The 285,750-nt window shown below is 39.0% G+C and overlaps 7 protein-coding genes across 21 annotated transcripts; 1 reads left to right on the forward strand and 6 right to left on the reverse strand.

Moving 5' to 3' along the window:
- Window positions 1–477: 477 nt before the first annotated feature.
- LOC136751276 (dedicator of cytokinesis protein 9) lies at window positions 478–128,430 on the reverse strand. Of its 13 annotated transcripts, none has more exons than XM_066706754.1 (54): window positions 127,974–128,430; window positions 72,567–72,683; window positions 59,837–59,926; window positions 56,629–56,711; window positions 55,035–55,104; window positions 52,622–52,717; window positions 52,143–52,277; window positions 47,699–47,873; window positions 45,993–46,045; window positions 45,029–45,103; window positions 44,581–44,721; window positions 42,540–42,752; window positions 41,822–41,944; window positions 41,312–41,394; window positions 40,559–40,681; window positions 39,971–40,050; window positions 39,699–39,886; window positions 37,557–37,622; window positions 37,234–37,326; window positions 36,652–36,775; window positions 34,884–35,005; window positions 34,087–34,173; window positions 33,741–33,830; window positions 32,102–32,217; window positions 31,113–31,182; window positions 30,882–31,007; window positions 30,175–30,246; window positions 27,709–27,855; window positions 27,274–27,357; window positions 26,980–27,091; window positions 22,669–22,847; window positions 22,065–22,181; window positions 21,825–21,936; window positions 21,274–21,410; window positions 18,610–18,724; window positions 18,230–18,296; window positions 17,536–17,583; window positions 15,992–16,059; window positions 14,591–14,706; window positions 14,219–14,356; window positions 13,573–13,755; window positions 13,115–13,228; window positions 12,765–12,980; window positions 12,478–12,535; window positions 11,246–11,352; window positions 9,582–9,704; window positions 9,111–9,224; window positions 8,034–8,069; window positions 6,537–6,683; window positions 5,464–5,674; window positions 3,512–3,702; window positions 3,192–3,292; window positions 2,944–3,082; window positions 478–1,944 (listed from the first exon to the last, which is right to left on the reverse strand). In XM_066706754.1, the coding sequence occupies exons 1-54, from the start codon at window positions 128,088–128,090 to the stop codon at window positions 1,819–1,821; spliced, it is 6,234 nt and encodes a 2,077-aa protein (XP_066562851.1). In that variant the 5' UTR covers window positions 128,091–128,430; the 3' UTR covers window positions 478–1,818. The 13 variants fall into 13 exon arrangements, with proteins under 13 accessions (XP_066562851.1, XP_066562841.1, XP_066562843.1 ...); XM_066706744.1 differs by having other exon boundaries at window positions 15,992–16,128; XM_066706746.1 differs by lacking the exon at window positions 127,974–128,430 and adding an exon at window positions 89,943–90,411.
- Window positions 128,431–135,417: 6,987 nt separating this feature from the next.
- Window positions 135,418–145,087, reverse strand: LOC136751854 (maestro heat-like repeat-containing protein family member 1). Its single transcript, XM_066707610.1, has 26 exons — window positions 145,015–145,087; window positions 144,446–144,579; window positions 143,933–144,097; window positions 143,688–143,813; window positions 143,468–143,578; window positions 142,889–142,968; window positions 142,439–142,544; window positions 142,233–142,328; window positions 141,678–141,785; window positions 141,407–141,539; window positions 141,141–141,232; window positions 140,787–140,939; window positions 140,134–140,282; window positions 139,675–139,804; window positions 139,447–139,583; window positions 139,185–139,322; window positions 138,790–138,904; window positions 138,469–138,612; window positions 137,748–137,936; window positions 137,343–137,492; window positions 136,904–137,029; window positions 136,642–136,744; window positions 136,465–136,530; window positions 135,986–136,112; window positions 135,729–135,883; window positions 135,418–135,487 (listed from the first exon to the last, which is right to left on the reverse strand). Exons 1-24 carry the CDS (start codon window positions 145,034–145,036, stop codon window positions 136,030–136,032), a joined length of 2,856 nt encoding a protein of 951 aa, XP_066563707.1. The 5' UTR covers window positions 145,037–145,087; the 3' UTR covers window positions 135,418–135,487; window positions 135,729–135,883; window positions 135,986–136,029.
- Window positions 145,088–169,273: 24,186 nt separating this feature from the next.
- LOC136751792 (maestro heat-like repeat-containing protein family member 1) lies at window positions 169,274–178,962 on the reverse strand. The gene is made up of 26 exons (XM_066707569.1): window positions 178,890–178,962; window positions 178,321–178,454; window positions 177,808–177,972; window positions 177,563–177,688; window positions 177,343–177,453; window positions 176,764–176,843; window positions 176,314–176,419; window positions 176,108–176,203; window positions 175,553–175,660; window positions 175,282–175,414; window positions 175,016–175,107; window positions 174,662–174,814; window positions 174,009–174,157; window positions 173,550–173,679; window positions 173,322–173,458; window positions 173,060–173,197; window positions 172,665–172,779; window positions 172,344–172,487; window positions 171,617–171,805; window positions 171,212–171,361; window positions 170,773–170,898; window positions 170,511–170,613; window positions 170,334–170,399; window positions 169,855–169,981; window positions 169,598–169,615; window positions 169,274–169,356 (listed from the first exon to the last, which is right to left on the reverse strand). Exons 1-24 carry the CDS (start codon window positions 178,909–178,911, stop codon window positions 169,899–169,901), a joined length of 2,856 nt encoding a protein of 951 aa, XP_066563666.1. The 5' UTR covers window positions 178,912–178,962; the 3' UTR covers window positions 169,274–169,356; window positions 169,598–169,615; window positions 169,855–169,898.
- Window positions 178,963–182,111: 3,149 nt separating this feature from the next.
- ubac2 (UBA domain containing 2) lies at window positions 182,112–254,282 on the forward strand. Its single transcript, XM_066706757.1, has 9 exons — window positions 182,112–182,304; window positions 186,685–186,812; window positions 187,202–187,321; window positions 188,393–188,499; window positions 214,836–214,959; window positions 224,860–224,907; window positions 237,810–238,055; window positions 251,093–251,215; window positions 252,548–254,282. Exons 1-9 carry the CDS (start codon window positions 182,274–182,276, stop codon window positions 252,653–252,655), a joined length of 1,035 nt encoding a protein of 344 aa, XP_066562854.1. The 5' UTR covers window positions 182,112–182,273; the 3' UTR covers window positions 252,656–254,282.
- Window positions 187,316–192,272, reverse strand: gpr18 (G protein-coupled receptor 18). Its single transcript, XM_066706758.1, has 2 exons — window positions 191,668–192,272; window positions 187,316–189,667 (listed from the first exon to the last, which is right to left on the reverse strand). Exon 2 carries the CDS (start codon window positions 189,637–189,639, stop codon window positions 188,641–188,643), a length of 999 nt encoding a protein of 332 aa, XP_066562855.1. The 5' UTR covers window positions 189,640–189,667; window positions 191,668–192,272; the 3' UTR covers window positions 187,316–188,640.
- gpr183a (G protein-coupled receptor 183a) lies at window positions 201,365–212,089 on the reverse strand. Of its 3 annotated transcripts, XR_010816987.1 has the most exons (4): window positions 211,755–212,089; window positions 204,942–207,874; window positions 204,150–204,221; window positions 201,365–202,089 (listed from the first exon to the last, which is right to left on the reverse strand). XR_010816987.1 is itself a non-coding variant. In XM_066706756.1 (2 exons), the coding sequence occupies exon 2, from the start codon at window positions 207,872–207,874 to the stop codon at window positions 206,783–206,785; it is 1,092 nt and encodes a 363-aa protein (XP_066562853.1). In that variant the 5' UTR covers window positions 211,755–212,089; the 3' UTR covers window positions 204,624–206,782. The 3 variants fall into 3 exon arrangements, 1 of the variants encoding a protein (XP_066562853.1); XR_010816988.1 differs by lacking the exons at window positions 201,365–202,089; window positions 204,150–204,221 and having other exon boundaries at window positions 204,624–205,040; window positions 206,255–207,874; XM_066706756.1 differs by lacking the exons at window positions 201,365–202,089; window positions 204,150–204,221 and having other exon boundaries at window positions 204,624–207,874.
- A 16,881-nt stretch (window positions 254,283–271,163) lies between the features above and the next one.
- On the reverse strand, window positions 271,164–274,415 carry LOC136751793 (G-protein coupled receptor 183). Its single transcript, XM_066707570.1, has 2 exons — window positions 274,045–274,415; window positions 271,164–272,798 (listed from the first exon to the last, which is right to left on the reverse strand). Exon 2 carries the CDS (start codon window positions 272,796–272,798, stop codon window positions 271,776–271,778), a length of 1,023 nt encoding a protein of 340 aa, XP_066563667.1. The 5' UTR covers window positions 274,045–274,415; the 3' UTR covers window positions 271,164–271,775.
- Between the last annotated feature and the right edge of the window lie 11,335 nt (window positions 274,416–285,750).

The raw sequence follows: 285,750 nt of genomic DNA on the forward strand, positions 1-285,750 counted from the left end.
AAAAGGGGTTGGCTTTACACAGCAAGCTTCTATAGGATACAAAATAGTGAGTCTGGGCCACCAGGGAAATTGAATCCACCAACTTTCATCAGTCTTTCAAACTGAATTAGACTACTTCTATTAAAGATGTAATAATTCCAGACTGAAAGACAAAAAACATACTAAAGAACTTTATATGCCAACTGCATCAGAAAATGTTTTACTAGCTCCCCTGCAGTCCATTTCTCCCTAGACATAAGGAAAGGTCAAAAGGTTGGTGTTGGCTTGTGAGACTCATTCTTGGAGTCTCCAAAGTGACCAGTTCCAAAATTGAATGTTTACACTTTTCTGGTATAAAATTAAATGAAATTGCAGTTTGCTGGGCATCACCTATGATAAACCAATATATGCCTAAAACTCATGTTGTTTCATTGTTGTAAAAAGCCAGTTCAATAGGCCAGATTTCCTGCATTTCAAAACAGCCACAAGACACAGATCTCAAAAGTATCTGCAGAGAAATTAGTGATTTTAATCAAAAGAGAAGCATTAGGGAACATTTTAATTTAAATACAGCAGAACAGTGACTTTCAGTTAAATAAAAACCCCTTTACTTCCCAAATATAAAATTATTTAACATTTTAAATGAACAATAAAATGGTAAAAGCTTTAAATTACAACCACCATTTCTGCAGTATACATTATGACTGGTTACATACTCCATCACTTTGGCAAAAGGATGAACATTATCTTTACAGTGTATGAACCAAACACAGCAAAATACGCCTTGCAAAAAGACAAATATTGCACTCCTTTATATACAAGAATAAACACAGCTTAAAAGATCGTTCTGCCGGGGCCTCATCCTTTCGGGCTGGTTTCACAGACCTCGATTAGCACTAGTCTAGCACTATACCTAAAACAACGTTGGGTAGTCCATGAACTAGTGCTAATTTGGGTCTGTGAAACCAGCTCTTAACATTTAAAAATTGTTCCAAGACATTTAAGGGTTTGAAGCAGAAGGCTCAAGCTCCTATGGGAAGATTAATTAAAATAAGACTACTTTGTGTAGAAATATAATATGTCTTCATGTACAGGAAGTCTGGACTGTACTAATGAGCATCAATATGAACTGTGCCACCAAAACTGTCCATTAATGCACCTTCCAAAGCCGACTACTCTGTTTCCGAGTAGACATTTATAATACATCTGAATACATACAAAAGTATTGACAAGAGTTTTAGGCCCGTTAATTATAATGATTAAAAAAAAATATATATAGAAAAGAAAAATTGACCATATATTAGACCAACTTTATTACATGCATAAAGTGTTCTTGTTGCTTAAAATCCACATTCTGAAGTCTCCACAGGAAACACTACACAAGAACACAATACAGATACAGTTGAACAAGGAAAATGTACAAATTAAAATTTCAGATGCGAAGACTTTTGTGACCCAAGGCGTCTTTGTTCTGGTTGCGCATCCTGCCTCCGGTTAGCAGAACACGCTCGGCTCAAACCTGCTGTCAATAACACTTATGGACAGAGCGCTGGAGATTCTTGTAAACTGGTGTGGAAGTAGACGAACACAGTCCCCTTCACAAGACACACACGCACTTTGCTCCGTAAGACATGAGGTCAGACCTTTTGGTGTTTCTTTGTTTTGTTTTGATTTCCCCCACAATGCACCTCTTGTACATGGCCAACATCCAGCTTTGGAGAAAACCTGAGTGTGCAAACAAAAACGTAACAAAACCGAAAAAAAATTAAATTAATTAAAAGTTAAAAGGTTCCCAAGTGATGATGGCTCTGTGGATGTTTGCGGCCTGCGTTGTGTCCTTCACACCACGGAGGAGCCGCTGGGAATGCCCTGGATGGTGGCTGTGGTTGGAGTCCCACTGATGGCGTTGAAGATGTGAAGGGAGTCTGGCAGCGCGCTTTTTATTCCATCTTCACCTGCACTGATCTTTGGCACAAAGGAGAGAGGAGAGCAAGAGTGTCAGGACCAGGAATTTTCCCAATGCTGAACTGCTACAGGTAACACGCACACACGCACACGCACATAATATTGCATAGTATGTAATTACAAGCATATACTATATACAGTCATATTTGCACAGCAGTAAAAGTCATTCTACCACGTTCATTTTCAGTCGGACTATAGTTTCCATGCACTTCTCCACTCAGAATCCATGACAGTGTAATTGTACCATAGCACCAATATTTGAATTACAATTTCAGCTGTGATTTTGTTTTGGACGGGTTCTCTTCACACTTTTGATCCTTGAGCCGCCTCAGGTTAATACAATGAGGCAAAAGGCTAGCAGACCCAAGACCCGGAGAAGTACTTTATGTGCCGGCAGCGCACTTTATCACTATAATATACCAGGTGAAGACACAGTGGGATAGAAGTAGCAACAATTGCTTCGCTGTGATTTATTTTCAAAAGGAAGGTAAGGTGCAAAGTGTGGGGAGGAGACATGCCATATAACACATAAAAAGAACGGTAGAGGACAGAACCTGTTCAAGGACAGTGTGAAAGCTGCTACTAAATGCTACTCAAGTCAAGTCAAAATATGGAGATATTTATTTCCTTAAAAGACAACAGATTGCTTTCCAAAACAATAAAGCAAAGACTACCATATTACCATCCAATCTCTTCATGTCAGCACAAAGAAAAACAGAGACAAATTAGTTTCCTAGTCTGTGTAATTATTTCAGCATAAATCTTGAATCCTCCGAATATGAAGTCGACCAAAGACACATTTTAATGGGAAAAAATTCACACGGTCAATGAGTTAAGAATGTGATTATAATATATATTACAACAAGAACTATATAATAAATATACAATTCATTAAATAGTTATTAACAAAAACACTAATTAAGTGCACTAGAGAGTCCCTAAGGGAGAGGGCGTCAATATCAGTCTGATGAATGCAGCAGCAATAACAATGAGACCTACCGGCTCATGCATGATTGTCGAGAGCTCTCGAGCCATTTCTCTGTAGTTGGCTTTCATTTCCTCCTGATATTCCAGCTGGTCCTCTTTAATTAGCCGCTCGTTAATGCCTAAACCTTGACCACAGGCCTCCACAAATTGTCTGAAGACAAAAAAAAAAAAAAAAAAAAAAAATCATGAGTTTTAAACGATTCAATTATTGTTTTATTTAACAAAAAAACTAGGCCCGCTGTCCTACGACATTGGCTTACCTGAACACCTCCTTCAGCTGCTTGATCTTGTTGTCAGGGTACCGCTTGGAGCTGGAATCGTCCAGGAAGGCCCTGGCGTATGCCAACGGGCCAGCATTCACCTGAGGGAGACAGCCATTAGCAACGCTATTGACTTGACTGGAGAGCACGGGGGTTTGCCATTCGAAAATTCCAATACAAACAGCCAGCAGATGTGTGCAGTAGTTATTTGTGTATTGTCTGCCATGAATGAGCTGGGACAAGAAGACACAAACAAGCTAAGTGCCAGAACAGAGAATAAGAGGTTCTCCTTAACCAGTTGGGAATAAACTGCACAGTACCTGCACACTGACGCTCCCCTGTAGCTTAAGCTGCAGTTTGATCATGTCCACCTCCGAGGCTGAGCACAGCTGCCGCAGCTCCACCACCTTCTTGCTCATCTCGTCGATGGCCACCTCGATGGGGTTCAGGTCTGTGTGGTGCTGGTACATCACCGCAATCCTCTTTTTCACATATGGGAAGCAGTGTGTAGCTAAAGAGGCAAATACAAGCAAGAATTCCTTCCAGTGAGAAAAAGTCCAGTAGTTTCCTCCAAAATATGTAGCTGTATACTTCCTCATATGGGTGTTTAAGACAGAAGAGCAACATTACATTACAGTGCATTCAATAAGAAATTAAATTGTAATAAGATAATTTTATGTTTATGATATGCCTAACTCCTGCAACCTTAATGCTTAGTGTTTCACTATAGTCTTGTTTCCTGTGTGTCTTTTAAGTGCTGGGACAGTAGAGTGCAGGTCTTGAAGGCCACTGATACTTAATATGAAATAGTCCTAAAGACAATAATTACTTGGAGTTATACATGTTTTTATTGTACCTATGGTCCAGGGGTTAAGAAATGCCTAAGAGTCAACAACATGGTCAGGAAGAACACATTATGAGAATGTAACATAAGAAATATATTTAAGATGGAGGACTTCATATTTATTGCCTTTGTGCAGTCAAACGTCACGAATACCCAGGGTATGTGATTACCCTGTATACGTTTATTTTAGATTAAACTGGTAGAAGCAACACAGTGGGAAGTCGTTTCTTTGAATCTGCTGAAGCAGACTGAAAGACCAGCTGAAATTTCCATACTCAAGTTTTCCAAAAGTGTCCATATTCACACATGCAAATCAAATTTTCAGGTTACAACTCAGGATTGTGTGTTTTCAGCAGTTCAATAAATCTGCCTGAACCTGGCATGGTTTGCAAGTATTATCTGATATTGTAGATAAAGTGTACTTTTGGATCTTATAGCTCATATACTAATAAAACAATCCCCCTAGGAAGATTATGCAGGAAACAAATAAGGGCTGAATGGGTCAATAATTAATCTACTAGCAACAATATCACATTGGTTAATAACTTGCAAAAGGGGAAAATAATGATTAACCTTTCCAACCTACAAAATATTATGTGATAGGGAGAAATGTACTCCCTCAATAGATAGGTGGACAAGGAATACTCAGGGCCAAATTTCACTAAAATAATACCAAAATAGTTTATTCAGCTACAATGAAGCGCTCTGGAGATGGCCAGTCAGGAAGACGCATCTCAAGTTTTTCTAAAGAACATGATCATATACAAGATGACTCCCTCTGGTTGCCGGCCAATTACATGAAGTCAGTGAGGTACCCTAAACTTGATCACACGTCTCTGTTGTCTTCCGTTCTCTCTATGGCCTTGGATGAAAAAGCTTTTCTAAAAATCAGCTACACAGAACTACTGCAGCTGGCCTATCCAGATCAATACACAAAGCTGAAATTCATACATGGGTTACACAATCTTGCTGCAACAATGTGGCAAATATATTTGGCATCTAGACAGGACACTGTCCCGCATCACTATGCTTCTTCACTATTCAATGTGATAGTTAATTACTATACAATGCATGGTTTTACAGCTCCCAGATAGGAATACATACGAAAAACACAAAATTGATGTACCAGCTGCTACTGAGAGTGAATAGACTGAGTACAGCCATGCTTTTGTTCACAGGTCCCCAAGCAAACAGGAAGCTTCTAAAATGATCTTCAACTTGGTGCACTAATGTATAAATTCACTGTGGATTAGGGTTTTTTCCTGCACTATTTCCATAGGTTCCCACATTGTTCTCCAGCATCATAAAATGCAGATTTGTTTGATTTGTCTGTGAAGTCTTGACATGAGGGGGCGCTATAAGTGTATTACACTGCAATGTATTGACCAGTTCCCAGGGCCCTTGACAGGCTTTCCTCAGGACACCTACTGGTTAGGATGGTCCGTCGCTTGCACTGCTCCTCCACCCCGCCTTGCTTCTTGCCAGAGACGGTGAAAGGCATCTCGAAGACGAAGCGCCGGATGTTGTGGCTCTTCTCAAAGTCCGTCTTCCTGTCGACCAGTTCTTTCTCCTCCAGGAATGGAGTTACATGGGTGACTTGAATGTAAGCATATTTGGAGTCCAGATCTTTCGGATTAATCTAAAATCCCCCAAGAAAAAGTTATTGTTTTAAATGACAAGTTATTTTTTAGGAAATGCACTTTGCTAGATTTTCACTGTGAACATTATTGAATCTAGAGGTTAACTTTCTCCTTCAAAGTGGGGAAAAAATATTCCACTAAACACTTGTAATATGCAGATATAACTTCAAAAAAGTAGAAAAAAATAACAATAACAATCAGCTGTGCAAATGAAATGCAACAGGCAAAAGAGTATCAATTTTAAATTATGCTAACTTTAAATTAATATCCTTGTGTATGACATACATGACAAAATCCAAATACTGTTTGTCCCTAAACAGCATTTACCGATAACCAAAAACAATCACAGTGATTCACTGAAAGACAATTAATTGCTCATGAACTCTGGAGCTTCCAGCAGTTGAACAAATTTTACAGCCCTTCAGCAAAAATTTTTTAAATCATCTTGGTTTGAAAAATTCACGGTGGTTCCTGTGAGATCTGAATTGCGTGTGTAATGTAATCGACCAATGAGCTTTTTTCCATGTGCCTTTTCCAACATCCTTATCCTTTTTTCTTGGATAACAAGCACAGAGATAATGTTTTGAATAATACATACTAAACACATAAGTTCCTCAGATATAGAGGACTTCACTAGTTCACAGTATCCACATGGGAGTTGTTATATTTTCCCAGACTACCCTAGGGAACTCAATTCCTCTACTAGCTAGAAAAGAGGTTGAGATTGAACCACAATCTTCAGTCATCAAACCTCCTCCTATAATAAATGTGCAAGGGATTGAAAAGTACACGTTCTTTACATGTGAATGAGGTGAATATAAACAAAATTGTTGGATAAATAAGAAAAAAAGTTTTTTTTACCCTTCCAGAATCTTGGATCATTTTGACATTCTCTGGGCCAAACTTGTCAGAGTACAGTTTCAGAAGCCTCTGGGAAATCTCAGAGAGAGGAGTGAATTTGGGCTCCTTATAAATGTACTCCTTCCCATCTTCGTCCTCAAAGAACCCCTGGAGAAAACAGACACCCATTAAAATGTAAGCGTAGTGTTCAATTGTTACTGTACCACCATTCACATTTAGATGTAATTGGCTAGAAGGATGGAGTCAACACAAGACATTAGAAAAGTAGTTTATTATTTGTATTATTAATATTTATCTGAATGATCCTCTTTTATGGAGGTAATAAAAACGAAGCCTTCTACAGGGTTTTGAAACAGCTGGCACATCATAATTACCCTTGCAACGGCTCTCAATATCACATGGAAGGTGAAGGTCTGATGTCAACCCGAGCCATTTAAAGCCATTAATAATATCAAGCTGTGAGAACTCTTGTATGTCTCCATTGGTTAGATTTACAAATTTGCTTTCCACTGCACCACTGTCAAGGAACATTTATTGTTGTCGTTTTTTTTTTACCACTACAGAAACTACATTCGACAAGTCTCGGCCCCACTTGTTGTACACAGTTGGAAGCTCTCAGCATGCTATCAGAATTAAGGTCTGTGACTGGCTGCTTCACAAACTCAGCACGCACTGAGTCACTTGCACAGAGAGAGAGAGAGAGAGAAAGTCATGCAAGCCAAAACTAGGGAAGAACAAGTAGATAAGAGTATGAATATTAGTTAAAACAATTATGGGGCCAAACACAAAATCCTGAACAAGCTGTGTCGGTGCAAAGGTGGAATCTGTGAAATGTTCACAAAGACCCACAACTGCTTTTGATTTAGAAAGAAAAAAGGATTAGCCTGATTGGAAGATTGGAAATAATGTTGGCTGTTTTTTTGTATAATTTGGTGTCATTTGCATTATTAAAAACAATAATTATAATAAATTAGTCATTCCACTTAAAAAACAAGAGACTACAAGAGTAACTCTCTAGGTTGACATAGGTGGGTTAGGCATTGGGGTACTAGGGTAAGCTTCCCATCATAGAAAGTTCAATGTACTATGCATTTCAAACTTAATATAATAATAATAATAATAATAATAATAATAATAATAATAATAATAATAATAGTTAAATACAGAAATGTATACTTTTGTTTGTATTCTTATTTTACCACAATATTAAACTTGTTTCAACAAAACAAAATTAAAACAAAATGTACCTCAATGAATGAGTACAATTGTACATTCACCACAGTGAACAGATTAACAAAATAAAGACATATTTAAGATTACATATATTCAGTTACAGGGACAACATTAGAACAACATGGAAATGCTGAAATGGATGAGCTATGGGAGCTAATGGTATACAGGCATTGTACACTGACTACACTGACAAAAATCACAAAGAATTGTAAGCTTTAATGCAGTACATTTACTGCATTATTTGCTTTTCTAGCATTCATTTACCTCTGCATCTGTCTCACTGTCAGTAAACTGGTACTGCTACAGGGTTGTAAAACAATAAAGACAAAAATGAGTTATTTCTAGTACGCCGCTTGTACAAATCTACTAGGAAAAAGAAAAAAGGAATTCCAAAAACGAAAACATCAGAGAATTAACAAAACAATCACAAGTTGTCTAAATTGAGATTAGCGCTTCAGATATTTAAAGTAAAGGTGACCGACAGCAAATGAAGACAAAAACAAATAAAAAAAAGTATACCACTATTGAGCAACAGATATAAAACGCAAACAGATGAGGGCACAGCAGAGACGGCCATCTCAGTGCAGCGTTTCAGCTACATGCATTGCTGTTGAAAAGCTGCAAGCTGCAGTGGTGAGTCAATGCAACTGGCAGGAACGTTTAGCATTACACTATGGCTGAAAGAAATAGCTCAGAAGCAAAACAGCACATCACACTAAAAGCTTTCAGAAGGCTGCTGGAGAAGGTTAGCAGAGCCTACTGCAAAACTTACCGCTGCCTTAAAGGAAGAAAAAAAAAAAGAAAAGAAAAAAAAGCAGAAAGATTTTATTAAATAGTTCATTCAGGGGGAAGAAAAGGATTGCTGGGGCTGACACTCAGGAAATATGAATGGGGCCATCGGGGATACATGCTTAATAACAGCCAGAAGTATTTGAAGGGTCCTGCACGAGTTTTTCATTTGTTGAATTGCTCTCACAGCACATCTAATATAAATTACAATCTATAGGGCATATTTTGGGAGTGTATGTGTAGGTGTGTCAAAACCAAAAAACAAAGTCGGTATTGGTGCAAACATGAACTAACCGATTCAACCAAGGACGAGGCCTGCCGCAGAAATACTCAGATGGAAAACACCAAAGTTAGGTGTCCAGAAGGTTGGTTAATGATTTACCAAGGAACAACACATCAGTACTGTTTAGTATTGGAAAATTAAAACTATCAGAAGCCCTGAATACATAACAGCTAGATCCACCAGCTGTGGATATAAGCTTTAAATCGATTTAACTGACAGTTCTCACATTTCCCCTCCCCTTCCTTCTGCAACTGCGTTGGTTCGCTCACCTGTCCGAAGAAAGCCACTCTGAAGTACGTGCCCAGCAGTCTCTTGCCTGTATGCATCACCTCCGTTACCTTACTGTATGCACGGTGCAGGGTGTCATACAAGTGAGCCAGTTTCTACAGAGAAAGTACATCAAGCATCTTCTATTAATTCATGCCACTGACAAATATATCCCACAGCTCTGTACTTTAGAAAGACAAAAACATAGTTGATGTAAGTGACCCATTTGACATATAGTGAGTTATCCAGCACTAGCAAGTCACTCAAAGTATATGCTCTGGGTGCACACAACAGCAGACAGTTAAGTGTGCTTTTAAAATATTTTCTAAAACCAAATTGGCAAAGTTATGAGAGAGAATCATGGGGGATATCCTTCACAGGGAACAGCAGAGACACTGGGAGAGGTTATGCAGAGTTGATGACTTGTGAGAGTTGGGGAAAGTACAGGATTTCTGCTGGTGGAAATGGCCTACCTCAAAATCACGGCGTTTCTCGTAGATGGGGATAATGAGCTTGTAGATGTCGGCGATCAGCTCGTAGCGCTCGGCCTTCCACAGCCCGTCGGCACACTGCTCCAGGAGCTCCATCAGCACGTCCTGTCGAGACGCACAGCACCCATCACCACCCATCCATACTGAGACGCCAGCTCAAACTACATTCTTTATTATTTCAGTCTGTACACCACAAAGTACTTCTGACAGCAAAGTAGCACAAAGTAGCTTTAACATGCAAGACATGAGGTAACTTCACTGGGAGAGTCAGCTAATACCCATAATCCCATAATAATTAAGATGAAGACAATCTTAAAGAAGTATATATAAATATAATTCATGAACACGTCATGAAACTTCTATACTGGGCATTACAAATCAGCATGAAATGCTCACTAAAAGACATTCTATAAAGGCAGTTTATACAAACAGGTTATTGCCTGTGAGAATGAACGATCTGAGCAACATAATCCTTAGCAACATAAAGGATTGAAAGCAGTAGCACTTTAGAGTCCAAAACTTTATTATTTGATGCATCAAAGTGGTTTAATGGACGGATGCTATAAAAGATAATTTGGTAACCATAAAGTGTCTGACAGATGTCTACTGAAGCTGACAGGGCACCCTGTGCCTTTTCCACCAGGAAGATGGAAAAAAGTATCCTCTTTTTGCATCATAAAGAAAAGAAGGAAGAATCCTGGTCACTACGGTCTATTCTCAGTCTGTGCAGCCCTACCAGTCTCCCACAAGTTTAACGGACTTAATGGTAACTTGTTCATATTCTGTTTAAGCCACAATATGTAAAACTAATTCACTTAACTGGACTCTAAAATACACTATGATACCATAAATATCTACTGTTTTTAGAACAAGCAGATCCTCTAAAGGGTGAGGCCCATGTGAATTCCATATATATATTTATTTTTAAAAGCATATTATCTATCTGGGAGGGTCTTGGCCTTAGATATGAAGTAAATACTGTTGTATAATATAAAACTGCAGATACTGTAACAAACTGCTGATAAGAATGAAATGGAGATTTGTAACAGCCAGAAAGAATAATAAAATCATAACTCAGTTAAAGTCAGAGCTTGAAGCATCCATATTACCACACACGCCACGCCATTCCATTGAGAAGTTGACAAATTGTCATTTGAGAAAACGGATGACTCAACTAAATGTTACTGCATGCTAATCGTCTCTATGCAAATCTGAACTTTTCACAGAGGAGAAAGGGCACATGTCTTTCCCACACAGCACAGTCCTGGGACTTTAAATAGCTTAATAATATAAAGAACTGAGATTACAAGGAAGGAGGGACTGTATGGAGACCCAATCTTGCTTTTGCAAATAGGCCACGATGATGATGCTGTCTAGTTTAATTGTGCAGCGTGATCCTGTTACACTGATAACTAAGCACCTGCCCAAGGACATTGTTATCAGGAGAAAAGTGCAGACTGCAACATTCTGTGCTGGAGACCTGTTGTGACATGTGATGTGAACTGCGACCCGCAATTGATACTCTGGAGAGTTAGATAAGGAAATGCTGTATATAGCATTTTAAGACACAAATTATACATTAGCAAGAATGAAAGGGGTTTTTAGACTTATTGCCCCCGTGCCAGATGGGTTTTACAGACCCTCACCTCGTTGAAATGCACATCCTGCATTCCCACATCCTCCATCATGGATGCCTCTTCGTCTATGTTGGGTGTGATCACTCGAAAGGTGGTACAGCCCTGATTGAACATTCCTGCGGAAGAACAAAAGAGCAATGTTGGCCGAAGGGACACAAAACTATAACCTGTGCATATAATATAACCTCAAAGGCAAAAACACAGGATAAATATGGTAGCAGTGCCATGTAATCCATCGTATCTTATCCTTTTGTGATCTTTCATACTGAATTTGAGCAGAGCAAAAGTAAAGCTGTTTATTTCTTTATGAGGAGTTTATTTGAGCAAGTACACCAGGTAACAAAACAAGTACTATTTTCAGATGAATGTGTCATTTGGCCTTTCATTTTGAAGAGATCTGAAAACAATAAAATCAGCACACAATGACAAGATGTATGAGCAAAGGTCTGGAGAAACCGTCATATGGCTGCTCCAGACACCGAGTGGGAGCAAAATGCTTTGAAAATGGTCCTGTAAATACAAGTAAACTCCTATTGTTTTTCCTGCCCCTACCCAAGATTTGGATTCAGCACAAAAGACCACAAAACAAATTAGGAATGTGGGACAGCATGAATGATTGTTCTAGACACCGTGACTCTGCAATGAGCAGCTGGTTTTGAAGCTCCTGCCACTGTGGTGCCCTTGGGAGAACACAGGAGGGGTCAACGATCAGTGATACCGTCATCCTGTGAAAGCAAATGATACCCTGCCCTCTGTGGCAGCTACTGGATGCTTCCCCAAAGCCAAAATATCATTTTAGTCATAAACCAAAAAAAAAAAAAAAAAAAAAGACAAGACACTGAATAACATGCATTTGTGAATTTGCATGTACTTAATGCTGAAGATGATGTGATAATCCTTCGGTAACTATTCTTTCAAATGTCAGGGGAAACGCATTAACTCAGGGGCCAGTGACATGATATTTCAATACTGGAAGTCTGCCAACAACGCTAAGGGGCTCAATAAAGCTGATGGGGGGGTTAATAAATACCTCCGCAATTGATAATTCTGCATAGCGACAGTATGTAAGGGCTTCCCCTCCCCATCGTGCAATGGACTCAAAAGTGGATTGATTTCACAATGTTTCACTTTCAATTATGTGTATTCCAAGCATACAAAAGCGTTGGATCTGAGTATAAGTGTGTAAATACTACCAGTCCATTTCAATAGAAAATAATAGAAAATGGGGAGAAGCAACAAACCTTTTCTCCTGAGATATTCTGCCACCAGCGCTGCCACATGGACATAGCACATCGCTGCCTAAAAACAAACAGAAGGGCAATATTAAGCTTATAGATTTCTCAGGAAACATAAAAGAGGTAGAGATAGAATAAACGAGGCTTGGGCTTGGAGTTAAACGTTTGTCACTAGAATCTCACTGCCAGCAGGTAAAATGGTGCCAATATCTTCTTTACAATAACTCCTCACTACCTAAAGCCCTGGAAAGAATATGGCGCATCTTTAGCCCAGATTTTCAATGAACCCTGACCTCCGAGAGGTCTCCATTCTTGACATGAATCCTGGCCATGCTGTCCAGCCAAGTCTTCCTGAGCTCTGGGGTGCTGGCATAAGACTTGGCCAGGCTGTACTGGAGGTCCACCAGCATCTCGGGGTCATTCTCGTGCTCCTTCATCTGGGCAGTGGCCATCAGGACCGTGCGGATCCGCTTCGTGAGGTCTTTCACATCTGAGGGGAAGGCGGTGTTCTGTATTGAAGAAGGAAAAAAATGATTGAGCCTGAGGAAGCAGTGCTTGATTTCAACGGATTACCTCACGACAGAATGCTTAAGCACTACATCCAGTTGCCGCTACTCAGAGATGCCCCCACGCTGTCACTGACCTTAACAGTTTTGTCGCTGTTGGCACAATTGTTGATGATGGAAAGGGACTGCTGGAATCGAGTGCCTCCGATTCCGATCACATCTGCTATCAGCTGGCTCACTGCGATCACCACCTGGACAAGGGGAAAGAAAAGCTTCACTGACAGGCCTTCCACTGCTTTTAACAACCTGAGAACAGGCATTAACTAAGACAAGCACTTCGAATTACTGGTTCCTCCATGACCCCTCCACAGCTGAACAGCTTCCTGTCCCCCCGATCTTATTCAGCTAACGGATTTAAAAAAAAATATTCTACAAATCCTTTGCTAAATGAGTGGTGTTCAACCTTGGCTGTAATAAAGCTTATTTGCTTAAACAGAACTTTTAGCTCTACAGGACAAGAGTGAAAAATGTTAATCTCATAATCTTCTCTTTAACCCCAAAATACATCAAATATATTCGGACCCTGCTAACTAACCTGGAGGTGTGTTCTTACGAAAGACTTCCGTCCCGTGTAGTCGAAGTTGCTCTTCATGAGGAAGTAGAGGAGGTGGGCTGCGTCGCTGCGGATGCAGCTGAGCTTGGAGTTGCAGCATTTGAGGATCTCATAACAGAAGGAGGCACACATGTCCGCCCGGCCCTCGAAGAAAGTGCACGGAAACTGAGAGCAGCAAGAGAATGATGGGGGGGAGGGGGGGTTGAGTTATATTTGGGGTCTCCAGATTTCAGCGTTCTCCCCTAACTCTGAAACTCTCCATTATCAATTGAATTGGTTTCTATTTCAGACATTTGAATCTTGAAAATCTTTAAACTGATTTAATTGTTTATATCGGAATAAAAACTAAATTAAATTTTAAATTCAACCAAATCCTACCATTTTTATTTATTTTTACTCATAAGCTGAACATGGCAACTGCACGCAAGCATGAGCACAACTATTTAATTATAGACTAAACCTCAATAATGTGAATACTGATAGACACATGGTTTCTACAGGTGTGCCGTTTTATCATTGCAGAAATTGTAGTCGTTATATACATTTGTTAAGAGAAAATAAAGGTGAAAAATATATATATTTTTTTTTTTACGTACATGGTATTTTTCTAAACATTACAATTGTGCACCTTGTAAATGAAAGTCCGCAGTGAGGTAAAGACTTGTTTGAGAGCGGCTTCAGACTGATTGATTTGAAGGAAGCAAAGCTGGACCTCGAAAACCTTCTTCATCAGTGGATTATGGCCGTGGTCAGCACACAGCTGAGTCTGTGAAGAAAGTGATACACATTAAAATCTTTACACGCTGTCTTTCTCCTTCCTGCTCTCAAACTGATAATTTTATAGAATAACTGAACAGGCAAAACATTTTAAATTGCTGAATTGCTTTACAAATAAAGACAATACAAGTGCTACAGATTGCCTTCATAACCTGAACTCAGACGAAGAAAAGGGTTTATATATACACAGGAACAGCAAATCCAACGGGAGAAGAAGCTCTACCTTGAATCCCATTACGAAGACGCTCAGTGTGTCCAGTACAGTCAGGCACACTTCTGTGGCGATGTTCGCTTCCAGCAGGGACTGGTTGAGCACGTCAGCATCTGAATGGGTGTAACCTGTACAGAGAACATAGCAGCATTGTAGTGACATTCACTGTCCTGCACATCACTCGGTGTAGCACACATTTAGTTAAGCGCAGTGATACTTTTAGAAAAGAAAAGCAGATTGAAAAAATATATATTCAGGGATGTAAAAACACGAGAGCAGCAGTAGCTATAATATCAAGTTTTCAGCAACAACATTCAAATAGAAAACAGTCCATAATAGAGGATGATAAAAATCACTGGCCTTTCAAATGGAAGTCACTTCAATGCTTTTAAAGAGGGAGAGAAATGCAGGAGGTAGAAATGAATGGCGGCATGAAAGGGAATGCAGGGCTTGTCAAAGGAACATTCCCAAATGAAATGGCATGCTCGTTATGATGAAATAATTAGCCGGAGGCTTACTATAATTTTGCAAGCTGGCTATCAACCTGATTCTTTCTTACCATGGTCTACAGAAATTCCAAGTACACTTGATATCTTTCTTACACTGAAAACACAGAAAAAGTCACTTTATTAAAGGAGAAAAAAAAAAGGAGAAAAAAAAAAAAAAAAAAAAAAAAAAAAAAAAACTTACCGAACATGGGCAATACACCTTTTTTGTGTGTGTAATTGGATGTACTGCATAATTAGATTCCCAAAAGAGCAATTGTCTTGCAGATTCACTGTGGACTTGGTTATATGAAAAATCTCTCTGTTGAAACTTTTGGATATTGTAAATGTTAATGTTCATGTGCAGAGACAAGTGAGGAATGCTTTTTGGTCACCTTTCAAAGAAAAGTGGATGGAATAGGTGCTTTAAACTGTATGGCTTTGACACATAAGCAGCATGGAAATTCATACTTAGATATTTATGTTTTACACAAACACTACACTTTCTGTAGTCTCCAATTTTCAGAGCTAAAATACAAAGAAAATCTCATTACCCATACATTATAATACATAAAACAAGAAGTAAATGAAAATAAAACATTTCTAGCAGGGAGAAAAATGCATACCAAAAGAGAAAACTGCCCCTCATAAAAAAGCTGTTAAGAGGTTTAATAAAGTCACAATGCTGCAGCTTTAGTAACCTTTTCAGATAACCAAGATCACAGTGGATGTGTGTGCTCAGTGAATGGGCTTGTCTTTTGCAACGTCTATCCTCAGCCAGCTCTGGGTATGGTGGGGGGGGAACTCATGGGTAGGTGACGCCGGAGTTTATTGGTTGAAGATGAAGAGGAGGAGATGACGAAGAGGAGAAGGAAGGAGGCAGAGAGGATTTTGTGGGGGCTGGGTACTGGAGGTTGGCCGCACTTACTGTGGTTAAAAGTGTAAGAGTTATCCAGGCTGCTGAGCTGCTGTAACCTGGCATGCATCATTCCTGCTCTGTTACGGGTGACAGGCAAAGTCTGAGATTTCCGCTCATGTGCTATGGGTCCCACCCCCTCCTGGTGCCTAATGAGGAAATGGGACATAAAGCACTGTTAGATATGGCCACCTAGCAGCCAAGCAGAGAGTTAGTAAGCAGGCATATTTGGTACCATATTCATCATGGTGGGAACAATATAAAGACATTTCAGCTGTCCATTTTAATGCCTCTCTACCATTACTGCATTAAACATTAAAAAGAAAATCTATATATTTGAGTGTAGATAAAAAAAAAAGGCATATACAAGTATATTTTTATTTTTTTCCTTTTTAAATTATGCCCATAATACATCAGGATACAATTGCCCCAGTACTTTGGCAATCCTAGTTTGAGTCTAAATCCATTAACTGTTCTAGCTCATGCACAGCCTCCCACAGAGGAAACAAACAAAAAAGCCTTAAAAAAAAGTGGCATGTATTTGAAACTGAATAAAATACATTTATATTATGATACAGCATTTTAGGCAACACAAAAGAGAAATGCATTGGCACAAAGTAGAAGCAGCAACAGCCAAAAACATGCAATGATGGTGATGGAAGAAAAAGAGGACGACTCTGTGAAATGTAGCATGAAACATGGCACAACCGAGCCCAAATGGAAGACCAGACAGAAGCATGCCCCTTTGGAATATAAAAACGGCACCTCAGTCTTACCCAAGCAGGAGGGGACAGGAGCCATTTTACAATATTAAACTTGTCAGCATAAAAGTGCAAAAAACAGAGAAAGTGAAGGGGGGGGAGTTAGAAAGGGCTGTGACCTTATCCCATAGTGGCCCACCACCAGAGTGACGGAGCCAGAGCATGTGAGTGAGGAGTCAAAGATGACCAGTATTATCAATGCAACAGACCACACCATCTTGAGCAATTTGTTAATTGTAAAATAAGTAAACTAGAAAGTTAAACTCTGGGGAGTCATTTTCTGAAATGTACATTACTGCAAATAGTGATATAAGGCTGTTAATCAGATAAACAGCAAGAACATCTGATTTTCCAGTTCTTTTGTGCAAATCCAGAAAAAGTGCATTTCACAATATTTTGTTTTTCTATCCACTTTTTAAACTGTTTTGCAAAAGCCCATTTTGTATTATATTTAAGACCTGATAAATAATGTTAAGAAAATGCTAATACCCTGAAACTATAATAGGCCACAAAAATGTACACAAATTAACAATAGTAACAAATGACCCATACTAACAAATTAATTAAAAACATTAAAAATAACACTTTTGACTAAAGTAAAGCAATTATTACTCTCAGCAAGAAATGTACAATTTGTCATCTGAATATGGTATATGGAAAACTATTTGTGAGATCCTCCAGTGTACTTTAATATTAATATGTAGCTCTCAATACATTACTGTCTTCAGGAACTGAGTTTTATTTTAAGGTTTTATTTTGTAGTGCAGACACTATTGAATAGATATGAAACAGTACCTTGCAATGTATCTCTTCCCCATGTATCTGAACTGATGAAGACACACTCTGTATAAATCACAAAAAGGAAAATTAGAATGAGGACAATCACATAGCCAACACAGGTCACATGTATGAATCGTCTGGACTAAAATATGTAGGCATCCTGACTATCTATAACAAAAAAAAGGTTGCTTTCTCTCAAAGCTACACATTCTACACATACCATGATTAAGATTATACTTATGCAAATATATTACAATTGCATCATATGTATCAAATTACATTTTTGTATTCCCATTGGACTAAATGTAAAATTATACCTTTACAAATCTCATGAGATTTTACTTTCTGGCTTGTATGTCTTGAGCCCCTCCCTGGCCAGGGGACAATGTGAGTTTCCTTGCTCAGTAACCAAGAGTCAACTCGGTCAGTTCCATTGTGTAAAGAAGTAACTGATATTGTCTATTTTTTTTTCTATTATTGCATTTCGGGTTACACACCCTCTATTACCAGCGCCAATTCTAATTATTGATATTTGTCATGCCAAACTACACATGTATCACTGTTACACCACTAAGTGGTGCTGTTGCACAGCTAACAACTATATAAATAGATGGCTTTCAGGTAGTTTTATGCATTGCTGCTTCAAATCTTAACATTATTTGCTGATTAACAATGAGTAAAAACCTATAACTGGGAGACAAAGACTTACTCCACGAGTGTGAAAAAATCCATGAGCTCTGCGGGAGAGGCCTTGTTCCAATAAGTAAACAGGGCATCTAGTGGAGAGATATTGCTAATTAAAGCCACAGAGCTATTAGTAACTCATTACTATACACAACCAAACCAGCATGTCTATAAAACAGAAGAGATATATCAAGGAAACATTTTAATGTGTAAGAAGCTGACAGGACCCATATGAAAATCAACACTGTACAGGTTAGGAGTTTACAGTTTTCCTGAATAACTGCTCAGAGGATTATTTAAATCCCCAATCCATAAGCTCATTAAACAGTATAGATGCTGAGAAAGCAGAATTTTAAATTCCTCCTACTCTCCAGACACAAACCGAGTAGAAACGGGCCGTCTTACCCTCCGACATGCTCTTGAGCACGTGCAGGAAGCACATGAGCAGACTCTTGATCTCGGCCTGGTCCAGCTTGTCGCAGCGCATGATGGCGCTGCCCAGGGCCGAGCCGGGCTGGTTCTGACGGGGAGACAGAGAAAGGTTGAGGGACAAGGAGGGGAAGGAGAGCAACAGTCCTCTCTATAGCAAAAGAAGAATAACATTTGGGGAAAAAAGCTGAGAAATAATTCATATTTGGTCAGAATGATAACAATAATCCACTAGCTCAATAAGGACAAATCAAAGAGCTGCATTCAATATATTGCTCTCTATTGTAAAAGATCTGCAATGAATGAGCTGCCACGTTTTTTTTTTTTGTCAGTTCAGCACAACATCTTATCTTGGGCCCGAGTCAACGGAATACCGCAGTTTGCCACCATCTGACTCATTGCTGCCATAAGCATCGGTTAACAGTGAATGCACTTAAAAAGTTATTTTGAGAGGTTTTTTTTTTTTCTCACTGCTATCACAATGTAAAAACCATCCACTAATTGACTAGCCCCAGTTTTTAACTCGACCCGTACATAATTAATAAGAGAGGCTTTAGCCTGTGAAGTAGCATAGTATTAGATTACAGGAAGGTGGGATTCGTCACTAACAAACATTCAAGCGCTACTTGCTGCAACCCAAGGGGCACTTAAAGCACATTGGGATCACTATGATTCAGGTTAATGGGATCTCTCAGCTCTTTAGCTCTGCACTAAAGTAGAGCAGTCAGTTCATCTCTATGCATAAGCTATTATTCAAATACTTTACAAGCACTAGACAGAGAGAAGGCAGAAGAAAAAGAAGCACACTCCTAATGATACATCTATTTTCAAGGCTTTGCCATAGTAAGACAGCAGCTTCCTCCAAGACACAAAGCGAAATAAAAACAATACGCACAGGACTACATCACTAAAAGCTTAAAATCGACTTTAATGGATCTCCCTGTAATGAGCAAATCTCACTTTTCCTCACATGTAATTTTAAAACAAAAAATACAGAATCAATACTGTAACTGGTCACAGTGGTTGTCTTTTCAATTGGAAGTTGTGATTGCACTGTGAGGTTGTTCTACACATTTAATTAAAACACAAACCAAATGGTGTTATTTATACTGATATGGTGAAATACAAGAAACTGTAAGACACTATTGCACATATTTTATTTCCTCTGACTCCGGAAAAGGAAACTAAATTCTGAATGGTGCAAAATTATGTCAGACATTGACATTTTACAATAGCCACACAATCTTAAAAGCTTTACTGAAATTTGAGTGAACTGATTTTTGATTGAATTGCATTTCACATCAATGAAGAATTTCAGACCCCCCCCTATCTTATCCCAGTGTAGGCATTGACAACTGATAATGATGCTGATTTCAATAACTGTGTTGTTCCATTAAACAACTTTTGAACCAAATGCTCTCTTAAATGAAAACTCAGTGAAGGGGTTTCCTGGAAAAAATCTATAATTTGTTCTTACATTCATTTCACACTTATTCATTAACCAATACCATGATCTGGAAAATGCAGTGACTCTGGATTTGAAACAATATTCTGATCCAGCTTTCATTTTCCAGATTTGGTGAATGTAATGTGAGAAATGGTCTGCACACAGAGACGCTACAGTTTTTTCAGGACGTCCCCAGATTGAGTAAGAAGAAAGAAAAAAAAAAAAATCAACTGCAAACTTAAAAAGCAGAAAATTTATAAATCATGAGTTTCCTTTTAAACTGTACTCCTGAAAGTCAGTGCAGCTGATTGATGCTAGAAAAGCTGCCGGCTACGATGTAGGCATCACACGGTAAACGGAAACTGCTGGACACCAGTGGCAAAGGAAAGCCTCAGCAAAATCAGACACACACGCTCACTCCCAAGGGGACACTCGAGGAGGTGCAAAGGGAGACAGAAAGGGCGTGTACTTGGAGAGAAAAGGCGCCATGCAAGATATTCTCTGGCAGGACGGGGACAGTGATCAGGGAAAAGTCCATGGTGGCGCGATTTCTCCGGGCCAAGTGGGAGGTGTCCTCGGTTTCCCCACTGGGGCGCAGCACGTTGGCAGAGTGCCTCCGGATTAGTTTCTCTCTCTGTCAGTGGGGGGCATGGGGAGGGTTCAACGGTACAAGTCAAGGTTAGTGGACGGCATCGCGCTGTTGCCAAAACAGTACGTTCACAAAGCATGAGCTGAGCTGTGTCAGTGGGCTGGGAGTGGGGCTACACTGTGACTGAATGGGAGGCTGGGATTCCTTTTCTTAACTGAATCGACAGGGAATTTTACGTGAATTCATAACACTCTGCAGATAAGTCCCTTATAGGTAACATTTCTAGGCTAGGGGCTGAACCTCTTTCAGCAAACATATCTTAGGTTTGTGTGGTATTATCCCCAAGCACAAATTTAGCTAAAAAAACTCGTAGTTTTCTCCATTCCAACAACCTGTATGTAAAAAATTACAGCAGCACTTAAGTGTGCCTTTTACAACACACCATTTGTTTGATTATGGCATCAGGTGCCTATATAGCACGGTTAATGTCATAACCAAAACCAAATGTCACCACTTTGATTGTATAAATTGTGCTGTGCTGTAAGCCGGTGGTAGGCAGTCCTATCATTTGATTCTCGGTGTCAGTGCGTCTGTGCCGCTCTACCTTGTCCAGAGAGTTGGCCTTATCACTGTTCTTCTGTTCTGGGAGGCTGTTTCCGGAATCGGTGCTGATGAGGGAGCCACGGGAGTCGGCATGCCGGACCGAGTTAATGTTGGGAGTGGAAGAGGCATGTGGGGAAGCTGTGGAACACAAACATGGTATCTATGAGGCCCGGTGCCCTACTTCATTGAGGCCCAGACTGCATCCATTGATTATTTGAAATTCAAATAACAATAATACCTTCCAAGTACAAAGCAGCGACTTTCTAAAGTGTCTTAAAGCAAATTTAACGTTGGAATGAACATGATAAACTACTCAAGTGTAGCACGCTCTGGGATTGTTTGCAGGGAGTGCTATGCGATGCCATTGGAGAGTGCAATAGTGCCACTGGACGTTTAAAAAGCAGAGGAGCAGAACACCATTTTAAAGAAGGGCCTCTAACAAAGCAGCGTGCCGTGCTACAGCCCAGTGGGTTGGAAAGACAGAACACACTAACTATTTCAAAAGAACTCCCTTAAAACAGTTCTCAGAACCAGAGCTGACAGCTGACTGACCTGTGCCAGAGATCACCCCGAACACGTCCTTGTGCAAGCTGTTGTCCAGGCTGCTCCCCGGCTTCTGTGGCGTCATCGTAGCGCTACCCAGGAGAGAGTCATCTCTCCCATTCTGAAAAATGCCAACACCTTCATAAGCAACGCGAGTGAAATGTCTGACAGGAACTTAAAAGAAGAACAAAACAAAATCAACCGTGGTCAAAGTGAGAAGGGAGATAGCAGGGGGCACCGCCGCCTTACATTGTTGGAATGATTCACGGTGAAAGGGGAGATCTCCTTTACGTTGAGCCGGTGCACGTTCTCCTGCAACAGGCCAAACAGAGGCAGGTACAGGGTGGCCAGTCTCGCCTGTTGGCTCTGGAACAGCAATAGGAGAACACCAGTACAATTACAACATGCGTCTTGAAACGTGAGCTACGGCTACAAATGATCAGTAACCACTCTAGCAGCCAGCCACAGTTTCCTGCCCTGGATGCGGGAGAAGCTGCCTGGAACCAAGACCAAAAAACTGACAGAATCTTGGAACCACTATGATAACCAAATTACAAATTATTATAGTGTATACTAATTACAATACTTTTTGTGTTTGCCGATTTCATTTTGAGATATGTCCTAATAATAAATAACAATTGTTGAATTTGGAAACGCACTTTTGTTGATCTGTTTTTATCTACTGACCAAACTTGTATTGGTAGTGAGCTCAATTACTTGTTATAGTTGCTTGTCCAGGTAGGAGGTCAGACAGCTATATATAAAGTGTGGAGGTTCAATTTTTGGGCCTCCTTGGTCTTCCACTTCTTCTGAGAGATTGTGGAAAGACCGGCCCCAACGCTGCAGCCCCTACCTTTGAGGAATATCTGTCATCAAAGGTGTGCTTGACCATGAGGCTCTTGAGGACGCTGATGGCAATTTGGCGGATTTCTCTGAACTCCTGAAGGGCGCTGCCCACCTCCCTCAGAAGGAGACCGACCAAGAAATGGTTTCTGCAGAAGTCATCTGTCAGGGAGTAGTCCAGTTGGAGGTCTGAAGGAAGCAATGTAATAAAGAAAGAAGGAAATTAGATAATGAGGTAGAGCAAGCTTTCTTATCTAAACAAATCTCTCCTACAATGATCCCAAGAATCCAAGACAAGACGTGCTGATGTTTTTAATGCTTTACCTACCACAGTAGTCAAAACACAAGGCAAGCTAATCCGTCAGCTCTGGAGTACACACCTGCTTCAACTGTCTAGGAACATGCTAACGTGGGCTGTCATTTCTTCATTAACACAAAGCTTATTTTCAGTGAAGCTGGGTTCAGGGTAATTCTTTTTATAGTAAGGAAAAGTGAAAACATTATGTAACACTGATGTGAAAGGCAGCTGGCACATTAAATTAAATAAGTTGCTTTTAAAATGGGCTATATGTATTGGAGACTATATTTCTTTTGCCTTTAAACAGTTTGTTTCTTAAAATGTATTTATTTTGCATAATAGGTCTCAGAGGAATTCAAAATAGCAGGTAATCTCTTAATTATCAAAGAAGATTAGCTGCACCACTGAGCCAGTAAACATCGCTGACGAAACCATGCAAGCATGATTTGAAAATTTCTGAAAATTTTGCCTTGGTCATATTTTTACGGATTAAACAGAAATTTGACAAGCTGTAGAGTATGTAGACTTCAAAGTACTTCATACAAAACCTGCCAGAAGTCTTTGCCAACAATCTTATTTTTAATGTTGTTGTTGTTGTTGGATAGTATTCCAGACAGTGATTTGAAGGAAAAATAAACGTGGCCACATCTGAGTGGCGGGCGCTGTTATCTTGTAGGGGAATTTAGCTACATCTGAGGGCTATCAATCACTTTCTGCCATTGCTAGGCCTCATTGAGCACCCTGAGCAGAGTGGCATGTTCAGACAGTTTCCTTTTCACACAAAGAAATCGCTCCATGGCACATTTTAATCTTGGCTGGGCAAATGTTTGAATTGGTAACCAAATTAAGACCTATCCTGACACAGGGGGTCTTATTTAATAATCATCAAGAAGTCATTCTGGCAGCAGAGTGTACAAGACTCTGCAGGAAAACAGAGTGCATTTTAGATCGTCGCACACTAGGCCATGTTCCAAGTGTACAAATAAACGGCCAAACGGTATCTTACAAATATGCCGTCTCTTCCTTTCTTACATTCTGTTCCAAGTTAAACCCAAATGAATAGAGATCTACACTGGCCATTGTAGTTTAGGTTATATATAATGGTGAAAGAGCTGCTGTTGTAAACGTACCTCCTTGCAACCACAGGAATACCAAAAAACAGCAAAATAAGAGCAACTCAAACACAATTCTCTCTAAAATGTGGTGATATATGTGGTAAACAGCAGACCTAATTCTTAAGCATTTTTAACATTCTCTCAAATTTAATTTGTAAAACAAGTGTAAAACATCCAGACTAATTCTTCTATTCTCTGATATTGAAGAGTGAAGAGTTTGAATTTATACTCCCTGCTCAGGAGTTAAATTAGGACTGCTTGTATTTTGACACGTGCATAACCCTTAACTGGTGAATGACTGGAATGGATGTCTTGTGAACGACCACAGGGCATTACCTCAAGATCACAATTAAACCAAATTATTATTATTATTATTATTATTATTGTCTAAATAAGAAAAAAAAAACTAAAATCAAATCATACACAAACATGAGACAGAAGCCAAGCAGCCAATGGAGATGTTTTACTTTGCAAGCTGGACAATGTTAAAGAACTGGAAATAAAACAGCACATTGCATGAGGTGCTAGTATAAGAAAAGAAGATCACCACAAATCACACTTCACGAGCTGTGTTCTTAAATGTGTGTAATATAGAAGTGCTGATTTATTTCTGCCAGTCTACAAATATGGTCTGTAATTGGTTTAAAAACAAATGTATGAAACTGTCATACATATAGGCTGAAATATTTATACATCAAAATAAATCTTAAGAACCAGTTTCAATATATAAAAGAAATGGAAAACAAATGTAATGCATGAGCTACAAGTTTACAGAAAACGTACTGAACCACCTGTATGGAGACTATATTTAAAAGCATACAAATCTATGGTTTCTGATTCAAGCCTGGGTAATAATTGTTCTGAAATACAGTTCATGGAATCCCTGCAAGCCAGGCTCTCTTTATGTGAAGGTACCTAGAATAGGGGGCTAAAGATGATAATATAGCATATGCATTTGCTATCATTTCCTAGAGAATGAGGTTCTGTTCGCCTGGCTTTGTTCAGAGCTTTGTTCATAAAGTCTCTAACTCCTGTAGCATAGGAAATGCAAAGTATGTTGAAGGAAAGGGGCCAATTACAGTCCATATTCATTATTTGTATAGATTTCCTGTTATTATGCTACCCGGCCCTTGAGCACTGAGCCCTCTAGTTCTGCTCTTCCACTCTAACCACTGGGTAAAGTAAAGATTTCACAATGGTGTGATTGCACCCTGAGAGCAAATTAATTGGTGTGTCATCTCTGGTTATAATCTGTATGTTCTCTCTCCATTTAGTTCACAAAAAGAAAAGGCAAGCATCACACCTCACACCTACCTACTGGAGTATCATGTGACTCCACGTTTGGAGACAGAAAAGCTAATTTATAAAGGAAAAAAAGGAAACAAAGCGGAAACAAACATAAAATAAGCTGAGGTTAAAAAAAAAACCTCTGGAATAAAGAAATTATTAATTCAAGACAATCAAGTCATCTACAGCCTTGGCCTAGGACTGGCATAGCAGAGAACTGTCTAGGTCACACATCTAAAGGGCAGAGTGACAAGAGCTGGGGTCTCGGACTCAATTTCTGGAGGGCTCTGTGTATGCTGGCTTTCTTTCCAAAAGAGTCCTCAATTACTTAATTGGTTTAATTGTTTAATTAGTTAGATACATTTAAACACCTATCCGGGTCCCAGGATATATTTTATAAGCCACTCAATCAAATGCACTTTTAGACCATCGACTGTAAAATACCTCTCAATATATTTTTTAAATATGTCAAATTAAAAGATTAGACAAGTAACTTGAGGACTCTGTTGGAACGAAATCCTGCATGCACACGGCCCTCCAGGAATTGAGTTTGAGACCCCTGGATAAAAGAGAGCTGCAGTTTCTAAACATGCCATCTAGCCCTAACAGCAGGAGGTGGGGGATAAAACAGCACAAAGCAGGTCAATAAGACCACTGGGAGACTAATACCAACATGGTTGCAAACATGACTGAAAACACGACTGCAAACATGACACTTTTTTTTTTTTTTTTTAATAAACCAAAGGTTGGATAATTAACCCCTATTTATCATGTATATACTAGGACTGCTAACATTTAAAGAGGGAACAATGTTCAGAAGACATTTGCTTTGATGACACAGAGCCCTACTATATTAAAGCAAACTGTCTTGACAGAGATATATGTATGCAGCATCGCACACACAAAAACAGCAGTATACAGACAATTTGTCTTGGATATCACATACAGGGCAATACTGAGCAATATGCAGTAGGCCGATATTAACACCATAGGTCCCAGTACAATGTGGGAAAACTGCACCACTGCATTATTTGGGGCGTGGTAATGTGGCTGGGTGTCATATAAAGAATAAAATAGACTGTTGCTCTAGAACTGTGACATGACTCTGAACACAGGAGAGCCCTGAGCACAATGCATGTCAGTACCACACATTTTTCATGTTATAGTTTGCATTTATTTAACACTGAAATTATTCATTTTTTTCTGGGTTAGAAAAGACAGAATGACAGAATGGCTGCACATTACCATACAGCATGAAGGATAGTGGGTCTGGCTATAGAAATATACTGAGACTTGCAAACTCGTAACACCATGAAAGCTCCTTCAGCTCTGCCAGCTCAACCCAATCCTGACCACAACATGCCACCATTCTGAACTTGACCTCTGTCAAGCAAACTTTGGTTGGGAACAGCTTCACAAGAAAGGTAGCCAAATATGTCAACTGCATTTGCACCAAATCTTTATGTAACCCCTTGAACCATCTTAGAATATGACTCCAAAGATTTTTACAAGACTAGGCTATTGAGCTTCATTAAAGAGCACACTTGTATTTTGTAAATAATTAGCCTTTTTATATATTATTACCAGTATATAGTAAAGTGGCAAGAGTAGATATCCTTACCTTGAAATCGCTGAATTCTCCCCTTTCCGAATGGCATGGGCAAGTTCAAAGGAATGTAGTGTTCATGGTTACATACCACACGCAGAAACTCAAACTTGAATTCGTAGAGAGTCTGAAAAGAATTGTGTTTCAGAGAAGACAGAAATGACAATGGTATTCAACACAGAGTGACAACTAAGCAAAAACTAAAACGCAACAATCCATCAAGCCCCCTTACAGCCAAAGGCTGCATTATCACGACTGCTTGGCTGTACATAAATGTGGATAAACACAACGAAACATTATGAGACGTACTTTTGGATCTCCTGGAACAAAGCAGTTGACGTAGTTGTTGATCTGCTTGAAGACGAAGCCTCTGTCCATAAAGGTGAAGCAGCGCTGTGAATAAATCAATAGGAGAGCAGCTGTCAGTCGTGTGAGCAGAGTAAGGCATGCACAGCAAACAAAATATAATGATCTGCAAATGAGGGAAAAGAGATGGTTAATTATATATTTGGCAGGGGGCAGGGCAGAAAAAATACCTCAGAAAGATTAAGTAGCAGTTTTCTACAACCAAAGACTTTCTTCAACGTGTTCTACTAATTAAATAACTTGAACATCTGTAGCAACACATTGGGAACTATAATTAAAAGATATGTAGTTCTATAACTAATAGTTTTAGAAAATCATGGCTACGGTGGAGATACAAGAAAGAGAGTGAGGGTCATAGGGCACCATCAAGCCTCCTACCTTGATGAAGACGGCAAGGCTGTGATTGGCATTCCTGGCTGCGTCCAGGTTGTCTTTGTATTTCTGCGTGATGTGAGGCATCAGCATGTTGACCAGGGTCTCTACAGAGTGGTGGAAGGAGGCGGAGAATCGCTGGTTCCTGGACAACTAAGAACAGAGCCTGGGTTATGGGGCAGTCCATTCATACTGTAGGTGCTGTATCTTGCATTGTATGGTTGCTTCACTGTTTAATGTATTGCATTAGCTGTAAGTTTAAAATGGAATCGTAGTATTCGATATTGAGAGGCAATTGTAAATGTGTTAATGCATATATATATATGTATATATATATATATATATATATATATGTATATTTTTTTAATATATATATACACTCACCTAAAGGATTATTAGGAACACCATACTAATACTGTGTTTGACCTCCTTTCGCCTTCAGAACTGCCTTAATTCTACGTGGCATTGATTCAACAAGGTCCTGAAAGCATTCTTTAGAAATGTTGGCCCATATTGATAGGATAGCATCTTGCAGTTGATGGAGATTTGTGGGATGCACATCCAGGGCATGAAGCTCCCGTTCCACCACATCCCAAAGATGCTCTATTGGGTTGAGATCTGGTGACTGTGGGGGCCAGTTTAGTACAGTGAACTCATTGTCATGGTCAAGAAACCAATTTGAAATGATTCGACCTTTGTGACATGGTGCATTATCCTGCTGGAAGTAGCCATCATAGGATGGGTACATGGTGGTCATAAAGGGATGGACATGGTCAGAAACAATGCTCAGGTAGGCCGTGGCATTTAAACGATGCCCAGTTGGCACTAAGGGGCCTAAAGTGTGCCAAGAAAACATCCCCCACACCATTACACCACCACCACCAGCCTGCACAGTGGTAACAAGGCATGATGGATCCATGTTCTCATTCTGTTTACGCCAAATTCTGACTCTACCATCTGAATGTCTCAACAGAAATCGAGACTCATCAGACCAGACAACATTTTTCCAGTCTTCAACTGTCCAATTTTGGTGAGCTTGTGCAAATTGTAGCCTCTTTTTCCTATTTGTAGTGGAGATGAGTGGTACCCGGTGGGGTCTTCTGCTGTTGTAGCCCATCCGCCTCAAGGTTGTACGTGTTGTGGCTTCACAAATGCTTTGCTGCATACCTCAGTTGTAACGAGTGGTTATTTCAGTCAAAGTTGCTCTTCTATCAGCTTGAATCAGTCGGCCCATTCTCCTCTGACCTCTAGCATCAACAAGGCATTTTTGCCCACAGGACTGCCACATACTGGATGTTTTTCCCTTTCCACACCATTCTTTGTAAACCCTAGAAATGGTTGTGCGTGAAAATCCCAGTAACTGAGCAGATTGTGAAATACTCGGACCGGCCCGTCTGGCACCAACAACCATGCCATGCTCAAAATTGCTTAAATCACCTTATTTTCCCATTCAGACATTCAGTTTGGAGTTCAGGAGATTGTCTTGACCAGGACCACACCCCTAAATGCATTGAAGCAACTGCCATGTGATTGGTTGGTTAGATAATTGCATTAATGAGAAATTGAACAGGTGTTCCTAATAATCCTTTAGGTGAGTGTATATATATATATATATATATATATATATATATATATATATATATATATATATATATATATATATATATATATATATATATATATATATACATACACACACATTTTTTTCCAGAGCTATATATATATACATATATATATATATGTATATATATATATATATATATATGTATATATATATATATATATATATGTATATATATGTATATATATATGTATATATATATATATATATATATGTATATATATATATATATATATATATATATATATATGTATATATATATAGCTCTGGAAAAAAATAAGAGACCACTTAACATTGATTTCTGAAGTTGGAGTGGTCTAATTTTTTCCCAGAGCTGTATTATATATATATATATAAAATATTTAAACATTTTTCAATAGGAACATGGGACAAATAAACCAAACTTATAGACTGAAATGTATGTCCTTAAGCCCAACGAAGTGAAAGCTTATAAATTGTGAAAGAGGATACATGTTTTTTCAATGCTTTCATTTTTATTCGGGGGGGAAGTTGTTGAAGGTAACAGCTGGTTTTCACAGTGCATTTGGATTATATAGGTTAGTGCCAGAACATCAATCTGAAACGGCAATGGCTTTCAATGAACTAGCTCCGTGGTCACGCATGAAGAAACACTGCATAATCTGGGGGCATATTGTGGGAAGAGTGCATGCTTACTGGTTTGATTATGACACTGTACACACAGACTGATGTTTTTTCAACTGCCCAAAGCCAGTGTTCTCTTCATTCACCTTAGCAATTTAAAGGGTGAAGTATTGCCTAAATGAGTGCTTTACAGAGTAAATGGTAGATCTTTGTGAATTTTGATGGAGGTACTTTTATGTTTGACTTACTTTCACTTTGGTGCTTTCAATTAGGTACTGGGCCATAGACTTCATCAGGGCTTCGAAGAAATACCATGAGTACTGGAAATAAACCGACAAAATAAAATTCAAATCGAAAGGAGTTTACCTCAGGGCACCATTGTATTGTCACCTGCTTGCTATAAATCAGACATCATGTGATCTAGACCAGACACAGAATACAGTACATTCATAGATCTTATGGTACTTTATAACGCCTTAACTAATATTATAGTGCAGCAAACACAGCAGCTGTGTAATATAAAATGAAACTAAGATGCCTGTCTTAGGGGAAAAGGTTTAGCACTTTGTTCTGTGGTTATGAATAGTAATCTTGCCCTCAATGTTACCTTGACAATGCGGGAACTTGTGAATTCTTAAAACTTGAAACAGACAATATTAATTGCCTATTTTTACAAAATGCTCAAAGGGCAGTTATTCATATAATTTTTGAATAAACAAACAGCTAGGTTCATTAATCTTTGCGAAGAACACTGCTCAGCAATGCAATTTCTCTCACAAATCATTCTGCACTGCTTAAACAAACCAAGTGAATCTCTTACCCATGGGGGTACTCACAACCCTCCCCAGGCATAAAGAAACCCCTTATCCAGCTGGTAGATATCTCGCAATACAAGGAGGAATGCGGAAAAAAGCTGAAACCTGGAACTCAATGACCATAGTTTGAGGCGATGTACCTTGAGTAGTTTGTTGCTGGTGAGGAAGTCAGTTGACGGCTTCAGAATCGCAGTCATTGCTTTGGTCAGTTCCTCGTGCACGGTCTTGACATTGGAAACTATGTAGGGCTCAGGCTTAAAAACATACTTTGAAAAGGAAAGAGGCAATCAGTATATTAAAAAAAACTGGCAAAACCTTAACTGCAACATTACACTACTGAAACTTTTTTTTAAACTAGCAACAAAACTTACCTTTACATATGATCGCAAATAGTGCTCCAGGCCTTCCTCGTGGCACTGGGCTACAATATGAATCATCACCCTGAAAACAAAGGAAACAGAAAGAAGTTACCTTCAGGTACATCTAATTCTTTTTTGGCTGAAAATACCACAGTACACCTAATACAAATGTGAACACCTAAGGGAATTCAAAGTATCAGTGTACCATAGTTTTATAGCAAACACTTTTTCTCTTGTTGACTGCACAAGCATTTTCCTCACACACTGAAAATATTTAACTGTGTTTAGTTTTTAATGCAAGTAAATGGATATTGGCATGATAAATATCTCCATTAGAAAACCGAAAAATAAACAAGCTAAAAATACATTTCAGTTTATGCCTGTAGTACCATAGAAACACATGACAGGTGATCACCCCAAGTGCTAAATGTCATCTTAACCCTAGGTGAGGGAAATTCTCCAGCTCTCACCAGGAACTATAACTGTGCTGCGGCAGATTGACTTCCCTAATGACCCCTGCTGAGAAGATCCCTAATTAGGCCAATTGCACATTACGTGTGTAGATCTCTAGTTCGTAGTATCTCAGCTGCTTCCCCTGATAGCACCCAGCCGATAAAGATAGAGACCTAAGCAGGGAGACTGTAGTACACTCATTTGCTGTCAGACCACCAGTACTCCTTTGAGGTTTGGCAGCAGGGAGATGATTTTCAGTTTTCTACATTTCAAAGGCAAAAAACAGACAACTAACTGGTTTAATCCACAGAGCCTTGCTGTGTGAAAATGAACAACCTGGCCACAGAGATAATATGAACGGCGGCAAAACGCTGAGCATAAAATAGCAGACAAAAACGCAACTTCTGTGAGACAACCTAGCCCCATGCAGTGCCAGGCAGTATTGGTCATAGAGAAGATATTTACACCAGGGGTACTGTGGGAAGGATGGACCACTCCTCTGGTTTGGGGTGTCCAGGACTGTCTGAAACAAGATAACGCGCACTCACCTGGTGACGTTCACTGCGACGTCCTCCTGCGTGGCTCTCGTCAGCACTCGGAACAGCTGGTTCAGGATGGTGGGCAGGAATTTGATCATTACATGGCTCTCCATGGCATGTAAACTCTGGGGCAAAAAAGGGGCAATTTAAGACCTTCTCTCAACCCAGTAACACAAATCGTTGCTTTAGAGATTTAGAACTAACAAACAAAAACAAAGGGTAACACGAACTGTCCAAGACTATTTTGGCCATTGACATAATCCGGATATTTGTTTTAATTTTCTATACGTGATTTTCCTTGGGATTTTTTATTTGCCATGCTCGCAAACCAGTTCTGGTATAAATGTAAAATAATGTATAATTTATAATTAGGAGAGGATGTTTTTGTCAGTGCTACATGGCCTACAGAGTATCATCTGGAATAAAGAGGTCATGTACGTTGTATGCAGCCAATAAACTTCCCCAACATACTTCCTCCAAGTCAGCTTTGAGATCTCTTTTTACAACACAGAACAGAAAAGAAACAGCTGACAATGCAATCAGCGTGAAACCGAAGCATGAAAAGATGGACAACGAAACCATTAAGAGGAATAACAGGACACACAGGGTTTGATTCCTCAAAATTGGAAGGGGATTTACTAATGAGTAATCACAGCCTATACGTGTATTAGTGTTACTGCAACATACAAATTATACACATAAATGTGCTTATTGTATTGAATTGTATTAATACTGCTGGTCTTGTGAGTAAATATATTGTCCATAGTGTCAAATTGGATAATTTTATATTTGTTTGGCATCCACCAGCCACTATCAGCAATTAAAAGAAATATGCTGATAAGAAACAGATGAGCTTTAGTTGAAGTTTTGCTTCATGTCTCTACTTGCAAATCACTCCACTGTGTTGCTTATCTTGAATGTATGCAAATTAGAACTTAAAAGTTTTGTGTGTTGAGTTTTTGCAGTGACAGACAGCAATAATATTGTAATCCGATACATTTCAAAAGCTTTACACTGTATATTGCACTGTGCAACCCTAGAGAAGAAAAAAGACATCTGTACGCCCTAGTGAACAGAAAAGACAGCTGTCTGGGGAAAGACACAGTCGCAGAAGGTCAGTGACAGCCCCCTGCAGTGTGGTGTGAACACAGAAAGTCGCAATGAGTGGCAGGCTGACATACAAAAGACAGGTGGACAAAAAAAAAAATTGCGATATTTTCCATATCGCTAGTACAGAGAGCTTTCTTATCGTAACATGCCAAAGGTGATAGCGCCAACTTCGTACCCCTGCAAAGGAGGGGTGTCAGTATTACTTGTATACATAACATTTGAGCTGTCAGGCATATTATATCCAACAATGTATTCTTTTCTTTACTTTACTTTTCTTGCATTTGCTACAATGTTTTGGGGGAATTTAGGGACCAATTATTCCTCAATGTGTGCTTGTGGCCCAACATGGTTGAGTTGCTGCATTTACAGGCTGTCCTGCCCATGGCACCAGCATTGTTCAATCTGTCTGGTGAAAGGAGTTTCTTGTCTCCATGAATACCATGCTTAAGTCCTAATTCCCTGAAGAGTTGTCGTGTGGATATATTGCTGCTCCCCATGTCAAACTGGGCTACAGTGAGTCCCCCCAATCATGTCTCACCTTCAGGTATTTGACAAGCTCTCCTCCAGATGCCTGTGCAGCAGACTCCGCATTCTGACAGTGCTGGAAAAAATTGTGCAGGTGCTGATCCTAAGAAAAAAAAAAAAAAAAAAAATAGTTGAGATGTTAAGGTAGAATCTTATGTCATTGATGAAGACAGACCTGAAAATGGCAAGAAATTAATAAATGAAAAATGTACTTAAAGAGTCTTGTATACAAAGAATCCTTCATTATGATTTACCAAACTGTGGCATCAAATTTATAACCACAGCATCATAAATGTAGGTATTTAAAAGGGCGGTACACAGTGCGATTGGTTGAGTAGGTTTCTAAGGATGTCACCAACCTGAGTGTAGACTGTGGAGACCAGGTGTGTGCCAATTTTAAATAAGGACTTTCCTCCATCAACCCATTTAATTTCAGGGCCTGAATGCTGTATTGCAAATAAAGAAAAAAAATTAACAAAAACACACACAATCATTTAGATTACTGGAATAAAGACATCTTAAAATGTACATGTTCAGTTGGTCATTTATACTTGTTATGTTAGGATTAAAAAATACTGCAATTTTTCTTTCAAAATATATACTTAAGAAATAAACACCCACCATCCTTAAACACTAAGGTTCCAACCACTTAAGTTGACCACAAGTCACTTAAATACTGCAAATTGAGCTGTGCTTAATACACCACACACTGATTTATTATTTGTATGCATTTCTTATCCAGTGTGACTTACAGGATACAAGAGAAATACAAAATGCAATAATACAGTACAGAAAATATACAAATCAAATATATTAGTTACAATGTGTGATACATACACAGCTGTGAAATGAAGGTAAACATACCAATAACCTGAGCTAAATAAGTTTATAACACAGTCCACAACAGTTCTCTACCTTATTGTGCCCAAAGTATTAATTTATGACACACTTTTAAAAAACATGACTGGCTACATTTCACACAGTACCAGCAGGTTTTTCCAATAACCTCTAGACAAAAATCAGGCATTAATTATAATGTATTCACGTGAGGCTTTTGGCATCTTGATCTGCTACCAAAAACCATCACGCACCTCCTGCTTCAGCCCAGACACTGACCCAGAAACCCCGGCAAGAATGAGAGGCCTGAAGACATTACCTTGCTGATCCCCGCCTCCTGACAGCTGAGGTAGCCGGCTGGGAGGCTGGCCGACACCGGAATATGCTGCTCATTCAGGATAACCCTGCCGTCTTTCAACAGGGGAAGCCAAGCGTAGCCGACTGCAAGTAAGGAAATTACAGCTTATCAATTGCCACTATTCCCAGCACATTCAATGGCAGCTTTGAAATGGAGTCGACTGGTTTAAGTTATACATTTGAGAAAAAAATGTATAATATCACCCTGCACTGTGCATCTCAATGAAATAGAGGAAATAGCAGAAGTATCAAACATCTGTCAGACAGCCAGGTAGCTGTAGCCAAGGTCTCTGTAGAAATTTACAAATGCCTACTGGAACTACAGCACATTTTCAACCCCACGTCTACAGGAAAGGAACCATTTGGGACAAAGCGGAAATGCTGTAAGCAGATTGAAATGCATTTAAAACAAACTATTTGATGGTACAGTTACATAGCCTACATATACATATTGTTTTTATTTCAAGTTATTTAATAATGATCAACATTTACCATTTTAAGGGAATGCTTATAGCACCGCAATCAAGCAATCCTGTACAATATTGTCTAGCCTTTATATGAATGGTTAAATATTAAACCCCAAGGGCTGTGATGGTAAATAACTAGAATAAAACTACATCAAGCAATCACAATGCCGATACATTTCACTTCATGGAGTATGAACCAACATAGAAAAACAACAAACAAATATACTCTGTTTTGCTAGGCCTATATAATTTAGTAGCATTACTTTAAACAGAGTTCCATAATTTAGTTTGTAAATTATATGTCTTATTATTAGCCATATTGGTCTTCTGTAACGCAGCTGAATAACAACATCTTAAATCACCTATCTTAGGTATCAGATTTACAGCAAAAAAATATGAGATTTACGGTCTGTACAAGTCAAGATTACTGCAGCAGTAGTTTTAGGTGCTGTGCTGTGCTGCATCAATTTTTCTGTCAAGAAGGCTATTCTGCCCCTAGGAAATGGATTATATTTCTCTACATAAGTCATACTGACAATCCATACAGCCAGCAACAAAAAACGAAAACCAATTCAACAGTTATGTTCCTTCATATTGACAAATGAATAAAAACTAATGGAAATGTAATTAAAATGTATAACGTAAGGAAGCTGTGCATTTGGTCCACATCTATAAAACTGACCGCGGTTCAAAGGCCCCCTCTGATCAATACATTAGACCATGAATAACGTGACTATGTTTTACTGAACGCTACTGATGTCATCTGATTAGATGAACTGCAAAGCAGAGGTAAAAAAACTCAATTTGTAAATAGAATAAATACTTATTTGCCCACAGAGCCTATCTTTCACAATTAAAGAAGTATGTTACTTATTTATCAGAGTATTGATTATGCCTTTACCATACATCACAGTGGAACCAATTTAGGAGAGCTTGCGAGTCAACGTCGGTATAAATTGACTGCTGTTTATGGAATTTCCTGATGTGGTAAGTGAACTTAAGGTTCTGTATTTCTTTGCTGAAGAAACAAACCAAAAACAGCAGGCCTTGAGTCCATCACTGCCAGAATCAAGACCGTAAAAAAGGATGTAAAACAAAATGTAAAAATGTTTTAATATTTTTTTCTGTGGTTTGATTTATTTCTAGATTTTTTTTCAATCAACCAGTCACTACCATGCACAAGCAACATGAGGGTGTTTGAAAAGTGCACGGCACAGGTTTTGATTTAGTTTTTAAAGCGACGTGAAGGAGCATGTAACACACCTTGAGTCTCAATCAGGTCTTTCTTCTTGGTGCTGCCCTTGCTCGTGTTGTCGCAGCTCACGTGGAAGAACGTGAAGAGCAGGTGGTGTTTTTCATGGAGCTGGGTGGGGAGTTCAATTTTAATCTGAGATGGAAAGAAAAGGAGGAGAAACTTAACTGATAGGGAAATCAACCGAGTCAAATGGGTTTTTGTCTGGATTTGTACAAAAGTCCCGTCATTTTCCTAAAGAACAGCCCTCACACTTGTCAGAAGCATCTGGGGTTGTAGCAGTCATACATGACCTTTGTGAAGACTGCTCTTTCAAGTAAGCCAAGATACATGAATAATAAAGGCAGCCTTGTAGTGATCCATAAGCTCGGTCAAATGAAATTAATCCAACTGTACCGGTTTTGATATTTTCCCCCTGCCCACAAACACTAATGTAAAGTTAATATGGGCAAGTACATTTAAGAAAAACGATGGTCTCCTTTCTCTGCATGCTTTATTAGCCTGGGACTGCTGCTTTGGTGGACAGTAACAATTTCCTTCCTACTGTACACCACAAGCTATTTAAACATTTTGCTGACAAAGTTGTAACTTACCTCATCATAAAACTCTGGGTTTTGTTGGTGGTGTAGAACTGCAGCAAATGCATTTTTTGTAAACAAGGGCCCTCCTGGTCTGCCATAGATACACTGAGACATGACAGAAAATGTTTCGTTATTTTCAGTGCCTGAACTTAATGTTTTAAATCCCTACATATTTCAACAGGAAATCCATACATATATATATATTTCATATATATATTATTATTTTTTTAAATATAAAATTTCAGAATTATATATACTCATTCATTTCAGGATGTTTTTACAAAACTAAAAACATAAAATCACTGTTTCACAAACTATGTAAGAAATAGACAAACCCTCAGGGATTGGGCCTCTTCTTCATCAGAATCCTTAAACTCAATGCAGACGGCAATGTTCCTCGCCTGGGAAAAAGCCACAAACACAGCTGACCCACTTAAAGTTGTTGAGAAAAAATAAAACATTTCTCACATAAAGTTTCTCCTCTGACCCTCCCCCTAATAAGGAACTCACTTTCTATAACAATTCACTCAAAAACACATTAAGTAAAGCACATTTTCTTATTATATACACCTGAACAATGGACTTTAGAGTTTAAAGTGATCATGTGTACAGAACTGCAGTCTTTAACCCATTCATGCATGCCTTAGCAATATACAGTGAGGGAAAAAAGTATTTGATCCCCTGCTGATTTTGTATATTTGCCCACTGACAAAGAAATGATCAGTCTATAATTTTAATGGTAGGTGTATTTTAACTGTGAGAGACAGAATAACAACAACAAAATCCAGAAAAACACATTTCAAAAAAGTTATAAATTGATTTGCATGTTAAGGAGGGAAATAAGTATTTGATCCCCTATCAATCAGCAAGATTTCTGGCTCCCAGGTGTCTTTTATACAGGTAACGAGCTGAGATTAGGAGCACTCTCTTAAAGGGAGTGCTCCTAATCTCAGCTCGTTACCTGTATAAAAGACACCTGTCCACAGAAGCAATCAATCAATCAGATTCCAAACTCTCCACCATGGCCAAGACCAAAGAGCTGTCCAAGGATGTCAGGGACAAGATTGTAGACCTACACAAGGCTGGAATGGGCTACAAGACCATCGCCAAGCAGCTTGGTGAGAAGGTGACAACAGTTGGTGCGATTATTCGCAAATGGAAGAAACACAAAATAACTGTCAGTCTCCCTCGGTCTGGGGCTCCATGCAAGATCTCACCTCGTGGAGTTTCAATGATCATGAGAATGGTGAGGAATCAGCCCAGAACTACACGGGAGGATCTTGTTCATGATCTCAAGACAGCTGGGACCATAGTCACCAAGAAAACAATTGGTAACACTACGCCGTGAAGGACTGAAATCCTGCAGCGCCCGCAAGGCCCCCCTGCTCAAGAAAGCACATGTACAGGCCCGTCTGAAGTTTGCCAATGAACATCTGAATGATTCAGAGGAGAACTGGGTGAAAGTGTTGTGGTCAGATGAGACCAAAATCGAGCTCTTTGGCATCAACTCAACTCGCCGTGTTTGGAGGAGGAGGAATGACCCCAAGAACACCATCCCCACCGTCAAACATGGAGGTGGAAACATTATGCTTTGGGGGTGTTTTTCTGCTAAGGGGACAGGACAACTGCACCGCATCAAAGGGACCATGGACGGGGCCATGTGCCGTCAAATCTTGGGTGAGAACCTCCTTCCCTCAGCCAGGGCATTGAAAATGGGTCGTGGATGGGTATTCCAGCATGACAATGACCCAAAACACACAGCCAAGGCAACAAAGGAGTGGCTCAAGAAGAAGCACAATAAGGTCCTGGAGTGGCCTAGCCAGTCTCCAGACCTTAATCCCATAGAAAATCTGTGGAGGGAGCTGAAGGTTCGAGTTGCCAAACATCAGCCTCGAAACCTTAATGACTTGGAGAGGATCTGCAAAGAGGAGTGGGACAAAATCCCTCCTGAGATGTGTGCAAACCTGGTGGCCAACTACAAGAAACGTCTGACCTCTGTGATTGCCAACAAGGGTTTTGCCACCAAGTACTAAGTCGAAGGGGTCAAATACTTATTTCCCTCATTAACAAGCAAATCAATGTATAACTTTTTTGAAATGTGTTTTTCTGGATTTTTTTGTTGTTATTCTGTCTCTCACTGTTAAAATACACCTACCATTAAAATTATAGACTGATCATTTCTTTGTCAGTGGGCAAATGTACACAAAATCAGCAGGGGATCAAATAGTTTTATCTGAGTATTACAGTGAGGGAAAAAAGTATCAATTCCCATATGAAGGCAACATCCAACAACAAATATTCATTATTATTTGCATGTAAACAGCCTGTGAATATACCTACAGGAAGGTGCTGTGGCAATAACACAATTTAGTAACTGAGGTTCAACTGAAATTTCTTGACTGTATATAACCTGTAATCAAGAATCATCTGCATCTTGGCAGAGTTTATTGCAATTCAAGTTACCATTTATGCTTTACCTTCGCAAATGATTTCTGGCTGTCGTACTTCAAGTGTTTTGGATAAACGAAAAGGTGGTTGTTGTAAATGGTGAAAGGCTGAGAACATTTTGCGATGTATGGAACGAACTCCTCCACTTCGAATAAGATGCTTGTTCTTCCGTTGTTCTCAAATTGCTTAACAGGAATGTATGAGGAGGTAACGCAATCTAAAATAAATGAAACACAAATGTGACTGTTGTTCACGAAGATCCAAAATGTTTTGCGCCACTTCTGGATTCAGAGAGGCTTACTTGTTAAGTCCGGAGCAACGCTGTCAATGGTTACATCCAGGTTTCCTAAGATCACAGGGAGTTTTGACATCTTTTCAGGCCTGCGGGAACAAAGAAGTACCCGTTGCTTCCAGTGTTATCTTTTCTTTTACAGAAATATTGGCACATTTCTTTGAACACAACATACTTGCTGTGTGGAGAAATATTTGTATAAAAATGCAGCTACACCCTGGGACTGATATTACTTTGCTAAAAACAGCATAAGAAGGGCACAAGGTTTTACTATTTCCGTTTTACCTCAAAAATTACTTCATCAAGGTAATGACTGAGGTGGTAAGATTAACCATTTTAGTTTAAGCTTTTAATGTGGGGGAATTTACTTTGGCAACACCTGACCAGTATTGCCACCTTATGCTATCTAAGCTGATATAGTTTCTCTACATTCGGTTTAATGAAATACACAGCAACTTGGCTTTGATTTTTAAATGGCAGCCTCAACACGTCTTTTAACCAACTCACCAGCAAAAATCTTAAATATTGCAGCTATTTTAATCACTACATTTTCTTTTATCTAAAGTGAAGGGAAAATAAACACTATGAAATACTAACTTCCTAAAATCTGCGAGCAGTTTGAACATGTCTTCATTTGAAAGCTTATTGCTGTCTTGTCTGTAGATGGCAGAAAATCTGGAAACTTTATCAAGAGTCCCTGATGCATCTTTGAACAATGGCCTGAAAAGAGAAATAAGTGAACAGAGACATAACCAAATCAGTATTACATTTTTCAACAGATGACAACAATTATGTGTTCTGTAGCTACGTTCAGCATATTTATTATTTTATTCCACAGGCTTGTACAGTTTCCACTCTTTCCAACTCTGATTCTATCAAGTCCCCGGTGCCCTCCTTGCCAGACTTCCTGCAGGGCAAATATTATACAAACAAGTGTTTTAAACTGCAGATGCAAGTACAGCACTGTGGAAAGACAAATACCATCCACTAACAAGCTCAGTTTCATTTCAACCCTTTATGACACTTTGTTGTACAGCTTCCACGGTTAGTCTGAAGCAATAATAATTTAACCACATATTGAAAATAAGCGCTGGAACGGCCTCCTAAACAGTGTAGAGAGCTCGGTCATATTAAGACAAAACTTCTGCACCATGTGTATACATATCACCCTTCTATATAAATGTCTGAGCCAGGTCATGCATAACACACAAGGCCAACACCACCAGATACTGAATTTCAAATCCAATCAAAGCTATCAAACTTATTTTTATGACCACCCATTTTTATGTTGACTACACAACACAATGTAGTTTTTCATTGTCAATAAAAATATATTTATACATTCCTTACCTAGCTGCCCATGCAAATGGCATCCGGTACTGTCCCAGTCTGCTGCACGCTAATTTGGCATTTTTAAGGACCTTCTGAGCAGCCTAACAGAGAAGAGCAAAGTCAGGAAGTGAATCCAGAGAGTTATGTTAAAGGACAGTAAACCCTTCTTTTTAGAAGTTTGGCGTATCAAATTAAGATGAGTTATTCCACAACCCCTTATTCAGTGGAAGCTCTTGAAAGCACACTAATGGGTTTCAGATTGTCATCATAATAATTCACAGTAAGGAAAATCTCCTGAATAGTTTAACATAATAAGGTAAAAGCAGAGCCAACATAAGTTTTAGAAAATAATGACTGATGGTAGATATCCAAAATGCTGTAAAAATATACGCTTTCTATGTGTGTTTATCTTGTGGGCAATACTGTTTGAAGGGGGAAGAGGGGGTGCATGCAATTACTTGTCCATTTAATGTAAAAAGCTACAAGAGATCACAAACTTAGTACACACAACTGGTGCCAGTAAAATACCTTAGCAGAGTCGGAACTCTTCGTGTAGGGTTCAGCACAATGAGTGATGCCTCCCTGGAGCACCTTCTCTATTCGCGCCACCAGGAATATGTCAGGATGCGGACACGTCACTGAGAATATTCCCTAGAAATTTAGGCCAAAAAACAAAACAGGTTCAGCTACAGCAATTCAATGAGTCATTCCATAAAGAAAACAGTTTACCTTTGGGAAAAAATAGAACCCTAGGACGGCTACATTCATGCATATCAAATTAGCGTCGGTCAAGATTGCCATGTTTGTCTTTCACATTACCCTCAAAAAGGTATGGAATCTACAAGTGCCAGTTTTGGTATCTGACATTTTGTTTTCTGGGACGCGCCAAGGATAACTTTGGATGGCAGTGGGTTGCTATCATTTCTGTAGATCAGACAGCAAAAAGGAATGCTTTTAAACATGGAAGATGAAGAGCCTGATTATTTCGAGCAGGGAAATCAAAGCCAACACCATCGCACAGTACTAAGATTTTGTACAATGTATCAAGCCTGAGCTTCAGCCTCACATCTAAACATGAAAAGAACAGACAACTGTGTCTCAATGGCAACAAGCCAAGGAACGGAGAACTGCCGTCTGTTAATAGCACAATGATTGGTGATTTCCTTTGAAAGCTATCAATGCTGTTCCAATTAAGACTGGATCTGCAGCAAATAACAGGAGATCTGCCGACTGCCTATGTGCTCACCTGTCTTGGATACTGCAGCAGGGTTTCTGGGAGTCCATTACACAACCTCTGAGAGCCCAGCACGGCCTCCGCCCCCCCGTTCATGTATTGTGTACTCGGGCTAGGAATCATCTGCCTGACAGAGGGGTGGTTGAGGTCTACCTGGAAATCAGCCGAGATCTTCCGACTGTTTTGGATGTCAAACAATGACAGTGTGACAAAGAAGGGTTCGACCTGGGGGGGAAAATAAAATGGCGATGATGAAGAAAGGATTGTTTCATTCTAAATTGAGTAATTCAAGTTTAAGTAAAATAAATGGAACAGACATATAGTGACATTGAGCAAAGATACTACCCAAAAAAACAAACAAACAAACAAAAAAACTCTTCACTGCATACATACTCCTATATTTAATTCTTTTGAGTTTCATGCTGCTGAAAGAGGAAGAAAAAATAGACACCGGCTACAAGCAGGCTTTATAAAATCCCGTCACTGTAAAAGTGTTCCTCAGATGTTACTTCTGCTTCACAGGGTGTCCGTTTGATGTTTCTTGGTGTGTGTTTGGAAGTCCACACTAGACAATTAAACTGAGATCAAGCCCACTGTGTTTATGACAGATGATTGGTTCAAATCTACATTTCCACAGTTCAGGGACTTTCCTTGCACTGTAGTTGAGACTGGTTTATTTTTTTGGAAGTCTTAGATAGTCACCAATTCAGAGGAAATTGGTGTTAGCAAAAATTAGCAAAATTAGCAGCATAAGCTCACCCACGTTACAGCAGCAGGAAATACAGTAACGGTGCCAAAATAACTAGAAAAGTGGACACTACAGAGAAAATGTCTATCCATCCATATCATGGAATAGTAAAAACAAACTTGTCCTTGTGTCAAGTAAGTTTATTTCATTTTTTATCATGATCCTAATTATTAAGTCCCCATACACACACTATAGTACAGAAAGAATTTTTAAAATGCGAAAACTTCTTTTGAGTTTTTGTGCGATTACAAAATTGTATTTATTTACCTCAGTCAGAGGCATGCTGTGACCATTAACAAGGCACACACTCAAGGGATTGTCACATGTCAACTCTTAAACTTCAAAACTTAGAGATAAATACTTGATGAAGGCCATTTCTCTCAAAAAGTGCTACATTTAATTGATTTGTGTTCGATTTAATTCAAGATGTTGCCTTTTCCATTCCTCATGAGTTGAAACCGGTGTCTGTCTTGATTACAGATATTTATTGGATTTAAAGAAAAATGTTGGTTTATCCACATAACCTCAAACATCTGGCATACAATGTCGTTTTAATAAGCAGACATTCACAAAGAAGGTTTATAGAAAACGGATTTCACAATCTCTCTCGCCTATGACTGAATTCAGCGAGTGCATAGAGATAAAAGGGATGGGATGCATCTTTTTTTTTCCTCAATTAACCCATCACTGCCAAGTCTTACTCCTTTTACGTATCTGTAGGTTTACTTCATTTTAAAGGGATGAGAAGTGATGAATCAATGCGTGCATTCTTATTTATCATTTCACTGGCCTTAGTACAATGTAACTTACATTAAATCTAATCAGCACAAATTAAATTATTAATAAACTTAATAAATAAATGGCATCTTACATTGTAATCCAGATACACAGAGGAAGCCATTTACTTTTTTTTTTGTATTAGATACTTGTGCCATTACACTGTATTCCCAGACAATGGTTATTTTCCTGGCTCTGGGAGGAGGGGTGTGATTTTTTCAGAGGTTACAGACTATCTGAAAGGCAGCAGGAAACCAACCTCACACAGCTGGGATAATCACTGTGGTAAGTGGAGGGTTGCTATGGTTACATAAATTCCCATCACAAGCCCAGACAGAAGGAGTTCTGAGCAGAAACCGTGGTCTCAGCATTGCACAGAGTGCAGAGTCCACACGGCTCTGAACCAGCCGCTAAAGTGTATATGGCACTACATGACAGAAAAGATCGGGCCGGCTTTTGAAGTTTCAAATGGAAAAAACAACAAGAGACTCATAGGACATAAGCAAAATCAGTGACGCGTTAACCTACATTTGTTGTGGGCCCTTCTTCGTTCTCCGCGACGCAGCTTTGCAGATTGAAGGACAAGTCGTTGCAGTTCACCAAAACCCGTTTCCCAAATTTCTCTTCAAACTGCTTGATGTCGGGTTCAATCCCTGAGAAGTCAAGTTTCTGAAAAAAAATTGAATTAACGACACAAAATTTGTCACGGTACACGTTTTAATAAATTCATGGTAATCACCTCACTGACACCAAAATGTGACTTGGCGTTTCGATGCAGTTTCCCAAATCAAACCAGAGCAGTATTCCTCCCTTTAGAAATAGGACTGTTTTCACTAATGTACATGTGTAGCTTTTAATGGAACAACAATCAAACAGCTGCTAGGAATGTAAAAAAGGTGCCAAAAGGCAAATTCACGTGAGATGTGAAGGTGAATCTCTGATATGAAACATTCCTCGAGTCTTCCAGCTTACTGACCTGTGTATCGGGATCCAAAGTAAACAGCTTCAGCCTGCTTTCACTTCTTGTTTTCACATCGTTTTCTCTGGCACTCTGATTAAAACAAAAGAACAATAGGATTCAGTGAATTCTTTGTCTGGACATCTGTGTACTGTGTAAAAAATACTGTGTAGATTACTTCATACAGACAGGATTATAATTAAGACAGAACTGGATATGGAGAAAGAATTTTGAAGCCGAGAATTTATCTCAATTACAATAGACATAATTTACATCAAACAGGTCAATTTGCATTAATTTATAAAATGCAGAAAGACAGTACAGACTGTTTGATAATGTAGCTCATCTCTGTCAAGAGAGCGCCACGTTTTCACTCATGTGACACACGCGTGCACGGTTTTTGCACTCCAAGCTCAGTCTGCCGCTTTGTTTGGAGAGCAGATGGAGAAGATCCCTCATAGACCAGCTTTTTCTCATTACTCCAACATGTGTCAAGATATGGGTCACACAATCTGCAAGTTTAGGCTCTGTGATTTGCAAAACTGCACGCGTCAGATTTTTGCAAGGAAATCCAGAGATATTAAATAATACAAGAAGGTAATCTTCGTTACAAAATTGAAAAAACAACAACAAAGGAAAAACATTAAGACACAAACAGCTGCATTAGGGCTAGGCTACATTGTCATTGGAATGGGATGGTTGCCATACCGGCCTCAGACCATTCTAAAATAAGACAAGAAACCGCCACTTCCTTTTACTGCTTGTTTAAACAGTGAAATGCCTTTAACGCAGAAAGCACATAAACACAAAAAAACACTAAACAATCAGCATTACAAAACACACATTTTGAAATGTGCATAACAGGAGTTATGTGCTCAACGCCTGCTCTACAATTTCACTGTGCTGCATTTTTATTCAGAGACATTTGCTGCTAGACACAGGGCTGTATATACTGGTCAGATACTCAGAATACAACACATACCTGATAGCTGTCCAGGGTTGTTGATGAACTATCTGCTTTTCCTGACTCGTCATCTGAAAAAGCATGAACAAAGAACAACTACGGTTAGTTAGGAGCCAGAAAAACTCATCCTTTTAACAAACATTTTTAATAGACACAAAGTAGAATATCCCTAAACCAGCAAAAAGAGATTGCAAAACAAAAACATCATTTAGAATGAGGGTGAATAAGAGAATATGCAAGAATGTTGTTACTTATTTCCTACTTCGGAAATCTCTTGCATTTCCCACTGTGCACTTCACTAATTAGAAAGGGGTTCACTGTGCAATTATCCCCTTAATCAGTATGCGTGATGAACACAGAACACCTTACTTAAAAGGTTATGTCTTGACTGACAGAAATGAAGATAAGATACAGTCTACAGTCAGTAACTCGAGATAATTAAAAACGAAAATGAAAATGCAGAGTAACTGGGTGGTCTGTAATGAGTCACACGCCCAGAAAAGTGCTTGGAAATGATGCCGTGTGGGGGACATCTCCCTTGTGAATCGCTGTCAAGGACGGCACGTGTTCGTCTCGCTTGAAATCACACCGGCAGGTTGGTATTTAAAAGAAACAATCTGCTAATGATGTACTGTGCAGGCTATTCAACTACTATCCCATCATCACTAATATGTACTGTCAGCTGTGTGCTACCGGAAGTGTATAACTTATTGCTTAGGTGCATAGATATTTATTTTTCAATGATCTGACATCACATTCAGAATAAAGATGTTATACTAAATGAGAAAACAGTGACAAATACTGAAATGCAAATTGACACAGTATAGCAGCACAGAAAGGATCTAGGATGAATATCCGTAGAAATGTTTCTTTGTATTTATTGGCTGTTTGTTTGCATGTGTGGACACCCAGGGTTCTGCTGAAGTTTTGCAAGCTTCTGTCCCAGACAGTTTGACAAAGTGGTCAATAAATATGCCGTAGTGTAGTCATTTTAGATCCAGCTGTGTATGGTTGTATGTTTAAACCGCACCACCCAGCATGGAATATAATATTATCATCTTTTTTAACACTTCTGTAGTTGAAGTCTGTTGTTACAAAACAAATTTAAAAAATACCATTTATAATGACCATGGGCATGTAATGTTTTTAAACATTTAGTTTGTTTTATTTCTTTCCACTTTGCCACTGTTTAGGAATAAACCATGTGCATTTTAAACTGATTTTTACAGCCTGATGTTATGTAGTTCATTTTTGTGCTTAAAAGTGTAGATACATGAGACATTGTAAATAAAATCTTTGAAATTAGTCAAACCAGCTTCTAATTTACCCTGTTGCAGTCTGTATCAAATTTATCTTAGCTGCAGCCCAGAAATGACATTAAAACAGGACATGCAACGTGTTCAATATTTTCTGCTTCGGGGTGGCGAAAGCTGAAGTGATACAGTTCCAATTGTACAGCTGTGTGCAATGTGTGTGGATTAATGCAATCCCTGCTAGCTCATGCCACACAACCACAATCATTCTCTCCATCCCATCACTGTACACAGATATAAGGATGAGGATAAAAAAAACATACACTACACAATCAACTGCACAAACACCCAAGAAACTCTCAAGGTGGTAACTGGGGTCTATGTGTCCCTTCAGCCCACTTTAAAAGCTGTGCAGGTTACAAATTAAAACCCCTTTTCATAACCTATTGCTAAGCAGGGAACAAGACCAACCATCATGCGCCTCTCCGTTCCTCTTCTCCTGCATGGCGATTTCGAAGCTGCTGTGCAAGATTTTGTTCAGCGTGCCGATCCACTCCTCCATCTCCACTTCGCTGTCGGCTGCCAGCAGGTAGCTGCTCTTGTCCTGCATCTTCAGTTCAAAGGCGAAACGGCGCACTTTGGTGTTCTGAAAGGAAAGGGCTCAGAGTCAGCTGGCACACAAAAAGCAGCAACAACAACCTGATGAAAACGTCCCCTCTGGCTTGGGCTTCATATCTCCGGATGACATCAGGTTGGAAAGCTAGAGCCCAGCCTTCTCTGATAAGACTGATGTAACAGCATTGCCCCTTTTGTAGGTACAGAATGTGCGTTTGGCTCCTGAGGGAAGACAACTTCCAGAAGGTCAGGATTTACAGTGCAATTCATAATATTATTACTAGTTTTTAGGTTTATTGAACAAGAATGAAAGTTAACGGTGGATGCAGAATCTCTGTCATAAAACAGAATGTTCCAATTCATCATGCAAAGGTAACACCTGCAACTTTTCCTTCCAATGTCAAGTGACCCAAGTTTTTTTCCCCACAAAAGTTAACTCCAAGCAAGCAAAATGTTCTGTATCTACACATTAAAGTACTGCACAGTTTCTTAGGAAATCATTGCATCAGTAATGATATATACTACATCTTCAGAAACACTGATGATACAGGTCATGCACTGATGTGTCACAGTTTCAGAGAGCACCATTTTAAATCACATTTCTTAAACTAATAATAATAATAATACTATTGGTTTGCTTTATCTCAACACTTTGCTATCCGTTTCCACACATTGTTTTTCAGTTAGAACTGGAAAAAATGGAAATGTATACCCCCCTCCTGATAACTGAGTAGGAAACACACTGAGGGAAAGTTAAAACTAAATCCACATGTGCGACAAAGAGCTTTCAAGGGCCAAGACTAAACCTGAGCTCTTTTAAAGGGAATTGCTGAGGCTGGCCGTCTCGGCGCCTCTGGGCCTCGAAGCACGAGACAACTGGCACTGCCTGAATGAGTTCCTGTGCTTCCTCTTTCCTTTTTTTGAGAGCATCTAATGCATGAGTGAATTAATTTACTATCATTTCCACAGGCAGCGTTAATATCCTGATCAGCAAATTGATCTAACGTCTGCCACTCTATATTTCAGTTGTTCTGAGATTATCTACAACAAGAACAAAAAAGAAAATACATCTGCATCCTATCGTGGGAGCTCTGTAAACATCTCTCCGATTTTGTGGTCTACAAAAAGTGAGTTTCTAGAAAGGACTGTCATAAACGTGCTAAAATAATATTAATATAGGATTAGGACCTATAACTTCTAACTACTGTAAATCCTTTCACCACAGATCCAAGCTATAAAAGACACACAAAAAAAACATCATATTAAACTGAGTAAATCTAGCATTAAATAAGATTCATGACAAACCGTAAAAAGCACAAACGAGGCTGAAAAAAGTACAGATCTTTAGGCTTATATTTATACACCAGATGTGGAAGTGTGAGAAAAGATGGCTGTTTAGGGCATCCATGGTTTGGGCCACTATGTTTAGGAGGCTCTGTTTTGAAGGCAGCTGTATTGTGTACAATTGCCTGAGATCCCAGGTTTTGTGGGAGTAGCATGCACAGCCATGAAGCATCAAACACAGTAGTGATATGTCATTAGATATTTCTTGCCAGACTAAACCCCAGCTATGATTAAAAGCATGCTACTGAAAAGTTTGGGGCCATGCTTTTTTCAGATTTCATCTTTTATCAATTTCGACAGGTCAATAAATAATTATGTTGGGCCATGTGCATCTCTGAGGAAAGACATCAGTCAAAAAGACATCTACCAAGTCAGAAAATATGTTGTCCTTATGCTTTGAGGATGAGGCCTGGAGACGTAAATCTATGCGATTCCCAAATGAATAATATATCGGACATCTTCAGGGTGTTGGAAGTCATGGACAGTTTTAGTACAAGGTCTGTGAATGTTATATAGTTGATGACCGAGACTAGTACCAATGGAGCTAATAGCATGAAGTATTTTCTAGATTACAGGACAATGTGTTGTTGATGTTTTTCTTTAGTTTTTCCCCAAAGAAAGGAGTTGAGCTGCAGGCCAACAGCTGGGTAGGGGCGCAGTACAGTCCAGTTTTACAGTCCAAGGGCTTTCAAATGATATCATAAGCAGCAGGAGTGAACGTGTTATGGCAGTTTGAGCTTGTTATACTTTTGTTCGCTAACCAGAGATTGGGTAATTATTAGCAGTCTCTTTGAAAAGCCAGCCATTGTGTGTTTTATCTGTTTTCTTTTTATTAAGTTAGACTTTATTTTTACAGCACAGCATGAGGGTAATTTTCTTAACAATGAAAGTGCAGTAATAACAGGTTTGGAAAAAAAAGCAGAAAGGAAAAGCAGAAATAATGCAGCACTAGACACACACACACATTCGAAAGCACTGCTCAGGGAATCAGGGACAAGCTCGTATATTTTAGTCAAGCTATTTCTTCCTACAAATGAAAAAATGTCCTAAATATAACCAAGTCTGATTTTGTTTTTCATTCAGATTAGTGCCCAAAAGGTGTTAAAAATGTTAAACTTTAAATCTTGAGACATGGCATGTTAAATAATCAACAATCTCCATCTTATGCTAATTTACTATTCATTTATTTATGGCTGTCAACTTTATCCTGAGCAACTTGCATTTGTAAAGCTTTCATACATCTAAATATTTTACTGGAACAATCTAGGTGCAGTGCCAGCCTGACATTTAACCCTGAACCAACAAGTTATGGGTTCAGAGGTCTAATGCTACTCTCCACACTGCTGCCTACACAATTAAATGACATATGATTCTTGATAAACTCTAATATTTCTGATTGTCCATCTGCAAAATGGTTACAGAGCACAGTTCTGCCATGTGAGGAACATAAGACAGCAGACAGCAATCTTCATAAGCAAAGTCTTTGTTCCCTGTTCAAGGATACTGAAGCCAGCCCTGTTATCTTAAAGAGATTGCTTCAGCAGAATTAAATCTTGGCCAGAAGGGAGGCTACACTCCCTTTAATAAAAGGAGTTGCTTCTCCTCCAAGCCGAGCTTATTATTTTTGCACAGAAATGTTCGCAGCAAGTGTTATGAGAATGCCTGAAAGGTCAGAAACAGCACATCTGCTCCACTGTGTTCATTAAGCACCAAACCACGACTCCCACAGTCAACATGTCAGGGATGAAAGGCAGATTTTACTGTACTTCAAGGTCTGATCATGTTCTGGTTCAATTCAGTTACAATTCAGGCCTTTGCTAGTTTGTAAAATTTGAGATGGGGGGGGGGGGGGGGTTACAAAAATGATACAGGGCCATGTAACTCCATGTATCCATTTACCGTTGTTATTTTTTAAACCCATTCCCTCCTTGCCATTGCTTTTCACCTCATCCGTGGTGGAGGAGTTGTCCCATGCTCTCCAGAGATCAAAGCCTTTCACCTTCTTGCGCAAAAATTGTTCGGTGACAAACAATGCACACTCCCCTTGCACTTAAACTTTGGTCTCCTTCATGTGCAAAAGACACCATAGACATCAGGTGTACATTTGTACTTTATCGTGCATGGTTTCATTAACCTGTATTTACTGGGCAACTGCTTTCTGCTCAACCTTTGCACAAGATCTTAATAAAGGTCTCTCCCTCAAAACAAAAATGTGATTTCTTGCAAAGCCCAACTTTGAGCAAGTATGCAAGGTAATCTCCTTTCAAACACATGTTTAAGATGACTTGGAGTTGACCTAAGTTTTATTTGTATGTTAAACAGGAACATATTGTGTCATGCAAAAGGTTCTGGCAAAGCATTTCTCACTTGCATTTCCCTCCACTGCGTGTCTTTTTCAGTCAGCTTCCCTGTCCTAAATTAGGTGATTGGCAGCATTGCTTTCAAACTGACTGAATTAATTCCTGTTTCTCATTGCACAGGCAGGCAGCCAGCCAGCCACACAACTAGGGTAGAAACCATCTACCATATTAGGTATACCTTTTTTGTCTGTCCAGCTTAGACTTGGCAGTGAAGAGTAAAGTCACAGATCATCAAGGCCCCTCAGCAGTTTTTTTTTTTATTGTTAGCAGTTTTATCATTATAATCAAACAGTATGCCCAGTTTTGCACCATTTACCTACATGTCCAGAGACTTAAAGAGCCACTGTGCCTTGATCATGCTTATAATAAAATAGTTTTGGGCTAACTCAAGATGGCAGAGTCTTTTCGTCAAACCCTATTACACTGACTAATCCCTGAATATTTAAGTGGTCCTCAACAGCTGGATTGATTAAGTAATTAAGAGCCACTCAAGTGGCACAAAGTACTAATTGGATTGAAACTGAAGTGCCAAGGTTGTATCAGATCACATTTAAAAACGGATATCCATTGTCCGCAGTGCGCTTTGGGGACATTACCTGAACAACACCCATGCAGGAGTCCAAGAATATCGATCCTTTGGGCTCTCTGGAGAGTTTCTCGTCCTTGTAGAAGTTAAGGTTGTAAGATCCATCACCAAGCTGGGTCAGGTGGAAATATCTTCTTTTGAATGACTGAGAAGCAGAAGAAAATATGTACCATTTAAAATGCAGACCAATGATGGGGAAAGCAAACAGCTGGCCAAGCAAACCATGAAATGATGGAGTGTTAAAATGATTAAGATTCCTCTTAAAGAAAGAAAAGTTTAACACAATTAAGAACTCAATGTAAAACCCATAACCCTTGGAATTCATAAAACTTTCTGCTCTATATGCTTTGTTCAGCAACCCTGCAATATTGTACGGCAATCGTATGAGGCCAAGCAATGCCACACATGAGCACAATATAAAGCTGGCTATTAATATTAATAGCGATGATCTGTTTGTTCTCTTAGAGCTGACATCATTGGCTTTCTTACCCTCATGGTCACACTGATTGCGCTGTTCATATTGCCTTTGTAAAGCCATCCGTGTTTTGTTACCCCTCCCTTCTGGGAGCCGAGGGAAGCTGTATCCTGAAAAACACATCCAGAGCAATCAGTCCACACATGCTGCTGCTCACACACACACACACACACACACAAGCACACATGTATACACAGTCTCACGAATGTTTGGCAAAGTTTCAAGGGGTATCAAACATGTCAGTCAAATATTTTCCAGGACGTGAAGTGCAGGTGCTCTTGACATGCTAGGAAAGGGTCTCACAGCTGACTAAAACCGTCGTCGTCCACAGAACAGAGTAAATGTACCGAGAGAAATAATAAGCACAAAACAAAAACAAAAGGAGAATATTGCATCCCTCTTCCTTTTAGTAAAGAAAAACCCATATATTATTAGTAGGGTGTCATTCAAGTGCATATGAAAAAAGCATGCTACAGGTAAAGCAATATTTACAGGTTCCTCAGGATCCCCTGGTTTCATGCCTATTATTTATACTACATTAAAACTGAGATGCCACTTTAATACTATTACTGAATTATTTTCATTAAAATTCTGAAATTAAAACCTATACAAATGCATATAAATCACATTCTTCACTCCTACCTTATTCAATAAGTGAATAACTGTGTGTATTCCTATAAACTGATGGAGTTGTTATAGTTTAATTGGTTTGGTTAAGTAACTCCTAAACTCTGAAAATAAATGTGGGTCTCAAGCTCTAATTTCCATATCATAAGTAGGATTTCGATATATTTTCAGATCACATTTAATATTTTTCCCACAGCCAAATGAGAAGTAGCAGCTGTCTGGAGAAGAACGGCTGCAAATCACACCATCTTGTATGTTTGTGAGGGACTCTGATGCTTTGTATGAATGTTTCATGAGCTTTATTTAGACATTGTCCACATGTCCCATGTATAAGCACCAGTCTCATAGAGGCAGGCAAAGCATTTCCAGACACTTACAGTAACAAAATGGTTTTTGAATATAATTTGATATAATTTTTTTTGTTTGTTTATTTCAATGTCTGTTTTTCGCAGAGTATGAAACACTTGAAGCATTTCATATGCTACATGCGGCCGGGAAAGTTTTTTCAAGATACGGTTCACCTCATCATACATCTGACTGTGATGTCTTTCCCGGTAGCTGTGTCTAAACCGTGTTTGCTTTCTCTGAACTATAATACACCACAGATGGTCACTAAGCAACCTGCAGATCAACAGTCACCCAAACCATGATTGTTTTGTTTTATTATTTGGAGAATTAATCATAGGCAATGCACTGCATTTCAAGTAGCCATTTGTTAGCTTGGGCATTTGCATCAATCCAAGAAGATTACAGATATTGTATTTCCAGACAGAGTAGAGACCATACATGGAGGAGGAGGAAGAAAAAAAAAAATGTCATAGACCATCAAGGAACCTGAAATTAGATATTAACAGACAATAATATATGAATGTGTATTCATTGTACATATAAAAGGGAATGCGCTTTTGGCACTCATTCTTTGTACAGTACTCAGTCTACAGTTTCTCTCCTTCTGTGAGAATATTTTCACTGAGTAACTGTGGGAGAAAGCACTTTGCCACTCCCACCTTTTTGTTTTTTTTAAATGTACATCTGCTCAGCTTTTACACTTTTGTAGCATTTCCAAGATATTTTGAAAATCTTAATTTAAGACTTTTGCATTTTTTTTAATAAGACAACTTTATATTCAGTCACTGAGTATTTAACATTTCAAGGGTCCAGTTGAGAGAGATCGGGGGGGGGGGGGTGGGGGGGAGAAAGCACATCACCGAAAAAGAACGATGTTGTAATTTAATTATTTTACTTTAATCAAATTTCATAATGTGCTGACTGTTTATTTCTGTCTCATGCATCAGGATTGTACCTTAGGGCAAAAAGCCAAGTTATTTCCCACAAGAGTGTATTGTGCCAAACCAAGACCAGTAAATAACTCTTAGAAGAAAAAGGATTACAATGAGATCAAATGAGGAAATCAAGAAAACTTTTAAAAGAGACGTTTCATTCTTAAATTGGCTCCAAAAGGATTCATTAAGGAGAGAGTACTGGTAAGTGGTTTGTCAGAGTAGTCAATCGAGAAGGTGGCTTTAGACTTAGATTTGCACAACGCCACGGTGGCAACTGAACTACAATCCTCTAGACCCCTGACACAGTGCCTTCTGGGAACCCATCCTGAAGGCAGTCCTTCCTGTCACAGGAATTCACCTCTCACCAGGCTCGGTGTTAGAGAGGGTCAGCCAAGCCACTGGCCGAAGACGTTGGAATTGTGCTCCCAGACTAGAGCAGAAGGGAAAATGCTATTTTTGGAAGCAGATCTCAGAAGACAGGAGGTGACGGCTGAGTGACTGAGGGCCGTTTACTTACCTCATCTTTGTCTGCATCTTCGTCTACCTCAAAGACGTGGACGGGCAGCTTATCTGGCCGGGACACCTTGCTGTAAAACAGTTCTCGAGACTCAGCAAGAAAATCCACACTTTGCTGCAGTAGCTTCACAATCACTACACTACACAAATACTCTAAACATATAAGGATTCCCAGTTTTCTTCTACAGACTGTATTGCAGGCAAAAATGGACCCTGAAATATTCCTTAATGTCAAATTTACTTTTCTTACTGTTGGGATGAGACCAGTCATGATATACAGGACTCCACATGAGGATTTGGACATGGATAGCACATATAAATATACATATGGAAAAAAGGTATATTTCAGTACACATCTATAATATACCACCATAAAGTCCTTTGCGTTGAAGCAGCCCTTGTGAATAAAAGCCTTATTTTGAGCTAATTCACCACTCAATACAAGGATTCTAAGCCCCTAACATGGTGGTCTGTGATTGTGAGTGTGAGTGTGACTGGCCTCTCCAAGTCCTCCAGCGAAATGTAACAGCCCTGAGTGAAAACACTGAGGCATATGGCCTTGTGTAAAGGTGCTGTACACACTTATGCAACTTTCAACTTTTCTCTGGACTTCTTAACTGCCGCGGCTTTCTTCTTTATATACAGATTGTGTCAATCTAGAGAGAGACCCACCCTCCAAAAACCACAAATTCCCTGCCACTGGCTTCCCATAACGTAACAGACAATGCAATCCAGCTCTGGCACTGCCTGTTAAAAGGTATTACAGCTTTCGGCGTGGTTGAAGTGACTTTTTAATTAAAGGCTTGCCCCCCTTCTTCACTTCAGGAAGCGAGGTTGTGCCACATCCTTCAAACTTTTTTTCTCACTGCTATTAGCATGCGTCAGAGAATGGAAGAGCCATGTCAGTTCGAAACGGGGGATGGAGGGAGGGGGACAGACTAAAATAAACTGTCACTATAGGGCTTTCACAGACAAGGACATTGCTTCTTTCAGCAGGAAACAGAGTGAATTGTTCAAGGTCAGAAGAGCAGTGGAGATCCATTTGTGAGACCTATTCTTCCACGGTGTAACCTAATGTCATGATACTGAATGGTTTACAATACACAGAGGGCATTTCATTCTACTCATATGGTAGATGAATGAAGTAGAGGAGGGATGTATTTTAGAGGATGTGGATCCTGTAAAGTTTTTAATCGTATCCCTAGTTCTGCACATGGTTGCCATTCGGTAAGAAAATCCTAAAATAGCTTGATTGTACTCAGTTTGAAGGAAACTGTTTATTTTTGAGCTACGATCAGATTGACCTGTGGTATTCCTTATTAGGAGCCAATGCCAAGACTTCCATTCTACATTTAGTGGATTTAAAAACAGAAATAGATTACGTCATCCCAGATAAATCCAATACAGAACCCATGTCTAGTGTTTAGATTAAACAACAACAAATAATACAAAAGCACCAGACAAAGTTTGTCCCAACTTGCCCAGTAAAACCTTAAAAAAAAAAAAGAATATATGTATCAATTCATCAAGCACCCTTGTTATGGAAGGATTAGCAAAGTAAAACAAGAGTTGAACCAAAAGGGAAGATGACTTACTTTGGAAGCTGTCGGAAATCTCCAGAGTAATCCTCGTACTTATAATTAACAACGTGCCAGTCTGAGTTGTAGGTCTTGATGCACTGTGGAGGGAAAGCAAATCACTGGAGGGCTTTTTCACACATCTTGAGCACACAAATGTATCCATTTATACACAGAGGCAATCTTAATAGTAAGGGAAAACATCAGCTTAGTTTACACAGGAGAAAAAAGCTTAAGCACCAATTAAAGCCTGGCGCAACCAGTCTGGTTATTTTACTTTTCTTCATTAAAATGAACCTTAGACTTCAATTACCTTACACAAGTTATGGAAATGTGGGAATCAAAGGACCAGATCCTCAATAGGAAGTGAGGTTTACATGTTAAAATAAAAAATCATAAATATTTGCACCGGACCTTACACTCACCTAAAGGATTATTAGGAACACCATACTAATACTGTGTTTGACCCCCTTTCGCCTTCAGAACTGCCTTAATTCTACGTGGCATTGATTCAACAAGGTGCTGAAAGCATTCTTTAGAAATGTTGGCCCATATTGATAGGATAGCATCTTGCAGTTGATGGAGATTTGTGGGATGCACATACAGGGCACGAAGCTCCCGTTCCACCACATCCCAAAGATGCTCTATTGGGTTGAGATCTGGTGACTGTGGGGGCCAGTTTAGTACAGTGAACTCATTGTCATGTTCAAGAAACCAATTTGAAATGATTCCACCTTTGTGACATGGTGCATTATCCTGCTGGAAGTAGCCATCAGAGGATGGGTACATGGTGGTCATAAAGGGATGGACATGGTCAGAAACAATGTTCAGGTAGGCCGTGGCATTTAAACGATGCCCAATTGGCACTAAGGAGCAGATTACATTTAACTTCAAAATGCATTTAAAATCATCGTTGAAATGAGCAGGAAAAAAATAAATAATTTGTAACTCATTAGCACTTCAGAACATTAGGCCTCAAACATTCTGAAGAATTACTTGCTTCACATATCTCTATCTATATTTAAATCAGATTATGAGAGGAATTATGCAGGAAGTGAATCCCAAAATGAAAGTAAAAAGTAAGCTTTTTAATGGGCATGTTAAAAAAAAAAAAAAAGCCAGTTTTAGACTACGATCTACTGTCAGCTACAAAAATGCATTTGTGTTCAGTTGGGATATCACTCATTATTTGGCAGTATGTGTCATATCCCCGTAAATCACAATCTGGGCCCATGACACAAAACAACACCTGCAAACAGCTAGAAAATAAAATCTTCACACTGCTACCCTGTCTGTCAAGTGGTATAATTAGGTTTTATTTATACATTTCCGTAGAGGGAGGAAAGATAGCGAATATATAAATCTAAAATCAGGTTAGTGAGAAATCCTTACAAGAAGTGCATTACAACCTAGGAAGGGCACATCAAATTTGTTCACAAATGTTTGGTTTGTGAACAGCCAACCAGTTACGTGGGAAGGAATGTTACAAGCAGGACAATGGCTGTATTCATGGCTCCCAAAATGATCAGTCAGAAAAGCAGCAATCTCAAAGAATATGTTCAGGGCCCTGTACATCAAGCTTACAGTAAAAGGTAGGTGTTAAGTGGATACAAATGATACTCCGTCTTACTCATTCAAATACACATCTGGTACAACTTTAAATCAACACAATCCACGGTTACCAATTCCAATCACAAGAATTAGAAAATGAAGACATTCCAGTTACGAGAAATACCCTGACTGGGGAATCAAACGGTATACAGAGACAACCGCGCTGTGAGGCAGTCTGCAGCTGTTCTGTGATGTCATGGTGCACTTGACCTAATGGAAGTATCATTTTCCCCGTTGCCTGATGTTCCTTTGCACTACCTCCTAACCCATGTGCCAGAAGAACAAGCACAGGGGTGGGGGTGGGGGTGTCATTGTCCCCCCTGTACAGAACAGCACACACAGAAGTTCGTTTATTCATCCGGCAGCACATTTCTCTTCTGCTGCTCTCACATGATCTGATCAATAGTGTACTGTCTATATTCGAGACCAGGCGTATCCATCCACAGGGACAATGTAGTGCATGTGGAACAATCACAGAGCAGTTCACCAATCATAAATATATACTCATGTGGCCGCTGATGTGAGAGTCTGGGCAAAATAAAATAAAAAATGAATGGGTCCCTAGAGAAGGAGGGAACACAACCTGTTGTACAATATTTTTAGATTGAAATGAAAACCGATCAGCAACTCTTGAAGATCATGAATATCAAGCGGAAGAGCAGAATGGTTGATCTTCAAAGAGATAGAAGACTAAAGAACAGTAAACAACTGCTTCTTACCGGCTCATCTGAAGATTGAGGTGGAAGTATAAGCAGCAGTTAGGAGCTAACCAGCATTACATTATGTCAGTTCCTTTGGTTATCTTCTCATATAGACTGGAACTGAGCAATGACTTAATTGAGAGCTACAGCGGTTTCCCACTTGCATGTGTAGGAGGAATATCCTAATTATTTGTTAGGAGTTGGTTTCATATGATTTGTGAGGGGGAAAACTACCATAGTCTTCTAAAGAATAGGAGTGGTAATCCTGGTTTGCAGTAACCACCAATATACATTCATTGTGAATTGTCAAGAAGGGGAAAAAAACAACAAAAAACAGCACTTGCTTACAAATATAAATCTGAATCTGAATTATCTCCAATCTTCTCCTATTCACACTTGACAACTTTCAATGCTTATCATGTTTCACGTAATCACTAAAAACACGTGACACATCTATGTTTCTGATTCTCTCATCATTCTCTCTCTCTCAATTTTGTTGTACAACCACTGAAAATAAAATGGTTCAGCATGTCCTTCATGCCGAGATAAAGTAATGTAAAGTACCTAGTACGGTGTGTTAGCCTCTACAAACAATACCAAAGGGAATATCCAAAGTTCCAGCCATGTTAGCACATTTCTCATACTGTCCTCCCTCCTGTGCCCACTGCAGAACCAGAACACCGAAGTTCTGCGCTCTTCAGTCATCAGGCCCACATGCACGATTCCATAACCCTGATGCAAAACGTATCAAAACGGTGCTCAGTGGTTTGATCAAATGTCACCACGAAATTCTCTCCAAACCACATGGTTCACTGTGGTTGTAGACCTGCATTCAAAGTCAGATTCAAAAGAGCTCTGCAGATAGGGGAAGGTCTTAATGTTGTTCCAATATAACATGACAAGAAAGGACTCACCTCCTGCACAAATAAGCTCTGCGCCTCCTTCTCTGCATTTTCAGGCACGGTCGGATAGAGTGTTCTTCCTTGGCGCCTCAGAGTTGATATCTGCCAAGGTGAAAACAGCTCAGATGAACATAACTTCAGACAGGACATATCTTGGTTGTCTAAAACCATTTACTTTATTCATTGCCCAAATCCCCATGATAACCATGGCCCTGTAACAACCACAGAAATTTTAACGGTTTTATTTACATATTCATCATACTTTTATTTACATATTGTGAGTGTACTATATATTCGTATACAAATAAGTAGTTATGTATTTATTTCTTTATTTATGCGTGAATGTATTTATTTAAATTTAATGTGGAATTGTTTCATGGTAAAGCAAGCACAGGAAATTCAATCACTTATACTATAACACAGTAAAGATAGAACAAGCATTCACTTGTTTCAAATTACTCTGTTGTTCCAGGCTGTCAGTTAAACAAGACTAGCTCAGACAGTTGTGGAATGAAGCTTCCTCCATGAACTGCATACAAATATTTCCAAAAAATATATGCAGTGGGTCTGATTTGATGGACTGTGACATTTATCTTCACTATAAGGTGTTTGCTGATAGAAATGTTCCAAATCTGAGGCTTGAAGCTTAAACATCTCCCTCAAACATTGTAATCCCAAAACCAATGCCTAAACCTGTTCATGATCAAATTCAGCAGCAAATATAAATAGTTTACAATGCGGTAGGACAGCAGTGCTTTAACCACATGAGAGTGTCATGAGGTGGCTGACACACTTTATTAACCATTGTGCTGTGAACTGGCTCCCCCAGAATCCGTTCTTGGACACGGACTGCAATCTCACACAGGATCGGAAAGAAACAGGAATTCCTGACCAAAACGTAGTGGTGAAACTTCCAGAAAATGGCTACCACTACAGCTACTGAAAACTGATCTAATAGCTGGATGCTTTCAATGGCTTTCTTGAATTTATTAAGATGTGCCAGGAAACAATATTATTATAATACTTGATTCATTATTAAGTAATTCTCTTGCATGATGCCAGTATTAGAAAAAAGAGAAGCAAAATCTACTGTGTTAAAAAAAGAAAAATATCTAGGAATCTTTAGGACAATTCCTTAAGGAATGATGTGACTGAACTGAACTGGAATGTACAAAACTAAAACAATCAAATAGTAAATAGAGTCTCTAGGCATTAAACGCAAACCACAAGGAAAATACGTTCTTTAATTGTGTGTAGGATGTGTATGTTCAGCTGGTCATGACTTCACTGAACACTCATGCTTGTTTTTTTTTCTTCTTCTGTAAAACAAATTAAACACTCCACAAGTTCAAAAGGCCAGTGCATGATGCAAGATGCTTCTCTTCATTGTTCATCTCAGAGGCCCATGAACACACCCTGTCTTGGCCGGCAGCCACCTTTCAAAAGTTCTAAGGGAATTCTAACCTTGTTTTCCAGAGAGGAACGATTCCTTCCACTTTTCACTACGCTTAAGAGGCAAAAAGACTCAACGCTCTGTACTGATTGACTTTTCATAGGTCTGCTCCTGCAGTGAGCGAGATGTAAAAATGCTGACAGGCACTAGACCCTGCAGCATCTAGCCGAGGATGTGAACGGAGCATGCCCCTCCTGCCACTTCACACTGCATTAGTCTGCCAGCTGGAAATGTAGGGCACATCTTTTAACAATGAGCATTAAGGTGTCTCCTTACATCACGGTAAATTATTTAACACCTTTTGTTGAGATTTCTTTAAGAATCTCTATTAACAGCTTCAAAAATCCAAACCTACATACACATACAACCCTTGGCGGAAGCAGGATCATGATAAGCCATAAGTAAGCAATACTGGGACACAAAAACACAAAATCTACCTCCTACCTGGGCATCATTGGAATTGTGGGTGGTCTTCCAACAAAGAGCACTAATCCCTCTTAATATCACTCTTGCTTTGAAGATGTGTTAAATTACAGTTTGTGCTGGTTCAAGTTCAATAAACAATTACGTTTATTTCCCATAAGGTATTACAAGAGTATTAGGCAAAAGAAAAAGAAAAAAAAAGGAGAATTTTGCAGAAGACCTTCAAAGATATAATGCAAGCTTCAGTAAAGAAACCTGCTGTACAAATTTGCATTGCCATATCTGCATGCTGATTTCCATTTAGCGAGTAACAGTAAACTAAATTGAACTTTATTTCATTCAATGTATTAAACTGCATCCCTAGTAGCAATTCCAGGAGTCTGTAAAATAGAGTGGGGTGGGATACATTTCCCTCTAAATAAGTCAATACAATTAGAGACTACCACATATACTGTGGCAGTGTGTTGTGTAAATCCTGTATTAGGAGGGTTGTTTTCCTTGAGCTCTCTCACACTGTTTTCACTCAGTCTTCCTTTAATGATGTTCTTTAGCCGAAGCAGTGACTTAACTTCCATGAGCTGAAACGCTTTCCTTCTCGGGTTGTTTTCCTTTTTGACGTAGCAAAATGGAAAAGCTCTGCAAAAACTCAAAATCACCACAGAAGAACAGAAACCACAGTAAAATGAAATCTATTCAATATCTGCTCACCCTCTTGCAAAACGGTTCCAAGACTGGGGACGCAACTTGTGCCATGTCAATTGATGCACATTTATGAACTCATTGGACTGTACCTAATTGGCAACTGATAACATAAAATGCCACTGACGAATTCTTTCAGCTGGAACGCAGCACTACAGCATCCTAGTGCAGCTAAAGTAGCAATCTGCTTTTTACATTTGGTCGGCACACATTCCAACTGAAGAACCATATGGATACTTTCAAGTGCGGAACTATGGAGGGACTAAATTAAACAGCTGATTTTCATTTTAGACAGATGGAAGAACACATCCCTGCTATGACCGACTTGTTTTATAGCTCGCTTTTGCCAAAAACACGAGAGGGAGGATAGCATCACAAAGACTAATTTGTTTTACGACTTCTGGTTTTGGGTTTATGAAGGAATAGTAATAGTTTAAAAGTGCCAGTAAGATTAGATTGAGATTTAGATATCACACTCTAGTTCACCACCACAAACCTGCATTTTCATACATGATGAGTAATTAATTAGGGCTGGTGAAATGTATTTAATGGAAATAAAGAGTTAACTGTGCTAGCGGTAACAAGAACAGAACCAGCAGGTTGTCTTCACACTATTTTGCCAGGATCTCCCACATCACAGCTGATGAATTTCTAAAATTTGTTTGTAATTTGGGTAGCAATTTCATGATGAGGCCGAACGTCCAAAATGGGATTGAGGACAACATACATCTTGCTGCAAGATAATTACAGGGTCCCTAGATGCAGGCAGAGTATGACTAACATCAGACATTTATTTGCCATTTTGAAAAATGTGTGATGTAAACAGGAAGTGCTCAGTGTGCATAGGCCAAAATTAGATGTTTAATTCACGTCTGGGCTCAGCCAAACCTTGACACATTTTACCACACCTGCACGTATTAACCTTGCGTTCCACAACATAATTTTCAGTAGAACATTAGGTGTAACTTGCAAAGAAGCACTATTTTAATGATCATTCAGAATTATTAAATTTTAAAAGCGAGGCAGATGTTGCTATTCATTTAGCTGGCAACTGGAAACCTTTTGTGTATATCACTCCCGGGGGTCTTCATATAAAATTGAGAAAAGTATGTATACGATACGGTTAGACAACTGCTGAAAATCCCACTGGTGACAATTGGGCTGGCTCAATACCACAGACGCTATTAATAACACAATGATGTGAAAAGCTGACAGAATCAATACCTTAACATTTCACTGCCTCTGGTTAAATCCCGGGCATCGTGGCCGAGTCACAGTGCTCCCCAGTGTTATTACCTCGGTGACGGCTCCAGGCCTCCGAGTGATCTTGTGATAAAATCATCAAAGTTTCTATTTGTAACCTCTGGGTCTTGCCTTCCTCTCTCCGGTCACAGTTTCCCGGCTTGAGATGATTATCGCTCTAATCTAACTAACAGAGACAAACATGCGTGTATATGGGAGCCAGGATGCAGGCAGAAGGAAACAAAAAGGAATAAGGACTGAAAGTGACAATCATTGAGTACAGCACACCACAGAAAAATCTCTCTCTCTATACATATATAAAGAAAAATCTGGGTTCAGTACATCGTCATTAAGTGCAATAAAGCTTCGTATAGTCAGCTCGCTTACAAAACTTCATCAAAATTCCTCAAACTGCTGCGTTTCTTATTTAGGAAAACCTGCATGACGCAAGCCAACAAATATGGATTTAGTGGTGTCCATTCCTGCCATTTTGTCGCAGCGTTATCTTCTCTTATGTCAAAGCTGCTAATTTAAATACAGAAAATTACAAAGAAAGGACTAAAATACAACACCAAATACATTAAATATAATTTGCATGAGCTGTTGACAGCATTATACAGTACTAGCAAACCACCTTCAAAATAAAGAAATAGGCCTACATCCCTTCTTGATTTTAAATGTCAACAATGGAAGGCTGCAGTAGGCAAATCAATAAATATATTTTTGTGTGAAGATTCCCTATTCACGTAATTCAGTACACCCAGCAGTTTAGTTTGATACAACACAGTGTCTCTGAATTACTGAAAACATACCCCAAGTTGAATGCATTTGACTTGTGCATTGGACTGTTTCAATGTTTTATGAACTACTTCCAATTGCTAATTGTATGCACAGTAATGCTAACTATTTCAATTTAACCATGTGTTAGAATGCATTTTGATCACTGTTAATTGGGAAAACATTTAATGTGGATGTCTGCCATCCACTGCACATTTAAAACTAATCATTCTATACCATTATCATTTCAGATAGTTTGGTTATTTTATTTTTTTAATCTGCTTAGCGGTTTCTAATATGCAATTTATAGGTCTGAAATCACTGTGAGGCCCTTCAGACAGATAATCGCATTAAGTGTAGCCTATCTGTTAGTATAGCTGTGCATCACCTAATATATTAAAATATTGCCTTGAGTTTTAATTGAAAGTAAAGTGCTATTTTTTACAATAAATATGTTAAATTAATTATGAAACCAAACATATAATGCTGCTATCTTGAAGCCCAACTTGGAGAAAATATACTTTCCCTCCAAATACCATACAGTTAACACCACAGAAAATCAAAAAAACACTTCCGGGAGCTGACAGCATTGACAGACATCAATCATCGCTGAGCACAGGTAGAAAATGCAGCAGCACACAAACAGCAGTCCTTTTCTTCAGATAAAGTTAACTCAAAATGGTTCCCGTTTTCAAATGTAGGCTATTCTTATACCTCTTGTGCATTAAAATAAGCACTCCCAAAATACTGCAATACTCTGATTCTTCCCATATATTTCCACACCTATGACCGAATATCAGAAATCTGCATGAGCACCTATATCACAAGTCCAAAGTACCAGATAATGCATTTGGGCTTTGTTCACTTTGTAGTTGATGCCTTGCAATACCAGGGGAAGATGACAATATTACACTGTCAATTTTCACACAAAAGGCTACCAAAGCACAAAACCACGTATGAGAAAGTTTCACAATACAGATGGGTGTCATATGAGAGAAGTGCTATATTAAAACAAAAAAAAAAAACAAGTATTTCCTTTGTCATGCAGCAGCCACACTTTGCGGTGATAAAAACACAGAGAAGTCATAGCTTCATGAGAATGAAACTGGTATAAAACACACTCGCCAATCCTCAAGAAAATATACATCTTGCTTTCAAATTGAAGGTTACAAATGGAATAGACTAGCTATAATTAAACACAAAAATACTGTAATTAGAAGTTACATGGATAAACAATAGTGGTTTGCAAATTCCTTACAAATGTGTTATCAGTATGCAGACAGTAATCTCAGAACACATATCATATTTTGTCAATTAGCTCAGAGGTCCATTAACACAAAAACATGTTTACTTTAGATCTTTGTGGTCAGAATGAAGGCTTGGACATAATTTTGTAGATTTATCTTTAAAGTCTAACTAATTCTAGGATGATAACATTTCAATGTGTGTATCCTGGGACACACCATAATGTACGTTCAGATTTGAGGTTGGATGGGTTTTGCATTATACACTTGAAGTATAGGAACAGGGTTTGACAGAAATGGAATCAGCACACAGCTTTCCTAACTTTCAGTTCTCGTGATTAAAACCAGATGGCAACTTAGGGCATAATCTTGATTGTTTAATCATTTTTATCAATTTAACCTCTGTTTCTCAAAATCTGATTTGATGGCAACAACCAGCACATTGAGGCATTGCCAAAACATATGTTAATACACCTGGATAGCAATGCAGATGGCTGAAACGCACATTTCAGTAGTCACTGGCACCTAATCGCAACCTTAAATCCTACATTTCAGAACGTACATGGACAGGAGATTGTGTCATTAACAAAGGCTCCGAAATCAAAAGTGAAAAGGCTGAATGTGTCCGGTGGAAAAACTCACAGGAGATGATTTAAGAGTTAACAGATGTGCGTCATTCGGTCATGCAGTTTGGGGTTATTCGAAGAGCTCTGGTACACCTGTTGCCTGTCACACTCTTCTGCAGATATACACCGGATTCATCTGTCACAGCCTTCTTGTGACTGGGGTTGGGCCTCCCTATGGTGACTCACTACAGACTAACATTCCAAGACACACAGCGGCAGACCATCAATGCTGGTACTATGAAGTAGTTGTCAGGTCACCAGCTGTCAGCACGTTCACAATATTAGTCTAATGTCTTTCCAAGGACCGCTGCTCCACATACACGCTCATCTCACACACTTATTCGCATGACGCATCACATGCTTACATTGCAAGTGGGATATGCTGCGTTTCAAAAAACCTTTCCATGATGGGGAACTCAGACACAGGAACAGCTCCTCAACTTGTATATGGTTTCAGTTAGATTTCAACCAAAGTGCGCTGGCAAAGTTTCCAGACAAAGACAGATTTAATTGTAATGATATCCATCAGACATCATGGCTCAGTTTAAAGCTTTAATGGGCCAAAAATCACACATGATCTACTGTGGTGAAATTGAAGTGTCTGTGAAATCAGAATATGTGTGCTGTTTTTCTTCAATGCATGTAACATTTTATGTAAAGTTGCCATTTTAAGAGGGAGGGAAGATTTTCATAGAAGATATCCTTAACCCTTGTTCACCCTTTTCCTCGGTGACCAGATGCACTGTTTAACTTAATCTGCCATTTTGTGAAGCCATTGGGCCTTTTACATTTTCATATCATTGTTAAGAAGTGACTGATGGGTTTGTGATTGCTCTTCAGGGTTTTGATTTTGAGGACCTTCCCCCAGCACACACTTTGTCAAGCTTTCTGACTTGGTGGAAGTTAAACTGTACAATGCTTTGTGGTGGTTTGCGTGGAGGAGACTTCTCTGCTGGAGCTGGAGCATAAGATCAGACCAGCAAGGCCATTTCAGTCCTTAAGTCACCAGCCTGAAAGTTTCAGTGAAGCATAAGGAATGGCCCTCCTACACTATCACCCCTGGTAAATTCCAGCTGCACTTCTACGAAAGATCAGCAAGGATATCCATGAAACCACATCTCTCCATCCATGAAATTAAGTTAGTGTGGGCCGTTGTTCCTGCAATAATGTTTGCAGAACACTTCCAGGCAGTTGAACTATATTTAACTCCCTGCACTGGCGACTGCCACAGATCACTGCTTCTGAGTACTGTAAGGAAGTCAGCTCAGCAGGTTTGAATTTAAGTAGTAAAAGTCAGAGGAATAGCAGCCTCTTTAACAGACCAGACTCGGAAATGCAACAGGTTTCTAAAGCTACTGAAATAGCGATAAGTGCGGCTCTGACAAATACAGCATTCTACTTCCCTGCATGTTGCTACAGCTGTTCAAGCATGATACCTGTAATTTCATAGTAAGAGGTTCATGGCCATATCAATGCATTCAGGACTATTACTCCTGTAATACACTGCACTTTTATTATGGGAGGGCAAGGCTTGTTTAGTGATCATTTAAAAGAGAATGAGTGCTTTGTTTCATTATTAACATTTGTGAAAGTCTAGCACAGCTACAAAGACTCTTGATGGCTAACAGAAGAGCCAGAGGTCAAAGCATGCATTGCATTTCTGTTATGATCTTTCTCCTGTAAGGGGTCAAAGGGCATACCGGAGGGGATGGCACACCCCCTGGGCACAGATAAAAATAATGGGCATGAGAGAAGATATTTCAAGAAAAACTCTAGCATTCTACTGTGAACATATTATAAGGTTGTTAATTACAGGAAGAAAATAAGATTCATAGATGTAGCAGCAAGTGAATAAGTGATACAGTGAGGGGAAAAAAGTATTTGATCCCCTGCTGATTTTGTACGTTTGCCCACTGACAAAGAAATGATCAGTCTATAATTTTAATGGTAGGTGTATTTTAACAGTGAGAGACAGAATAACAACAACAAAATCCAGAAATACGCATTTCAAAAAAGTTATAAATTGATTTGCATGTTAAGGAGGGAAATAAGTATTTGATCCCCTATCAATCAGCAAGATTTCTGGCTCCCAGGTGTCTTTTATACAGGTAACGAGCTGAGATTAGGAGCACTCTCTTAAAGGGAGTGCTCCTAATCTCAGCTCGTTACCTGTATAAAAGACACCTGTCCACAGAAGCAATCAATCAATCAGATTCCAAACTCTCCACCATGGCCAAGACCAAAGAGCTGTCCAAGGATGTCAGGGACAAGATTGTAGACCTACACAAGGCTGGAATGGGCTACAAGGCCATCGCCAAGCAGCTTGTGAGAAGGTGACAACAGTTGGTGCGATTATTCGCAAATGGAAGAAACACAAAATAACTGTCAGTCTCCCTCGGTCTGGGGCTCCATGCAAGATCTCACCTCGTGGAGTTTCAATGATCATGAGAACGGTGAGAAATCAGCCCAGAACTACACGGGAGGATCTTGTTAATGATCTCAAGGCAGCTGGGACCATAGTCACCAAGAAAACAATTGGTAACACACTACGCCGTGAAGGACTGAAATCCTGCAGCGCCCGCAAGGTCCCCCTGCTCAAGAAAGCACATGTACAGGCCCGTCTGAAGTTGCCAATGAACATCTGAATGATTCAGAGAACTGGGTGAAAGTGTTGTGGTCAGATGAGACCAAAATCGAGCTCTTTGTCATCAACTCAACTCGCCGTGTTTGGAGGAGGAGGAATGACCCCAAGAACACCATCCCCACCGTCAAACATGGAGGTGGAAACATTATGCTTTGGGGGTGTTTTTCTGCTAAGGGGACAGGACAACTGCACCGCATCAAAGGGATGATGGACGGGGCCATGTACCGTCAAATCTTGGGTGAGAACCTCCTTCCCTCAGCCAGGGCATTGAAAATGGGTCGTGGATGGTATTCCAGCATGACAATGACCCAAAACACACAGCCAAGGCAACAAAGGAGTGGCTCAAGAAGAAGCACATTAAGGTCCTGGAGTGGCCTAGCCTGTCTCCAGACCTTAATCCCATAGAAAATCTGTGGAGGGAGCTGAAGGTTCGAGTTGCCAAACGTCAGCCTTGAAACCTTAATGACTTGGAGAGGATCTGCAAAGAGGAGTGGGACAAAATCCCTCCTGAGATGTGTGCAAACCTGGTGGCCAACTACAAGAAACATCTGACCTCTGTGATTGCCAACAAGGGTTTTGCCACCAAGTACTAAGTCGAAGGGGTCAAATACTTATTTCCCTCATTAACATGCAAATCAATTTATAACTTTTTTGAAATGTGTTTTTCTGGATTTTTTGGTTGTTATTCTGTCTCTCACTGTTAAAATACACCTACCATTAAAATTATAGACCGATCATTTCTTTGTCAGTGGGCAAACGTACAAAATCAGCAGGGGATCAAATACTTTTTTCCCCCACTGTATGCTATTTTTTTTAATAAGAAGAAAGGAGAAATAGAAAAAAATAAAAATAAACAGGAAACTTTGCTGTTCATCATTGGTTCCTATTTTTCTAATGTCAGACTTAAAATAATAGACTAACACAAGGAATACATCACAGCCAGGTCATCCACTGAATGTATTAATTTGACCAAAAGAGGACAGAAGTACAAATACATTCCACTGAATAACATTCTTCAGAACACGAGACCGGGTCTTAAAGACTACTTCTACGGAAGACAAATGTCTGAACTCTCTTCCAGCACTTTCTGCCTGGTTGTATTGCTTTTCAGGGTTTGGAACAGCAGATCTTTAACTCCTGTACCCCTGACAAAGGGAAAAATTAAGCCATATTCACTTCTTGTTTAACAGCCTCGCTGATAACCTTTAATCTTTGTCACTGCTGAAGAGGAAAAATGTGCTAAGAAGCTGTATAAATTACACCCTTACTTCTCATGGAGTGATGGAAATAAAAAGATCATTTTCTGGAACCTGTCACAGGATAAGTTGTTTGCCAAAGTTCACAATAAAGATAGTTGCCATGCAAGTTCAGATGACCAATTAGTACAATGTGGCTGCTATAAAGATCTACAGCATTGTAAGAAAGGACATGCAATGTGTGTAAATCAACTAGTAGGAAACCTATAAACATGACATTTCAAATTGTTAATGTTTCTGCAAATGGCTGTAATGTCCTTTAACCTAAACAGTCCGATATCCATCATGCATTGACAGTCTTTAATACTGTAAAGGGCACGTGTACAGATCTGACTAATGGGCTTTTAAGCTTTCCATGTTGAGAACCACAACAATCTTTGGACCAGTTTACATATTTATAAAACTTAGTTTGGAAGTTTTACAGCCAAACAGAAAAATCCCAGTGCATGAATAGAATCCAAGTCATTTAAGTTAATATTTTTAATGAGAGCTTTCTTTCCTCAAAATGAAAACAAAATCCCCTTAAAAGAAAACGCACCAGCAGTCTTTCTTGCTACATATAATGTGAAGTACAAAACATTACAACTGAATTTGTGCTGCCAATCTTGCTAGGAAAAACTAGTCTCAGAAAAATCCACTCAGAGCTCAAAGTCAGGAAACACACAGAAGAACAAAAATCGGTAGAATAAATCATAAGCTATTGGGTGTATCACCAACACATTACATTTACCCATCATAGTTCCTTTCTTCCAGCACTTAGAAGCCTTTTTGTGCTGGTATACGTGAGCATGGCAAATAATTTAACTAGTGACATCAACAGATGTGTATAAAACGAAGCGAAAAAGTTGAATAAAAACAAAAACATCTCTCCATTGGCTTTCCATTTGTATTTAGCGGTATATTAATTTGCTTTATACCACCTTCATGATGCCAAAATGCCATTAAAAACAAGTGAGTGGTGTCGCAGCAGTCTAATAAAAGCCATGGAAGTGATCTGGGTACTGTGGTCATGCACTGATGCAAGGTATAGACAGGTACTGACACTCTCAAAGAATTGAATGCTGTTGGTGTGGAATTCTGTGTCATTTTGGTTTTGTCTTGGACCTCTAAGAAGTTGAGGACAGTTAGAACAGCTTATGCATTTAAACAAATGTAGAAATATAATCAAGAAACAAACATTAGCACTTATATGTGATAATATGGTAACTCCCAGTATAACATGGTCAGCCAGATTAGAATGCTCAGCAGTGCAGAAGTTCTGTTTATCCAAACCTCCATGGAAACAGAAGAATCCTCATGTATGATCAGAAAAAGAATTGCCATTTGCTTCACATACAGCTTTGGAGAACAACTCATTCTTACCCAGCTGAGATACAGCTTAAGAAAAGCCGATTCAAAATGAGCAGGAGACCGCGATCAACAGCGATTTGAACAATGTCGTCAACTGTCAGAACCAGCCTTCTTCATTAAACCAGAGACCACTAACCTCCCCAGACTGGAGATCGGATTCAGTTTTCACCCCTCTGATGCTCCTGTCGACCTGAAGGCCCTCTCTCCTCCCTTGACCTTTCATGACCCCAAGGAGATGTTCATGAAGTACGCCTGCACCCCTGTACCATTTGAGGGCCCAAACTCTCCTGAACAAACACCAAATTTGTCACCGGACGACCCCGCCTCAGATGATGAAGAACCAGCTGCACGCAACGCACTCTAGGCCGTTGATTATCTGGCACAGGAACTATGCCAGCTGAAGTCCCAAGTCTTGAGTGATCAAACATCAACTCAAGCAGTAGAAGACGCAGCTTCTGGGTATCAGACACTAGTGGCACCAACTAAGGCCTCTGCTTCTGATGAAATAAAATTATAACCAAACCAACAGAAAAGTCTGCCTCTCTTCACCAAACCACAGCTGTACCCACAGAGGACTCTGCTGTAGGTGGTGAAACTGCATCAGAGATAATTCAAGACCAAATATGCAAATACGTTTCCAATGATGCCTAGAAACATGACTGTTACAGATAGAGGATATAGACACACAAACTGAAGTTCTCTTTAGAAAAGCATGTTGAAGTGGGCATCTGGAAAACGCATTACTGGCATATATAGAAGTCATCCTTAAGTACACTTCTGAACACATAAAAGTGTTCAGGCAGGTGGGTGGAAGCCTGAATGCAGCCAATAAACATATTTAGTTGAAATACATACATTATTTTTCCATTTTTAAATTCATGACATACTGTTAACACAAGACATGACAGTTCATCTCGTAGGCTTCCGAACGCAACTCAGTTCATTCACATAGATGCATTTCTCCTGGTCTCTCCTCTCCCCGATTGGCTCATAATGTAAATGCACAAGACACGGTGGGCGGCACTGACCTGGAAGTCCTCCAGGGGGAACTGCAGCATGTCCCGCAGGGCATCGCTGAGGATCTGAGTCTTCCTCTGCACCAGGACATTCTCGTAGTCTAAAGGCTCGATGATTTTGGGCTTGGCCTGACAAACAAAACAAAAAGAAACAGATGTATTCATTAGAAAGATGTAATGAAACACAGCAGTGATGAAAGCAGCTCACAGTGTTGAAGGACCAAGGTTCCCACCAAGCCTAGGGCTCGGAACAAGAGCTCAGCTCGGGACACATACAGGAAGAACAGTGTTTGGAAGACCAGGAATAACCTAAATGTGCTAAAACATGTTTTACCTCATTATCAAATCTTAAGGGGAGAGGGTTTATTATGGCCACTCAATGTCAATTGTGAGGTTAATATACTTTAATATACTTTAAGTGTCAACTTAGACGGAGCATCAACTCTTACATTTTAATAATTTGAGTATCCTGCTCATGCAACAATATAACAAACGTTCGTAGAATATATAGCCTTCTAAATGATATCTGCAATCACAGAACATGAAGACTGCAAGTGTCCATGGCATACAAATGGTACCACCTCACATCTCTGGTGGGCATTAGTATTGATGGGTTACAAATGATCAAATTTGACATCACCAGGTTAAGTATATTTGTCTGTATCTCAGCAGTAATTAGTCAATGATGTAATCTTCCTGTGAATCTGCCTGCTTGAAAAAATGCTTCAAAATCGACCCATGTTTCCCCCTTATTTGTTCCTTAGAACTACTTTACATGTATGTACTATTTTAGACTTGTCATTCTGTGAATGCACTGAATAAAAACAATATCAAAACCACCACATACATTTTAAATCACTTAAGAGACAGGATTGAAGTTTTAGATGCAGAGAAATACATTCCTGTTGCTTGACTCAACGAGGAACGTCCAGGAACACTTACTGGCACAGCGCCCTCTCCAAAGACCAGCACCAGTCAGCAGAACTGCATTCTCACATGTTCTCTGTTAGACACACAGCTTCAACTTGAACCTGCCTATTGCTGCCTTGGAGGTCAGCTGTGTTTCAGCTCTGGTGTTGGGAGCCACTGGGGTGACACTTAAGTGTCATTGATTTTATATTGGAGGCAGCGAGCAGATCATCTGGTACCGAGGCAGACTTGCCGACTACATTAAAGCTAGGAGAGTCTCCACTCCGTAAGCCAAGAGGCAGACGGCTGTATTACTCAAGTGCAGGGAAGATTGTGGACAATCCTCTTCCCCTCCTGGGCTGTCTCCAGCTGAGGCTAAATACAGATTTATTATCATACCTTTTCCCTTTGTTTTTATAAAGCGCCTTGTGAATGAGAGGCCCATTTTCTCAACCTCTGAGTTGTAGTAAAATTGTGATCAAGAAGATGGATTCTAAATCAAGAAAAACAAATCAAACGTACTAATGTTCTCTTTAGCTGCTATCACATGATCAAAGAACAATATTAACCAAGTTCTGTGGAGCTTTCACCTACTGGGAAACATTCAAGGGATAATCTGTCATACTTTATGGAGGGTAGGGTATCCCAATAGTCTGAGCAAATCTCCCCTGTAATTTACACTCACAGAAACACAGGATCCTGCATAATTTATACCAGCACTCAAAGGATTTGCACTGTGTAAATACAGAGACGTCACATTTCTGTTAATGTAATGTTATTCAAAATCCCTCAAGGAGAAGGAGGATGCTTTTTGGAAATTGCAAGGATTATTTAGAAGGAAAATGGGAGATAGGCGTAATGAAAAAGGATCTGTATCATAAAAGCATAAAACGATAGGGCAGCAACCGTTTATATTTTCCCTCATGCTTGACCTTTGTAGCTTATGAAAGGGCACTGAGAATGTATTCCATTTTTTAACAGGCATTTGTATTTGCTGGTCTTGATAGGGAAAAATCTGCTCTTTTAGACATTTGCAACATTCATTCTCTCTGCTTAGACAGTACAGAGGAAAATATGTCTGAAATGTTTAAACTCCAAATCAATGTGACATGATGCAAGTCGACACAAGGGACTTATTTAAATTTTTGCTGTCATTTCTATAAAGATTTGTATGTTTACATGAGGCTAAGAAGTGTTCAATCTCTCTTCCTAGTTTACAGACAGGAATAGGATTGGTGTTTTGGTTGTTTTATCCATTACATTTTTCTCATAAGAAATGACTGACAAAAGAGGCTTAAAGAGTTAATAAGAGCATGACCTCCTTATACATGTGTATTCAATTATTCATTCAAGTTAACTGATTGCAGAAGTATTATCATAGTAGGATTCTGCATGTCTTTGCTGTTCAGAAACAACTTGTAAGCATTACTTGCCTTTCAAGTGTGTATAAAACAACAACTACAAAAAAAAAAAACCTGACGTTTGCGTCATTGTTATTTTTACCCTTCAACAATAAGATTTTCCCACTGAATCTTGTGATTCACTTGTGAGGCAGTTGAGCTGGCTGGGTTGATGGCATTATATATATATATATATATATATATATATATATATACACATATACATACACACATACATACATACATACACACACACACACACACACATAAATATTAACCTGCAACATGCAGTCAAAAAAAATGACGTTATAAACTTTAAAATAGAAAACCTTTGAATCATTAATAAACATCAGGAAATAGATCATCAGCATACTTCAAGTTTTTTTGTTTCATTTCTTTATCTTCAGAGTTTGGCACCCACAGTGTATAGTACTCAATGTCATCTTTCTACCCGTGAGTTATTATAGAAAGCTAATCTATCCATGGTTTCTAGGACACCCATCAAGATAATCAGCAGACTTACAACCCAAACTGGCTGTGCTTCAAGTCACACAGACAAAAGGCTGAAGATTTTAATTAACTGATTTAGGTCTGGGGCACATATTGATAGAGCTTGCACTGCTCAGATCAACATCAGCTGTTCACACTGCCCCACAAAATCCTGTTGTCAGGACTGTGAGGAAAGGGTTCAGAGGGGCACTATGTACAGGCAGTGGCAGTGTTGGAGTACTTTGGCAGTGGCACTACAAACCGGGCACACATGTGCTAGGAACCGATAATTAGGGTGCTGTCAGCTAACGTATTGAACTTAGCAACTCTAACGCTCAGAAAGGCAGGTCTGTCGAGCTCCAGTATACAGAGAGAGGGAGTAAAAAATTGAAAGCTTTAAAAGTTTAATGAAGCCTGTTTGCCTCAGTAAACAGTTCATTAAATTCAACTCTCTTGCTTTGTGCTTCATTGTGTCTGTTATAATGGTCCAGCACTGGCAGCTTTGAGCTTTTCCAGCCATAACCCTTCAACATCTGGTGTTCACAATGCTGTTACATCATCATGACCTAATAATCCAGGAAATAAAATCTTTATTTTTTTTAAACATGGTTACAGACTGTATATACACTAAAAATAACAACTCATGCACAGAATTTGGAGAAAACCTTGCTCCTTTCCTCAGTGTCAATCTCCATGTGAATGAGATGAGTTTGGTGGTCAACACTGAGAAGATAGTAGTAACCAGACTGAAACCTGCCAGAGCGATTCCTAAAATCACAGTTGTATGTGTTGTTATAGTGTATAGGTACGATACATACCACTCTACCAGATCGACTCCATCATATGAGCAACAGTTTTGTTTTTTGTTTTAAATGTATAATGGGGAACATATTGAACTCACATATAGCATAATGAGTGACTCAGGATGAGTAAAATCACACTAGACAGTTTACAGTCCAGACTGGCACCTGAACTGAAAGAACTTCCCACACAAGCCCCAGCTCGGTCTAACAGGTGGCAGCAGTAAGAGTGAAAACAGGAAACTACGTTGAAGATCAGGTAAGTGTTTAACCGTCTAGGGCCGGTTCGCTCTTCGGAAAAATCACGTAGCTAGTTAGGGATTCGGTACATTTCTATATGTCCCAACACCATGAGCTGCGAAGTGTGAAAATCAATTCTTAACGCATTAGGGAACATGCTTTCCATACAAACATCACGGTTACTTTGCTTTGGTGCGGACTGTTTCATTGTGGCTCTGGTTTAATTACTAAAGCCATTAAAATCAATGACAACATCATCACAAGGAATTTCCCACAGTCTTAGCGATTATCTGGCCCGTACCATGCATCAGAACGAGTCATCCACAGACGGCTATTGCATTTCCTCTTTTTAAGAACTGTAAACATATCATGGCTGCTCAATGCATTATGGCAGAACGCCGTACTGCCAGTTTCTTCTTCCTCCTTCCAGCAATTCACTAATTTGAACAGGTCCGCAACAGCCAGATTTCAGACCGGGATAATCAGAGCAACGCATTACAAGACATGCAAGGAATGCAAACCACCACGATGGGTAAATCCCTCAATCTCAGAAATACCTGTCCCCTCTTTGGAGGTTAACCCTCGGAAGGGAAGGAGTACCATGGACAAAGAAAAGAAAACCTCATTTTCCCCAACAAAAATGGCTTTTCAGGCCAGACCGTGATGACACAGTAGGTTGTAGCTCTGTGCACCTCGAAAAAGACTTATCCAAAGATTTTTCAATTCAAAGCACAATATGCAGAATTTGTGGTAAACTCAGAGTTTAGTTGTCTTTCCTTGCTTTAATTTTACATTACAATATCAGCCACTGCTGCAGCCTAAAATTCCACAACCCACACACTCACTCTCATGACCATAATCTAATCCATTGTCACCCTCCTTCTCACAGGCGACACAAACGCTCGTCTCGTCCGTACGAGAATGTGGACGGCAAGACTTGGACGACCAAGGAAACCACATCATATCCATCCGGCTTCAAAACTCCACTTTTGTTGCTGCAATACATTCTTAACCACCTACTTATTTTGTTTGTATAAAGTACTACAATGACACTCTCATGGAACAATGCCTTCTCAGATCACACTTAATGTATTGGCCTGGTCAATAATCACGAAACTCATTTTCATTTGTGTTATTGCCAACCATAACAGCAATCGTATGCTGGAGTCATTCCACCTAGTGTAAATGAAGAGAGGAACGGACAAGCTCAGGGACTTAATTTCCATGCACCAGTCGGTCGGTCTAAGCTACTCAGATTTCTTTTGATTAGAAAATATTTTTTCCTTGCCACAGCTATGGGCGACTCCAAGCATTTGAGCACTGAACAAACACTTCAATCAGAATTTACCAAGCAGGCTAACTGTGTCTCAAGAAGACGCCTTGTTACAGTAATGAGACGTTTCAACATTAATATTTAAAACTGCTACAATACACACACCAATTAGCCGCTAGTTGAAGCTGGCTAATGAGGAATTAGTTCATTACACAAATACATAAGAAACCTGAGAAAGAATAATTAACTGACAGAGCATATGATCAAGTACTTATTTATAGGTTTCCAATATTACATCACGCACAACTGCTATAGTCATTACTACAGGGGCTTCGTGATTGCTCTTGGTAGTAAAAGGGGGCTAATCTGTTTTTCAGATTTTTGTGCAAAGGGAAGATAAAGTTTAAAGTAAAGAGGCAAACATTCTCTAATCATAACCACTTCCTGACTGATAAAAGCTATTCATTTCTTTAGAGTTTTATGCCCCTATTCATTAACAGTGATTTTGCAATTAGAGTTGAGTAGAAACCTAAGTACAGGTTCTGGCTGAACTTTTTAAATATGCCAGTACAATTGTTCTGCACTCTGACAGCAAAGAAGGGTGTCACTATTGGACAAAAAGCTATTACTTGCAAAATATCTGTGGTCTGCAAACTAAGGATGGCTTTTACAAAAATAGCAGCATACAAACAAAACAAAACCAGTGGGCAGAAAACAAGAGAAAACAAAACCAGCTCTAGTATTAAAGACACCTGCTCTCTAGTACTCATGCTACACCCACATTCTTTTACTTGTCTTCAGGAATACTTAGGCAGACACAATGATTCAAAAACCCTATCAAAAGCTAGAACTGCTTTTTAGCATTGATGACCAACAGATGAGTGAGAACAGACATTAGAAAGCACAGATTCTCCATGTTCCCTTTGGAGAACTTTTGTTTGAAACAATTGATTGAAATGCATCTAGCATGCATAGTTTAAGAGATACAAAAAAAAAAACTTGTGGTATTCAATATGATTTTGGTTTGATCTTATAAAAAACGTTTGCCATCAACATAAATGGATAAATCACAAAGGAAAAACAAAAACACCTAAGCTTGCTTTGTGCTGCAACTGCTTTTCCATTGGGTTGTCAAGTGTGGAGTATAAACAAACAAACAAAAAAAAAAAGCAAATATAGTCTGTAGCAACTTACCACCACCTGTACCACAGTATCCACCTCAGTGTCGGGAGCAGGTGTGTTTTTGTATTGCTGGGGAGACTCAATCACCAGTTCCTTTTTGGGAGTTTTATTAGCTCTTCCCTGCATTTTTCAAAGGCTGGTGTCACATACACACACATTAAAAAAATACAGGCACTTGAATAAATCCAGAGCTGACAGCTGACACTCCAGCAAACAGCATGCCAGGACAGTCGCCTCAGTGCCCTGAAACCAACACAAGGAGCTGTTGCAGCATCCACCACCACCCGAGCAGACGACTCTGAAAGTTCTGACTTTGCTACAGAGAGCCGGAGCCCCTTCTGCTCTGTGGAGCCAAATCAATCGCACAGAGCAGCGCAGTACAGCACAGCACAGCGCAGCACTCACTGGAGGCTGGCCCTCCCAGTCAAGGGAGAGAGGGAGGACTCAGACGCACAGAGAGAGCCACAGCCACTCCCACTCCCCACTGCTCTGATGAACAAAGCCTGCCCTGTCATCAGATTCCTTGGAATCCACCTGCAATTTTACGTCAATATGAAGTACATATGCAGTGGTCTGACCAGAAAAAAAAAACACCAACATTGCCAACAAAGGGATTATGCTCAACTTTGGAAGTTTCGAAGTGACCGATCTTCAAGCATCACTGCTGGTCCATTTTACGACCCTGTCCTATGCGGATACTTAATTGGAGGGCATTGGGGGGGGGGGGGGGGGTTTACATCCTACAGTGAACCATAAAAGAAAATGTAAAAAATTTAGAGCTGTTCAAACCTACAAAGCATTGGAAAAGCACTGTTCAACAGACCTTAGAGCATAGGTGAAAAGACTAACAAAGAGATCCACTGCCAAAGCTTGTAAAAGTCTTTTGGGGTTGGGAGGCAGATATTGACTGCGTTAGCAAAAACAGCTGCGAGGGTCCACAAGAAACCAAAGACCATATCAGTGCTAAAGCTGCAAACTGGTCACAAAGAAAGACTGAGGACGCAAACAGTGAAACTGCTGAAAGATATACAAGGACTGAAATCAAAGGAAGGGAAATTTTCAGGCTGGCACAATAAAATGGAACAAACTGGGAAATTAATTTGTCCCCATTGAAAGTTAAAAGCAGTACATGCATTAAACGTGCAATCCAATGTAAACGTTTAATACTGATCTTCCTATAAAAAGGTATTTGATTTTGTTTGAGAAACCTTAAGCACCAACCAAACACAAACATTTTTAAAAAATGGTCGGTATCCTTTAAACATATCAAATAATCCTACAATGTCTTCCACATTTGTGACAGAATCCAGTGATATCAGGTTTTTAGCTACTTCACTATCTCAATGTCAGCAAAAGATTTGACCAATTTATCTTTTAACAAAGTTTGGAATGGCAGTATCCCATGAGACATTTGCTGTGTAGTCTCACATCATTGAGGTCTAATAACAGAATCAGGTCTGGTGAGGGAACTATTTCTCAAGACAAATTTGCATGTAATTGCATAAACACAATGTGCTGTGATTTCAGAACTGATCTGACTGGTGTGTAGTTTACATAATGAAAGTTTGCACAATCATCTTTTATGTTCACACCTGTAACTGTAAGTATGCCTGACCAAGGATGCATAGCAATTGGTGGTAAGGAAATAAGGGAGATAAGTCTGTATAATGGCCAACCATGCGTAACCCTGAACTTAAAACACCCACTTGTAAAACTTGCACCATATACAAAAGCTATACTCACATTGGGTAGATAACAATACAACTATTAAAATGGCTGCTGCAATGCTGAAGTTAATTTAATTGCACAAACTACAATACAGATTGAGAATCATTATTATGAATTAGTAAAAAAATTAAATAATGCTGTATACAGTGGGAAACTGCCAGCAGGAAGTGGAATGAACCCATTTGCAGCTCACAGAAGTGTAGTTTATTTTTCTAGGGCTCTGATTGTCATCACACCAGACGATTCCTGGGGAGGGGGGCTTGTCACAGGAGAGGATGTCACAGCTGGCGATTGGAAATCTTGCCCCAGGACACTGCATTTAAAAACATCCCATTCAGTCCTCTTCCATTTTAAAATGAGCTTCAAGGACAGTTTATCTGCGTAGCTACCGGTATTGGCGCTTTGTTTCCACCACTCTTTTCATATTACAAATGAAAAATGCAGATGGCCAGTTAAGTTTCTCATGTAGCCAGACATTTAAAATAAACACTGAACTGGCTTCCACTGTTTAAAGGCGTTGTGTAGGATAGAAACTGAATGAGAGTGAGGGGATCAGTGAGATCTCCCTACACATCCTTACTTAACAATATGGAAACATCACAGCTTGCACTCTCAGTTCTAGAAAGTCTCACTGTGAATCTGCAGAATAGCTAAGAAGCCAATTAAAATCTGCAGAACCTCAAACACACAAAAAAAAAAAATCAGATTAGTCCAAATCAGAAGGTTATTCTTCAGACTCTGTAACTCTTTCTCTGTGTAAAGCTTGTCTCAACTGCCGCCACTGTTTCATAATGAGTTTTGAGCGGAGATATAAAATCCTTTTAACTTTTCTTTCCCATCAGTTGACTAAAGGCAGAGGTACATGCCACGCACAGAACTCACATTTGACAGTGCTGCCTTTTAAGAAAATGAACACGTTTGCCACTTTTCTTCACAATCGTGCGAAAGAGAGACACTTTGAGCTTGATCATAAAGACCACCGTGGCTCTCGTCACAGTGATGCGCGATGCTGTTGTTGTTGTTCCATCTGTTTGCGCCGCATTCCTTAAAGACGTGGCTCAGTGAATTCCACTTGTGACTTCAAGATGCTACACAAGCTCCCAGATTCCTCGGCAAGTCAACTTAAGGGTTGGGGATGAAAAAAAGAACAACAAGCCTGGGAGGATGTTTTCTTTTCATGGCTGTGACACCGTTTAATGCGAGGAGGAGGGCAGGAGCCAAGTGCACAGCTGTTCCTCTACAACCACCTGCCCCTCAGGCCTGCTCCCTTCTTCCCCCAGTCATTCGCACATTATTTTATACCATCAGATGTCATACATCCTCTTACACATTGACCAGAGCAAAAGTTTCTACAAGTCAGAAGAAGCCTTTGGGGGAAGAAAAAAAGGCATATTTGGGTCTCAAAAGACACAACCCAACCCCCACCCCAAGCACAAGCTAATAACAGGTTTTGAAAATGACACAGTATTTGTTCAAGCTGGCAGTTTCTGTACATATCCGGTCAGAAGAAAAGGAGGGCTTTTCTTCTTTACATACAGGAAAGCATATGAGACATGGCATGCAGGGAAACTGCTAAAGTGCAAAATATCCATCTTCTACAACCAAGGTAGAGCTTTGCCCCTCCTTTAATTTTTTTAAGTATAAGCATGTCTTGGCAAATATGAAAGTATATGTAATAATACAAACCCATTCTGGATATTCAATGGACTAATGGAATAATAATCCCGATTTCCCCTCAGTATGGATTTACTGAATGGAGGCATGCTACTGGTTGCCAAGGAGACAATCTATAAGGCTGCTGTTGCACAGTGACAACCAAAGACCTTTGAATTGAGGTAAATACGCTTTGAAAACACCCACTCCAATTTGGAAAGGTTGTTATTATTTTAGGCTTTCTAAGGTTTCATCCAGCACAGACATCTGATCAACCCCTCCCCTGGAAGTCCTAAACCCACATACTGTAACAGCAGTTCACCCATTCAAAATGCTGGGAAATTCTTCTCCAGATTTATCACTGTAGCCTCACCTCTTTAAATAGTAATCTAAAAGCACTGTCAATGTCTGTGGGTAAATGAATAACTAAAATGCGATAAAAAGCTACTATGATTTTACAAGTGGTTTTACCAGCTGCAAAAGGGGACAGATTAACCACAGATTTAGTCAATGGTCAGAAATCTCAAAGTATTTCCTATAACCATTGAAATGTAGCAGTTTTGCAAACAGAGAAGTCCAGTACACGATGCTAGCATGACAAAAAGCACAGCCGTGTAGGAGAAAGTCTTAAACATCGTTCAAGATCTCCCGAGTTCAGTCCAAGTCTATCAAAAAGCGTACTAAAAACAAAACAAAAAGCAAAAGCCGATTTAATCTGATCAACGAGCTCTGGTATACAAGAGCTCTGAGCTTTATATAGGATGTACAATAAGTAGCCTTCATTATGCCCCAGTAATGCAGTAGGAGATAACCCAAGGCTTCCTGTTGACTCAAATCCTCTTTACTACCGTTATGAGTTGTTATTCCCAGACCGTAATTAACAACACAGTATGGAGGTTTTATTTAAAGTCCGAGACAGTTCCTTCCAAAGCTTGAGTGACCCTCATTACAGCATCCTGCAACTTCAGCAAGAACACAAACTGCCAACTGTAGTCAAAGATGTGGCCATGCTAGGAGAAGAGGACTCTGTAGGTTAGAGCTGAAGAGACTTTTTTTTTTTTCGTAACTTAATTTAATAGCTTTCTGTGTGCGTCTACTGTCCTCAGCCCAGAACAGCCCAACCTTGTCAGTTTTGCTGTTTTGTATAAACTTTTCCTACTTACTACATTGGGGTACAGCTACAGAACATCTGGATTTTCTGATCAATGAATGCTCTAAAACATTTCAACCTTCACGACTGCCACAAATCTCTATACATTTCTTATTGTCAAAAATAATTTCTTTAGAGCAATCTTCGATGCAGGGTTCCCTCATTCTGATGCTTTGTTCCACAGCAGTAATTTAACAAGCAGCCTGTATTTTGCTATATGATGAGGTTTTCCACAAAATGCCATTATACTGAAGTCTTTGCCATACTGACATAAAGTACAATAAAACTGGGACCACAAGATGAGTATATTTTTTTCACAATGTATATTACAATCACTAGAATAGAAAGAGACTCCATATGAAGCATTCAAAAGCAAAGAAATACAAATGACAGTAAAATCTAAATAAGATTTAAGATTTATTTTGCTACGCCATCCAAACTTTCCTTTAAAAAAAAAAAAGGGTTGAAGCACCATGAATGATAAACAACGTGATTTTATCCTGCTGGCAACACAGCTAAATATTTTGCTACACAATAATAACGTTCTGTAATACACATGCCAAGAGCCAATATGTAATTGAATGCTCCAGATGAAATCAGTCCTACGTTGTTTGCAGCGCTTACAGCAAGGTTAGGGACTGGGTGGTGGTCATTACATAAGAAAGTTGTGATGCAATTCTTGGGACTCTCTTGGTACAGAAGGGGGTGGAAGATGGAATGAACAGAGGGTTCCCTAGGGGGTCCTGAGCTTAGTGGTCAACTGCTAAGCTTTTCATCATTGGTGGCCTGCGCTCTGATCCCTCTGAGGTCACTGGAGAAGGAGGAGACCCAATCAACGGTGGGCATACAAAGGGAGACCAAAACAGCAGGCAACTGACTTGATGAGAGCAAATAACTACAGCTCCAGCTGGAAGATTATAGCGCAGCAAAAATGGGTCATATTTCTTTAACAGAAAAGGTTTTTTTTTTCCCTTTGCTACAGTTATTACTTGTTTATTTGTTGGTCAGGAAGTGAGTAATAAAAATGTTTGGGGCTAAACATGTAGATTCTGTGGAAAGATCTACCCCTGACATGCACTGAAACTGTGCAATACATGGTTGAGAACTATGAGAAGTTAGTACAGTCGATACACAAGGAAGACTTTGGGGCAGGAGTTACTTCTGAACCGCTGGGCTTCTCAGTTCCTAGAAAGGTTTTCCCCAGCCCCCACCCTATTTGTGCATGTCCTGGTGCATGAGATTAAAGACAGACAGATCAAATAAAAGCTGGAGAACCAGTGTGAAAAGACACTTTGATCTTTCCCATCTTGTTTACGCAACATTAGATATTTTTTAACAATGTATTCAAGCAGCCTGAAAAAAAAAAAAAAAAAAGTTTACAGCAGGAGGAAATTGTTTTACATAAGCCAACTCATGATAATCAAATAGATCTCTCGAGCTTGTGGAAAGCGGCCTAAAAGCAGTTGCCAATGTCCAACATCCTGGGATTTGTTTAGCAAGGAAAGTAGCAGTGTTGACAAGAACCTTTATACTTAAAGAGCAAAAAGTGTCTCCAAAAAAATTCAAATGCTGAAGTAAGTAATTGGTCTGAAATGTATTTTTATCATTGTGCAAATCTTTTTTGGTAGCCCACTGTTTGTATGAAATCCGTCATGACTGCGGTCTCACAGCTGTGACTGAAGTCATACAGACCAAGCACTTTAGAGTATCCTCTGTAAGAATGCCTGTAGACTCAAAAGTGACTTGAAAAAGATGTCAGGAATTAACAACAAAAAGAGATGCTTGTTACTTAAACAGGTGAAACACGGTCTGCTGATTTATATATACATATTTTCCACAACCACATTGCTCTTTAATTTAGCTGTAAAACTGAATTGGTCAATTTCAATTGTCATATTTCACTTAAAAGTAGACCCTGCTCCACACTGTTTAGGGTTTTAATTCACGGAGTTGTCATTCCACTTTCAAATTTTACAAACCTCTTAGGGTACAGTGCTACAATTTGAGTCACAAATAATAACATCTACAAAAAAAACATTTGAATTCCTCTAGACTCACAAATGCATCTGTTAACTGTATACTGGAAAAAATTGACTATACTTTGTTTTAATAAAAAATAAAGATCTTTTGACAGTTTATAAAAAACAACCATAAACATCCTTCTAACAATTGTAATCTCTATTGGTCTTTGTGAAAAAATAAATGTGTTTAAACCGATCTCATATGTGTTCGGTTTGAGATTAAATGGCCATACACAATGTATTTTCAGTCCTGCTGGGGGGAACAAATACAGGCCCTGTAGCCAATGCTGTTTATTGACACTTACATTGCTTAAATAATGCAGCCCTACTCTAAACTTTCCCAAAAACCCATGGAAAAGAGAGACAATGTTATCAGCACACTTGAAACAGTTCAGCACAAGTTGTTTCTGATGATGGAATTACAACCCAACTGCAACGACACACAACAGAAAATTTATACAAATGAAAGTTCTAACTTTGTTATTATTTTGGAAAAATGAAAGCACATTTTTTCCATTTCGGAGGGATTGTACTGGGAAGTGGGTCCATGTTGTTTTTTTCAATTTAAGGAAGAGCTTTGAGTGTTTTTATTCTCCCCTGGATTTGCTGGATAACGCCCAACCTTTTGTGTGAAAATCTCGGCATCTGCACAAGCTGTCAGAATTTCCACTTGCAGAAAGAGAGGCCGTCAGAGAGTCATGTTTGGACAATAGCCCAGCTCTCCCCCCAAAGGAAGGGGAAAACACAAAATAAACAGCTTCCAATTAAAACAAATAGAACAACGTCAAACAGCTCGGCTCTGCTCGGCTAATGAAATGGCAAACTAGAAAATGCAATGACTGATTCATTTTAAGGGATTGAAATCAATGCAGGGCTTTTTAAAAAACATATGTATTTAAAATAGCTGTTCTTTTGAAGATTTGGAAAGAAATGTATGCAAACATGGATAATTTCCATTTGCATACTAGATAGCAGTCAAGAAACCTGTGCATTGCCAGCTGTTAATCCTTTTTTTGTTGTGATGATCCACTGATAACCAAGCTGATTAAGTGAGTGAAATTGGCACGTTTATGTACTCTCTGTTTTTAGATTTACAGATATACGTGCTTGTTGAAAGCTTGATCATGGTGAAATGTTTTAGCAGAACATTTTGCATGTAGAGTTTGTGGGGGAAAAAAAAGTTAACCTAATAAAATCCTGTGTTTAGGTCACCATCTATTATGCTGCACACCATGTGTTTCAATCATTGCTTGAAAATGGGTGTGGAGCATTCAGTAAAAAAAGGCCCTTTTTGTACACAATATGCAGAATTGGTTTCTGCTTTAGGCAGAACTATAGTTCGGAGCCGGTTTTACCTGCATCATGACTCATGTTCGGCTTTGTGAACCGTATTTCACAAGTAAGCTTTAAAGCTCCTTTTATGAGGACCTAGCCTTTACAATAATACATTTGCCCAAAATCATATTCCTTCCAAGAAATGCTTCCAATGATATTCCATCTGACCCAGCCTGTTGTCATATACAAGTGTGTGCCCAATGAGCATTTGCACCTCTACTCCCCTTTCATACAGTATGGTAATAGTAATTAAAAGCTTCTTCCACATAGCCCTACTAAACTAAAATGGGCAGTCCATAAAGAGATTATGCATGTAACAAATTGTCAAGTACAGCAGTACAGGGCTTGAACACTATGCAGGAAACGGATTTAACCCCCAGTTGTGAAAAGGCTGTGAGGGGGAAAATCAATGAACGATGGAGTTAATTTAATATGGGCATACATCTAGGCATTTAAGGGCCCTGAAATATGAAGATGCGCTGCTGATGTTTATGAAAAATAAAATCACACAAACTTTTAGCTGTAAAAATGATCAATACAAAAAATGTAAAAGACTGAGGATGAGGCATTTCGAATGATAGCAAAATAAAGGTCAGGTCCCGGCAGGCCTGTGCTTGTCACCTTCACTCTGTTACAGTCACCTTCCTGGGTCTTTCCTGAAAAGGCGGAATTAAAATGCCAACAATGAGACGGGACGCACTGCTGCCAATCCCCCACCCCCCCTAAACAAAACAAGCAGATGCTAATTTCCTCGAGGAAGGAAATGGGTGCGCTGGTATTAAATGGAGCTGATTTAAAAAACAGAGTACTAGCCTGCATAAACAAAGAAGCCTCTTTACTACGGCTGGCCACCGATGTGCGTCGAGGACCAAGACACGAAGTGCAGAACAGCCATCCATATCCGGACTACATTCCACCATTAAATTACATATTAATATACTGTGCTGTAGATCAGAACTTCACAAATGCAAATGAAGGACACCTTAGGGTCTTCAGATTGGTGGTCCTTCAATAACCTGTCTGATTGAGATTACCAAAAATGCCTCCAAGTATCTGTTACACTGCAGCACTGTTTTAACTATTTGGTTATTCATATTTACTGTAACTCAGTGTGTTTCTTTTATTTATTTCAGATACAACAGCAGCAGCAACAACAACAGCAGGCTGAAAGAGTCGTCTCCACAACGCTGCGGAAGCCCTTGCCTCGTATTTAGCATTCAAGATGGTGAGAGATTCACCCAGGAGGACCAGTGAAGTGCTCTCTGTCAAGCACTTCCAAAACCACCGAAGCCTTCCTTCGTTTCCCAAGGCCAATTATAATGCAAACCATGCAATCAAAATCCATAGGAGAAAAAAATCTCATGGCAACAAAGATGCATTCCACATTAAATTCCATCTTCAACACTGGCTTAGCGGTCCACAACGAAGGGCCAACGCGGATTTGTTTTAATACAATACCCATTTCACTGTAATTGTAGGTAATGTTTCAAGGCTGTTAACACATACAGTAAATGAAAAGGTTAGCTCGGGGTGGGGTTACTCGGTGCATCATTTAATGGCAGTTGTTAAAAGCAGGTTGACAAGAGTTTAAAAGGGCCATGGAAATAGTGCCAAAGGCCGATTTTCACGTCATTTGGATTGTGTTAAAACTGCAAAATAGAATAAACATTACTAATTAGGGAGATACCAGAGCAGTCGAAACAATAACTTCATCCAGGGTACATGCTTGCATTTACACAAAGACAGTAAATATAATTTCAAATTCAAATTCAAATTGATGTTCCCTTTACTGCCTTTGAATTGATATTTAACAATAGATAACTGGCTACTGGAACTGAGGTCCTACATTCAGATATGTTGTTAATACTGTAGGATCTCTTCTTACTATAGCAACAATAATGGGGATGCCTCCTCCACCCTGCTTTCTGCCATTTAATTTCCATCACAAAACCTGAAGTCATGCCTCTCCACCCACATTCATTGAATTGCAGCCGCTAGCCCCTTCTCTACATTTCTTTCAGAATCCATTGATGTATAAAACCAGTTCTCTATAATGAATCCATCGTCTCTTATGGACACACCTATTTCAACACTTTGAACGCGGCTTCCTTTCTGTCCTGCTTGTCTATCCACCTGCTTGCCCGACGGTTCATTGCGTGGCACTATCTTGGCAAATAGCAGATAACAGCCTGGGTTTACATTGAATCTCATGCACGGGCAAAATGTGTCTGCACAACACAGCCAGAGATATAGATTTTTCTTTTATAGAAACATCGGCTGATCAGACACAGAAGGCTGTCGACACCACCAACAAGAGCATGGCGTGTGTGTAAATGAAAATTACTGTAGATGTGAATTTGACATTCTTAAATAGATTTAGAAAAAAACGCTCAGTGCTGCAAACTTTATGCACTGCTGTTTTATTTTTGTTAAAATAAAGTCCAAAATCAGGACACATTCTTCTGGATTCTGCTATATTTCAGCAAGGACCTGATTGAGATTACCCCTATAAACTGACTCTGTCTCTGTCACCTTTAGCTCCGTCAGGGAATTCTCCCATCTTTCCCAATGAGGTTTAACCCACAGACCATGCGGAAAAGACCATTCCTAGATTTAATTGCCTTTGCTGCGTTTCAGTCACTTTCAGTTAATCGAAAGAAACGAGCAGCACATGAAAATTGAATTTCCTCAACTCTAAAATAAAATGAAAACGAAAGCGTAGTTTGTGTGCAGTTAAAAAAATTACCTAAAAACAAAGGATATTTCAAATAGTCGAGAGATAAATATGCATTTTTCCTCTGTAAAGATGAGATTAGTGGCATTTTTGTTCCTCCATAACAGGTGAGGAAAAAACCTCATCTGTGTTAATTTCTTACGGTATTTATTTAAAATCAAAACTCTATACTATACAACACTAAACCAGACAGTTACATGGAATGCAATACTCCTATGTAGAGATACAATTACCTGGGCATTTTAGAGGGATTGAATAATTCATAAGCTTTGATTGCAGATACAATTTTATTTTTAACTCGCTTCCTGCTTTTTAACATGCTTCCAATTACTTCTTTCAAGAGATGCCAGTTTCTGTTTTTGTTTGTTTTCTTGACAATGAAAAAGAATGCCCTTTTTTCATAACTGCAATCAACCTATGTGGCACAAACCGGACACACGCACACACACAGAGCCATGGCATGTTCACATTTACCGATGCGGACTGTGGCCATATCCTGGACTCCCTCCGACTCACAGACTCCTCTGCCTGCTCTGGGCCGTTCTGTTCGGCAGCGTTCTTGCAGATGTAGCCGCAGTTCCTCTCAATCACAGTCCTAAGCCCCTCGAAGAGAATGACACTGGTGGTGCAGCCCATTCCAGAGACGAGCTCGGTTTCTCACACATCACCCGCCTGCGCACCCCTGGCTCCTTCAGGAGAGCAGCCAGATGACCCCGTTTCCTCGCTTACCCTTAACACGGTCTTTCTCCATGGTGAAATTCAGATAGAGGGAGATTGACAGTCCTGTTGCAAGTCAAATATTCCTCCAGAATTAAGGAAGAACAGGCAAACGCATTGGTCTATTCCCCCACAAGTGTTCCACAACAAGTCTTGTGCTAAGCTGGGCACACAGTCTCCTCCAGCCTCATCAGAGCCTCCGGGAAGCAGCGCTCAGGAGTACTAAAGGATGCTCTGGCGGCGGCTGCTGCTGCTGCTGCTGCTGCTGCTGCTGCTGCTGTCTCAGCTTGTACTGCGCCTAGTCACGCTGCCAGCTTCTGTGCTGCCTGCCGCTCCTTATTTTCAGTCCAGCCACTCTCACACACACACACACACACACACTGACACACACATTCTCTCTCTCTCTTTCCCATTCCCCCCAAGAGTGTTCTTCCCTTTCTTAATGAAAGCATACGTTTCACTTTTTTCCTTGACCCAAATCTGTATGCGGTTTGCGATGTTGCATTTCACCAGGGAGTCACCACACTCTTATACACACACACACACACACACACAAAAAAAGGAGTGAGTGTGTGTGCGTGTGTGTGTGTGCGTGTGTGTGTGGGGGGAGGGGTTGGTGCTGGACGGCAGGTGGGTGGTATTGAGATATTGATGTGTAAATGAAAGACGCAGTTTTTGCTCCCTCCGTTGCTCGGATGGACCTCCTCCCCATATGGGGGACCAAAATCCTCGAGCTCCGGAGACGGACAACACACAGCCAGGCAAAGTGGGTCTGCCTAAAACAGAGGACCGTGCTTCTGGGGAAGAAGAGAGGCACCCCCAATGGAGTCCCAACTGGCTGCCACCTGTCCTCCCACTATCAGAAACAGACATCTCACTCTCTCGGACCACTTCCAAAGTCATGCGAAAAGCAGTATGGTCGGCTGCTCATTTAGTTCAAGTTAGCATCAAAATCTCTCTGTAGCAGGTTTCAGAGCTCTTTGGATATCCTCCCTTACCTATAGCTTTGCAGACACAGGGAACATGCAGGATAAATACAGTTCATCTAAGGTTTTCCTGCAGTATGGAATGTGCAAAACCTGGACAGGCATGACACAAAAATGAAGCATCACAGCTGACCAGAACTAAATAAAATCATGAAAGAAGGTGTTCTGTTAGGCAATAGGCTACTATAGCACTACTACTAGCACTACATCCCTTATACAATTCAAAGAATGAATGGGATTCATTAATAAACCACACTGCACCACCTTGATAATGATTTGCACTTTCTACTGAGCTGGCTGGCTTGATAAAGGATTCCATGAAAACTCGTGTGCGTGTGTGTGTATGTGTATTTATATAACAAAAGAACTGTGTATGCGAGCTCGTCTGAAACAGTCTTGGAGGAAACAATTAAGGTTGGTTCCTTTCCTCAGTGAGATAAGGCACATATCAAAGCACCTACTACAACTTCGAAACAGGGACAGCGCTTCTAAAAATAAAGCCCCTGTAGATCGCCAATGCCCGACACAGGAGGGTGGCGGTGATAACAAAATTAGCGAAGACATTCTACGGCAACCAAAATTACAGCAAACAACTTCTTTAATTGCTTTTTATTTTCATCCAACAAACAATAGATGAATACCCTAATTAACATGCTGTTTTCATGCATATGTTGTAATTTCCAAAGCCTAATTATTTACAGATGTGGAGACCCAATAATGAAACAAATTAAAAAAACATGAACGTGAATAATGCATATACGCCTTGAAATGATAAACATGACAGACCCTTCTCTTACAGCCCAGATTGGCAATTAATATGAATTCAGTTTCGGACTTTCGGCAGGAGATAAAGCGAAGATATGCATTTACCACCCAGAATCAACAAGTCCTCCGTCATACGAGATCAGAATAAAGTTGACAGTGCAGATTTGGAGGAGCCCAGTGGTCATTTACTGCTTGCCAAGCAACAGTGACCTCTGTCTCTAGCTGCTTGTCATGAGGATGGAGTTGATGAAGGGTGACCTGTGCCTGACCTCCCATTGACACTACAAGGGCCTTTTGGAACTGCAAGAAGAATACGGGTAATCATCCCAACAGTAAATGTCTAGGAAGGCAAGCCGAAATATTTGTGGTTCTCCAGAGTCAGTGTGAAGATACTGTGGGGTGTTCTGGGCTGTACAGTAGTTTTGGATTGCTAAAACTGGAATAGAGAAGGGGAAGTAAATATGCTATTCTGAGAAATAAACTAAAAGACTAAACACAAGATTATTTCACTAGCAGTTATTCTAATAATTAAGTCATGGTGCATCAATCCTGTATTTAAAACAAAATACACTCTTAATAGAGGGAGCAAACCAGTCTGTGTAGAACAGAACATGAGAGACCATCAGCAGGGTTAGATGACCTGACAAGTACGGTGAAATCCAGTACGATCTTGAAACCAACACTTTGCTGAACAGAAATTGAGTATTGAGCAGGAAGGAAGGTAAAATGTAATCTGATCAAACGGATCACTCTATGCAAGTACGGGTGCAGTCGGCGACATCTTTACAAAGAAGACAGATTTCATTTAGTTTCTCTTTTTATCTATGGATTATAGTAATCCATTTAAACAAAACCCCAATCAATAGAGTATAGAGATCGACCCTACATGGTACACATGCATCTTGAGTGTGGCCCTCAAACCACCAGGAACAATCATCAGAAGCTAATCCCGTACCCTTTGAAGTGTTAATAAAATCTACTCCCCAACTACTGCTGCCACACCACACAGTTGAGCACACTCCGATGCCACGCAATTAAATCAGAATGCCCTTGACCTGGACAGTGTGAATCACACTGATGCTGAAGCCTGGAGATTAATCCTTCATATCTAAATACAAAGAGCATGACAGGCACGGCAAACTAGGACAGCAGATCTTTCAGGAAAGGAAAATAGGACACTGTCCACGGCATTGTTTGTTTATTTTATTTCCCCGCTCTCATCGAGACATGTTTCCTCCAGCTGCATCATGTTTCTGATCACTCGCTGGGGAGAATGTTTGCTAGAAATACAGGTTTCGGAATAATAACTGCTACCTGCAAAGGAAATTCTAGTTCATCTTTCAAAAATACAATATGACATGTAGGTTTATGCACAAATGGAGGCTTTAAAGTTGTGTTGGTGGATTGCCAGGGATTGCTCCTGACAGACTGTTTTACATATTGTTATTTCTGCTCTGGACTACAACGAGGCCCGCTTATAACTGTTGCTTTAAATATCAGATTGCCTACGTCATTTAACCTTAAAGGGCATTAATTTTAAAATGGATGGGATAATAAAATATATTGCATAGCTTTGAACATAACTTAAGTACAGTCATTTATCTGATGTGCTCAAAAATATGAATAAAACAGTTTGTCATTTTTCTAGAATGCATCTCCTCTACACAAGCAACACTATAAATACCTGAATTGCGTGCATCACAGTTTTACTTGCAGCACTAAGAAACCTTAAAAGAATTAAGAACTGAATGATCAGAGTCAGAAAGTTGGCTGTATCCTTTATAATGAAAGCTGAAAAAGGTGTTTCAATTTACAGATTAAAATGTATTTGAGTAAAGCTAAAAACAAACAAAAAAAATATTTAAAACTTGCCATTACAGATTCCCCATTTGTGATTATGGCATTTCAACAGATTTAGTGTAACATATTGCATTCTATTATTTAAACAAATTAATATGTTAACATTTGTTTTAATTAAAATGAAACCGCTTGATATTGCACTTTTATTTGTATCTTTCAGTGTAAAAAACAGATTGGGATACTGTTATGTTATTAAAGAAGGCACATTTCCGTGGGTTTGTTGAAAGTTTAAACTATAACATATATAGACTGGCTTTGATGAAGGCGTTTGAGGTTTTGAAACAATTGTCTTCTGTTTACAGTTTGTTAGGTCTCAACACACAAAGTTCATAATAATATAATTTAATTCCTTAAGCACAAAAGACAAGAATGCTGCATGAGGAAAGAATGCACTTGCATACATTCTTCCATGAACTGAATATTGTACATAGTCTGTGATATCAATCCATCCATCCATTTTCGAAACCGTTTATCATGGCTTATCACGGGGAATCCAGAGCCGATCCTGGCAGGCATAGGGCACAAGGCAGGAATACACCCAGGTAGGGACACCAGTCCATCGCTGGGCAACACACGCACGGCAATTTAGAGAGACCAATCAACCTAACCCGCATGTCTTTGGATGGTGGGAGGAAACCGGAGTGCCTGGAGAAAACCCACACGGATACGGGGAGAACATGCACACAGACAGGCCCCCCAAGCTGGGACTCGAACCCCGGACCCTGGAGCTGTGAGGCACTGTGCCGCCCATGATATCAATCTACCTTTAAAGAAACGAAGACTAAATCCAAAACTAAATCCACTGAGACAACTCACTCCATGACTAAGATGATTTGAAATGTTCAGTTAAATATTTAAAGAGGCGGCATCCAAGAATAGCATCTTTCGTTTCTACCCCAAGTGTCCTTAACAGAAGAATGTTTCTTCTTTCGGTGTAATCTCATCAGTTGGAACATGTTAAAATTCAATAGCACTTGACTCATTCACCTGCTTTTTCCCATTTTTATTTCAGTTTTTAAATCCTGAGTTTTAAAGTGCTGAGCCCCAAAGTGAGACTAGCAGGAGAGCAGACTGCTTGCAAGTCGAAGCAGGGCAGTCAGCAGACTTCAATTATATCCATTGATTGCACAGACTATAAACCCCTGAGAAACAGTCCATTATCTCCACTTGACCACTCTTTGTTTGTGTAAATGTCTGCCCAATCGCACGTAGGTATGAGCAATAATGGATACTGCAGAGTGTGGCCAGATTGCACTCAGTGAAGAGAAGAGGGGGGAAAACAACAATGAAATGAAGAAAAGCAGGTGTATTTTCTCATGCACAATTTAAACTGCCACAGGCTGAGCCATATTGCACTTAAATTTAGCACAGAAGACTAATTTAAAGAAATAAAAGGAGCTCTTATTCTGGAGAACAAAACAAAGAGTGGCAGAGAGAAGAGAGAAAATTTTAATCTTAATTCAGAAACTGACAGACTGAGCTTTCAGTTTCAGGTCATATTTATGGTCCTCAATTAAAAGGTACTTTTAAAAGACAAACAGACTGCCAAATGACACAATCAGCATATCCCTGCACCTGTAAAAAAGCAGTTTACATCGGTTGTGAGTCTGGGATACACGATTGCATGTCTATACACAGATCAAACTGTATGCCCCTGAGCACAGTTTTCCTTAAGAAAAGTACTGTACACAAAGGGTTAAGGAAATCAGCACTGCTATTAGGCCCCCCACGTTATCATCATCACATTCACGAGTGCAGCAGGCCTAGATTTGGAGTATAATCTGAGCTCACCTTGCACCTCCTGCACAGAGGAAAGGAATGTGCTTAGTACACAACTCCTCCCATCAGTCTTAGAACAGCCACACCGGAGCAAATAAGGGGATTTGAACATTTGATTTTAAGCTAACAAGGAGCTGCTCCAATACCCCCCTTAACCACAGCGATATGAGTGTTTAACCCTCTGCCTCAGAGCACCACCATTTTTTAATGACGACAGATTCGAATTCGGGCCATTGTGATGCCCATGCATAAATTGACAGTCGTTTATTTTTCTTCAATGCCTTTTAAAAATGTCACAGATGACCCCCCACAAAAAAACCTGTGCCATCACAAACAGAACTTGTACTTACAGACTAGCTGGGTTGCGTAGCTTTTTCATCCGATTTATTCTCAAAAATCAATGCATGAAAAACAGACTGGACGATGCCTGAAATCTCAGCCTTCATTGGATTGTGTAAATTCTCATAGTCCTTTCTGTACAACTTAAGCACCTCAGCATCTTAACTCCTCTGTCAAGCTATGGGTTTGTGTATAGTCCTGTAAGCCTTTTTTTTTTTTTAAGGAATGTAATTAAAACGCTGCAGGCAATACAAAAAGAGAGGGATAGGTCAGGGTTTCTCCACCATAATGTTTAGGCCCTCACTCCCAATCTCCCAATCAACCTTCCACTTAGCTCTTGAGAAAGCTGTGCATTTTTAGCTACATTAGGTCCTTGCTAATACTTGACCTTTTTTATCCTGACACAGGCTTTTGAATAGCCGCACGGTGTCCCACAGAATTCAAATTTCGAAAGCACAGAAAACAGATAATGACTCTATCTCACAGAATTTTGTAAGGTCAGAGGAGGATGGTAAGATTCAGTCTGACTTGGTGTGTGCATCTGTTGGGAATAAAACAGGAGAGAGAATACACTGTCAAGGACCTTTTTATGTGCATGATCCCTCCATAGGCTAAGAAGTATTTTATTTAATACAGTGTACAATACCTGCTCATTTTCCCATTGGAAATGTGGGCATTAAACCATTCACTAGGTTACCAGCAGCAAACAGAACAGGTCTGCTGCAGACACACTGAGGCTTATGCTTGCCAAAGCATATGATTAATGCAATTTAATACAACACACTATTTACATTTTCTAATCCTTGGCTGTCACTCAAAATACAGTCTGCAATCTGTGCATTCTTCATTTTGATTTACAGGCCTCAGTCTGGAAGAACAGTGCGAGTTGTCACATTATTCAATCCCGTCTTTATATATATATAGGTAACTGTCTAGGACATTGCCCACTCCCTGGATTCTCACGCTCTAGATGATTTCTTGCGGCTTAATAATATGATTTCCTTCAAGCCTTTGATTCACTGACATTGCTTTTTCCACAGTATTTACAAAAAATATATTGTTCTCCTCCACATTCTGTATTTGATCTTCTTAATAATGTTGGGTTCTATTGAACGCAATGGTTCAAAAGACTCAATCTTCAGCAAAATGCTACACTTGCTTTCAGACCAAGCAATTTTTCTCCCTCGTTTTGTACCGAGGGCCCTGAAGACTTTTCATTGTGGTTAGCAGACTATATCCCATGACATTATCATTATCTCGCCGTCAGAAAAATGATGCCCAGTGGTCACTGAAAAGAAATTGGTGTTTACAACAAAAACACTGGCTTCAGAAGAGCTTTTACACATGGTTAAGACTTTACACAGGGGTGAAACCAGTGATCAAGGAGGAGAGGATTTAATTTTGTGAATGGGAGTAAGGATTTAAGGGAGAGAGATTAATCTTTACTAAACATTAACTAACTTCTAACTTCTCTTCAGCAGCTGCGTCTTGTTATATCACTCTGACATAATTCCCCGATTTAAACAATACTGGTGATATTAAAAAAAAAAACAACACAAAAGCATTTTAAAGGCGCCCTTTGGGTCTACAGTATCAATGGAGGTTATTGACGTTCACTTTAAATCATATAATTCAAGGTCAAACCCCAAAGCCGACTGCCACAACATAGGTTTCTGCAACAAGCAACGGCCTTAGTACTTTACCCAACATGAACCACCCTTTATAGTGACCAGGAAACCCAATATAGCTACATGCATTAGCCAACGAGCTTAAGTTGAATCTGCAACATAGATAATGGAATGCTATAATGACGTTCAAAGTTAATTATACATGAAGCCAAAACACTGTTGAACCTAAAAAGCTAATTTCCTCCTAAGCACTTTACTAGGCTAATATGAAAGTCACACCTAGTGTTCAAACTCCCTTTTTGAAAGGTCTCAGAAAGATCCAAGTCAGTAACTTACGAAGATGTAAGATGCCTTAAAAAAACTGAATACAAAGCTGCAAGGACTTATATTTTGAGCATTGCAATTATTTTGGCATAATTCAATAAATGAATCCACTTTTTTGTCGACTTTCAAAGCGGGGTTTGTGAAGCACTGCAACTGCAGCAGAGCATGACTCTCGTCTTAACATGGCATTTATAATAAGTGGGTGACGTGTCTGTGACAATCCTCTATCCAGCACAGGACCGCTGTCACACAAGGCCGACAGCTGGCAGGTTTGCGATAACATTAGTATAATAAATAAATACAAATCAATCAATCTAATCAATAAATATATAAGAAAAGCCGGGGAGAGACGGGGTCTTTGCACACATGTTGCACAGCTGTGTGGTTTGGAGGGGATTACTCCAGTAAGTGTGACATTGTCGCCTTCAACTGCCTGCTTGGCAATTGCCCCACTACAGCTCTCTTTTCGGTTTTTAGGCCATCACAGGAGAATTCACAAGAGACGACATGTAAGAATTTCACTGGGAATTTGCCTTTCGGAAAGAAAATATCCGCTTTGCTGTAATCTTCTTAAAAAACGAACCTCCGGGAAATAATGGCAGGCTGGCTTTGAAATGACAGTTCTGCAGAACTCGGTGCATTTTCCCTTCTTAGTGTACAGTATCCGTAACATGCTCTTGGGAGACACGGCACTGACTCAAGTCAGCTGGTATTTGGAGAGGACTGCTCTTGCTATGAAAATCCCTTATCATACAGGAGATAGGAAGGGAAAGCTCTAGCTGCTCTGCAACACATCTGCTCTTGAAGCCAGTTTCCTCCCGAAACTGCTGGGCTTCTGGGGTAAAGCGAGATGAAAATATACCAGCAAGATTCATACACAGAGGATTCAAAGCAGAGTGTGTATAAATGAGGACATATACTTTTCTTAAGTAAGCAGTCTGGTAATGGAAAAACCCGTTTCAACATGATGTAAATTACTGCTACTGCAACTACTACTACAGCACCACTACTACTGATTCTGCTACTATGACTACTAATAAACGATACAATAGTGATCTACCTCAAAGAAACAGTGCAGTAATATGAACACATGAGACAGCTACAGTAAGAAATTAATCCTCCCTGAAACATAAGTTAATCTATATAATCTCCAAATACTCAGCAGAGTGAATGTATTAGAAATCACTGAGTTCCAGAGCTTGCCTTCCTGCAGTATGTCTATACCAATTCAGTCAAGCCTACCGCCTACTCTCCCTGGGAATACGGACTGCATCTGGATCGACTGATAACACAGTCACACCTCCTGCCAATTACCACTGCACCCCCTCTCCCCTCTGTTTAGCAGGGATATTGGTGCAGTGTCAAGACTCTTAAAGGACTGCAGGGTCGCATTTAATTAAAAACATCAAAAGAGCACATGTGAATTGCGAAGAGGTTTTGTGGTTTTAAACTCGTGCTAAAAAATAAAAAATAAATGAAGATGCAGGGCTGCCAACACAGATGTCTATATTACAGAGATCAGGCTTGTGGGTGACTGGGTCTCCTGTGGTAGAAGTATATCAACTTTTTTCGAAAGCATCGCAGGGTAAAAGTTATGCTGGAAATTGGCAGGGCTTCCACCGAGGACAGTCGCCTGGCACTGTGAACAGTGGGATTTTTCATACACAATGGAGAATGTTGACATCATCTTGACATCCACTTGCGGACCTAAAAACATAAAGGTTGCTGCCGGAGATCCCCATGGGTTTTCAAAAGGAAGTGTCTGTTTCCGTGCATTTGTCTTTTTTTCTTTTAAATATAAATAAAGCCACCACACCATACAGTCATATTATCTGTTTTTGTTTTTCCTCGAATACAAGTGTCAACTGTAAGACTCCACAATACTTTGTACAGTACTGTTTTACAGTGTCGGTTATCATAATCATTTGTATTCACTTATTTGTCCATTTGTGTAAATGCCAAAAGCAGGAAAAAATCTTTTGAATGACTGCTGTATTCTTTACTTCTGCTTTAGTCAGCTTCTGTGTAGACTAGTCTCACACTTCCAGAAGCAAAGGCTGCTTGGCATTATGAAGGAACGGTCCTTTAATCCCAAAATATTCTGTAATGATGGAAACCCTGGCAGGTAAGAGCCCCCAAAGCATTTTACGACATTTAAGTTTATGAATTGTTGGACAAAAGGGTATATTTAGACTGCTTTAACCTCTGAAAGTTTTTTATATGAATATGGCAAAGATTTCCTTGGTTGTTCTATCAAAGAGATAACTGGAATGAATTTGTCATTTCCCCCCCGCACAGTACACTCCAAGAGCCTTCACCCCCTGTTCCCCAACTCCCCCATGACATTCTGGCTATTGTACAACAATCTCCATGTTTTTACTTCATCCCCCTGTTTTATTTCAGCCGTGCTTCATAGAGATAATGTGCTGGACGGATACGACTTGTTGCTAAGGATAAAACAAATAGAAGGCAGGTTTTCTTAATATTAATTTCAGTCTGTAGTTTATTTTTCACCTGCCAACAATGACTAAGCTTCCCAGGAGACCTCACAGAGACCTCAGATCCAGTTCATTTTAGCTTAACTACCTCAAGATGGTGTACCAAATGGCCAAGCACCTTTTTTTCCTGGTCAAACTGCATGGAAATACATTAAAAAGCTGCCTTTTAAAATCTCTTCAGTCTGATCAGAGAGTCTGCTCATAAATATTTCAGAGCGAGGCATAGATCGATGAAAAGGATCACACATGAAAATGGGATATCCTATACCAAAGATCAGTGAAACCTAGCAGCGATTAAGACATTTACAGAGATTTTCAATACAGTCAATGGTAAGCAAATGTTAAAACTGTGGTATTAACAGAACACACTGCAGCATTTTGTCCTTTTCAGTACTTTTTATCTGGAATTACAATGAATATCGCAACAGTTTGAGCTTCAGGTGATATGCAAGTTGTGTGACACCAGCTCTACAGAAAACAGCACTGTTCAGAAAACCCCAGTCTAATGGGACGCCATAAGGTGGACCTTCCCCATTACACTGAGTGAGATTTAGCTCCTCAATGCCCCTCTGAGTTAATCTACTGCTGAGGGCTGGGATTGATGCGCCTGACCTTGTGCTGCCAGGGGTCGGAGAGACTGCTCATTAAGAAGCGGTTAACCTGCTATCATGGGGTTTATGTGACTGGGGAGTTCAAGAGGAGACGGCAGTGTTGTCCACTCAGTGTGAACAATCACTCATGGCCTGTACAAACACAAGTAGGTCATGCACTAGCCATTTTTTTTGCAGTTTAGCACGCACTATTTCCACACGCTCGTGTAATCGCTCTGGATCGCTGTGAAACGAGACGGCCCACTAAACCCACCATGCTGGGAGATTCTGAACTGAACTGGTGTTGACAGCAAGGATTCACGTTGCCTCTTCACAATGGAGCATCCCCACCCTTGTTTTTCTATAGTATTATTTTAGGAAGTGGTTTATTTATCCTGAGCTGTAGTTTCCGTGTGGGGCATTGCTGTCTTTTCTTTCTATCTTTTACAAGGCTCCAGACTTTTTTTCCATCTCTGCACATTATATATGTTTTAACGTAAATTAGACAACCACTGCAAAAGACAAAAAATTTATTAAATACACTTTTATCCATTCATATCTTAACACTAAATTTGGAATCATTAACAAATACAACAGTTTTTATTATTTTAATTCAGTTTTAATTTAGTCGTACTAATTATTATTACTATTATTAGTAGTAGTAGTAGCAGCAATATCATTAATATTACTATCATTATTACTACTATTACTATGTAATAATTATGCGAAAAGGAAGACGGAGGGCAATAGGTGAGCAGTATCTGGGCTATGTGTCACCAGACGTTATCAAAGCTTCCCGTCATTGCAGTGCATCTCTGCCTTGACGTGCATGATCCTTGCCTCCAATTCCTGGGTTTCTGCCAAGCAAGACAGACTCTGTGAAGAAGCGTCAGACTGCTGTGCTTTGGAGTAAGAATGTCTATAGAGATTGATCTAGGAACAGCACTATAGCTTTAGTTTTTGAGCAACTTTGAAATCAGCCCTCCAGAGGTACGAATCTGTCAGATGAGCACATAGGTCTGTTAATCCCCAGGCAGGTTCTTTCAAAGCCCCACATCTTGAAAAGCTTTCAGTTTGGACGCATTGACCGCATTACACCATTACAAAACAGGAATAAGCAACAGCTTCACCTGAGCATTGAAGACTGCAATTGAAAGACTTGCGGTGAAAGAGTGACTACCAAAATAAAAGTGAATGCGTTTTAGTTGTATTTGTTTACTTATGGTTCGCTTTAAGGCAGTCAACTGAGACCAAAGAAAGCAAAACTCACAATGAGATTTAGGAAGCAATGCAATGTGATGTGATGTGATTAACAACCTGCAAAGCTAGGGGGCAAGAGGGGGCGGGGGGTAAAAAAGCAAAGAAAATAAACCATCTGAAAGTGAAAATCCTCTTATGCCTTTGCGAATTCAGAGTGCTTTTCTGAATACCTAATGCCGGTCCCCATTCTAGTAATGAAATTAAGTTTGACTCAACGTCTTTAGCAATGCAAGTCCTGTCATTCAGTATTGCTACAAGAACATAATCCCTTCAATGCCTTCTGTCTCTCGCTCTCTACCGAAACATCTCGGCTGAAAAGTGCAGTCCCTGCTATTCTCACTCCTCAGGCTGAACAGAGATGCTGCTGCCCCCTACAGACTGACACGCTCAACAACACCCGTCACCCTCACCATTAACCAATTTCCTCATGACTCAGCAGAGAAAAAACAAGGAACTACAGGGGAAAGATCAGAGTGGGACAGCTGTTCGGAGATGCCTTGGACAGCCTGTTTTTATTGTTTTAAGGTATCACGGGTCACGGAAGATAGATGGGATTTCATCATGGCTTCAAAGGACGAAATCCAGCTGTTTGGGTAGAAATCAGGATTTATTATTTTTAAATGTATACAAAATGGATAAATACTCCCAGTACATTATGAAGAAATATATTTGTTCAACTAGTTCAACACACTAGCCAGCAAGACCCCATAATATTGGGGACACTTGGAGATCCCAGGTGAATCAGGAACCATTTAATTATAATTAGCAGGTGTATGCAAGCATCAGCAAATGAAAACAGCTTAATCACAGCAACTTGGCAGATATTTATATTACCATGTTCTCCTGCAAGTTGAATTTTCAATTAAAAAGTCTGCCACTAACTTTCACCATAACACGATGATGCCAAGGACAAAATATTAGACCTCGTCCTAATTCAAAAATGTATGAATTTCAGCTTGCCTCCTATCGTTGAAGAACAAAAGGTGTTTCACAAGAGACCTGCAGCCAATAGGCCAATCCTCGGCATCCCTGGCCTCCTTCACAAACGACAAGGCCTTTACCAGCATTTCTGGGTTCACAATTTGAAGAATGGATACACAGAGGAATGATAAACAAGAGGGGAACGTGGCCTTTTTACATTTTTTCAGCTGAATCCGGGAGCAATCTTTCATGCGCCAGTACTGGAGAAATAATTCAGGTTCTACAAGTCCCTCAATGTCTCTCTAAAGCTGTTCCCTCTTCCATATGTTTTCTAAGCCATACACTGACCATTCCCTAATCACTTACTTTGCAGCATTGATTCTGCTGCCTGGTCATGACACCGTTCTTTTTGCAGTCTGGTTTGTCAAACTAAAGAGCCGGCAATACAATACTGGAGTCATTCTATAGTGCTGAATAGTTAACCACAGCGGAGGCCGCCAAGCAACACTTAACTGTTTCAACACACACTGAACTAAACTATGATTATTCCTCTGACACAGTGTGGCTATTGTCTACTTCTGACCAAAAATAGACAAAATCAGCAGGTCATGGCAAGACCAATGCAACCAGGGAAATTCCTTGCAGATTCAATGCCGATAGCCACAGGAACAAATGCCATTTGAATTATAAGAAACCGTACTTGTATAATTTAAACAGGAAACACCCACTCTAAACCCACATTCAAAAAATAAAAGCCTTCCATATGGGAGCAGGTGCAAAGAACGACGTGTACCCTTTCACAGTACTGTGAATATCACACGTATGGTACACTGTAACATGACCAAGGCATGCATGCATGCATATATATTATACACACACACACACGCACATATACTTTCACTGAACTGAAAACTAGAAACAGAAAAAAAGAAAAAAAAAATACTAAGTTTAAAATTAAAAATATCAGTTTACTTTCTGTCTAGACCAAATGGGAAGCTGGTCTTCATTCTACATAACAAAGCTGTGGTAACATGAAGCAAGTCCAACGTACAATGAATGTGCAGATTAAACATACTGTGTGCGTCACAAGTTCATACCTGCCAACATTTTTGGAGCAGAATCTTCGTTATGCCTATGCATGCATTTGGAAACTTAAAAGTGTTTCCGTCTCTATGAGATCTAATCCATTTATCAATCTTGATACTGATCTGACTTCTCTATACTAGAGTTTACTGGCTTATTTTAACCCACCTCCCCACAGACTGTGCAGGTCTGAGTAATTAACAGTAACCTGCAGTCTTCACAGGATTGTAATGCTGGATTTGGCAATAGTGTACCTCAGGCCGGATTAATGATCATATTACACCGCTCCACAGAAAGGATGCCAAAAGAAGGGATTTCTAAAACCTGGAATTACGTATTTAATGATAGACTCTAACAGAGAACAATGTCTTTTCCTTCTCATTCCTCTTGAAAGAAGGACAATTCCTGTTTTAGAAATATAAAAGTTAAAATGTCATGCATTACTGCCACATTAAAATGAGCATGTCTCACAACACAAGCCCAAAAGGGAGCAGACACAGCAATATCTGGTATGCTGCTGGCGCTGGTGCAGATAAATACCATAGCCTGGTGAGTGGGGAAAACTGGACAATTCCATGATGTTTGGGGCATTTAATTTTTATATAATTTATATATAATAATAAATATTATAATAAATAAATGAAAGTATATTAACTTCCTTCCATGACATAACTGTTAAAAGCAATGAAAGCTTTGTCAGTCTCCACACAGAGATGTTTGACCGTAGACCATGAGGGTTCCAATCACAAGACCCATTGTCTCAGCAGGACACTGGCACAATAAAAGCAGGTTCAGACATCAGACTGACTGTGACTGACTGATCATGAAAATGGTGCTAACTCTTTGAATTTAGGAGATGCTAGCATTCAAGGGTTTAATGACAGTGCCCTCTTGTGGACATAGCAGCATAAGCAAAAACAAGCAGAACCAAATTTGAACGGCCCAGCTCATAGCATCGCCAGACAAATACCATAATTCATCACAGGTCACCTTGATGGGTCTAACTGCGTCCATATAGCCGATATTAAGTATTCTGGGCATAAATTACATTTCCTTCTTAATAATAACGTTTCCCAGGCTGCTGCATTGACTTATCATTAAAGTGGATAGCAATAGGTATGGAAGCAACCCACACCATTTTAGAAGTACTCTGAAGCATTTCCTTTAGAGATTTAAAAAGTCATTGCCCTGAAAGAACTATTGTCCGCTGAGACCGAGAACAATGGCGATCAAATTCCCTGAAAGCTAGGAGACGCAAACAATACTAATGCGCATACTTAAGGACTAGGGTGTGACCCATTTCATATTCATACGGGAAAGAACCTCAGAACCTGCATTTGCAGCCAGACCAGAGATTAGTTTACAAGCTCAGGAATCTAGACACTTATAAACCAGTGCAGCTTCCTTACTCTAGTGTTCTTTCAACAGCTCTTCTTTCACAGATATTTAATATGGATATTAGTAATTATATAGAGCAAGTGTTACCTTGGAATGAGCACCCAAAAGTGTGCTCAGACAGTGGTGAAAAATAGCAGCCAGCTGTAGGGACATCTGCAGCAATACCAACCACTATTTGCGTTTTTCTGTTGTCTCTACAATCTATCGCAACATGAGAAGAGATTGGAGAGAAGCTGGTATGGCAATGAAGCATACAACAGAGACCAGACATGTAGCGCCACTGACCCCAGAGCCATAGGTCCAAAATGGAGCCGTGCAGTTTATTTATCGGCGATATTAAAAACTTCTTGACCTTCCGCCATTCCATTAAAGACGGCAGTATGATCAATGTGCTCCCTGCCCTATAAAACAAGATTATGTAAGCGCTCACAGCGAATATTGAACTGCCTGTATAGAAAGGGCAACGGAGCATTAGCGTGCCTTCAAAAAATACATCTGGTTCTTCCATAGTGCAGACCAACAGTTATTCCATGCTGGGAACATGTCAATTTTACATTTCCCTAAAACGGCGTTGCTGTTTATTTATACACTTATCAACCATAAGCTGCTTCATTCTAGACTGAATGGCATACAAACATATTTTAGAAATAAGGGGGATTCAGACCATCAAGTCCATCAGTCAGCTGTAATGTCTAGCTGAAATGGATGATAAAGTGTGTATTGTACAGCTCTTAGACTTGACTAATTCTTACTTCAGCATTAACACTGACAATATTCCAACCACAAAGCAAATCAGCTTCATCCAAACATTCCAGAGGGTGTATGTCTGACGTAGGTCTTGAATCTGTCAATCTTGAAGATCGGAGATATCACAAACAAGCTGTTTCACATTTGGCTAAATTGGCTTCAGAAAACAAGTTATTGCGTGTTGGTAACAGAATAATCAGCTTCATATACTGCATAGTGAAACGCGTTCATTTCCTCAGTATCTATCACACTTGAAAGAAAATCTGCAAAAAAGTAAGTGCATGTTCAAGCATCATTTGGCAGTTTAAAGAGAACAAGCACATAAAAGACTATCCAAGTCAGACTTCAGAGCCTCCATTCAAGCACACAACACTGACAGTTCTTTATAGAACATGGGGTTACAAAAAGAAAAACATTTTTGAAAAAACAAATCTTTAATTAACATGCCTTTATCCTTTATGTCAAGCTTAAAAGAGTTTCCTTTATTTTCATTGTCCTCATTTCACTCATATGCTTAGATTCAACAATCAAAACAACTCAGAATTAGTACTCTGGCTTGGGAAAAAAGATGGCACTCCCTCAGAATGCAGGATTTATCATCAAGTTTGGGTTTGCATTACGGAGACCAAGCCTTTATTAGTCAGACTAATGCCGTCACACACCTCGTCTTCGAACAAGCAGTTTGCTTGTTTTGTAATTAACTTTATTTAAAACGGAGCCTTTGAGCACCATCTAAAACACTTAATGAGTCTTGGTACAAGAGGGCATTGCAAAAGCAGTAATAATAAAATGTTATGACCGCAGTAAAAACAGGGTTAGCTTTTGTAGTAGATTCAAGCAGATGCTTAACTATTGAAATGACTGAACAAACAATCCGTGCAGGAATTGAAAGAATGTAAATCACACACACTATGTACTATAATGTGGTGTGGTTTTGCATCTAAACATTATACTGCATTTAACAAATTTACTACATACCCTACAAAAAAGGGTTTACAAACACAGTATTTCCTAACACTTCACAAGTCAAATTTCACATACAAAAATTAATTTCTCCTAGAGGCATGATCTTTACATCATTCATTGCTCCTTAGATCTTGCTGGACAGGTTCTGAGCTGAATTGTCCCAAAAGGCTTGCAGCTGAACTTGTGCCTCCACCACACAGCAATGAATTCCTCAATCATGAGCAAACAGGGCAGCCTGTTTTTACCAGAAGAGCAGAGAGGAGGAAGGAAAGCAGAGAGGATGCAGGAAAGGGACAGCAGGAGGTGACACAAGGCCAGGCTAAAGGGAGGAAACAGCAGGCCCTGCCTCACTTAGTCAAAGAGAGCTCTGAGCACTCAGAAGACTGGGGAAGAGGGCCAGTCCTGACTCAAGGCAGAGCACTAGGCCTGCTTATGTTATGAATGTGGTGTTGCCAGCACATCCCAGTGATAAGGCATAACAGACACTGGCATAAGGCATACTGCATGTTTGTGTAAAGAGCCTAAAGTATGGCAACTAGAAAATTTGAAATCTACATTCAATTTGTTGGATTAATATACATATAATAGTTCTTACAATGCTAAAAAAAAAAAAAAAAACAGGTCCACATTTAGCAAGCTGGAATGGAAGCTAGTCTGCATGGCAAACACTGAATCAGAGAGCATTATATATTTAAAAAAAAAAAACTACATTCAATTGACAACATTCTTTGAGCATGAGAGCAAAGCATGGAAGATATACGAGTTACAAGAAAAGTAAATAAATGTAAGAGCCCCGCATAATCTTCTGCATTCCCCTCCCCTCTCCCTCTCTTTAATCACCGATAATCTGCTTGGGCAGACTTAACAGTGCACTGCTGAAACTGTAGTAAATGGAGGGAGGACCCGAGCAAACACAACCGTGCAGCCATCTCCTCACTGCTGCAGCAGAACGCCCGGCACAGAGGCCGGTGAATTGCCTACAGGCGTCTTCCACTGAATGTATGCTGTGCAATAAAGGGCTGGCTTTTGGCCACAGCTGAATGCCCAGAGTGCTAAGGAGAGCGATGTGAAGCTTGGCTGGATTTGTTTTTACCCAGTCAGCATCAAAGCCCCAAACGAGACAGGAGAGAGAAGAAAAAAAAAAAAACATCAAGGTAAGCATTTATTTCTGTTACACATTAATATTAAAACTACTGGAGCTGTTCATAACTCTGCATGCAAAGAGAAGCCCAAAGCAATCAAGTTACTCTTAGGCACTGAATTGCACCCCTGCAGGATTTAAACCCCCTTGCTCCCCCAACATCTACAAACAGCTGCCCAAGGAAGCACAGAGAGAAACCTCCTGCAAACTATAAGAAAGGCAAACAGATAGAGAAAATGTACTGCTTGAAACATCTATTATAATATTTCCAAATTATTCTTAAAATTTTACTGTAGTCATCATATCGGTGCGACTAGTGAGAACAGTTCAAATGACTGAACAAACCTATAGGATTAACCTTGTGCATCAATGCGTTATACAGGATGCACACAACTCAACACTTAAAAAAAAAAAAAAGTCCACCTGTGCACCTTATACAAACACACCTCTTTCCCACAAAAATAAATTAGTTTTTTCCATCAGGTGTAAAGCACAGTGGTGCTGCAATAGCATTGCAGATGGCTCCTCTGGTTGTTCCCAGACTCAGAGGGCCCCAGCAATACAGCGAGATCACTTTGGGTTACAATAGGAACATTTGCATGACTGGAATGGACCTTCCCAGCAAGATGACACTAATGTACGAATGTGAAACCCAGATCATCTACTTTAACCATCACGCTAAGAACAGATTAACCACAGCCAGATCCCGAGCTCTTTATCTCCGCTGTACAGAGTAAACAGAGAGCGCACTTTTAACACACTCGCCGGCTGCTCTGAGCCACAGCGTTCGGCTTTCTACTCAAAAAGGCATGCAACGAGAGCCCACAGAGTAAACAAAGCTATTGCTCCAGGTCCTCCTCCAAACCTCAATTATAAACACAGTTGATTAAAAGCAGACACACACAGGCCTGGCGTGCTTCTACCAGATCATAAACAACGGATTTTGTAAACCATTCGGATACATTACAAATCTCTCACTTAAAAACGGAACAATAAGAAAAACAACAACAAATTCCTTGTAATTTAAACACAGGTCAAGAGGTCACCAAAGCACTACACTAACCTAATTGCACATGTGGACACACTTGTACTTCCAATAATCCCATGAGGGCTTTAGTGCTGAAGAGGTGAGTGTGTGTTTGCAGCAAGCGATCAACTCCCAATGGAAAAGGCTCTGGGCTGTATTCTAAATATACCACAATGAAGCATCACTCAAACTCCATCAGCAGCATGGTTTTACATGAAATATCTCTATGAATATTAATCAAAAATAAATTAAATATCAGCCGACTAGAAATCTGCTTTAGGTTGCAAATAAAGTAACGTTGATGGGATCAGCCACATTTTTGTTTATGAACAAAGTTTTACAAATGTAGCCATAATAAAATCGGTAAGTCACTGGACATTAATAAAATTAGCCAATATCTTCCAGTAATCAGTAGGATATACATAGCCCTAACAGATTAACACAAACACCCCAATCATAGTTTCCTTCCAATTCCTCCACACCAACAGCCTTCTGAATGAGCATCTCTGTCAGGTCTTGCATGATGCACAAAGCCAAGCGATCACATGCGGCAGTGTTTGTGTCGGCTCTATTGTGTACTCAGCGATGCTTCCTGCACATGATCTCTTTAATGCAAACTGCTCATTTTCACATGGCTAAGCTCTGTATTCAATGCTAGGTGGTCAACAGTGCTTATAAAAGAAAGACGCAGGTTGGCAGCTTTACTGTAAACAATAAAGACCATTCATTTTTCCTTGACAGGTTTTGGGAATGCATTGCCAAGATCATCCACCCATCCGCAACCCAAAGCTCACACAATGCCAGTTCGCATCCTCTCAGCTGAAACAGGAAAGAAACTGTTGTGAAATGCTACTGGGAGAGCTCACCTCTCTCCCAGTCACCACGTGGGCTTACATTTCACAACAGGGGAGGAATGTTAGGTATGTGAACTGCTACAAGAAATCTCATTAGTCGCTGGGCATTCCCACCCGCACGTGGGCAGCATACATGACAAGCATTTCAGAGTCTCCGTGTGATGTTAATGCACTCATTTACAACCTACTACATCACACAACCAGTAGGCACTAGGAATGACAGCATCTGTTTTTTCAACAAGATGCCTAATTTCTATTTATCAAGCGTCATATTGCTGAAAGTGTCAAATGAAGAAAAAAAAAAAAAAAAAAAATGTATGTATATATATATATATATATATATATATATATATATATATATTAGTCAATTACATTTCCTTGTAGGGCTTATTCTAAGAATTCCAATTATGATATCTGCTTTATGGGTATCATGTATCCTTTTAAAAGCCACCCACCCCCTCTCCCCAGTAATGTCAAATGTGCACTGTGTCTCAATTTTCTTGTTTGTTGTGCACAAATTACACAATGTACACAGCTGAGGAGACTAGATAAAAGCCACAAGACAGCACTGCACAGAGAAATCAAAGACTTTAATTAGCCACAAAACAGATAAGTATTATGACGAAAGGACATAAGTGTTTAGACGAGACGTCTGTGTAAATCAAATATAAATAACCTTATAAATCACTCTATATATACACACACACAAACACAACGAGTGTATCTGTTTATGTGAGCATCTCTTTAATTTGCCTCAGCAACATGATTCAATGTGCAAAAGACAGACTGTACATAAGTCCATCAGTGCCTACAATCCACATTGGGACATTCGCCAACACAGCGGGCCAGTATGCCAGAGTTCTCCTGAGTTTGTGCCCTGGAATGACCAGCCCAGAGGCTCAGAAAGGTGTGTACTGCACTCCCCTTCACAGTTACTCACCTGAACAGAGTCAAAACTGCAGTACAAGCCACAAAGATGAAAATGCCCTAGGTTTCCTCGGTGAACCGACTGGAATTTCCATTAGCACGGCTGGCATCTCCCCAAAAACCACAGTGATTTACTGGGCCGTTCTCTCTGCACCAAAAGGCACCGCCAATCTGTTTCTAATTAGGCTGCCACTGCTCTGTGTGTGCAATTATCTCATGAACATTCACTCATAATGGCTCTGTAAATCAACTGGTTCAGAGGGTTTATAGGACACTGGTCGACCGATCGCAAAACAAAAGAGATAATCTGAAAGCAAACGGTCTTGATCACTCTGCACTACTCGCTTTCAGACCAGCTGCCGGTTTGCACGGTGATATTATAAAGCTAATCAAAGCCAGGAATTAAAGAGCCCATTACCAGAGCCAGATGGACACACCCTCAAACGCAATGGATTTTCCCACAATGCTTCCAGACTCACAGCATAAAAATCAGCGTGGTGCATGATTGTCTGGGTACAGTTTAGTTAAATAGTTTCCAGGGTTCAGTATAAGATCCATTTCCTACACTCCATTAACATCACTGCAGACTGGACAAGAATCTCTACTGTGTGGCCAAAATCAAGGCAGGCAGGGTGCACTTTTCAACGTATAAATGCCATATGAACTTTTATTAATAATACAAAAAAGCACCCCTTGAAAATGAACAATTTTACATTAAGAATTCAAACACACAATAAAGTGTTGTTTTGGAGGCTGAAAGTTTAGGAATAAGATTTAGATCACAAAGATACAAATTCAAGATGATGAATGGAATGCAGCAAACAAGTCAAACAGGCTGGGCACCAGGTTCGGCTCCACTAATAAGCACTGATTTTTATGTTAAAGTGGAATGGGAGTAAGAAGTCATGAACAAGCATTATTAGCTTGTTTTGATAACACCTGAGTTCCTAATATAAGTTAACAAATGTAAACTGAACGCTCATTATTATAATTTTTACAATTGAATGTAAGCGTTTCACTTAAAGTTTAATATGACAAAGTTCTATGAATATAGGTCTGTAAATCTATTAACAAAACATTGACACAGACACTGTCTCACTAAATATAGGTTAAATATGATACAAGAGATAATCAGGGTGAAATTAAGAGAAAGGCCTTTTACACCAGGTTAGAAAAACAGAAGGGGTTTGGCTTCGCAACAAACCAGTGAAAAAATTCCACAAGGAAAATGAACAATAAAAGTAAAAGAGGATTTTCTGGTTCTGTTATGTTAGACTAAACACATTCAGGCCTAAGGGCTTCTAAGCAGTTTTCACAATTACTGAAATTACTGGCTCTTCACAAACAGATTTGAAGGTAATTTGCCATATGAAAATAGCTGTGCTTAAACTTGAGAGTATATTTCCTGGAGAGACATTTTTTAAACAGCCAAAGTTCAACACACTTGATAAAAACATACAATTTTGTGATTTCCGAAAAAGGTGTATTTTTTCTTTGGTTGCCTCTTTCTCCCCATAGCCATCAACTTCTTGACACATTTTACATTGTTTCTCTATTTCATTTAACTAAAAAATCTAAATACATTGAGAAATACTCCTTTTGAAGTTAAAATCTAATAGCAATATCTCAAGAAAGAACCATGTGTGTATCCTTTTGATAACAATTCAAGCTTAAATAGACCTCCAGTGCACATTCACTATGAGGTGTTCTTAGATTGTGATTCACTTCCTAACGAATAGCGTTAACCTGTGAAAACCTGCTTCGATGATGCTTTAGGTGCTTTATTATATTTAGCCATGTGTGCCGACGAGTGTCCTTGAGGATGTGTGGAGTAACACACAGCAGGAAGTGAATGGGTCGACCCACGTTTGGATCTGAATTCATCAAAAGTACCTACATTTAGCAACCTATGATATTTCCTCCAAAAAAGTAAATTACAGTTAAACTTGTGCACAGGATGAACCAGTTACACCCAAAAAGGCACACACCGTAGAACTGCAAGCAGACATTTAAATGGAAATTCACGACAAGAAGTTAAGGTTTACTTATTATTCAAGAATACTAAAAATGTTTTACCCAAAACCACCCAAACAAGATTATTCAGCCATATACTGAAGTGCCCCCTAGTCCAGGGGAGAACAGGGCAACCTAGGTTTTCTTCAGAAAATGAGTAAAAGCTGTAAAGCCTAAAATATCATAAACCACTTCTAAGTGTAAAATATCTTGAGAACCATCACAATCCTATTCTAACATGTTCTTCATAACAGAAAGAAGAAACACTTATGTATTTGGAAGGTACTGTGGTTCTCACCAAAGAATGCATCAACAGGCTTTTTTTCCTCAAGAGCCATCTTTGGATTTTATGCTTCAATTCTAGATGTTGAAATGGGTATTCTGGTAAGGTAGGAAGAGTTATTTAAGGGGTTAGGCTTCCCTGTGTGTCCGGAAAAACAAAATAAATACAATACACATTCCCCCCTGGACCAGCCACCTGCCTGAGTGTTTTTCCTTTTCCTCTTGGTGCGTTATCATTTCATCTCATTTCCTTTGGGAGACCTATGTGCCATACTAACATTAAAAGTACTGTAACTATTTGAACTCGGGCATTTTACTCATGTATGAGAAACTATGTTTAGCACAACCACATAAATAGTGTGGGAAAATATCACATATTATATATATAGGCATGATTGCTGTAATGGTAAAGGATGCTTCGACCACCCTCTATGACCAAATGGTTTCTAAATAATAATCCCTCTGGATGTGAGCAAGCTAAAGACAAGAAAACAGTCTCTGCGGCTCAGGGTAGTCTAATCTCTGGGAAACCATCTTCCAGAGCCGCTTTACAGAAACAAGCCTCAACAAGACCCAGACCAGTCTGAGATGTAAAAAACAGTGTCCCCCAACCCCCCCCCAGTGGAGTGAGGAACATTAAAGCATTCTTTGAGAAACAATTGAGGTGCTTCATAAATCATCTTTTTATTTTTTTTGTGCTCCTTTAAAGGATTTTGTTATTAGGGCAAGGATTCTCAAAGATCGCTCGTATGCATTTCAAACAGGTTTACAGCAGAAATTTAAACACAGCACAGTGACAAATAGCAGGCAATTCCAACCTGTGCCTGGCTCTTTCATATTATGGTGGTTCACTCCTATGTCAAAAGATTTAACCCTAGGAGATTTCATTTTGACTCCGATAATCTGTATTTCCCCTTGCACAAATTATCTATTTCCATTGGCTTTACAGTGTCAGTTTATCAAAATGGAGGGCAAAATGTCAAGGGCCAGGTTTCTTATCTTCCCCTCCGAATTATAAAAAAGGTATAATATTTAATAAAGTGGTTTTGAGGACCTCCTTAAACCGACTGAATTGAAATACTCACACCAAGAGAATTTCATAACAATTAAAACTAACTCTATACATATACATATATGCTATATACACTCACCTAAAGGATTATTAGGAACACCTGTTCAATTTCTCATTAATGCAATTATCTAACCAACCAATCACATGGCAGTTGCTTCAATGCATTTAGGGATGTGGTCCTGGTCAAGACAATCTCCTGAACTCCAAACTGAATGTCTGAATGGGAAAGAAAGGTGATTTAAGCAATTTTGAGCGTGGCATGGTTGTTGGTGCCAGACGGGCCGGTCTGAGTATTTCACAATCTGCTCAGTTACTGGGATTTTCACGCACAACCATTTCTAGGGTTTACAAAGAATGGTGTGAAAAGGGAAAAACATCCAGTATGCGGCAGTCCTGTGGGCGAAAATGTCTTGTTGATGCTAGAGGTCAGAGGAGAATGGGCCGACTGATTCAAGCTGATAGAAGAGCAACTTTGACTGAAATAACCACTCGTTACAACCGAGGTATGCAGCAAAGCATTTGTGAAGCCACAACACGTACAACCTTGAGGCGGATGGGCTACAACAGCAGAAGACCCCACCGGGTACCACTCATCTCCACTACAAATAGGAAAAAGAGGCTACAATTTGCACAAGCTCACCAAAATTGGACAGTTGAAGATGGTCTGATGAGTCTCGATTTCTGTTGAGACATTCAGATGGTAGAGTCAGAATTTGGCGTAAACAGAATGAGAACATGGATCCATCATGCCTTGTTACCACTGTGCAGGCTGGTGGTGGTGGTGTAATGGTGTGGGGGATGTTTTCTTGGCACACTTTAGGCCCCTTAGTGCCAATTGGGCATCGTTTAAATGCCACGGCCTACCTGAGCATTGTTTCTGACCATGTCCATCCCTTTATGACCACCATGTACCCATCCTCTGATGGCTACTTCCAGCAGGATAATGCACCATGTCACAAAGGTCGAATCATTTCAAATTGGTTTCTTGAACATGACAATGAGTTCACTATACTAAACTGGCCCCCACAGTCACCAGATCTCAACCCAATAGAGCATCTTTGGGATGTGGTGGAACGGGAGCTTCGTGCCCTGGATGTGCATCCCACAAATCTCCATCAACTGCAAGATGCTATCCTATCAATATGGGCCAACATTTCTAAAGAATGCTTTCAGCACCTTGTTGAATCAATGCCACGTACAATTAAGGCAGTTCTGAAGGCGAAAGGGGGTCAAACACAGTATTAGTATGGTGTTCCTAATAATCCTTTAGGTGAGTGTATAATCAGCATGTAAAGTGAGGGAAAAAAGTATTTGATCCCCTGCTGATTTTGTACGTTTGCCCACTGACAAAGAAATGATCAGTCTATAATTTTAATGGCCTAGCCAGTCTCTAGACCTTAATCCCATAGAAAATCTGTGGATGGAGCTGAAGGTTCGAGTTGCCAAACATCAGCCTCGAAACCTTAATGACTTGGAGAGGATCTGCAAAGAGGAGTGGGACAAAATCCCTCCTGAGATGTGTGCAAACCTGGTGGCCAACTACAAGAAACGTCTGACCTCTGTGATTGCCAACAAGGGTTTTGCCACCAAGTACTAAGTCGAAGGGGTCAAATACTTATTTCCCTCATTAACATGCAAATCAATTTATAACTTTTTTTAAATGTGTTTTCCCGGTATTTTTGCTGTTATTCTGTCTCTCACTGTTAAAGTACACCTACCATTAAAATTATAGACTGATCCATTTTTTTGTGAGTTGGCAAACGTACAAAATCAGCAGGGGATCAAATACTTTTTTCCCCCTCACTGTATGACCATCTAAATGGATCTGGACACGTTGAGAAACTCCATGTTGCTCAGCTGCCATTAATAAAAGTAGGTGACATGCACATTGCTCAGTCTTGCTTAATCACTCTTATTGAGCTAAGGTGTGTTCTGTTGACTTCTGGGTACAAATGCTGCCCTGACAGGTCAGAACAATTGATAAATTGGTGTAAATAAAGTAATAATGTGTACCTAGGTACCGAGAACAACAACCCCACATGCCCTGATGTGTATTTCCAAGATTATCAGAGCAGCACAGAGATTATAGAATTAATAATAATAATAATAATAATAATAATAATAATATTGATTTATTGGCAGACGCCCTTATCCTGAGCGACTTATAAAATATAAGCGCAATTAGGGACGTCTGGAAACCTTTAGCCATGTTGTATTTAAGACTGTTTCTCCAAGTGTGGAGAAACCAAGAGGTCCTCTGAAAGACAGTCCAGCAGTCATTTTTACCGGAGATAAACCGATTGTAAATGCAGTGTTTCATAAGGGTCAATTTCACTTGATACATTTAAAAGGACTGTAGATTATTAACAGATTATTAGGTATTATAATGAACAGTAACATGTATACATTTCATTAATTTTAATTAAAAACATTGAGAAACATTGTATTAAATGATACATATGTAAGAAATCCCCCAAAAGATGTATATAATCAAACATACATAAACAAAAGCAAATACATATTTGCCATGTATGCAAATTGTAATCCTCAAAGCAGGAAGCTTATAAGGGAAAATTAAATGACAGAAGACCTGCTGATTTAGACAACTTAATGACTGTCCCTTGACAGAACACTGTTGACGTTACCATTGGAAATGGTTAATATTTAACTAATAAACCTGTAAATGTGAGTCTGGTTAAGATTGCAGAGTAGGGATGCTGCAGAGAAATCCCACAGCCTCGCTGTTCCAACACGTGATTTCTGGTCAGACGAATGTCAAACTTTCTCTCATCCAGATCAGCGGGAACTTGATGGCATTCCACGTCAACAAGTAATGCATTGTACCTACACAGCACATGACCCCTCTATGGTCATACAAAGGCAAATATGCAACATGGGTGACGGGTAAACCATCACAATAGTGATAGATGTTTTGCAATAGATGTTTTGACAGAGTGCCATGCACTCTAGCAGGTTGTGTTGATCCCTAAAAAACAAACAAAAAACTAAAGTGTCTCTTTACAGCCTGCAGAGAATTTTTCATACACAGAAAGAAAACCCTAAACATACTTTAAGGTAGCAAATTTACACTTATATTAAATACTGTGCCTCCATCAAAACAAACCTATCTACCCTTTCATAATTTTTATCTTATATTTGAAGAGGCAGCAAATATAATCTTAAATCAGCAGAGCAAAATGTAGTGAGACCATTAGACACAACCAGTTTCCTCCTCAAGCTGCTGCATTTAACTCTTAAGATGGCACTTTGCCTTGCTCCTGTGGTACACCATTTCAGTAATAGACAGCACTTGTTCACAATTACAGTGGGGGGAAAGCTGTTCTCTGTGCTGTCTGGAAGCAACAAAACCGCAGGTCAAAGCTCGACTGAAAACCTCACCAGCTTCTGAAAGTGCCAACATGCAACCACAACCTAGCACTCTGACAGGAAATCTCACACACTCTGTTTTGTCCCTTTTCCCGAACTCCAGGATTTTGTTATGGTAACCCTTCTCTCTGTTCCAATACATTAAAACCATCTAGGAGGAATACTGGTGGCCATTAGTGGTTTTTCACCGAGAGTCTGCAACTGCGCTGCTTTTTCAACCACAGGAAGTGCATTTTATCTATCCTGCGATTTAGGGCCGGTGTACTTTATTGGTCATGTTTTCCAAAAGGCTGTGGATGGGAAATAGGAAGTCATGGGCACAAACAATAGTAAGAACTAGATGATGAGTGGAGTATCCAGCTGCATACACAGTTGTTGGTGTGTTTTTTTTTTCTCTCTTTCTTTCAGGTTGCTTAGGTTACATTCCCTATCTGTAAAAATATTCCTTCAGATGTAAATAGAATGTTTTCTTTTTTGGAAGACCTAGAAAACAGGAAAAATGTCTTGAAGTCCCTATTTAAGCTACACTTTCTAAACAGCGTATCAATAGTGATCTGATTTTAACATACCCCATTCCATTGCTATTGAACCAGAAACTGGGCAGATGGTTTATGACATGGCTCAGCTGTGGCACACTTGAGAGTGATTTAAGTTTCAATAATGTGTTATTCTCTAGTTTTACATTTGCGTGTAAATTAGGTATATCTGTCTAACACAGCAACCAAGTTCCAGAGCGATCGACATCTAGCTGAACACATTTTAACAGCTGAATGTTTGCTTCTCATTGCTGTATCTGCGAGTCAACCTACTTAGGGGAATAGAGATCCATCATGCAAGTCTCTCATGGATCCACTCAAGCATACACAAAGAGAAATACTTTTCCTTTCACATGACATGATCGGAATTCAATTCAAACTAATTATTGGAAAAGGTGAACAATTTGACACAAAAGAAACTAACCAGCTGCAGCTCCAAGACCCAAGTTACCTAATTGCCCGTTTAAATTAGTAGCAAACGGCTGCATTAAGCAAAACTCAGCCTTGGATTCGCAAACTAGTGCTCCCCGCTAACAAATGCTGCAGATGAATTATCTTGAGAGCAAGGTTTAGGTCTCTTCAATCCTTGTCAGTTATCCAATTAAACAGGCCAACTGGAAGCCTGTGGGGGGCTAACAGCTCTTTAAGATGTATTCATGTGGACTGATTTTACACCCCATCACGTGAATGAGTTCCCAGCTGCAGCACAGATAACACTATCATGTCATTTCGATATTTATTTGTTATCCAGCATTTCTGCCAGCCCCTTAATGTGGCACAATAAAAAAATAAACACATCAGCAAGTTCAACGCACACATGTTTAATTCTGTCCTAAAGCAAGAGACCCTGGAAAACCTATAAATAAAAGTGCTGCTGTTCAGCAAAAAGATGCGGGCGAGTTAAGGCAAACTTCTCAATTAACAACTGGAGAAAGATGCCCAAGTTGTAGAACAAAATGATTCAGCAGGACTACAATGGCAGTGCCAGACTTCTTTTTTCTTTTTTAATCTCCACATTTGTATACATTCATTTATACAGATTACGTTTCTCCCCCATGCAACATCACAGCTTTCAGAATTGCCATATTGTATTTCTGTCTGACCTTTAGGGAATAATCACTTAACAAGAAAAAGTAACAAAAGAAAAACATCTACTGGCATCATCAGCTGGTGCTTAGTTGGTGCTAAGATGCCAGTTTTCTCCACTTTCATATTTGTTCTTAAGCTGCACAATTATCCCCAAGAACACTCTCTTTCTCAGGGAGAGCAACAGGAAACAGAATCATTACAAGACATCATTATGAACAATAAACTTCTTAATCAGCACTGCTGGGATGTATCTATCACTCAGCATTACTGTACTGTACTTTCAGTGGAGACTGCATCTGAAGGTCACTTAGGGTTTACTTCTGGACTTTAAAATGGCTCTTCTTTCTGCGAGTAGCACTGGCCCCCTGTCCAACAAAACCCAAAAGAGACAGCCAGTCCTTATAGACAACATGGATGTATTTTAGCTTCTCATGCATTATTCATTCCCGTCAGAAAAGTAATCAGCCTGCTATCATGGCTGCCTAAAAAGCAATTACCCACACAGTTCCTACTTCCTGACTATGGCAGAAACTGCTGAAGGACATGCAAATAAATAATGAACGAATGAGAAAGATGTATTAAAGTGTAGCTGAAGGCCTTGTTGGTTGTTGACTAGATTACAAAAAATATAAAAAAAACAATTATAGTTTTATAATTATTGTATAGGTGTCTAAATAAAATCTCTCTCAAAGTGTAGTAGTACACACTGTCCCTGAAAGTAAAGGCAATTTTGTTAAGCAGTTACATGTACCGAAGGGGTTATACTGCAAACTATTTTAAAACAAAATCCTGTCATTAACATGTGTGAGCCCATCCATAATACAAAATCTATAGAGTGACGAGATTGGTAATATCAATTGAAACACACTTTGTTTCACTGCTGTACTCTCCAGAGAACTAATAATAAAAAAAAAACTGGCCTTCGTGTCAACTGGATAACACGGAGCATGTGTGGCCAAGCCGCTTAATGCCAGCCCAGCACTTATAGTCTTTGATAATCTACTGCTATATATACGAGAATCTAAGCATTCAGCAAGAAAAAGCATGAACACCACCATGTAGGCAACACAGAATATATTGTCCCACACAGTTGCAACTCCAGATCAGCCCGAGAGCCAATAGAAAGATGTAAACGGACGGGCTAGTGTTCTCGACTTTCTCAAAATGCCTTGACAGGTTGACTACATACCACCAGCAACTAAATCTTGCCAAATCCGTAGGAAAAACAGAAACTTACAAATCGTTAATATTTTTCTTATATAGGTTAGTGCAACAGATTCTCATTTGGGAACAATACTGTAGAATGTAAAGCACAAATTAAGAAAATAAGTTACGTGACAATGAAATACAGTAATTCCCTGAATCCACATCAAAAACATTCAGCTGGGCCTAAGCTAAAATATGCATCTGTGTTTTACTGAAATGACTGTCCTAACAGCTGCAGTAAACCATGAGCTTAGTATTTGTTGTACAATTTGTATCACAGGTCTGTTGTTAAAGAGATGTGAACCATAGGACAGACAATTACATTTGTTACTAGTCTGTACTGTCTCCCTGCTTCAAAGGAAAAAGACAACTTTAACAGGTGTTGCAGAAAGACACTTTTAACCTGACAGGACAGCTGAAATTAATGAAATGTAATCTAAACCATTACAGATCTGGCTTTGAACAAGTGACCCTGCTGTACAAACTGCCTAAATGTCTCCTTCATGGTTTATGGAGCAGCTGGATCTCCTTATTGAATTAATGTCCTGTCTCTGATGGCCAGTCAGCCAGCTATTGTCTTGCGTAATATGATACAACATACGGCTACCTGTTTTCTCAGGGCATGTGGTAAAAATGTGGATTTCTTCACCAGTGACCCTATAGTAGCCAAAGCTTAAAACACAATGTGGCTCGTTTTCAGATAAAGCTTTGGCATTAACGAAATAATGACAACTTTGACAAACGTGCATCAACTTAATACATTAACTTGAATTGCAAACGGATCTGTAAGTCAGTGAAACAAAAGACTCATTTGATCAGATTTGCGAGAGAGGAAAAACTCACCGGAGCAGTCTGCCAAAGAGATTACCTGCGTCCCATTTCTGCAGCCTCCTATCCCATAAACTGAAGTGCATCAAGGGTCTAGTTCATGTATAGTTGTGCACTTTACGAGCTACAGGTCTTCCTTATTTCCATTTCAGTATATAGATTGTATAAACAGATTTTAACATATATTGATATGCCTCTAATTCCTAGTCTAAAGATGTTTTTTTATTTTTTTATTTAGCATTTTGGGAAATAAATTGTATTTATGAATGTGGTACAACATGCAAGCAGACACAAGACATTCAATCTTTCATCTGATAGAGTTTCAAAGGTGCACACAGCAGCCGATTAACATCTTGTGAGAAAGTCTGTGTCTTTGCCAATACTGTAACAAGCTCGCTTGCAGTGCTGTCGTTCGATCCCCATCCCAGACAACGATTCCCTTCCGCCACTAAAATATAAGATTTATAATGTGAATACAAATACCAGTTCTATAATCGTAGGCTCACTGTGTGCAGTTACAGTCTCACCAGTAAGGGTACCACAGCAAAGCAAACAGTCAATTCTCCATCACATAACCTCACCAATTTATCCGTCTCCTTATATTTCATTTACTACGGCAGCAGCATTTCTGGTTTCTGAGGGGATCTTGCCAGTTTGCTTGGAAATGCTTTATGGAGTTAGTTTTATGAAGTGCCACTAATTCCTTTTCACAAATCAACAGCAAGATAAAATGATCCTCAATAATTGCATTAATGCGGCGAACATGCAGCATGAAAATCACATGGTGTACTAATGCCAAGGCTTATCTCAGTCTATGGGGAGACTTTTAAATGTGACCCCTGTGTCAGCTGGAATCTAACTGTGGTTTATTTAAGGGCATAGAATGTGGATAATAGTAACAATTAGATTTCCATTTTTCAAACGTAGAGTGTTAACATGTGGACAGTGGACATGTGAAATGCCTTGAAAGAATCCAAGTTTGTGCATTGCTATACACTGCCTGAAACCTCAAACCACAAAAGACAACATGTTTTTTAACCGACACGCTTACTGAGAGAATTCCCAAAAGGGGGAGAAAGAAACCTCAATTATTGCAACTCCACCAGTCACCAATTACTGCAGCTACTAGAAAGAGGAGAGAGAAAGAAAAAAAATATATACTACATGAGAACAAGGCTACAAAAACATAAAAATGCCCCTGGTTAAGTACTCAAGTATTGTTCAAAAGCTTTGGGGAAGGAAATCTGGTGCAAGTATTCCTTTAGATCCCCTACTTTTGTTGAAACTCAATCATCTTTCCTGTCTCTTGAAACCAATACAGTTGGGAACACATTCTTTTATAGACTGCTGTGAAAAAGAAGAAAATTAAAAAGAGGGAGAGCAAGAGAGAGAGACAATGTTGCTGCTGCCAGTGAACAAACCTAACGGATCCAAATGAAATACTTTAGAAGGAAAAAGTGTCAGGAACGAGTGGTTTAAAGTTCTACTGCCGTTCCCATGATTTATGATTTGCCCTGACAACACAAACAGAAGCAGAGCAGCAGCAGAGAGCAGTCCACTGTTTCTGGATAGTCAGCCATTAGTTGTAAATGTAACATGCACTATTGATTATAATTACACTACAGGCTCTCAACACCATCAGCCTCTGAACTTCACCGAAATCCCGTAGGACCACACATGGGAAGCTCATGATACAGCAATTTTCTCTTGAAAAGCAAGGTGTTAATTAAGTTAGAAAGCCAAAAAGGCAGTGCATTAGCAGCAACTGTGGGGGGAAAAAGAGCGAGAGCAAATGACTCACAACTATGAGCTACAGTCTGCGTATTAAAGCCTTTTTAGGAATCTCACCACCTCCAGTTATTAAGCTGCTACTTAAGGACGATAAAGCGCAAATCTAACCACCTCAGCAACTGTCCCATTTACCTTCCACAGACGGAGGGCTGTAAAACACACAGGCCATCCCATGCTAATGATCTAATAATATTCACAGAGAGCAGCTACTGGGTATGGAAAAACAGAGCCCGATTCCAGCTGTAGCCCTTGTGTACTGCGCTGCTTTGTCCTCAAACAATGAACAAAAGACCTGGATCCCCGTGCATGTGGTCTGATATTTCTCGCCTGCTAGACAGCAGAGGTTTATTTTAGCCACAAAAGTAATTATCAGCTTCTGGATATTAGCTAAACCTCACTTTTTCCAAAAAGCCTGGTAAAGGGTTGTTAAGGCTCCACAGCAAACACCATAGCGTGAATATATACACGGAGAACAATACTCCCAAGGGACCATTTAAATGCATTTGACAAGAGATAAAGTAATAGCACTTTGTACTAGTATCTCTTTAATGTCAAGGGATAGGCCTACAGCAAAACATAATAATTCTGGACCTTTCTGGCTCTGTGGTTATTATTATTAGGAAACGATTCAGGCTTAGTAAGGATTCCAAGGATGTACTAGTCGATGTGAGTTTTTGTACCACATAAGAGCATTATTTATGGTAAAACGGAAAGTTCAGTCCTTATGTCCTCGAAACAGACCTGCATTGTTTATAGCAAAACTGAAAATGAAACCATCTTGTTGGAAAACTGTTGTTACCCCTTTTCGTCTCTAGAATAGCCTTTAATTGTGTCACTTCAGACACATTAAAGCAATAATACAAAAATGCTATAGTATACCAGCCACAATAAAAAGTACAAACAGAAAAATAAGTGTTTGCAGAAATTGACGAATGTGTGTAAATAAATGGGCACGTTTCAGTATCAGAAGACAAAGTGTTGGACAAAATTGTAAGGTTTCTTTTTAGCATTTACCCATTTTATGGCAGGTCTGTATTTATCTAGCCCAATATAGAAGTGGTATGAGTAACCTCAGTGACAACTATTCCCACTTAACACCTTCTCCAAGAACTTCTCAATAAAATAAATAAAATCACTCTATTCAGCCATTTCTCATTAAAAAATTTAAATGAACTAGAGAATAACTAGTTTCACCATATTTCCACCAAATCGCTCAGACAAGAATGCACCCTGGCTTCTCCTGCTTGTTGCTTCTAGCAAAGGCTTCCCACTCCTGAGCTGTACACACTTTTTCTGGGCCTGATTAGACTCGCAGCCTGCACAAGCCAGAATGAATAAATAATAAAAAAAGGTGGGGTAATGTGTGTCTGGGACTGCAGATCAGGATGCCATTTCCCTGACTGCAAGCCTGGCCAGTATCTATTTCTGTAACCTAGCAACTTCTTCAGGAAAGTTGGAACAATCGCTTCTTGACAACAAGACACAGTAAAAAGGGAACTCTGCTCTCATTTGAGGGTTTAAAAAATTGATGTTGTGATATTTTATTCAGTTCTTCGTGCCTTCAGAGTTCACGCTGTTGCAGTTTCAATTTTTGGAGGAAAATGGGCACTGTCATGCATTCAGAGTGCAGTGAAACCAAGTAAAATGCTTTTGTTTTACAGGCTGCATTGGTCTGGATAACTAAACTTGAAAGCCATTTAGCATTTGCTGTTCAAAGGGAGTTAGTGGAGACATGAAAAGTGGATGTCTTTGCTTGCCTTAGGACACTAGTGCGTCACAAAGAACATATTCCTTATGCAAAAATTATATTTTCCTTTTTCACATGCACATAATGTAAAATGATTACATCTCACACTGCGTTAAAACGATAAGAGTGGTTAAAAACACTAACAAGGAAGGAAACCAGTCATGATTCAAACCACACTGTGGTTATTTTACCTAGATGGCCTACTAATTTTAAATCATCTCTCGTGCTCATTGAAAACATTTGTATAACTGCAAATTAGTTGAGCAGTCTCAGGTGTGCCATTATGCCCCTGCTGTTTTATTTTGTGTTTGAAATACCTTAAAAGCCCAAAAACTTAAATGACAGATTAAAAATAAAGAGAGAATCACAGTAAGAGAAAAGACTACACAAAACAAGTCTTGCAGCAGCTGGTACTCCCTGCAATCCCAACAAAACTATTTCAGTTTTTGAATTGAATCTTTAAATGTATTTGGAAAAGAGAAATTACAAATAATTATAGAGGAATACACAGGCTATTATTATACATTACGGTTTATTACTATATGATGCTGTATGATTACATTCTAAATTGGCATTCTATCTAAAAGAAATCTCAATTATTAATGATTCAGATGATACTTGATTTCCTCTGGATTTTCAACAAACAATTTACCTGCTAGAAACATCAACCTACAGGTAACAAAAAAAAATCTTTATTGGGACCAGTGGACAGAAACAACTTCCCTAATCAGGCACAGTATAACTGAGATTCACTGATAGCCAATATGTTCAAGTAAACATAAATTCTGTCTGCAATAAGCAATGATCAATAAAACCTAATTTAGTTACTTAAAATGATAAAATTACAGCATACAAAATTCTTCACTGGTTAGCATCCGGACACAGGGAGCTGTGCACCCTATACAGAAATCAAATATTTAAACTTTGCTAGTAATAAGATTTATTAACATACATACAGTAATTGATGACTTAAGAACCTTTCCCATTACCGATAACTGAACTCACATATATAGGTTTTCATATTTCAGAAGAGGCAATATACAATGCAGATTCTGACAATTGCGATCTCACAAACAGTGCATGTTGTTTCTGAAAACTTAGTATAAAAGCTCTTGCTCCTACACAAAGCATTATTTGTGCACTGAACGGAGCGAAAATAACTTTTTTATATTTATTCCTGCTGATGCCAGAAAGCAGGGCTTTTGTTTTCCATTATAACATCATTCTGAACTTAATGATCCACTTAAAAGGAGAGTTTTCCAAAATACGAATGTCCCTTGTGATTAAACTGATGTGCATGTTCAATGGCATATGTCACATACAGGGATGGAAAGATAAATGCCCTATTACACAGCTGTTCGAGTCATGTCAACTTTCATGAGCTGCTGGATCTTGTAAAAAATGCACTCATGAAGAAACAGAAAACATTTCGGCCTGCATTTCCATCCCCGTCCTCACTTAGGTGTGCCTAAATGGCTTTGGGAAAAAATATGTCAGAGGACTGCGAATGAAAAAGTTGCCTGATTTGCCTACCATTAAAATAATTCAAACCTACAAATTTGCATGAGCGAGATCAATGCATCTCACTGAGGCTACGACCCAATGCAACCATGGAAACAAACTCATCCCGGGGGGAAAGAAATGAAGGAAGGGTGGTCTGACGAAAGAAAGAAGCATCCACCCAAACAGGCACAGCACAGCACCGCACCGCCCCTCACATTTGTACACATTTTGTTCCTGTTTATTCCTGCGGCCTGGGAACTGTCCCATTTTATAACAGCTGGGAAATGTCTTGTTGTGCATTGGATGCTCCAAATCATTAGCAATAAGCACATACAATAATAAACAAAAGGCACTAGAGCCATTAACTTGAAACAGGTGGAAGATAATTGAACAATCCATAAAAATGAATAGGTATAAAGTGGCATTAAAGTGTAATGGAATAAAATAAAAACATTGCAGTGTTTGTTCATAAATGTAGTTTTATTTGTATCTATATTGTAAAACTGGCATTTAAAATGTTTTTCTTCCAATAAAGCGATCATTGTGCACTGAACCCATGTTCAATAGGATATCATTTTCCATTTCTAATTATTCCTAATAGTAATGCAAAATATTCTCCATCATATACAATGTATTCAACACCATTAAAAGGGTGTCACTTTTTTTTTTTTAAACAACGTTTCAAGCGCATTGAAGTTGGATTCAGTTTTGAACTCCAAACCAGAATCTAATTCCTCATTTCTGATTTGAATGAATGCTTTATGAGATGATGCACATACGTCACATTCCCACATTGGCTAACAGGGGAAATGAGTCATAAGAACAGCTTTCATAAAGGCGTGACATTTGTAAAGTTTACAAAAATGCACCATGATGTAAGCACACCACACTATCGGGAACCAAGTATAAAAAGTCGATAAAACACCTTATAATATTGGCGGATCGTCGGTTTAATTCCAGGGCAGAAAAACACTAGTTTGAAACATGCTATTGCAGGTGTACATTGACTTTGGCGTTGAAGACCACCTGGCATAAACAAATAACCCCTTGCTTTGCCGCTGTTTGTGCACTTATTTCAGGTGCTGCTGGAATAAACCTGTAATGCCCCCTGTTTAGGCCACAATATAACAAGAGGGGACAAGAGTGCGGCTTTCCCTAGCATGGGGATCCCTCCATGAAAGGCCGACCAGCGCTACATAAACCCGGCGCAGGTAGGCTGCAAATGCGCGTAGTTTACTTACTACCAGCACGGACGTCCTGACCACCTCGGAGACGCTCTGCCGGAGCTCGGCCGCGGTGCCCGGCTTGCTCAGCCCCCGGGTGAACTTCCTCGTCTCCGGGTGCACGGGGAGAGACATGGCCGAGGACCACCTGGCATCCACGTACGCAACAGATCAATAAAATGGCATTCACACCGGCTCGGGGAAGTATCAGTTGCCCACCAACTAGAGAGCACCTCGAGTGTAGCACCCGGTGCCCCTCATGCTTCTGAACAGTCTCCCTCTGTGCTGTAGTTGTGCGTCCACTGTGCTTGATGCGCGTCTGCGGCCCCTCTGGGTTATTGTTGTCATAATAAACAGTCCCCCGGCGCTGTCACTGTCTCATAATCGCCGTCTCTCCCGGGTCTCATTGCTGCACCAATGTCCTGCGCCGTGCGGGGCTGGCTCGCTGTCTGCTCGCATCGCCTTCCCAGCACTCCTCCCTCCTCCCGGAAACTCCCTCTGCTGTTCAGCTCGGGGTGGCGGTGTAACTTCAGTGGAAAAAGCATGCCATGTGAGACGGTATTGTGTCTCCTTGTTAGAACCCGTGTTAGGCCGTGCATGGGTTATTTAATTGAGATTTTGCCAACAATTGCTTCTGCGGATCCACTGTCCTTGGAAAGGGGTTCTGTCGCTTTGATGTGCATCACTACTGTTACTTTATTTGTCATTGTGTGTCACAGCAAAAGAAGGTACCCGTCATTGAATAGTCTTGAACTTAATCCTTTGGTAATGATATGGAGTAATTGAATAATCACATGTCCCTGAAGTGTCAAGCTTTGGCTCTTGCTCTTCATCAGCATAATTACTGGTACCTCACTGTGTTGGACGTGATCTGCGGTTACTTTGTGAAGTAGGCTACATTAACTAATTGGTTTAGGTAAGGTTAAGGATGGAGGCTTTGACAGGGAGTTTTAAAGGACCTTTTAAAGACATGAAGGAGAGGAATTTGGGATTGTGTTGATTATGTAGTATCAGTTTAGGCAATGAAACAAACAAACAAAATGAAAATCAATAGAATCATCTTTATACACAGGTCAACATTAGAAGATACAGAAGGGTGCATATGTTAATATAATCTTCTTTATGCCACACCCCGAAGAAGGTGTGATGTTATGATGGCCAACCCTGGTCCCGGAGAGCTGTTCTGTTTGTTTGTCATACCCAAGTTGTTAACTCAATTGATTAAATTATCTGGCCTAATTTGTCAAAATGAGCATGTGTTGAAGGTATTCGGTGATTGCAAGGTGGGGTATATTTTTATGAGAAAAGTTGGCAGTTAAAGTACAGTGAATGTTTTCTTTAGTTGTTTTTTTTCTTCCATTTGTGATTGTTAGTATATCAATAGTTTATGCCACTTGTTCCTTTCTTCGTTATAATTCAATAATATTTCCAGGTGGTCCTGTATTTGTGACTGCCACTGTATATCAGTAGAGGTCACCAATAAACCATCGCAGTTGAAAGTATTCACACTGTTCTTATAAACAATGTTTTTCAGGGACTCATTAAGGTGAACATGTTTTGTTAAACTATACTTATTTATCAATGGTATCTTTTCAGAGTTTGTTGAACAGTGATTGTGCCTGCAGAAAATTTAAAAGGTTCCATATGAATGAAGTGAGATGAGATCAATAATTATCAGATAATTGTAAGAATGTTTTTAATGATCAGGTAAGTATTATTTGGCTTTGTCTGATAATATATATTTGTATTGTTATTCTGAAATATATTTTGGCAAAAGATTAACATGTAATGTGAAGTATGACATTCTTAATCCTATTTTTGCATTTGAGATTCGCGGAACATTCCTATTTCAGTACAGAAATAGCATATCTGATTCAGCATATTTATTTGTGTAGTGCTGTGTATCTAAGGTTGCAAGTTACAACATTTTACTCCTCCAAAGTGGCAGTTAATGTAGTTAAGGCAATACAGTTAAAATGTAAACTTGGCAATATTTTAATCCATCATAATCCAAATTCATGAATATTCCTCACAGATAATTTTCTGTATTGGTGCACACTACTTAGCTACACTAGACAATTTCTAGACAAACTAGAACATTTATTCTGTAAGTGAGAATAAATATGATATTGTAGTTTATTATATAATATGTGCACCAGTAACATGGTGGTGTAAAAATATATGCTTATACAATAGGTGTCAAATTCAATAGTAGGACCTTCATTTGTATTCTTCAGATTTTTTTATTTTTTTTTTTACTTTTGGGGCATATTTAAAATGTGCTGTTAATTTTCCATCTGGCCACCGCTGTCACTTCAGAAGTGATGCCATTTAATTTATAACGCCATTTCCCTGCTTCTCTTAAGCTCTCGGGTATCCAATGGTGACCGTGCCTGTTAGGCATGACCCCACCCTCTCCTGCTGGCTGTGTTTTTGTCCTCATGTCACAGGGTGCACTGTGTGAAAACGCTGCAAGCTTATTACAGTGGGGGATTTACTTGTATCTATAATGTGGGGTAATCCCCCCTATATGTAGTAAGCCACCAGCTGTCCATTTTTTCAAACCATGCTTACTTACAGCTGCTTAAGAAATGCAGCCAGAAACTCTCCCATGTTGTATAAGGTGACATAATATTCTGCAATATTCTGCAGGTCTGTGAACTTGTGCATCAAGAGAGATGTCACCAAGGTGCTTAGTAGTGACAGGGCCCTGTGGGCTAAATGTAAATAATCCTGATCGGCTAAAGCGGATTCCTGCTTGTATCAGTCAATGAAAAGAAGTAGTACAGAGGCCAGTGGGCTCAGTCCTAAAACGTGCAGCGTGTGGACCTCCGTACAAGATTAAAACACAAAGCATGCAGACATTCGATGAAACTCTGAACCTACTGTATACAACTACAACCACAAATGACTCTTGATGAAGGATGATCTTTTTCTTGCATGTGCTTAATAGTAATTTAATTCCAGTTGTAATGAAGCTGCACTGACTGGGACCTTCAAGACCTTGAAACTGATGATCGTTTTTAATTAGTGCTCTGTAGTGCCTCATTTGAGTCGGTCCTGTGAAGCTGCACACAGGTCTAGGATAAAAACAGAAACAGAACCCTGTCACAGTGATGCACCATCAAGTCTCCGTACTCATACCACCCAGGATTATAAATGTTTCTGTTTCTCATAGTGAGTGCCATGGTTTCATAATAGTATTGAATGACCAAGTGACAGATAGCAGACAATAAGATTGAATAATTACACAATAAATATATCCAAGCTGTATGTGCTCAGAAAACATTCCTCTGTGCTGCTATTGGCTTATTCTACACATCATTTACCACAGCAATAATCAATAATTATTGTAATATGTTTCAGCAACATAATGCTATATGCTGTAGCATATCATATCATTGCATATGATGTAAAAATGATTCAAGTCACATTCAGGTTTAAAACATGAAAAGACTGTAATCTGAGAAACCATTCTATTGATGATTCATTTTTGTACAATATAATATCATCTGAAACCATTGCATTATTACAGATTATGAAAATACTATACCCCTTAGATTTTATTTCACATTTTGTGTCAGTGCCTCAGTTTCATGCATTTATTCTACTTATCTACACACCATACTGCACTCTGTTAAGGGGAACAAATGTTTTTGTGAAAAAAATATATGAAAAATACAAAACTGAAATAGAATTTCTTAAAATTTCTACCTCTGATTTAATACATGGTGGAAGTGCCTTTGGCAGCAATAACATTCATGAGTCTGTTGGGACAGGACTCTACCAACAAGATTTGCAGGCCTAGATTTGGCGATATTTGACCATTCTTCATTACAAAACTGTTCAAGCTCTGTCAAGTTCCCTGGGGAGCGTTGATGGACAGCAATCTTCAAGTCATGCCACACATTATAAGTTGGATTTAAAAAATCATCAGTACGTTTTATCACTGGAGAAGCTATAAATTATGATCATGGCAGCTCTGAAATGACCTCACTGATTGCTAGTAAAACAGGGTTCCCGCGGCTCCTTAAAAAGTCTTAAAAGGTCTTAAAATAAAATCTGGGAAATGAAGGTCATGAATTGTCTTAAATTTACCATAAAATTGCTGTAGGTATTAAATTTGCAGATGGTGCGTTTAAGGCTGATGGGGAAAATTGTCACACACAGTGGCACGTTAGGTAAAACGTCTAATTCGCATGTATTTGTTTGATTAAAGGACAAATTAGGGGGATCTGCCCAAAATTACAAAGTATTAATTATACTATACTATATTAGAAACGATTTGAGATAAAGACATGCAGTGTTTTTTTTCCTGCAATGGAAAACAGAAGCTGATCAAGATTGTGAGGTCAGCAGAATATATAACAAGACTCACTGGCATGCCAGGTGCCCCTCTGCCACTTCCTGGAGAGCTCCAGCTTTGCTCAGTGGCATGTCTGAGGGACCTGAATAACTGAATAAATAGGATCTCAATGTTCTCCTGGGTCAGTTTGCAAAAAAAAGTGCATTATTTCAGTGTTATGTATATAGTTTTTTGAAATACAATGCATATTTCAATACCTAAGGCTTTGAATAGTATGTTCTAAGTGTCAAAACTGTTCACTATTACTGTGTGGGGTGTCAAATCAATAATAATTGTATTGCACATTGTTCACTCAAATACTGTCTTATAAGTACATTATACATGAAAAATGCATTTAGCAGAGGTTGTTCTGAAACAATAGATATAAAGCACTTTGTGGTTTATAAGCATATGCATATTGTTTATCAGCTAGAATGTAAAAGTGGTAAAAACAGGAAAAATTGTCTCAGTCCTCTGAGGATTAATTTAGTATTAGACAATGAGAGACTCCGCCATTAATATAAGTTTTACATTTACGTTACGTTAGCTAGTTACAGACGTTGACACCTGGCTGCGTGTCATCTTTTCGTTGTTTAGACATTTTTTGGGTCTGAAATTATATTTGTTGAGGTCTTAAAAAGGTCTTAAAAAGCATTACATTTGACTTTAAAAATGGTGCAAGAACCCTGTAAAAGACGCCCGAACTGCTTTTCAGCAACAAGCACGGATCCAGTCATTGTTTGCCTTAACCAGCTTACCTGTGTCAGTGATTTCATTTAACTGTGATTATTTAAAAGTGTCATTGTGTTTAGCAACATTTGTGGAATTTAGATTATGACATTGATCAATGTAGTTATTCAGTAAAAGGAAAGGAAACCTCAAAATCATGTGACTGGGATTAACAGAATTTGGGTACCTTAGTTCAAAGTGGTATTAAAGACTGTTGGAGTTTGTGTGTCACAGTATTCTGGAATGTGTGTGATTTCTGTCATTCTGCATGTTTGATCATGAGCCTGAGAATTCCAATATTTATTGTCAATAATGTGAAAACATTACATTCATTTACATTAATATGTACATAACGAATAGTAATATTTCAGTACAGTTACAAGCAGATCCTTCTAGTTTTATCTTGATATTTCTGCTTCTCACTGATGGCATTTTAATGTAAAACACTAGCTTGAGAAAGAGTAGCCTCCTTATTACTGAAGTGTCCTATGAATAAAATAAACACAGACACAGGTCACATGAAGAGGTTTCTTGTTTTCAGACGTCCCTGCATTTATCGCAATTAACAGAAACCTATCCCTAACCTGTTACACAGTTGTAGCGTAAGGTACACTTATAAATTTCAGTTCAAAGAATTGAATTTAAGTATCACCTTATCAAGAATCATTATGTAGAACTCAATTTCTGCAATAATTGGACGCAGACACCAATTCCAAAGATATAAATTCTCAAATGTATTAAAAACAAAGATAAAATGTAGCACTACATTAGTTATACAAAAAGGGAAAAACGAATTAAAATTCACTCAAGATCAACAAATCAAAGACCATGGAATCGCATATGATGACACACAAATCGTTACACAAAATTACAAACACATTGACTACAATACCGGTTAGTAAGACAAAGGTGAGTCTCTCATTACTATTGTTAGTCGGACATTAAATAAATAATGCAGGTTAGTATTTATGTCAAATAACTTCTCGTTATATATTTCAATCTCAATTACGTTTGGGTGCCGAGAAAGATTCTATCATTTCTTGTTACCACAGTTCTCCCTAATTGATTACTGTTCAATGATTAAGGATAGGCAGATTTTATTTCTAAAATTGTCAAACAAAACAGTTTAATGCAGCACTCATTTATATTTAAGAAAATACTAAATGATATTACACATTCTAAAGTTTATGACTCACAGAATAACATTTCTAATTGATTTCTCAAATGTGATATAATAAACTCCAAACTCTTCAGGCTCAAATAAAAACACACGGCATGAGGTCCGAACTTCCACTCAGTCGATGCACCTGGAAGTTGGGTGTTTCGCGAAAGTAGAGTCTTTTCCTAACAGATTTTCCACTGGTTTGAAGGCTCCAAGGTTGTGCACAGGATGTCTTCTTTGTAAGCAGGATTTTCCACTGTAGTTACGTGAAGACAAAGTCTTTGAGGAAAGCAGGGCCCTGTTCATTTCCAAGGGTCCAGTTTCTTAAGACTCAATAGCTATAATGACTGAACACTTTCGTATTGCAGTCGACTTAGTCAATTGTCCAGCTGTAAAACTCCACTGATCAGGTGGGCACAGGCGGGCATACGCAGGTTCTAACGTTCTTTAATTAATAAAGTCCTTTAAAAGAATTCTTTGTGTGGCTCAATCTCCTTCTCCCAGTTGAACTCTTCTGTGCCGGCAAAGACTTAGTTGGTTTCTGGTTCCGGTTCTGGCAACAGAGCTACAGGTTGAGCTGTGGCAGCGAGTTACTGGTTCAGGTGAGACAGAGTGCAAGTGATGCTGTGCGCTACCCTTTATACGCCTGTCAGATCAATAGACGATTGGTTCTTGAGTTTGTGAGATTGGATTTTGGTTTCAGCCCCCAGTGTCCTATTGGAGGAGGCTTGATTTATGACTGATGTCAATCCAGGCCATCTTTTGGAAATGCCGGTTGGCCTGGGTTCATAGCTCTGTTTCGGGATTTCGGCTCTCGTCCACTTCAAAGTGTTTTATTACCTACAGGCCCTGTTCCCCAGACATTTCACAGCAGGGATTCCAAGCCATTCTCGGTGCCATCCTCCCAAGACTGGCACGTTGATATAGAACAGTTCACGTGCCGATGAGCTCAGGAAATCTGATAACTTTGGGGGAGAGGTCTTCTTTAGATCAGAGCTAAAGTGCTCTATCAAAATACACCCTCCCCCCCCCCCCTCTTAATGTTACACAGTAAAGACTTGTATTGGTTGAAATAGAATGATTATATAACAGGCTCAGCTGGACAATGTAAAGCAGTTCCTCTATAGTAGCAGTGCACAGCGCACACTGCCGAAAACTGAATTGTGAAGGTTACAAAGACAGAGATGCAGAAGTAGGGAGGGTAATGAAGTTTATTTATTTTTTAATACAAATTTGAATTGAATGTAAATGACAATTTGGCTTCCCATAGAGACGGTCTTCCTCAGCTTCAATTGCCTGTTAAGAAACGAGGAGAGAGGGCATCAGACAGTGCTTTGCAGTCATTCGGATATTTGTCTTGCATACAGAGCACGGCTGGCTAAGATTGCCCACAGACATTTAATTAAAATGTGTTTAGTAGTTTAGCAACTTCCACACAGGCATCCTCAATGACACAGTCGTCCACAAGACAAAGCTGAAAATTAGGTTTATGTGACTTGCACCTTACCTACGGAGAGTGATAGAAATTAGTACTTACCTCAGAGATGATCTTCCGCTGTGGGGAAGACAGTGAAGTTTTGATTTAACAGATGAGTACACATTTTCCAGATGGACAAATCAAATAAAAACGTCTGGAGTTAAACAGTCTGCTGCCCAGAGGGACCTGCATGGTGGCCCGACCTGTGGATTGTCCTAAGATAAGGACATCGCAAGATGAAATTACAATGATGCTTTTATGACATTGAATGCATTTCCCAGCACAACATCTGTCTTTGTTTGTCACAGTACAGTTACCTTCTTAATGGTCAGGAGGCTCCCAAGTGTCTCCAGCGCCTGCATCAGGCCTGGTGGAAGCCAGTCTTGACTTCCGCTGCTGCCTTCTGGACCCTTGAAAACGGGTCCTTTAGAAGGTCAGAGAGTCCTGGCAAGAGAAACATGCTGGAGATTCACTGATTCATTATACGGCTTGTACTGTCTTGTAGAGTCTCAAATCAAAAATGCTTCTCAAAATAGCATTGCTATTTAATGCATCTAATCTAATTCAAGTATCACAATCTGGATTTATTGGGGATTTTCAATATTATTGGACCATCAAAGTTTTAGTTATCTCAGTTGCAAGAACAAAATTATCAAGCACTGGTCCAACAGCTTAAGGCACACATGATTTTTTTTTATTCTCATTTCCATATATGATTTCATGTTATTTAACCTTCTTGCATCAAAGCATGCAAGAACATGGCACTCAAAGTCATGAACCAGAGACGTTCTACTACCTTTATTGAGCTTCTTTCTTGAAAGGAAGTTGAAGAAGCCTTTCTCCATCTTCTCAAGGAGAGCCCCTGACACAGAAAAACAACAGGTGTGAAACAGTGCAAAATCAAAAAAAATATCCAAATGCCTACATCAACAAAGACATGTTCGACAAAGCTCTGTTGCTCTGGCTTTCTTACCGATGAAGACAGCTGCACATGACCGGATGTTATGGTGACAGCTCTTGGTGAGGCGTAGGGCAACGTTCTGGTACACGCCCATCGTATCAGGGTACCGCAGTTGCTACAAGTACAAGAACAACTTTCAGCAGAAAATACAAGAGACAGTTCTCCATGTGCTCCAGAAAACAGCATCCAACATCGGCACCTGGAATACTTTCCCACACACAATGAGCAAACCCCACCAAGAATCCCAAGAGAAAGCAGTCGTAAAGTAACTTACAAGGACAGAGTTCACCTCCCTGATGAAGGCGGTGAAGATGAAGGTCTCACGGTTAAAGTGGTCCTCCATCACCATGTTGAGACCTGAGAAATATGGTGCGCACTGCTGCAGAGCCAGCTGGCAAGCCTGGGGGAAACCACAACACAGCTCTGGTTATTCACCAGCAAGACAGCAGGAAAGTGTTATCACTTGGAGTACTACAAAGAGAACTTACACTGTTTTTTCTTTACTCAGAGCTTGTCAGCTTGTGTGTACTGCCTTTACCCCTAAATATCCAATTTCCACAACATTTACCATTTAAAAAGAAACCACTAATCCCCTTCATGAGTTCAAGTATCCCCGTTTTTCATAGTTTATGCAGCAGAGATGAAGACCCTTCGGTTACGTCCGAGAGCCAAGAGAACCCCCACAGACAGACTTCACGGCCCAGCGTATTTACCTGGGAGACGGCTGGGCGGGAGTCCCCGAGGTGAAGCAGCAGCCTGGCCAGGGAGCCGTGGCACTGCTTCTGTAATGCTTTATTCCCAAATGCCCTCTTCAACAGCACTCCCAGCAGGACCACAGTGGCCCTGCGGATCTCAGAGTTCACCTGCAACACAAACACACGACAGGCACGCCACTTCAGCACTGGACTGTCCTCACCGTCTTTCATTCTGTAATATGACTTGGTAATAAATAAATAGACCCCAGAGACTGACGGGGAGCTCCACTAGTTATAGTCAGGTGGAGCTACAGTCAGTGTCCTGACGGCCGTATCCTGTGTGACCAGATTCAAGACAAAAGAGAATCTTCTTCACTAATGAAACCAAGGAAACAAAGGCCAGTGAATCATTCTAAGACTTACACTTTCCAGACACTCCTTCGCTGTGTGGTAAGCCTTGGGGATGAGTTTTGTGGCTGTTCCAACTTCACAAAGATGGAGGAGGGTGACCAGAGAGGAGATGGCCTTCAGGACGACTGGCTTCCCATCCATCACCCACATTGAAAGAGCGCCAGTCAGCAGATGCAGCTGCTCCAAAGCGTGCCTGAGTATCTGAGCAGAGAAGAGGGCTGTGATCAGCCTCCATATACACATGCAGTGCTGCAACGCTGTCATCTGATCAGGGACTCCAATTCCCACATTATTCTCCAAAACTACAGCCCTCATTGTCTCCCCAACCAGTTAAAATGTAATTAAGAACGCTATGAAAGAGTCAGTTAATATCATACATTTAAACAAAGTACTTTATATATGTTACACTATGTATATCAGTATTTACATAAATACAAACACATGAAAACCTTTCCCCTGTATGTAGGTACACTTTTGCACTTATGTTGTAAGTCGCCCTGGATAAGGGCGTCTGCCAAGAAATAATAATAATAATAATAATAATAATAATAATAATAATAATAATAATAATAATACATTACACACCTAGTTAAAAACAAACAAATGGACAACAAAATGACAATAATTAGATGCATGACTGGTGGATGTAAGGCTTGCAGCTTCTCTTTCTCTTGCAGATGGGATCCTCATAGAGAGGGTACAGACTGGTGGACAATGGGTCATTTCTCTGTACCTCCTCCTTGGGCAGAGCCTTCAGCCCTTGGACTGCCAGTCTCTGGATGTCCTCCAGGGGCTCCTCTGAGATCTCCAGAATCTTCTTTATCACCACTGCTAACAAGCTGCTGTCAAGCAGGTGTGATAAGCTTTTTTGCAGAAGCTTTGAAAAAGGGAGAGGAGAGAGACGAGTGAGTATGGAGACACTGCAGGCACCAGCAAGTTCACTGTCCCAGCTGAGGGAGCAGGTCTTCAGTTTAAAACTACAGTACATTCATTGGTCCACATGCACTCCTCATCTCTATAGGATCACATGAAGGTCCTGTGTGAAGATACTCACCGCGCAGAAGAAGGCTGCCACACACAGCTTCTGGCTCTTTCCCATGGTGCTGTATTGCTGACAGAGCTTGGGTACCACATCTGGTAGGACTAGGACAGCAAACCTCATTAGAGCCCTGTAGTTCAACAGCACAAAGATCAGGGGTTATTCTTTATACACTTGTTTTACTGCCAACTCATTTATTTTGCAAGCTTTTTCTGTAGCTAATTATCATTTTTCAATGTATCCCTGCTAGGGGTTTGATTATAATCAGCCTGAATGAGCCGTCTACATTTCCCTTCTGAAAGGGTGTCTATGGAATGTTATTGGCCCTATTAATCAGGTATTAATGAACGTCTGTAGCAAAGGTTTTTGTATCTGCTCTGGGCCTAATGCTCAAGTCCAGCTTGTCTTACGTCGTCAGTAGGACGATGCCCTCCGCCTCCCGACCTTCTTCCCAGATCAGTTCCCAGGCTCTGCTCTGTTCAAATTGATTTGCCTCCTGGTCCAGCTCTTTTCTAGACAGCAGCACTTTCAGGGCTTGCACAGCGGCGCTGGAGAGAGAGAGAGGGGAGCAGTGTCACTTGACTGTGCATCAGACATAAATGAATACATATGAAACAGTGACCGTTTCTGTTCTGATGTGATGCTCCATCACGGGCTCCCACATGTTCTTACATCTTGACGCTGAGGCCTGCTGCCGGAGCGGGAGTCTCAGGACCCAGAAGAGGCAGCAGGACGCTGAAGAGCTCCGCAAACTGCATCCTCAAGGTCTCCGGTCTGAATTTGGATAGGTTGTCCAGTATAGCACAGGCCTGAGCAAGGCAAAGAAAAGCAGATTGATTAAGAGTCTGAGGGACAGTTCTGGGACGTGCCCTTGTCATGCTGGGTTTGGAATTCACTTACAGCCACCGTGTGACCACCGCTGATCGCCGTCTGGAGATACTTCACCAGTGCGCTGAGTGTCCATGGATTCAAACTGTTGACAGCCATGGCCTCCCACAGCTCGCTGTACCACCGCAGGTGCTGAACGTTGCTGGAAAACACAACCAAACCCTCATTGTGTGCTGCCCTGCAATAAGTGACTGACCATCGCTCACTCTTAATAAGAATGAGAGCCCGACACATGATAGAATTGAGCTTATGCTCATAAGACATTATATCTGAAAATGCAGACAAAAAGCACGTGGACAATGTATGGCTCTACTTCTCAAAGTAATTCAGGATTACACATATCACATATCTAACAAATACTGAATGTATGATCATTGAAGCTTTTGCACAAACATTTTACAAGCTGTGTGACTTTGAGAGTTGTATCCATCGGATTCACAGGACAGTTAAGACAATGTCGTCAATCCTTACCTATCAGCCAGTGACGTGTAGCTGATTAGGGAATTGATGGCCGCGACTTTGTCCATTCTTGCCAGTTGGCAAACAACCTGCCTCATGCTCTTCCTCAAAGTCTCGTCCGCATCCCACAGGCCCAGGAAGCCATGAATCACTGGAGCAAACTGGAGACACACACGCAGCAGAGAACAGGTTATAATCCACACACTGTTTCCCTGCACACACTCATAGTTACTGCCTGCCACAGATAGAGCACGTGAGGCCAGAAACAGGGTCCTTGTTCAAATGGATCATGAAAACGTCCTGGTGAAGCAGACTTATTCTAAACATGGACAGCTAGAAGTTCCTGTTTTTGATCCAAGACTTTTTCAGTTTTGTCCTGATGGCATGTATAAAACACACTAGGCATCTATTGGTTGACATAATGAACGGTACAGATCACAAAATTAACATCTGATTCTATAAAAAGCCAGACTGCAGGACATATATGGGCTCTTATTCCCTGACAGGGTTGGTGCAGATTGGGTGGTTCAAGAATACAAGCAGTGCTGACAGACCTGTGGCCTGAGCTAAACTCCCTGTCCAGCTGTATAGAAGCCCAAACACTTGCTATAGAAACATTCAGAGCTGTAACAGACACAATAACATTCAAACGCTTTCCCTCTCACCATGCCAGTGAGCTCAGTGGGGTAAGCCTGCAAGAGGCTTCCCAGGAAAGTGCAGGAGCCATGGGCAGAGCTGGGCTGGCAGTCCCCGACTCCCTGAATCAGACTTTGAACCAAGGTCTCCATCTGCAGCTGAGGGAGGCATCTGCCGATCACCTGAAACACAGAGACACACTCACCCCTCAGTCATCGACACAGCACAGGCATTCTTAAAGTCACTGATTAGGTTACAGCTCCCCTCCCAAGACCCGTGGGCCAGGTTTGGCTGAGGGAAAGCAACACTAAAGTACTAAATATTGACTTGGGTTGTGGCAACCTGGATTCTGTAATAGCAGCAGGATTGGAGGCTGGCATTACCTGGGTGAGATCAGCACAGGTGCATGAGACAGACGAGTTCTCATCCATATACCGCATCATGTTATCCAGCGAATCCCTGAAAAAGTCACGACCTTTAAAAAAAAAGAAATAATTTAACCAAAATATTAGGCTTTGTACACTGTCAGGCACACACACATACACACTCTGTGCTATACTAAAGTAAATACTAAATACTGTCTACAGCAGTACACACTTTACTGAGCTGTTCACTTAAATAGCAACACATTCAGGTGTTTTTCCATTACCTTCCCCGTGCAGCCATATGTGCATAAGGGCCTTGATGCTCTTCAAAGCCATCTTTATGCCTTCCGGCTCAGGCTCTAAGCATCGTGGGACCAAGGATGCCAGAATTCGGCCCACTGGGACTTTCCCTTGTACCTGTAGAGAAGAACAGCCACACAGAGATCAATGCAAAGACCAGTTTCTGCTGGAACGACAAAAGCACGAGCTTCTGCTTCACTGACACAGTTCAATGTGACTCACGTCCAGAGCATAGAGGCCTGGATCAGCACTCACCTGGACGGATTCAGACTCCTTCTGGTAGAACCGCAGGAGAGTCGTGACCATTGCTGTGGCCCTGAATCTTGTCAAGTCGTGTGGAGACAAACACAAGGCTTGCAGGGGCTGAAGGACGGAGTGATGCCAGAGAGAGTAGAGAGAGACCGAGAGGGCATGTGGGGGAGAGAAAGGACATTAACAAAAGTATAACAAGAACTTTTTCTTTTCTTTTAATCTAAGAATTTAACTCTATGAAACTATTACTTCTATAGAGATTTTACTCTGATTCTAAACTGTGCTAGAAAGGTAGGAAAAACGACAGTGCCACATCACACTAACTACAGCAGTCCCTATTCATTTCTCTATCACCCCTCAAACCAATGGCACCTGTAGACACACGGAGTTGTTCAGCGTCAATTGTAATTTGCTGTTTTTACAGAGAACAATAGTGATATGTACCGACTAAATGACTGAGTCGGCCTGCGGAGCCCATCCATTTACATTACCCTTGTCCACTCTCTGACAGCCTATAATGCGATGGTCACTAGTTTAAGGCAAGGTAAAAGCACTGACCTGCAGCAGTTCCACAAGTGTGTCGGGGGTGAAGTCCTGCTTCAGAATGTCTCTGAGCAGGACAAGGAGACACCTTGCGTTGCCAGAGTACACCTTCTACACAAGACAAATAAAATGTATGAGATACAAAAATGGTACAGTGTTTGTGTTACAGATGTTGAAGGAAGGTCTTCAAATGCTACATTTGTAATATTTCATGTCATTACCTCGAGTGAATGGCCACTGCGGGTCTTACTGGGGAGAGACAGGATTTCGACAACACTCAGCCGCACAAGAGCCATCTGTTGCTTCCTTAAGACCGGCCTCACTTGGCTGGGGAACAAGAGTGAGAATGTCAGGTTATAGGAACCCCAGCAGAGCATCACAATCAAAGCCATGTTGCTTTAAATTGATCATTTCAGCCAAAAAATTGTTGGTGATGCAACCCATCAGAGTTTCACAATAGAAGAAGCACACACATTCAGGTCAAGCCTTTCTATACACATTGATAGTGAGGCTTCTTTGTCAACAGCACACATCTGAGTGTGTTTTAGGCGAGTGGTGTGTTAAAGGGGGGAAACTGAATCAGGCACTGACTGACAATTAAGTGTCAAGAGTTCAAACACATTTCAGCCATGAGAGTTGTAGTGAAGGGTAGCTTTCTAAGGAAGAGTTACCTCAGGAAGAAGCAGGCATACAGGACCTGCTTGCAGATGGATGGACTGGACCCGTCTCTAGGCTGATCCTTAATAAAATCCTGAGAGGAGTGGAAGAAAATGGGCTCTGACACATTCACATCACAGCATTTGTGACTGAAGACACAACAGACTTGTATAGACAACCATTTATGGGAAATGAATGATAAGTGACTGGATATGAAAAGGTAATGGCCTACGCTTATATTTCAGAGCTGTATAATAAGTTAAGCAGTAACAATCGCTTTAGCAAGATCAGACCAGTTTCAGATTGACATATAATAACTTTGGTGGAAGGCTTACATTCCTGTGCAATATATTTTAAAACTTAATAATGGCTGTTCTAATCAGTAACTATGCAACAACCAGGATCTATGATTTGCTTAAGTCTTGAATCAAAAACAGCCGTAATACATTCCTCACAACACCCTGGTTTAAGACTGCAGCCTTTTCCAGACGACAATTCGCAGACCAGTCTCACCCCGCCTGCACACTCTAGAACAACCTGAACGGGGTGGCAGTGCTACAATCGTGCTCAGAACACAAGGAAACCTCACTTACCATCAGCACACCCAACACCTTCTCTTTGGAAGTGAAGGCCACTCCAGCCGCCTTGACTGCCCGTGCTATGTGACTCAAAGTGAAGCACACACTCCCCCTCACTGCAATGTCCTGGAGGAGGAAGAGCACAGCATCTCAGTCTGAAGCTTGTCACAAGCAATGAAACAGGCACCTTGGGACAATTATACTGTGGTTCTTGTTTAAGATATATTTTGCCTACCTTGGAGGTGACGGAGTCCATCATTTTGGGCATGATGTCACTCTCCAGGAATGCTTCCAGTTCCGCTTTAGGGATCAAGGGGGCTATGATTCCATAGCACAGTGCAATTCTGCGGTGTACATAGGTCTGCAGGACAAAATGCATCGGGTTATCTGGCATGATGGTGATGTATTTTATGTATGCATCCTTCGCTCTTTATTCAAGGGTATTGTGGAAAGTGTGAACAAGCTGTTGATGAGTCGTACCTCAGTCGTATAGTGGGCCTTCAATGCCGGCTGCATGAGGTCAGTCATCTTAGGCAGCTTCAGAGAAATGACTGCGGTCATCAGCCTCTTTGTGCAAGACAGCGGCTCTTTTCTGGAAACTGTCTCCACTGCCTCGAGAATAACAAGCCGTTGTTTTAAAGCCACCTGTGGCAAGAGCAAGAAAAGACAAAACTAATACTCCCTGCACTGGTTTTCAGTCAGTAGAAAGAGCTGAGGAGAACTGAATTTAATATAGATTGTACTTGTCACTGCAGTTTTCTGCATTTTGGTAAGCCTTATACTAACTTTAGATACATTTAATTCTTCATTTGAGCCCTATTCTTTAAAACAGTCAAGTGAAACTATATATGCATCTGTATGATTTATAGATGAAAGAATAGGGGGGGAGCTTTGTTGAGGCTATCCTTAGATTGTGGGGGTTTAGATTTGTGCTTCCAGCTCCAGTTTTTTCTTATTCTTTCAGACTATATGCATTGTGATTAAGGATTTCACCTGAGGATTGTTGACCAAGTACTGCCGAAAGAACGGCAGCGCTTTACGGAAACTGTCCTCGAGGTTGGCTAACAGACGTTTAACCCAGAGAGCATCTGGTCCCGGGTCTGCCTTGCCAGAATTGGTGGGGCGGACTGGAAGAGAGATACACATCAGGCTGTTAGGAGACATTCAGCCGTTCACATGCCAACACAAGACACAGATACTGCACTCTCTATGGAAGCGATAAGATGAAATATATACATATATAAAAGGCACAGCATGTAGATGTTTTACAAAATAATGTAAAATGTCCTACTGCTTTAAGTAGCATACTTGTCAGTTTACACACATGATTATTTATTATGTCCTGAACAACAAAATATATCCTCATTCAGTTTCCCTATAAACCAAGGGTTATTATGGCTGTTTCAGCACTCCAAGATTTGTTTGGGTATTATTAACCAAAGCACATGTTTAACACTGTTATTTATTTAAAAGCTATCTTACAGAAAAGTTCAAACGAAGGGGGATACCCCCTACAGACACACATGGCATCCCAGAGCCTCAACACAATTAACAGACTGTACCTTGTTTCTTCATCTTCTTCATTTTGAATTATTCTGCATAATAACATACAAAAAGGCAGTTAAGCAAAGCAAGGCAAACACCGACAGGTTACCCATATATACCGGTTAGCAATTAAACCAGCTGACTAAGAGTTTTCTTAACTTCATATATGCTCGACACAATGTCCTTTCCAATGATATAGAATATTAAAATAGAAATAGATCAACAAAAAGTGCAAGACGTACCAACTCAAGAATAGATGTTTCTCTTCTAACTGAACTAACAGCTAATGATCGTATCGCTCATTTGGAACGCATTGCATAGTCTGCTAAACTACTGTGACGTCACACGTAAAGAACGATCGGTGATGACGATGATGGCATGGCGGTCCGTTTCAGATTTGTTGAAGCCAAAGCGAACAAAATGGGGTGGGATGGTGCCAAACTTATCTCTATATATTTTTAGAACCGGTCAAGGAAAATATACTGCCTGAATATGATTTAGAAACCCTGCATTTAATATAAATGCCTTAAACTCAATAGCCAATGCCAATGCTCCTACACGACAGACAATAAATAAATAAATAAATAAATAAATAAATAAATAAATAAATACAATCTGCGCTACCTGCAAGAGACCCCCCACTGAGAAGAGGCGATCAGCTCTTGATTTCAGATGTGCACCAACGACAATAACACAGCCACACGTGGTAATACGAGTGGTTATAAACATACTGTGACAACCACAGTATAAATGCACCTCCACATGTGCCCACAAGAGGTCGCCATCGCCCTCTCCATCCCTGTCTCCTCTCCCAGATTTCAGTTAGTTCGATCTTCACTTACTGTGAAGTTTTGTCTATTTGCACATACAATAAAATGAACTACAAATTAAACCCACAAGTAATTGATTCTATTACCAAAGGTTAATTAAGTATAATGTACATCTATTGTGAATCATAAACAGTACATTATAATATAAAGATTTTTCTTGAATTTTTCAACTCAAATGGGGATTCACAATTTCAGGAGAAGGGAGCTATAACAGACAAATAGCCGATCAGTCTGACAGACACCTCTGGTCTGATCCATATAGCACCTCAATGCCCGAGCGGGACAGAACAAGTGCAAACAGCATTCCTCTTCTGATGAGAAGGGGGGAGGATGGAGAGACATGAACTCCATTATTTGATAGTTGTTTTAGCTACACATTTTAAATATAGCACAGTGGGAATTCTGTGTCTAGGGGAGAGCTTTGTGTTTCTCAGGATTGCAGCTGACTGACCGTCTAGGCTGTGCTCTGGGTGTCAGGCAGCGGTGCATGTTAAATGAAAATGCTGTATATCAGGTCAATCTTGTTGCTACCGGCCCTTTGACAAACCTGGCTCTGGCTCTGAAGATAGATCCCAGCTTTCCCCAGAAACTGAAGGGGCTGTACATCATGGGAGGAAACACAACTGTTTCTGTTTTCAATTATTTGCTATTGCTTGACTTTTCTTTCTTTATTATTGTTAATAATAATATTAATAATAATAATAAAAGCTGTGATAAGACCTATTATACATCAGAGACATTTTATATTATTTAGCCCATAATGGGGGGGGGGAGATCTAACTGGGCATTAACAGGGATCCACAGATCTGCATGCTGGATGTTCAGCAGCCGATGGCATTGTCTGAGCAGTCTGGCAGGTCTCTTCACTGTGTTCTTCTGTCTGCAGCACGAGGCAACACCACCATCTGTGGAGAGTTTAACTTCACTGCCGATCCAGAAGCCATTCATTTTGTGTTACACTTTAGACATTGCTCTTTACTATGTCTTGAGACATTTATCCAGTTATATTGGACCATACATCCAATTTACAGTATGTGAATTTCACAGGACACAGTAATGTAGTCCTTTACAATGAGGTACCGGTATCACTCATGAATGAATATATGAATGCCACAGGATAAACACATGAATATGTCATGCACTTCATCTGAGTTCTTATGTTAATCACATGTATAACAAGGTTAGGGTACATGCGGGTTCATGTGCTCAACATCAGAACTCAGATGATGGTCATGATGTATTGATGTTGAAATCCTGTAGTATTCATATAGTAATTCATGAGTTATACTGTTACCTTATTGTAAAGTGTTACCTTAATGTAATGGCAGTGGGGACAAATTCCACTACAATCACAGTTTGGTGCATAATGGTGTTAATATGTTTCACACTATTGTGTTCGGCATCAGTGATGAATATTTCCCTAGAAGGAAATCTCACAATGAAAGTTTTAAGATGTGCCAACTTCTGCAGTTTTACTTTGTCTTTAATATAGGGTATTTTAGTAATGAAGATTTTACTACCTCATCAAAGATGTACACAAAAATATTTTGGCACAGCGGGTTTGAGCTCTGCTGATGGAGCTGTGCAAAGCATGGAGCTCGAAGGTGTGCCTGACAGGACCACACACGCAACACGTTCCTGGACATATTTGTGGTCTTGTGTGTGTGGTGAACACCTCACAGATAACATAAGGCATAGTGATGACCAGACTGGGCCACACGGGGTCTCCCTGTTCCTACACTTTGTACTTTGGGAGATGAGAGGAAATGCTTCAATAAAACATTCCTCAAGCCTCCAGCAAAACAGCGGATAATTAGGAAGCAGACTTTTTAGGAAGATTCACTTACAGCTCAGCTCTTGGTAACAGTGTAGTGGATTATGCCATCACAGACCTGGACCCCTCCTCTATAAATGCCTTCACTGTCAGGCCACAAACCCCCCTGTCAGGCCACAGTGACATCACTGTGTACATAAAAAGAGCAGATCAGCCCAGTAGCACAGTGCCACGGACCAGTAAGCTGTACAATCTAAAGCACACATACAGATGGGCTCCAAACAGCACAGAACAATACAGAAAAGCCATTGACTCTCAATGTCTAATATACTCCTTCCAAACCAAACATTATCCGACTGATAAAAAAGGAGTCAACTTGGCAATCAAAGACATCAATTAGATTTTTGAAAAAACCTGCACAAAAGCTCAATTAAAACCAATTAACACAAGAAATAATCAGATAAAGAAAAACAAAGAGCAGTGGTTTGATGATGAGTGCAAAGCTGTGCAAAAGAAATTAAGACAGCTGTCAAATCAAAAACACCATGAGCCAAAAAACACTGACCTGCACCTGCACTACTGCGCAACACTAAAGCACTATAAACACACTGTAAAAAACAAAAAAGACCAACATATTCAACAGAAACTACAACAAATTGAAGAGTCTATCGACCAAAACCACTTCTGGCAAACCCTAAAAATATAAATCCCACACCAAAACAAGAATTAGTAATCCAAGATGCACAAATATGGAAAAACTACTTTGAAAGATTATATACAAAATTACCAACAGAGCAACAAACTACAAAACAAAAACACATTAAACAAAAATTAGATAACTTGGAATCAACAATAAAGGACAACCAAGACCCCCTGGACACCCCAATCACATTGCAGGAATTAAAAGAGAAACTCCAGGCCTTCAAACCCAGGAAAGCCTGCGGCCCAGACAGCATCTGTAATGAGATGCTGAAACACAGCAGCCCTCAGCTGCAAGAGGCGCTGCTCAAACTCATCAACTTAGTACTGAAAGCTGGGTGTTTTCCTGAGATCTGGAATCAAGGACTAATTACCCCCATCTTTAAGAGTGGAGACAAATTTGACCCCAATAATTACAGAGGCATCTGTTTGAGCAGTAATCTGGGGAAGGTGTTCTGTAGTATCATCAATGCCCGAATACTATCCTTCCTTACTGAACACAGTGTCTTGAGTAAGCCAGATTGGATTTCTCCGAAACCACCACACTTCTGACCATATTTACACCCTACACACACTAATTGACAAACATGTCCACCAAAAAAATAAAGGAAAAATATTTGCTTGTTTTATTGATTTCAGAAAAGCATTTGACTCAATTTGGCATGAAGGACTTTTCCTTAAACTTCTGGAAAGTGGTGTAGGGGGTAAAGTCTACGACATAATTAAATCAATGTACACACAGAACAAGTGCGCTGTTAAAATTGGTAACAAAAGGACAGAGTTCTTCACTCAGGGGCAGGGAGTGAGGCAGGTCTGCAGTCTGAGCCCATCACTGTTCAACATCTACATTAACGAGTTGGCCACAGTGTTGGAGCAGTCTGACGCCCCGGCCTCGCTCTCCACGACACAGAAATTAAATTCCTGCTCTACGCAGATGACCTGGTGCTGCTGTCGCCCACTGAACAGGGGCTTCAGAAGAGCCTGGCTCTGTTGGAGCAGTACTGTCAGACCTGGGCCCTGGCAGTTAATCTGGACAAAACCAAAGTCATGATCTTCCAAAAGAAACCCAGATCTCAGGCAAACAGGTACCGCTTCAGTCTAGGAAACACCCCCCTAGAGCACAGCACTACATACACATACCTGGGTCTGACCATCAGTGCATCAGGGAGCTTTAACCTGGCAGTGAAGCACGAAGGGCATTCTATGCTATCAAGAGGAGATTCTATGACATAAATCCCCCAATTTAAATCTGGCTAAAAATATTCTAAAGCATAATCCAACCAAATGCCCTCTATGGTTTCCAAATCTGGGCTCCGCTCACAGACCAGGAGAACAAAAAATGGGACAATCACCCAGGAGAAGTCCTGCATGCAGAATTCTGTAAATCAATACTCCAGGTGCACAGAAACACCCCAAATAATGCATGCAGGGCAGAATTAGGCTGTTACCCACTACAGATCCAAATTAAAAAAAGAGCACTAAAATACTGGGTTCACTTAAAACAGAGTAACCCAGATTCATACCACTACAAGGCCATTCAAAGCCAAGAGCTCAGCTCACTAAGGAGTCCCCTCAGCCAACTATTCCTGAAGCTCACCGCACTGAGCCACACGGACATCAGACAGCTTCAGGACAGGACTGCACAAACACGACCAATCAGAGCCAACCACATCACAGAACACATGAAAAACTCCTATGTGGAACATAGGAATAACTAAACCAAAACACAAAACAAGATGGAGTGCTATTGGGCCCTAAACAGAAAATACATCCCGGCACAATACCTAACCGAGGTCAACGATTTAAGACAAAGGCGAATCCTGACCAAGTACAGGCTCAGTGACCACAGCCTGGCCATAGAGCCGGGCCGACACAGGCAGAGCTGGCTGGCCAGGGAGAACAGGCTCTGTGGTCACTGTGAGACAGGAGAGGTCGAGACAGAGATGCACTTTCTCCTGACTGCTGAAAACTACTCCCAAACACGGGACAATTTTATTAAAAAAATCACTCTCTCCATCCCACAATTCCCCCAAATGACTAACACTGAAAAACTGTTGGTCGTGCTGGGAGTGGGACACACTGGCTGCCCAATGTGTGTCCACCTGTCACAGCCTGAGGGACAGCGCGTGACACCAGCCTGAGGGACAGGATACAGTATAGACACCGTGCCTGCTTGAGGGAGGGGGGGAAGGGAACCTGTTCTGTTTGCATTTGTGTTGTATGAGGGTGGAGGGTGGGGAGTGATTTATAAACATATGTATTTCCTGTATTGTTTAAATATTGTTACATTGTTGGTTACATCTATATATTTTGGTTTTATTTTCTTATTTTCTGATAATGCTTTGGCAATACAAATGTATAACTGTCATGCCAATAAAGCAATTTGAATTTGAATTTGAAAATGTAATTAGGCAAGGGCTGATGTTGTACCCCTGAAAGGGAGACAATTGTGAAAAGAAGACCCAGCACAGTGTTTCCTCAACAAAGGCTTTATCGTGAATCAAAGCAATAAAATATAGAAAAATATACAATACATACTATATACAAGACAATATAACATGGTCTTGAGACGTGCACACCATCAGGAAATATGACTTTACAAGAATATATAAACTAAAAGATATGTATAATAAATCAATTCTATCAATACATTTTCACCTTAATACAGTGTACTCTTCTCTAATAGCAATGCATTCACACACATGTAAACAACAACTACCTCTGCTAACGTTAAACACAGGCTACAAAGCAACCCGCTTTATTACAGCAATGTAACATGGCCAGACATTGTGGCATGTATGCTAACTATGGCGCCTCGGTGCGCAGACTAGCATCTCCTCTTGTATTCATAAGACTAAAGCAACTTAGAACACATTCACTGCAAGCATCACAACGACCATTTAACAACACTTTCTCTAGGTTTCAGGAATATAACAAACAGTTAGAGAATGATAAAATATCGGACAGGGGAGATGATTGTGAAAACAAGACTCAGCACTGTGTTTCCTCAACAAAGGCTTTATACATCCGGGTCACAGCTCGGCCCGCGTCTCACACGGGCATATTTATATCATCATTTATATTTGTGAAAGACCTAACGCTTAACAAACATGAGTACAATTACACAATTGTGTGCATTTCACTTTCACACTTTTATTTGGACATTTATATTAGTAAGAGACACTTTATATGCAGGACATATTCTTTCAACCTGTACATAATATAGTACCATGGTACTGTCAAAAATACCATGGTACATACACTACATGTACCTTGGTACTGAACCATGGAACATGTACTATGTTACATGTACCCTGGTACCATATCATGGTACTTGAGATTTTCTTGTACCATGGTACTGAAGTTTAAAATGGTACTGATGCTGTATTATAGAAGATGATGTAGGCTAGAGTGGGACTGTATGATAGTAGTGATTGTACTGATCGAGTCTTTTACTTGTCCATTGTATGCTACATTAGCTGCATTATAGGTATTACAATCATTCAGAGCTTTGTAACAACATATATTTTACATGCATGTGCAGAGATAAATAATAAAAAAAAACTGAATGGTTACATACCATCAGGTTTGGTACAATACATCTTATCATAATGAACCTTACAATGATCCTTATACCATTATTCCCACGTGAAGGGCTAACAATACAACTTAGTTTTGCTACAGTGTTATAAGTCCAAGTCAAAAGATTTTTCTCCTTGTACTTACCACATGTCTAATAGAAGAACCAACAGTACAAAACAGAATAAAGTACTTTTAACATTGTTTATATTGTAAAAAAAGCAGCTAACAAGGAATTGTAACATTCCAATTTATTATAAAACGGATGCAAAATCAGAATACAAATACACCGATCAGCCGTAACATTATGACCACCTGCCTAATATTGTGTAGGTCCCCCTTTTGCCGACAAAATAGCCCTGATCTGTCGAGGCATGGACTCCACTAGACCTCTGAAGGTGTGCTGTGGTATTTGGCACCAAGACGTTAGCAGCAGATCCTTTAAGTCCTGTAAGTTGCGAGGTGGGGCCTCCATGGATCGGACTTGTTTGTTCAGCACATCCCACAGATGCTCGATTGGATTGAGATCTGGGGAATTTGGAGGCCAAGTCAACACCTTGAACTCGTGATTCATCAGACTAGGCCACCTTCTTCCATTGCTCCGTGGTCCAGTTCTGATGCTCACGTGCCCATTGTAGGCGCTTTCGGCCGTGGACAGGGGTCAGCATGGGCACCCTGACTGGTCTGCGGCTACGCAGCCCCATACGCAACAAACTGTGATGCACTGTGTGTTCTGACACCTTTCTATCAGAACCAGCATTCACTTTGAGCTACAGTAGCTCGTCTGTTGGATCGGACCACACGGGCCAGCCTTCGCTCTCCACGTGCATCAATGAGCCTTGGCCGCCCCATGACCCTGTCGCCGGTTCACCGCTTTTCCTTCCTTGGACCACTTTTGATAGGTACTGACCACTGCAGACCGGGAACACCCCACAAGAGCTGCAGTTTTGGAGATGCTCTGACCCAGTCGTCTAGCCATCACAATCTGGCCCTTGTCAAAGTCGCTCAGATTCTTATGCTGCCCATTTTTCCTGCTTCTAACACATCAACTTTGAGGACAAAATGTTCACTTGCTGCCTAATATATCCCACCCACTGACAGGTGCCATGATAACGAGATTATCAGTGTTATTCACTTCAACTGTCAGTGGTCATAATGTTATGGCTGATTGGTGGATAAAATAATTAGAAACGTATTATGTACACAACATAACAGTAACTTATAATTAATAGGAACTTAGTTACTAAGAACTAATTCGATTGAATGCTCCTATTAGTATGATGAATTTTTAAATTATTCAAGTTACCTTTCAGCATGCGAAGAGCATGTCTGAGTGAAGCATTCTCCTCTTCCAGATGCTGAATTCTTTCTCTGTGTCTTGTTCCATTTCTTCATGGCTGTTCTTTTCCTTTATGATATCAACAAAATATATAAAATTATTATATATATATTAAACATATACTATAAACATATATTAAAATATGTTAAAAATAATACCAGTGATTGTTTTTTTTATTGATGAGCATGTAACTAAAGTAACACTTCATAAATGTACTATCATACCTCATTGTTCTGTGTGTTTTTATACTTTGCCAGTATGATTTTACTGGAAGTGGCAGCATGATTGGTCTTCTTCCTCTTCTTCTTCTTCTTTGATCTCATCTGTATACAAATAATGAATATCTTATATAATATCAAATACACAATCATCCATAGCATGTAGCTGGGCATTTTACCGCAGGTATGTGTATAATTTGCCAGATGTGCAGGTTTAGCCCGTGGGGTTTAGCCCGTCGTCCGGTGTCTCTGTATAGGACTGAGTATTTTATTTTACGGTTGTCGAAATGTTAACGGTCATTCACAGAACGTGTGCTCGCGGTCGTCTCCCCAGCAGCTGACCTGTCACCTGTCCGTGTGCGACACTGACAGACAGACTGATGGAGAATAGTGGCGAGACATATTCTCACTGCAGACAAACAGTAGTTATCAGATCAAACAAAAAATGTACCCAGAACAACCAAACTCTATTGCAAGTATCCCAACATTGGACAGAGAGAAACGGAGAAGATTGGGAACAGCGTGAGTTGCCCAGCCCTTGGATATTCCTGGGGAAGAACATAACCTCTGCCAGGAAAATGGCAAGAACAAGTAAGTGAATTTCTTATATAACAGTTTTCCACTTCCCTGAGAGTGAATGCTTAAACTTTCAAACTCTAGTACAAATAAGTTGAAATGTATAATGTTTAGATCCCTCTCCCTCCATCAAACAATAAAGTCTATGTATCTTGTATCTATCGAGTATCTTTTTTTCTGACATTGGATAGTTGATTATTTGTAACTTGTCTGCTTAAGCACAAGTGTCTATTGAAAGACAATACTGTAAATGACTGCTCTAACTTAATTGCAAACAAATGTTAATCGCAATATATTTATTGTAATGAGGTGTGTGGAGAGGTGGTGGACAATAGGTACATGAGCTTAAGCAGAGGGCACTGTTTCCAGAAAAAAAAACTCCTATGTTCTAGCCAGTTCTTTCCAGGGCCTGATTAGCTAATTGACAACAACTGCATCTCCAAATGAGCTAATCAGGTGTGGAGATAAAGGTGTCTCTTTGTTTGTGCTGTGTGTGTGAGAGTGGGGAAAGTCTGGGAAAGAGGTTACGCATCTGCATCAACGCAAAAGCTTATCTGGACTGTGGAAGAGGGGGAAAGTTGCTGTTGGAGGAAAAACAACGGTATTTTGTTTTATTCACCAAATTATGGGTTTTGCTTTGTTGGGCAAGCGGGTTAGCCGTCCCACCTGTAGCTAGGGGAACCAGGGTGAAGGTAGTGCATTCATCTGAATGGGTGGCCACCAGAGAAGCTTGGCCAAAAGTGAAGTGGCCTGGCCTTGTAGCCCCATTTCCGATGCCCAGAAGGCATATTATGACCTGGACCACAGTGTTGCTGCAGACTATGATCAGCTCAAGGCCGAAATCTTGGCCCGGGCAGGTGTGACCACCGCTGTCAAGGCTCAGCGTTTTCATGCCTGGAGTTTTAAACAGGAACAAGCGCCCAGGTCACAGATGTTTGACTTAATCCACTTGGCAAAACGGTGGCTGCAACCCAATGTACATACTGCTACCAGAGTCGTAGAAATACTCGTGATGGACAGGTTCTTGAGGGTTATGCCTGCCCCTCTGAGGAGGTGTGTGTGACAAAATGAATCCTCCACCCTGGATGACTGTGTTGCAGTCATGGAATGTTTTCTGGCAGCAGAGGAGTTGGCCTTTTACTCCAAGCCCCACTTCAATAAAGAGTATCCTACAGACCACTCGGCTGAAGCAGTGTCCTGACAAGACTCCAGGTAAGCCAGAACAGAGGGGAGTGGAAGAGCGGCCGATGGCTGTGAAGGGACTGGGGGTAATTGGGGACTATAGGGGAGTTGGTAAACCACCACTGGCAGAACGGTATAAAAATTACAAGTGTTTTAAATGCAATGAGTTTGGCCACATAGCAATACAGTGTCCCAACAAAACTACTGTGGTCTTGTAATTGAGTCAAATGTGGCCCTAGCTGACCATACATTTATTGTAAAACTTCTGGTGATTGGGAAACCGGCTCAAGCTCTCGCTGATTCTGGAAGTGCTATCACAGTGGTTTCTCCTAAATATGAGATGCCTGAGCAAGTAGACAATAGTCTTAAAACCAGTATCACCTCTGTACATGGTGACGTCAACTATTACCCCACTTGTTGAAATTAGCATTGATTTTAATGGCAGAAATAACTCTGTGAGAGTGCCACATGAGGTGATATCGGGTAGAGATTACCCAGGTTTTGCAGATTTGTTGAAATTGAATGGGGTTTGGGTTTCCCCAGTAGTACAGGGCGAGAGTGACCCGTAAGAGGGCTGGATCCAGGTGTTCCCATTCACTGGGCAAGAGCTGTTACCTCCTGAGAGTAAATTACGTAAAACACAAGACAAGGATGGAGAGGAACATTTTTGTTCTGTTTTTGAATCGGAAGTTACTACCCAGAGAACCTAAATATTCCATTGTGGGAAAAGAATGTCTGGCGGTGAAATGGGCTATAGAAACCTTGTGGTACTATCTCCTGGGCAAGGAATTAACACTGGTCACTGACCATGCACCCCTCAAATGGATGAAGTAACCTTCATAGGGAGAAGAACTCCAGAGTTACCAGGTGGTTTCTGTCGTAGCAGCCTTATAAATGTATGATTGAACATTGCCGTGGCAGCAAGCATGGCAATGCGGATGGCCTCTCTAGAGTTCACTGTTTTGTTGGGTCTGCAGCTCTAACCCGGGGGGTTGAGCTGAGGGGAGGGGTGTGTAATGAGGTGTGTGGAGAGGTGGTGGACAATAGCTACGTGAGCTTAAGACAGCAGACACTGTTTCCAGAAAAAAACTCCTATGTTCTAGCCAGTTCTTTCCAGGGCCTGATTAGCTAATTGAGAACAACTACATCTCCGAATTAGCTAATCAGGTGTGGAGATAAAAGTGTCTCTGTTTGTGCTGGGTGTGTGTGAGTGAGTAAAGTTTGGGAAAGAGGTTACCCATCTGCACCGATGCAAAAGCTTATCTGGACTGTGAAAGAGGGGGAAAGCTCCTGTTGGAGGAAAAACAACGGTCTTTTGTTTTATTCACGTAATTATGGGTTTTGGTTTGTTGGGCAAGCGGGTTAGCCTGTAGCTTGGGGAACCAGGGTGAAGGTAGTGCTCGTTACAGAGCTAGGCTTTTATTTTTGTTTCATTATTTTGTTTGTTCTGCAGGGCGAGAAGACCCTGTACTTTGTTTATTTTCAAACCCGAAAAGTAATAAATTGAGTGTTTTGTTTTGAAGAACAATCTCTGGCTCCAAATACTTGCTCCATTTTGCATGCAGCCGCATCACTGGGTCACATTATATATATTTTTTTAATTAGAAATATTGTTTTCTGTCTGGACTACCCTGCCCAAATTATGTGGAAACTAATTATCAAAACTATTATTTTATTTGACTATGGTACATGTTATACATTGTACCATGGTACTATATAGTAATGTAACATACCATAGTACATATCATAGTATACCATGGTACACCATGGTACATGTTACACATGGTACCATACAGTACCATGGTACAGAAATGTACCAGGGAAGTGGAATTATTATTGTGCCACTACCTCTGAACTCCAGATGTTTGGCCATAGACTCTCTGTCCAGCTGCAATGTTGTCTCCACTATCTACCTCTGTTTACAACAGGTGAAATAGAAACTGCAAATGATAGTGGTGGAGTCACACGCGACACATTTGCAGAATTTTGGGAGGAAATTTATAACATGTACGCTTGGGAAGTCCTACAAAGTGCCTTTTTTCAGACATGACTTTGGAACTATGAAGTAGGAAGCCATAGCAAGAATTATCATGGTGGATTACTAGCAATGTAGGCAATTCCCAATTCAGCTTGCACCAGCATTCATGCAACAAGTTCTAATTGAAAAGGTTGGATGTGAAGAAATGACTTTGCTTGAGAGTTTCATGAAGTTCATTTCACCTTCTAAATCAGAGATTATTGAAACAGCATGTCAAATTTCACTGAGGTTGAATTCTCTGAGCTCACTGAGGATCATTCATGTAAAAATCTTCCCAGAGCTGACAACATCAGACAGATTGTGGTGGAAATTGCACACAATGAGTTGGTACAAGAACCAATGTTTGTAATTGACATTTGGACTGAAATCCTGAGAAGTCTGAGATTCACTGCACTGTTGTTGAAGAAACTGTATGAAACTGTATGCAACACCAGACACCAGAAAAGTAAGAAAAATGATCTGCTTTCCTAAGGAAATTAGTTCCTGTCAAAAAGATGTGTCAAACTATGTAAACTATGTACTGAAGTTTGTAAAGGAACTTGATGAGACAATGTTAGCGTCTTTCCTCAGATTCTGCACAGGAGCAGATATGATTTGTACAAGACAGATTGAGGTGACATTTGTCAAACTGGAAGGTTTAGCCTGTCGTCCAGGGTCTCAAACTTGTGGGTTCACATTGGAATTGCTAGATAACTATCAAAACTAGTTTTTAGCTGTGCTTAAGTCTGGTGTTTAGGACATACTGTAAATAATAAATCATACAGTGTGTGATCCATACATTCTACATTTTGGGTGTAAAATATGGGCTCGAATGCAACATTTATAGAATTGTAAACAATAAAAAATGTATCGAAAGCCAAAAAAAACCTTGAAAGCAAAAAATGTTAAATCGAGAGCAAAACTTTGACACGCTCGCCTGCAGACCTTGTCTTTGCAATTTTAAATTTCGACGCCAGTTTCTTTGCTTTCGATTTTTTTTTTCGTTTACGAGTTTTGGCGCTGTTTTGCCATGAGGGCGGGATTTACAGGGGTCTCCATTGGTCCAGCAGGTTTGAGTGACGGTTCTTCTGACCCAATCAGTGAGCAGGGTGGGCTGTTCTGACACATCTGACTTCACTGCTGACTGACCCATAGAAAGCATTCTTTTAATAAAAGTTGTGGACAATCGCTTTCTACATATTACATGTGTTTATTTCATACAGCCTTTATTCGCATCTTTATCAATGGTGCCAATAATTTTGTAGGTGGCTGTGCATATATATCCAGTGGGGGGGAAAAGTATTTGATCCCCTGCTGATTTTGTACGTTTGCCCACTGACAAAGAATGGTAGGTGTATTTTAACAGTGAGAGACAGGATAACAATAAAAACATCCAGAAAAACACATTTCAAAAAAGTTATAAATTGATTTGTATGTTAACGATGGAAATAAGTATTTGATCCCCTATCAATCAGCAAGATTTCTGGCTCCCAGCTGTCTTTTATACAGGTAACGATCTGAGATTAGGAGCACTCTCTTAAAGGGAGTGCTCCTAATCTCAGCTCGTTACCTGTATAAAAGACACCTGTCCACAGAAGGAAATCAATCAATCAGATTCCAAACTCTCCACCATGGCCAAGACCAAAGAGCTGTCCAAGGATGTCAGGGACAAGATTGTAGACCTACACAAGGCTGGAATGGGCTACAAGACCATCGCCAAGCAGCTTGGTGAGAAGGTGACAACAGTTGGTGCGATTATTCGCAAATGGAACAAACACAAAATAACTGTCAGTCTCCCTCGGTCTGGGGCTCCATGCAAGATCTCACCTCGTGGAGTTTCAATGATCATGAGAACGGTGAGGAATCAGCCCAGAACCACATGGGAGGATCTTGTTAATGATCTCAAGGCAGCTGGGACCATAGTCACCAAGAAAACAATTGGTAACACACTACGCCGTGAAGGACTGAAATCCTGCAGCGCCCGCAAGGTCCCCCTGCTCAAGAAAGCACATGTACAGGCCCGTCTGAAGTTTGCCAATGAACATCTGAATGATTCAGAGGAGAACTGGGTGAAAGTGTTGTGGTCAGATGAGACCAAAATCCAGCTCTTTGGTATCAACTCAACTTGCCGTGTTTGGAAGAGGAGGAATGACCCCAAGAACACCATCCCCACCGTCAAACATGGAGGTGGAAACATTATGCTTTGGACAATTGCACCGCATCAAAGGGACGATGGACGGGGCCATGTACCGTCAAATCTTGGGTGAGAACCTCCTTCCCTCAGCCAGGGCATTGAAAATGGGTCGTGGATGGGTATTCCAGCATGACAATGACCCAAAACACACAGCCAAGGCAACAAAGGAGTGGCTCAAGAAGAAGCACATTAAGGTCCTGGAGTGGCCTAGCCTGTCTCCAGACCTTAATCCCATAGAAAATCTGTGGAGGGAGCTGAAGGTTCGAGTTGCCAAACGTCAGCCTTGAAACCTTAATGACTTGCAGAGGATCTGCAAAGAGGAGTGGGACAAAATCCCTCCTGAGATGTGTGCAAACCTGGTGGCCAACTACAAGAAACGTCTGACCTCTGTGATTGCCAACAAGGGTTTTGCCACCAAGTACTAAGTCGAAGGGGTCAAATACTTATTTCCCTCAATAACATGCAAATCAATGTAAAACTTTTTTGAAATGCGTTTTTCTGGATTTTGTTGTTGTTATTCTGTCTCTCACTGTTAAAATACACCTACCAATAAAATTATAGACTGATCATTTCTTTGTCAGTGGGCAAACGTACAAAATCAGCAGGGGATCAAATACTTTTTTCCCTCACTGTATAGAGTGCATGTGTGTATGAATGTATGTATGTATGTATGTGTGTGTGTGTGTGCGTTTCTTACCTAAACATAAACTGGGACATCCTCCATTTGCCTCTTGCTAAATGATGTGAGCTCCATCAGTCTGGCGCTGTGTAATCTGAGCAGCTGAATTAAAGTGCGCTGCAGGTTACATTAATATGATCATGATATTAAACATGTTACTGTGCACGTAGCAGGTGAGTCCTGTGTTTTGTCTCAGTGCTGTGTGTTTGGGTTCAAATGGTGGTGGGATCCAGTGATTGTGCAGCTCTTGACTGCAGGTCTCTGCGCACACAGGATGTTTAATGAGTCGCCGAATCGGCGCTGCTGTTGAACCCGAGACAGTCGATTCCCATCCCACACAGAGATCACCAGACCAGCCCACCTGATCACTGATTGGGTCAGGAAGACCCGTCACTCAAACCTGCTGGACCAATGGAGACCCAGGATCCACGCCTCCCTGTAAATCCCGCCCTCACGACAAAACAACGCCAAGTTTTTTTTTTGCTTTCGATACATTTTTTTGTTTACAATTCTATATATTTTGCATTTGATTGTTTTATTTTTGATCTCAACATCAATTTTTTCTCAAGTTTTTGTTTTGTTTACAATGTTATTATTTTTTAATGCGATACTTATGGCGCTAATTTGAGCCCATATTAAAACACCAAATGATTAACAAATATTTAACCTTTCACAGGATCTCATTCTCAGTATTTTTTGTTTGATTTGTATAACAAAGTTAATAAAGTTTTCCAGTAGAATGAGAATTTATATTGCTGGCCTCCTTTTTGGCATTGAATGGAGAAGAGCTGTATTTTAAAACTGAAGAACCTACCTGTGGGGCAGGGGGTTAAGATTAGAGAAACTGGGATAGAGAGGTGGACAATTTTTCAGTTTACTTTTTTGAAGATAGTAGTTTCATGTTTCACGGAGTCAGTTATTTTTGAAAGTCATGTTTAATAAGCACAGATTTATTAGTATTTAAGGGTGATACTGTGCATTTTTAATTGTTCATGTATCATTTATATATATATATATATATATATATATATATATATATATATATATATATATATATATATATAATTGTTTATAAAAGCATAAGATCTGTCCAACTGTATTAAAGTTTACTTCAATTCAAGTTTACTTTAACTTTACAATACTATTAAAATACTGTTCATTAATTTTCTTGCAATAAATACTGGACTTGCTGTGTGAAGGGCATAACAAACTTCAGATTCTACTGAATAGAGACTAGATTTGAATGTTTTGTATAAACTAACCAAAATACTAACACAAAAAAACATTAGCAATAATGCAGTTCTGATATATATATATATATATATATATATATATATATATATATGTTTTATTTATTTATTTATTTATTTATTTACTTTCCATTACTACTTAGGAAAATGTAACTCTTAAGGGTCAGTTGGAACTTTTCATAAACCAGTGATTCTCACACTCTGGTTTTGTGGAGACACATTGACTACAGTTTTACAATCTGAACATGTAATTGCTAATTTGAACACATTTTCTTAGTTGGTTGAAAATATGACTGTAGTTATGCAGTAACCTGTTGGATTTTCTGATGGGTTTTCACAATTCTTTTAAAAGAAAACAAATAATTGCAGTTATGCAAACTGGAAAACCAAAAAAATCAGCACACAATAAAAACAGTGTAGTCACAGTTAAAGTCCATTCTGAAAACTTGATGTAACCTAAAACTGTAGGACTGACTTTTCACACCAAGATTTGGTGTCAGTTTAGATAATGAATGTATCCCTCTGAAAATAATGTGTTAGTGTAGAAAGAAATGTGAGCGTTTTATAAGATGTTTCTGTTTTAACATAAAGTATGTATATAGCAATCTTGCTCTGAATAAGTAAAAACATAAAAAATCTCATTCCATCTATTTACAGAGGTTCCATCACTTTATATGGCTTATGAGAAAACACTGTTTTACGAAACAGATCTGTTTTTTAATTTAAAATAACTCCTAAGATGATTTTCTATAAAATCTAACAGGTTCATCTGCCAAATAATATCTTAATTTCTTAAATTTAACAACAACAGATTTAACAAATTCACATGCATTGATAATCCGTTTCTAGAGTAATGGTAAACCAAAGGTGTAATTAATAACACAAGCTAGTATATTCTGCCTCAAATCTCAACTTTGTAAGGAACTGTAGTCAAATGTACACATACAAAATTACAAAAACCTATTTGTGGTAGTAATATTAAATTATAAATTATATAATTATATTGCTAAAATATATCATTTGGGCATACATCCTATATAGAATCAATACTTAAGAATTCTAAACATTTAATTTACAGAGAGCACCATATACCAGAAATGTGACAATAAGTAATTCATAATATCTAAATCATATTTAATTTGTAAATTAAACCTGTAAATATCACATTACATGTATAATATAATTACTTAATGTGCCCACATAGTATTTAAAAATAATAAATAGAATGAACTGTAATAAATATAATATAATAATCAATATAACAAATAATAATAATAATAATTATATATATATATATGTAATAAACTATAATAAATATAATAAATTGTTTTAATAAACTGATCATTGAAATTGTTTAAAATTTGAAATATACATTTAAAGCATCTGTGAATTTCAGTATTACTAGTCACCAACCACACAGGTAATAAGGACAGACTTACTAAACTTTCTGCACAGTCTGGCGGTCCTTCATAATCTTCTTAATTTTGTAATGTCCTGTCACATGGCTAGCAAAATGCATTCTGATGTAAAAATGCTCCTCAGTGTCTGTTGTCCGGAATAACAAGAAATCCCAATATGGGGACAAAAGTTTTTTCTCATGTAAAAATGACACTGAAGAGAGCAACAAAAGGGGACAATAATTATTTTTGTTTGTGCTGCCTTACATTGACTGCTATTGCTAGAGGTGGAAACATTCAACTGTCCAGGAGTCAGTGGAGATTGTCACTCCTGTAGCCTAATCTTTGAGAAGAACATACATATTTTAACATATTATTTAGGGGTTTCATTTGGTGTCATATTTGATATAAAAGTGGTTTTAGTTCTCTGTTCTCTGGTGCTACCTCAGACTTCTTGCCCTGAGCATATTGGTTATTTGCGTATATTTAAATTGTATTGTGTGTATTGTGAAAATAAATATAATTGCATACCTGGTTGTCCAGATTTGGTGTGCCAGGATCTGAGGGCCCTAGCTGTGCAGGGAGGGTGTGAGTTTGTTGACTCCAAAAGAAGGTGGCGTAGTCTCATGTTACAGCTAATACACCCTATAGCTTATGACATATATACTTACTTATTCTCTTCATTCCAAGAGGAGCATAAGGTCGAAACAAGAAACTCATATCTTTAGTGGTGTTTCTTATCACCCAATCAATGGCCACCAAAAACAAGATAGGTGATATTATGCAGCCTTGACACTCGCCTGTCGCAACCGTGAACCATTCTGTCAGGTTGTTGTTAAGATGCACTGAACATTCAAAGTTTTTATAGAAGCTACTAATGAGCTTTTTAACAAATATAGCGTACAACATATACTGTTAACTGCTTAATGTGGATTTTATCTATCTATCGCACTGACAGTCAACAGGGGCAGCTAAAACAAACCAGGACTTGGTTTTATCTTCTAGAAAATGACTAACAAATAGTTTGCACTGCTGGCACCTCTCAGACCCAAACCTCTTGGTGGTGTGTGCGGAGCTGCTGATGTTCACCCTCCTACATTGGCCAACTCACCACCCAAGCATGTGGCCTTTATATATTTCATTTCAAACAGTTTTCAGCCACATGTCCAGTAGGTGTTCCTGTTTGATTTGTATTAGTGCACTTCTGTAATGCTTGTGTAAACTGTAAGTCACCCTTGATAAGGGAGTTTGCAAATTAATATATGCATACATACATACATACATACATACATACATACATACATACATACATACATAGTAGAAGCTTGAAATTCTGTCCCTGTGGCAAACACATAAGATGAATGGAGGTATATGGCATTTTATACTGATAATATCTACAAAAAAATTGTGAAAATAATTAATAGTTTTATAATAGTTTTGTTTGTTTTGCTATTATAAACATAATAATCATCATCATCATACAAGTTCACACATCATTGCATACATTAAGTGCAAGTTTATTTAATTTCCAATGGTGAATACAAGTGAAAACTTAGTTAAAAGTATAAAACAAGCCTAATCACGATCTTGGACATAAAACGTTTAGTCGAAAGTCATCACACCCTTCATTTAAAACAATGTCATGATTCATTAAGTTTAATTAATATTGTTCATTAAACTATACTTCAACTATCTGGAATATTTTTTTGTAAGGTTGAATAAGTGCCAAACAAACTTAAAATATATAGTTAATAAATAAGTATAGTTGAATTAACAATATTTATTTACAGAGGGGGATTTATGTATATCTATAATGTGGGGAAATCCCTCCTATGTGTAGTTTTCAGTGCAGGTCTGTGAACTTGTGCATCAAGAGAGACGTCACCAAGGAGTTTCATGCATTTATTCTACTTATCTACACACCATACTGCACTCTGTTAAGGGGAACAAATGTTTTTGTGAAAAAAATATATGAAAAATACAAAACTGAAATAGAATTTCTTAAAATTTCATGTTCATACATGGTGGAAGTGCCTTTGGCAGCAATAACATTCATGAGTCTGTTGGGACAGGACTCTACCAACAAGATTTGCAGGCCTAGATTTGGCGATATTTGACCATTCTTCATTACAAAACTGTTCAAGCTCTGTCAAGTTCCCTGGGGAGCGTTGATGGACAGCAATCTTCAAGTCATGCCACACATTATAAGTTGGATTTAAAAAATCATCAGTACGTTTTATCACTGGAGAAGCTATAAATTATGATCATGGCAGCTCTGAAATGACCTCACTGATTGCTAGTAAAACAGGGTTCCCGCGGCTCCTTAAAAAGTCTTAAAAGGTCTTAAAATAAAATCTGGGAAATGAAGGTCATGAATTGTCTTAAATTTACCATAAAATTGCTGTAGGTATTAAATTTGCAGATGGTGCGTTTAAGGCTGATGGGGAAAATTGTCACACACAGTGGCACGTTAGGTAAAATGTCTAATTCGCATGTATTTGTTTGATTAAAGGACAAATTAGGGGGATCTGCCCAAAATTACAAAGTATTAATTATACTATACTATATTAGAAACGATTTGAGATAAAGACATGCAGTGTTTTTTTTCCTGCAATGGAAAACAGAAGCTGATCAAGATTGTGAGGTCAGCAGAATATATAACAAGACTCACTGGCATGCCAGGTGCCCCTCTGCCACTTCCTGGAGAGCTCCAGCTTTGCTCAGTGGCATGTCTGAGGGACCTGAATAACTGAATAAATAGGATCTCAATGTTCTCCTGGGTCAGTTTGCAAAAAAAAGTGCATTATTTCAGTGTTATGTATATAGTTTTTTGAAATACAATGCATATTTCAATACCTAAGGCTTTGAATAGTATGTTCTAAGTGTCAAAACTGTTCACTATTACTGTGTGGGGTGTCAAATCAATAATAATAAAAAAAAAAAGAATTGTTTTTTGTATTGCACATTGTTCACTCAAATACTGTCTTATAAGTACATTATACATGAAAAATGCATTTAGCAGAGGTTGTTCTGAAACAATAGATATAAAGCACTTTGTGGTTTATAAGCATATGCATATTGTTTATCAGCTAGAATGTAAAAGTGGTAAAAACAGGAAAAATTGTCTCAGTCCTCTGAGGATTAATTTAGTATTAGACAATGAGAGACTCCGCCATTAATATAAGTTTTACATTTACGTTACGTTAGCTAGTTACAGACGTTGACATCTGGCTGCGTGTCATCTTTTCGTTGTTTAGAAATTTTTTGGGTCTTAAATTATATTTGTTGAGGTCTTAAAAAGGTCTTAAAAAGCATTACATTTGACTTTAAAAATGGTGCAAGAACCCTGTAAAAGACGCCCGAACTGCTTTTCAGCAACAAGCACGGATCCAGTCATTGTTTGCCTTAACCAGCTTACCTGTGTCAGTGATTTCATTTAACTGTGATTATTTAAAAGTGTCATTGTGTTTAGCAACATTTGTGGAATTTAGATTATGACATTGATCAATGTAGTTATTCAGTAAAAGGAAAGGAAACCTCAAAATCATGTGACTGGGATTAACAGAATTTGGGTACCTTAGTTCAAAGTGGTATTAAAGACTGTTGGAGTTTGTGTGTCACAGTATTCTGGAATGTGTGTGATTTCTGTCATTCTGCATGTTTGATCATGAGCCTGAGAATTCCAATATTTATTGTCAATAATGTGAAAACATTACATTCATTTACATTAATATGTACATAACGAATAGTAATATTTCAGTACAGTTACAAGCAGATCCTTCTAGTTTTATCTTGATATTTCTGCTTCTCACTGATGGCATTTTAATGTAAAACACTAGCTTGAGAAAGAGTAGCCTCCTTATTACTGAAGTGTCCTATGAATAAAATAAACACAGACACAGGTCACATGAAGAGGTTTCTTGTTTTCAGACGTCCCTGCATTTATCGCAATTAACAGAAACCTATCCCTAACCTGTTACACAGTTGTAGCGTAAGGTACACTTATAAATTTCAGTTCAAAGAATTGAATTTAAGTATCACCTTATCAAGAATCATTATGTAGAACTCAATTTCTGCAATAATTGGACGCAGACACCAATTCCAAAGATATAAATTCTCAAATGTATTAAAAACAAAGATAAAATGTAGCACTACATTAGTTATACAAAAAGGGAAAAACGAATTAAAATTCACTCAAGATCAACAAATCAAAGACCATGGAATCGCATATGATGACACACAAATCGTTACACAAAATTACAAACACATTGACTACAATACCGGTTAGTAAGACAAAGGTGAGTCTCTCATTACTATTGTTAGTCGGACATTAAATAAATAATGCAGGTTAGTATTTATGTCAAATAACTTCTCGTTATATATTTCAGTCTCAATTACGTTTGGGTGCCGAGAAAGATTCTATCATTTCTTGTTACCACAGTTCTCCCTAATTGATTACTGTTCAATGATTAAGGATAGGCAGGGCCACCTATAATCTAATGTCTATTAACTTGTGTCAATTTCAGACTAAACAGTTAAACAGGAATGAGAAGATATTTCTCTGCGTTGACAGATTTTATTTCTAAAATTGTCAAACAAAACAGTTTAATGCAGCACTCATTTATATTTAAGAAAATACTAAATGATATTACACATTCTAAAGTTTATGACTCACAGAATAACATTTCTAATTGATTTCTCAAATGTGATATAATAAACTCCAAACTCTTAAACTTATCTGAACTTCTTCGCAGAGAGGCCTCTCTGTCTTCGGGCTCAAATAAAAACACACGGCACGAGGTCCGAACTTCCACTCAGTCGATGCACCTGGAAGTTGGGTGTTTCGCGAAAGTAGAGAAACAGATTTTCCACTGGTTTGAAGGCTCCAAGGTTGTGCACAGGATGTCTTCTTTGTAAGCAGGATTTTCCACTGTAGTTACGTGAAGACAAAGTCTTTGAGGAAAGCAGGGCCCTGTTCATTTCCAAGGGTCCAGTTTCTTAAGACTCAATAGCTATAATGACTGAACACTTTCGTATTGCAGTCGACTTAGTCAATTGTCCAGCTGTAAAACTCCACTGATCAGGTGGGCACAGGCGGGCATACGCAGGTTCTAACGTTCTTTAATTAATAAAGTCCTTTAAAAGAATTCTTTGTGTGGCTCAATCTCCTTCTCCCAGTTGAACTCTTCTGTGCCGGCAAAGACTTAGTTGGTTTCTGGTTCCGGTTCTGGCAACAGAGCTACAGGTTGAGCTGTGGCAGCGAGTTACTGGTTCAGGTGAGAGAGAGTGCAAGTGATGCTGTGCGCTACCCTTTATACGCCTGTCAGATCAATAGACGATTGGTTCTTGAGTTTGTGAGATTGGATTTTGGTTTCAGCCCCCAGTGTCCTATTGGAGGAGGCTTGATTTATGACTGATGTCAATCCAGGCCATCTTTTGGAAATGCCGGTTGGCCTGGGTTCATAGCTCTGTTTCGGGATTTCGGCTCTCGTCCACTTCAAAGTGTTTTATTACCTACAGGCCCTGTTCCCCAGACATTTCACAGCAGGGATTCCAAGCCATTCTCGGTGCCATCCTCCCAAGACTGCCACGTTGATATAGAACAGTTCACGTGCCGATGAGCTCAGGAAATCTGATAACTTTGGGGGAGAGGTCTTCTTTAGATCAGAGCTAAAGTGCTCTATCAAAATACACCCCCCCCCCCCTCTTAATGTTACACAGTAAAGACTTGTATTGGTTGAAATAGAATGATTATATAACAGGCTCAGCTGGACAATGTAAAGCAGTTCCTCAATAGTAGCAGTGCACAGCGCACACTGCCGAAAACTGAATTGTGAAGGTTACAAAGACAGAGATGCAGAAGTAGGGAGGGTAATGAAGTTTATTCAAAAATCAGCAAATGTATGAAAACACAGTTGCTGAGGGTCGGGACTGGTCATCTGCACAGCTGCCTGCGGAGACGTATGGCAAGCCAAATTGTCATTTAGAGATATCTCTGAATTGCAGACATCTCAATTTGCATTTGAGATATCTTGAATTGCATTTAAGATATCTCAAATTAACTCTATTTGAAGATATCTCAGATTGAATTTGAGATCTCTCAAATTGACTTCCTGTCTAATTTGAGAAATCTCAAATTCAATTTGAAATATCTAGAATAGGACAGGAAGTCAGTTTTGAGATATCTTGTTTAACACTCCATTTCAAGATATCTCAAATTGGAGCTTTAAATGAGATATCTCAAACTGACTTCCTGTCCTATTCCAGATATCTTGAATTGAATTTGAGATATCTCAAATTAGACAGGAAGTCAATTTGAGATATCTCAAATTCATTTTGAGATATCTCAAATTCAATCTGAGATATCTTCAAATAGAGTTCATTTGAGATATCTGAAATGCAATTCAAGATATCTCAAATGCAATTTGAGATATCTGCAATTCAGAGCTATCTCTAAATGACAATTTGGCTTGCCATACGTCTCCGCAGGCAGCTGTGCAGATGACAGTCCCGACCCTCAGCAGCTGTGTTTTCATACATTTGCTGATTTTTTAATACAAATTTGAATTGAATGTAAATGACAATTTGGCTTCCCATAGAGACGGTCTTCCTCAGCTTCAATTGCCTGTTAAGAAACGAGGAGAGAGGGCATCAGACAGTGCTTTGCAGTCATTCGGACATTTGTCTTGCATACAGAGCACGGCTGGCTAAGATTGCCCACAGACATTTAATTAAAATGTGTTTAGTAGTTTAGCAACTTCCACACAGGCATCCTCAATGACACAGTCGTCCACAAGACAAAGCTGAAAATTAGGTTTATGTGACTTGCACCTTACCTACGGAGAGTGATAGAAATTAGTACTTACCTCAGAGATGATCTTCCGCTGTGGGGAAGACAGTGAAGTTTTGATTTAACAGATGAGTACACATTTTCCAGATGGACAAATCAAATAAAAACGTCTGGAGTTAAACAGTCTGCTGCCCAGAGGGACCTGCATGGTGGCACGACCTGTGTATTGTCCTAAGATAAGGACATCGCAAGATGAAATTACAATGATGATTTTATGACATTGAATGCATTTCCCAGCACAACATCTGTCTTTGTTTGTCACAGTACAGTTACCTTCTTAATGGTCAGGAGGCTCCCATGTGTCTCCAGCGCCTGCATCAGGCCTGGGGGAAGCCAGTCTTGACTTCCGCTGCTGCCTTCTGGACCCTTGAAAACGGGTCCTTTAGAAGGTCAGAGAGTCCTGGCAAGAGAAACATGCTGGAGATTCACTGATTCATTATACGGCTTGTACTGTCTTGTAGAGTCTCAAATCAAAAATGCTTCTCAAAATAGCATTGCTATTTAATGCATCTAATCTAATTCAAGTATCACAATCTGGATTTATTGGGGATTTTCAATATTATTGGACCATCAAAGTTTTAGTTATCTCAGTTGCAAGAACAAAATTATCAAGCACTGGTCCAACAGCTTAAGGCACACATGATTTTTTTTTATTCTCATTTCCATATATGATTTCATGTTATTTAACCTTCTTGCATCAAAGCATGCAAGAACATGGCACTCAAAGTCATGAACCAGAGACGTTCTACTACCTTTATTGAGCTTCTTTCTTGAAAGGAAGTTGAAGAAGCCTTTCTCCATCTTCTCAAGGAGAGCCCCTGACACAGAAAAACAACAGGTGTGAAACAGTGCAAAATCAAAAAAAATATCCAAATGCCTACATCAACAAAGACATGTTCGACAAAGCTCTGTTGCTCTGGCTTTCTTACCGATGAAGACAGCTGCACATGACCGGATGTTATGGTGACAGCTCTTGGTGAGGCGTAGGGCAACGTTCTGGTACACGCCCATCGTATCAGGGTACCGCAGTTGCTACAAGTACAAGAACAACTTTCAGCAGAAAATACAAGAGACAGTTCTCCATGTGCTCCAGAAAACAGCATCCAACATCGGCACCTGGAATACTTTCCCACACACAATGAGCAAACCCCACCAAGAATCCCAAGAGAAAGCAGTCGTAAAGTAACTTACAAGGACAGAGTTCACCTCCCTGATGAAGGCGGTGAAGATGAAGGTCTCACGGTTAAAGTGGTCCTCCATCACCATGTTGAGACCTGAGAAATATGGTGCGCACTGCTGCAGAGCCAGCTGGCAAGCCTGGGGGAAACCACAACACAGCTCTGGTTATTCACCAGCAAGACAGCAGGAAAGTGTTATCACTTGGAGTACTACAAAGAGAACTTACACTGTTTTTTCTTTACTCAGAGCTTGTCAGCTTGTGTGTACTGCCTTTACCCCTAAATATCCAATTTCCACAACATTTACCATTTAAAAAGAAACCACTAATCCCCTTCATGAGTTCAAGTATCCCCGTTTTTCATAGTTTATGCAGCAGAGATGAAGACCCTTCGGTTACGTCCGAGAGCCAAGAGAACCCCCACAGACAGACTTCACAGCCCAACGTATTTACCTGGGAGACGGCTGGGCGGGAGTCCCCGAGGTGAAGCAGCAGCCTGGCCAGGGAGCCGTGGCACTGCTTCTGTAATGCTTTATTCCCAAATGCCCTCTTCAACAGCACTCCCAGCAGGACCACAGTGGCCCTGCGGATCTCAGAGTTCACCTGCAACACAAACACACGACAGGCACGCCACTTCAGCACTGGACTGTCCTCACCGTCTTTCATTCTGTAATATGACTTGGTAATAAATAAATAGACCCCAGAGACTGACGGGGAGCTCCACTAGTTATAGTCAGGTGGAGCTACAGTCAGTGTCCTGACGGCCGTATCCTGTGTGACCAGATTCAAGACAAAAGAGAATCTTCTTCACTAATGAAACCAAGGAAACAAAGGCCAGTGAATCATTCTAAGACTTACACTTTCCAGACACTCCTTCGCTGTGTGGTAAGCCTTGGGGATGAGTTTTGTGGCTGTTCCAACTTCACAAAGCTGGAGGAGGGTGACCAGAGAGGAGATGGCCTTCAGGACGACTGGCTTCCCATCCATCACCCACATTGAAAGAGCGCCAGTCAGCAGATGCAGCTGCTCCAAAGCGTGCCTGAGTATCTGAGCAGAGAAGAGGGCTGTGATCAGCCTCCATATACACATGCAGTGCTGCAACGCTGTCATCTGATCAGGGACTCCAATTCCCACATTATTCTCCAAAACTACAGCCCTCATTGTCTCCCCAACCAGTTAAAATGTAATTAAGAACGCTATGAAAGAGTCAGTTAATATCATACATTTAAACAAAGTACTTTATATATGTTACACTATGTATATCAGTATTTACATAAATACAAACACATGAAAACCTTTCCCCTGTATGTAGGTACACTTTTGCACTTATGTTGTAAGTCGCCCTGGATAAGGGCGTCTGCCAAGAAATAATAATAATAATAATAATAATAATAATAATAATAATAATAATAATAATAATAATAATACATTACACACCTAGTTAAAAACAAACAAATGGACAACAAAATGACAATAATTAGATGCATGACTGGTGGATGTAAGGCTTGCAGCTTCTCTTTCTCTTGCAGATGGGATCCTCATAGAGAGGGTACAGACTGGTGGACAATGGGTCATTTCTCTGTACCTCCTCCTTGGGCAGAGCCTTCAGCCCTTGGACTGCCAGTCTCTGGATGTCCTCCAGGGGCTCCTCTGAGATCTCCAGAATCTTCTTTATCACCACTGCTAACAAGCTGCTGTCAAGCAGGTGTGATAAGCTTTTTTGCAGAAGCTTTGAAAAAGGGAGAGGAGAGAGACGAGTGAGTATGGAGACACTGCAGGCACCAGCAAGTTCACTGTCCCAGCTGAGGGAGCAGGTCTTCAGTTTAAAACTACAGTACATTCATTGGTCCACATGCACTCCTCATCTCTATAGGATCACATGAAGGTCCTGTGTGAAGATACTCACCGCGCAGAAGAAGGCTGCCACACACAGCTTCTGGCTCTTTCCCATGGTGCTGTATTGCTGACAGAGCTTGGGTACCACATCCGGTAGGACTAGGACAGCAAACCTCATTAGAGCCCTGTAGTTCAACAGCACAAAGATCAGGGGTTATTCTTTATACACTTGTTTTACTGCCAACTCATTTATTTTGCAAGCTTTTTCTGTAGCTAATTATCATTTTTCAATGTATCCCTGCTAGGGGTTTGATTATAATCAGCCTGAATGAGCCGTCTACATTTCCCTTCTGAAAGGGTGTCTATGGAATGTTATTGGCCCTATTAATCAGGTATTAATGAACGTCTGTAGCAAAGGTTTTTGTATCTGCTCTGGGCCTAATGCTCAAGTCCAGCTTGTCTTACGTCGTCAGTAGGACGATGCCCTCCGCCTCCCGACCTTCTTCCCAGATCAGTTCCCAGGCTCTGCTCTGTTCAAATTGATTTGCCTCCTGGTCCAGCTCTTTTCTAGACAGCAGCACTTTCAGGGCTTGCACAGCGGCGCTGGAGAGAGAGAGAGGGGAGCAGTGTCACTTGACTGTGCATCAGACATAAATGAATACATATGAAACAGTGACCGTTTCTGTTCTGATGTGATGCTCCATCACGGGCTCCCACATGTTCTTACATCTTGACGCTGAGGCCTGCTGCCGGAGCGGGAGTCTCAGGACCCAGAAGAGGCAGCAGGACGCTGAAGAGCTCCGCAAACTGCATCCTCAAGGTCTCCGGTCTGAATTTGGATAGGTTGTCCAGTATAGCACAGGCCTGAGCAAGGCAAAGAAAAGCAGATTGATTAAGAGTCTGAGGGACAGTTCTGGGACGTGCCCTTGTCATGCTGGGTTTGGAATTCACTTACAGCCACCGTGTGACCACCGCTGATCGCCGTCTGGAGATACTTCACCAGTGCGCTGAGTGTCCATGGATTCAAACTGTTGACAGCCATGGCCTCCCACAGCTCGCTGTACCACCGCAGGTGCTGAACGTTGCTGGAAAACACAACCAAACCCTCATTGTGTGCTGCCCTGCAATAAGTGACTGACCATCGCTCACTCTTAATAAGAATGAGAGCCCGACACATGATAGAATTGAGCTTATGCTCATAAGACATTATATCTGAAAATGCAGACAAAAAGCACGTGGACAATGTATGGCTCTACTTCTCAAAGTAATTCAGGATTACACATATCACATATCTAACAAATACTGAATGTATGATCATTGAAGCTTTTGCACAAACATTTTACAAGCTGTGTGACTTTGAGAGTTGTATCCATCGGATTCACAGGACAGTTAAGACAATGTCGTCAATCCTTACCTATCAGCCAGTGACGTGTAGCTGATTAGGGAATTGATGGCCGCGACTTTGTCCATTCTTGCCAGTTGGCAAACAACCTGCCTCATGCTCTTCCTCAAAGTCTCGTCCGCATCCCACAGGCCCAGGAAGCCATGAATCACTGGAGCAAACTGGAGACACACACGCAGCAGAGAACAGGTTATAATCCACACACTGTTTCCCTGCACACACTCATAGTTACTGCCTGCCACAGATAGAGCACGTGAGGCCAGAAACAGGGTCCTTGTTCAAATGGATCATGAAAACGTCCTGGTGAAGCAGACTTATTCTAAACATGGACAGCTAGAAGTTCCTGTTTTTGATCCAAGACTTTTTCAGTTTTGTCCTGATGGCATGTATAAAACACACTAGGCATCTATTGGTTGACATAATGAACGGTACAGATCACAAAATTAACATCTGATTCTATAAAAAGCCAGACTGCAGGACATATATGGGCTCTTATTCCCTGACAGGGTTGGTGCAGATTGGGTGGTTCAAGAATACAAGCAGTGCTGACAGACCTGTGGCCTGAGCTAAACTCCCTGTCCAGCTGTATAGAAGCCCAAACACTTGCTATAGAAACATTCAGAGCTGTAACAGACACAATAACATTCAAACGCTTTCCCTCTCACCATGCCAGTGAGCTCAGTGGGGTAAGCCTGCAAGAGGCTTCCCAGGAAAGTGCAGGAGCCATGGGCAGAGCTGGGCTGGCAGTCCCCGACTCCCTGAATCAGACTTTGAACCAAGGTCTCCATCTGCAGCTGAGGGAGGCATCTGCCGATCACCTGAAACACAGAGACACACTCACCCCTCAGTCATCGACACAGCACAGGCATTCTTAAAGTCACTGATTAGGTTACAGCTCCCCTCCCAAGACCCGTGGGCCAGGTTTGGCTGAGGGAAAGCAACACTAAAGTACTAAATATTGACTTGGGTTGTGGCAACCTGGATTCTGTAATAGCAGCAGGATTGGAGGCTGGCATTACCTGGGTGAGATCAGCACAGGTGCATGAGACAGACGAGTTCTCATCCATATACCGCATCATGTTATCCAGCGAATCCCTGAAAAAGTCACGACCTTTAAAAAAAAAGAAATAATTTAACCAAAATATTAGGCTTTGTACACTGTCAGGCACACACACATACACACTCTGTGCTATACTAAAGTAAATACTAAATACTGTCTACAGCAGTACACACTTTACTGAGCTGTTCACTTAAATAGCAACACATTCAGGTGTTTTTCCATTACCTTCCCCGTGCAGCCATATGTGCATAAGGGCCTTGATGCTCTTCAAAGCCATCTTTATGCCTTCCGGCTCAGGCTCTAAGCATCGTGGGACCAAGGATGCCAGAATTCGGCCCACTGGGACTTTCCCTTGTACCTGTAGAGAAGAACAGCCACACAGAGATCAATGCAAAGACCAGTTTCTGCTGGAACGACAAAAGCACGAGCTTCTGCTTCACTGACACAGTTCAATGTGACTCACGTCCAGAGCATAGAGGCCTGGATCAGCACTCACCTGGACGGATTCAGACTCCTTCTGGTAGAACCGCAGGAGAGTCGTGACCATTGCTGTGGCCCTGAATCTTGTCAAGTCGTGTGGAGACAAACACAAGGCTTGCAGGGGCTGAAGGACGGAGTGATGCCAGAGAGAGTAGAGAGAGACCGAGAGGGCATGTGGGGGAGAGAAAGGACATTAACAAAAGTATAACAAGAACTTTTTCTTTTCTTTTAATCTAAGAATTTAACTCTATGAAACTATTACTTCTATAGAGATTTTACTCTGATTCTAAACTGTGCTAGAAAGGTAGGAAAAACGACAGTGCCACATCACACTAACTACAGCAGTCCCTATTCATTTCTCTATCACCCCTCAAACCAATGGCACCTGTAGACACACGGAGTTGTTCAGCATCAATTGTAATTTGCTGTTTTTACAGAGAACAATAGTGATATGTACCGACTAAATGACTGAGTCGGCCTGCGGAGCCCATCCATTTACATTACCCTTGTCCACTCTCTGACAGCCTATAATGCGATGGTCACTAGTTTAAGGCAAGGTAAAAGCACTGACCTGCAGCAGTTCCACAAGTGTGTCGGGGGTGAAGTCCTGCTTCAGAATGTCTCTGAGCAGGACAAGGAGACACCTTGCGTTGCCAGAGTACACCTTCTACACAAGACAAATAAAATGTATGAGATACAAAAATGGTACAGTGTTTGTGTTACAGATGTTGAAGGAAGGTCTTCAAATGCTACATTTGTAATATTTCATGTCATTACCTCGAGTGAATGGCCACTGCGGGTCTTACTGGGGAGAGACAGGATTTCGACAACACTCAGCCGCACAAGAGCCATCTGTTGCTTCCTTAAGACCGGCCTCACTTGGCTGGGGAACAAGAGTGAGAATGTCAGGTTATAGGAACCCCAGCAGAGCATCACAATCAAAGCCATGTTGCTTTAAATTGATCATTTCAGCCAAAAAATTGTTGGTGATGCAACCCATCAGAGTTTCACAATAGAAGAAGCACACACATTCAGGTCAAGCCTTTCTATACACATTGATAGTGAGGCTTCTTTGTCAACAGCACACATCTGAGTGTGTTTTAGGCGAGTGGTGTGTTAAAGGGGGGAAACTGAATCAGGCACTGACTGACAATTAAGTGTCAAGAGTTCAAACACATTTCAGCCATGAGAGTTGTAGTGAAGGGTAGCTTTCTAAGGAAGAGTTACCTCAGGAAGAAGCAGGCATACAGGACCTGCTTGCAGATGGATGGACTGGACCCGTCTCTAGGCTGATCCTTAATAAAATCCTGAGAGGAGTGGAAGAAAATGGGCTCTGACACATTCACATCACAGCATTTGTGACTGAAGACACAACAGACTTGTATAGACAACCATTTATGGGAAATGAATGATAAGTGACTGGATATGAAAAGGTAATGGCCTACGCTTATATTTCAGAGCTGTATAATAAGTTAAGCAGTAACAATCGCTTTAGCAAGATCAGACCAGTTTCAGATTGACATATAATAACTTTGGTGGAAGGCTTACATTCCTGTGCAATATATTTTAAAACTTAATAATGGCTGTTCTAATCAGTAACTATGCAACAACCAGGATCTATGATTTGCTTAAGTCTTGAATCAAAAACAGCCGTAATACATTCCTCACAACACCCTGGTTTAAGACTGCAGCCTTTTCCAGACGACAATTCGCAGACCAGTCTCACCCCGCCTGCACACTCTAGAACAACCTGAACGGGGTGGCAGTGCTACAATCGTGCTCAGAACACAAGGAAACCTCACTTACCATCAGCACACCCAACACCTTCTCTTTGGAAGTGAAGGCCACTCCAGCCGCCTTGACTGCCCGTGCTATGTGACTCAAAGTGAAGCACACACTCCCCCTCACTGCAATGTCCTGGAGGAGGAAGAGCACAGCATCTCAGTCTGAAGCTTGTCACAAGCAATGAAACAGGCACCTTGGGACAATTATACTGTGGTTCTTGTTTAAGATATATTTTGCCTACCTTGGAGGTGACGGAGTCCATCATTTTGGGCATGATGTCACTCTCCAGGAATGCTTCCAGTTCCGCTTTAGGGATCAAGGGGGCTATGATTCCATAGCACAGTGCAATTCTGCGGTGTACATAGGTCTGCAGGACAAAATGCATCGGGTTATCTGGCATGATGGTGATGTATTTTATGTATGCATCCTTCGCTCTTTATTCAAGGGTATTGTGGAAAGTGTGAACAAGCTGTTGATGAGTCGTACCTCAGTCGTATAGTGGGCCTTCAATGCCGGCTGCATGAGGTCAGTCATCTTAGGCAGCTTCAGAGAAATGACTGCGGTCATCAGCCTCTTTGTGCAAGACAGCGGCTCTTTTCTGGAAACTGTCTCCACTGCCTCGAGAATAACAAGCCGTTGTTTTAAAGCCACCTGTGGCAAGAGCAAGAAAAGACAAAACTAATACTCCCTGCACTGGTTTTCAGTCAGTAGAAAGAGCTGAGGAGAACTGAATTTAATATAGATTGTACTTGTCACTGCAGTTTTCTGCATTTTGGTAAGCCTTATACTAACTTTAGATACATTTAATTCTTCATTTGAGCCCTATTCTTTAAAACAGTCAAGTGAAACTATATATGCATCTGTATGATTTATAGATGAAAGAATAGGGGGGGAGCTTTGTTGAGGCTATCCTTAGATTGTGGGGGTTTAGATTTGTGCTTCCAGCTCCAGTTTTTTCTTATTCTTTCAGACTATATGCATTGTGATTAAGGATTTCACCTGAGGATTGTTGACCAAGTACTGCCGAAAGAACGGCAGCGCTTTACGGAAACTGTCCTCGAGGTTGGCTAACAGACGTTTAACCCAGAGAGCATCTGGTCCCGGGTCTGCCTTGCCAGAATTGGTGGGGCGGACTGGAAGAGAGATGCACATCAGGCTGTTAGGAGACATTCAGCCGTTCACATGCCAACACAAGACACAGATACTGCACTCTCTATGGAAGCGATAAGATGAAATATATACATATATAAAAGGCACAGCATGTAGATGTTTTACAAAATAATGTAAAATGTCCTACTGCTTTAAGTAGCATACTTGTCAGTTTACACACATGATTATTTATTATGTCCTTAACAACAAAATATATCCTCATTCAGTTTCCCTATAAACCAAGGGTTATTATGGCTGTTTCAGCACTCCAAGATTTGTTTGGGTATTATTAACCAAAGCACATGTTTAACACTGTTATTTATTTAAAAGCTATCTTACAGAAAAGTTCAAACGAAGGGGGATACCCCCTACAGACACACATGGCATCCCAGAGCCTCAACACAATTAACAGACTGTACCTTGTTTCTTCATCTTCTTCATTTTGAATTATTCTGCATAATAACATACAAAAAGGCAGTTAAGCAAAGCAAGGCAAACACCGACAGGTTACCCATATATACCGGTTAGCAATTAAACCAGCTGACTAAGAGTTTTCTTAACTTCATATATGCTCGACACAATGTCCTTTCCAATGATATAGAATATTAAAATAGAAATAGATCAACAAAAAGTGCAAGACGTACCAACTCAAGAATAGATGTTTCTCTTCTAACTGAACTAACAGCTAATGATCGTATCGCTCATTTGGAACGCATTGCATAGTCTGCTAAACTACTGTGACGTCACACGTAAAGAACGATCGGTGATGACGATGATGGCATGGCGGTCCGTTTCAGATTTGTTGAAGCCATAGCGAACAAAATGGGGTGGGATGGTGCCAAACTTATCTCTATATATTTTTAGAACCGGTCAAGGAAAATATACTGCCTGAATATGATTTAGAAACCCTGCATTTAATATAAATGCCTTAAACTCAATAGCCAATGCCAATGCTCCTACACGACAGACAATAAATAAATAAATAAATAAATAAATAAATAAATACAATCTGCGCTACCTGCAAGAGACCCCCCACTGAGAAGAGGCGATCAGCTCTTGATTTCAGATGTGCACCAACGACAATAACACAGCCACACGTGGTAATACGAGTGGTTATAAACATACTGTGACAACCACAGTATAAATGCACCTCCACATGTGCCCACAAGAGGTCGCCATCGCCCTCTCCATCCCTGTCTCCTCTCCCAGATTTCAATCACTCAGTCATTCAGTTTTCACCGCACCCCTGCTCTCCATTATTTGCTTTTCCCACCGGCCTTTATAAACCCCTCCCCCTCTCTCACTCACTGTGAAGTTTTGTTAGTTTACTTACTTCTCCTTGTGCCTTGTTTAAACCACTGTAATGAGTCCCTCAGTACTGGGAGGACAGCAGACATGTAGGTTATGGTGATGGAGTTCATAATCCAATGGGACAACAGTTGCTTAGATAAGGCTTTTTCGCAATGGCCGCACTCCATAACACGTCAGATCCATATAGCACCTCAATGCCCGTGCAGGACAGAACAAGTGCAAACAGCATTCCTCTTCTGATGAGAAGGGGGGAGGATGGAAAGACATGAACTCCATTATTCGATAGTTGTTTTAACTACACATTTTAAATATAGCAACAGTCGAACCCCCCCATAGGAAAACAATTGAATGGGCGCACAGTGGGAATTCTGTGTCTACGGGAGAGCTTTGTATTTCCGAGGAGTGCAGCTGACTGACCGTCTAGGCTGTGTTCTGGGTGTCAGGCAGGGTGTCACCTGAATTTCACAGGACACAGCTAATCACAGTAATGCAATGGCGGTGGGGACAAATTCTACTACATGGCGAGGTACTGATTGGTGTTCTGTTTAAAAACTGCTACTGGATATTGGTTGGCATGTTCCCTCTAAAGTAACAAGCAGGGAGCAATGTTGCCTCACTTCTGAAAACATATGATTATGTAATGTATTCATATAAAATTTACAATCAGAGATGCCCGGAAATGAATATGTGCCCTGATATAAGATACTTTTTGTATATTACTTTAATTGAATTGCATGTGTGTGCAATTAATTTAAATACATTAAATAACATTTTGTGAATTAGCCACAAAATGTGTTAATATATTACAAAAATATATATTTTGGCATAGCGGGTTTGGAGCTCTGCTGGTGGAGCTGTGCAAAGCAGGGGGGCTTGAAGGTGTGCCTGACAGCTGAGACGACTCACATGTTCCTGGAAATATTTGTGGTCTTGTGTGTGTGGTGAAAACCTCACAGATAATATAAGGTGTATTGATGACCAGGCTGGGCCACACGGGGTCTCCCTGTTCCTACACTTTGTACTTTAGGAGATTAGAGGAAATGTTTCAATAAAGCATTCCTCAAGCCTCCAGCAAGACAATAGATAATTAGGCAAGTGCTGACAGTCAACAGGGGCAGCTAAAACAAACCAGGACTTGGTTTTATCTTCTAGAAAATGACTAACAAATAGTTTGCACTGCTGGCACCTCTCAAACCCAAACCTCTTGGTGGTGTGTGCGGAGCTGCTGATGTTCACCCTCCTACATTGGCCAACTCACCACCCAAGTATGTGACCTTTATATATTTCAATTCAAACACTTTCAGCCACATGTCCAGTAGGTGTTCCTGTTTGATTTGTATTAGTGCACTTCTGTAATGCCTGTGTAAACTGTAAGTCGCCCCGGATAAGGGAGTCTGCAAATTGATACATAAATACATACATACATACATACATAGCAGAGGCTTGTATTTCTGTCCCTGTGGTAAACACATAAGATGAATGGAGGTGTATGGCATTTTATACTGATATTATCTACAAAAACTATGTGAAAATAATGTTTTGTTTGTTTTGCTATTATAAACTTATAATCATCATCATCATCATCATCACACAAAGTCCACAAATCATTACATACATTAAGTGCAAATGTATTTAATTGCCAATGGTGAATACAAATTAAAACATAGTTCAAAGTATAAAACAAGCCTAATCATGATCTTAAATGTAAAACCTTTAGTCGAAAATCATCACACCCTTCATTTAGAACAATGATATGATTAAGTAGTTTAACTAATATTGTTAATTTAATGATACTTAGTTCAACCATCTGGAATATATATATATATATATATATATATATATATATATATATATATATATATATATATATATTTCTAGGTTGAGTAAGTCTTAAACAAACTTAAAATGTATAATTAATAAATAAGTATAGTTTAATTAACAACATTTTTAAACTAAATTTACAGAATAGGGTGGAACTTTTCACAGCATCTGTCTGTCTATCTATCTATCTATCTATTGGTCTGAAATAGAAATAATCAGTGGTTTCAACGTAATATTTATGAAATACTGTTTTAATACTAATACCCGAGTATATAATCAATATTTGCAGATATTGGACGAGGTAGGAAATTACCATTACTAAAATACCCTATATTACAATATATATATATTTTTTTTATTGATTATATGCTGAGAATGTCGGAAATATATGCATTTCTATGTCGGAAATATATGCATTTCCCCTGATGGACCAACAACTAAACGGGTCGCTATACTCTTTTGAGAACGTATTTAAATCACTGGAAGGCAGCATGGAGAGGAAGTTTGGACCTTCTCGGCCACCATCCAAGCTACCCTTTCCCCTTTTTATCCTCATAGATTTATTTTTTTTTTTTTTTACTTTAACTTTTATTTTAACTTTTTGATGTTTCTTACCAGTGCCTTTCCCCCATGTTATTTACAACACTCTGAATTTGTATTTATTAGCGGACATGTTCACGACCACTGGCTCCTTGGGGCTCTGTGAGTTACCTTTTAAATTATATTATTAAGCTGCTAAATTGCTGTTTGAGTTGGCTTTGCATTGTCATTCATTCGTTCAACAATTTCACGTTTTCAACCGAAGACAGGTCAAGCAGTCAGTTGTCGTCAGTTAAGGCACAGGACGTGTGAATGCAATAAGATGTATGTAGGTTAAACTTAGCCTTGATGTATATAGTGATTAAGATTGAACACACTACTGTCGTGGTTTGTATTAACGGTTGTGCCGAGTTATGATGACCCCTCCTGCTCACCAAAAACAATAATGTCTAATGTTATACTTTATAAAATACACTTATGACTTCGCCATGTGTAATACCGTCACACTATGTTGTTACAATTGAATGTCCAATGTTTAATATTTGCTAAAGTAATTGATGGGCGCAAACAGGAGATCGCGCCTGCGCACAATTGTGTACATTTCAGCTGAATAACCTACAAACACGTGCAATGAAAAAGTATGTATTTTGATTCGTAAATTACATTGGAAACACCTGAAAAGTTCGTATATTGAAGTACGATGGAGTTCCGTCGTCTAATGTGAACGTAACATTTTAGAAATATATACTGTAATTACCTTTTGGCTTCGTTATCATTGCGCAATTGTACCTTTCGTAACGAGTGTCTTAGTTTTTGTTGTAATATAGTTCAAGCCTGCTGCATATATAATGTCCTTACGTTGTATAGGTTGGATAAGTGATAAAACCACAACAACATTGCATATGAACTTGAAAGGAGCCTGGCATGGCCTGGGACGTGACCTGGAAATATCCATTGCATTGTGTTTTCTCCTGTTTTAATCCACACACACTTTGTACTGTTATTGTAGGGTTGTGGGAGTTTAAGCCAAACCTAACAGATGAGCTCTTCTGTCACCATTGGAGGCATGGGTTCAAGTGTGTCACAGCAGGTCACTAGTGAATTGCAGGGGCGGATGTAAGTCAAAGGTTAGGAAGCAGTTTGAGTCATTTGGGCTTCCACATTTGACACCAACATACTTGCAAATCACTTGGACTTTGTTTTCACCAGCTATAACTGTTGCATTACTTAATATGTTGAATTATTGACTCATCCCTTAAAAAACGCTCTAAAAAGTACTTTACATCAAGTGTAATCAATTTGTTCCCAATGTGAAAGGATCAAGGTAAATTAGTATACCATTCATTCATGTTACTTCTGTATTGTAGAGTGGTGCTACATTATTAAGGTAGGCTATACATCTCATCTTATTTATCAATCTCTAGGCTACTTATTCTTATTCGCCAGTAACATCGATTTGAATGAATGGTGTGACTACTTTCAAATGCAACTGTAAATCAGGCTGCTGATATTTTTGTTTTTTGACGGTAACCTTTTTAATGTTTATTTCATTGATTCAACACATTTTTATGGTCATTACTTTTGCAGAATAATAATGTAAGTTGTAATAGTGACTTTGGAACCTCTCTCACCATAGCAGAATATAGGTCACATCTTGTTAGACTTTGCTCAATTCAGACAGCACAGGAAAAAGAGCTTGGATCATTGCCATAGGGTATTTTTCTTAATTTATTTAGTTTACTTTAACCCATCTGCTGTACTGTGTCAGCTATTACATTATTGGTTTCAGTGTTCATTTGTTTTTGAGCTATTGCACCTATTTTATGGGACTGCAGTTATTAATACTGTTCAGCAAGCTTTGATTATAACCCCCCACTGTAAATTATAGAATATGCACTACTGTGAATTGACTTGCTATGGATACAGTGCACAGTAGGTCTAAAAGAAGAAGCTTGATTAGTGTAAAGGCATGTGAATGAGTCTGTAGGTGGTGGAATTTGTGCTGAGGTATAGTCATATGGTTTCCCCTTGTGCAGTAAGTGCTAATGTGGGCTTCATATTGCTCACAGCCTCCATCATTAAAGCTGTCCTCGACTGATGCTGAGTTTCCGACAGGCTGTCAGTGTTTGTGTGACCACGGCAGGCTGTTTTTTTTTTTTTTTAATAGCACCTTTTGACCTGCAAAGACTAAATTGGGACATACCACACAAATTGTGTGTGCTTCTTTGTGGTTTTGGTTGTGCTTTTGTATATGCTATGTATGGTGCGTTTTTATCTAGATAGATGTCGTGTGAATGTCAGGTTTGTATTGATTCTGTGGAACGTAGGACACTTGTAAATAATATAAATAAATAAACACCTCAGCTATTTTTCATTCAGTCCCCCTGACTGACTGAATGCAATGTTACTTTGGTAGAGATGTATTGCCAGGAAGTAGAATTTGTGGAAGTAATATTTCCCTAGAAACTGGTAGGGCATTAGCTTCTTCTGTTAACTAATAACTTGAACTGAGAAGTTAGTCAATGTCAATGCATGAATTAATTGAGTTTGTGTAATAAAAACAAATACAGCAATATTAGATGTGCATTGATTAAATGCAACTTCAGAATGGACTTTAACTCTCATTACCTTTCATCTGTAGTCAAAGGAATGTGTATTTATCCCTCCTAGTAAAAATAATAGGTTAACTCAAAAATACCTCATAGACACACACTGTATTTGGGCAGATGACACAACGTGTCAGAAGAATAATGATAGAAATATGTCAAGTAAATGTACTAGTCCTATATTTAATTTATTAAAAAAACAGCAAAGGGGTCCCTGGGTCGAAAAGTTTGGGAACCCCTCTTCTATGGTGTCCAACATTGAACAGCCATTTTTGACCATATATGAAAAAGACCCCCATCAGCACCAGCTTTCTGTTGTAACCATAAAATGACAAATTTACTGAATACACCAAAATGTCCACATGGTTACTCTGAAGGACTTCAGGCATGAAATATGAATTGGACACATTAATTGATTACTTAATCATTTTTTATGAAAGCTTCTTTAGGTTACTTTTTTTTATTAATAATCAAATTTGAAATTATAGTTTTATGTAAATGTTTTATCAGAATCTAGATCATAATATTGACTATACTGTTTTCACACAGTAGTGAAAGTACTTACAAAACAACTGGCAGATGCTAAAAGAAAGGAAATGTATTTGTGGTTTAAAAAGATATGTAAAGAAGTTTTTAATTGAGTTCAGACCAAGAGTGACCAAAAACATTGCTGCGCAGTGAAGACCAAAAACTGTGGAATTCCTCTCCCAAGATGAAAATAACCAAATGTTGCCTGGTATGAAATATGTAAACACAAACCACTAACAAAAATGTCTGAGAACAATGCTGACTAAATCACTAACTGAGCTATATGTTCAGTATCGCCTTGGAGAGGTTAGGCCATTCTGCCTGTCTAATTGATAGCAGGTTAGGAGGCAGACATTTTAAGTTTTACATCTTACGTCAGTGACCCAGAAAAGAAAAGTGACAATAACATGCCATTCAGGATAACCAAACATGGACATGCAGTGTAACAAGCATTTTCCTTTTTTAATAGTGTGAAGAACTGCATTTCTTTCTCTGTCACTGTCTCACTGTGCTATGGTACTGTGCTATAGTTAAACCATGATACCTAGAAGAACAGGGTCTGATTAGAACCAGTTTTCACCAGCAATTTGGGCTTGATCCATCATACAACACCCCCTTATATTAAACATTACATATGCCTTAATTCTCCCCGGTTTTACTATATATGGGTCTTCCTGTGCAGTTGTAAGGCAGAAACCGAACTTACACTCACCACAGGACAGACATGTGGGCCCTGTTATCTTCCTCTCCTGTCTGGTCTGAATAAAAGTGCCTATAGTTTGTAACTTCTTTAAGACTGTTCTTGAGATCGCCTCTTGAACCTCTTCCTTGAAGCTGCTTGTAATAAAAACCTTTTGATTGGAGGTACATCTCTTTCTGGATGTTTGTGACTCTTTAAAGTGCTTATCGGTTCTGGAATTGTTGTGTTTGTACACAGATAAAACAATGTTCTTATTTTAAAGAGATGGGATCAATTTAATCTTTCAAATTCACAGGTTTTAATTAGGAGTAAAAAATCAAATCTTGTGTTACTTAAAATATTTGTGTATATGATAATGCATATGGAAATACAGTTTATCCTTGTTTAGTACTAGATACCTTTCATTTTATTTTAATAAGTATACAAAACTGATTATCTATATGGAAACTGTATAATCAAATAATTATTTAAAAAAAATTGGTTACACTGAAGGACACTTAAGGTGTAACATTTAAGAATCAAGGGGAAAAAATGCTTAAAATGGTGTTTGATAACATGATAAATATATATACAAATACAAAACCAAACATACTACTTGCTTGACTTTTTAAATACAATCCTTTTTTATTTTATGTTTGAAAACCATATCTGTCATCGGCCCATTAGCTTGGTTCTGTACCCATGTGTGTTGTTTTCCCTCATTTTCAGATAAAGCCCCTGTGTCAAAAGGTCTGCTGCTCATCCCAAGTGCTCTAGCTTTTCTACTAACAGTAGTGTTTCCACAGTACCAAACGTTTTTCATATACAACCTTCAAGCTGTTAGAGAAGAGTTACAGGTAAGTCAAATATTATTTGTTTGCTTGTTTATATTTCGGTTGTAGAATAGCTTACATTTACACATCACTCAAACTCAAAGTTCAAAATATAGTTATTTGTTGGCCTCAAAACACAGTGATGTTTTTTCTTTGCCTTATTTAAAACTCAATATAGAAAATGTTGTTTTGTTCACAATGGAGATCTCCAGGATGTTTCTATGAATGTAATGAAGCCCTTCCTGCTAAAGAGTTATTTCTGACACAAGAACATCAGACCAAGAAAAGTGGTAGCTTTTTACTTGTCTCCAATGCAGAGATGTAAGAATGCCTGTAATCACTTATTATTCTATTAGTACATTAGGGGTTATTTGTCTAGATTTTTTTAAAATGTTTTCTTGTGCGTGTTCCAGGTTTGGAGATTACTATGTGGAAGACTTATTTGCTTGGACCTGAAAGATACATTCTGCAGCAGCCTGCTTATCTACAATTTTCGGATTTTCGAAAGAAGATATGGTAGCCGGAAATTTGCTGTACGTGTGTTTCTTTATTTTCAATGCCAAGTTTAACAAATTGGGAAAGCCCACTCTGTTCGGTTAAAATCCACACTTCACTTATGCTGTATATCCCTCTTGGGCTCTGCATTATCTGAACTCCTGCTGATGAGCAGTGTAGTACTATGTATGCAATTTGTGTGAGAGGGTCAATCAATAAAATTACATGGGGAGAGTTTTATGGAATTGATTAATCTTGTTAACATTTAAACAAGGCAAAATATCTTGGTAAAAGTCATATTACTTTCCATTCCTCTTAGCTGCTGGAAGCCTCTATTATCGTGCAGATTGTAAATGAGTCATGAACGGTCTTCATGACAGGCTGTTAGAAGTCTTTTAATCAGGTTTTATGAAGTATTCGTACTGTCCTAGTACTTCAAATCAGGCATTTCATTGCAGTGAACAATAATCAACATTTGAATTCATTGCATCTGATTCATTTGAAGGAATCATAAACTTCCATTATATTTCAACGTGTCATTACATTTTAAATGCTTCAGGAAGTTTGAGCAGACATGATAAAGATTTTCAAATAAACAAACAAACACAAAAAAACATAAAGCATAAAAACTGTGCAAATCCTTAGCCGCTCCCCTGTTTACAATAGTATTTAGTGCAATGCATTGTTTGCCACCATTTTCAAGCTTCAGTTCATTTTCAGCTGAATTCTCTGAGGGACTGTCCTATAGAAAACCGAGTGTCCATTAATGGCAGACACAGACCTCAATGCTGTCCTGAGTCCTAGAGCGTGGTGTTTTTGTTCCAATAATGAAGTAAAAAAATGAACATCTATTAATTATTTCACATGGGCCCCTGCAGTGTGTATTGGGACTTTAAAAGGGGAAGAGAGAGATGGTTAACAAGAAAGCCAAATTATTATGGTCTGACTGCTTGTAATTAGGCAAATCTCTAAATAATGTAGCTTTCCTTATTGAGTGATAACATCAGCTGTACTTTTTCACCTCAGTAAGTGGAATACAGCAGAAGATTTGTTACGATGTCGTAGCAGAGGTGGGATAGTGTGTCACGTGCCTGGCTTTCTGTTCTCAGTCCTTCCTGTTGGGTGTGTGGATTCTATCCGCCCTCTTCGATGCCCTGCTGGCTGAAGCTCTGCGCTCTGTGTTTGGTGTCAAAGTGGATGTGTTGCCATCTGGACCGTAAGTTTTCTTTCTCTCACTTTTTTAATTTGCCAACAATGTCAAAAGCTCTCCACAATCAGCTATTTTACATATGTATACTTACACATGACTGGTGTAGTTATATAAGTGGAGATCGAGTAGGGTCAACCTGAGCCCCTCTCAGATCATCCCACTGTTGTTGATGTTGCTGAGCGAGCGCATGCTGCTGGTGTGCAGACTCTTCCTCCGGACACTGCGCAGGTAGTTGCGGTAGAGGATGACGCTGATGACACGGTCCTGGAACTGCTTGGACACGATGTAGTACAGGATGATGTCCAGGCAGGTGCTGAGGTTCATCAGGAAGCTGGTGAAGGCGCCCCAGGTGCTGTAGTCCTGGCCGCTGTTCTCCAGCAGAAGGAAGACGAAGCAGATGTGGAACGGCACAAAGCACACCAGCACCTGGACGATCAGCGTGATGATGATCCTGATGGACTTGTGCTTGACTTTGGGTTTGAGCTTAGAAGTGCGCCCGTGGATCAGGTTGTCCACGATGATACAGTAGCAGCCAATCATGATGAACATGGGCACCAGGAAGAAGAAGACGAGGCGGACGAAGTTCACTGGGTTGTCCTGCTTCAGGTGAATGATGTCGCGCATTTTCAGGCAGGTGGTGAAGTTGGACGCCTGGTCGGGATCGTTGTCCGCAAAGAGGAGCGGCGTCGAGCACCCCAGAGACATTATCCACACTCCCACGCACGATATGGTGGCTTTGCCGATGTTTTTCAACTCCTTGCTGTGCTTGGGCTGCACGATAGCCACATAGCGGTCCGCGCTTATTAAAGCAAAGAGCCACAGAGCAGTGCAAGGGTAGAATACAGTCAGCGCCGCTGTGATCCGGCAGAACATGTCGCCAAAAGGCCAGTAGTTGTTCCCATAGTAAACCATGCGGAACGGCAGTGTCAGTATAAAAATCAGGTCCACCAAGGCCACATTCATCATGTAGATGGTGACCGAGTTTCTCCTCTTGGTGGTCAGGCTGAAGACCCATAATGCCGTGCTGTTGACGACAATTCCAATGATGAAGATGGTGCCGTAGAACACCAGGCCTGCTATCCTGTATTCCACTGGCTCCCTTTCAGCAATCATCATCCCCATAGAAGTGTTGTTGTATGTTTCCATAATCTGCAATTTCTGTTACGACATGATGCTACAGTATAACAAGAGAATAACAACAATGAAAAGCAAGGAAATCCCAGTAAATGAATCACATTTTAAACAATTAAGAAATCATTCCATTGATACAAAGAACAAGATAATATATACAATAAGATTTCACTAGAAGAAATCCAGATACAAATCATATTGTTTGTTTAATTTCTTTTTTTTGTTTTGTGGGTGCATTAAGCTGAAACCACTGATATTGCTGTTGGTTTAGAATGTGTAGGGTGGGCAGGAAGCAGCTGCTCTTCATGCTTGCTAGATTGTACTGTACAATGTCTTCTGTAGCCAATGTGAAGAAACAAGCTGCTTAGCCCCTCAGCTGCATCTGTGCTCTTTTCTGGGCACTGCAAAAATAAAGTCTTTACAGGCTTTTTTAAAACCCCTGTTAAATTAGTCCGTGATTGTTTCTGTAAATGTGTTTAGGAGAAGTGCAGAAGGGTATTTACAAAAATGTACAAGAGGTGCACTATAAATCTAATCATCTCCAACCATTTAGTGGGGGATGAGGACTTCTCCATCTTTACATGAATATTATTAATAATAATAATAATAATAATAATAATAATAATAATATTATATTAGCAGACACCTTTCAATTGTTACAGTATATCCCATTATTTTGACATACAATTTCCCATTTACACAGCTGGGTTTTTACAATCTATATACAGTAATAAATTATAAATAAGCTTGTGCACACACACACACACACACACACACACACACACACTGTAGTAAGTACAGTATTTTAAACTAATACTGACATTGCTTATTGTGATATTGCTTATTGTGTGCTTGTCAAGGAATGTAGAAGTGACTTTTTCATTTTGAGTCAGGATTAGTAGCCATGGGACAGTGAACACAAGTGCTGTATTTTTCTGTTTGTTTTGAATAGACTCAAAAGATAAGGGGGAAACAATACTGGTCATTGTTTTTAGGTGAAAATTTGAGTGAATTGAGAATTTCAGTCAAATTAAATCAGTGAGTTTCAATGGAGGCTGGCCAAGATGTAACTCAGTTGCCCAGAGGGATATTAGAAGCATTTACATTTACCATTCCTAGCTTTCATGAAGTTTAGCTTATGACCAGAATTTTTATACTTTTTATACTATGCTATGTTTCCCCACTTAGCAATAGCTCATAATGTATGTATATGGTCTATTATACTTCCTGTTGCATTCTCAACAGGACAGTTCTCTCATTAAAGCTAAAAAATATAATTTAATAAATAGTGATGTTAAAAAAAACACCATACATTTCGTGCAGTTATCAATTAATATATTTGATTAAGTTACATGACAGAGTGTCAGCTCCTGAGCATGTGAAACACTACTGATTCATATTCATCTTATCAGTAAAACATGTGTACCACAAAAGCAGGGGAGCGTTTCTCTAAGAAACTGATTCTGTAGTCTCTGTGGCAGAAAAGAAGAAGTCAAAATTGCATTTCAAGTAATACAACTAAAAGTGAAACTTACAGTAAGAATTATACAAAGCAAGGCACTAACATTTCTACCCCATAATACAAATTAGTTGAATTCTGGTCCGTATGAACTTAAAAGTGTAATTACTACTGTTTTTCCCAATTACCCATTTATGCAGCTGCTCAAGGGTCCAACAGCAATGTCCCTAATGATGTTGTCTTTGCAGTTTATTCTAATATTACTTTGCATCACTAGTTCTACAATAAAACTATATTCATACAAAGAGATGCATCAGAACTGAGGTTAAATTAAAGTAGAAACTTTACAGTGCTGTCTTTATCTTGTACTTGTACCATTCAGGCATTGTTCTTACTACACTACTTAACTATGGTATTTAACGACAGTACCAGTACTTGAATTATTCTAATAGGAATGTTGAAAGTTGTTTTACAAGGCTTTGTTATTAAGAATCCCGATGTGAGATGCAATGTCATAGGAAGCAGGACTGGTTCTGAACTAAAAATCAAATGAGACAAACAAGCACAGACAGAATCATCCTTACCTCCGTGCCCTTTTTCAATCTTGTGCTCTTCAGTTCACATTAGGAAGGCTTGTTGAGCAATAATGTGTATGATGTGGCTTTGAAGACTGTGTTAGTAGTCTGCAGAGCAACTTGCTTTACACGTTCTGAGGAAGTGATGCAGTGCGATATTTTGAACTGCCTTTTTGCCATTGCGGCTTCTGTGAAGCCCCTGCACTTCCTCCATTTTCAACAATGACTGGTGGAACAAAACAGCCTCTTCTTCAGGGTACCTGGAATAATTTTCATGCCATGTTGGTATATTTTCTAAGGGTCATCCTTCAGAATTAGTCATTGGTTGCCACATTTTCTGTGAAGGAAAGAAAAAGTATTTCCACAGAACCCCCCCCCCCAACACACACACACACACACACACACACATCTTTCGCCCACCGCCCCTAATGCATATTAGACACTATAGTATGAAGCTGTATAAAGTCAGACACTCTTGTTTTTTGTAAACAGGAAATAAGCTGCTATTCATACATTGTTTTGCAGATTGGATTTGTGATAAATTGATACTGGTGACTATGAAAGTGGTGAAATTATTCCTTGTTTTTGAGAGTTCGTCTTAAAAAACAAAAGTGGGCTTGTTATTGAGTAGGCATTTAATGTCTGTATGTTTGAATGTGAATGTTTATATGTCTACAGTGAGGGGAAAAAAGTATTTGATCCCCTGCTGATTTTGTACGTTTGCCCACTGACAAAGAAATGATCAGTATATAATTTTAATGGTAGGTGTATTTTAACAGTGAGAGACAGAATAACAACAAAAAAATCAAGAAAAACGCATTTCAAAAAAGTTATACATTGATTTGCATGTTAATGAGGGAAATAAGTATTTGATCCCCTATCAATCAGCAAGATTTCTGGCTCCCAGGTGTCTTTTATACAGGTAATGAGCTGAGATTAGGAACACTCTCTTAAAGGGAGTGCTCCTAATCTCAGCTCGTTACCTGTATAAAAGACACCTGTCCACAGAAGCAATCAATCAATCAGATTCCAAACTCTCCACCATGGCCAAGACCAAAGAGCTGTCCAAGGATGTCAGGGACAAGATTGTAGACCTACACAAGGCTGGAATGGGCTACAAGACCATCGCCAAGCAGCTTGGTGAGAAGGTGACAACAGTTGGTGCGATTATTCGCAAATGGAAGAAACACAAAATAACTGTCAGTCTCCCTCGGTCTGGGGCTCCATGCAAGATCTCACCTCGTGGAGTTTCAATGATCATGAGAACGGTGAGGAATCAGCCCAGAACTACACGGGAGGATCTTGTTAATGATCTCAAGGCAGCTGGGACCATAGTCACCAAGAAAACAATTGGTAACACACTACGCCGTGAAGGACTGAAATCCTGCAGCGCCCGCAAGGTCCCCCTGCTCAAGAAAGCACATGTACAGGCCCGTCTGAAGTTTGCCAATGAACATCTGAATGATTCAGAGGAGAACTGGGTGAAAGTGTTGTGGTCAGATGAGACCAAAATCGAGCTCTTTGGCATCAACTCAACTCGCCGTGTTTGGAGGAGGAGGAATGACCCCAAGAACACCATCCCCACCGTCAAACAAGGAGGTGGAAACATTATGCTTTGGGGGTGTTTTTTCTGCTAAGGGGACAGGACAACTGCACCGCATCAAAGGGACAATGGACGGGGCCATGTACCGTCAAATCTTGGGTGAGAACCTCCTTCCCTCAGCCAGGGCATTGAAAATGGGTCGTGGATGGGTATTCCAGCATGACAATGACCCAAAACACACAGCCAAGGCAACAAAGGAGTGGCTCAAGAAGAAGCACATTAAGGTCCTGGAGTGGCCTAGCCAGTCTCCAGACCTTAATCCCATAGAAAATCTGTGGAGGGAGCTGAAGGTTCGAGTTGCCAAACGTCAGCCTTGAAACCTTAATGACTTGGAGAGGATCTGCAAAGAGGAGTTGGACAAAATCCCTCCTGAGATGTGTGCAAACCTGGTGGCCAACTACAAGAAACGTCTGACCTCTGTGATTGCCAACAAGGGTTTTGCCACCAAGTACTAAGTCGAAGGGGTCAAATACTTATTTCCCTCATTAACATGCAAATCAATATATAACTTTTTTGAAATGCATTTTTCTGGATTTTGTTGTTGTTATTCTGTCTCTCACTGTTAAAATACACCTACCATTAAAATGATAGACTGATCATTTCTTTGTCAGTGGGCAAACTTACAAAATCAGCAGGGGATCAAATACTTTTTTCCCTCACTGTATATGTGAATATGTTTCAAGGCAGGTTAAATATAGTGAACAAATAGAATGAAGGTGTTGCGTTTCCTGCACAAACATTGCCATATGGAAGACATTTACATTATATGTACATTATATTTGTCATATATTTGTGATATATTTATAAGTCGTTATAAATGTGATAACCATAGGCGTATTCCACAAGGGAGGGAACTGAGGAATATCCAGCAAAATAAATGTCATAAATGAGCAATATAACAAAAATATCACTCTCAGTATAAGATATAGGCAGGGTAACTATGTTGTAAAAAACACTATCATGCATGAAAATACAACCTTAGATAGAGTGAATGCACAATTCTGGCAGCTCAAAGCTAAGTAATGAATTCTGTTGTGTGACATTATTTATTAGAAAACTTTTAAATTGGGGCATTTACTAACACCCATGGCTTCCTTCACATCTAATCGAGACATTTAAATGGGATGTAGGTCAGATGATCACATGCTAGGTTACTGGAGCTTTTGTTGAGGATTGTCCCAGAGGGAAAACATTCTTATGGGCCAACCAAACTACTGACTTCCAGCAGCAACATGCATTATCTGCCTGTGTGTTCATAACACCACTGGTGTGTAGCTTTATCAAATCTGCCAAAAATTTTACCAAAGTTAATTCCCTGCTGATCTATCTGCCCTCTTAACAAAATAATATATAGTAAGGGCAAATGAGGTGGAATTTTGGAAAAACAAAAACCCAGTATAAAGGGTTAAAGCATAGATCAAATGTTACTGAATGTGTATTATGCAGGGTTGGGGTCAATTCAATTTAAATTGAAATTCATGGGCTAATTCCAACTCAAATCTTATACTTTTTTGATTTGATCAATTCCAGTTTGAATTCTTAATGATTCTTGTAATTCAAATTCATGAATTGGAATTGTGATTTTTCTAATTGGAATTGAATTGGAATTGTGAATGTTTCAATCTTTGGAATTGGAACTTAATTGGAATTAAGACATTTTAAGCTGGAATTGAATCTCATACTTCAGAATTTGAATTCGAAATGCTTTCCATGTGCCTTGTTTTAATCATTTTACCATTTATAATCCATTATGAATCCTCTGTAATGATGTATTATCTGTTCTTAAACCATTTCATTTTGTAGTAATTGTGTTTTCATCACATTTGTCAATGATTTAGATAATACAATGTTTACAAGACAATATTTTATTATTAAAATTGCAGGCAAATGCTTCTCAGCAGCTTCTCAGGTTAATTTTTCCTGGCCTCCACGCAACTGAGGAATTCCTATTATCTGAATCTCAGCCAATGAGTTCCCACTGCCTATCGATTTGGATAAACACTTTCACGATGTCAGAGATGCCTCTGGATCTTGATCACTTTGAAAACTTATGGTAAAGTGGGCAACAAAGTGATGGTAACAAAGAAGGAAACTGTTAAGGATTAAGGAATTGGTGTGGGAGAAATATCAAATTGGAATTGAGTTTGCAGATTTGATTCGAATTTGGAATTGAGTTTGCAGAATTGATCCGAATTTGGAATTGAGATTAATTGAATTGAAAAGGAATTTAGGAAAGTGTTTTGGATAATGAATTGATTTTATGGAATTTAAAGGGATAAAGAATTGAATTGGAATTTAATTAGTGTAATTGACCCCAACCCTAGTAGTATGTGTCTTTCTTTTTCCCAGTCGTGATTGGGAAAGAGGAAGAGATACTGAATGTTCTTTAGATGCTGCCATTGTGGCCTCTGGAAAAACCCGATACTAAAATAAACATAGTAACACATGGTATTGCTTCACAAGTTGAATTGAACAGAAAAGAAGAAGAAAACTTGTTTTGGTCTTCTCACTATTCTGACATTGATAAGAAATAAGTTTAAGTAGTGGCACACATCTGTTATTATTTATATCAGAGATTACAGAATGATGTGGTTAATTGTGGTTTAAATCTGTGTTTCCTCCTAGATTTTATCTAGAAGTAATGATTTCCAAAACGTGTTGTTAAAGCTTTTCTTTCTTTCTAGTCAGCTGTTTATTTGTGTGTTCTTTGCTGATGGAATGTGTCTATAAGTTGACACATTTATAATAAACAAGTTCAGTTCATTCACAAATTTACAGTTTTGGAGAACATAGGTAAGGAGCAAGCAAGATATAGAAATATGAATGCAAATTTCAGCCAGGCGATAAGTTAAATGGAACCGTCTAATCATTCCTACTTTACTAATAAGATATGACTTATATGTATATGTGGGCTATTCTGACCTAGACTCCCATAGTTCAGACAAATATTGCAAATAGTATTTGGGCTCCCAGTGACATAAAAGAACAAAAAGCATGCATATAATAATTGTACTGATATGGACACCTTCAGTGGTTTTGAAAGGATTACAGTTCTGTTGAAGAGTCTTATGGTGTGAAAGTAGAAGCCATTTCTGCAGGCCTGGGGGGGTTTACCGCCTACCCTGTCATTTCTGGTAAGAAAATAGACCACAGCTTCTAAATGGCTAGGGGTGTTTCCTGTATGCATTTTGGTTTCATTGGGAGTATGTTTTAGCTTGTCACAGTTTATAGTTTTACATATAGAAATTATACAGCTAATGATCGGCTTAATCGGTACTTAAACAGAGTAAATAAAAATAAAAAAGTTTGTTTTTACTAGTTTTGTAGAGTTTAACAGTTCCACCCTCTTAGAGATGACAATCTTCTGTGAGCGTGATACTTTCTGTCAGTGTATATTTAGTCAGTGAATTAATACTGCTGAGCTCTGTGTCGTTTGACCCATAAATAAACATTACTCTGCAAGTACAAATCTGAAGTGAACTTGTTTCTGTAAACAAAAACAAGCAAACATAATCATACTTACAATATCAGATAGAATGCACAATCAAAAATGCATTCACAGACCACTGTCTCCCTCTCATGGTGATTCACTGTAATTGGACACATTGTGAAGATAATAGTGTCATGAATGAGTCTTTTATATAGTATTGTAAATGAATGTAACACCATGTGAAGCAAGTGCTTTAAAATTAATTAAAACAAACTAAAAATCTGATATATTAATTGGTTCACATATACAATGGTAACAATGTTGGTTTTACTACTGCAAATCTGAATTTGTAATCGCATATTTGATTATTCTTCCCAGCTCTTGCAGATTATCTTGTGTGATAAGCATGAAACCGTAATGATTAAGCTAAATGCTGTGTGATTATCTAAAGAAAATCATATTTAATCAATATTTAAAAAAGTGTTTGCCTTCATGCAAATTTTGATGTGTGAAAACCTATTTTAAGAAAATAAAATAAGGCAGCAGACTAAGAGGAATTAGTAAATTTTCATGTGTACAGCTACAAGTAGTATATCTACCTGAATAAAATAAATTGTCTTTGAAAACATAAAAGGACAGCGTATGTAAATGCTATAAGTGTGTATATGCATTTTCTCTTTCCCTTGAATTATTTATCTAGATTCGGTGGATCGTGTTTGGTTTTAATAATACAAATGTGAAATATAAGCCTAGAAACATATTTATTTAGAACAATAAAAGAAGAAGGATGAAACTCTTAAATAATGTTAATGATTTAAATAATTGTGCAGATTCTTTGTCACATTGTGCCCTTAAGAGTTCAGCTTAATTTCAAAATTGATTTCAAAACTTTTTTTCTCCCTCTGCTGGTTGAAATAAAGAATTAAAATACACTATTTTTTTCCCTCTTTCTCTCTCAAATCAACAGGTGTTCTGCATATGGGTATGGAGCCCCAGAGATTACATAGTTGAAATATTAAAAAACATGAATTAGTTTGTATGGTTTATTAAATCATGGGCACAAATTACTAAACCATGCACATAAATAAATTAATTTATCCCCCCCCCCCCTTCTTCATCTCTGTGATACCATAGAATGAGGTGAAAAAATGTGTTAGTGTGGAGTCAGGAAGGAGTTCAAGTTAGTTACAATTAACTTCAGTTAAATGTAAGTAATTTTAGTTATTTATCAGCGTAAAATGAAGAAATACAATAATAATAAGTTGTATTACTAGTGATTGTAGTAGGCATCAAATATTCGTCTCTAAACCCTCCTTTTTTATGAATCCTCACAATTCAGTACATTTTTCATTATCTTCAGCTTGCTCAAATTTATGTATCAAAATTTCCTTATTATTTACTGTTGTCTAAAATTAAACATTTTTTTTAGTATTTCATTTTTTATTTTTCGTTGCTGTGAATTTTGACTCCATTCTCAAACTTTTAATTTGACAGTTTTCCTTCACTTAACTTCAATAAATTATCACCAGATCTTCAGCAGTTTGAGAAAATGTAGTGTTAGATATTTTGTGTACTATTTTTCACTTCCTGAAGCTCACTTTTCTATATCTATGTTGTGTAATGCAACTGGAGAGCTTTAACAAGATCCAAAAAATAGCTTTATGTAAACTTAAAAGAGGCTTACATTTTGTTAGCTGTGTTAAATTGCAGACACATAAAGTTGACTTATAAATCAATGTTGATTAGAAAGATACTTTGTATTGTAGTGGAAGGTATTGGGAAACAGAAGGGTCTTAAATTACATTGAAACAAAAACAGTTTTTCAGGTAGTAATTGGTAGAGATGTCAAGAGTGTGGTTGTGATGTACTATAAGATGTCTGCCAGCTCTAACGTTTTAATTGGACAAGTGTTAATATGGGCAAGGCAGATTAGGAACAGCTGCTCTACAGGAAATGGGTCAAGGGTTAGGCCTCTATATTAAGGGCCTAGTAGAATGTTCTAGATAGTGGTGCACAACTGAAACAATATAGAGGAACAAGTGTGAAACAGCTGTAACATCTGACTGTTTTCTAGGTGGGTTTAATGCAGGACAGTGGATAGCACACAAGTTTTCATTATGACAGATCTGAACTTTTTTCGTTGGTTGACTAATGATGGGTAGTTCTGTGTCTGATAGCAAATCCAGGGGATAATGGTATACTCTTGATATTAGCTGGCTGCTGCCATTCGTTTAGTTTCCAATCTGCCAGAAAGCTGTTGCTCAGCAAATGGAAAAATGTTTCCAGCTGTGGATAGATTGCAGTGTTATAGATCAAAACTAATAATCCTTCACAGTACACTATTATTTAGTTAAGCGGAGGATTTTTTTGTGTGTGACCGTGATAAGACACAAACACGTATATACTGTTTTTAAATTTTTTAAGTGTTAATAATATAGCTTTGGAACTGGGATTCAGTTGTCTGGATTTTTTTCACAATCTTTAATTACCACAACAGAGGTTTTACCATAAAAACTAATTAAAACAATTACTATAAGAGAAAAACACACAAACTAAAAAAGAGCAATATATATATAAACACAGTTAGGTCCATAAGTATTTGGACAGTGAAACAATTGTCATAATTTTGGCTCTGTACGCCACCACAATGGATTCAATATGTGTAGACTTTCATCTTTAATTTGTCGGTAGTTACATCCAAATTGAGTGAACGGTGTAGGAATTACACCCATTTTTATATGTGGTCCCCCAATTTTTAGGGGCTCAAAAGTAATTGGACAAACTGACATAATCATGAATTAAATTGTGAGTTTCAATACTTGGTTGCAAATCCTTTGTAGTCAATGACTGCCTGAAGGCTGGAACCCATAGACATCACCAGATGCTGGGTTTATTCCCTGGTGATGCTCTGCCAGGCCTGCACTGCAGCTATCTTTAGTTCCTGCTTGTTCTTTGGGCGTTTTGATTGTTGATTGTTTCCTTTCAAATCCACTGTGGTGGCATACAGAGCCAAAATGATGACAATTGTGTCCTTGTCCAAATATTTATGGACCTAACTGTATATACATTGAATTAAGAGGTTTTTCTAAAATTAGTGATCTATGGACAGTGGTTTTAATTGTATGTCTTATGGCATAAGAGCAACCACGACAAATAAGAATAGCAGCTCTCCTTAAACCGCGTGGTTATTACTCTTTACTAGTGTCGTGCATGCCAAATTTCGGCACAGCAGGCCTTATAGTTCTGGAGAAGAAGTTGCCCGTAGTGTCTAATATAGCTGCCAAACCATTGGACCCACTGTCTTCTGTTGAACAACTGTAAAAGTAGGGCAACAGTCAGTCAATAATGTGGGAAGAGTTGCAAATGTGCCCTGCAAGTGGTTTCAGAGAAGATGATTTGTGTAGCATGTGAAGCCTTCACCACACAACGCAGTATGGTGACTGCATCATGTGACCAAGACTGGTAGTTTTTGAAGACACTGAAGGTATCACAGACCTCCACAACACCGCCATGTTTTGTCAGTTTTCGAACAACTTTGAGCGTTTTAGTGGCATTTGACATTTGTGGCAGAGAAAAAAATCCAAAACGATGTCCGATACATACAATTTTTTATCAGACAATACTTGCAGAATAAAGGCTGGACCTCTATTCTGTAAGTATTGTTTGATGCATACAAAAAATAATGTTTAAAAGAAAGAAGAATAGAATCCAATTGCCCTTGTGGCCGAGCAGATGAATGATGCCAGGTGTGCTGTTCCTCTGGGGCAGCTCTGGGTGTGAAGTCTGTCCTGGGAGGCCTGTCTTAACATGTGAGAGCAACAGGGAGCACAGGATTTGAATGCAGCTCCCTGGGGCTGAAGAGGAGGGCCAGGCTGAGCAGGAGCAAGTATTCAGAAACACCACAGGGCTCATCCTCAGGCTGAGCTCAGGCCTCCAGGGCTCAGTACTCAGGGTAACTCCTTCTGTCTATTATTGAGTGGAAAGAGAGGTGGTCTGGCCTCTGGTGCTGTTTGCTCATGTAGGGAGAATACAGGAAAACTTTGAACAACTTGTAAAAGGAAGAAATAATTATAATATAATATTGTAATGAATGGAAGAATTTAAGGAGGTAATTTGGCTCATGATGTGTGTCTCTTTTTTAGCAGCCAATGCATCCCAGCATCTCATGAAGCTATTTCTTGGAGAATTTAATTGATTTAGCATGTATTGACAGTATAGCGTGGCAGTTCATTTTAGACCATAAAAAAAACCATACTTCCCTTAAAAGTAAAAGGTTCTTGCTTAATCTTTGCCATGAGTGGTGTTGAAAAATAATGTGCAACCAAACAGTGGTGACCTCTTGGTTACCCACAGTTGCGGAAGTGCAGGTCTCTTTGATGCTCAGGCTTTTCAGAAACAAGATACAAGGAAAATAAATGTATTGTTTTGGATAATAAAAAATGGTATTTGTGATCTTTAATTCCAATCAACCAGAAAGTCATTGATCTGCAAATGGGAAAATGTTTCCAGCAGTAGATAGATGGCAGTGTTGTGCTGAAATAGAGCAATACTAATAATGCTATACTCTGTATTACCGAGTTAAGACAGATTTGTGTGTGTGTGACAATGATAAGACACAAACGCATGTAGGCTGGAAGAAACAACAATACACATAAATAATACAGCTTTGGAACTGCAAGAATGAAATAGTATTTTAATAGGAATACTAATGAGTAATACTTTGATTGTAAACATGTAAGCTTGCAGAAGACCCTTTCAGTTGCATGTAGGAAGTTTTTTTTTTTTTTTTAGGAAATACAATAAATCCATTGAATGAAGAGGGTTTTCTAAAATTAGTGGTCTATAGACAGTTGTTTTAATTGTATAAGTCTTCTGGCATAACCACCACAAATAATAATGATAATAATATTAATAATATTTGTATTAGCAGTAACAGTAATAGTAGATTTAGTAGTAATTATTTAGTCAGAGACACCTTTTGCAAGGCACAAAATATATTTTCTGATGATCAGAAATGCGGTATTTCAAGCTGGACCTCTGTTGTGCAAGTATTGTCTGATGCATAAAAAATAAATGTTCAAAAGAAATTAAAATAGAATTCAGTTGCCCTTGTGGCCGAGCAGATGAATGATGCCAGGTGTGCTGTTCCTCTGGGGCAGCTCTGGGTGTGAAGTCTGTCCTGGGAGGCCTGTCTTAACATGTGAGAGCAACAGGGAGCACAGGATTTGAATGCAGCTCCCTGGGGCTGAAGAGGAGGGCCAGGCTGAGCAGGAGCAAGTATTCAGAAACACCACAGGGCTCATCCTCAGGCTGAGCTCAGGCCTCCAGGGCTCAGTACGTCTGTCTAGGATTGATTGGAGAATGGTGGTCTGGCTAGTAGTTCCTCTGGTGCTGTTGTCTCATGTAGGGAGAATACAATAAAAACTTGTAAAAAATAAATTAGAACAGTAATATATAATTGTAGTGAATGGAAGAAACTAAGGAAGTAATTTCGCTCATGATGTGCGTTTCTTTGTTAGCAGCCAATGCATCCCAGCATCTCATGAAGCTATTTCTTGCAGAATGTCATGGATTTAGCATCAATTGACAGTACATTCGGCACTTGAACTTAAGCAGAGTATGCCTTAATCCAGAGCAAGTTATTAAGATCTAATTGTAATACAAAGACAATATAGTGTTTGCACACATGTACATGTGCATATAAATCAGATTAATCACCAGTGCATTGGGTTTCAACTGTTAGTTGCAACAAAAACCTAAAATTATAAATTTGTTTGCGGTACCAGAAGCACAAAAATAGACAGAAATCAGTAGGAAAATATTGTAATGCATGTAAGGCAAGCAACTCTAAAAAAGAACCTGGGATGTAGTACAGAATAATGTACTATCAAAGTAAACACCCCTTCTCGGCAAAGCAAATGAAAATACAGTCTACTAAAAATAGCTTAGACGACTTCACAAAACAAACTATTTCCTCTAAATTGTTTTAATTTCACTCATTCATTCAGTCATATCTAGCCATATGTCCCCAAATAAACTGATGAATTTCACTATCTCACATCTTTATAGAAAAAAAGTAGGCCTATAGGTTAATAATGAGTTATAATGAAAAAGTGTAGCTGGTAAAGTTTTTTTTTTTTTTTCTTCAACTAAGTATGATCATTTAATATTGTTTTTGTATTGAAGTAGGGTGTGTCATGTAGGCTTCCTTTAAAAGTAAAAGGTTCTTGCTTAAGAATATGTTTTTTTTGGTATGTGACAGGCTCTTACATAATTTTTACCATTGTAACCATAAGTGGGATGACGAAATAATGTGCAACTATCAGTGGCAACCTCTTGGTTTCTCATTAGTTGCAAGAACACAGGTCTCTTTAATGCTCAGGCTTTTCAGAAATAAATAATATATTTTTTTTTTGGTTATGGTAATTGTAATTCCATCATAATAGAGTAACTCCCAAGTACAGAATATTTGCTTTTTCACTCCTATTACATACAAAAGGTACACAAATAAGAATATGAAGACTATTTTGGAAATGCTTGCATGAAAGACTATGCATCAAAACCTTATTTAAAAGCCCCCACCGCCTCAAAACACAAAAAATGCTGATTTCAGAGATAACTGCCTTGCAATCTTATTCTTAAGGGCTTAACTACCAGACTCTGAGTTCTGAAATCACTCATGTGGAGGTTGTGCAGTTTTCACTGAATGTTTGCAGATGACCCACTTATTATATCTCCTATTAAATTTGGGTTTGAATCTATAATTTAGTGCAGTAACCCTGTTTGTTTCATAATTCCCTCTGAGTTGGCAGAGCTGTTTTATTACAGTTCTTTGCTTACATACTCTTATGTAGGCCTACCTTTTCACAAGTCTAAGTCATTGCTATATTTTGTTAATAACCAAGCCCCATCATCCTTAATCCTGTTTCGTTCCTTCATAAGAATTCCCCTCACTAGCAATAAGAGGGAGTGCTTTCAGTTAAAACAAATATTTATATGGTACAGTAGACGGTGGCTTATACAGTGCTTAGAAAGTCTACACACTCCTGGTCGTTTTTGACATTTTGTAGTCAGTGCCTCAGAATTTCAAACATGTGAATTAGGACTTTTTCTACTTATTTACACACCATACTATACACTGTTAATTGGAAAAAACTTGTTATTGTTAAACAAAATATTAAAAATACAAAACTGAAATATCATAATTGTATAAGTCTCCATCCCCCTGAGTTAATACTTGGTGGAAGCTCCTTTAGAAGCAATTACAGCTGTGTGTCTGTTTGGATAGGTCTCTACCAACTTTGCACACCTAGATTTGGCAATATTTGACCAAAAAAACTGTTCAAGCCCTGTCAAGTTCCTGTGGGAGTGTTGATGGACAGCAATCTTCAAGTCATGCCACATGTTTTCAGTTGGATTTAGATCAGGACTCTAACTGGGCTGCTCAATGACATTTACCTATTTGTTCCATAGCCATTCCAGTTTAGGCTGTGTATTCAGCAGTAATGCTGAAAGGTGAACTTCCGTCCACTTGTAGATAAGTAAAAAAAAAAAAACAATCTTAGTGCATTTTAATTCCAGGCTGTACGGCAACAAATGGTGAACATTTAGATATGGGGTATAGACTTTCTATAGGCTCTGTATAACTCCACATTCGAGAATTTGTTCTAACCTTGTCTCATATTAATATTCAGTTTTTTTATTTTTTTATTTGGTCCTGTGGAATGGAATTTGAGGTGTATACACACACACACATGCAATACATCCATCCATCCATCCGTATACATATATATAGTCTATATATAGTGCCCTTTCACCCTCACTCTATTCTACCATTCCATATTTTGTGAGCCTTTACTTTCCAAATCTGTTTTGATCTACCATCTAACATCACTTTCCTAGGGTAGGAGAGATTTGTAAGGGTTATCAAAGACAGGTGATAAGGCTCTTTATTGAAGATACTCCTTTCACATTTTCAACATTAACAATTCATGTCAATGAATGTCAAACAATACAAGCAGCACTAGTCCTTAGCTGAACTGTTTTAATGAAACTATCACAGTTTTGGTGTGTATGGATCATGATAGTTTCTCCACCTCGCTATGCATCTCCTGCATTCTGTACAGTGTGCACAGCATCATACAATTAACGAATCATATTTTAATCTTAGTTACCAAGACAAATAGAATACACTGTTGCCAAGACACAAGTTCCAGTTTGCCGTTTCAGAAGCTACCAAGTGAAACTCACCTGGACAGTTCGAACAAACGTTAAAAGTTGTGGTTACAGCTTGTATGCCAATGCAACTCCCATCCTTTGCTGATTTGTTCCTGGGCAAACCTGTATTTACTTTCAGTTTGGAAAGTACAGGATGTGACAGTAATGTTTCAATTATACTTAAAAAAATTATAATGCCACATAGCATGATTGCAAATGTTTTAACTTCATAGCTCAGCAGGGTTCATATTTATTTCAACAGGAAATGCATGTGCTTAAGGAGTTTAGAACAAACAACTTTTAAATTATGTTCAAATGAAGAAAATATATATGTAAAATAGCTGCAATAAGCAATTTTGTTCACTGTCAATTAATTATGCACAACCATATATTTACAAAACAATATATAATATATACATTTATTAGAAAAAAGACACTAGTTCCAATTACAGTAAAATGGAAACATTCAGTAGCATGCTTTTAACGGCACCAGTATGAATGCCCATTAATTCTATTACATACTAATGTGTGTCAGTGTAAGGCTACCATATCCAGCATCAGGTACACATTGATTCCGAGGCTGCGGATGTCACTGTATAAATGTATAATAAACACAATTTACACATTTGAAAAGTCTTTATATATGAGAACAATCTCTTTTTATACTAAAATGCAATTAAACACAATTATCAGGTCTATGGCAGGTCTATTCTAGCTTAGGAAGAATGTATAAATTACATTTTCACGTTTTACAAAATCATTCAATATAGTATATGATGGCATTAAAAAATAGACTTTATGAAGGAATAACACATTTTAGTTGATTTATAACCATGCAAGATAAAGTATTGGCAGAAACATTTTGTAATATAATTCTTACTTCATTCATGGGAACACTTAGTTCCTCTAAAACGTCTGTATTAATCCAGAGCATTGTTTGAGTAAATTATGTATCTAGGTCAATTAAACACAATTTGGAGTGAAGGCATTTTTTTAAATTGTAGCAACAATTTACCAGTCTTGGCCTGGAAACTCAGTGTATGATGGTTACAAGTATTTAAAACGACTCACTCTTTTGCAACTGTTGCAACATAATTCTTGTCACAGCATTGTTTTGCATTAGTACGTTTCAAGGAATACTTGAATCGTAACTGTTTTCGTTCTGTGACCAGGATGATTCAGTGCTAACATGCTAATCTGTTATCTAAGTGCTAAAGTGGCTGGTCCCCTGGTAGAAGAGCTAAGAAAAGTGTTCACTTTTTTATTTGGTTATTTCCTCTTTAATTATTACTAGTTTTATTTACACATTTATTATTTGAGAAAATAGAAAAATTAACCACACTCACCCATATCTCTTCAATGTTGAGAAATGTTTTGCTGAGAATCTTACAATCTTATCAGAAGTGCAAAACATCCTCTTAGAAGAGTGGAGTGAAATGACATGTGCAACTAAATGTCTCAAGATCTGAAACTGGCCAATGAATTCACATTCACTGAACTTTACACAGTATGAAAGTTAGATTGAAATGTTTTCAACACAAACCAGATATAACTCTGAGAATAAGTATTTGTCACGTCTGTTCTATAATCCATTGATAGATCTTCTCTCTAGAAAAGTCAATCTCATGTGCATCCTGTGTTTTTGTGCATGTTATTTAACCCTTGCATAGATTCATAAAAAAAAGTTTTTTGAGAACACTGATAGACTGCCCAAGACAACTCTGTAGGCTCTGTCCTTCCCAAATATAATATATATATTTTTTTTCCTCACCCATATCCAGGAGTTTTGGATTGAATCACTGTGATGTGAATGGCTTACTCTGTACAGTTTAAATTGTGCTCAGCTCCCACTTCAGTGTGGCCAGTCAATGTGGTCAGTGTTTGTTTTTGTTACTGTTTAAGTGCATTGAAACTTTGTTGTGCTCGATGATATCTCTTGAGGAACAATCCGGAGAAGTCCTGACCACACTGGAGAATGACACACTGACCTGCCGTTTCATCAGCTTCATGATTTTCCTTTTGTAGCCTTTGCAGGCAAAGAAATAAATAAAAGGGTCCATGCAGCTGTTGAAGTTCATCAGACACACTGTGAAATGCAGGGACACCTGAAATCTGTGCAGCTCGGAGCAGTCGGGCGTATACAGCAGTTTCTTAACCATGAACTGTAAGATGTCAATGTGGTAGGGACTGAAGCAGACCACAAACACCAGGATGACGAAAAAGATCACACTGATGGCCTTTTTATTCCTTCCAGATTTCTCGGTGAGGTGGTTTTGCTTGGCTGTGGAATAAAGCTTCCAGCATAATCCAGAATAGCAGACTAATATGGTTACCACTGGGATAACATATCCTAAAAACACAGCGCCTATCAGCATAAAAGGCAGGTTAGGCAGGTTTTCGAAATTTGGGTATTCCATGCAGGTTGTGTGTCCGCCTGCTTCTAGTTTCGTCATGGGCATGGTGAGCAAAGGAAGCGTCTGAACCAGTACGATGAGCCACACGATGATGCAGATGTACTTGACATTTTGAACTTTGCGGAAGCGGCTGTAGCGCAGGGGCAGCACCACGGCGATGAAGCGGTCCACACTCAGGCAGGTCATGAAGTTCACCCCGGCATAGGTGTTGATGTAGAAGATAAGGGCAATGACTCTGCACAGCGCTTCCCCCATGATCCAGTCGAAGCCCCGGGCATAGTAGACAATGCGCAGGGGCAGGGACAGGGTGAAGAGGATGTCAGAGATGACAAGGTTGGTGGAGTAGAGGGTGGTGGAGTTAATCTTCTTCAGGTTAGGCCTGATAACGTGAAGGGCTAGGGCATTGCCCAGTAGGCCCACGATGAAGACGATGGAGTAGTGCAGTGGCATGAGGATCTTGGCAGTACCGCGGTGGTCATACAGGTTGGTACAGGTCTCATTGCTCATGTTGCTGCTCAACTCCATTTGTTTCAGCAATGCAGGGTTTTGCATCTGGGTTGGAAATAACAAACACAGCACTTTGTTAATAATTTAGACATGCAGAATTCTGGAATATAAACTCAAGCCAATACACGTTTGGTGAGCAGAGGTTGTCCAGAGGTAGACATGCCAAGAAAATGCCTCACAGGACCATTATACACAGCAGACCTGTGTCTCCATAGTGTGAATGAGTATTTTGAGTCAGGAGATCAATCAAATTTTGTATTCGACGTTGTGAGTGAGCTTCTTTATCCTTCTTATTTAAACAGCATTATATTGGCAGAACTGTGGAAAGCACTGCTGTCACATGCAAACAAACCACAAATAATGATGACGATAATTGTTCCCTGGAAATCCCATTAATATAAAAGGATGTGAAAATGTTTTCCTTGTTTTTTCTTAGAATTTGGAAAGGGTGACTCATTGTGGTAAAATCAGTCACATGCCTAGTGTGGAATTAGAAGCATGAAATTCAGTTTAATACAGTGAAATATCTTTGCATGTTATTCTTTATCAACTTTATCAATTTAAATGTGTAGGTATGTGGCAGAAATCCCTCTTCTATAAATCTATAAATCAGTGTATTACTATAATTAGAATTGTATTAGGACTTTTCATTCAACAATCTGAGTGTCGAGTATGTGGTTAGGCTTGAAGCGCCATCTCTGTAGCACACTCAATCACAAAATAAACCCACTACACTAACAGACTTGTCCTCAAGCGTGGGGGGGGTGCCCATTCACTCTTGAAAGTGTAGTGCAGTGATGTCACTAGAACAATCTCATGTGTGCAGTGTGTTCCTTAGCATGCATTATGATAGATCAGCTGTTAACCCCTCACAATTAAATGTACCATCTAATATAGATGCCACAGAAAACCACCATGATTTCTGTGTGTCATGTACACAGACCATATGAAGATCCCACTATACCCCAAATGGTATGTTGAAAGGGCAACACCTCCATGGAAACCACATCAACAAAACCACCAGGAAGTAATGGTGGAAGGCAAACCAGCAAGACAGTCTTCTGCATACAAACCTAGTCATCAGCCATTGAAAACACTGACTTGTACCAAGCAATTAAAAAAAAAAATGTATGTGTTTACAATTATGTAATTTTTAACTATCACTTTCTCAAAATGCAAGTGTTACAGATCTATAAATCAACAGGCAGTAAACAAATGTGAGAGGTCTTTCCCAACCACACACACTGATCTAGCACTGTGCTTCACAATCAATAAAAAAAAGCTGGGCATACAGTGGAGGAAAAAAGTATTTGATCCCCTGCTGATTTTGTAAGTTTGCCCACTGACAAAGAAATGATCAGTCTATAATTTTAATGGTAGGTGTATTTTAACAGTTAGAGACAGAATAACAACAAAAAAATCCAGAAAAACGCATTTCAAAAAAGTTATACATTGATTTGCATGTTAATGAGGGAAATAAGTATTTGACCCCTTCGACTTAGTACTTGGTGGCAAAACCCTTGTTGGCAATCACAGAGGTCAGACGTTTCTTGTAGTTGGCCACCAGGTTTGCACACATCTCAGGAGGGATTTTGTCCCACTCCTCTTTGCAGATCCTCTGCAAGTCATTAAGGTTTCGAGGCTGACGTTTGGCAACTCGAACCTTCAGCTCCCTCCACAGATTTTCTATGGGATTAAGGTCTGGAGACTGGCTAGGCCACTCCAGGACCTTAATGTGCTTCTTCTTGAGCCACTCCTTTGTTGCCTTGGCTGTGTGTTTTGGGTCATTGTCATGCTGGAATACCCATCCACGACCCATTTTCAATGCCCTGGCTGAGGGAAGGAGGTTCTCACCCAAGATTTGACGGTACATGGCCCCGTCCATCGTCCCTTTGATGCGGTGCAGTTGTCCTGTCCCCTTAGCAGAAAAACACCCCCAAAGCATAATGTTTCCACCTCCATGTTTGACGGTGGGGATGGTGTTCTTGGGGTCATTCCTCCTCCTCCAAACATGGCGAGTTGAGTTGATGCCAAAGAGCTCGATTTTGGTCTCATCTGACCACAACACTTTCACCCAGTTCTCCTCTGAACCATTCAGATGTTCATTGGCAAACTTCAGACGGGCCTGTACATGTGCTTTCTTGAGCAGGGGGACCTTGCGGGCGCTGCAGGATTTCAGTCCTTCACGGCGTAGTGTGTTACCAATTGTTTTCTTGGTGACTATGGTCCCAGCTGCCTTGAGATCATTAACAAGATCCTCCCATGTAGTTCTGGGCTGATTCCTCAACGTTCTCATGATCATTGAAACTCCACGAGGTGAGATCTTGCATGGAGCCCCAGACCGAGGGAGACTGACAGTTATTTTGTGTTTCTTCCATTTGCGAATAATCGCACCAACTGTTGTCACCTTCTCACCAAGCTGCTTGGCGATGGCCTTGTAGCCCATTCCAGCCTTGTGTAGGTCTACAATCTTGTCCCTGACATCCTTGGACAGCTCTTTGGTCTTGGCCATGGTGGAGAGTTTGGAATCTGATTGATTGATTTGCTTCTGTGGACAGGTGTCTTTTATACAGGTAACGAGCTGAGATTAGGAGCACTCCCTTTAAGAGAGTACTCCTAATCTCAGCTCATTACCTGTATAAAAGACACCTGGGAGCCAGAAATCTTGCTGATTGATAGGGGATCAAATACTTATTTCCCTCATTAACATGCAAATCAATTTATAACTTTTTTGAAATGTGTTTTTTTGGATTTTTTTGTTGTTATTCTGTCTCTCACTGTTAAAATACACCTACCATTAAAATTATAGACTGATAATTTCTTTGTCAGTGGGCAAACATACAAAATCAGCAGGGGATCACACCCTACATGGTCCTGAAAAGCCAATAAATAAGCAAATAATACAAACTCACATTTTGTGTTGTTTCATACCGCTTATTTTGTTTCGAATAAGTTGAATAATACCACAGATTCTAATGATAAGAAAATGGACACAGACCATACAAATAATATCCCAAAAGATACAGTGAATTTAACAGACAATCTTAAGTCATTGTATTTGTCCATGGTAGTTTGTCTATATTCTATTTGTTCTATATATTTATCTATACATTAGAGCAAGTTGACATTCTGAGAGGCATCAAAGCATGGAAAACCTGTAACAGTCCCCATCACTCACAGACCAGGGAATCTTACTCACTCATCCCTTTCCTGTAGAAAATACTGTTATTGTAATCATTCTCATAGGAAGAACAGATACCATTGTTCTCCTCTTCCCCCCAGTTCTCTTTAAATATATTAACCAGCACATCTACGTATTTTCTTTATAAATCTATTTCATGGGACAGTTTTGTACAAAGAAATACTACACAAGGGAAGTGTGTTTTGAAAGTATGCATCTTTAAGCTTTTTGTTCAATGCCAACATTTTCCACTAAAGTTTGTTGGTTCTCTTATCCATATATAACATTGTAAATAGTATAAATATGGACAAGAATAGAAAATATCAACATCCTTAACTAGGGTACACTTTCTTTCTTTTTTTTTGGTTTCCTCTGTGAAGATGCACCAATTGTTTTAATTGTAATACATATTATTATATTTATTTCTTGAAGTAATGCATTTTTAAAAACTAAAATTCAAATAAGAATAAGAAGTAAAAAACAAAAATGAAGAACATTAGGATCTGAAAATGAAAGCGCAATGTGCACAATGAAATCTACTTTGATGTTTAATTGTTTCTGTTCCACCGTTGCTGTTCAGACATTGACTATTTCAATCTCAATCACATTTTTAGGTAGTAGTGCTTCTGTAATTAAGCTGTAGTATATTATGCCTCTACCATAAATTGTTTGAACTTCAGCATTCTTTCAGTTCACACTTTTCTCTCTAATAGAAAAAGTAAATTAAATGTGTGCAGTACTTACATAATAAGTGAATGGTTACTCTTCAGAAAGTCTAGAGATGGTGTACTTGTTTCTATGTCTCCTTCCACATGGCACAAGAGAATATTAATAACTCCGTTAAGGCTCCGTGACCATGTTTCATCTGCAGAGAGCGTATGGCAAAAGCAGAAGTGTGACAAAACTAACCATGGCAATACTTCATTTCCTGTATTGTAGATCCAGTCGTCATGCCATGCCCCTGTGTGTTTATACTACCTTGATGGGAAGAGACAATTTTTTTCATTATTTTTGTTTATTTTTTTAGTGCTAAGGATTGAGCTACTTTTTCTTCCTGCTTAATAGTTTTTCCTAAGAAAATAAAAACTAGATCTACCACTAAGTTGTTTAGTGGTGTTAAACCAACTGCATTTGTGTTATCTTTTTATTTTTATTTTTTATTTATCTATTGTAACCACAAGTGTATTATCAGCAGTTCTGAGTTGCTGATCCACTGTTGAAACAAACACACTATATAACATAAGAGAATGAAAGGGTACGGAAATAAACAGAATTAACATTTTGTCTACAGAATTTGTGGCATTTAGTAACTTTAGTTTGTACTTATCACTATCCCAAAGCAGGCAAACTTATTATTATATTTGTTACTGTTATTAATTATTGGTATTGTTAATAATCTGTATTATTTCTAAGATGATGAGATAATTTTAGCATTTTAGCAAGTCTGATCAAAGACTCACAAATTTTACATTACAGGAGAAAACAGACTTCACATACTGTATTACAAACATAGAGGTTAGTCTACAACCAAATACAGTGTTACGGAGTAACGGAATGCAAACAGTGCTTCTGTGTCATACCAGTATTGTGATTACTTAGAAAAAAAAAAAACATTATTACTAGATAACAGGAAAAGATGCAAGTGTAAAGAAATTGTGAGAATCTGTAGGTGCCCACCTGTTTTTATTTGTCTGTAGCCTAGCTACCAGCGGCCATGAACACAATATTCAGCAGCATTCAGTAGGTGGGAATTTGATTGGCTTGTATGCCTCTTTCATTATCATCATTCAAAATTCACCCTTCTTCGTTCAGTCAGTATTAAATGTTGACAAATAGCCTAATTATGTTTTAGAACTAAATTGAAACAGTCCAAGGTTAATTACAATCCTACACATTCTATCTCACTTAATTTCTTAAAAAACAAAAACAAACTAATGTCCCAGTATTAAACCTTGTTGAAGACTAAAAAGGGTGTTTTTGCATTATCCAATGTGCTGGAGTGTTAAAAAAGGGGAGAATATAGTGCAGGGACAGATGTGTTTTCTAAGTATCCTCTTCCAGTAAAAAGAAAATCTAAAAGGCCAAGAAGTAAAATATTGTTCTTAAAATGTGTGCTTGTATTACAATTTCACCTCAATAAGCGAGGAGAAAAGTACTGAATACTGAAATATTAATTATGAATTATTAATAATGCAGCAAAACAGCATATAAGCCACTGACACAAATCTAAACAAGGTCCTGACAATGTGCCATTTTGTATGTGTGATAAATTATATTCTGAAGTCAAGATAACTTAACAGGAAGTTAAAATTCTATGATGTTACTTTACAATCCTGGCCCTTAAATATTAAAGACTTCAGGCTTACATACACAATGTACATGTTGTAAGCATATTGAGTCATAGACCTGTTTATATAGCCTAAAAAAAGTCATGCAATATGGGTGAACTGTGCCTTGATTTGCTTTTTAAATTAAAGTTTGCTCACATTTGGCAAACCAAAGACTCAGACTCCAGCACTCCAAAAATGTCTGTTGGTGCCACTGCTGTTGATTTTCTCTTTGATTTTATGATTCTCAACTGGGATATAAGTTTACACCTCAAGCTAGCAAGAATATAAAGGGTTGGTGTCAGGGTGCCCATGCTGACCCCTGTCCACTGCCGAAAGCGCCTACAATGGGCACGTGAGCATCAGAACTGGACCACGGAGCAATGGAAGAAGGTGGCCTGGTCTGATGAATCACGAGTTCAAGGTGTTGACTTGGCCTCCAAATTCCCCAGATCTCAATCCAATTGAGCATCTGTGGGATGTGCTGGACAAACAAGTCCCAGCCATGGAGGCCCCACCTCGCAACTTACAGGACTTAAAGGATCTGCTGCTAACGTCTTGATGCCAGATACCACAGCACACCTTCAGAGGTCTAGTGGAGTCCATGCCTCGACGGGTCAGGGCTGTTTTGATGGCAAGAGGGGAACCTACACAATATTAGGCAGGTGGTTATAATGTTATGGCTGATCGGTGTATATTTCTGTATGAGGTCAATTAAGGATTCAATTAAGTAATTCAATTCAATTCAATTCAATAGGATAATTCAATTAAGACCTCAGTTGGAACAAAAACCAGGGGGTTGGCAGGGGGTACTCCAGGACCGGTTTGAAAACCACTGTACTAAATGATCATAATTTGTAAAGATGTGTAAACAGTAGCCTAGAAATGCATTCAAACCGTACACAACATGTTATTAAGGCTTTTCTGTGAGCCTTCATCCTGTAGATAAGCTGTAAAAAGAACCTTGATCAACCACTGATGAGTATCAATGCTCTGCTACAACTGACAGAACAGCTTCTTAAGCCTCTGATGTTACGTACACCTCAGGATGTACAATAATGCAAATAATGAAAGTATTTATATTCCAGGATACTTTAATTATGTAAATCAAGGGGGTTTTTCTGAGGGGGACAGGGGGTATCATTTTTCTTTCTGACGTAAAAGCAGAAAAGTGGAAAATATGTCATGGGAAGTTGATTTGTAACCAAAAACAACGTGTGTTATCTGTCTATCTATCTATCTATGTATATGACGCAAAATGGCGGTGTGATGTGAAGACTGACCCATAATTCTGAATTTAAAAGAGAACCTCCTTTTCTCATTTTAGTTGTATTTTCATATCCCCAAAGTGTGTGTAGCAGACTCTTCCCAAAAAAATGTATTAATAGTTATGGTGTACCAGACCGAAAATTAAAAGCAAAACCTGCTGTAAATGCTGTTTGCTTAAGTTATACTTCCTTCTAACTCCAACTGTCTTTTTTCTGTTTTCTGTCCGCAGCCTGGGTCCGGTGTTCGCCTTATTTGTGCCTTTCTTCTGCTCTATTCCAAGAGTCCAGGTCACTCAGGTCCTTGGCCAGCTTGCCATCACTAACAAATCCTTAGTCTACATTTTGGGCCTTCAGGTACGTTCTATACAGGCAACTTTCTTATATTTCACTATGATGAGGTGCTTCCCAATTTTTAACACCGACGTTACAGGTCTAACTAAAATAATTACAGGTTCCATTACATTTCTACCTGTAACAGATGGTTATTTGTGTATTTGTGTTTTTCACCTGTTTGCATGCAATGACTATGTCCTTTTCAGTCCTTCACAGTAATATAAAGCTTGAAGTAAGATTGTTGAACTTACTGCACACATTTCACTACATGACCTGTTATACTCATGCAGTAAATCTACACTGTGTTGATGAAAACGCCTAATACCATTAAAGAACTCAGAATGCATGTCTTAAACAAGAGTGAAGAACTTGGATTGGCCAGCAAGATCCTTTGATCTTTAGTATATGTGAAAAACAACCTACATGTCCAGCATACGAAAAGCACTTCAAAAACATCACTTCAGTCCTGTTTGGGCCCAGCACCCACAAAATAATGTGCACTACACTTGATCAGTGAAAATACATACGGTGTCAGACCTGTTCACTTATAACCTAGATTACTCATGCATACTACCAATCATTTGCTATTCAAATAAAGTAACGGATATTTAATGTCGTTTCAGTTAGACAATACTTGCTTCATTAATTATCATCTACATCAGACAAACAGATTCACATGATTCATTTATTTTCTTTTACTTCATAGTTTGAGACCATTAGGGCTGTTAAGTAAGTTTGTCTTATCTCAATAAGATATTTTAATATTTTTATTAATATGTTATTGTCCTATACAAAGAGGTATTCTTTGTTTGTACACATAGGTCCCATAAAGGGGAACTAAGATACAAAAGACAAAATGTCTCAAGAGAGAGAGAAATTTGTGTATAAATATGTGTACACGACTTAGAATTTTCCAATTAGTGTTTGGAGAGTGAGGTACTTTCCGTTATTGCTGATGAATGATATAGGTCCCTTTTTTTTGTTATATGTAATACTCATCAGATTGATCAGTTAACATAACCAGATCAACAGTATAGTGTTTAAATATTCTAACTTTGATATACTTGGAATACAATGTATTTTGTAGATAATCTATTGATATGAATTATATATATTTACCTTCTAAATAGATTGATTAAAATTGTTCATTATATAGGATGGCTTTATCTAAGGGTAGATTCGTTGGCATATTAATTTCTCAAATGTTTGATGAAAACTAAAATATGAATAGAATGTATTAATATTATTACAAATATTAGTTTGATATTGAAATCCGCTGCTTTTACAGTAGTATTGACAGTCCAAGGACTCTAGATTGAACCTCTTGTGTGCTGCATCTGTCGAGTCAAAAAGCACCCGGAAATGGTTTTCATCGTGTTCCCTGGACTGGGAAACAGAAGAACTGTCAAATTAGAGACAGGAAACTCCTCTGGGGGATTTATTTGTACAGTTGCAGAGGTAGAAGCCTGCTCTATTAGTCTAGTTTGTCCAATTTCATTTTGACCATTTCCTTCCCTCCTTTTTTTTGTTCTGGAATTCCCAGTTCTGAGCTCAACTTTCATATTTCCCCTTAATAAATAAGGATAGAAAATTGTTTTTCAAAATCCTCTGATCTCCAACTCTGGCCCCTCCTCTTTTCATTAGCTAAACCGGAATCAAGGATTTGCCAGGCAAAAGTGCAGCTTGACTATGAAGAAATCTGCCAAAGTTGAATGATCGTTTCTTTCATTTGGAAAACATCACTGTGGTCATTGTTGTTTCAGTGCTGAATGGCGGTCAGTCAACTTGACCCTAAACAATGACCGTTGCAGAACCTAGTGATCTGCTGAGCCGAGAAACTAGACCGCAATACTAGGTATCGGTTCCTTCTTACATCACACTGATATTAACTTGATTGGGATGTTGCTGCTGTAGGACAGTCAGTTACCTGCAGTTGGTTAAGTTGACACGTTGCCCCCTGTTTCATTGTTAGTCACTTCAAAAGTCTACTACTGATCCCAGAGTGTGTTTAGGTAGGAATTGTACATAACTTCTTTCTCCTTACAAAGGCTGAAAATTTATAAATAATTGTCGATTCACAAAAGAATTAACCCACTCTCTTTAAGGGAACAAATAAAGAAAAAACATTTGTTCTCAGGAAGTTGTCTCTAGACATCAAATGATAAGCCAGTAGTAAGCTGTATATCACAAACATAATCAAGCTCAGTAAGTAATGTGTTATTGAATTATTTAATTAGCCCCCCTTTTTTATAGCATGTCTGTTGACTAATGTGCTATATTTCTCATTATTTCACATTTTCTCTATCATATGTTATTTGCGAGACTAATCTAAAGCTTTACTGTATTACTATGACAGACAAACAAGGAAGTGAGTAAAATCAACACTGAATATGAAATTTAAGCAATGTTGTCAGCAGTTTTCAGTGGTTCACAATATTTTACAGTAATTTGTTACCTTTGTGTTTTGATTTTATAATCAATAGTATACTGGACAGTAGATAAGAGGCTTACACATCTCTTATAACAGATAAATGGCAATTTAACTAAGATGAAAAGTGTTTCGAAGACCAATTTGATTAATTATTTTCTGTTTCTCCTGTTGCTGTTGACATTTATTCAAGTGTTTCACAATCTGAATATAAATTTAATAATGCAGTTTTTTCCATTAAGACATTCAATGGTAGCATGTCCACAGAAGTTGTCATAATTTACCCACTTGCATTTTGTCGCTAAATCCAAGCTGCACTCTTGCAACAGCAACTTGTGCACAGATATTACAGCAACACCTACAGTGGGGGAAAAAAGTATTTGATCCCCTGTTGATTTTGTACGTTTGCCCACTGACAAAGAAATGACCAGTCTATCATTTTAATGGTAGGTGTATTTTAACAGTGAGAGACAGAATAACAACAAAAAAATCCAGAAAAACGCATTTCAAAAAAGTTATAAATTGATTTGCATGTTAATGAGGGAAATAAGTATTTGACCCCTTCGACTTAGTACTTGGTGGCAAAACCCTTGTTGGCAATCACAGAGGTCAGACGTTTCTTGTAGTTGGCCACCAGGTTTGCACACATCTCAGGAGGGATTTTGTCCCACTCCTCTTTGCAGATCCTCTCCAAGTCATTAAGGTTTCGAGGCTGACGTTTGGCAACTCGAACCTTCAGCTCCCTCCACAGATTTTCTATGGGATTAAGGTCTGGAGACTGGCTAGGCCACTCCAGGACCTTAATGTGCTTCTTCTTGAGCCACTCCTTTGTTGCCTTGGCTGTGTGTTTTGGGTCATTGTCATGCTGGAATACCCATCCACGACCCATTTTCAATGCCCTGGCTGAGGGAAGGAGGTTCTCACCCAAGATTTGACGGTACATGGCCCCATCCATCGTCCCTTTGATGCGGTGCAGTTGTCCTGTCCCCTTAGCAGAAAAACACCCCCAAAGCATAATGTTTCCACCTCCATGTTTGACGGTGGGGATGGTGTTCTTGGGGTCATTCCTCCTCCTCCAAAGATGGTGAGTTGAGTTGATGCCAAAGAGCTCGATTTTGGTCTCATCTGACCACAACACTTTCACCCAGTTCTCCTCTGAACCATTCAGATGTTGGCAAACTTCAGACGGACCTGTACATGTGCTTTCTTGATCAAGGGGACCTTGCAGGCGCTGCAGGTTTTCAGTCCTTCACGGCGTAGTGTGTTACCAATTGTTTTCTTGGTGACTATGGTCCCAGCTGCCTTCAGATCATTAACAAGATCCTCCCGTGTAGTTCTGGGCTGATTCCTCACCGTTCTCATGATCATTGAAACTCCACGAGGTGAGATCTTGCATGGAGCCCCAGACCGAGGGAGACTGACAGTTATTTTGTGTTTCTTCCATTTGCGAATAATCGCACCAACTGTTGTCACCTTCTCACAAGCTGCTTGGCGATGGTCTTGTAGCCCATTCCAGCCTTGTGTAGGTCTACAATCTTGTCCCTGACATCCTTGGACAGCTCTTTGGTCTTGGCCATGGTGGAGAGTTTGGAATCTGATTGATTGATTGCTTCTGTGGACAGGTGTCTTTTATACAGGTAACGAGCTGAGATTAGGAGCACTCCCTTTAAGAGAGTGCTCCTAATCTCAGCTCATTACCTGTATAAAAGACACCTGGGAGCCAGAAATCTTGCTGATTGATAGGGGATCAAATACTTATTTCCCTCATTAACATGCAAATCAATTTATAACTTTTTTGAAATGCGTTTTTCTGGATTTTTTTGCTGTTATTCTGTCTCTCACTGTTAAAATACACCTACCATTAAAATTATAGACTGATCATTTCTTTGTCAGTGGGCAAATGTACAAAATCAGCAGGGGAACAAATACTTTTTTCCCCCACTGTATCTGTCAGTTATTTAGTCTCCACACATTTATTACATGTATATTTATTGTTTTAATGCAAACAGGCAGCACATTGTTACAGACTTATTGACAAGTGTGTAAAACACCAACTCATTAAATACTGAAAGCTCCTCTGATCCAAACCTAAATGAACACGTGCAGCTGGAGCCAAAAGTCAAACCACTTTATGGCCCTAGAGTATAATGTGAGGAGATACACCACAGCACAGAAGAGGCCATTCAGAGAGACCTGTAGCAGCAGATCTGAGTAGTTAGTAGACACCTGTTGTGTTTTTCCAACTGAATACACTATTAATGACACCGGAAGTGTCTTACCCACACAAACAAACTTGCCCGTCTTTCTGTTTTTATTTGCAGTGATTATGTTCTACTTAGGTTAAAAATATATCATCATCAGCAGCAGCAGCAATCTTAGTCAATCTACTGCTGAATAAATATTAAATAGCTATATTATGATATAGATTTCATATTAAATTAACTCCTCTTATACCCCTTACTTCTTTATCATAGTTTTTCAGGAAGGTGAGGGTTAATGCCTTTATTTTGCACAGGAACTACACATGCTTGGTGTACTTGTTTTTATAAATGTTGCTACGATCTTTCATTTTGCAACCCATTTACTTTTAAAATACATATCCCCTTCCTTTCCTTTTGTATATTAGCCCGACTTCCTAGCAAAAGTGAATATTGAGTTCAGGGCCTTCCATCAGCAACTGTGGATATAACTTCAGCTGAACAACAACAGGGTCTGCCGTTTATGGTTCATAGATTTCTTATGTTGTCTTTTCTTTTCTTTTTTACAAAATTATGGTATAAACCTTGAATTGGTCTTTTTTGAAAAAGTAAATTCCGGGGTTGGGGTCAATTCCAGTTTCTCCATTCCAATTCCATTTGTAATTCCTTTTTCCATTTAATTCCAATTCTAGTGGAGCCTATTATATCAAAGCCAAAAAGATTTGGAATTTGGAATGGGTCTGCAAAAATGGGATTGACCCCCACCATGGTAAATACACTACACTAATTTTAACTAAGAACCTCCTTTCCCAGAGAAGAAAACATGCACTTCAGTAGACCATAGTGAAAATGATCCAGAGATCTTCTGGATTCAGGTATTTCATATCTGTACACCCACAGCCCTATTAGGAAGCACAATCCTTAGCTGCTCTTGCACTGACAACCCTAGCTGTATTTGCATCCCTTTCAAGCTTTATATACATGATAGATGTAGAACCCCCCGTGGGATTACAGGGCTTTTTTTTACACCCATTGCTGAGCTATTTTGTAAAGTGCCATCCCAATGCACTTGTCTGCAGTGGAAGTTTCATAACTCTATAAAGGATGACTCTGTATCTATATCTTTAACCGTTCATATCCTTTTCTAGCCTAACCTCATGCTTTCACCAGAATTGTCTGTTAAGATAATCATAAAGTGCTGAATGCGAACCTTTATGAATCCATAAAAGGCCAAAGACTAAATTATTTACTTTTTTTCTCATTATCAGACTACAAGCAGACCATATGTAAGTCCAGTTTAGGATAGGCAGTGGTTCAGATAAACAAACACAAACCAACACAAGACATGAGGACATGCAAAACTATTCATTACAGTATCATGTACACTTCAGAGATGTAAATTTCAAGTTTGATTATACTGTACAATCTAAATTATGGTTCTGTTGCAGAGAAGCAAGGCTGATTGAATCAAAATGCTGCATCCTTTCTTCCCTGTACTTATATCTAACATGGAAAAGTAATTCACCACCAAAGCTCAATTTAATAATAATGTAATACAAATTAAGACAGTTATTAAAGTTTCAACAGCAGTGTTATATGGGCTAGATATTCATAGGTTTGTGCACCACGCAGAGGGGATTGCATGGCACAAATGGCAATTGCACAAAAATTTGCATTATTATAACATTGCATTATTATATTATTATATTATATTATATTATTATATATTGCATTATTATATTATTATTATTGCATTATTATAACCCATGCAGGGGTTCTGCACTACGAAATGGGAGGAGTGACTGAAATTATGTGTGATTCTTGCTATATTTGAAACTGTGTTTTTGCTCTGCACAAAATAACGCATTGAAAAGGGTAGTGTTAAGTCCGCGTACAGCACTATTTCACATACATAGGAAACATAGTTAGTAGCATGCAGCATGTCCATAGACATTTGGACAGTAATGCTGCACTGTACACCCGGCAACAGCAACTCCGACAGGCAAAGATGCTGCAGGGTGACCGGGCTCACACAGACACAATTCGCCCCCTCATACGTTCTCCACATGAGTTAATGTAACCATGAGTGCATTCACTTATCATAGAGCCATAGAACATACACATATACATACATAGGTGTGTGTGTGTGTGTATATATATATATATATATATATATATATATATATATACACACACACACACACACACACACATTTGTTCTTATTTCTTATTATTTCAAAATTTAAACATTTATTTGTGACTAATTCCAGTACAGTAGTGGAGTCATATACAACTAATCAAGACAGTTGGTTGTGGCTGTGGCTACTTAAACAGGTTTCACGTTTTTATAGTAATTTTTGTTGGCACAGTGGTTAAGGAACAGTCCTGTGAGCCAGGCGTTGTGGGATCGAATCCCAAAGTGGACTGTAATTTGATTTATTTTTTCCTTTTTTTAATTATATGTAATGATACAAAAAATCCTGAAGTTAAAAAGAAAGAACAATTAAATGGCGATGAAAAAGCATTTACAAAGCTTCTCTAAATTAGAATTGCATATAAATACCACAGTTCAGGGAACGTTAACTCCTAGCAACTATAACACATATATATGTATTTTGTGTATGTGTATTTTTAAACCTTTAATATATTTATAAATGAGACTTTGAACAGTAGGTTTGAACAGTTTGCCAGATGTCCACTACAGATATTAGTCACTTGCTTCTCCTACCCTGCACCTTGTGCTATGATACTGTGATCGCATAGTATCATATCAAAGGAGGTTTGTGGTTAAATGTGTTGTTTTTTCATGCACAAATTTAACAAAATAACCCCAGTATTGTATGCTTGAGAATGTATCTTAGTATTTTACCACTTTCTCATATTGATATCTATAGCAAGCTTGGCTACACAGAGTGCCATATGTTTATAAATAAACGTTTATATGTTTCATTTATAAATCATATAAATGTTTAAATTAACAGTTTTTGATATGGACTATAGAAAAGGAACATGTGCAAACCTGTTCATAACCTTCTTCTATTCTCCTCACTGCTCTATAATAAGTGATTCACAATGCCTTTGTCTTCATTGTAACATTTGTAATAAATTATACTAAATAAGGACATAGGCCACCTTCGTTTTCTCTCAGAATAAAAACACACTTGTTGATGGTATGTTTGGATTAGGTAGAAGAAAAATCTTTCGTCAAACAACAAGTTGTCATCAAGTGTGCTGCAAAACAATTTCTTAGCGCTTGTCTTCACCTCTGTGTAGGGTAGCATATCAGAGTAGGTGCAAGTAAACAAACCTTTACATACACAGCACATAGGATGTGGGTACATTTCTCATGCCACTCCTTTTTCTATATATTATTGTGGCTTGTAAAAGAGGAGCCCTGCCACTTATCTTTTGAGTAAATCACCTGTAAATCGCATGTCACAGGCTCTGGTATACTGTGGACAATTCTTATGTAGCAGCAATGTCCCAATAATATCTCCATAATCTACATAATTGATCTCCATAGAACAAATTGTACAAACTTGATTACTTTGTTAAGCTCTGTGCTATGGAGGATAATCCCTGCCAAAATTACAAGATAAATACACAAAGAAAATAATAAATAAATACATAAATAAACAATTAAACAATTTAAACAATTAAACCCCACACAAACCCCAATACACAGTTTGTTGGTTTAGCCAATAAATGTCCTGGATACTGCCCACTAGCTGTGATTGACAGAAGGGGTTTTGTCACATTGAAAAAGAAAAAGAAATACAGAAGACACACAGAGAAATGTAAATGGCAAAGCGGCAAATGCAAAAAATAAATAAATACAGAAATAAATTGATAAATGTAGAACAAAATACATGAATAAATAAATCAATGTCCACGTATTTATTTTTCTATTTTAACAATTATTTATGTATTTATTTATTTATGTAATTCAGCATTTATTTATTATTTTCTCTGTATTTACTTTTAACTTTGGCATGGATTATCCTCCATACTGCGCTGCCTCGATAAAATAAAATAAATTAAATCAAGTTCTATAGAATCAGTCTAGTAACCAAGTGACAAACCTGTGGTAGTGTGGTAGCTTGTGTAAACATTCAGATATTGGTATCTGCATTGGTGCAACATGACTGATGCTGTGATAATGATACCGTGCAAGAGCCTGAGGGGGTATGGATGTATTATTTGTTGAGTGTGAGATGTAGCCCAATGTGTGAGACTTGAGCCATGTTGTAGGCCTTATAAGTTGCGTATGATAAAAGCACCAGACCAGTAAATAGTATTCATAATAATATACAAAATGAAAATTAAGCAACATAAATACTCTGTTGCTGGGAAATTGTACCACATAGGTTGATTATGTAATTATTCATAGTTCATCAAATATCACAAAATGTCAACAGGGTTTCTTAAACAAGAACACACGCACACGCACACACACACACACTCACATGATAATATTCCCTTTTCAGAGAGCTGCTGTGAAACTTTCTGACAAGTGGTTTCCTGTTTTTAGGTTTCACCTCAGTGGTGTCTTTGCCACTGCTTTAAGTGTACCAGTTTGGAACATGACATCTAGTTCTGACAGTGCCTTGTGAAAATTGCTAACTGCTGATATCTCAATGCCAGCTTGATTGTGCACGCATAAGAAAATCAACCTTAATGAATATGACATTTTTTTAGTTAACAGACAGGTGGTATAAGAAAGAGACAGTTCTGCATTAGTTTCATGACAGGTTTCCTATAAAAGGACCTAAACAGCTAAATAAACAGGACCAGGTGTAGCAGAAAATGGCTTCCCTGTGGAATACATTTTTCCCTGCTCATTATAGCCTTCGCTGCTCATTGTGGGGGTGGCCAGAGTGATCGGGAACTGAGATCAGCAGTACACCTGCTTCCTGTTCAACTTAGCTGCTACATTTTGAGTCAGTTGTCTTTGCCTATTTACAGTCTGGATAGCATTTTCAACAGCAAGCAGAAATCCAGAGAATATTTAAAAATGTTGAAAATCCTTTGTTTATAGCGGGACACATTAAGTATGCTATGTTGCATTTGCACAGAAGAACACCCTGACTGCTTGTCATTGCAAAAATATGGGGGACTCAACTTTATTGAGTATTCCTACAGATACTAATTCTGCAGTAATTAACATCTCCACATGATCATAGCTGAAGCAACTAGTCAAAATCATTGACTAATCCTGTGATTGTATATTTTGTCTAGCTGTGATGACCATATTTGCAATCTATTACTTACGTTATGTTTTTTCTTCTTTTGTAGCTTTTCACATCTAGCCCCTTCATGTGGATAATTACCTTAAATGGACTGGTGAGTATAGACCCATTCACACTGAAATGCCGCAAAATTGCCAGCAATGTTTGCCTGCTTTTTTCCTGTTGCCCCCAATTTACACTGGGTTTGAATGTGGGAAAATTGCTGGCAAGAACCCATTCACACAGAAACAGTGACTGCCGGCAAGAGCGCTGTGGCCCTGGGGACAAGACTCTACAGAAGCCCGTGGATCCAGAGAGCAGAGCCGGACCGGCACTCTGGACGTTTTAAGTTTAAAGATATGGCAGTAGCAGTAAAATACTCAGGAGACGGAGACGTCACACTACTGTGTTATTGTATATTTTCATATAGGCAAAACAATCACTATTCGGCAGTCCTGAGAAAACACGTGAGTGAATCACGAAAACGACCCCGAGTTACGAACTGAGCGCATTTGTACACAAGGCAAGTGAATGGCGAGCACACTGGCTGATACATTGTTTCAAAGCAAATGAACCGAACCGATTTAATTTGAAACGAACACAGTGTGAGGGGGTGACACGTTTGCCTGTATAGAGATAATATCTATTGTATTATTTATTGGTACATAACTTCTGACGTGTGACAATAGTAGCACTACATACGTGCAACCTGTTGGTTCATCAATAACACTGCGACTATATTATTTTCAACCTCCACCATTTCTAACAACCTGGTCTGTTTCTCGTTACGGTCACAAGTTCTTGTTCAAAGGCGGCTTAACCTTGTCATGTTGTGGTCGCAAAAAATGCGCCCCTATTCTATTTGGTTACGGCAGTTAGCTGACACACTGCGTCGACACGCAAGGACTTGATGCTGCTCCATTCACACAGACACATTGTGTAAATTGCCGGCAATTGTTTCAGTGTGAATGGGGTTAAAGTCAAGATAAATACACTGAACTATACTTCAGCTGCTATAGTCCTGTATTTCTGACAAAATAAAGCCTTGGTATGAACAATTCACAGGGAGAGTTTAGCAGAGATTACGGCGGAAGGTGACAGAGGGAGTAGGTGGGATAGGGATGAAGGGATTGGAGAGAAAGGCCGAAAGAGATGAAGTTGTGGTCTGAGATGTCCAGGGGTGTCGCAGACAGTGTAGAAGGGGAGCAGTCTCTTGAGAAGACAAGATCCAGCTGGTGGCCTGCTCTGTGAGTGAGGGGAGACGGGGATAGAGAGAAGTTAAAAGAGTGGAGGAGGGGAAGAAATCCAGCAGAGTGGGAGGGGTTGGAGAGGTGGATGTTAAAGTCTCCCAGGAGGATGGTTGGTGAGGTGAGTGAGGGGAGGATGATGAAGAGGAAGTCGAGTTCATCCAGGAAGGAGGCGAGTGGACCGGGGGGCAGTAAATAACTAGAAGGAAGAGGTGAGAGGGAGAGGTGACTTCTAAAGCATGGAATTTGAAGCTGTTTGTTGAGATCGAGGAGAGAAGGGTGGGATCGAGAACAGGAGTCAGGAGGAGAGCAGCAGCCCTGTTCCTCCTCCTCGCCCAGTAGCATGAGGTAGTGGGACAGGACTAGTGTTAATTTTGGCAGCTATTTTAGATTTAGTTTTAGTCTTATTCTTTAGTCTTAGTCTTATGCTTATCAGGTTTAGTCACATTTTAGTCATTTCATCTTTCATTACTTTTATTTAATATTAATCGACACAAACTGACATTTTAGTCTAGTTTTAGTCAGTGTAATGTTTGTCACATTTTAGTCCTTATTAGTATTTTGTTTTACTTCATTATCACCATTATGCTTTATGTCTGATGCCAGATGTTTACATCAATTAGTGGATGGATGCAAAACATATTGATTGACTTAATTTGAAATGTATTTGAAATCAAGTCACAAACAGCTATTGTAAACTATTGTACAGTCACGAATGACTGTAATTCACATTTTGTGAAGTTTGAAGTCTCTTGAAAATGTGTATAATAAGAATGGAGTTACAAGAACAGTATGGAAGCATATAGTAGACTTAATTCAAATGTTAATGTAATCCCACAATTGCGTTTTCATTTTCCATTTATGCACGTGGAAATGGTAGAAGTGCAATTACAATCATCCAATTTGTATTTTTATATTCCAGTACGCACATTCGCTGACAATATTAGGCATTTCAAATATATTCCTATATACAAAAGGACAGGCATTTAACTTCACACAATCTGTATCAACTTCATGTTATACTCAATACAGTAAACCACATCAAGTGCATTCAAGGTTTAGCTAAACACACGCTTGGGGGCAATCGGGTTACATTCTGTTGCACAGATTTCTATGGTTCTGCACAGATCTGCAGAATCCCAATGATTCCATTGGTGGAGCAGTGCAAACCATAGCAGAACTGCAATAAGCTTTGCTACATGAACGCGATGATCAAGTCAAGGAATGCATAATTATGATTGCACCATGAAACAGCTCCCTGACCGTCCACCTCGCAATATATAATTTATGTGCGTTAGTCTTGTGTTGAATTTTTGATGTGTCACATTTTAGTCAACTAAAATTAGAAGACTTTTTCTTTTTTCACAGTATTTCATCTCGTTGTCATCATAGTTATCGTCACTGAAAATAGGTATTTAATTAATATACAAAGGTCAGGGCCTGGTAGTGTCAGTCAGCTAAATTGCTCTGCAGTTGAAGACATAAGCATAGATATGTCCTTTTCGGCTTTCAGATATCCTCACTAGGGTTAGATTAGGGTTATTTAAATACTGTAAACAAATGCTAATGCTTCTAAGATATGTATTCTCTCAAAGTAAACACACATTAGTAGACACTTTATTTTAATTGAGTTTTGTTACTATTAATAATTATTATTGTTATAAGTAGTAGTAGTAGGTGTAATCGCTTAGCTCTTGCAACACTTCTTCCTGTGTTAAAGTTATAGTGTTGAGGTTAATGTATGAGAGTCTCACGTAACCTTGAGAATACAATGGAGGCTTCTCACTAGTACTATCACAAATCAATGAAAAACTATAATTTATCCCCATCTTCAAAATAGCATGTCCTTGTTATGGCTACAGTTGAAATCCCAGTCTTGTATTTAGCTGTAAATAAATCTTCGTTTTAGTACTAGTATGTATGCAAATGTAGGATGTCAAATGTTGGCCTGGAAAGCAGAAACCTTCTGGTCAAAATTTTTAGAACACCCCAATTTTTCCAGTTTTTATTTAAATTTAAGCAGTTCAAGCAGTCCAGGGAATAACCTGAAATGGTACAAAAGTAAGCACTAAACTGCCAGAGGTTAAAAAATAAAGTTTAGGTTACCAAAAACTGAAACATAATGTACATGAGTCATATACTGTTACTACACCCTCTTCAGCATTTGGCAGTGTTACACACAGCTCCTATGCATAGAAGTTACACTGTATTCCTACAATGTGCACATAGATTGAAAGTTATTCTCTTGGCTACCAGCGCGTTTCATTCAGGGATATCAAACATATCCGATTTACAGTTTCCGTGTCTCCCGCCATCATTCAGAGCATGGAGGGTAAACGCGCAGTCTGCTCCGGGGGGGTCTCATTCAGACACAGATCACTCAGTTTCGAATGCGAATAGGCTAATATCCTAATGATTAATCCAGTATATATTATTTGATGTTCTATCAAACACAGAGAAGTACAGATCCAATTATGTAAAATCGTGTATTAGTACACTGTGAACAGAGTTTTCCATCTTGACATTTTGAGCTCTCTACGGGCGTGTGTTGCTTTTACCACAACGTGGATGGTCTTGTTTTGATTAGTAGACTGTCTGGTTCCAGAATATGTCATAATTGTTAATATTTTCTGAGATTTTGTATTCCTACTCAGACCAAGTATCCCCCCACCCCCCCATTTCAGAATGCGGAGGGGGGTGGGGCGTAAATGCACGGGGGGGGGGGCATAAAAAGCACATAGATTTGGTGCCCTTAAGGGGTTAAGTTTTGTTAAACAAAATGATTCCATGATTTCTTTTTTATCTACAATTGTTTATGTGTTCTATGCTTCAATTTCAGAGTACATTGAGACATTAAACTGCATACATTTCAATACAAACTTTAAAAATGCAGGTGTTCTGAAACGTTTGACCCATAGTGTAGTTATTCTAAACTTGCAATAAGGATTCTGTGCGTCTGCCTAGATGGGTACAAAAACCTAGGAAGGTTCTTGCTTACTTGAGAGTTACTCACTGCACCACACCATTATGACCATAGTGCCCCTTATGAAGGTGAGAGTTCAAAGAACAGGACAGGATAGAGGCTTTTAAAAACCAGTAGGTTTGTAGATGTGAACATGCAGCCAGATGGTTTATCTGTGCCAATGCAGTGCAGACAAAACAGCCAGGAAAGTTCATGTATGGTGGCCATAGTGTTTCCTGAGAGAGCCGTCATATAGAGCTTTTGGCAGCGTGAGATATTTCTCTACCCACACATTCACTTCCCCTTTCATATAATGATTTGAATCTTCTGCATCTTTTTTTACATCTTAATAGAGAAAAGGAACACTGTGTCTTAGACTTCACGTCTTTCCTTTGATGCTTGTATTCTGATCGTCAAGGGTAATAACTGAAATATGTATTGAGTTCCTGATGCGCACAGCCTTTCATTTTTCTTCTGCTCAGTCTACACCAGGATGTGGTTCCCTCATCAGTCTTATCTTCTAGATTTCCTTGAGACAGTTCTGACGTAAACGCTACATTTTTCACCCTTTCGAAACTTTGCAAATTAGATCAAATTTCAGTGTATTTGAAAAGCTGTTTTCTTTATATATACATATATGTTACTCATACAGTGCACAGTAATGTTAATTGGAGAATACACTACAATACTATAGCATTGACATCCTGAGTTGTACTTGTAGTTTAACTACTTTTCACAACCAGTCAGATGTGAATAAAATCAAGGTCAGAATAAATTGTTGTTGATTACTTAAGGCATGGAATATGTTTGGTAGACGGTCTCAGAAATAAGAATCAAAAAAAGATTGAATAACCCCACAGTGAAGAAGGTTTTTATGTTGAGAACAGCAAGGCATGTGAAATAAAGATGTTGCAACAAAGTTTGCAAATAACAGGGCTCACACTGTATGAAGACTAGTCAGTAGGAATACTGGCCCAGATTCGCCTCTTTCTTAAATCATTGTAGTCATTGCTAAGTGTGTGAAATATGTCTGTCTTCTGTTAAACTGTCAAGAAGAATGTGAGATTCCAGTAATGATTCATGTGACATTATTTGTATGCCTTTTAGGGTGAGTAAAAATGCACTACAGATTTTAATATGGTTCAGCAGTACATTTTATAATGCACAGCAGTGAAAATTATGTTTTCTCCTTTATTATTAATACTACTGCAGTAATAATACTAATAATAAGTCTGACAATTCAAATATATATACAGACATGCTAAAATTTGTTTGTACAGTGAGGGAAAAAAGTATTTGATCCCCTGCTGATTTTGTATGTTTGCCCACTGACAAAGAAATGATCAGTCTATAATTTTAATGGTAGGTGTATTTTAACAGTGAGAGACAGAATAACAACAAAAAAATCCAGAAAAACGCATTTCAAAAAAGTTATAAATTGATTTGCATGTTAATGAGGGAAATAAGTATTTGATCCCCTATCAATCAGCAAGATTTCTGGCTCGCAGGTGTCTTTTATACAGGTAACGAGCTGAGATTAGGAGCACTCTCTTAAAGGGAGTGCTCCTAATCTCAGCTCGTTACCTGTATAAAAGACACCTGTCCACAGAAGCACTCAATCAATCAGATTCCAAACTCTCCACCATGGCCAAGACCAAAGAGCTATCCAAGGATGTCAGGGACAAGATTGTAGACCTACACAAGGCTGGAATGGGCTACAAGACCATCGCCAAGCAGCTTGGTGAGAAGGTGACAACAGTTGGTGTGATTATTCGCAAATGGAAGAAACACAAAATAACTGTTAGTCTCCCTCAGTCTGGGGCTCCATGCAAGATCTCACCTCATGGAGTTTCAATGATCATGAGAATGGTGAGGAATCAGCCCAGAACTACACAGGAGGATCTTGTTAATGATCTCAAGGCAGCTGGGACCATATTCACCAAGAAAACAATTGGTAACACACTATGCCGTGAAGGACTGAAATCCTGCAGCGCCCGCAAGGTCCTCCTGCTCAAGAAAGCACATGTACAGGCCCGTCTGAAGTTTGCCAATGAACATCTGAATGATTCAGAGGAGAACTGGGTGAAAGTGTTGTGGTCAGATGAGACCAAAATCGAGCTCTTTGTCATCAACTCAACTCGCCGTGTTTGGAGGAGGAGGAATGACCCCAAGAACACCATCCCCACCGTCAAACATGGAGGTGGAAACATTATGCTTTGGGGGTGTTTTTCTGCTAAGGGGACAGGACAACTGCACCGCATCAAAGGGACGATGGACGGGGCCATGTACCGTCAAATCTTGGGTGAGAAACTCCTTCCCTCAGCCAGGGCATTTAAAATGGGTCGTGGATGGGTATTCCAGCATGACAATGACCCAAAACACACAGCCAAGGCAACAAAGGAGTGGCTCAAGAAGAAGCACATTAAGGTCCTGGAGTGGCCTAGCCAGTCTCCAGACCTTAATCCCATAGAAAATCTGTGGAGGGAGCTGAAGGTTCGAGTTGCCAAACGTCAGCCTCGAAACCTTAATGACTTGGAGAGGATCTGCAAAGAGGAGTTGGACAAAATCCCTCCTGAGATGTGTGCAAACCTGGTGGCCAACTACAAGAAACGTCTGACCTCTGTGATTGCCAACAAGGGTTTTGCCACCAAGTACTAAGTCAAAGGGGTCAAATACTTATTTCCCTCAATAACATGCAAATCAATTTATAACTTTTTGGAAATGCATTTTTCTGGATTTTTTTGTTGTTATTCTGTCTCTCACTGTTAAAATACACCTACCATTAAAATGATAGACTGATCATTTCTTTGTCAGTGGGCAAACGTACAAAATCAGCAGGGGATCAAATACTTTTTTCCCCCACTGTACCTTTACAGCTCATTGAAATAATGCTTCATTCCTCCTGAAAAGTGATGAAATTAAAAGCTATTGTATCATGTATACTTTCATGCCTGGTATATCATAGAATAAAGCAAAGAAGCTATGAAAAGAAATTAATTATTGTTCATTCTACAAAGATATTCTAAAATGACCTTGACGCATTTGTTGGTACCCCTTAGAAAAGATAATACATTATTGGATTATAGTGATATTCCAAACTAATTAGTTTATTTAATTAGTATCACACGTCTCCAATTTGTCATTCAGCCTATTTAAATGGAAGAAAGTAGTCACTGTGCCGTTTGGTAATATTGTGTGCACCACATTGAACATGGATCAGAGAAAGCAAAGGAGAGAGTTGTTTGAGGAGATCAGAAAGAAAATAATAGACAAGCATGGTAAAGGTAAGGGCTACAAGACCATCTCCAAGCAGCTTGATGTTCCTGTGACAACAGTTGCAAATATTATTAAGAAGTTCAAGGTCCATGGAACTGTAGCCAATCTCCCTGGGCAGCCGCAAGAGGAAAATCGACCCCAGATTGAACAGAAGGATAGTGCAAATGGCAGAAAAAGAACTAAGGATAACTGCCAAAGAGATACAAGCTGAACTCCAAGGTGAAGATACGTCAGTTTCTGATCACACCATCTATCACTTTTTGAGCGAAAGTGGCCTCCATGGAAGAAGACCCAGGAGGACTCCACTTTTGAAAGATAAACATAAAAAAGCCAGACTGAAATTTGCTAAAATGCATATTGACAAGCCACAATCCTTCTGGGAGTATGTCCTTTGGACAGATGAGTCAAAACTGGAGCTTTTTGGCAAGTTATATCAGTTCCATGTTCGCAGATGAATAAATGAAGCTTTCAAAGAAAAGAACACCAGTGAAACGTGGATGAGGCTTGGTTATGTTTTGGGGCTGCTTTGCTGCGCCTGGCACAGGTTGCCTTGAATCTGTGCAGGGCACAATGAAATCTCAAGACTATCAAGGCATTCTGGAGCGAAACGTACTGCCCAGTGTCAGAAAGCTCTGTCTCAGTTGCAGGTCATGGGTCCTCCAACAGGATAATGACCCAAAACATACAGCTAAAAGCATCCAAGAATGGATAAGAACAAAACATTGGACTGTTCTGAAATGATCTTCTATGAGTCCTGATCTGAATCCTGTCGAACATCTGTGGAAAGAGCTGAAACTTGCAGTCTGGAGAAGCCACCCATCAAACCTGAGACAGCTGGAGCAGTTTGCTCAGAAAGAGTGGGCCAAACTACCTGTTAACAGGTGCAGAAGTCTTATTGAGAGCTACAGAAAATGTTAGGTTGAGGGTCCCATCATTTTTGTCCATGCCATTTTCATTTGTTTTATTATTTACAATATTATGTTGAAAAACAAAATCAGAAGCAAAGTCCGATTTCTATTAAATATGGAATAAACAATGGTGGATGCCAATTACTTTTGTCAGTTTCAAGTTATTTCAGAGGAAATTGTGCATTCTTCATTTTTTGTTGAAGGGTACCAACACATTTGAGCATGTCTGTATATTTTTATTGTATCTGTCATTTGGAAACTTTATATATTAGGAAGCTCTGCTTGCTAATGCAGATTTGAATGTGTGAATTTGCAATATATGTTGAGAAACATATAACTGACTTAATCCTTAACCCATACCCATAACCTTTTAAAGGAACTTGTTGCACAAACATTCATCAGAAATGCCTTGTTTCTACCAATAATGGTCCCAACGCAGCTCAAACCCGTGTGTTTTTTTTTTTTCCATCTTTTGGAGGATAATTTTCCAAAATATCTCCTTCCTGTTAAGCAACTCAGACACACTGCCATTTTCCCATTTGAATATGTAATTAATAGACTACAATCTTAATTCATTAGCTTTGCACCTCATTAGTTTATGTTTAGAGGAGCATACTAATGGAGTTATAAACCTTTCTGTATCAGATGGATAATAGTTCAAGTAAAAAAAAGTGAACTGAAATTGTGCCTAATTCTAATACTGCAGTGAATGTTTGCTTGACAGTAATTAAAATAACAACACCAAAGTAATTCAGGAAGTACCATGGTTAATCTGAAGAACGGTCATCTGCACCTGATAATGAAAGACATTTGTTAACCAAAGGTGTAAAAGGATATAACACTCTAGGTCAAATAACTTTTTTTTTTTTAAATTCACTTGATGAAAAACATTTCCTGTAAATGATTACTCATCTTCCTGTCAGGTTTGTAGCTCATCTAAATTTGCAGTTAACTGCTTATATCCTCATATTCCATTCAAATCCCTGATATGGACCTCAAGATTAAGTACAATCAACATATATGATCAAACTGAGATCATCTGCCAGAACAATATTATTAATATTATTACTCAATTTCTTAGCAGACACCCTTATCCAGGGTGACTTACAATTGTTACAATATATCACATTATTTCTTACCCATTTATACAGCTGGGCAAGCAATCTAAGTAATGTACCTTGCTCAAGGGTACAACAGCAATGCCCCCCACCTGGGCAGTGAACCCACAACCCACTCCAGAGTCCAGATTCCTAACCACTACCCCACACTGCTGCCCTGGCGAACTGCAATTTATGAAGTAGGTTTTTAGAAATATCAGTCATGCACTTTGGCAAAGTACTTCTGTTCACTGATACAATTACACACCAACACATTGAAAGGTTAATCAAGAGCAGAGGTTCAGGGGTGCGAGTTGCCCTTTCTGGGTGTGTGAAACATTTGTGCCCACCCTGGGGATGCGGGAGGGGATCCAGGGGGTGCAGGTCTGGAAAATCTACATTTGTGTTTAATTTGTGAATTAATAAGATATCCCAAACCACCCAAAATTAAATTCCTTTCAATATAGCAAATATAAATTGCTATGGCCTATAATCGGTAACACCCCCAGTTCCAATAGTCCCCACCCCACCTCCCAGGTCGACACCTTTGGTGGTACACTGCTCTGATGCTATTACACTTCTTTTTACACATGTACTCAATTATGCAACACCTAAGTGGCACGGATATTGAGTAAATGGCAATTATGTAATATAGCTGTTTTTAAAATGCTGTTCTTCCATTGTACAATGTAGTACTTGGAGACTTTTTGTGAAATGATTGCAGTATGTTAGCTAAAGAATATGGATTTTTTTACCTAAGTTAGTATTTTGATGTTTTTTTTGTATTTAGTTCTGAATTGTTTCAAAGACTGCAGACCCAAATGTTTTATTGATTTATATAAAAAGCTGAATTACATAAAGTTCAACCTAATCATTGTGCATTTCTCTGCTTTATTTCTAAAAATGCAAGGAAAAGATGTGTTTGAAGCTTACAAGAAGAGATTGCCATTTGTCAAAACACAGCCCTCTAAATCAGAAAGAAATAAAGAAGACACAAAAGCAGGCACATACACACAAACACACACACACACACACAACTAATTATGAGGTCCCGAGGACTTGCTGAAATCCTGCTAAGAAGGGAAAATCTCTACTGTAACCAGTGACTTTTGCAAACATTGATTGTGCGTTGAAAAAGAAAGCATGGCACTCCTGGCATTGTACCTCACTCACTCCTATGAAACTGGTATGTGTTGTTGTGGAAAGTACTTTGCATATCAGTGAGGAGGTGGAAGTAAAGGCAAGAGAGTCAGGTGGAAATCTGCGGAAAGCCATTGGATTCATTTTTCTTTGCCCAGGTTTATAATAAACTAACTGACTGGCTGTGTTTTTAGCTTAGATATAGCATCTCCATTATTAGCACCTCATGCAGCTGTAGTAAAAAAAGATACACCCTCCAAAGATAACATCTCACAAGTAGTAGACCACTGCTGATATCAAATTGAATTTCTTGTTTTCTTTTAAGTGTGAATATATATATTCAAAGTACATATACACTCACCTAAAGGATTATTAGGAACACCTGTTCAATTTCTCATGAATGCAATTATCTAACCAACCAATCACATGGCAGTTGCTTCAATGCATTTAGGGGTGTGGTCCTGGTCAAGACAATCTCCTGAACTCCAAACTGAATGTCTGAATGGGAAAGAAAGGTGATTTAAGCAATTTTGAGCGTGGCATGGTTGTTGGTGCCAGACGGGCCGGTCTGAGTATTTCACAATCTGCTCAGTTACTGGGATTTTCACGCACAACCATTTCTAGGGTTTACAAAGAATGGTGTGAAAAGGGAAAAACATCCAGTATGCGGCAGTCCTGTGGGCGAAAATGCCTTGTTGATGCTAGAGGTCAGAGGAGAATGGGCCGACTGATTCAAGCTGATAGAAGAGCAACTTTAACTGAAATAACCACTCGTTACAACCGAGGTATGCAGCAAAGCATTTGTGAAGCCACAACACGTACAACCTTGAGGCGGATGGGCTACAACAGCAGAAGACCCCACCGGGTACCACTCATCTCCACTACAAATAGGAAAAAGAGGCTACAATTTGCACAAGCTCACCAAAATTGGACAGTTGAAGACTGGAAAAATGTTGCCTGGTCTGATGAGTCTCGATTTCTGTTGAGACATTCAGATGGTAGAGTCAGAATTTGGCGTAAACAGAATGAGAACATGGATCCATCATGCCTTGTCACCACTGTGCAGGCTGGTGGTGGTGGTGTAATGGTGTGGGGGATGTTTTCTTGGCACACTTTAGGCCCCTTAGTGCCAATTGGGCATCGTTTAAATGCCACGGCCTACCTGAGCATTGTTTCTGACCATGTCCATCCCTTTATGACCACCATGTACCCATCCTCTGATGGCTACTTCCAGCAGGATAATGCACCATGTCACAAAGGTCGAATCATTTCAAATTGGTTTCTTGAACATGACAATGAGTTCACTGTACTAAACTGGCCCCCACAGTCACCAGATCTCAACCCAATAGAGCATCTTTGGGATGTGGTGGAACGGGAGCTTCGTGCCCTGGATGTGCATCCCACAAATCTCCATCAACTGCAAGATGCTATCCTATCAATATGGGCCAACATTTCTAAAGAATGCTTTCAGCACCTTGTTGAATCAATTCCACCTAGAATTAAGGCAGTTCTGAAGGCGAAAGGGGGTCAAACACAGTATTAGTATGGTGTTCCTAATAATCCTTTAGGTGAGTGTATATATATATAGTCAGCCGTGTGTGCGCTATCAGCCTGACATTCAGCTGGCACCTTCCCAATTGAGGAAACACCATGGCTGGAGGAAGGGGTTTGGTAAGGCCTCCGCACACAGCTGCTGGTGTGGGGAATTGGTCTAACTCTCTCCTCCTGCATACATGCCACAGGGCTATCATGCTCTACACCTGGATTTGATTCAACAGCCACTCCTCACCAAATGGAATGGCACTCACACTACATTCAGGCATTGGTTTTGGTTAAAAGTGTATGGTAGCCACAAAGAATCCTTGGCTGCCTTTTTCGTTTCAGCTCCTTTTAAGGGCATGCACTCACATTTTTATTTTATGGCACTATTTTAGGATTTTAGTCTAAATTATCTGTTGTGTTGTTTAATTGTCTTCCCGCAATTGTTCTTCAAGGAACCCATTCTAAGTGAGGCCTTTGTATCAGTATTTTTAGTCCTTCTCTTGTGTTATTCCAATTACAATCAGCAAAGTTTGTGGCAGTCTTTCCTCATCTGTTGTGACATGATAGTGCCTGCAATTACGTCTATTCTGGGGACTCATGCAAGTTTTATCTTATCATGTACTGCTTGCAACAAATAAAAACAGGTTAGCATTGAAAGTGGGTGACACATTTGAATGCTAAAACACACACAAGTATCAATCAACATTTTCCTGTTTGTTAAATAGGATTCCATAATGCTAATCCAGTTTATTACCAATGTTTATAAATAGAGATATTGTTTTATTCCTGTCATTGTCCAGTACAATTGTGGTCTTTGACCTGCTTCTTGTGATTCTTTTCCGCAGGTTTCTGGCTTGCTTTACCACCACAATGTTCTTCACATGCAGCGTGTTGTCTTTGTGCCAGGCTGGCTCGCACATTGTGGTTCCTTCCTGTTGGAGCCCCTGTTCTCAACCGCAGAGCCCACCCATGAGGCGGTGCTGGGAATGGGAGCCACACTGGACATCCAGAGGCAACAGAGAATGGACAGACTGGACCAGCAGATGCTTCTATCCCAGTTCACTCACATGAGGAGAAACCCACAGCCACAGGTATCATACTGCAGGTGAAAGAGGACAAACACAGCTCCAGGCAATTGTCTTACCCAATGCTTCATTAGTAAGTTTCTGCCAAAAGTTTGGTCTAAAGTCACCAGACTAGACCAAAGAGTCAACAGTCTTATGATAACTGTAGTAAAAGCAGAACCCACTGCTACCACATTTACACAAACAGAGTTACACTAAAACTGTGTTGACCAAAGTGTCCAAACCTACTTACTCTGCAAAGGAAACTACACTAAGATCAAATAGTATTTTTTCCCTTTGTTTGACAACAAATTATTGGAAAGAATGTTCCTCCTTAATTCTTGCCAGCAGTTCATTGCACAACTGGGTCATCTCAAGAATCACATTCACATTTGTGGAAAACCTGCGAATTTGCTCTGCTTTTCTGAAGTTTTCTTTTGATTTTCTAACTGTTCGAATGCAAATTCACTCCTGCAGGAGCACATTTCAATTTGAAATGCTTTTCCACTTCATAGAAATAAGTATAAGAAACCCCAAAGAAATCGAATCTGACAAAATGTCTTTGAAAAGAACACTTGAAAGAGAAAATAACAAAGGAGGCAAATGACAGCTTGAAAAATAAACCACAAGGAAGCTATAGATAATGCAAGACACAGAATCTGAGTAGTGGGTCAGAAAATTAAGCATAGCAGAATGGGAAAAAATATATATATTGAACAGTTTATTCCTCTTCCTTCAACAGCAGAAGCTAGTGTACTAGTAGCTAAAAAGTCATACTGTTGTTGTTGTTGAGACGTACAAAGCAATTATAGTCACCATACAGAGACAAAGGGGTTAAACCAAATTAAAACCTTCCAAGCAGCAAACCTGTGTCCTGTCACCTTTTAAATTATTGTCAGAAGCCAATTTCTACTACTTATGGAGCCCAATAGGGTAGAAGTTTGTAATTTATGTATCGTGGCTAGGTCAAAGTTTTGATTTGGCCGAGCCCACAGTTTGAAACAGTGGCAAGTCATAGTGGAGTGGAATAGTTTAGGAAAATGTTCATCCTTACAGTATTAATAGATTCATATTTCAGCATGAGAGGTGAACCAGAAGCAGTTGTATTAATTGGCTAGTCATCAAAGTACCATTAGATAATATTCGTGAGTGCTTAAAAACTAGATAAATAACAAAAACCTTCATAAAAGATATACGTTAATTGCCAATAGTAGTTACAAAGCTGATTTCATAAGGGCACCAATGTTTCAATAATTAAGTGTTTTACTCTGGTCTGGAAAGAACATATACAGACATAAAACTACTGAGAAATTAATATAATGTCTGCATTTAAAGACCACTAATAAATTAGATTAGATTTGATGGACTTGTTAGAGAGAGTAACTCCATCAAAAATGGTCAGTACAATGTGATATTGATTCATTTTAAAACCCAGCTGACCATATTTGTTTTTGTGGCAATTTAGCAATGCTGTTGGTCACTCATGTTTAACAGTTTGAGGTTTATCCTTTATCTTCCTCCTCTTACTTGGTAATTAACAAGAATGTGTAGAACTATTGTATATAACCACGTTATATTCGGTTTCTTCTTTCAAAGCCATACTCGGTAAGTTTGCTGGGTTTAGGCTGTATCCGAAGAAAACGTCAGCACAACTTGCTTGAAAATTGAATATTACAGTTCCAGCAAGTCATATCAACATGCATCTTACTAAATTCAGTTTGGGGGTAAATTAGAGTGCACTTAGCTACCACCTTCTCTAGATGACCACATTTTAGAATATCACATCAATAATTATAAAAATGTTAAACAATATTATACAGTACAGTTCTTTACATTCAGCCACCCATTACTTCAAGAAGAAACAGGAACTGATCACTATATATATATATATATATATATTTTAACCATGTTTGAAAAAGAGTTTCAGTTCTCAAAGAACTCGGCCATTGGTCCCCCAACAGGGAGCCCTGGATACGCAGCCTATGCTCAGCACTGTCCTTTGTTCAAAATGGATACAGTTTGCTAAATGTGTTTTTTTGCGGTCAAATAGCATAGTTTACGTGGAATGGTTAGGAATATTTTTCACCTGATCAAGTTTTTCGCATGAAGTCTTGACCATAGGACATCTATTGCTGTGCAGTTCTGATTTAAGAAGAGAAACACACTTTAATTCAAATTACTCAATAAACACTACTATATACACTCACCTAAAGGATTATTAGGAACACCATACTAATACTGTGTTTGACCCCCTTTCGCCTTCAGAACTGCCTTAATTCTAGGTGGAATTGATTCAACAAGGTGCTGAAAGCATTCTTTAGAAATGTTGGCCCATATTGATAGGATAGCATCTTGCAGTTGATGGAGATTTGTGGGATGCACATCCAGGGCACGAAGCTCCCGTTCCACCACATCCCAAAGATGCTCTATTGGGTTGAGATCTGGTGACTGTGGGGGCCAGTTTAGTACAGTGAACTCATTGTCATGTTCAAGAAACCAATTTGAAATGATTCGACCTTTGTGACATGGTGCATTATCCTGCTGGAAGTAGCCATCAGAGGATGGGTACATGGTGGTCATAAAGGGATGGACATGGTCAGAAACAATGCTCAGGTAGGCCGTGGCATGTAAACGATGCCCAATTGGCACTAAGGGGCCTAAAGTGTGCCAAGAAAACATCCCCCACACCATTACACCACCACCACCAGCCTGCACAGTGGTAACAAGGCATGATGGATCCATGTTCTCATTCTCATTCTGACTCTACCATCTGAATGTCTCAACAGAAATCGAGACTCATCAGACCAGGCAACATTTTTCCAGTCTTCAACTGTCCAATTTTGGTGAGCTTGTGCAAATTGTAGCCTCTTTTTCCTATTTGTAGTGGAGATGAGTGGTACCCGGTGGGGTCTTCTGCTGTTGTAGCCCATCCGCCTCAAGGTTGTACGTGTTGTGGCCTCACAAATGCTTTGCTGCATACCTCGGTTGTAACGAGTGGTTATTTCAGTCAAAGTTGCTCTTCTATCAGCTTGAATCAGTCGGCCCATTCTCCTCTGACCTCTAGCATCAACAAGGCATTTTCGCCCACAGGACTGCCGCATACTGGATGTTTTTCCCTTTTCACACCATTCTTTGTAAACCCTAGAAATGGTTGTGCGTGAAAATCCCAGTAACTGAGCAGATTGTGAAATACTCAGACCGGCCCGTCTGGCACCAACAACCATGCCACGCTCAAAATTGCTTAAATCACCTTTCTTTCCCATTCAGACATTCAGTTTGGAGTTCAGGAGATTGTCTTGACCAGGACCACACCCCTAAATGCATTGAAGCAACTGCCATGTGATTGGTTGGTTAGATAATTGCATTAATGAGAAATTGAACAGGTGTTCCTAATAATCCTTTAGGTGAGTGTACAGTGCCTATAGAAAGTCTATAACCCCCTGGGATTTTTTCACATTTTCCAGAGTCCAGTGCCTCAGAGTTTCATACATTTGAATGAGGATTTTTTTTTCCCACTTATCTACCCACCACACTCCACACTTTTATGGGAAAAAAACGTTTTCATTGTGAAAAGAAAAAATATATATATGGTTCATCTTGTGTTTGGTGTTGTCCTCCATTGTGTTCCATTGTTTACATAACACTATTATACTCTTATTAAGATGCGTCAGTATTGCCACTTGCTATCAGGAAGGATACTGGTCTTGGTCTGCACCAAAAAAAATCAGCATCGTGTAAGGCACTTGAAAGAGGAATGTCAGTGTGCCAGTGTGTCCAATGCAGTCATATCCCACCGCAGCTGTTTCATGAAAGAATTGTGAATAGGAAAACTTATGCAAAAGAAAGGAAATATTAAACAATTGTAATGTTTAATTCTGGGTTACTGTCTATTCAGTATAGCCTGCTCATAAAATACAGTAACCATCTACAATGCTCTTAATGTGCGCAAAAACATTTGGTGTTTTCCTAATGATTGGTGATTATGTGAACATTTCTGTATCTAAACAATTGCCTTCAAATACATTAACCTTTATCATTAGACTTAGTGGAGGTGATTAACCCTGTTTTGACATGTCACTGAAATGGTCAGATTCCTATTAAAGTGAAACTGGAATATTGGCACATTCATTAATTAGCACATGGTCACTCAAGCTCTACTAAATTACATACAAAAAATGTATAGTTAGTGTACTATATTAGTTACTGGAGGGTCTAGAGTTTTTCTTCACTTCTCGTTTTCTTTAACAAAATGACCGTTGCCTAGAATTATGAAATCTTAACATTTCCGGAAGTGAAAGTAAACTATTTGAGAGAGATAGGCATTGAGGAGAGATTGCATCATTTGAGAGCAGTTTTAAAAACAATGCCACACGTTCATCAGAATTGATATGAACAAGGTGATGATGAGTTGAAAGGTTTATTGGACAGTGTTTAATTTAAAATGTACTCATTGATATTATGATTATGTGATGTTCATTGGCCTTATCATGTTCTGGAGCACTATGTTAGCTGAAGCTGAGCCATTCAATTGCATTAATTAGATTATGAGTAGAATCTGTGTTGTCACACAACGGCGGCACCTAACACGCCTCCCTCTGAAACCATTATCTCACTCTACGTGCTATTGCACCAGGGTTAAAATCTTGTGGGGTTCCTCCTGAGATTGACTTCACACAGCCTCCTACATAGACTGCTGGAAGACGTTGCCTGCTGTATAATTAATCGTCATTACATGTTCCAGAATTCCAGAAAGCAAAACAGTAATCAAACTGCACATACTTTTACTACTATTATGGAAATATACTATTTAGCTTTGAATTTTTTTTTCTCTCTCATACAATAATTCTCACTAAAGCCATAACAGTGTAAGGCTGGTAAGGGAAGATAGTTCAGATACACAAAACCCTGAACCTAAAGAAAATGTAATCCTGCATGCTAAGAAATTAGGCGATTTTTGATTTATTGCAAAGACGCACCTTAACTAAAATGGAGAGCCAAGAAGATCCAGACAAAGACCATTAGATTTATGTCAGGCCTGAGTTAGAATGAAAGATTGAAACTGATCAATCCCTTTAGCCTCAGTAGGAAATAGAGAGCAGATGGCAAAGATAATAATCTGAGCTGATTTCAACAGGTACTTTCACTGAAGTTCACAAAGCGGAAACTTTGATCATACACGGAAAACCTACGAAATGTAATTAGAACTGAGACATTTTAGCTGCTTGGATCAAATTGCATTCACTTCACTGGACTCGTTAGTTAAGGCTTTAGAAAAGGAAAATAATAAGTGAAGGTTTTTCTTAGAATTTTTTTTTCATTGCTACCCAATGTGTGCATCTTTGCAGGGATTCACATAAAACAAAAGGTTGTTTTTATCATCCTTTTTAAAAATGTGTAAAAAGGCAAACAATGGACCATAACACATATGGGTTGACATTCTGACTAATAGCAAAACACCTTTGTAATTCCTTGTGGAGACCCATGTTAAATCATGCCCTTGGATTAATCTTTTCTCCACTGAAGGAAATGTGAACATGTGCTTGCGCCAGGGTTTTCCTCTTAACGGATGCAGTTGATGTTACTATTGTTGCTATTTGTGTCTCCTATTTATAAAATTTTACCGTAATTCATATTAAATATTCTGTAGTCACCAATTTTATTTCTATCTCTAGTACAACTCGTGTCCTATGATCCTGCCCTTTTAATTAAATATACACTATATAACAAACCAGAGTCCAGAGGGCACAACGTTTGTGGTGGTGACTGATTCTAATAGTCCAGTGCTAAGATGGTACAATTGTCCTTTATAGTGACAAATTTTGCCCTTTATTATAGATATATGAAAGCCCCAGACTGATAGCTAATTCCAGACACTTCCTTTGAGAATAACCTCGTGCCTCTAGTCATGGGAGACATTAATGTTAGAACGTGGGGCTGCTGATGTCTGAGACGAAACAGTCCTGGACCCCAGTGATGTCATACTTCACAATAGAGGCTGTGTATTAAGGACAAAAGAAGAAAACAAATGTGGCAAGTACAGAGAGTGGATTACACTCCTCTATAGTGTACAAAGCTTATGAGATAGCACAGAGATGATTGTAATTATAAAGTATCATTGACAGAGGATATATGGATTAGGGAAAATATTATACATAGAAAAATACTAATTTATAAGAGTACCAGTTAACGTTTCAGATTTAAAAATAATCAACATAAACTACTAGTTTATGTGAATCAAGTCTATATCCTGGGTCTGTAGAGATTAAGCCAAAAGTAGCCAGCACTAATACTAGAGTACACTATTTATTGATTTACATTTAATAATAATTTAGCAGAGAACTTTTTCCAAGGCAACTTATTTGTTTTAGCAATACTCTACTCATGCACAATAGTACTTAGGGAACAGCATGACTATAAACATTTATCTACACATAACAGTGACAAAAAGTAAGCTGTTATATTCTCTCACTTTATATAAATGTTATATGCATTTTATTTTATACCCTCTAAATCTGCAATGATCTATTGTTTATCAGCATCTCCTCTACTAACACAAAAGGATGTGGACGTCTTTCACAGCGAATCCACGGCGGTTACTGCAGCGTGGGAAGCATTAGTGGAGCTTTCACTGATAACACAATCAATGTTTTGAGGATTATAGGGCTCAGCCTACACTCTTACTCCTACTATAATACACCACACCCTCGTTCAGCCACTGCTATTCCGCTGAATCTGATCTATCACGCATGGGGGTTTGGCTCGAAAATTGAATATTTGTTTTTATAGTTTTATAGATGTGCCTGCCACTGTTACCTGTAGTGTAGGTGGTCGGTGCAGTTTGCTACTTTAACCGTTTTCCATACTCCACTGTATATAGTGATGACACATTCTTGTCTGTAAAACAATTGTACACCATTTAAAAATGTATTTTATTGTACTCCAACACCAGCGATATAACAAGGATGTGGTGTATTTGTAACATAAGCTAGTTGGGGTTTTTTTTATAGTTGGCATTTGGAACGCTCAAAAACAGTGCAGAGCACACATTCAAGCATTATGTTTGAATTTAAAATAAAATCCCTAAATCACTAAGTGACTTAACTGAAAAAAATTTGAAAAGGTCAAATCCAGTTCATAGCAGCTATAATATGTCCATTGTGTCTCCATTTCCCATATTTCCACAAACAAATAATTTCACTGTTAAACTACAGGATCTGGTGTGTAAAACAACAGGAAACAGCCTGAGTCACTTTAAAACAATCAACACAGAACCCCTGAGGCATAATTCTGTACATGTTATGAAAATTAGAATTATAAAAATGTGACTTTCATAGAAACCATAGGGTGGGGGTGATAGAAAATATGATCATTGACTCACAGATGCCAGTAGTTTAATTTAGAGCATGAACTTTAAAACCGCTAAAGATTTTGGTTTTTCGTAAAATATACGTTGCTTTCTCCTATATATTTGAACAATATTTGAACAATTGTGAAAAAATACTCTCCCAGGACAATACTTGCCACAATATGCTAAATGGTGTTTGAAGTGATTCCTCTGAATTGCAATTCACTTACCCAAGTCCATTTTATTCAGTTATACCTTTTTTTCCTCCAAAAAGATATATACATATTAGAAATGACTGCTTGGCTTTATGGTAGATAAATTAGGATAAATATACACTCACCTAAATTATTATTAGGAACACCTGTTCAATTTCTCATTAATGCAATTATCTAACCAACCAATCACATGGCAGTTGCTTCAATGCATTTAGGGGTGTGGTCCTGGTCAAGACAATCTCCTGAACTCCAAACTGAATGTCTGAATGGGAAAGAAAGGCGATTTAAGCAATTTTGAGCGTGGCATGGTTGTTGGTGCCAGACGGGCCGGTCTGAGTATTTCACAATCTGCTCAGTTACTGGGATTTTCACGCACAACCATTTCTAGGGTTTACAAAGAATGGTGTGAAAAGGGAAAAACATCCAGTATGCGGCAGTCCTGTGGGCGAAAATGCCTTGTTGATGCTAGAGGTCAGAGGAGAATGGGCCGACTGATTCAAGCTGATAGAAGAGCAACTTTGACTGAAATAACCACTCGTTACAACCGAGGTATGCAGCAAAGCATTTGTGAAGCCACAACACGTACAACCTTGAGGTGGATGGGCTACAACAGCAGAAGACCCCACCGGGTACCACTCATCTCCACTACAAATAGGAAAAAGAGGCTACAATTTGCACAAGCTCACCAAAATTGGACAGTTGAAGACTGGAAAAATGTTGCCTGGTCTGATGAGTCTCGATTTCTGTTGAGACATTCAGATGGTAGAGTCAGAATTTGGCGTAAACAGAATGAGAACATGGATCCATCATGCCTTGTTACCACTGTGCAGGCTGGTGGTGGTGGTGTAATGGTGTGGGGGATGTTTTCTTGGCACACTTTAGGCCCCTTAGTGCCAATTGGGCATCGTTTAAATGCCACGGCCTACCTGAGCATTGTTTCTGACCATGTCCATCCCTTTATGACCACCATGTACCCATCCTCTGATGGCTACTTTCAGCAGGATAATGCACCAAGTCACAAAGGTCGAATCATTTCAAATTGGTTTCTTGAACATGACAATGAGTTCACTGTACTAAACTGGCCCCCACAGTCACCAGATCTCAACCCAATAGAGCATCTTTGGGATGTGGTGGAACGGGAGCTTCGTGCCCTGGATGTGCATCCCACAAATCTCCATCAACTGCAAGATGCTATCCTATCAATATGGGCCAACATTTCTAAAGAATGCTTTCAGCACCTTGTTGAATCAATGCCACGTAGAATTAAGGCAGTTCTGAAGGCGAAAGGGGGTCAAACACAGTATTAGTATGGTGTTCCTAATAATCCTTTAGGTGAGTGTATGTTAAACACACTCATCATATTACTGAAAGTCATTGCTCATTCTTTGTTGGTTGATGTTGTTTTTTTGTTTTTATCTAAAATCCTGCTGGGCATTGCTGCATATTTCTAGACAGAAGGAAATGTGTCATGATTCTTGACATTATTAGGAAATACCAAGTGCTAGGTTTGTTCTCAGGGTTACACACTGAAAGCAGTACGAAGAAGAACTTCAGTGTTTTTTGAGTATTTTGCAATTGCAATAGTTTGACCTATGAACAGGCGGCCCTATAGCTAGACAACCATGAAGATGTACACCAGAAAGACTGACATTGTATAGCTTTATATTATTTATTTTGTATTTATTATCTTTAATTGGAACTGTGTGCAAAGCATAATTTGCATTGCCTCAAAAGTGGTGTTCTTTTATTATTTTTACATAGGTGAAACACTTGAGGAAAAACAGCCCATGATTGAAAATAATGTGACAGTTAGGCTCATTCTGAAGGTTTTCCCTGTGGCATCATTTTATAGTTTGTATGCAGGGTTTTTACCAAGAGAGTCTGAGCATCAGGGGTCTAATGTGTCACATGGTACACGACAGGCAGTTACTTTTATCTCAAAGATAGGCATTCACAGACAAAAAAACAACAACAGCCCATCATGGATGTTAGTGGCTTTAGTTGGCTTGTGTCTACCCACCTTGTTACGTAAATGCTCAATCAGGTTAAAATCTAGACACCTGCATACACTGTAGCGGTAGCTTTCAGGACCAAGAAGCTCTGAATCATCTGGGTCCTAGCAGATTGTGGGTGCTTGTATGTGTGAAAATGAACGACCCTTAATATCCTAGAGACTTCACATTACGTTGTTCCTGCCTGCAACATTCCCAGAGAGTCTTTTTCTCTCTCTCTCTCTCTCAGTGTTGCAGTGTATACCATGCACATGTTGTTCTCAGCAGGAAGAAAGGAGGGGGGGAATAAAAGGTTGTGCAAGCCTCTTTCGTAGTAATACAGATTAATCGACTCACACTGCATCCTCAATAGTTAGGGGGAAAATGCCTGCTGTGTTGCTGAAGTTTTGACAATGTGTGTATATAAAAAGAAGGAGCTTCTTAATAAAATCACCCATTTACCTAGAATTAGACATGTGCCCTATAATGTGGTCTGCAGTAACAGTCTGCTTAATCATGGCCTCAGCTGATTCCCTCAGACCCTCTGCTGACACAAAATGAAATGTGCTCAAGGTTTGAGCTGGAACTTTTGAATTGACTTTTGTGTGGAATGAGACAGAGAGATCGATGGCTCACAGACCACAAAGGAGGCTTATCTGTTTGTGTTTTTTTTTTTTTTTGATGACTAAAATGTCAAGACAAATAAGAAAAAAACTTTTAAATATTTACCACATTATCTTCATGTTCCTTCAAAGAGTCAGAAAGATTTTGAAAATGTCTTGCACCTCAGGCACAAACTGAGTGAGATCATTAGATCAGAAAATGATATGAGACCATTAAACCACTTTCTCATCTAGCTACTCCCAACTGTTTACCGTAAGAACCTGGAGTAGCCATGTCTTTACCTTCACCTCAGTGTGGTGTAGTATTTTATTACATACTCTCACACTCCCTTTGTAAAGAAATGCTTCCTATCTTAGTCCTAAATCATACTTATGTCCTCCAGTCCAGCTCTGTTGAAATTGTTTAGGCTGACTGTTATGTCAGTTACAGTGTTACAGAGTTACAGTGCTGCAGTGAGTTACAGTAACACACAGTTCTACAGTGTGGGTATTAAGTAGTTATGTTGGAAGAACAGTACGTTTGATACATCATTGATTACGGTGTACGGTGCAAGGACTTCGGCTCTCGAGACATGTTTTACTGGAAACAGCTGTCTCAGAGCTGTCACTTCTTACACAACATTTAGCACAACTTTAAACATAACACTGATATTGTAAGTTTAATTTATGGTTGTGAGTACCTCAAAAATGTATCTGACTAATGTTAAACGTTATAAAATCTTCCCACATTGTATGAATGCTGACATTGTGGAGTCAACCTACTGCTCTAGGTTGTCTTTTCAATAATTTATTAATAATACTTAGTGTACGGTCATTAATTGTACTCCCTTGCATTAAAATCCAACTGCAATGTCTAAACGTGGTTTTATATTAATCTGAAAATCTGTTTTCCTTGTGGTGCAGCCACTGCTAGTTTCAGTATAACTAAATTTCCATTTTTTTTTTTATGTAGGTCATGCTTGTAATTTCCAAAGAGCAGCACTGTTAAAATAGATATTTGAGGTAAACCACCGAACCATGCTCTTCAAGCAACTTCAAGAAACTTATAGATCAGCATTACTATTAATGCAATTGTGCAACAGCTGTCTGGAGTAAAGGGAAGGGGATTTATTATCAATTTTAGGATTTTTTTTCTACGTAGATATGCAGTTCCTATAGATAGTCAAAACCACCTTTCAATATGTTCACCTTTTGTTGCCTTATAGCCTGGAATTAAAATAGTTTTAGGTTTTTGTCACTTATCTACACATCCTACCCCACAGCTTCCAAGTAAAAGACATATTCTAGACATTTGTAGATGATTAAAAATATAAACTGAAACAGCTAGGTCGATAAGTGACCATACCCCTGATTTCTGGTACATAGAATGAGCTTGACATGGAAAACTCACTCCACAGAATATGTTTCTACTTATAGAATAACCTGAGAAAATACGGATTTTCGATGGAGTTCCCCTTTAAGTGGCCTGCACAGTGTTCATTTTAGGTAAATTCCTAAATTTGCTGGGTACTGCATTTCAAAGCAAAGACTCAATCATGAGCACCAAGGAGTGTTCAAAATAATTATGGGACAAAGTTTTTGAAAGGCACAGATCAGGGGAAGGGTATAAAAAATATCAAAGGCCTTGCATATCCCTTGGAGCACAGACAAGATTGTTAAGAAGTAGAAGATATGTTATGGCACCACCAAAACCCTGCCTAGATCAGGCCGGCCCTCCAAACTGGATGACTAAGCAAGAAGGAGACTCATCAGAGAGGCGTCCAAGATGCCAATGGCAACTTTGCAAGAGCTACAGGCTTTTATTTCCAAGACTGGTCAAAGTGTGCATTTCACATCAATATCCCAAGCACCCCACAAATCTGGCCTGTATGGTACTCAAGAAAGTCCATCTTGAATTCCATTTGAAGCCATGTGGCAAGACGTTTTGTGGTCTGACTAAACTAAAATTCCCTAAATGCACAAACCCAACACAGTGCATCACCCAAAGAACGCCATCCTTCCTGTAAAGAAAGGTGTTGGCAGCATCATGTTATGGGGTTGTTTTTGCTCATGACTTGAATTTGTCACACATATGTTGTGAATGTTACAGGTTCTATGTCTCACCTCTGCACAAAGTACAACGCTATTTTATTACATCACATTATTCCTGACTGAGTTATCATAGAGTTAGGAAAGGAAAAGGCTGTTGTTTTTCGTATTTTCTTAAAAGTCTGAGTTCTGAATGTTCCTTGTGTTTGTGTTTGTAATTTGTATTACGTTTTGCCTTCTAAAATATAGCTGTGGACTTATGATCAACACTTGCACAGTTTTTAATTATTTTTCTGATAAATTAGTCTTTGCTTTACTGCTTTACTGCTTTTTAGAAATGAGTAATGTATTTTATTGAGTATAGAGCTCTGAAACATTTTTCAAATTAGATTTCTGCACTTATTTTTTAATGTAACCAGACTATTTCCAAATTAATACTTTAATTCTGGCAGTGAAATGCTTAGCACTGACTAACAGTAGGATACTATTTAGGCTGTAGAGTTTGCAGAATTGAAACTGGGAGGTGACGCACAGCCTTTAAGTAAACTTCTACTACTCTCTATCACTATTTTCAGAACGTCACAAATGTTTTTTTCATAGCTAATTGTAAGTTATGTGTAGTTTCATAAAATAGGTTAAAACTGCACGTGGGAGATTTCAAATGGCTCACCCGTTAAAAGCCCAACGTCTCAAATCTGATGTCATAGGTGACCATGTGACCAGGCCTCCATACTTTTATTATACTGTATAATAACAGGATTTTGCTGCTTTACTTATTTATTGGAAAAGGTACAAGAGTATAATGGACATTTCCATATTTGCATAGTAGTTTCAGTGCTAAAGAATGTCCTTTATTTCCCAGGGGGGGCTGATGAACTGGACTAGGTTTTTCCCTTCACTGCGACATAGACGTCCTGCCAATAACCAAGCACAGCCTGCCCAGCAGGGCCCCCCGAATAACCTACAGGAAGTGTCAGAGGAACAGGTGAGCATGCCCTGATGTGTATTTAAGGGTCACAGCTTAATTTCTGTAGTAGCTGTAATTAGGACTTCCATCTGAATGCACACATCCAAAAGTACCTTGTTAACACCTGGATTAGATGCTTTTTTATCTGAGCATCATTATGACACATATTAAAGGAAGCACACCCAGATGTTGTACAATTTTCCAGTCCTCCCACAAGATGTAAGATGCATTTTAACACCCTACCATGAGATGCCACTTAGTACTATAAGTAAGGGTGGAAAATGTCCCTGAATAGGATAAATGCTATAAAAATAATGATCATATCATTAACATCAGAATGCTGTTTATGGTAAGGTGTGTGTTGCAACTCAGCACAGCTCCTAAGATGCAGTGCAATGGCAGACAGATTTTTGAAGCATTTAGTTTTTTGGACAATAAATCATGTTAAAATCTGTAGAGGCTTGACAGGCTAAAAGCAAGAATATTTTTTAAATAATTAATTTGAAGATTTAGCTTATTATTATTGTAGTTTTAACTCAAGGATGAATACAGTGTCATTGGAACACGTTGCTTTGAGTCTTTGTCATCTGTCTGTGTGTAACTTTGGCGTGGTCTCAGAAGTTGCACAGAAATAGTAATCAGACACTCCCATACTTCTCTATTCATAGTTCTACTATGTGCTGGTGTAGACGCACACATTATATCCTAAGCATGACCTGAGAGTGACGCACAGAACTAACATGAATAATTTTTCCATTTGTATTTTGTTTTTCCTTTTTGTCAAATGTAAACTGCTGTTTCGAGTATAATTCCTTTACAGCTAGAGTAATCTCTGCATTCAACATAAGATACTGTTTTAAAACTAATTATAATTGAAATATTAATGAGAGAATCTTCAAAACTGCCTGCGTTTTGAAAGTGTGACATTCTATCATGCTCAGCTGTCTGTATATTATTAAACTTTGCTGTGTGTATCAGTTTAGTGCTCTGTTTTGTGGACAATTGTGCTTACTTTATTTTTTAGTGTTCATAGTTAGCACAGCATAATATAAGGCTATTAAAATATGCCACTATTTAATAACACAATGGGTATTCGTTTATCCCTGGCTGCATTGCAATGAATTAGAGCACAGTCGCCCTCTGGTGGCAGTTAAAAATACAAACTGACTTACGAATGAGGCCTTTAAACCATGATAATAAAACTATGTAAGATTTTATTCATTAATTGAAGTTTCTACCCAGGACTAAATTGTCTCTGAAAATATATTTGATTAAGATGCCTTGCAGAGAAAAAAACCAATGCATCTGAATGTGTCTTAATATTGTTTTATTCTGCGGTCTGGATTGCAGGTAGCTCGACTAATGGAGATGGGCTTTTCCAGAGTAGATGCTATGGAAGCTTTAAGAGCTTCGAATAATGATATCAACATGGCTACTAATTTCCTACTACAGCACTGAGAGTAGCCGAAAATACATGGACTAGTCTGCATTGTGGCCAGCTTGAAGGAAGTAATTTTCTACGAACTGGTTTGGGATTTTGCCCGCTGGATATAAATAGGAAAATCAGTAAGTAAATCTAAAAAGTGTAATGCTCAAATCAGTTGCTGGCTTCATATAAAATGGTATCAAAGGAAGCTTTGTTTAGGCAGACAAAGTATGTTGAGGGGTCGGTTGATTTATTATTGCATTTCTGTCATGGAAGCTGAACACGAGGATGAAGGAATAACTTGTGGCCAGGTGTTGGAGTGTTTATTTTAAACAAGCTGTATAATTTGTTCAATGAACTGCAGTCTTAAAATGCAACTGAAATCCTTAATGGTAATGCTTTGAGGCATGTCACATTTTTAAGTCGCCCAGTCCAGTAAGAGAAACTAAACTGGTATTCTTTTTTGTCCAAATATTTGGAGTAATATGAGTGAGTGTGTAGAAATACATTCACCTCCAAAATTAAATATGGTGTGTCATTTTCAATTAAACGCATTACCACCATTCTGCTTTTATTTTATTGCATACTGTATGTGGTAATGTTGTTTTGATTTGGGGTTTATTCATAAGATTACTAATTGCACATTTTTAATATAAATCCTGCAAACTTTTTTCTCAATAATTTAATAAAGTATTGTTTAAATAGGTTGCTGGGGTTTACATTGTTCTCTTTAAATTAAACAAGTTGACAATACGTTCTTGAATAAAAGGGACAATTTATATTTTGTGTACTTTCTATATATGCTTTCCTACTGTACAGAGTATACCATAGGTTTGTATTTATGGTGTACAGTCTGTATGTGTGTGTGAAGGGTTTATTTGCAGATTTTTTCAATGTATATCACCATAGAATAAAAGCTATCTGAAGTAATGTCATAACACCTCCACAGTTAATAATATTGTACTAAATGTATTTACATCTTATGAGAAAATTAATTATTTGTAATTGATCTATTTATAAACTCACCTGAACCTAGATGTCCTATGATGTTCTTTGTCAAACTGGAGTGAGAAAGTGTTGTAAATATTTGGGATTTTAAGGTTGAATAGGTTTTTTCTTCCACACAGAAACCTATTTGATGTATCTTAAATTCACATGTGACACTTTCGTATTTGCTTTCAGAACTGGAATGTTCTGTTGTGCTTAGTTTGCTGTTTTTACTGAAAAGACATAAACGCATCCTCAGCGGCAGAGTGTCAGTTTGCTGTGGTGAGATTAAGCACAGGAAAACCAATGCCTCAATACAAAGTAACTGGTTTCCATGTTAGAATTTGCTGAAGTCTGCTTGAAGATCTTTTATGATTAAACTGGCAGGACACAAATGTTATTGCACTTTTGATGGATAAGTAGTTTCTACATTTCTTAATGGTTTCCAACCATATAAAAAAATGTATATATGAGGAAAGGAAAACAACTGATTTCTCTGTTGTTGGCTGCCAGTGGTTTCCCAAATTAATCACACACTGTGTATAAATGTGCAGCCGCGATTTATATATATATGCAAATGCTGAATTCTGTTGGTCTTCTTTTGTATGTTGAGCACTGTGCTGTAAACACATACGATGGTAAATGCTTTAATAAAACCTACCTCTCATCCAAGTCCATCTTGTCTTTGAAATGACCTCTGTCACAAAAGCTGCTGGAGTCCTGGTGCATCATGCCTTGCAGCAGCAAACACATGCTGGAGTGGAAACTACAGATGTGAGACAGATCCCTGAGTATAGAGAATTATAGGCCTGTACTTTCAGTGTACGGACAAGACAAATAGGAGCTTATCGCTGAAGGGGATCAGGTGTCCTGCTGCATCAGCCAAGGTGTTCTCATGGAGCCGTGCTGGAAAATCAAGGGGTGTGTATTGCCCCTCTGTGAAGCACGGTGATTTGCACAGCTGAATTTTTGGAAAGCACAAAGTTCTTCACCCCTGTTCTTGGATTTAGCAGGTCTAAAATAGCTGGCGATGACATTAAAGTGCAAATAAGTGGCAAAATGAGTCAGAATGAGAGCCACCATCAGCTGATATATTGGAATTAGTGATTCTTAATTGAATCTGGATCTGGTTAGACACAGAGATCAGAAAGTTTGTATTAAAGCTGCACTTAACTGCACTGGTAAAGTGGTAAAGTGGAATATCCTGTTTATGCTGGACACCTTTTGGTTAGTTTTTGTTTGTTTGTTTTTTGTAGTCATTAAAGAGAAATTCTTATACAAAATCTATGACAAATCGTTACCTTATTTCACTATATGATGATCAAACAGGAAAAAAGCCATGGTTTATAAATTACAGTATTAAAAAGGAGCTGTAAATACCCCAAACAGTAATTATAAAATACTGGGGGTGAACAAAACTAAAAAAAAACTGGTATCAAGTGGGTAATAATATTAATAATATAAAAAAATAATATGAAACGATAATAGCTTCAAGTCCTTGGCGTTAGAAAAATATTTTTAATACTTCTACAGTAAAAGGTACATTTACTTGTCAAATTAATATATTTTTAGTAGAGAGGCAATACATTGTAAATCTAATGTAAACTGCTATTGAAAACAATAGTTTTGTTGTCGTTTTTTCTTTGATTATAATGCACTATTTAAATTCTGCTTTGTGGTGGAGGGTTTCCTAGTTATTGTGAATTGTCCTAATCTTAATAGTGAGATGTGATATACACTCACCTAAAGGATTATTAGGAACACCTGTTCAGTTTCTCATTAATGCAATTATCTAACCAACCAATCACATGGCAGTTGCTTCAATGCATTTAGGGGTGTGGTCCTGGTCAAGACAATCTCCTGAACTCCAAACTGAATGTCTGAATGGGAAAGAAAGGTGATTTGAGCAATTTTGAGCGTGGCATGGTTGTTGGTGCCAGACGGGCCGGTCTGAGTATTTCACAATCTGCTCAGTTACTGGGATTTTCACGCACAACCATTTCTAGGGTTTACAAAGAATGGTGTGAAAAGGGAAAAACATCCAGTATGCGGCAGTCCTGTGGGCGAAAATGCCTTGTTGATGCTAGAGGTCAGAGGAGAATGGGCCGACTGATTCAAGCTGATAGAAGAGCAACTTTGACTGAAATAACCACTCGTTACAACCGAGGTATGCAGCAAAGCATTTGTGAGGCCACAACACGTACAACCTTGAGGCGGATGGGCTACAACAGCAGAAGACCCCACCGGGTACCACTCATCTCCACTACAAATAGGAAAAAGAGGCTACAATTTGCACAAGCTCACCAAAATTGGACAGTTGAAGACTGGAAAAATGTTGCCTGGTCTGATGAGTCTCGATTTCTGTTGAGACATTCAGATGGTAGAGTCAGAATTTGGCGTAAACAGAATGAGAACATGGATTCATCATGCCTTGTTACCACTATGCAGGCTGGTGGTGGTGGTGTAATGGTGTGGCAGATGTTTTCTTGGCACACTTTAGGCCCCTTAGTGCCAATTGGGCATCGTTTAAATGCCACGGCCTACCTGAGCATTGTTTCTGACCATGTCCATCCCTTTATGACCACCATGTACCCATCCTCTGATGGCTACTTCCAGCAGGATAATGCACCATGTCACAAAGGTCGAATAATTTCAAATTGGTTTCTTGAACATGACAATGAGTTCACTGTACTAAACTGGCCCCCACAGTCACCAGATCTCAACCCAATAGAGCATCTTTGGGATGTGGTGGAACGGGAGCTTCGTGCCCTGGATGTGCATCCCACAAATCTCCATCAACTGCAAGATGCTATCCTATCAATATGGGCCAACATTTCTAAAGAATGCTTTCAGCACCTTGTTGAATCAATGCCACGTAGAATTAAGGCAGTTCTGAAGGTGAAAGGGGGTCAAACACAGTATTAGTATGGTGTTCCTAATAATCCTTTAGGTGAGTGTAGATGTTCAATTGCAGCTGGAAAGTATGTTTCAGTGGAGCAAAACTAGAAGTGTCTAGAAGTGTTATGAGGTGCTTAAATCAGTAAGTAGCACACCTAGAAAGTCTTGATAATTTGTCTAATTAAACCTGGAATAAATTGACTATCTTCTGTTTTTTAATCTTATCTAAGAACTCTTACTGTGTGTGTTTTCCATTGATAAACAAGACTTTTTAATGAAATGTCCTGCAGTATGTTTTAGTTTTTTTTTTAGTTTTTTTTTTATGAAAGAAGGAATAACAACTTTCGCAGGAGAAAATGTAGAGAAGAAAATTGGGTCCATCCCTGACCTGGAGTATCTACAGTCTGCTCATCCAAGGTGTGCAGGGGAGGGGACATCTTGTAGATTTGCATATTTTGTTTCCAAATTAGGCACACTGATACGCCGCCTTCGTTTAAATCGTACTCTGAAAACAACAAATGATGTTGCTGAGAAAGCTGGCATAGCTTCAGTGTGTTGACAGACAGCATCAATTGGAATTTGAGACCCCCTCCTGAAGTGTAATGACTACAGGTTTATTTCACATCTTATTCGTCAACACGGGTCCTGAAGGAGAGTTGTTTTTAACAACTGTTTTAGTGAGTGAATAGATGGAGTGAATGAGGTGAAGTGACACAGCGGTGCAAAAGGGCTCTTTGGCTCAATGAAGATTCATTAGAGGTGAACGAAACGTATAAAGCCAAGGTCCAGTTTGTGTTCTCGCCCCAGATTGCAGAGTAAGTGCTAGTGAATGAAACGGCCCTACCTGAGTACTCCTGAGAATGCAGGCAATCAAAAGCATGCAGCTGAGCACAAAGTTTTATTTCTGTATCACTGGAGATTTTTCTTTTTCATTTGATCTGTTGATGAAATAGAAAAACTAATCTCTCCGGTACCATGGGGCCTAGGATAGATTAACTTCCAGTCTTTGAAAGAGCGAGAGAAAAAATAAAAAAGGGGCGTCACATTATGGCTTTAACCTTGACGAAAATGCACTGCACACATTACAAGCAGAAGAGAACAATGTCAAATGAATAGAGATGCATGAAGCATTTCCTTTCAGTCCTGTCTACTCATATAGACCTTTGAGTTGGGAATCAAAAACAGCATTTTTTTATTGTTTTCCATAAAAGACAAAATGAATGTGACTAGTTTAACCTAGTTTAAGGATCTAATATTGTATTTTATTTGGGAGTCCATGCCCATTAAATTGGAGTACAGAATATGTGTTATGGGCTGCTATTATGACAACACCATGTAATTAATTCACAGTCTCATTTACACAGTTAATTTCACAGTGTGAAGAGAAACAAACAGTAGGTGTAAAGTCTTTTTCAGCTGCATACATAAATGAAGATCAGTAATTCAATTAATAGTATTGTGTACAAATGGAAAAGCCACTGGACAGCATTTATTTGTTTGCAGACCTCCCCAAAACATCTAAAGTATTCCTTATCAATCACCCGCTCCTGCTCATCCCTGGCCCCTAAGTGGTGGAATGACCTTCCAACTGAAGTCAAGACAGCAGCACTTAAAAGTCGTTAAAAGTCCCTGACCTCCTTCCTGCGCTTACTCAAAACACATCTTTTCAGACAGTGCTTTAGTCAGTTACTCTCCTGTAAGATAGCACGTATACAATGATTATCTTAGTTCTTGCCTTGCATTACTAGTACTTGTATTGTTTAATTTGATTTCCCCTACGCTCCCTTCCCCTGGCCCTTGACTGTGACCTAACATCTTGTCTGCACTTATCAGCTTTTACAATCAAGGATGTAAGACCTCACTTATTGTGTAAATTGGAATTTGTAAAATGTATGCTTTGAATTGCACTGTATTATGTGAATTGGAATTTGTAATATGTTATGCCTAGAGATATGATAGTTGCACTGGTGTTTAAACTATAGTGCCCCCTTTCTTCTAAATTTAACACTGCACCACTCATCAATGTCAGTTAAGAGGATTAGGGGAATGCCCTGGTTTTGGGCTGGTCCTTGATTTATTATTAAACCTGTGTTTCGTGCAGGAATGCCTCACTGTGCTCAAATACCATTCAGCACAGCAGAGAATTGCACAATTCTTTTTATATGCGACTGAGTCCCCAGTAATGTTACCACAAACACTTGCAAGCTGTTGCAAAACCATTGTTTTTTTCCATTTGCTGAAGAATTTTTAGTGACTTATTCTAGCATGCTCATGCTTGTGAAATATCAATGGGTTACTGCCAGCAGTAGACATTGTAAACACTGAAATTTTTAAACTTTAAAGGCAGTGAAACCATTTCTGTATAACCTACAAGTTTTTCTATGTATTTATGTATCATTATTACTATATTATTACTGTATATATGTCCTTTACATAGGACTGGCTATAAAACTTGCACATGTTTTCTGCAACTATCCTGAACAAAAATATAAACGTAACATGCAACAGTTTCAAATATTTTATGGAGTTAAAGTGCATATTCATTAGGCCCTAATCTATGTATTTCAAGTCTCTGTCCAGGTGGCTGGCGTTGGACGATCCCACAGTTGAAAAGGCCGGATGTGGAGGTCCTGGCCTGGTGTGGTTACATGTGGTCTGTGGTTTTGAGGCAGGTTGGACGTACTGCCACGTACTGTGTAGGTGCACCTGTGTAATGACGGCTTCGTGATATGTTTGGGGAGCTTGCACATCCCTTGTATGTTAAATTAGATGGTATTAGAGTTACAGTCAATTCGTGGTGAGGCGTAATTTGAGGGTTGGTCAAGGCTAATGGTTAATGTGGGATGTTAGTGTTAGCATAGGTAGGTTAACAGTGAGGTTTAAGATAGGGTAAGTGTTGGGTCAGGGCCACAGATTGACTTGATTTACAGTAGTGTTAAAGTTATGCTTATTTTGTGGCCTGGATAACAGGTACAGACTGACTTCCTCTCTGACTTACATTACTGGTCTCCATCAGTTGTCTCCAACCCCGTCTCACAGGTCATAATTGCATCATCTGTGCAACCTACTTGTTGATCCCTTGGGTTAGTCTTGGTATTGGGGCTGTTGTTTAATATATGATCTGGGGAAAGGTTACAGGTAGTGTTAATGTAGTGGTGGTTAAGGTTAAGATTACGATAACCCCTACAGTAGTGGTTAAGAGGTTTAGGGTTGTGTCTGGGAGAGGGGGTTGTATTTGGGTTTGAGTTCGTGAAGTGGTTTGTTCTGGTTCAGAGTGGAGCGCGGGTTGTAACATTGTGGTTGACAGTTTGATTTGGTTTAGAGTTGGTTTAGGGGTTGTGTTAGGATAAGTCTGGGATTAAGGTTAGGGGACAAGATTTGGGAAACCTCTACTGCAGTGGTTTTCAAACCGGTCCTGGAGTACCCCCTGCCCTGCTGGTTTTTGTTCCAACCGAGGTCTTAATTAATTAATTTAATTGTATGTTGCTTTGATAGTTCAATTAAGAATTCAATTAAGCAATTAAGACCTCGGTTGGAACAAAAACCAGCAGGGCAGTGGGTACTCCAGGACTGGTTTGAAAACTACTGCTCTATTGGGACCAAAATTATGTCATTATATTTGTAATTTGTATGTTAATAAAGAGTGCCAGAAGATGGCAGCAAAATCATTGGGCACCTTCAAATGGACTCAAGACTATTGGTTTACTTTGTGCTGCTGATGCTACTGCTGATGCTATGCTAAATAAATGAATTGGGTATTTTTGTTACATGTACTATATTACTAAAAGAAGAAAAAAAAATCAGATAACACACATGACGTCAGTTGTTCTCGTTACGTTGAATAGTGTGTAGGTCTAAACCCACCCTTGGCCAGAAAGATACTCCTCTCATTCCTGTCATAGCACAGTGTGTAGTGCAGTGAGGGATGCACCGTGTGACAGTGCCAGCGTTGTCTGGTGATGATTGATTGGGTTAAGATGAAGGCGACCTCACCAGACAATTATATCACTGTATATCTAATTGTACCTAACTACAAATGCTACAGAATACCTCTGGTACAATGTGGTCTTATCATTGAAATGCTATCCCTTTGTTTTGGGTTATACAATGTTTTTACATATGCATTGTAACTGCACCTTTATTGCACAGAACATGAGGGATAATGTTATGATTTTGCCAATGCTGGTACTAAGCTCTTTACAATATTTTTGGTTTGATTTTAGTTTCTCATTTTTAAGGGACAGCCAGCTGACAAAGCAGTAGCTCGACAGGAATGAGTTTTATTACTAAAATATAAAGGTTAGTGAGATCAGTATTTCAAGTCATCTTCAGTTGTTTCAATTTAGTTTTGTTTCTTTCTAGGTACACTGAAGACTTTCTGTGAATTGTAACAGATAAAATGATGTGTTCTTGGCATAAATCTAAGATTATTTATTTGACTGTTTTCATATATTGCATTTCAGCACTTTTTTTTATCACACATCAGATATTAGACTGTATAGAAATTGCTAGCACATGCCTTAAATGCCTTACTGACTCTTCTTTCATTCCGAATACTATTGTCTATAGTTAACCCAAGTTTTTTTTATGTGAGGTTATAGAAAATCACTAAGGGGAGTTTTTGTTTTTAAAAACTCCCCACTGACTGACTCGCATAAAAACATCCTGTCGTGATATTTTTGATATAACTGGAAATGTAGGAGGACTCCCAGCTGCTTTGGTCAAGCTTGGTATTAATCGCTGTGCAAAGATATCATCAGTGGTTGTGAGTTAGACTTTATACATCTTAAACTGACTCATAAATAGTCTTAGATTTCAACAGCGTGCCATTTCTTCCAAATACACACAATCCCATTTTCACACAGGTTGATTTATTCAAGTGTTCGTTGATCTACTTCAACTTTCTTATATTGAACAAAGCTATTAAACATGACTTTTGTTAAACTCAGGTTCATTTAAATCCAGTTTCCTTGCTTGCATCAGAGTTCTTGAACTTTCCGGGGTTTTTGCAAATATGACAATGTCATTGCAAATGTAAGTTGTTCAAATAAGCTCCATTTATCTCGATTCCTTTAACACTTCTTCAAGAGTTGCCGTGAAGAGATTTGGAGAGATTGTGTCTCCTTTACAAATCTTAATCTTGTCAGTGTCTTGGTGGAGTCAGAGTTTTGATGTTGCATTGTTGTAGATATATTTAATGAGTGATTTTAGGTTTCCTCAATGATTTGATTTCTTAGAGCTCTGATGACTGAGTTTGTATATATTGAATCAACTGCTTTCTCTTAGTCAACAAAGCCCAGACACAGAGGAAGCCCATATTCTCGGCATCTTTCAAATACTCCTCATACCACTTCTATATAATCCGTTGTATTATATCCACTTATGAATCCTGCCTGTTCTCTTGGTTTGGCGAAGTCCAGTATGTCTTGAAGGCGATGTGTTGATATCTTTGTAAACACTTTGTATATGATGGGAAGTAGACTAATGGGACTATAGTTCTTCAGATGGTCTTTTTCTCCTTTGTCTTTGTTTACAAAGTTGCATTGTTTCATTTATCTGGGATTTGCTTAATTCTGAATCTTCTCCATTTCTTCTCCAGCTTCTTTTAGGATCTCCACTGTGATTCCATCACCTTTTCCATTTTTCACCTTCTTCATGGCATAGCCAACTTCTTCTGGAATTTGGTATTTCACTTGTGTCCATTGAGACCTCCTCTTTTTTACTCTTAAGATGTAATCTATTTCTCTCTTTCCTCCATTAGGACTTCTCCAGGTCCATTTTCTTTTTGGCTTTGTGTTGGAGAGAGAATTTGTGACAGAAAGATTAGCCCTATTATCTTTCAATCAGAAATGTCTGCAGTAAAATGACAGAAATACATGCATTCCACTGCACTTTGATGCATCCTTTTTCATCAATAGCTAATAATAACTCTTCATTTCCTAGTATTAGTTCAGATAAACTGACCACCTACACTTGACCATAAGTGTATGTATATGCAGACCACGTTTACTGAACCAAATCAGAGCTGTTGATTCTGTTAAGCTTCGTAAATATGCTGGATGAGGACTTGACACAAAGTGGTCAGACATTTGGTTATCTATCTCCAGTTGGCCCACCTATAGTCTGGAGGCTCTTAAATTATCCATATAAAACTATTCTATTGCCACCCACAGAAAAAGACCAAACCTCTCCATGGTCCTTGTTTGTCGTCTCTGGAAGTAGAAAAAAATAGACTGACTGCAACATAATTACAAGACACATACATTGGTCTCAGAATTGACTTGGGGCACACTCCAAAAGGGGTTAAGTGATGTTGTCTACCTCAGTGGTGGAAATCCTGGTTCTGAGGGCCCTCAGTCGTGCAGTTTTTGTAGATTGCTTTCCATCCACACCTGCATGCAACCTGGAAACAATTGTTTAATTAATTGGTTGAATTAAAAAGAACCCCAGCTCACATACCTCCAGCGCAGCATTGTGTCAAGACAATTTAAAGGTGTGATTAGTTTCTGTCTAGGTGCATTTATACTGTGTGTTATGAATGGAAAAATATTTTTGACCTCATTTTCCAAAGTGGCTAAATGATCTGCTCATGAGTAAGGCCAGCTGTTTCCATTTCAAAGTTTTTCTAAGTTAAAATCATGTATGGGATCTTTCTGTAATAACTTTGAATGAGAAACTAATCTTTAAATATGTTACAGTAAACATCCTTTAAAATAACACAAAGAGCCTGCTTTACCAAGATTGGGAAAGGATTTACTAATGAGCAGGCTCTTTGTGTTATTTTAAAGGATGTTTAATTTCATATGTATAACACACTACTCTTTGTTTTTACATTACAGGTACATAAAGTTCATGAAGGTATAATGCATATAAAAATGAGAAAAAAAGGCAGAAACCTGTAGAAATCTTTAATCAAGATCCTGCAAAGTGAGTTGCATTTTGCAGATGCAAGCAACAGAAAGCACCGATGCTTATCTTCTTACAGTTTACAGTGATAAGACAGCCAGGTAACTTGCACGCTTCTTCATGTGAATAAATACAAAACTAATTTTATGTCACCGCATATGCAGTAAAAGCACGTTTATTTTTTTTATGCAAGTTTTCTTACATAACACCGAAAGAAATTGGTCCATTCTGTTATTCTAGAAACAGCTATGTCTTGCAAAAGGTGATGTATCTGTGAGATATCACAGGTAGACACTCCGAGAAGATCTTGTTGTGGTTAGGACGCTGTCACACCAGTAGCAGAAGAAAATAATATGAAAAGTGGTCTCCAGTTGATAAAACCACCACCACCATCACAGATACACAGAATGTGCTGCATGTTTATCTTAGTGGCCCTTCTGCTGTTATTTAATTACATTTGGACTGAACATATCTAACTCCCAAAGATGCTGAAAATTTGCATTATTATACTATATTATTAGTATTGCTATTGAGGCAAACTAAATTATACCGCATCCGAAACGAGTGATTTCTCCACATACTCAACGGCTATATATTTATCAACTGGGATCAAAACAAACAAAGGTCACTAGGCATATATTGCACTTACAACTTTTAAATCCCATCAAAAATAGATTGGTAACTAACTATGAATGAGAAAAAGATGGAGCACTTTTTATGTTTGATAGTATTACAGTTGAAAGCACACAACAAGGTAAGCAATTAATTTACAGCATCCAAATCTGCTATACTACTGGAATAAGTGTAGACAAAATACTAAAGATGAACTAGGACTTTTCAATAACAATAACCACTACTGGTTGAGGATATTATAGGTGAAAGTGAGAAAGGAAAAAACTGTGAAATCATCACCAGCTAGTAATCTTCTGCTTTTTCTAGGGTTATTCAGATATGCAGTTTCCTTTATGTGTAAATTTGTTTGTATAAATGTCTCACCATATTAGTGTGTCATGAATGGTGGCTCTCACTTTTCAATATAAACTATATATATATATATCATCATGTCTCTCTTCCATCTCAATATCGCATAGACTTGACCAGAGGGCAATGCATCTTTCACAGGCTTTTTCCTGGACCAAGGACCTAATAAAGCCAACACCTCTGAAAATGTCACCTTTCGCAATATGAGCATTAGCTTATTTTTATAACATTTGTTCATTAGACCTGAACTCAGTTGAAAGCCTGTTCACAAACAAATCAGGCCTTTGCTTTGCTGTCTGTCGCTGGTGTCAAATGGTGTCATGTGATTTACAGCACTATACCTAGATTAGAACTAGTTTTAGATCTATATTTAGAAGCGTGGCGGTACCGCACGTTTTTGTTCTAAAAGACCACCTGTCTCTGCCTTTTTAAGCAGCAAGGTAGAGTACAAAAGAGTTATATTTACCCACACGGCTTGTAGGCGTATAATAGGGCAGGAAGACAAAATGCACAGATCTGGTTTCTAAGTAGAGCTTTATATCTACTCAGTACCCTTATCAGCTACAGACTCCCACGCACTCACCTCCTTTACTGCACTGTGCATTACAAGGAATTCATACTTCACTTTTGAAATTTTCCCTCCTTTACTTTTAATGCCTAAAACAACCCCACCCCCAATATTTGTGTGGAAACTTTGACAAGCTGAAGAACACAAATGCAAAAAATTACAAAATAAACAATTAAAAATGAAACCTTGAAATTGATTTAACGTAATCTATTTGTTCATAGGGATATTTTGAACAAATGTACGCAGCGGTTTAAATATATATTTGCATTGTAACTGTAAACAATGTAGAATTTGCCATTTTTATTTAACTTAAGGTCACATCTTGCATGAGCTTGAATGTGGACTGTTTTCATCTAGTGGGAAAGTGTTTTGGGATGTCACTGCCATTTTAGCCAGCCTTGTGAAAACCCTAGTGTTTGCTTCTGTTCACAAATTCAGCCTCTGGTCTTGAAAATCGAATTGTTTAATTTTGCTATCTTAATCAAGATTTATCTTTGATATATTTTCAATGTTGTAACCACTGTAGCACAAAATGAAGTCCTTGAGATAAACCTTATTAGAACTTGATTTGATTTTGGGTTCTTAGCTTTCACTCTGGTGGATGGTGGAAGTGTTACCCACACAGAGATATATTTGTTCGTGACATTTTGAGTGTGTGTGTGTGTGTGTGTGTGTTTAATTAATGACCTTAAAACCTGTAGTGTGAAGTTTAAATCCAAATGTGTGTGTGTGTGTATATATATAATATATATATTGATGGGAGGAAGGAAGAAAATAAATGTGAATGTTATTGGTCAGATATTTCATAATTGTTACATGATCAAAAGAACCTCAGGATAACAATATAAGAACATCAAAAGTTCACATAAAAAGGTGTTATCCACAAAAATGTCAAAACAGGTCAGCATGTTATTTGTTTCTCACATCTACATTAATCTGAATCTGTAGAACAGGAAAAGCAACTGACAATTTGATTTGAATAAATACCATTTGTTGAATTATACATACTAATGATATATTCCTACAATTAATGAATCTACTAACAAACTTAGTTTTGCTTTAATTAAAAAATATATGTTCTGTTTACAGCTGTCGGTTGCAACCGTGAATGAGCTGTAGCTTACATTATGAAACCAATACTACACTTTTATACTATATATTTGAAAATGTAACGTATATGGATCTATTAAACTACTTTTATTGTCTAGATTGTTAAAATATATAGTTTGAAAGTTGTCTAATCTGCTAGTATGTGTAGGTTTACACCGATCAGCTATAACATTATGACCACTGACAGGTGAAGTGAAAAACACTGATAATCTCGTTATCATGGCACCTGTCAGTGGGTGGGATATATTAGGCAGCAAGTGAACATTTTGTCCTCAAAGTTGATGTGTTAGAAGCAGGAAAAATGGGCAAGTGTAAGGATCTGAGCGACTCTGACAAGGGCCAGATTGTGATGGCTAGACGACTGGGTCAGAGCATCTCCAAAACTGCAGCTCTTGTGCGGTGTTCCCGGTCTGCAGTGGTCAGTACCTATCAAAAGTGGTCCAAGGAAGGAAAAGCGGTGAACCGGCGACAGGGTCATGGGCGGCCAAGGCTCATTGATGCACGTGGAGAGCGAAGGCTGGCCCGTGTGGTCCGATCCAACAGACGAGCTACTGTAGCTCAAATTGCTGAAAAAGTGAATGCTGGTTCTGATAGAAAGGTGTCAGAACACAGTGCATCGCAGTTTGTTGCGTACGGGGCTGCGTAGCCGCAGACCAGTCAGGGTGCCCATGCTGACCCCTGTCCACTGCCGAAAGCACCTACAATGGGCACGTGAGCATCAGAACTGGACCACGGAGCAATGGAAGAAGGTGGCCTGGTCTGATGAATCACGAGTTCAAGGTGTTGACTTGGCCTCCAAATTCCCCAGATCTCAATCGAATCGAGCATCTGTGGGATGTGCTGGACAAACAAGTCCGATCCATGGAGGCCCCACCTCACAACTTACAGGACTTAAAGGATCTGCTGCTAACGTCTTGGTACCAGATACCACAGCACACCTTCAGAGGTCTAGTGGAGTCCATGCCTCGACGGGTCAGGGCTGTTTTGGCGGCAATGTATATACACACATCACACCTCAGCTATAGAAAGTGTAGTCTCCAGCCATCCCAATACCACCTATATAAAATGGGATGGCTGTACAAACCAGATGGTCTACATCTAAACAGAAGGGGGGCTAATGCATTGGGAGAGCGTATGTGCAGAGTAATTGAGAAACTTTTAAACTAGGGACCTGGGGGGCAGGGAACTCTGACAATGGAAAGAAAGGAAAGAAAATAAAGGGAAACTGCTAGTAGGAAAGTCATGAAATGTTTGTACCTCAATGCCAGGAGTATAAGTAACAAGATGTTAGACCTAGAAGCCACAGTGCTGGTGTGCGACTATGATGTTGTAGGAGTGACAGAAACATGGCTTACAGAAAATGATGGGGATGAATACAAATTGAAAGGATACACACAGTTTAGGAGAGACAGGCAAAATCGAAGAGGTGGTGGAGTAGCATTATATCTCAGAAATGACACTGAGGCAGAAGAACTCAAATTAGATCCTAGTAATATTTGGGTTAAACTTTTGAATAAAGATCTGGAGGATTAGTGGTAGGAGTGTGTTACAGACCACCCAATTCAGATATTCAGAAAGATGCATTGTACAATGTAATCAGGATCAGGCTGTTATAATTGGGGATTTCAATTTCCCAAACATAGACTGGGAAAGTCCAGAAGCAGAAATGGAAATGGTTGAGATGGTAAATGACTGCTTTCTAACTCAATTTGTTAGGGAACCAACCAGAGAGAGCGCGTGCATTGATCTTTTCCAATGACCAAGATGTAGTCAGAGGGACACTAGTTAGAGAACCAACGGCAAACTGTGATCACAACATGTTTAGCTCTGAGGCATTCTTTCAAGAAACAAGTCTAAAACAATGGTCTACAATTTTAGAAAAGCAAACCTTGAAGGTATGAAGTGGCATTTAGAGTCAGACTGCTACACACTGGATACAGATTCAGTTGAAAATGGATGGTTGTATTTTAAGAATATACTACTTAAGGCTCACGAGAAATCTGTACCAAAACTTTGCAAATTGAGGACCAAAAAACATTGTGCAAAATGTTTTAATAGAAGTATACAAAAAAAAATATCAAGAGAAAGAAAATGTTGTTATAGCACATACAAAAGCAATAGAGCAAAGAGGGAAATAGAATGAAACATAGCTCTTGAGGCTAAAACTAATGCAAAGAGTTCAGCAAGAGGTCAATACAGGAAATACACAAGAAAAAACAGATAACATGCCACAGGTTAACAATCAGTCCAGTCCACTATGGGACGAACAGAACTAGATTAAGTATCGCATGAGAAAGACCTAGGAGTCTACGTGGACTCCTCACTTTCTCCATCCAAACACTGTGGGGAAGCAATAAAAAAGGAAAACAGGATGTTAGGGTATATTGTCAAAAGTGTAGAATCGAGAACAAGGGCAGTGATGTTCAGACTGTACAATGCACTAGTTAGAGCTCATCTGGATACTGTGTACAGTTCTGGGCTCCACACTTCAAGAAGGATATTGCTGCTCTAGAGGCAGTTCAGAGGAGAGCAACCAGACTTATTCCAGGTCTGAAGGGAATGTCCTACTGAGAGACTGAGGAACTGAACCTTTTCACCCTGGAACAGAGGAGACTATGTGAGGACTTGATTCAAGTCTTCAAAATCATGAAGGGCATCTACCACATCAATACCAGAGGAGCTTTTCCAGATCAGCAGGGACACACGCACCCGGGGACACAAATGGAAATTGGGCTTCAAGACATTCAGGACAGAAAACGGGAGACACTTCTTCAGACAAAGAGTTGTTACAATCTGGAACAAACTCCCCAGCGATGTGGTTGAAGCTGAAAATTTGGAAACATTTAAAAATAGACTGGATGGTATCTTTGGATTACTTAGTTACTGGACACCAAACATTTCCAACAATTGGTTTTGGTTATTATTTGAAAGGCTAAATTCTTCAGTCGCTAAATTCAGTGTTTCTGAATTGCCTGTTTCTCGAGTGACATGTGAATTGTAATCTTAGAATACAAAATATTACATTTATAAATATAGTTTCTTCATTTTGATCATCGGGTTGTAGATCATGTTGGTCTAGGTGGGTTGCGACACATTTCAAGGTCTCACCACAATTAACAACATCAGACTGTAAGCAAACTGTACATGCTGCAATCGTTCAGTTACATTCACTTGAGTTACATTCAGTTATGTTTTTACATTTTAAAAAAATTCACCCTTTTGAAAGGCCTTGTGTTTCTGAAGCACACTTGGATTGATATGACTTACTTCAGATAAGGGCTTGATTTAGTTTCCAGTTTGCATGTGGCATGAGGAAAAACACAATCTTCAAACACTTTCAGTTGGTTGTGATTAATCCTGTGACCTTCAAACCCTCTGCCTAATCAAAATTGAAAGAAGATATATTGATATACGTGCACATTACATTTAACCCAGTGTTTAACCCTTTTCACTCGGCCCCATTGTTGTCAACCCGCTGGCAGGTTTAGATATATCTATGAAAAACTCATTATTATAGCCAGAAACATCTTGGGGCTTTCAAATGAGCTCACCCATCATAAGATTTGACATTGCTGGAGATGAAGATATTGACTTTCAAAGAGGGGGAAAAAATTTACTCGGGTTTGAGGATTGTTATTTTTAAGAAATGATCATAACTCCTTCCATTTTTTCTTATAAGTTGTAGTTTGACTAGTAATTTAAAGAAAAAATAAAATAATACAATAATATGTTTTTCATAAAAAGCATAACTTTAATAATTCAAAAGTATACTATTATTTATCTTGAAAATAAAGTGTTAGTGTTGTAATATAGTATTTCTAATCATGATCAACAATGCAGAAACTGATTCTGTAGTTTGTATGCTTTCATTTGAATGGTCCTACATGATTGTGGCCCTTATAGGTGGTACAGATTTTCTCAAAACTTTTCCGCATAGACATGGTTCATTCAAATGCACATTATTCCTGCATTTCTTATGCTATTTTCACCCAACAACTTCTACAAGTTTCAATTTGAGTGGTATTTCAGCATAACATCTTAATCTCAAGATTTCCATAGACTTTAATGGAGGAAAAGGTCAAAATATAAAAAAATGCATTTCTGTTTTTGTGAAAAAACTTGGTAGTAGTGTAATATAGTTTTTCTAATCATAATTACTGTATGTAGAATATTATTGTACAGTCTATTGTCTATTTTCATTTGATAGGTGTCACCTGTATTCCTTATAATTTACGTATTAAAAAACTTGCATGTCTAAGAAGTTCAAACCAGGCGAACATGAGTGTAAAGACTTAAGGTCATCCTAGCACTGACTTTTTTATAGTGTTTAATTATCACATGCATGTAGTATAAATGTGTATCTGAAGAGAAAAATAGTGAAGGGTTCATGAAACATGAAAACTGTATTGTTTTATTTAATACTGAGAACACTGTCAGTGCTTCATACAATCACACCTTTCTATATACATTAGATTCCCTGTTATAGAATTGTGTAAAACATGTGAAAAGCATTTTTTTTATTATTTGTTTATTTATTGTTTTTACATTGAGCGTGAATTCAAGCTTTTGTGAAGCAAGACTAGATTATACACCAAAATACAAAATACTCAATCATATACTAGAATCTAGCACACGTGTACAGTAAAATGCAGTACATACTTGCTTAAGGCTCTGGGTGTTTATGTCAATATATATTTACAGTTTATACATATGTTTGTACAGAGTTTTAAAAACAGGAAGTGCTGCATTTCTTCCCATATTTTTCACTTTCCAAAGATTCAACAGTTTGAACTCCCCCCTTGTCTTGTCATGAGGAAGTTCATCTAATTGGTTATTCTTTAGATTAAATGTATGAATTCTTTATACCCCAAATATATTACTAGTCACGATCAAACCTGAGAATTATTTGATAGTAACTGACAACTATGAATAATTAAGTTTATGTTATTAAAACTATGTTCACTCTTCTCATTTATAAACTCTTTGTAAATTAATAATTGTGAATGAATAGTCTAGTGTATCCACACACACATATATATATATATATATATATATATATATATATATATATATACACACACACTATTTGTGTACCTTAAATTAAAGTGATACCAATTTATTTCTATGAAAACTGAAATGTCTCGGTGAAATGTCATCTACTCCTTAAGTGGGATACATATTATACTTAACTGAAATAGGGAAATGGATACAAAATAATACCTGAAACATACTCTGAATCAAATAAAATTACATTTACAGACGGGCAAGTCTTCCTCTCTCTCTCATTTATACATCCTGCCCACAGAAACTGCTTTGTCATTAATGTCCTGGTTTTCAGTTCCTGCTCATTCAATCAGGTGTACAATTGAGTACATCAGTGACAGTTCACACATTATAGCTGAAATGATAGACACAAACATATTAAAAGATTTATTTTACCAGCTAAATCTATAAGTAAAGGTTTTCAACCTACATTTTTTTTACAAAACAGTGTTGCTTAACCAGATGATCATAGACTATGGTAAATAAAAACACACCAAACAGGAAGGAGAATATACACAAGTCCATTTCTGGATACTTCTAGGTAGGCAAAGAGTGGCCTGATATCATGCCAGTGGTCAATTTTCAATGCTGTTTGTGCTATTTGATCTCAAGGGATGCTGTCTACTCGTCTGAACCTTCATAACATCCCCCCCGCCAGCTCAGCTGTTGCTACTGCTGTTGTCAGAAATAGTTTTTGAAGAAAACGTGGATGTAGACAGATACCCCTTGAATAAGCTAAGCACTCTTTGTTTGTATGTTTTGATGGCAAAAAAGTAGATAATGGGATCCAGGCAGCAGTTTATGTTCATGATAGATACAGTGACTTGAAGGGACATCTTGAAGGCTTTTAACTCCTCACATGTGGGCACGTACATTATCCTCCGCATCATGAACTGCATGATGTTTATGTGGTAGGGGCTGAAGCAGACCACAAAGGTGAAAAGGATCAAAAGAATGACATTGTTGGCTCTTTGGTTGCGGCCAGACCTGCTAGTCATGGGGTTTGCCCTGGCCGTACTGGACAGTTTCAGGTTAATTTTGGAGTAGCAGCCCAGAATGATTCCCAAAGGCATGCAAAAACTGATGGTACAAGCAGCTAAAAGTAGATATGGTAGAAAAGGGGACCCGTCAAAGTTGAAGTACTCCATGCATGTACGTTTGTCCTTATTCTTTCCAAGAAGTGTCCTAAACAGCAACGGTGCCGTCTGCAAAAACACCATCATCCACACCAGGCCGCAGATAACTTTCACAACCTCCACCTTCCTGAATTTAACAAGGCGATGAGGGTGCACCATAGCAAAGTACCGGTCAACACTTATGCAGGTCATGAAAGCAATGCCGACATAGGTGTTTGTGTAAAATATGACCGTGGTTAACCTGCACATGAGGTCACCAAAGGGCCAGTCAAAGCCCCTGATATAGTAGGTGATTCTCCCTGGCAGGGCTAGAGCAAACAAGGTGTCAGAGATAGCTAGGTTGATCAGGTAGAGCGTAGTCGAGTTGAATTTCTGTTGTTTTTGGAAAGTCACGTAAAGTACAAGAATGTTTCCAGAGATGCTGACTATAAACACAACAATGTAAAACATGGGGAAAAGTATTTGGGCTGTCTTTTTGCAGATGTACACATCACAGCTCATGTTCAGATTGGTTTCATTTAGGTCCATTTTGTCCTCCCTAAACATCTGTTAAGAAAAAAATAAATTGTAAAATTCAGTGCGTCTTCAATCTGTGAACATATATAGTAAACGTACCTAAGAACCCATGTTTTGTATGGTATCAAATGCTTTTCTTGGTGTTCATTTTGAAAATAATTTATTTTACAAAAAGTGAATCTGTGAAATGAATGTCAGACTAATGAGAACACAAACACACACACAAATTTGCACTTCCTTACGATGTTGAAATATATGACATCATATTATGACATAATTTTATGAATAATGTTATGAGTAAAGGTAGCTCATATTATTTAAAGGGGATTTTTATGTTGTCATGTGTTCAGATCTTTCTGAATGTTTCTCCTTGTGCCCTTCCTGTCCCACAGACATTTATGTTATATTCAATATCAATTAAGCAAATAAGTAAGTACAGGGATTATTTTGACAGACTGGTAGGTTATCGTTAACATTTTGTATGTACTGTCAAACAGTTTAGAGCCCCTGTTTTCTTTTCATAATAAAGAAAAGAGATGGGAAAAGGTTTCCTAAATTATAATGTTCATTTCATAAGTGAACCAAAATATTGTTGTAGATGGTTAGTCTAAATGAGAAATGTTTGACTAACGTTATTTTACTGTGAAAAATTTCAAGTTTCTCATTACAGCCATGGGACAGGCCCTGTAAGATTGGAAAAGAATATATGTAAATCAATACTTTCTAAAATAGTCATTTCTGCCAATCATATCTTTTGCCAAATCTCATGATTCACTGAACCACGAGATTCAGCATATTCTTTGTTCTTTAACAGTAGAATGATTTGACTATGAAAAATAAGTTAAAATGGCATTCATACTTCAAACCCATCAAAACATGATTGATTGGTTAATTGATTGATTGATTGATTTGATTGATTGATTGATTGGAAACAGTGCCAATGGTAATTTCAGTTAACTTTCTCTTTATCATTTTTATAGAAACATTCAGCCTGTATGGTAAAGCTCAATTTATAACACTGACCATTTTCCCTCAAATACTAATAATAATAATTAAAAAAAAACAGTCTCCAATAGCCAGCTGAGCAGAAAAAATTAAGCTTTAAAAGCACTCACTGTGTTATGAAACTATTTAAATAAGATTTGGAAAATTTGAAAGCTTACACAAAGCACACAACCCATTAATAGTGTTGCAAATACCAAACACTCTAATCCAAATTCAAACAATAAATATGAATGTATATAGCATGACTTCAAAAATGTACAGCAGTTCTTACCAGTCTTAAGCAGTACAGCTAACACTCCTGACAAGTCAATTGCCTGTTGTGGTTCCCAGTCAAGTAACAGTGGATGCTTTCACTAAAATCTTATCATCTAAAACACACCCACTTTGCGATATTTGCTTTTGCTTCTTCAGACATCACATAGTACAAAAGATAGAAAAAGAAAACTTTAACCCATAAGGAAGTATGAATTTGATTAAATCACTATAATGGCCTACTATATATAAAATATCGAGAATTTATTGAAATAAGTCTATTTATATATGATTGTAGATGAGACCTGGGGCTAGAACAAATCAAAACATTAACCTACCATTGAATCACAGATATAGCCCCTGTGCCCTATCGCGGTTTAACTTATTGATAGAAACCACTTTCTACTATTTATAAATCAAAACATGACAGGGTACGACCTTGTAATTAGTAATTTGCAGGTGGGCCCAAATTTGGTCTAGCCTATGATTTCAATGAACATTTTATTCTAAATGAGGTTGAACAATGCAATGTAAGACTTTAAACTGTTTTTTATGTATGTTATTTATTTTCTGGGGTCTCAAACTCAATCCCTGGAGGGTCATGTGTATGCTGGTCAGACAGAGTCCTCAATTACTTATTGATCTAAATGTTCAAATAGCTAGATACATTTAAACACATGTCCAGGCCCCTGGATATTTTATAAGCAACTATACCTTGAATCAAATGCACTTTTAGACCGTCAACTGTAAAATACCTCACAATATATTTTTTAAATATGTCAAATTGAATAATACAATTAGGCAAATGTAGTAATTGAGGACTCGGTTGGAATGAAAACCAACCTCCTGGAATTGAGTTTGAGACCCCTTATTTACATGGATAGTGTGAAATCTAACAATACCTGCCTAGAAAAAAATATCTACTTAATAAATAATAAAATAAAAACATAGATGAAGGGACCAAACAACTGAATGTTCATTAGCTTTTTTATGTTGTTGTTAAGTATTCAGAATATATAAAATGTGAGAAACTACAATGTGTAAACTTAAGAATATATAAACTACAGTGATTGTATTGTTAATCACATGACTGCCAACACATTACACCTCAGCACTTATACATGCACATTATAGACCTTAAAAAAGAACAACATGGTAAATGTGTCTAAAAATACTTAACCCAATATACAACTGAACCAATTTCTCCACAACACAGCTTTGACCCACTTTATCTAAAAAAAAAAAAGTGTGTGTGTGTGTGAGAAATATACAGATTAACATATGCACCTGCACCTGCATTAAAATGTACACTTTCTGAAGACCACATATCACACATCATAAGAGGAAACATAGAAGGATTATGGAAATCAAGAGAAAAATGTATATCAGTCTATGTTTGAAGAAAGAGGGTTTTGTCATCTAGCAGAGAGTTACTAAATTAGAGCAAAATAGTTACAGGACTCTATACTTGTTACTCCCTTAAATCCAAGCTGAAATATCAGAGGGTCTGAGTTACACAGATACAGGACTAGGATAAATGAGTCAATTAATCATCAGTGTCTCGAATGTGATGGGCAGCCAGTGTAGACAGACCAGGTGTGAGTAAGGTGTTCATGGAAGAAGTCTAGTCTGGCTGTTTTTCTCTCCAGCTGTACTGTGTTGAATATGTAAGACTGGAGTAGAGTGAGAACAGCACAATTATGTTTTTTCTTCATTAAAATTATTAAAAACACTAGATACTTGTTCTAAGATAAAATCACAATTCTTCTTTTGTCAGTGAATAATTCTTTCTGTTTTTGTACACTCCCTTACAGCTACAAAATGACTAACATAGATACAAACCTGACATTTATTGGCATTCATTTCTGAAACACATGAAAGTACAATTAAACATTATTTTACTTAATTGGTGAACCATTTGGAAAGGTTCATGTATTATATATTACACCCACAGCTTCCAAAACTTCACACTGCCACGTTCTGTTATCTTTGACTGTTAAAAAGATACCCTTAATATTAAACCATTTTGTTGTAGTTAGCTACTGGATTTTGCTGCCTAAGAATTAATATCTTTTGGTTTGTATGCCAAGGACCTTAACGACATGCCTCGTTCATTTTCGTCAGTTGTCGCAAGGTTCAGATTCCTAGGTTTCTATTAATTGAGAGATAAATTATAGAAACAGAAATATTAATAGTACACTTGTAATCTATAAAGGGTTAAAATAAAATGTGTTTTACTTTAACAGATGCGTTGGTAAAATGCAGTCTGCTATTGGTATTCAATTTGGTGGCGTGATGCCTAGTTTCTTTTCTATTGGCTATTGATGTATGTCATCAGATGGTAAATGTTGGAACCCGTATGTTGAGTGTATATATATATATATATATATATATATATACAGTACTGTGCAAAAGTTTTTGGCAGTTGTGAAAAAATGCTGTAAAAAATGCTTTCAAAAATAGACATGTTAATAGATTATATTTATCAATTAACTAAATGCAAAGTGAGTGAACAGAAGAAAAATCTAAATCAAATCCATATTTGGTGTGACCAGCCTTTGCCTTCAAAACAGCATCAATTCTTCTAGGTACACTTGCACAAAGTCAGGGATTTTGTAGGCATACAGTCAGGTGTCTGATTAAACAATTATACCAAACAGGTGCTAATGATCATCAATTCAATAAGTAGGTTGAAACACAATCATTAACTGAAACAGACACAGCTGTGTAGGAGGAATAAAACTGGGTGAGGAACAGCCAAACTCAGCTAACAAGGTGAGGTTGCCGAAGACAGTTTACTGTCAAACGTCATACACCATGGCAAGACTGAGCACAGCAACAAGACACAAGGTAGTTATACTGCATCAGCAATGTCTCTCCCAGGCACAAATTTCAAGGCAGACAGGGGTTTCCAGATGTGCTGTCCAAGCTCTTTTGAAGAAGCACAAAGAAACGAATGTTGAGGACCGTAGACGCAGTGGTCGGCCAAGGAAACTTACTGCAGCAGATGAAAGACACATCATGCTTACTTCCCTTTGCAATCGGAAGATGTCCAGCTCAGAATTGGCAGAAAACAGTGGGACCCTGGTACACTCGTCTACTGTCCAGAGAAGTCTGGTCAGAAGTGGCCTTCATGGAAGACTTGCGGCCAAAAAGCCATACCTCCAACATGGCAACAAGGCCAAGTGACTCAACTATGCACGAAAACACAGGAACTGAGGTGCAGAAAAATGGCAGCAGGTGCTCTGGACTGATGAGTCAAAATGTGAAATATCTGGCTGTAGCAGAAGGCAGTCTGTTCGCGGAAGGGCTGGAGAGCGGTACACGAATGAGTGTCCGCAGGCAACAGTGAAGCATGGTGGAGGTTCCTTGCAAGTTTGGGGCTGCATTTCTGCAAATGGAGTTGGGATTTGGTCAGAATGAATGGTCTCCTCAATGCTGAGAAGTACAGGCAGATACTTATCCATCATGCAGTACCATCATTGCAATCAATACTGTATTCTTGCACTTGCACAATTTGTTCAAAAAGGAAGTCCTGAAAAATAAAGTTCTCAGCCACTGGCTGGTCTTACCACTCCTTGAGCTAGGCCGAAGATCCAGGACCGGTCCAGGAATGTCTTTGTAATCCAACCAAGAAAGAACAAAAATATTTCCCAAATACTCCAACAGGAACAAAAATTGATGCAAAGTTCAAAAAGGCAATCCAAGACTCACATCCTTACAAAAATAACAAAAAGCACCAGGCACACTAGCCAAAAACCCCAAAAGGCTTCAAAACAAAAAGGCTTCAAAAAAACAAAAAGGCAAGAACCACCTCACTTAGGACAGCAGACCAATAATGCAAAAGGGATAGTGGTTATATGTATGCTAGAATTTAGAGAAGTCAGAAACACGCAACTCTCTCTCATCTCCAGACAAACACAAAGGGAACTTCCCTTTGAAACTACCAGAGCTGGCTATATACTGGTATTTCTGGTTTCAGAAGACCCATCTAACCTGAAAAACAGTTTTTTCAGAGAAGGCTGCAGGCAGCCTAGACAATAGCAGGGGGAAAAGAGGAAGGCTTGGCCAAGCCAGCTTAGAACTGTCAACTTATTCGGACAGCTGTGTAACGGTGTTACAAACCACACAATGCCAAAGCTTATCAATATGAAGCTAGTTGAAAAGTATCATTTTCAATAATCAGTCAACCTATAGAAGAATATCAATTCTTACATAAATTATAGATTGATATCTAAATGTGCAGTAATACAAATCAATTCAAAGTACAATTTAATAATTACAATACTACAGTAGTAGAGGAGATTAAAATTAAAATTCCAATACAAAGTTTATTTGGTTAAAAAATAGGTTATTATTATAATTTGTATTATTGTTCATTTATCAAACCAATTTGATCATAAACAGCACATTTATATTAGTATTTAACCTCTTCAGTTGACATTAACACATTTGAATTTCCTCCTAAAAGGACTGGCCCAATATTCAGAGTTTTCTAGATTAACTTTTTAACTTAAATATGTGAAACTATTGTAAACTCATTTTGATCATTTATATCACTCACAATGTATTTGCTATTTTTTTTAAGACAAAGGATTACCAGCACAACAAGCACATTTTACATTTTAATCAAATTCCAGCTAAAATTCAATCATGATACTTCTGAAAACTATATTTTTAGTTTACTAAAAACCGTGGTAGAAAACCATAGCTCATGGTTTTTTTATTTATTTATTGGATACAGCACATGTCATGAGGTAATAAACATTGTCATTTTCATGTTTTTGCTTTTATGAAACTTCTCTTCAGAATTACCATCCTGTTTCCCTTCTCTCCTTCCTCTCTAAAATCTAAAATCCTTAATTTAAGCTTTACAAATCTGATCTCCTCTTCTTTCCCTCCTCCTCTTGAGCTTCTACTGTTCTCTCCATTTCAATTCCCTTGGAATCTACCACACTCTCCTCTCTCCCTCTTCTTGCACTAACAATCTAGGTGTCACCCTTCATCCTGCTCTATCCTGCTTTCATCTCCACTCTGACACACCCTTAATGATTTTTCCTGAGCAACATATGCAGAATCCATCCCTTCCTTTACAACTACTCAACTCAGATGCTCGTCCAGACCCTATTTCGCTCCCGCCTGGATTACTACCTCTTTGCTGGCCTGCCTGCATCCATCTTTGTATATTCTTATTGTATTTTGTACTTATTGTTTTACTGCACTTTTGTAATGCTTTAAAATGTATTGTGTACAGATTTTATCATTGCACTTTTGTAATGCTTTCAAATGTTTTGTGTAAAAATATAAAATATACTCATTCTTCAAAATATGGACAATTACACTGTGCATGGATGCATGCTTTGGAATTGATTATTTATGTTGGGCATGATAAAAATACTATGTACTTAATGATCACTATATGCATCGGTGGTATAGATTCACACTTAGTATATTAACTCTGGTAAAGTAATTTACCCAGAACAAGTATGTAGGTTTATTCCAATAATGTTTTCCGTGTTAAATAAACCATTATTTATGGCAAAATAATGTGTTAGTGTGGGGAGCATCACTGACATCTGAATCCAGCTCACTTGCTTTCCCTCCTTTTCATTGTAGCTCGCATGGTGTGACATTTGTGAACGGTGATTTGATTTTGATCAACAAAATTCGAAATGACCTAATCTAAGCCAAAATGTGTATCTTTAATAACCTTTCTCTTACTGAATCAATGATTTTATGAAAGATTTTATTTAACATTTTTAATTTCGGAAACTGATGATCACATAATTCTGGTGACATCTTCAAACATAACTTAGTTGAACTGAATTTGAAGGTTACATAAATGACACGTAGACCCTGTCTGAAATCAAAAGTGAGAAATAAAAAAACTCTTATCTTAAATCTTGGGTTTTTACCTTCTGCAGCTACAACATCCGTATATGTTGTGGACTCTTTTCACCTTTAGTAAAGTTATATCATATATAAATATGTTTTTCTAAACATTCAAAAGTAGAGAAAAATGTATATTTCAATGTAGGAAATAGTCTATCTTTATATTGAAAAGAATAATCATTGTGTGTATGAGTCCTTATTAAAGATTAGACCATACTTTTGATCATATTTGCTATTATTTCAATGATATACAGTGCCAATGATATACAGTGGCTCTCCCTTGGACTTTTCCACATTTCATTGTGTTACAACATGAAATCAGAATGGATTTAATCAGGAGATTTTGCCACTGAACAACACAGAAAATGTCCATAATGTCAAAGTGAAAAACATAATCTGCAAATTGTTCAACATTAATTACAAATACACAAAAGAAAATAATTGAATGCTTAAGTAATCACCCCTTTGCTATGACACACCTGATTGCGCTGTGGTGAAACTAGTTGTCTTTAGAAGTCACGTAATAAGTTGAATAGAGTCCACCTCTGTGCAATTAAGGTGTATCACATGATTTCAGGTTAAATACACCTGTCTCTGGGAGGTCCCACAGTTGGTTAGTACAATTCCCAACAGAAACTCCATAATGAAGATGAAGGAAGATTCAAATCAAATCTGGAATAAGGTTCTTCAAAAGCACCAATCAGGGGTACGATATAAGAATATTTCCAAGGCATTGAATATCCCCCGGAGCACAGTAATGTCTGGGGGGGCCATAAGGAGGCTATGATTATTACAGAGGGGCCAACAACTGCTAGGGGGGTCCAGGAGCATGCTCCCTGAGAAGCTAAGATTGAAGCAAATTACAAGGAAAATCTGGGCAATTCATTAAAATCCAGCAGAAATGTGCCACAATATTTGCTAACATTTGCTAGTGACTACATTATTTTTAAATTGGCATTAACATAATAAACAACAGTGATACTGTATTGCCATTTACACAACAGACAATATAGACAATTTCTCCACTCACCTCACCCCAAAAGTGCTTCAGTACAGATACATCCCTGAGCATTTGTTCAGTGCAAGATGGAATAGTTTTAGTGAACAAAATAGGGTCCCCTTAATATGCAAAAATAAAGAAAGAAAATGCCTGATTGGACAGAATGGTTACACAACACCCCAACATCACTGGAATGCATGTACACTACATTAAGAAGCCCCTTTTAACCCATTAGCTAAAGTTACTGCTCCACTGATAATTAGTTGAGATAACAAGAGCTAGATAGGGTTACCATATATGAACTGTCAATAAAGAGGACACTCCACAAGATGGGGGATTGGAGGTGTAAATACAGTGTTATGAAATATTTAAATGCAAAAAAATGCTATTTATGAATGTCTGAACAAGAAGTTACAAGTGTAACATTAAATCCCTGGACCCTTATGTAACATTATATACAGTGCAACTATTTAAAAATAGGTCAAATAAAATGAATTGTTCAATACATGACTGTATGGCAAAAAGGTGAAAAATGCTTTACCAAGAAAAAAACACGAACAATGGTGTGCTAAAACATAACTTATAACAATCAATAACATGAATGATTTGTGTTATTTTTTCACACAAAAAAAATCATTTGTTTTAGTTTAGTTTAGCATTCACTTTTCATAAAAAACGTGGTTATATGAAAATACATTTTAACACTATAACAAGGTAATATAGTACAAATATAAAACTATGAAGAAACAGCAACAACTAAACACTAGTGATTTGAGAAGGTCTGAGAATATGTTCAGTCTGCTGTGACCCGCACCTGTCTCTGCTGTCGCCTCTTCTTCAAAGAAAATCTGAACGGGAAACTGACTATAAAATATATGAAAATTGTGAAGTGACTGGGGGGGTGCACTCGGGGGGCCAGTCAAATTTCAGCAGGGGCCAGTGCCCCTGTGTCGTCGTCCTCCCCCCCCCTGCCCCCAGCTCCGCCCCTGCCTTTATGGGAGAGTGGCAAAACAAAAGCCATTGTTGAAAAAAACCTCACATCAAAGTCATGTGGAAGACCAAGTGGAGGAATATAGTTCTTAGCCTCAACACTAAGCCCTATGTTCGATGCAAGTCTGACACCGCACATCATCCAGAGAACACCACCCCTACCATGAAGAATGGTGGTGACAGCATCATGCTATGGGGATGCTTCTCTGCGTCAGGGCCTGGAAACCTTGTAAAGATTGAGGACAAAATGGATGCAGCAAAGTACAGAGAAATCCTGGAAGAAAACCTGCTGAAGTCTGCAAGAGACCTGGAACTTGGGAGGAGATTCATCTTCAAGCAGGACAATGACCCCAAACATACACACTGGAGTGGCTTAAAACAAAAAGGTCAATGTCCTGGAGTCAAGGCCCGGACCTCAATCTAATTGCGAATATGTGGAAAGAGTTGAAAATTGCTGTTCATCAAAGGTACCCATCCAACTTGATGGAGCTTGAGCAATTTTGCAAAGAAGAGTGGGCAAACATTGCTGTGTCCAGATGTGCAAAGCTGGTAGAGACTTCTCCACATAGACTCATGGCTGTAATTGCTGCCAAAGGTGCCTCTACAAACTATTGACTGAAGGGGGTAATTACTTATGCATTCAATTATTTTCTGTTTTTATTTGTAATTAATGTTGAACAATTTGTAGATTGTGTTTTTCACTTTGACAGTATGGACATTTTTGTTGTTCAGTGGCAAAAACTCCTGATTAAATCCATTCTGATTTCATGTTGTAACACAATGAAATATGGGGGTGAATACTTTTGAGAGCCACTGTATAATGATATACTTATATCTGAATATAGGGCAGACATCTCTGCTGAAAGCAAAAGGAACTGGGCACACTCAGCATTAGCTTTATATTCACTGCTTTACCCAGCTTGACCAGAAGACCTTTCAATATTATCCCTGTTTGTCAGACCAAGGAGTTTTGCTAAGGGGAGAATAAACCACATGAAACGCGTATGCTTCCCTGGTCTTATTAGCTAGATGTTACCTGCTCAGAGAATAAGCAATACGAGGCAGGAATATCTAGTTTCATGACATACAAATGCTGAGGAATAGTAAACAAAGTCCAGAAGGCCCCTGTAACTCAGTTAGAAAGGACATTTTTTGTCTAGATTTGTGTTTGCATGGTCTCAGTGTAGGCCCAGATGGCAGAGCAAAACAACAAACCCCAATATCTGTAAGAATCATCTGGTTGCAATCAGGTACATTAATAGACAAACAGTCTGTTGTTCTGAACTTAAATGTCATACATTCATTATAAATCTGTAAATATACCTGTCCCAAACAATTAATGGAAGGTATTAATTCATATTAGGTACATATTATGTTTTTATAAATTACAGGAAAGGTGCTATTTCTGTACTATATTTAAGAAACGTGACACATTACTTAATTTACATATACAGTGAGGGAAAAAAGTATTTGATCCCCTGCTGATTTTGTACGTTTGCCCACTGACAAAGAAATGATCAGTCTATAATTTTAATGGTAGGTGTATTTTAACAGTGAGAGACAGAATAACAACAAAAAATCCAGAAAAACGCATTTAAAAAAAGTTATAAATTGATTTGCATGTTAATGAGGGAAATAAGTATTTGATCCCCTATCAATCAGCAAGATTTCTGGCTCCGAGGTATCTTTTATACAGGTAACGAGCTGAGATTAGGAGCACTCTCTGTCCACAGAAGCAATCAATCAATCAGATTCCAAACTCTCCACCATGGCCAAGACCAAAGAGCTGTCCAAGGATGTCAGGGACAAGATTGTAGACCTACACAAGGCTGGAATGGGCTACAAGACCATCGCCAAGCAGCTTGGTGGTGAGGTGACAACAGTTGGTGCGATTATTCGCAAATGGAAGAAACACAAAATAACTGTCAGTCTCCCTCGGTCTGGGGCTCCATGCAAGATCTCACCTCGTGGAGTTTCAATGATCATGAGAATGGTGAGGAATCAGCCCAGAACTACACGGGAGGATCTTGTTAATGATCTCAAGGCAGCTGGGACCATAGTCACCAAGAAAACAATTGGTAACACACTACGCCGTGAAGGACAGAAATCCTGCAGCGCCCGCAAGGTCCCCCTGCTGAAGAAAGCACATGTACAGGCCCGTCTGAAGTTTGCCAATGAACATCTGAATGATTCAGAGGAGAACTGGGTGAAAGTGTTGTGGTCAGATGAGACCAAAGTCGAGCTCTTTGTCATCAACTCAACTCGCCGTGTTTGGAGGAGGAGGAATGACCCCAAGAACACCATCCCCACCGTCAAACATGGAGGTGGAAACATTATGCTTTGGGGGTGTTTTTCTGCTAAGGGGACAGGACAACTGCACCGCATCAAAGGGACGATGGACGGGGCCATGTACCGTCAAATCTTGGGTGAGATCCTCCTTCCCTCAGCCAGGGCATTGAAAATGGGTCGTGGATGGGTATTCCAGCATGACAATGACCCAAAACACACAGCCAAGGCAACAAAGGAGTGGCTCAAGAAGAAGCACATTAAGGTCCTGGAGTGGCCTAGCCAGTCTCCAGACCTTAATCCCATAGAAAATCTGTGGAGGGAGCTGAAGGTTCGAGTTGCCAAACGTCAGCCTTGAAACCTTAATGACTTGGAGAGGATCTGCAAAGAGGAGTGGGACAAAATCCCTCCTGAGATGTGTGCAAACCTGGTTGTCAACTACAAGAAACGTCTGACCTCTCTGATTGCCAACAAGGGTTTTGCCACCAAGTACTAAGTCGAAGGGGTCAAATACTTATTTCCCTCAATAACATGCAAATCAATGTATAACTTTTTTGAAATGCATTTTTCTGGATTTTGTTGTTGTTATTCTGTCTCTCACTGTTAAAATACACCTACCATTAAAATTATAGACTGATCATTTCTTTGTCAGTGGGCAAACGTACAAAATCAGCAGGGGATCAAATACTTTTTTCCCTCACTGTACATACACATATAATGACATGTTAAACTATGATTAGATAGATTAAATGAAGAGAAATCTGAATGTCACAAACATCTGACCTTTATTTCACATATTCAGAAAATATGAATTCTGCTTTTTTGCTGCTATCTGAAATTGATTTCATTATTGCCAGTAAATACATGGTTGCTGTGAACTATACATTAATTAGCTGTAAACCAAATATGACTAAGGATAACCCCCCCCCCCACCTAACCAATGCGTCAACCATAGATTCCCAGTTAGATAATATAAATACAATTCAGACCCCATAGTTGAGATCTTGCTAGACCTTAAAAAATCATGATGCCATATGTATCTTTTCTATCTTCCTGACTATTCTGTAACATAAGCTTTATGCTAAGCACTGTTTTAATTGGTGAGGTTTCTACAAAAATGGAACATTCAATGTATGCACAGGAAGTACAATACAGTTGAAATGGTATAAGTAAAGGTAATATTCATATGCTGAAAGTCTTCAGAAATTACGAGTAAAGGCTACATAGATGACAACATTTAGTAAAGATGTGTGGCAATGTCACTGGATTTTGATTTTTTTTCATATTTCATTATTTTATTGTATTTGTCAAAAAGTTTAATTCCTTTTGTGTTTAAATAGCTGCACCTAGTGGTAATTTCAATACTTCATAAATACTTTTTTTTTTTCCTTAACTCTATCTTTCTGTTCCTTGTTTAGGTCATTTTGTTGCAAGTCTGTGTTCACATGTGTTAGGTGTAATGTTGTTAAATATGATATACTAACTGGAAATATAATGGTAGGTAGCAGGCTCAGGGCTCAGACAGCCCTAGTAGCATTTTACAGTAATGTATCTGAT

This window comes from Amia ocellicauda, chromosome 6, assembly GCF_036373705.1.
Source record: "Amia ocellicauda isolate fAmiCal2 chromosome 6, fAmiCal2.hap1, whole genome shotgun sequence".
NCBI classification, from domain to species: domain Eukaryota; kingdom Metazoa; phylum Chordata; class Actinopteri; order Amiiformes; family Amiidae; genus Amia; species Amia ocellicauda.

Bases quoted from the DNA above. Each gene is read 5' to 3' on its own strand.
- LOC136751276 (XM_066706742.1), bottom strand. From the start codon at position 90,104: ATGGGCTGCACCACCAGTGTCATTCTCTTCGAGGGGCTTAGGACTGTG. The intron at 41,945-42,539 runs GTGAGCACATAG...CTAAATTTCTAG, and splicing joins TGCTGCAGTATCCAAGACAG to GGAATATTCTCAGTGACGTG. The intron at 12,536-12,764 runs GTCAGGGTTCAT...GTTTGTTTTTAG, and splicing joins AGAATGGAGACCTCTCGGAG to GCAGCGATGTGCTATGTCCA.
- LOC136751854 (XM_066707610.1), bottom strand. From the start codon at position 145,036: ATGAAGAAGATGAAGAAACAAG. The intron at 142,545-142,888 runs GTAACTCTTCCT...CTTGTTCCCCAG, and splicing joins TATGCCTGCTTCTTCCTGAG to CCAAGTGAGGCCGGTCTTAA. The intron at 139,584-139,674 runs GTAAGTGAATTC...TGCCTTGCTCAG, and splicing joins GCGGTGGTCACACGGTGGCT to GCCTGTGCTATACTGGACAA.
- LOC136751792 (XM_066707569.1), bottom strand. From the start codon at position 178,911: ATGAAGAAGATGAAGAAACAAG. The intron at 177,689-177,807 runs GTACGACTCATC...TTTGTCCTGCAG, and splicing joins AGGCCCACTATACGACTGAG to ACCTATGTACACCGCAGAAT. The intron at 170,400-170,510 runs GTAAGAAAGCCA...TTTCTGTGTCAG, and splicing joins ATGTGCAGCTGTCTTCATCG to GGGCTCTCCTTGAGAAGATG.
- ubac2 (XM_066706757.1), top strand. From the start codon at position 182,274: ATGTTCACGACCACTGGCTCCTTGGGGCTCT. The intron at 186,813-187,201 runs GTAAGTCAAATA...TGCGTGTTCCAG, and splicing joins CTGTTAGAGAAGAGTTACAG to GTTTGGAGATTACTATGTGG. The intron at 188,500-214,835 runs GTAAGTTTTCTT...TTCTGTCCGCAG, and splicing joins GATGTGTTGCCATCTGGACC to CCTGGGTCCGGTGTTCGCCT.
- gpr18 (XM_066706758.1), bottom strand. From the start codon at position 189,639: ATGGAAACATACAACAACACTTCTATGGGGATGATGATTGCTGAAAGG.
- gpr183a (XM_066706756.1), bottom strand. From the start codon at position 207,874: ATGCAAAACCCTGCATTGCTGAAACAAATGGAGTTGAGCAGCAACATG.
- LOC136751793 (XM_066707570.1), bottom strand. From the start codon at position 272,798: ATGTTTAGGGAGGACAAAATGGACCTAAATGAAACCAATCTGAACATG.